This window comes from Gymnoscopelus braueri, assembly GCF_963280865.1.
Source record: "Gymnoscopelus braueri genome assembly, chromosome: 17".
NCBI lineage: Eukaryota > Metazoa > Chordata > Actinopteri > Myctophiformes > Myctophidae > Gymnoscopelus > Gymnoscopelus braueri.
Genome location: NC_137617.1, coordinates 9406166 through 9694523, shown reverse-complemented (window position 1 = coordinate 9694523; position 288358 = coordinate 9406166). Strand labels below are relative to the sequence as shown.

Here is a 288358-nt window from a genome sequence, read left to right as displayed (position 1 = left end):
GGCAGTGTTTTCTACTCTCTTTTAAACGCTCTGAAACTTCTATTTTGAGGCACGGAATTTACTTTTAAGATATCGTTTGGATAGAATTTAGTTGTTTAACTTCATATATGTGGTCAATTAATCATGACAGAGCCTATTTAAAAATACAAATTCAGATACATGCAGTGACACGCATGTATCCGAATAAGGCAACCTATTTTGGGCATGGCCGTCTCAAAAGTCCCGTTGCGTCACATTAGTATGGAGGTGGTAAAAATGCACTGACTGAAGGGGAACACTGCTGATTGGCTGAAGGGGTTGTCAGTCAACGGTATTACTCCCGCCCAACTCCAGCCCACAGCCACGATCGATCATGCCAGACTCACTCCTGAAATAAATTACAAATGAGATTTCCGGAGGGAGGCTTTACCAGGCTATGTCATTCTGGCTTCTCTCTTCTCTCTTGGCTGTGCTGCTGTTGCTGCCTCTCTTTGCAATCCCACCGTCTCCCTGGCATCCACCTGTAGGCTCTGTTTCTAGATTCCCCTTGGGGGTCTTAATTCATTCTCTGTAATTCTATTTGGCATGTAACATTAATTAAAATGTTCATGCACAGGGAATTAATAGATACAGAGCCTTGACGCCAGACTATGCTTCATATATCTATGCTCAATTATGCTCAATAAAATTTTTTTCTAAATTCAATCTAGAGTTGTCTGACTGAACTACAAGTTCACAACGCGTTGTGCTGCTATGCATTCATTGGGAAGTTCTGAATCTGCTATTGTCGTCCCAATTGCCATTCTGCGCTGAACACCTCGGAGTCGGGACACACGTCAAGTTTGAGACCGTTCACTTTCTGAGTTACGCCAGCCCAAATGACACACACACACACACACACACACACACACACACACACACACACACACACACACACACACACACACACACACACACACATTCTGCTTCTGATGTGAGAGGCCGGATGTTAGTTTGTCCGGTAAAAATCGAAATATCCTATAGACAAAAGACAGACATGAGCAGCATGTATTAAACCCATTCATGAGCCACATGTCACATTGATTTAGAGCCAGGGGTCTCAGGGAGCTCAGGAAAAAGTCAAAAACCCAATGAACTCTACAGGTTTGATAGAAGAACCAACTGAAAATGCATTACTGTAATCAACAAATTGGACACCATCTCGTGTAATATTGCTTTAAGTCCATTGCTTCTCATTCAATGTAAAATAAAAGCATGTTATGGGTCAATCTATTGCATTTCAACCAATCTGTCCCCCTTTCTCCTTCTGTTATGTTTTTTCATCAGTCATAGACGCCATCTTGTCCAGAGTAACTTCACTCAACCGACTCTGTGATGAGGTCAAGGGCAAGACAGACAGACAGACAGACAGACAGACAGACAGATAGATAGATGTCTATTAATTATTAACTCAAATCATATGTCACATACATACATCTGTAACAAACATCTGGCACACCATAATCAACAGGACAACACAAGAAAGCTTACAGATTGTTTCCGTTGTGGTCCTTTAGTACAGTGGCTCTCAACCTTTTCAGGCTGTGACCCCCCCAAATAATCATATTTGAACTGGGGACCCCCCACCCTAGCTGACAAGCACTTGGAATGTAGGAGTTGAAGCATTACATTGTTTGATTCGTTCCATAGATAAATATTGTGAAAATAGCAGATCTGCATGCTCACAACGCCTCACAACGTGAGCCGTTGTGAGATAGATGGGTGGATTGATTGATTGACTGACTGACTGATTGATCGATCAATCCCGCAGATTTACTTCAGTGATGATGATTAATGGATCTGTTCCCTTTCTCTCTTTTCTTCATGTTTTTCATTCAGTCAAGGATCTCAAAGACGTCATCGTGTCCAGAGTAATTTCACTCAACCGACACTGTGATGAGGTCAAGGGCAACAAGGAACAGTTCCAGCGTCTGGCCCAGCGTGTGAAAGGGCTGGAGGAACTGGTGCTGACAATCAAAGAAAAAGGAGCTGGTCAGAACTCTGCTGATGTCGAGGAGGCCCTTAGTGAGCTCAATACCACACTGGAGTGTGCTGAAGAATTAGTCAAAAATTACACCTCTGAGAATTTCCATGTGCATTTGTTTAAGGACTACGACAGTGAAGGGATTGAGTTAAGGACTTTGAACGACCGTCTCTACGGCACATTCAAAGTGTTATCCCAGAATCTGCAGGTTGAACACAAGCTGTTTGAAGAAGGTTCTCGAAAGGCAGAGGATGAAGCAGACAGGGAGAAGGATCATGCAGAGCTGAAGAGAAGTAAGAGGGGGGTCTACTACTTTAACACTCCATGTGAAGACATGATAGATAGATAGACAGACAGACAGATGTCATTATTGATTATGAAATAAAATCATATGTCAGATACATACATCTGTAGCAAACATGTGTGGCTGTGCTGCTGTTGCTGCCTCTCTGGCGTCTCCTCTGCTGTCTGTTGCCTTGCCTCACTGTCTGCTGCTGACCATCAAGTTTGCAATCCCACCGTCTCCCTGGCATCCACCTGTAGGCTCTGTTTCTAGATTCCCCTTGGGGGTCTTAATTCATTCTCTGTAATTCTATTTGGCATGTAACATTAATTAAAATGTTCATGCACAGGGAATTAATAGATACAGAGCCCTGACGCCAGACTATGCTTCATATATCTATGCTCAATTATGCTCAATAAAAATGTATTCTAAATTCAATCTAAGAGTTGTCTGACTGAACTACAAGTTCACAACGCGTTGTGCTGCTATGCATTCATTGGGAAGTTCTGAATCTGCTATTGTCGTCCCAATTGCCATTCTGCGCTGAACACCTCGGAGTCGGGACACACGTCAAGTTTGAGACCGTTCACTTTCTGAGTTACGCCAGCCCAAATGACACACACACACACACACACACACACACACACACACACATTCTGCTTCTGATGTGAGAGGCCGGATGTTAGTTTGTCCGGTAAAAATCGAAATATCCTATAGACAAAAGACAGACATGAGCAGCATGTATTAAACCCATTCATGAGCCACATGTCACATTGATTTAGAGCCAGGGGTCTCAGGGAGCTCAGGAAAAAGTCAAAAACCCAATGAACTCTACAGGTTTGATAGAAGAACCAACTGAAAATGCATTAATGTAATCAACAAATTGGACACCATCTCGTGTAATATTGCTTTAAGTCCATTGCTTCTCATTCAATGTAAAATAAAAGCATGTTATGGGTCAATCTATTGCATTTCAACCAATCTGTCCCCCTTTCTCCTTCTGTTATGTTTTTTCATCAGTCATAGACGCCATCTTGTCCAGAGTAACTTCACTCAACCGACTCTGTGATGAGGTCAAGGGCAAGACAGACAGACAGACAGACAGACAGACAGATAGATAGATGTCTATTAATTATTAACTCAAATCATATGTCACATACATACATCTGTAACAAACATCTGGCACACCATAATCAACAGGACAACACAAGAAAGCTTACAGATTGTTTCCATTGTGGTCATTTAGTACAGTGGCTCTCAACCTTTTCAGGCTGTGACCCCCCCAAATAATCATATTTGAACTGGGGACCCCCCACCCTAGCTGACAAGCACTTGGAATGTAGGAGTTGAAGCATTACATTGTTTGATTCGTTCCATAGATAAATATTGTGAAAATAGCAGATTTGCATGCTCACAACGCCTCACAATGTGAGCCGTTGTGAGATAGATGGGTGGATTGATTGATTGACTGACTGACTGATTGATCGATCAATCCCGCAGATTTACTTCAGTGATGATGATTAATGGATCTGTTCCCTTTCTCTCTTTTCTTCATGTTTTTCATTCAGTCAAGGATCTCAAAGACGTCATCGTGTCCAGAGTAATTTCACTCAACCGACACTGTGATGAGGTCAAGGGCAACAAGGAACAGTTCCAGCGTCTGGCCCAGCGTGTGAAAGGGCTGGAGGAACTGGTGCTGACAATCAAAGAAAAAGGAGCTGGTCAGAACTCTGCTGATGTCGAGGAGGCCCTTAGTGAACTCAATACCACACTGGAGTGTGCTGAAGAATTAGTCAAAAATTACACCTCTGAGAATTTCCATGTGCATTTGTTTAAGGACTACGACAGTGAAGGGATTGAGTTAAGGACTTTGAACGACCGTCTCTACGGCACATTCAAAGTGTTATCCCAGAATCTGCAGGTTGAACACAAGCTGTTTGAAGAAGGTTCTCGAAAGGCAGAGGATGAAGCAGACAGGGAGAAGGATCATGCAGAGCTGAAGAGAAGTAAGAGGGGGGTCTACTACTTTAACACTCCATGTGAAGACATGATAGATAGATAGACAGACAGACAGATGTCATTATTGATTATGAAATAAAATCATATGTCAGATACATACATCTGTAGCAAACATGTGTGGCTGTGCTGCTGTTGCTGCCTCTCTGGCGTCTCCTCTGCTGTCTGTTGCCTTGCCTCACTGTCTGCTGCTGACCATCAAGTTTGCAATCCCACCGTCTCCCTGGCATCCACCTGTAGGCTCTGTTTCTAGATTCCCCTTGGGGGTCTTAATTCATTCTCTGTAATTCTATTTGGCATGTAACATTAATTAAAATGTTCATGCACAGGGAATTAATAGATACAGAGCCCTGACGCCAGACTATGCTTCATATATCTATGCTCAATTATGCTCAATAAAAATGTATTCTAAATTCAATCTAAGAGTTGTCTGACTGAACTACAAGTTCACAACGCGTTGTGCTGCTATGCATTCATTGGGAAGTTCTGAATCTGCTATTGTCGTCCCAATTGCCATTCTGCGCTGAACACCTCGGAGTCGGGACACACGTCAAGTTTGAGACCGTTCACTTTCTGAGTTACGCCAGCCCAAATGACACACACACACACACACACACACACACACACACACACACACACACACACACACACACACACACACACACACACACACACACACATTCTGCTTCTGATGTGAGAGGCCGGATGTTAGTTTGTCCGGTAAAAATCGAAATATCCTATAGACAAAAGACAGACATGAGCAGCATGTATTAAACCCATTCATGAGCCACATGTCACATTGATTTAGAGCCAGGGGTCTCAGGGAGCTCAGGAAAAAGTCAAAAACCCAATGAACTCTACAGGTTTGATAGAAGAACCAACTGAAAATGCATTAATGTAATCAACAAATTGGACACCATCTCGTGTAATATTGCTTTAAGTCCATTGCTTCTCATTCAATGTAAAATAAAAGCATGTTATGGGTCAATCTATTGCATTTCAACCAATCTGTCCCCCTTTCTCCTTCTGTTATGTTTTTTCATCAGTCATAGACGCCATCTTGTCCAGAGTAACTTCACTCAACCGACTCTGTGATGAGGTCAAGGGCAAGACAGACAGACAGACAGACAGACAGACAGATAGATAGATGTCTATTAATTATTAACTCAAATCATATGTCACATACATACATCTGTAACAAACATCTGGCACACCATAATCAACAGGACAACACAAGAAAGCTTACAGATTGTTTCCATTGTGGTCATTTAGTACAGTGGCTCTCAACCTTTTCAGGCTGTGACCCCCCCAAATAATCATATTTGAACTGGGGACCCCCCACCCTAGCTGACAAGCACTTGGAATGTAGGAGTTGAAGCATTACATTGTTTGATTCGTTCCATAGATAAATATTGTGAAAATAGCAGATTTGCATGCTCACAACGCCTCACAATGTGAGCCGTTGTGAGATAGATGGGTGGATTGATTGATTGACTGACTGACTGATTGATCGATCAATCCCGCAGATTTACTTCAGTGATGATGATTAATGGATCTGTTCCCTTTCTCTCTTTTCTTCATGTTTTTCATTCAGTCAAGGATCTCAAAGACGTCATCGTGTCCAGAGTAATTTCACTCAACCGACACTGTGATGAGGTCAAGGGCAACAAGGAACAGTTCCAGCGTCTGGCCCAGCGTGTGAAAGGGCTGGAGGAACTGGTGCTGACAATCAAAGAAAAAGGAGCTGGTCAGAACTCTGCTGATGTCGAGGAGGCCCTTAGTGAACTCAATACCACACTGGAGTGTGCTGAAGAATTAGTCAAAAATTACACCTCTGAGAATTTCCATGTGCATTTGTTTAAGGACTACGACAGTGAAGGGATTGAGTTAAGGACTTTGAACGACCGTCTCTACGGCACATTCAAAGTGTTATCCCAGAATCTGCAGGTTGAACACAAGCTGTTTGAAGAAGGTTCTCGAAAGGCAGAGGATGAAGCAGACAGGGAGAAGGATCATGCAGAGCTGAAGAGAAGTAAGAGGGGGGTCTACTACTTTAACACTCCATGTGAAGACATGATAGATAGATAGACAGACAGACAGATGTCATTATTGATTATGAAATAAAATCATATGTCAGATACATACATCTGTAGCAAACATGTGTGGCTGTGCTGCTGTTGCTGCCTCTCTGGCGTCTCCTCTGCTGTCTGTTGCCTTGCCTCACTGTCTGCTGCTGACCATCAAGTTTGCAATCCCACCGTCTCCCTGGCATCCACCTGTAGGCTCTGTTTCTAGATTCCCCTTGGGGGTCTTAATTCATTCTCTGTAATTCTATTTGGCATGTAACATTAATTAAAATGTTCATGCACAGGGAATTAATAGATACAGAGCCCTGACGCCAGACTATGCTTCATATATCTATGCTCAATTATGCTCAATAAAAATGTATTCTAAATTCAATCTAAGAGTTGTCTGACTGAACTACAAGTTCACAACGCGTTGTGCTGCTATGCATTCATTGGGAAGTTCTGAATCTGCTATTGTCGTCCCAATTGCCATTCTGCGCTGAACACCTCGGAGTCGGGACACACGTCAAGTTTGAGACCGTTCACTTTCTGAGTTACGCCAGCCCAAATGACACACACACACACACACACACACACACACACACACACACACACACACACACACACACACACACACACACACACACATTCTGCTTCTGATGTGAGAGGCCGGATGTTAGTTTGTCCGGTAAAAATCGAAATATCCTATAGACAAAAGACAGACATGAGCAGCATGTATTAAACCCATTCATGAGCCACATGTCACATTGATTTAGAGCCAGGGGTCTCAGGGAGCTCAGGAAAAAGTCAAAAACCCAATGAACTCTACAGGTTTGATAGAAGAACCAACTGAAAATGCATTAATGTAATCAACAAATTGGACACCATCTCGTGTAATATTGCTTTAAGTCCATTGCTTCTCATTCAATGTAAAATAAAAGCATGTTATGGGTCAATCTATTGCATTTCAACCAATCTGTCCCCCTTTCTCCTTCTGTTATGTTTTTTCATCAGTCATAGACGCCATCTTGTCCAGAGTAACTTCACTCAACCGACTCTGTGATGAGGTCAAGGGCAAGACAGACAGACAGACAGACAGACAGACAGATAGATAGATGTCTATTAATTATTAACTCAAATCATATGTCACATACATACATCTGTAACAAACATCTGGCACACCATAATCAACAGGACAACACAAGAAAGCTTACAGATTGTTTCCATTGTGGTCATTTAGTACAGTGGCTCTCAACCTTTTCAGGCTGTGACCCCCCCAAATAATCATATTTGAACTGGGGACCCCCCACCCTAGCTGACAAGCACTTGGAATGTAGGAGTTGAAGCATTACATTGTTTGATTCGTTCCATAGATAAATATTGTGAAAATAGCAGATTTGCATGCTCACAACGCCTCACAATGTGAGCCGTTGTGAGATAGATGGGTGGATTGATTGATTGACTGACTGACTGATTGATCGATCAATCCCGCAGATTTACTTCAGTGATGATGATTAATGGATCTGTTCCCTTTCTCTCTTTTCTTCATGTTTTTCATTCAGTCAAGGATCTCAAAGACGTCATCGTGTCCAGAGTAATTTCACTCAACCGACACTGTGATGAGGTCAAGGGCAACAAGGAACAGTTCCAGCGTCTGGCCCAGCGTGTGAAAGGGCTGGAGGAACTGGTGCTGACAATCAAAGAAAAAGGAGCTGGTCAGAACTCTGCTGATGTCGAGGAGGCCCTTAGTGAACTCAATACCACACTGGAGTGTGCTGAAGAATTAGTCAAAAATTACACCTCTGAGAATTTCCATGTGCATTTGTTTAAGGACTACGACAGTGAAGGGATTGAGTTAAGGACTTTGAACGACCGTCTCTACGGCACATTCAAGGTGTTATCCCAGAATCTGCAGGTTGAACACAAGCTGTTTGAAGAAGGTTCTCGAAAGGCAGAGGATGAAGCAGACAGGGAGAAGGATCATGCAGAGCTGAAGAGAAGTAAGAGGGGGGTCTACTACTTTAACACTCCATGTGAAGACATGATAGATAGATAGACAGACAGACAGATGTCATTATTGATTATGAAATAAAATCATATGTCACATACATACATCTGTAGCAAACATCTGACACACCATAATCAACAGGACAACGCAAAAAAAGCTTACAGATTGTTTCCATTGTGGTCCTTTAGTACAGTGGTTCTCAAAGTTTTCAGGCCGTGACCCCCCAAATAATCATATTTGAACTGGGGACCCCCCACCCTGATAAGTACTTGGAATGTAGGAGTTGAGGAATTACATTTTTGTTTGACTCGATTCCACAGATAAATATTGTGAAAATAGCAGATCTGCAAGCTCACAACGTCTCACAACGTGAGCCATTGTGAGGTAGATGGGTGGGTTGATTGATTGACTGACTGATTGATCGATCAATCCCGCGGATTTACTTCAGTGATGATGATTAATGGATCTGTCCCCTTTCTCTCTTCTCTTCATGTTTTTTCATTCAGTCATGGATCTCATTGACACCATCGTGTCCACAGCAACTTCCCTCTACACTCTCTGTGATGAGGTCAAGGCCAACATGAAACAGTTCCAGCGTCTGGCCCAGCGTGTGAAAGGACTGGAGGAACTGGTGCTGACAATCAAAGAAAAAGGACCTGGTCAGAACTCTGCTGGTGTGGAGGAGGCCCTCAGTGATCTCAATATCACACTGGAGTCTGCTGAAGAGTTTGTCACAAAATACACCTCTGATAGTTTCCACAAGCATTTGTTTAAGGACTACAATGATAAGCAAGAGTTTCGGAGTTTGAACGACCGTCTCCACGACACATTCTCAAGGGTGTCCATGCCCCTGCAGGTGGATCCCAATCTAACAACTAAACTACAGCTGCTGTTTAGCTTAGCTTCTCGGTCGAGAAGCTATGCTATGTGGACAGTGGATGACTCTGACAGGAAAGAGGATCATGCAGAGCTGCAGAAAAGTAAGGGGGGGGGTTGCAGTAGTAGCTAAATCTATCTAAAAGATATATAATTACAACAAGATTAAGCTAACAAGGCAGTTTTCTGTATTATATGTTTTATTTAGTTTGTAACTATAATCGCAATATTACACTCTAGGGCAGTGGTCTGCAATAGGCAGCCCACGGTCCAGAACCGGCAGCAATAATATCTGTCCTGGCAGTTTATTTTGAGAATAACATTTTATTTTTTAATATTATTATTATTTATTTATTTATTTTTCGTTTTTTTTTTTTTTTTTTTTACAAATTGACAGTCCCACATACATGCTGTTTTATAGATATAATATCCCAATATAGAATCTATTCCCTACCTGAAGAAGGCTTAGTTATTTTCCATGATATGGATAATAAGGAATACTATAAGGAAGGAGGGTCATAAGGAGCTGAACGGTGTCTACTAGTTTATAAAGCTATATGAAGACATAGTAACAAACAAAATATTTCTTTCAGCAGATATCTTAGTTATAATGAAATTGAGCTAACAATATAGTTTTGTGTTTACATGTGTGGTATTTATTCATTCAGTTTGGGAAATCATAATCTTAAGCTTAAGATTGCATTTAAGCTTTTTTCCCCCCACAAATTTTGTCCCACAATTTGAATATACAGTATTATGAATATGTTTTCTTTAGTTGGTAACTATAGTATAATCACAATATTACATAAGAGGCTTTACCATCATTATTTACACTTCAGTGATGCTTAGTAGTCAGGGGATATTAGCAGAAAGATTTCCAATCTTGGAATAAATTCCTTACCAAAAAAAATCTTCACCAATGTGTTTGTAAAGGTGTCTAGTAACACATCTCACAAAGACTGAAATTCAGTTTCCCTAGGAGAATTTTTGACAGCAGCTGAAAGTTGGGGTACCCACCATTTCCCTGCATTTCCATGCAGGGCAAAAAACAAACAAATTTTAATTCTGTTTTAAGTAGCATGTGAGGGGTCAAACTAGGGTGTTTTTATGATTCTGAATCCATTGCAAGCATTTGTTTTGCACCAAAACCACTCCTTGGGCTAAAAACGGCCATAGCCATCCTTGTCCAGGTATGCTTTTTGTGTAAAAAGCCCATTGAGATTGGGCTGTTTTTAGCCCAAGGAGTGGTTTTGGTGCAAAACAAATGCTTGCAATGGATTCAGAATCATAAAAACACCCTAGTTTGACCCCTCACATGCTACTTAAAACAGAATTAAAATTAGATTTTTTTTGCCCTGCATGGAAATGCAGGGAAATGGTGGGTACCCCAACTTTCAGCAGCTGTCAAAAATTCTCCTAGGGAAACTGAATTTCAGTCTTTGTGAGATGTGTTACTAGACACCTTTACAAACACATTGGTGAAGATTTTTTTTGGTAAGGAATTTATTCCAAGATTGGAAATCTTTCTGCTAATATCCCCTGACTATAGGGAACTCAGTACAAGCATCTCATTCCTGACCACATCACTGTTGTACCAACAATGAGTATAAAGCAGATCCTCTCTTGTAATATTGCTTAATTAAACAACTTTAAAGTCAGTTGCCAGTTCTCATTCAATGTAATCTGAAAAGCATGTCAATCTATTGGATTTCAACCAACTGTATCTGTCCTTCTTTTTCCCTTCTCTCTTGTTTTTCAATCAGTCATGGAACTCATAGATGACATCTTCCGCAGAGCAAAGTCCTTCTGCTCTCTCTGTGAGAATGCAAAGGGCAACAAGAAAGAGTGCCAGCCTCTGAAAGAGCAAGTGAAACAGCTACAGAACCTGGTGGAGGAAATCAAGCAAAACGGAGCTGGTCAGAACTCTGCCGATGTGGAGAAGGCCCTCTGTGAGGTCAAGAAAACATTGGCCGATGCTGAACAGTGTGTCGAAAGATATGCTGATGGAAGCTACATGCATATGAGGCCGGGCAGCAAGGAAAAGATTACAAAGTGGGAAGAGCCTCTCAGAAAAGCTGTCAATGAGCTGTCCCAGGCTCATAACTGTAACCCTGGGACTCCCACTGAGGGGAAAAAAGGGAGCGTGGATCCCACTGAACAAGGGAACCAACCATGTGACTGATTTTATTATTAGAACTAGATAGAAAGAGTCCTCTTGCACACCTACTGGACTTAAGAGGAAAAAATCAACATGAAAAGACTTAAAATGGAAAAGTTCAGTGCACTGCTGTTGTTGAATAAACAACAACATTCGAACCAACTGACCTTCATCAGGTATCTGTATCAAATACAAAGACATACCCATATATATATATATTATATATATATATACACACATACACACACATATACATAGAGAGATATATATACATACACACACACACATATATAGAGAGAGAGAGAGAGAGAGAGAGAGAGAGAGAGAGAGAGAGAGAGAGAGAGAGAGAGAGAGAGAGAGAGAGAGAGAGAGGAAAAATCATGAACCCCACCTATCAGTTTTCATGGATTTGCTTTTGAAGAACTGGCCGCTTGCGTCTCTTGCAAAATCTGACAACACTGATCACAAGAACAATGCATAAATCACATGATGAACAAATAGGGACTCATAAATCAAGATAAATACAAAGTAGAAAACAAGTCAGATTAGGAATACATAAAGTGAACAAAAACAAACAAACATACACGACATGAACACATCATAATATTATATTTACAGATAATTCATCATTCACTCTTTTGGAGCTAAGGTGTTCAAAGCATTGAACCAGAACCCTTCTCTTGAACATTTGGTCAAGGTCAAAGCCTTTAGGTGGCAGTGAAACCGACTCCATACCACAAAAATGCAGAGAAGAAATGTCATGTTTAACATAATTGAAATGTCATTCCTACGGATAGAGCTTATGGTCGCTTATAGGAAAGACCACAAGGGCACTGTAGAATATACACCACAGGAATGGTGAACTACACTGTGCCAAAATGTGCCATTTTTTTATTGTTTCATTGTTTTTGTATTGTATGTATGTTTTTAGATATGTTTGTTGGTTTAATGTCTATTTTTAAAAGTTAAATATACGGTCTGTACGGAAGGCAAAAGAATAAAGAGACTTTTTTTCAAATGCTTCTATGTCTTATTTCCATGCTCCTTCCTTGGTTAAAAGTACCTGTGCATTGTTAAAGAGGACCTTCAATTTAGAAAAAGGTGACGTTGTCAAGTAGGCAGTTTAATTTAATGACACTGTGTTTTGCTAGTATATCGCCTTCGAAAGCCTCCCCCCGCTAAATATACACTGTAGTGTCTAAGTGTAATGCACAAACTGTGCGGCAGAAACCAGCGAACTCCATTTTGACGCTTATGCATTTTTCCCCATGAATCAGGGCCATTGAACACCCTTTACGTCTGTATGTTGGTAAAAAGAAAATTGAACCAATGAAAAGCATTAAAAAGTCTTCCGACAAAACCAGATAACTCCATTGGATCCTTAAACTTTCTGCTAAACCAGCTAACTCCACTAGCCATGGTTCACATGACGCTTGTATACAAGCGTCATGGTATATTGTTCAATAAAAATCATTTTAATCCGATCGCCAGCCATTTTCTCCAAATTGTCTCCGATACTTTCAACCATGCGACACTAATGGTTGGGAGGTGTATTGCACTCTGATACATTACAAAAAAAAAAGAAAAAAAGAAAATGGCCGGCGATGGGATTAAAATGCTTTTTATTGAACAATACGGGAGATGAGGGTACTTATCGTGGTCCGGATCGCCTTGTAACATCCGTGGCTCGGGGGTAAGCACTTTATATTTGAACGTTTATGTACATGTGAGAGTTGGCAATGTAAAAAAATCGAACACGCTATAAACCGGGGGGACTCGGCACCATGACTGTCATGGTATGACAGTCATGTTTCAGGGCTACTAACTCCACCAGAGTTAGCTGGGTTTGCTGACTCCAGGCTCCACCCCCCTTTGATCTCCAACCTCATTGTGAGCTTGGAGGTCCATTCAGCTGTTTTTATCAATGATGAACAAAACCTCCTAACTCCACTTTTTTTTCATTTCCTGAAAGATGTTTTGGAGTTAGCTGGTTTCTGCGAGACAGCAGAGATATGTAGATATAATTGGCCACACTCACATATGATGTTAATGTTCTAAAGCAGTGACTCAAACTTTGTAATTTTAGGCCAAGACCCCCATTTGATGATTATATAACAGACTATTCTGTCTGCCTAGTAGTTTATTAATATGCCAAACCTTTCTCCCATTTCCCTTGGCACTCTCTATAACACTGATGTAAATGTTTGCTTTGTCTATCTGTGGTCAGGCCAGACTTTTGATTGAGCAAACTAATGATTACTTCAACAACTGGTCTCTAATCTTAAATTTCTTCAGTTATCTCAGCCCAGGGCAAGGAAACTACTTTCCCCTTCCTACGCTGTCCCCTTGTGGTGAAGGAATCCATGACCTCATTAACTTTAGTTAAAAACAGATTGCAACCAGTTTCAATGTCATTGCAAAGGGAGATGCATAGCCTACTCAAAGGACCGCTGCTAATGATGATAATGTATTTAAATCAGGTAAGAAAAAAAGCAGGTAGCATCCTCTGGATGCCTTTTTGTTTAGGCAGTGGGTGCTCAGCTATAAATACAACTTGGTTAAAATACCACCGAAGTGCAAAAAGCGATATTTAAAAAGTTTAACTTTTTAAATCTGCTCTGAGGAAGGCTCAGGCCAAAACACGGAACGCGTTCTTAATAAATAGAATATTGTATATTGTATGTATATATCTGAGCCAGTCTTGCGTCCTTTATTTTGGAGTGCCACATTTTCCACTTCGGCGGTATTTGAACCAATGTCTTTAAATCCTCTGTCCTCAAATACCAAGTTACTACGTTTCTCCAAAATAAAAATAAAAATCAATGTTCACTTTCCTACATTACTGAATGCATGATCAGGGACCACACACAATAGAGACACACGGCCGGAAGCGGATGGCCTACAAATCCACGCCCACTTTTGAGACAGCACCGCTACTCGAGGTCCGTTAGAACGATGAACTAGAGGTTACGAATGTAACCCCGGTTTTAGTAGGTTCGGAGTTTACTACTCACTATGGGATATCAGCGCCCCCAGGCGATGGACAGAGCAACACACACGCTCCCGATGCCAATTACTGATTGGCTTAGGGTATGTCACGAGTCCGGAAGACCCGGGAGTACAAAAGCTCCCCGTGACATAGGCTCTTCCTCTTAACATTCTCCTCTCTGCATGCCAAATGCGCACAGAAAGGGGTGTCTGGTGAGTAGTAAACTCCTAACCTACTAAAACCGGGGTTACATTCGTAACCTCTAGTTTTACCACGGTTCTCCGTTTACTACTCACTATGGGATTCATAAACCCCCCTTGAGGTAATGAGCCACACAACCCTGACAGGCCCGCACGCCCCTCAGCCCCTAGGTCCCGCCCACCCGGACGTGACCTACGGCCCCATGGATGCCCCCAACCCACCGGGCTGGGGTGCGGGATAGATAATCAAGCTAGGCCCTGACAGACTCCAGAGTCCGCTTATTTACTAACAGGCAGACACAAGCCTGCCTCATAACTCAATATGAGGAAACAGGGCCCCATCTCCTGGGAGCCAGCCCAGCTGGTCCCATGGAAACCCCAGAGGAAGTCGAGAGATAGGGAGAAAAGCCCCAAGCCTACTCCCTTCCCTCCACTGGCCTGGAGGCAGCCGCTACGCCTAGGACCGCGCGCGCCAAGGATGACGCCGCCACGTTCAGGCTGTAGAAAACCGCAAAAGTCGATTGGGACGACCAATTTGCGGCTGCACAGACCTCCTGGATCGAAGCTCCCCTGTAGAGAGCCCAGGATGTAGCCATGCCTCTAGTAGAGTGAGCCCTCAGACCCTCCGGGACCGGGGCACCACTACTCACATAAGCCAACCTAATGGCATCTCGGATCCATCTAGGAATCGTTGCCTTATTGACCGCCTTCCTCTGAACCCCAAGGCCAAAAGAGACAAAGAGCTACGTCGATGAGCGATTGGCCGCTGTCTTCTGACAATAGAGCTTCAAGGCTCTCACTGGACAGAAACAATGCAACCGCCTATCCTCCGCCGAAACGAAGGGAGGCGGATGGAAGGCTACCAACTCACCCGGATCCGGGGCCACCACCCCGGTCCTGGTAACGAATGTCAGGTTAGGTTTAAGCAAAACCCTCCTGTCATTGTTAAAACACTTCATGCACTCCGGACTCATCGAGAGTGCATGCATGTCACTGACCCGTTTATCCGTAGACAGGGCCACCAAGAGGACCGTTTTGAGACTAATGATCCTCAGATCCGCAGACTCAAAAGGCTCGAACGATGGACGGCATAGTGCCTCCAGCACAACCATCACATCCCAGGCTGGGAACAGTGGCCTGTTAACCGGCCTGGCTCTCCTGGCACCGCACATAAACCGGCGCACCAAGGGGTGCTGGCCCACCGTCTTGCCATCGAAACCTTCGTGGTAAGCCGAAATGGCCGCCAAAAACACCTTCACTGTTGAGAAGGATAAATCCCGATCTAGCCTTCTTTGCAGAAAATGAGAATGCTACACACCGAGGCCTGGAAAGTCACCACCACTGGTGACTGTTCCAACCACCATCTGACATCGTAAGCATTCCTCGTAGACACGGCCCTTGCGCCCTGGACGGTAGCACCACGTCAGGGGGAAGGCCACACGAGCTCAGATTCACCCTCTCACGGGCCAGACCCATAGGTCTAGGTCCTGAGGGCGTCCCCCTCCCTGCCGCAGCAAGTCCCTGCCGACAAGGAGGGCCCAAGGCACGTCGGGAAGGAGAGGAGTGAGTCGCATCACAGCGTCATCTCGCACGCTAACCGTCCAACCCCAGGGAGGCCAATCCTTCCTGCTTGTTGACATAGCACATGGTCGTGGTGTTGTATGTTCTGATCGAGACATAACAACCCCGAAACCGAGCCCCGAACTGTTTGAGAGCGAGGAAAAAAACCCCGTGAGGCTGGCGTCCGTGGTGATGACCTTCCGCGATATCACAGCGCCTATACTGACCCCCTGGGACAGAAAAGGCCACCTGCGACCACGATCCGAGTGTCTCCACGCACCCTGGAGACACCACCACTTGCTGATAGCCTGAGGTGAGCCACCTCTATACAGGTCTCATGTAGAACCTGCCCAAGCGGATTAAGTGAATGACCGAAGCCATGAGACTCACCGCTCGCATGCATAGCTTGTAAGTGACTTGACGCCCCATGCGAAAAGACCTCACACAAGCTAAGACGCTGTCTAACCTGCCCTTGGACAGCCGCGTTCTGAGCGTGTTCGAGTCCAGCGAGATCCCCCAGAAGGTGGTCCGCCGAGATGGAACCAGAACGCTCTTCTGGACGTTGATTGTGAACATAGCGACGTCAGGTGGGAGAGGGCCACGGCCGTGTGCCGTGCCACCTCCTCCTCTGAGCCCGCGGCAATTAACCAGTCGTCGAAGTTAAGTCGACAGACTGATCCCCTGTCGCCGCAGTGGAGCTATGGCCGCATTGGTACACTGCACGAGCACTCGCAGGCTTAATGACATACCAAAGGGAAGAACCGTGTACTCGTACACTCCCCTTTGTAGCCGAAGTGCAGGAATTTCCTGTGTGGAGGCCAGATTGGAACGTGGAGGCAAGCAACCTAGAGGTCGATGCCCGTCCACCAGTGCCCCTGACGTACCGTTCGCAACAGCTTCACGGTCGTCAACATTGAAATGGAAATCCATTAGGTACTTGTTGAGGCCCTTCAGATTCAGAAAGGGCCGTACGCCCCCCCCCCCTTTTTTTCTCACCAGAAAAAGCTTTGAACAGAAACCCAGTCGGTTCTGATTCGTAGATATTTCTCTGATAGCGCTCTTGCTCAAGAGAGAGAGAGAACCTCCTCTCTCAGAGTCATGGCTGCTTTTACCTTCCGCATGAGAGAGACACACTTGTCTGACATAGGAAGTAACACAAGGCATGTGGAAAACACACCAGTGCAACCACAATGTGTTGTTGTTCAGGGGAGCTGGTCAGTACAACCACAGTGTGTTACTGCCGTACTGAGCTTAACCAGTAAAACACAGTGCAACGCTGATGTACTGGGATAAAAAACAGATTCGGATTGCAACCCTCCCAAAAGCTGCTCACCGAGCGAGCGAGTCGGGAAGGGGCGCTGCTGTTATCAGTCCCGTGGACAACGTGCACATTTCCATGGGGACCGATGACGTCGCCACGCGGACTCGTACTGTGGCGTCCGTTAGAGACCGTTAGTGTCTACCATGCTGTGAAACAGGCCTGTCAGGCACAATGGGCTCATAGAGGAGGCCATCGACGCCCAGGGACCCCCTGGGACTCCTAGCGTCGTGACCTCCTGACCGGGGCTGGATAATGTGCTTGTGTATTTTAGGACATTTTTAATGGAACAAAATAAAGCACAGAGACAGTGTAAAACAACATAAACAGTTTAACATACTCTTATGAAAACCCTTTATGTGTGTCTCAAAGCACCCAATGAACCTGAGCCTCCATCGTGGTAGTGTAGACAAAGGGCTAACTAGCTTAGCTTGTAAGCTTAGTCTGGCCTAGTCTAGCTGTAGGAGCCATTTCATTTGATTTCATATTTTCTGACTAAATGGCGCCCCCACTGGTCGCCTTGGAAAATGGCACCATGGTTCCCTATTAATCAGGCCACAGCTGTGTGTAGCAGGACGCCAGAGGAGAAACAGATTTTCAACCGCTCGCTCGTCACACACACACACAGCGCAGATTATGAATGAAAGACTTTGAACCGAATTATTTTGAGTTTATTTGAACCCTTATGCTGCGCCTGTTTGTTTTGAAAGCCTTATAGTTTAAGTCTGGAGCCTGTTCTTGTTTTCGTTGTTTGCCCCCGTCCCCTTATCATTTGAAACTTTTACACGACTCATTCCATACATCAGCCTGTTCGAAATCAACCTGTTCAATCAACCAAGATGCAACAATCAACAAACATCAAACAGTGAGTAACAAGACGCCCAAGTCCAAGTGTGTGAGCGCGTTGAAAAGACGTATTCTGGCGTCGATAGGCATATTGGCCCTACACTCAAGTTGAAAATCTCTCTGATACGGACACAATGAATGGAATTGGATGGATCAAAAGGATCTAATGGATGTGTCACGCTATTGAAGTTAATGGAATGTGCGACGTCACATGGATAAATGAACGCGAAAATCGCGCATTTAATGAGGATTTGGATGAATATATGTCGCCATTAAATAAACCCTGTGCATTGATATAAGTTTGGATTTGGACAATAAATGCTGCTTAACGATGTCTGCACATGATAAGGAGGAGTTAGGCCAACCTGAAGCTGTTAGTGAAGTGATAGTGACTGAAGTTACCACCGTTCACACTTCTGATAAAAGTGGTCAATTGCCTGTGGTTGAGGGAAAAAGACAAGTGAAGCCCACTCAAAGGGCACTTGAAGCTAATTATGCAAAGCAATGTAATGCAAGAAAAGCTAAACTTGGACAACTCACAAGCAAAAGAAATGTGTTACAAGCACTTATGGTTGATTACAGAAATTGTTAAACAAGAATACAATGAATTTAATTCTAAAACAAATGACTTCAAATTACTTCACAAATCAGTACAGCAGCTATTATCAGAAGAGGAAGCTTCAGAAGACCAGGATCAGTGGTACAGGCCTAAGTTCAAAACCATATGTGAATTTCATGACAAAGTTATAGAATGGATAAATAATGCCCCTGCAGCCATGGCACAAAAGCCAGCAGAAGTGGCACCAGAAATGACACAAGTGACACAAGCACTTAGTGTCAAATCATTTGGCAATGTTTCAGTTGGCATGATAAGTAGAAAGCAAATGAAAACCACTACAAGCACCGCAGCATTAAGACAGGCAGAGGCCGAAAGGGCAGCCCTACTTGCACGTGCTGCTGCTCTTAAGCAAAGGCAAGCATTTGAATTGGAGGAGGCACAGCTTAAAGCAAAAAGGGAAGCATTTGAATTGGAAGTGGAAATTGCAGCTGCTGATGCCAAGTTAAAAGTATTGGATGTCACTAAACATCTAGACACTAAGTCTGATATTAACCCCTTGCTCCACATCAATGAATATTTTGCCTCAATGCAATCCTTACCAGTGGACAGCCAGAAGGTTGATAATTATGGATTGGATGATGAAGAGGAGGATGATGAATATGAAGAGGATGAGGATGAAAGGGATGATGAGGATTATGATGATGATGACGGTGATGAAGATGATGAAGTTGAAGGAGCTGCTTCACGTCCACCACTGAGACAAAGGTCTCAGCATGCCCCTAGTGGCCAATTATGGCAGCCACAGAAACAAATGGCTCAGCAGCCTACAAGGTCACGAATGCCTGTTGCTCACCAACAACCCCAACAGCCTAACCCAAACCTGAGCTTGCAAGATGGTGCTCAGGTTAATGTTCAAACAGGCGGAGCCATGTTAGACATTTTGAGAAAACAAAATGAAATCACAGAAATGTTAATTCAAGAACAGAGGTTCTCACTCTTGCCTTCTAGAGAGATTCCTGTTTTTAAAGGTGATTGATTGATTGATTGAATATTTTATTAGGCAAAAAATGTAAAACAGCACAGTTACATTTAAAATACTTTGTCTAACAGGTCCGTTCATAAAAGTCCTTGCGGACTTGTTTCCAATGAGGGCCTTGGTATTTAATTCATAGGCATATATAGTGGCACCACAGTTCAAATATCATTACAAAATAAACAGCCAAAAACAATATATAACACTATGTACAACAAAAAAAATAAAAAAGAGGGGAAAAAAATATGTACAAGAACAGGGGGGGGGGGGTCTGCTGTCTAACGGGAAAATGGTACTACCTCCACCTTTGGCCTCCTGAAAGGTGATTTTTTTAAGGCTCTTTTAAATGAGCCCAGCGAACTGCATTTTTTGAGGGATGGAGTTAGACTATTCCAATCCTGGGTGGCAGTGCTGTAGAAGGAGAATTTGCCCATGTTTGATTTATGGGTGGGTGGTACCAAATTGTTGTTAACGCTCCCTCTGGTATTGTGACTGTGGGTGTCGCTAACCTTTTGGAGGTATTTACTCAGATATGCGGGAATTGGGGGCATATCGGGCAAATTTGCATTTACAATTTTGAAGGCCAGTCCCATTTTTAGTTGTTTAACCCTGTCTTCCACCCCGAGCCAGCCTAGGCTGGCAAAATGGGTGGGAGAAAGGTGGGTCATGGGCCCCAATCCGAGGAGTAGCCGAATCAGTTTGTTTTGGGAGGTTTGAAGCTTAGTCTTCAGTGACACTGAGGTGTTGGAGTACCAGGAGGTGCAAGCATAGTCAAAAAGTGGTTGAATCAGGGCCCCAGAGAGGGTCCTGAGGGCCTGAGGGTTGACAAAAGAGGAAACTCTGCCCATAAATTTGGTTCTCTGGTTTACTCTTTTGACCACCTTTGTAGCCATGCTATCACCTGTCAGGTATTTGTCAAGTACACAACCCAAATAGGTAATCTCTTCTTTGCTAGAGATAATTGTGTCATCGACTTTGACCTTGAAATCATTTACATCCATCTGTCTGAGGGAATGTTTGGTCCCAAAGAGAATGGATTCAGTTTTCCCAAGGTGTAGTGACAGTTTGTTATCGGTAAGCCAAGTACGAATTTTTGAGAGTTCGGAGCTGAGCGCCTCCTCAACTTGCAACTTGTCCTCTCCCGAGATCAGGAGTGCCGAGTCATCAGCGAACAGGAACAATTTGCAGTTACAGGCAGCACTCATGTCGTTAATGTATAGAAGAAACAGTAACGGCCCTAGAATGCTGCCCTGAGGAACCCCACAGCTCACCGGGAGGGATGAGGACATGGTTCCGTTGATGTCAACCACTTGTTCTCTTCCCTCCAGGTAAGATCTCATCCAGTTTAGTGATGTGCAGTCAAAACCAATCGCCCTCAGCTTATCAAGTAAAATTGAGTGGTTTACAGTGTCGAACGCTTTTTGGAGGTCCAACATGACCATGCCGCAGTATTTGCCCGCGTCTACCTCACGTTTGATGTAGTCGGTCAGATATTGATTGATTGATGTAGTTTATTTAGAAAGACATGAGAATAGTACATGACAGTACATAACAGTACATGGAAGTACAAATTCACAATACAAGGTCTACTAAACTGGAAACCCTCATTAAGCATTACGCTTGTTTAAGATGAGAACCCCATAGTGCAGCGGCTAAAAGCAATATTTTGGGAGAATCGTTCACTTGGTGATACAAGCGTGAAACTTGGTACAGATCATCTTTAGAGGTCATTTATCGATTTTTTTAATCGAGCCACTTGAAAATCAAAGATGGCGGCCATTTTTCAAGATGGCCGACATCTTAGTGGGCAGTTAAGTGATATGATGGTTTATTTGGTGATACAAGCATGAAAATTGGCATGAGCAGTCTCTGTGGGTCACTTGACAATAGGCCACCCACAGCTACTTGAAATTTCAAGATGGCGGCCATTTTTCAAGATGGCCAACACTTTAGTGGAGCAATTAAGTTATATAATGGTTTATTTGGTGATACAAGCATGAACATTGGCATGATCAGTCTCTGTGGGTCACTTGACAATAGGCCACCCACAGCTACTTGAAATTTCAAGATGGCGGCCATTTTTCAAGATGGTCAACACTTTAGTGGAGCAATTAAGTTATATAATGGTTTATTTGGTGATACAAGCATTACATTTGGCATGAGCAGTCTCTAAGGGTTGCTTGACAAGAAAACACTCCCAGCCACTTTACATTTCTATTTTCAAGATGGCCACCCCCTGGATCCTCAAAAGATACATTTTCTCATAGAAATGTATGTTTTTTTTTCATTAAGGACGATTATTATTATTATGCTAAAGAACAACTTTTAACACATCACAATATAGTTGTGTTGATTTGTTGATCATAGATAGATTAGATAAGAGTGAATATCTGCACTACCAGGGCACACTGGTGATATATCACTGGGGTTCAATGTCAGCTAATTGAAAGTTGGTATCCCAAATGCTGTCTAATTTACCCCAAAACAGTTAGATAGCCGCACCTGAATTGACAGGTTGTGCCAGCACGGGAGAGCCGAGCCAAGGTTAATGGGGTTTTAGTTAACCGGATGGTGTACAGATCGCTCAGGATTTAAATGGCATTGGATGAACGATCGAACTAAGTGTAGGGTTAAGGCACGAACTTAGTTGTATCCCATACATCAAAGTGCTTGGTAAAAGGTGGTAAAAGGATAAACCCTCGGCCTCTGCCTATGCTGCAGACATGGCAGAAGCCATCATAACAGTTGTGAAAACACTAACTGGGACAGATGTTTAATTTGTCAGCAGGTCACCAAGGAAAAACTCATTCAGCCGAGTTTATTCAACAGAGAGCACGATCGTACTGGTTATGATACCATTGCAAGAAATGTTCCATTATTTCATAAGATCAATGCTCTGCCTATCTTACTTAGTCCAACCCGACTAGATGAAGGTGATGGCATAGAAAGCACATCGACAAGAAACAGAGCAAAATATAATTCAAGCTGTAAACTTAGGTTCAACAACACAGAGCTGGAAAGGACCCAAAAGAGAGCATCTACATCTGCTGAAGACACTGAAGATACCAAAGATATCCATGTCAAGAGGCCAAGAAGATCTAATGTATGACCGGTCCAGCGATGTCACAACTGTGAACGAGGCCAGGCTTGATCTCTTTGCCAGAAAGCAAAGACAATATGACTTGATCCCACCAACTCAAGCAGCACTCAAAGAGCATGCCAAACATGCTTCTTATGAGGCTGGATACGTGTGGGGACAGGCATTGAAGCGACATCCACAAATGCCGAGCCCATCTGACTGGGGATGGGTGGAACAGGACGAGAAGTGGAAAGTCTTCTGGACTCCACTTCCACCTATTGCGGAGAGTTGTTGGGAGTTGACCAAATGTGGGTGCTCCAAGGCATGTACTGGAAGGTGTAACTGCTTCAGATATGGACTCAGTTTCACATGCCTATGTAGTTGCCCCTGCTAGAACCTATTTGCATGTTTATTTTGCCAGAGTTATTCCCTGTTGTCCTCTGTGTTTTCAAGTGGAGGCCTATGGCTCGGCTTCCCCTCGTCACATCGACGCATCATGTTTTACTTTTTATCTAGTCTATTACTGTGTAATTTTCAGTTGTTACTTTGTAACATTGCTTCCACTGCCTTCCACTGCCATATCTAACAGTGAAGCACATTTTCAGTTTAGTTCCTTAGTATCGTTTGTCATGGTTCCGTGGCTATTGCCATTCAGTATTAGCCATTACTCATAATTTTGGAGCACTGTCCGTTCAGCACCACAACTGTGCTTATCAGCACCACAACTGTGCTAATTTATTCATCTTATTTTTTGTTTCCCCACCCCTTAGTATTTATTTGACACATGTAATGGCTGTTAGTTTAAAAAAAACAATATATATATATATACATATATATATATATATATATCCTCCCTTGTGACTGTTACCTTGTCGTGGTAAGGGAGCTTGTTTAGGCCTACCTCAGTGAACCCTGAGAGCTATGCCGGTGGGAGGCAACTCCTGACAGGTCTTACCAAACTGGACAGGTCGTGGGCGAGGAGTCAGACAAAACACAGTCAAACAACCTCTCTTGACAGAGCTTTTTGAGGAACCCAATACATTTCTATGAGAAAAGGTATCATTTAAAGATTGACATCTTGAAATTTCAAGTGGCTGTGGGCGGTTTCTTGTCAAATGACCTTTTGAGACGGCTCATGGCAATTTTCATGCTTGTATCACCAACTAAATGATTTCTTAAGCTTAACTAGTCCACTAAGGTGGTGGCCATCTTGAAAAATGGCCGCCATCTTGAAATTTCAAGTAGCTGTGGGTGGCCTATTGTCAAGTGACCCACAGAGACTGCTCATGCCAATTTTCATGCTTGTATCACCAAATAAACCATCATATCACTTAACTGCCCACTAAGGTATCGGCCATCTTGAAAAATGGCCGCCATCTTGGATTTTTGAGTGGCTCGATTAAAAAAGTCAAAGAGTTGACCTAAAGGAATGTTCATGCCAATTTTCACGCTTGTATCACAAAGTGAACGATTGTTCCTACTATCCGCTCTACTATGCACACAAATCATGATGAAATATAAGAGGCAGGCAGATATACACACTACTATACAGAATGTCATACAATCAGCTTTCAGGTTACTGGTATGACGAGAGAAAAAAAATATATATATACAAAAGAGGAAAATGAAGGAGGGAGGGAGGGGTAGGGAGGGGTAGGTTAAGACTTAGACAGGGGCCATTTTCGAATTGCAGCCTCCTGAAGGTGTATCTTTAGGACAGTTTTGAAAGTGAGTAGGGTTTTACACTCCTTTACTCCTTTTGGTAGGGCATTCCACATTTTTGATGAATAGCATGAGAACGAGTTCATACCCTTAGTTGAGCCAAATCTGGGTTGAACATGATCAGAGATGTATAGTAGATACAGTAGGCATGTGTCAGTGGAATGGGAGGTTCTGAAGCCCGATTGGAATTCAAACAACAGTTTATGCTCGCTGAGGTAGCTGTTGATTTGTTCTTGAATTAATCGCTCTACAACCTTTGAGATGGAACAAAGGATGGAAACAGGCCTATAGTTGCCAGGTTCTAATTTGCTTCCTTTTTTATGCAGAGGGATTACTCTTGCCAACTTGAAATCCTGTGGGACGTGACACTGGCTGATGGATAGGTTTGTGATTTGGGCTACTATGGGGGCAATAGCAGTAGCTGCGTCTCTGAGGAATCTGGTGGGGATATTGTCAAGGCCGGTGGCCTTGTTTGGCTGGAGGGCGAGTAGTTTTTTCTGCACATCATCAGCATTTACTGGTTTGAATGAAAAGGAGTCTTTTTTAGCCCCTAGTTTAACATAGTGAGCATGGATGTGGTCAGAGCCGTACAAACCTGAATGCTGAGGAAGTTTGCTTACCAACTGGGTTGCAATGGTGGTAAAAAAGCTGTTAAAACAGTTTGCTACCGCTTGCTTGTCGGTAATGAGCACGCCACTTGAAATAATGCAGATGTTTGTAGTGAAGTATATCGTCCAGCCATAATCATACCTAAAATGAGCCAGAACTCCACTTATTTAATTAGTACACAGAATTAGTTAAAAATATAGAAGTCTGCCCAATGTTCCCCAAAATGCAGGACAGGTGAAGAGTGGGGGATACCTGGCCATTTACAGTGTAAAGACAGCCTCTGTGACAGAGACAACACCTCACTTTGGATAACAAAAGAAGCATGTGTTTTCACCTGGACTAGAAAGCTTTTGTCTCATTGTATTCACTTCGTTTGAAGCCCGGCACCATGTGGACCTATTTAACATGTCTGTGAGAGCTATTGTCTCCCCAGCCCCGTTTTAAGAACAGAGCTACTAGTTCAGGTAGAACCTGGGTTGAAATGGGAAAATATATACTGAAGTTAAAATGAACAAAAGTATTTAACTATGGCCTGTGTAGGTTTAATATAGGTAAAAAGCCAGGAGAAGTAAAACGTATTCACATGAATGGATGCTGTGTCATTAAAGCTTTTAAAGTTAACTATTGTTTACAGATGAATAAGAATGTAATTCCTGGTATCATTCTAAAGTGTATGTTGTACAAAGTATTGATCTAATAACAAAACTTCATTGTGAAACATGGTTCTGTACTGAAAGTAGATATTGCTAAATTGACTCCCTTGTACTGTGTGATCTAGAATATTATGCGCAGTAGCTGTCCGCCCGGCCACGACGGTTCAGCTCCCGATTGGCTGAGAAGAGACAGAGGAGGAGCTCTTGTTAAACAGCGTCTCTTTCGAATCTACTGTATATAAACATGTTGTTTAGAGAGTAGCAGGGTGCTGCGTTTCTGGACCCTTGCAGTCACCATTCTTGATTCTCCTTGTCGACAAATAAAGAAAGGAGAGAAAACCTTATCACCTTGGATTTGATGTCTCCTTTGTCCTAACATTCTCACTAAAGGCTTACGTTGCTCCACGGCTTTAATCCACGGTGTTGCCACACAAATTATACATCAATTGGCGTATGTCGGCAGACGGTTTTAACTATCCGCTGGAGAGGACTATTTGTGGGTCTGTGGAGTTTGAATTCTTCTCAAAACGGTGAGTTGCTTAGCCACAATCTTACGATGGTTTTTTCTAAGGGGATATTCGTTAAAGAACCTTGTATTTTGTGTGCACGCTCGTGGATACGCTGCCTTTGGGGGGGTGTATGGATTTAGGGGGATCCGTGGTGGTAAAGGAGTACTTTTGGAGTACAATAGACAAGTTGGGTGGGTCTTCTTGTTTTTTGTTTGTTTGTTTTGTGTTTACATTGGTAAGGCGGTCAATATATCTGGTAACAGGATACGCTCGTTATGCGCATGGATAGGACGCAGGGACTTTCATATTATATGACTTCAGCGTATCTTGATACTGCAGATTGAGACCGGGGGATCTCAAGTCGGACCTTGCTTGGCTGCTCTTCCCTTATCCAATGAGTTGTTATAATGGTATGGAGTGTTTAGTGGCAAATTGTGTGTACTCGAAATGCGTTCGGGAACTGCGACGCACTGACGTATGAAGTCGGACAATCAATGATATTAGTTTTGAGCTTGAGAGTATAAGCCAAACACTCAGTGCTTATGTGTGGCGTCTGGGATGCCATGTTTATTTTTTACGTAGACCCTGTTATAAGCTCTGAGCGCGGTGCACTGCGTTCAGAGACATAGGCGCGCGGTATACTCCGTGTGATACTTAGCCCGTAAAATGTCTATGATAGATGTGTAAGGAGTGCCACTGTATGTAGGTGCGGTTGGCTTAAGAGGCAGGATTTTTAGTTCAGCGGCAGATATATACTTTCTTTGAAGTCATTGTTTGAGTTGCGAAGAGTGGGAGTTATTCAACGTCCCATCATACTCGGACCTTTCCCTTGGAAAAAGTGTGATCGTGTCGCTGTATGGTTATATTTGAAAAGTATGTAGGTAATGTTTTTGGCGAATTGATGTTTTGTTTCTGTCTAGGAATACTTGCGAAATACGTTGCGTTTATGGTTGGGGCTTGTACAGTGACTCTGCAAACACTTTGTGTTTTTTCTACTAAAAACATGCTCTTATTGTTAGGTGTGACTAAGGTTACACAGTTCTCTGCATGAAAATTTGGCTGGCTATTTCTCATTCTTCTTCCATTATGCTCTCTTTGTCAAAACACAGCTCATGTCTGTGTTTCTTCTGACTCCTTTCTTTTTTCTTTTCTTGCTAGCTTTTGCTAGTTCTTGGTGCTTATTTGAAATGTCTTTGTGCATTTACAAGAGCACGGAATCTTTCGTTTATAGTTCTACATCTCCCATTATAATTACACTGTGTGTGCTGCTTATAACCGTTATTATCTTGTGGGTAATGGCGATTGGATTTGTAGTAGGCCTACATTTTTTCGCCTTTCTTAGACACACGGGTGAAGCATATTTTGTTGGGCTTCGGCGTGTGATAATTGTCCTTTGGTGATTACGTTTGGTGCTGAGATCAGATTTTAAAAAGCTATAGCTCCATTGTTTTGCGGTTTTTTCGGCCATCTTGCTTTGTAGTTTTAGGGACCTTTGTTTTGTAGGCTTGTTATGCGTCTGCTTTATTTCCCCTATTCTCTTTTCTTTTCACACATCTTGGTGTAGTTTCTTTATTTTGATTGGCTTTTCATGATTTATTTCACAGCTTGTAGGCTACAAATATTGTGAGCTCTTTCACAAGGCGTTTGCCACAGGAAACCTAATCTTCATATTGGGTGAATTGTGCCTCAAGCCATTTACATGCGTGTGATATTTTAGGATAGCTTGATTAATATAATTCTTTCTTCTAATCGACTTCCATTGTTTCTATATGCTGTTTTTACTGCATTCATAGTAGCACGGCTATGGTGTGTGGGGTTTAAATGGTATTTTCTTATTTCTTTTCACTTATAACATTGTTACAATAACTCTTCTATGCGGTTTATTCTGCTTTCGTGGTAGCAGTATATTTCGTCAATTTAAGGTTGGCTGCTATTATGCATGTGCAGAAGTGGTGTGGCCTTTATTTAATTTCGTAGTATTTCCATTGTTGAGACTTATGGTTCTGTGAAGTTGTTTCGGTTTGCCGGTTGGTAGCTGTACTCAAGTATGTGTTTGATGCTTTGTGTTGTGATGTAGGCTTGTGCTGGATGAGTTCGGAATGTGTCTGTTGTGGTGATTGAAGCACTTAGTTGTGATGAGAATTGTTGATGCAGTGATTTAGTTGCATGAGTTAGGCATATGCGCTGGTCGCGTAAACTCGAAGTCATTCTTTAATGTGAGTTTATTTGCAGTGTTGATGCAGATGGCTTTAATGTGAGTTTATTTGCAGTGTTGATGCAGATGGCTTTCCCATGATTAATTTTCAATGAGGTATATTTGTGGTGGTGACACAAAGTGGCTTATTGGCGTGTTGGTATCCATTTTCGACACATTTCAATTGTTTTATGTGTCGTCAGGGGAGGATGAAGCTGACATAAATAGTATGAAATTATTATCTAGGACTCGTGTTGAAATTACATAGATGTGACTATTTAGGCCTAAAAACAATGAAAATGATCCTTTTGGATTGTTTAATGTAGTTGTGGAAAAAGGACAAAAATAATTGTTAAATGTAATAATTACAATACATAGGAGTAGGTTAATTATTTCGATTTGTGCTAAAGTATTGTGTTGAGTACTATACTAATAATGATAATAAGGAATAGAAGTGTGAAAAAGATTTGAATTCGGTCCGTTTTGTGTTTTAGACACAACAGATTTAATTTAATAATTTAACTGGATGTTCGCTATAATTTTGTTCCTCCTTGTATTGACTTAAGGCTACTTTTCTGAGAAAAAAACTAACCTGGGACGCTAGGGACTCGACGGAGTCAATGTTATTTTTTAGATATGCCAAGGGTCGATTATTTAGGTAACATTTGTGGCAGCATTTGGACAAATTATTTAATAGGTCAAACAGGTGTGGTACAATCTGTGTGTTTTAATTCATGGAAGTATTACATTTTGGTTGACTAGGTCGTAAGTGATGCTTATTTTTGGCTGAGTTCAAAAGGGTGGTAATTAAGGTTGGGTGTTAAGTTAAAAGTTTTTTAGTGTATTGGCCGTTTGGCTGAGCGATACTATATATTACTTTGACAGACTGAGAATACCTTAATTTTATTTGTACTAGTACAGAGGTGTATTGGTTTGAATTCTTTACTGAGGTGCTGTTCTATGCTATTTGACTGATGTTTTTGGATAAAGGCAGTCGCAGTCTCCTGGCTGCTAGAAGCAGATATTCTACTATAAGATTTTTGTGAAGCCTAGAGTGGCTATTTTTAAGACTGACGAATTCGCTCATACTGAATGTAAAAGTATAGGTCACCGTTTTTGAGTGCACGTTTTAAGATGTTTTTTTTCCTATAAACGTCGGAACGACCGTGTACATAATTGAAGATTTAGTGATTAGTATCTTTTCAAAGAAGTAAGTTGGAATCTGTTAATTTTTTTAACTGTTTGTAAAAAATAATCCCCACTTGAATTATTTTGTGTATGTAGTACCCCTGAGGAATAATAATAATAATGTTCATTGTTTATATTATTAATTATTCTAAGTCATTTACTTTTTCTTATTTTGAACATGTTATGTCAAAGTATAATTAATGTGACTGCCAGATAGTGGGTATTTCGATGGTGAAAAGACAATATTATGCACTGCTCCTTTAAGAAGAGAGGAAACGGGGGGAGGGCGGTGTTGTTGTTGCGGAAGAGAAGCCGGGAGAAACGAAAGTGTGGAGAGAGCTTCAAGTTGAGCTGCATGCTATGTGGCGAGATATATGACTCAAGAGAAACTGTTCGATTGTTTTATAAGCGTTAACATAAGTGATAAGTACGTCGGGGGACGGAGAGAGAACGTGGACGTCGGTGGAGAAAGAGTGAACCAGCCACCAGTTTCCATGTTTGGCTACGTTTAGCCTAGCTGTTGTCTGTAGATGAACACTTAAATGAACACTGTTTAGTAGTGCCAACTGACTTGCAACAGAGTCCGCGTTTCTTTTGTTTTAACTAATGTCAACGTGAGTTTAAGAGTCGCGTTCATACCGCTCGTTTTACCGCGATTTCGCGAATATAGCTGGTTCACTCTGTGCAGGAGAACGCACGCACCCACGCACGCTACACGTGCACACGCATGTGCATGCAGGTTGAGGAGAAGGACGTTGGACCTTTGCTGTGTGTTTTCTGGTTGTGAATTACCTCTTTCACATCACTACAGACAGAGACTGTGAGTAAGCAACTGAACTATCTGGTGGATTAAGTGTGAAATCCAATGAGCTCCAACATGTGCACCAACGATGGTACCATAGACTAAAACCCCGGGGTATATTTTCTTATTCTTTTCTTTTTGATATTTTTGGGTTGAATGTTTGTTTAACTATGAGAGTTTGGTTGTGGTGAATAAAATACACACTCTATAGTTAAAGTGCTGAGTACAGGTGGTCTTTGACTGTGGATATTAATGATGGTTTAAATTTGTCACAGCTATTCAATGTGTTCTAGTTCCCTGAGTGTATTCAGGGTGGGGGCTCACAAGCTAACATTTTGGTCCTACTATAGTTCCTCCCAGGTTTTACATTAGTAAATGTGAATAAGCCAGGCGAATGGGAGGGCTACACGTGGGGTGCTCGTCCGGGATCGGTTTATTTGCATAATTTAAAACCGAAAAAAAAAAAAAAAAAAAAAAAAAGTTGTAAAAGAAAAGAAACTGGTCAGTTTGTAAGAATAACCATTGTACTCTGATATTGTTTTTGTTTCATGGTGTTTTGCCTGTTAAGTGAATACAAAATGGAGGCAAGTCAGATACTGTCCTGGTGTGATGAGAAATCACTTGATGTTAAACATGCATTGATACTCGGTGAGGTGGATGTTGGGGTATCTGATGAGGACATTTACAAGGTTTTGGATGATGTCAAAGTGTTGGGTCGTACTAAAATAAAGGGGCGTTGTTTAGACACAACAAGTAAAACACAGCTCATTTTAGTTGAGGCCGCACGTGATTTGACACAAATCAAGGTACCCGAGCAGGTAGCTCTTGATGAGTTAGGTCCCTGGCCCATCCATGTTGTAGAACCCCAGTCAGTGCCCGCCCCCACTGAGGAAGAAGAGTTTCAGTCAAAACTGATGGCATTTCTGACAAATGAAGGGAAGACCTTAGATGAGGTTAAGGGTCTGTTCACTCCCACTACCCCCATGCCCAATGCCCTTGATTTGAACACCCAGTTAGTGAATGCAATATCCTCTCTCGTTCAAAAGTGTCAAGTTTCCCCTGCAGAGATACAGAGCTACCGCAAGCTGCGGTTGTTCTCTGGCATGAAGCCTACTCCAAATGGAGAAGAAGAATATGAGGTCTGGGCTGAGCAGACCACTCATATGCTTGAGGAGTGGCAGTGTTCTGACACTGTGAAGAAACAGAGAGTAGCTGAGAGCCTCAAAGGACCTGCTGCAGATATCATTAGGTTCTTGAGAGTCAGTAATCCCAATGTGACTGCCAATGATTACTTCAAAGCCCTTGAAAATGCATTTGGGACAACTGAGAGTGCCTCTGATCTCGTGGTGAGATTACGCAATACCGTCCAATTTGAAGGGGAGAAGCTGTCAGAATATCTGCTAAGATTGGACAAACTGCTGCACTCTGTGTACCGTAAAGGTGGAATTGCGCTGTCTGATATGAACCGACTTCGTATGGAGCAAATAGTGAGGGGTGCTTTGTCTAACAACCTGGTAGCTCTCCGTATCAGAATGACACATAAGCTTAGAACACCCCCCAGCTTCGCTGAATTGCTCCATGAAGTGAGAGAAGAGGAAGACATGATCCTTGACAGACATGATGCTAAAAAGGGTGTCACTTCAGCCGCAGTGTTGCCTGTGGAATTAGCCCCTACTACTGCTGCTTCAGCCTGTGCTGCATCTGCCACAGCTCCCACTGCCATTAGTACTCCCACTGAGAAGAGCAATGAAGTAGAGCTGCTGAGGAAAGAAATACAAGGGCTGAAGAGTGAAATGGTCAACCTACGCTCTGCGACAGTAGCCATGTCAACAGCAGGTTCAAAACCTCCCCGGCAGAGTTCTAATGAGTTTGGAGGGGGGAGCCCACAGACACAGCCTCAGGAGCCAATAAGAATGCTGAATCGTGCCAACATTTTCTGCTACAGGTGTGGGGAAGATGGCCACTTCCGGCGTGAATGCCAGAACCCTGAGAATCTGAGAAGAGTGAATCAACGCCTCCTGCAACAGAAACGACCATCGGGAAACTTCCCTGGGGCCCAGTAGAGGAACGCACTGTCGTCCCGGGAAGGATACGTTCCACAAAGTGTGATATGCTGAGAGACACCAAGGCTGTTTTACCCAAAGGCTTAGTAGGCCCGAGTTCGGTTGTCTCTGTCCAAATTGAGGGCATCTATGCCAGAGCCTTGCTGGACAGCGGGTCTCAAGTTACTCTCCTATACCGCTCCTTCTATGACCAGTATCTGAAGCACCTGCCATTGATGCCCATAGAGGCTCTAGAAATATGGGGGCTTAGCACAGAGCAATACCCCTATGATGGCTATCTCTGCCTGAAGTTGGAGTTTGGAAGGGATGTAGTTGGAGTAACCGAGATCGTGGAAACGCTTGTGCTTGTGTGTCCAGACCCGGCAAGAAAGGGTGAAGTCTCTATTCTGGTGGGGACCAACACCTCTGTAGTAAGGAGACTAATGGAAGTCTGCAAGGAAAAAGAAGGAGACAATTTCCTGAGCACAATGCCAATTCATCCAATAATGAAAGGAGCCTATCAAGAGCTGCTCAAAGCTCCAGATGACCGGGCTGACATGAAGAGAGGCACTGTCTGGCTGGCAAAGGGAAACACATTGACATTACCCCCAGGGGGAGCCGCAAATGTTACCGGTATTCCAAAGTTTCCAGGAAACCTTGCCACTCAAGCAGTCCTGATAGATCGTCTTGAAGGGGGCGAGTTTCCTGAAGAGCTACTGGTGATGCCTGAAATCAAGAAGTCTGCTTCTGCCCACTGCCATCGAGTCACAGTCACTGTGAGGAATGTGTCCACTCGTGAAGTGACTCTCAAGCGTGGCATGCCCATTGCTCACCTGTATCCAGTTGACGTCCTGGCGTCAGCCCCTGAAAAAATGGGTAAAGCCCCAGATGAACTGACGCCCTCTGTTTTCAATTTTGGTGACTCTCCAGTGCCCAAAGAATGGAAGGAGAAGTTGATTCATAAGATGATGGAGAGAAAGGACGTTTTCTCATGCAGTGAATTTGATGTCGGATGTGCGAAAAGTGCAGAACACACCATCCGAGTCACTGATGACAGACCTTTTAGAGAGCGTTCAAGACGTCTACCTCCTGGAGATGTGGAAGATGTTAGGAAGCATCTAGATGACCTCAAAAAGGCAGGAATCATCTCAGAGTCCAGAAGCCCTTACGCTTCACCCATTGTGGTGGTGCGCAAGAAGAATGGGACCATTCGCATGTGTGTGGACTACAGAACGCTGAACAGACGAACAGTGCCTGATCAATACACAGTTCCACGTATCGAAGATGCACTCGCATGCTTGAGTGGGAGCAAATGGTTCAGTGTTCTCGATCTCAGAAGCGGCTACTATCAGATCCCCATGAGTGACGCTGATAAGGAGAAGACAGCTTTCATCTGCCCAGCTGGCTTTTATCAGTTTGAGAGGATGCCTCAAGGAATCTGTGGTGCGCCAGCCACTTTTCAGCGAGTCATGGAGAGAACTGTCGGAGACATGAATCTCCTGGAAGTGTTGGTCTACTTGGATGACCTCATTATTTTCGGCAGAACCCTCGAGGAACATCAGGAACGGCTTCTGAAGGTGCTGGATAGGCTCCAAGAGGAGGGGTTGAAGTTATCCCTGGATAAATGCCAGTTCTGTCGCACCTCTGTGAAATATGTTGGGCATATCATCTCTGCAGATGGAATTTCTACCGATCTCTCAAAAATAGAAGCGGTGAAGTCCTGGCCACGCCCTGAGACCATCTCAGCCCTACGATCATTCCTTGGCTTCTGTGGTTTCTATCGTCGATTCGTGAAGGACTACGCCAGGGTTAGTCACCCCCTTAATCAGCTGTTGCAGGGCTGTATTACTGCTGGGAGGCCTAGGAAGAATGCTAAAGAAAACGATAGCTCTCAAAAGTTCTACCACTCATCAGAACCATTCGGCTCCAGGTGGGACGAAGGTTGTGAGAATGCCTTTGAACGGTTAAAAATGACTCTCACAGAGGCCCCTGTCATGGCGTTTGCTGATCCAAACTTGCCCTATGTTCTCCATGTCGATGCCAGTAGAGAAGGTTTGGGTGGCGTGCTATATCAGAATCAAGGAGAGGGGTTACGACCTGTCGCATTTGTCAGCCGAAGTCTATCTCCTTCAGAGAAGAACTACCCAACCCATAAGCTGGAGTTCCTCGCGCTAAAGTGGGCAGTTGTTGACAAACTACATGACTACCTTTATGGAGTGAAGTTTGAAGTGCATACGGACAATAATCCGCTAACCTATGTGTTGACCACGGCCAAGTTAGATGCTGCAGGTCATCGGTGGCTGGCTGCGCTGTCCATATATGATTTCAGCTTGAAATACAGACCTGGCAAGCAGAATATTGATGCAGATGCCTTATCTCGTCGGCCTCATTCAAGTGTAACGGATGTTGAGTGGAAGACAGTTCCTGCTGAAAATGTCCAAGCCATGTGCCATACCACTCATGTTAACCTAAAACGTTCACGGCCACACAGGGCCATTGATCTGTTCGGCACTTCTCACAATGCTGTCCCAAAAGCCTACTCCCACTTAGCCTTTGTCAGCAGTCAGGAGTTACCAAAGTTGAGCTCAGCAGAGATTACCCGATTTCAGACAGAAGACCCATGTATTGGGGAAGTATGGGAAGCGGTCCATCAAAACGATATCAACAAAGCCATCAAAGAGAAGCATGCTGACATCCCTTTGTTGCTTAAGGAGTGGGAAAAGTTGAAATTTCAAGACACCATGCTCTATAGGTTTTCACATCCCCCTAACAAGCCAGTTCGTCGGCAACTGTTGCTCCCTCAGGAATTGAAGAAGACTGTGCTCAGGTCTTTGCACGATGACTCTGGCCACTTAGGGTTTGACAAGACCTATGGTCTGGTGCGAGAGAGATTCTATTGGCCTCGCATGAAGACTGAGATAGAGAGGTACTGTAAATCCTGTGCACGATGCATCAAGAGGAAGACACTGCCGAAACGGGCTGCTTGTTTGTCACATCTGACCAGTGAAGGTCCCATGGATCTCATCTGCATGGACTTCTTGTCCATCGAACCAGACACCCGTAATGTCTGCAACGTACTGGTCATCACAGATCATTACACCAGATATGCACAAGCCTTTCCCACGCCTGATCAAAAGGCTACTACGGTGGCGAAAGTACTGTGGGAGAAGTACTTTGTTCATTATGGCCTACCCAAGAGGGTGCATTCTGATCAGGGAAGAGATTTTGAGAGCCGTCTCATTCATGAGCTCTTGAACATGTTGGGAGTAAAGAAATCGAGGACCACTCCATACCACCCTCAAGGCGATCCTCAGCCCGAGCGCTTCAACAGAACGCTGCTGGACATGCTTGGGACACTCGACCCTGTGAAGAAGAGCAAATGGAGCCAACACATAAGTCACTTGGTCCATGCATACAACTGCACACAAAATGAGTCTACGGGATATTCTCCCTATTATCTCATGTTTGGACGTGAAGCCAGGATGCCCATAGACTTGTGCTTTGGAGTTTCAAGTGATGGATCCTCAATAAAATCTTATATACGATATGTGAAACAAATGAGGCGTGAACTTCAAGCTGCCTACAAGTTGGCTGAGAGCATGGCTAAAAAGAAGAATGATGGGAATAAACAACGATATGATCAGAAGGTTCGTTATGTTCCCCTTGCCCCCGGTGATAGGGTGCTGATAAGAAACCTGGGACTGCAGGGAAAGCACAAGATAGCTGATCGTTGGAACTCAACTGAGTATATCGTGGAGAGCCAGATGCCAGATATGCCGGTGTATAGACTCAAACCAGAGGGAGGTAATGCGCCTGTGAAAGTCCTTCATCGTAATCATCTCCTGCCTTTGGGACAGGAAGTACACTTGGAACCAGAGCAGTTGCCAGAGTTGCCGAAGCCTAGGAGGAGAAGAAGTCCAAGGCATAAGGCAAAGAAAACAGAGTCCTTTTGTCTTCCTGAGGGCATAAGTTCTGCCAAGGGAGATGACATTGAGTCTCATTCAGATGATGACAATGAGGAGACTGGTATGTGGTACGGCTACCCTACCCCAACGCAAATGGAAGATGTTGGCTCAGACGTAGAGGATCCTTCTGAACCATTCAGTTTGGACTTGGATGTTGAACTACCGGAAGTGGTTCTAGAAGTTGACACATCAGTGGAATGTATATCACAGACTGAAGAGACCCCGGATGACAATGTTGTTGACCTAGAAGATCCTGTGGAAGTTGACCAGAATCAAGAGACACAAGATACTCATGAAAATGAAACCCGGCCTCATAGACAGAGGAGAGCCCCTAACAGGTTGACATATGACTTACCTGGTGCCCCATCATCAGTTGTTGTTAAGACATACACAAATACTCTAGTGACAGGTCACAATAAGTTAGGTTTCCCACCTGCCCTTCTTATCCCTGATGTTAGGTACATAAGCACATTTCAGAAAACATAAAGGTCTGACAATTCAGGGTGATTTTGTTTTGTTTTGTTTTTTATGGACAAAAAGTTTGAAATGCCACAGGCTAATTTCTTTCACGTTTGTCGTGAGGACACGACTGTTTTTGGTGGGGGGAGAGTGTAGTACCCCTGAGGAATAATAATAATAATGTTCATTGTTTATATTATTAATTATTCTAAGTCATTTACTTTTTCTTATTTTGAACATGTTATGTCAAAGTATAATTAATGTGACTGCCAGATAGTGGGTATTTCGATGGTGAAAAGACAATATTATGCACTGCTCCTTTAAGAAGAGAGGAAACGGGGGGAGGGCGGTGTTGTTGTTGCGGAAGAGAAGCCGGGAGAAACGAAAGTGTGGAGAGAGCTTCAAGTTGAGCTGCATGCTATGTGGCGAGATATATGACTCAAGAGAAACTGTTCGATTGTTTTATAAGCGTTAACATAAGTGATAAGTACGTCGGGGGACGGAGAGAGAACGTGGACGTCGGTGGAGAAAGAGTGAACCAGCCACCAGTTTCCATGTTTGGCTACGTTTAGCCTAGCTGTTGTCTGTAGATGAACACTTAAATGAACACTGTTTAGTAGTGCCAACTGACTTGCAACAGAGTCCGCGTTTCTTTTGTTTTAACTAATGTCAACGTGAGTTTAAGAGTCGCGTTCATACCGCTCGTTTTACCGCGATTTCGCGAATATAGCTGGTTCACTCTGTGCAGGAGAACGCACGCACCCACGCACGCTACACGTGCACACGCATGTGCATGCAGGTTGAGGAGAAGGACGTTGGACCTTTGCTGTGTGTTTTCTGGTTGTGAATTACCTCTTTCACATCACTACAGACAGAGACTGTGAGTAAGCAACTGAACTATCTGGTGGATTAAGTGTGAAATCCAATGAGCTCCAACATGTGCACCAACGATGGTACCATAGACTAAAACCCCGGGGTATATTTTCTTATTCTTTTCTTTTTGATATTTTTGGGTTGAATGTTTGTTTAACTATGAGAGTTTGGTTGTGGTGAATAAAATACACACTCTATAGTTAAAGTGCTGAGTACAGGTGGTCTTTGACTGTGGATATTAATGATGGTTTAAATTTGTCACAGCTATTCAATGTGTTCTAGTTCCCTGAGTGTATTCAGGGTGGGGGCTCACAAGCTAACATTTTGGTCCTACTATAGTTCCTCCCAGGTTTTACATTAGTAAATGTGAATAAGCCAGGCGAATGGGAGGGCTACACGTACATAGCGTTAGTTATGACGTCTGAACAGGAAGTGTCCATCTCTTTCCCAAGTAGACAGTTTGGGAGTTGTAGTTTTCTACCACAAAGGTAGAACTCAGAACTACAGAACATTGTGTTCTCATTTTAGTTCGTCGATTGTCGCCCTCTGGTGGTTGAGAGATATATTTAGGTTAGTGTGTGGGGACATGTCTTCCAGTGGGAGTGGTGTGTATTCATGAAACCGCCCCTTCCAGTGATTGACACGTCCAAACATTTGACTGACTCCACCTAGTGGTCGAGACGAAGGTTGCATTTCCACTGTATGAATGAGAAGCTTGGAGGGTTTGTGCTCGTTAGTGTTTTAACATTTCTGACTTATAGAGTTAACTCTTCTTTTAACAGTCTTTATCTAACAAGTTATTCAGCCTATTGGTATTCTATGGTGTCTAAGTATGCTTGATTAATGTTGTTTGTCTGTACTGCTTGATTTAATGTTGTTTGTTTGTACTGCATGATTATTTTTTCTAATTTAATCCGTTCATGTCTATCAATAGCTTTCCGTGGGAGGGGAGCGCCACATTCGAGTTGTTTCCAGTCCTGGCTAATAGAGGACGGTTCATGTCTGGGATTAAAGTAATGTATTGACCAGACTTACAAATTTATACAAATTCAAACATTTGTCTTATATTTGATTTGGAATATTAAGAGACAGTTCAAGTAAGCTTTTGAAGTAATTTAATCTTTAATTATCGTTCATACATACACACACTTATAGTTCTATACTGTTATACTTAGGATATATGAGCAACACTATTGGGTTGACTCACGTGTGTGCTGAGTGATAAAGACACGTCACACTTGCATTATAATATTCTCATATCAATACTCCTTCAAAACTGTTCTTAAGGTACTGACAGAGGTCCGTTGTGGACTCAAGACATTTATGATTTGTGTGTGATTTTTAGATAAAGAATAACCATATTGTAAGTAAGATCTGATTCCAGAGGGGAACACCTATAGAGGTTGAAATAACGTAACAATAATTGTGATTTAATATCATTTGGATATTTGATCAATAATTATGGGGCAGCAGCAGAGTTCCTTGGAACAAAATGATTCTTTCATTGACGTGATCAATATGATTTTGGGACAATGGGAGGATAATTGGCCAAAATTTTCTGGGCCTTGGCCACAAGACAGCATATTCGACCCAGAAATTATTGACACATTAGGAATGCTTGCCAGAGCATATCAGAAAGATTGCTCAGACACAGGGGCAAAGGAGAATACAGTGTTTAAATTGTTTTTCAAAAAGGGTAAAAAATTAAATGAGGCTTATGTAAGATACCAAGCCAGAATGACAACCGCACAGGTGCACCCAGAACCAGCTGAGAAGAGCGTTTCATCTTCTGATCCCACTACGCCACCGGGTGAGAAACCTATCGACCAATTGTCAGCCCTGGACACAGGGCATTGCAGTGACAGTGGACTACGAGATGGGCTGGGAGCTGGAGCAGTGGTTGATTTGGCGAGACAAGACCCGAAGAGCAGAGGTACAGCAGGTGTCCAGGAAATAGGTGACGGACAAGCAAACCCTACGCCGTTACGACGACGTCAGAGAGGTCCATTCAGAGGGCTGTGCTACATCTGTCAGGAATATGGACATGCTTGGCGCCAGTGTAACCAAACACCACCGGCTGTCAACCCCATTGCTCCACGTTCAGCCCCCGCTCTTCAAGGTACCCCACAGTTTTCACCAGGTTTCAAGCCGTCTGTCTCTGGTCCTAGGCACAGTGGTGTTCCGGCTTCACTCCAGGGAGTCGACCGGGCGATGCAACAGGTACACACAGTCTATCAACGGCCGGTCCCCCATCCAGGTGGCTATCAGTCTGCACCACAGCAGACTCACACCCCTTACATGCAATGGACTGAGTCAGAGTTGGTGCCACGGGTGCCCCCGGTACCTGCACTGCAAGATACATATCGACTAGGACGGATGTCCAAACGTTTGTCTGAGGCCATGGGCAAGCGGGGTTACACGGGCTGCTATACGTGTGGTCATATGACTCATTTTGCACGAGATTGTCCACTACCTGGACAATTCACTCCAGTTATTGCTCCCTGCCGCATGGATGACAAGGCGGTACATGGCTAGAGACATTTGAAAAGAAACGTACAGAGACATTACTTTAGACTGTGATGGAGGCTGGACATATTGGAACAGGTGACGTAGGGCAATGATGGAATACATAAACCGTTGTTGACAAGAAAAGAAAACCCTGAGTCACCGTTGAACTTGACATGATCAGACTGCGGCTTGATGGAAAAAAAAAAAAAGTAGCAACTTTCATTTTCTACCTATTTTGAAACATAATACCGATCACTGTCCATATTCTAATTGGAGATTTAGCATAGAGTCTAATATGCTTTTAGGTGGTTGACTAAATTTGTACAAAATCTGAACCTAGTATAGGATGGATTGTTGGAAGGTGCTGGAGATGCTGTTGGTCTTTTTTTTTGACACTTGTATTTCTTTCCTGCTATAGGAAAGTGTCACAGGAATTTCGTGTGAAACTATTGTAAAAATTAGGACTAAATTGTTTAACCATTTCCACAGTAAGGTGTGGATTGGGATAGATCCAGTAAACTGGTTCGGTGAGCATACACAAATGATAAATGGTTGTCAGTAATGAGAAACCGTGGAGAAATGAAACATATAACACGTCCGTATGACATTCTTTTCAGGAGAACTTCAGTTCTTTATTGGTCTTTTGGGGTTTGATGAGACATAATGTCCATTATTATTGCCTTATGTCTCAAGAGGGGAGGTATAAAGGGAAACATTTAAAATTGGGGTTTTGGACATAGTATTTTTTGGAACAAATTGACCAGTTCATAGGCCAGATTAATATTTAATTTTGAGTTTTTAATGACCTACACTAATATCTTTGCATGAACTAAATTGAGTGAATGAGTAACACCTCTTGTGTGTGTGTATTGAGGTGGGTAGGTGCATGTGGTACTTTCTAGGAAAGAGTAGGGACGTTTTTCCCCCAAATGTTCTCGTGCTAATAGATGGAGAGCTTCTGAGGAGATGAACGGCTGTCAGAGGACTCAGGCTGCAGAACCAGGTGTCGATGAGAGGTCGAACGAATCATGTTGGTGGAGATGACAGCGGCTATGAGACAACCTCTACCCATCACTGTTTCTGCTGCCAAAGTAAGCTACACACCAGGAAGGGATTCTACCTCCCCCAGTCAGCTCTACAGGAGCCCAGGGTGTGACCTCACAGAAGCAGTGTAAACCTTCAAATCTACAGATCGAGACCACAAACAGAGGATAACGGGTGTCCAGGTCAAGGGGATTCCATGCACGTGTCAGAAAGCTGGTGTGTCTCTTGAAGAAAGACACATCACGCCCATACCCTATGCCCTTTGACGCAGATAACGAAGATCTTCATCAATTTCAACCCCTTTTCTTTTTCTTGCCCCAAGCTGTGAACAGTTTTTGCTTCAAGGACTGAACATTCCCTAAATACAGGAAGAAGAAGAATTGCGTTTGTTAGTTTAAGCGAAAAAAGAAGAGAAAAAACGGAAAATTGTCCTTCTGTAAGCGCGCAGTCCCTTATGTAAACCACATGTCATAATGTATTCATGATGTCTTTTTGCAGGTTGAACTGAGGTACAGATTCTGAATGATATTAATTGGTTTCTTTAATGAAGTGTTTTGGTTTTATTTTGTGGCTTTGTATAGGTACCATTCTACAATCAAGAGGGGTATAAACTAATCGTTTGTGCAGGTTGTTTTCCAGTCAGAGGTTTGGATTATGATTTTGTGCTGAAAGATATCTTCTTTCGCCCGAGCTCTGAATTACGGAAGACGTTATAAGTCTTCCGAGAGGGGTTTATGAAGTATATCGTCCAGCCATAATCATACCTAAAATGAGCCAGAACTCCACTTATTTAATTAGTACACAGAATTAGTTAAAAATATAGAAGTCTGCCCAATGTTCCCCAAAATGCAGGACAGGTGAAGAGTGGGGGATACCTGGCCATTTACAGTGTAAAGACAGCCTCTGTGACAGAGACAACACCTCACTTTGGATAACAAAAGAAGCATGTGTTTTCACCTGGACTAGAAAGCTTTTGTCTCATTGTATTCACTTCGTTTGAAGCCCGGCACCATGTGGACCTATTTAACATGTCTGTGAGAGCTATTGTCTCCCCAGCCCCGTTTTAAGAACAGAGCTACTAGTTCAGGTAGAACCTGGGTTGAAATGGGAAAATATATACTGAAGTTAAAATGAACAAAAGTATTTAACTATGGCCTGTGTAGGTTTAATATAGGTAAAAAGCCAGGAGAAGTAAAACGTATTCACATGAATGGATGCTGTGTCATTAAAGCTTTTAAAGTTAACTATTGTTTACAGATGAATAAGAATGTAATTCCTGGTATCATTCTAAAGTGTATGTTGTACAAAGTATTGATCTAATAACAAAACTTCATTGTGAAACATGGTTCTGTACTGAAAGTAGATATTGCTAAATTGACTCCCTTGTACTGTGTGATCTAGAATATTATGCGCAGTAGCTGTCCGCCCGGCCACGACGGTTCAGCTCCCGATTGGCTGAGAAGAGACAGAGGAGGAGCTCTTGTTAAACAGCGTCTCTTTCGAATCTACTGTATATAAACATGTTGTTTAGAGAGTAGCAGGGTGCTGCGTTTCTGGACCCTTGCAGTCACCATTCTTGATTCTCCTTGTCGACAAATAAAGAAAGGAGAGAAAACCTTATCACCTTGGATTTGATGTCTCCTTTGTCCTAACATTCTCACTAAAGGCTTACGTTGCTCCACGGCTTTAATCCACGGTGTTGCCACACAAATTATACATCAGTAGCTTTGGTTTGAATTTTGTTGTTGCAGCCCAATTTCTGTAGCGCTTCCCACAGCTTTTGTGGGTGGCTTTTGTTTGCCTCAATACTTTCATTTAAGAAATTCTTTTTGGCAGTTTTGACCAATTTGTTTACTACATTTCGTTGATTTCTGCATCTTTCAAGTAGTTGCACATCTTTGCATTTCCTGAACTCAGAGTACATTTTGTTTCTGAGTTTGATTGCATTTAGGATGTCTCCATTCATCCAGGGTTGTGTACGGGCTCTGACTCTCACCACCTTCTTGGGCGCTAGGCTATCAATAACAGACACAAAAGCAGTTTTGAAACCAGTCCAAGACTCCTCAGCCGAGGAGCCACCGAGTACATTTGACCAATCCACTTTCTCAAGAGCTGTTGTGAGAGCTTCTGATGAGTAAGTTTTCACAGCTCTGCAGCTGATCGTGCTATGACAATCAACTACAGATCTGTGAAGCTTACGCGTGCAGAAAATGATGTTATGGTCGCTTAGACTGCACTCAATGACTCCACTTAAAGGAATCCTCGACTGGTCTGATGTCAAAATGAGGTCAATGATGGTCTGAGAAGTGGGGCCTACCCTTGTGATATTTTTTATCATTTGGGTGAGGCTATGCATGTCACAGAATTTTTTGAAAGATTTAAATATGGCGGCGTCTTTCCGGAGTACATCCGTATTGTAGTCGCCAATCAAAATCAATTCCGAATTTCCAATGATTGCCATGTGCTCCTCTAATAAATCATAAAACTCATTTTGACCTGGGGGCCTGTAGATTGCGCCAATTATCAGGGGTTTAGCGTGAGGATAGGTGATTTTTATCCAGACCGATTCCGTGGAGTTGTTCTCCAATTTTGGGTACACATTGAAAATGATGTCAGATCTCACATAAATGCATACCCCTCCTCCACAAAGAGTTCTGTCTTTCCTAATGACATTGTAGCCTATAATCTCAATTTCAGAATCGTCTACTGTGTCATCCAGTTTTGTCTCTGAAAAAGAGAGAACCCCTACCTTGCCATTTCCAAACATGGATCTTAGTTCAGACATCTTTGTGGGGTTTTTGAGGCTATTCACATTTAGGTGGATGATGTGTAGTCCTTTTTTGGAGAAAATCGTGTCCATCTGTTCAGTCTGGAAAAAGTCAGGTTCCTTAAGCTGTTTTGTCCCTGTAGCTTCAAAGGTGGGTGGGGCAGGTGGAGGTGTGATCGGGGGAGTGGGGTGGGGGCTTTGTGTTTGCAGCAGGGCAGTGGGGGAGGGGGATAGGGGAGGGGATGGACTTTTGGGGGAAATGGGAAACTCAGGGAGAAAATAATCTCTGTTTCCACGCCGATCCCACAGAGGAAAACCTTGTAGTTGACCTCCAGTGCCCGTTGGAAAAACAGGGACCATGCGGTGGTGCCAGGAGATAGGAAAAACAGTGGAAAAATCACTGTATTCCTGTGCTTCCCTCTGAGAAAAACCTTGCGTTTGTCTCGAGTCCATGTTGCGCATGAGGAAATCCTCTCGTTGATGATGTTGGTGGGGAAACCCCTGTGACGTCATCGGCCAGATTTCCTCTTGCAGTGGTGTTCTGTATGAGAACGTGGGTCCTGGAGCAAACACAGACGTTAAACGGGACAAATAATCCATTCTTGTTTCTCCAGGGCTCTGCTGGGGTTCGTACTTATCAGGTGAGGTTGTCCGTTGCCAAACAAAGTTATTTGTCTGCATGTTGTGGACCGCTGGGCTCCGTCTAACGCTTCCTATACACATTCTACACTACTACATCTATTGCACTACTATATATGGCACTAATCAATGATACTGCTTCTCGTTCATGGACGAAGTCGGGCTTTGACAAAGTCGCCTGTTGCCTTTGTTCGCCTAGCCTTCGTTCACTAGCCGCTTCAGAGCTGGTTTAAACCACTTCAATTGATTGCTAATTGTCTGCCGGGGAGTGCTGGCCCTCCCAGCCACTTTAACAGGTCAATCAATTTGGCTATTCTACCTGAGACTACTTCAAGTGCTCTGTGAGACAGACACAGAGTATCAATGGGCTACTGCTTAAAGCACAAATACAAATATAAACTACAGACTAACACAAGCTAATAATACAGCACTAGTAGCAAAGCACTTAAAGTACAACTGCTAGCAACTTGCTAAATAAGAAAAATGCTATACTCACTACCCAGAAGTTCAGGAGCTCAGTTCACTCCAGATGTTGAAAGCACATTAAGTTATGTCTCTTTCATTAGTACATTTGAACATTGTGTAGAAAGTAAGACAAGTAACAGCAGAGATCGACTGCTCTTTCTAGAACAGTTTACAGATGGACAACCAAAGACACTTGTGAGAAGCTGCCTTCACATGGATTCCCAAAAAGGCTATGTGAAAGCAAAAAGGCTGCTACGCAAACATTTTGGAAATGAGGTTCTTATTGCTGCTACCTATCAGGAAAAAATTCTGAATTGGGATGCAATCCGATCAGAAGATGGCAAAGCCCTACATAAATACTCACTCTTCTTGAGAACATGCTGCAATGCTATGAGCAATAATGAAATTCTGCAAGACATGAACAATCCTACACACTTGAAATCTGTCTTATCAAAACTGCCTTTCAAGCACAGAGAGAGGTGGAGGACTGTATCATATGATTATTATGAGCGTACACACAGAAGAGCTAAGTTCCCACAACTTGTAAATTTCATTGAAAGGCAAGCAAACATTGCTGTCGATCCCCTCTTTGGAGAAATACAAGACACAAAACCGAAAGACAAGAGGACAATCCCTTCTCCCCGAAATAGTAATTTGAAATCAGTACCAGTTTCATCATACACTAAAAGCAACTATAAAAGCAGTTTTGCCACAGTAACAGAATCCTCAGAGCCAAAGTCACAGCCAAGCACAAGCAGCTCTACAGCCATGCAACAGAAAAAATGTTTCTTCTGCAAAGGAAACCACGGCACAGACCTGTGCAAGGAATTGGAAAGGAAAATGCACAAAGACAAAGTTGAGTTATTTAAAGTAAATGGTTTATGTTTCGGTTGTGTGACTCAGGGTCACATGAGTAAGGACTGTAAAAGACGTATGACTTGTAAAATATGTACAAAGAAGCATCCTACTGTTTTGCACATTGAATTTAAAGATGCAAGTCAAACGACTCCAAACACTGACAGCATGTCAGTAGGCAGTGCATTAGTCACCATGAAAAGGCCTATCCATACTGGGGCCGGTGACCAACAAAAACTGTCAATTGTTCCTGTGCAAGTTAAATTGTCAAATTCCAATGAAGTACTTCAAACGTACGCTTTCCTTGATCCAGGAAGCACTGGAACCTTCTGTACTGAAGCTTTAAGGAAGCAACTGAATGCCAAAGCGACACCAACTCGAATCCTACTTCGTACTCTAGGACAAGAAAAGGTCATAAGTATTAACAGAATCAATGGGCTGGAAGTGTCAAGTCTTGAAGAAGATAATTTTCTAAAACTGCCACCACTCAAACAGAAATTCCTGTAACCAAGGAGCAAATTCCCACTCAGGTTGATGTGCAAGAATGGAGCTACCTAAAAGAGGTTAAGTTGCCATATATTGATGCAGATATTGGACTCCTGATTGGTAATGATGCAGCTAAGTTTATGGAACCTTGGGCAGTAATTAATAGCAAGGGTAATGGGCCCTACGCTGTAAAGACAAGACTTGGATGGGTGGTTAATGGGCTTCTACACGAACCCACAATAAGCCATAAGCAGCCAACCCATATATTCGGCAATCGCATAGCAATAATCAATTTGAATGACCTCATGATCCAACAATTCAATTATGATTTCCCAGAAAATGGTTATGAGGAGAAGGCAGAAATGTCTATGGAAGACAAGAGATTCATGCAAATCATGTCTGACTCTACTGAAATGAAAGATGGTCACTACCAAATAAACCTTCCATTCAAGCAGACTGCTATAGCAATGCCTAACAACCGCCATCTGGCAGAGCAGCGTGTAATGTCACTTAAAAGGAAATTCAAGAAGGATCCGGAGTTTCACAAAGAGTACACTGACTTTCTTGAAAGTGTCATTCAAAAGGGACACGCTGAAGCTGTACCACGAGAGCAGTTAAATCCAGAGGAAGGAAGGACCTGGTACTTACCTCACCATGGAGTACGCCACCCAAAGAAACGCAAACTGCGTGTAGTCTTTGACTGTTCTGCATCATTCCAAGGAACTTCATTAAATGATGAGCTTATTCAAGGCCCAAACTTAACCAACACACTGCTGGGCGTCTTGATCCGGTTTAGACAAGAACCAGTAGCAATGATGGCAGACGTAGAAGGCATGTTCCATCAAGTGAAAGTCACACCAGCTGACAAAAACTTTCTTAGATTCTTGTGGTGGCCAAATGGTGACATCAGTCACAGCCTAGTAGAGTACAGAATGACAGTGCATTTATTTGGAGCGACATCTTCATCCAGTGTTGCTAGTTACGCCGTGAGAAGGACTGCTGAAGATAATAAGGATAAGTTCTCAGCAGTGGCAGTTAACACTGTTAAAGAAAACTTCTATGTTGATGATTGTCTTAAGTCTGTGCCAAGTGAGAAGGACTGCATAGCACTATCTAAAGAATTAAGAACCCTGTGTGCTCAAGGAGGTTTCCGCCTAACCAAATGGGTAAGCAACAGCCGCACAGTGCTGGCCTCTATTCCAGAGGAAGAGCGAGCCACAGAGGTAAAAGATATTGACTTAGATCAGAAGCACCTACCGGTAGAACGGGCCCTTGGAGTGCAGTGGAACGTGGAAGAGGATACATTCAGAATCCAAGTGAACATGAAAAATCAACCTTACACAAGAAGAGGAATCCTTTCCACTGTAAGTTCAGTGTACGACCCTCTGGGGTTCTTAGCTCCTTTCATATTCTCTGCAAAGCACACCTTGCAACAGTTATGTCAACAGAATTATGGATGGGACGACAGGATTCCAGAGCTTTCTGTCGATCATGGCATAAATGGCTCACTGGACTACAACAAATGGAAAACTTCAACATTCCAAGATGTATTAGATCTAAAGAATTTGGCAAGATCAAGTCAGCCCAACTTCATCACTTCTGTGATGCAAGTGAGACAGGATATGGTACTGTGACCTACCTTAAAATGACCAATACTGAAAACCAAATTCACACCTCTTTAATCATGGCAAAAGCAAGAGTCGCCCCCTTGAAACAGGTTACGATACCTAGAATGGAACTTACTGCCGCAGTACTAGCAGTGAAAGTAAACCGGATGCTGGAGACTGAGCTACACCTTCCACTCAGAAAAGCGGTATTTTGGACAGACAGTACATCAGTCTTGAAATACATTAGGAACAACACCAAGAGGTTTCAGACTTTCGTGGCTAATAGAGTCAGCACTATCAGAGAACACTCTTCTATTGAGCAGTGGAGATACTTGAACACCAAGATCAACCCTGCAGACCATGTGTCCCGAGGTCTTACAGCTGATGCATTTTTAAAGTGTGAAAACTGGAAGAAGGGACCGGACTTCCTGCAGGAAAAGGAAGAGACATGGCCTAACTTACCTGCTGATCTCACCCCCATAACAGCCGACGATCCTGAAGTCAAAAGAGAGAAGGTTACAGTCAATACCATCCAGATGACAGATCAAGATCCCACTAGCACACTCATTCACCACTACTCAAGTTTCTACAGATTGAAAAGAGCTGTGGCATGGATGCTGTATTTGAGAACTCACCTTTTACAGTTGAGTAGAAAAAGGAAAGATCTGATGCGAATTCAAGAATCAGACACAGACAAACAAGGACAGTCAATTGAAGTATAGATGACAAAATTCAAAAACACTGTAAAGGTACACAACCTCTCTCTGGATGAACTGGACATAGCAGAGATGGCCGTTGTACAATTCTGTCAAAAACAAGGATTTCAAGAGGAAGTTGAAACATTACAGAAAGGAAGTTTGAACGTGCAGAAACACAGTTCAATCTACAAACTTGATCCCAAACTTGAAAACAAGGTATTAAGAGTGGGTGGGAGATTAAGCAGAGCAGCCATGCCGGAAGATGCAAAGCACCCTGCCATTCTCCCAAAAGACCATCATGTGTCAAAGCTCGTTCTTAGAAAGATCCATCAGGAAGTAGGACACAGTGGGAGAAACCACATGCTCTCCTTACTGAGACAAAAGTATTGGATTCCATGTGCCAACTCATTGGCAAGAAAGATTCTTTCTGAATGTGTGACATGTCGACGTCTCAATGTATCTGTTGGAGAACAGAAGATGGCAGACCTGCCAAGAGATAGAATAACACCTGACCTACCACCTTTCACTCAAGTAGGAGTAGACTATTTCGGACCTATTGAGGTGAAAAGAGGCCGTACCACAGTCAAAAGATATGGAGTCATTTTCACCTGCTTAATTAGTAGAGCAGTACACCTATAAGTGGCCCATTCTTTAGATACAGACTCGTGCATTAATGCGCTCAGGCGTTTTATTGCTCGAAGAGGCCAAGTGATGGAAATACGGTCAGACAATGGGACTAACTTCATATCCACTGAAAGGGAACTGAAAGAATCTTTGAAAGAATGGAATTTGGACAAAATAGAAAGAACTCTACAGCAGAAAGGAGTCAAATGGATATTTAATCCACCCGCTGGTGCCCATCATGGTGGAGTATGGGAACGATTAATCCGTTTGCTCAAAAAGATCTTGCTATCAGTCACCAAACAACAAACTCTGGATGATGAAAGTCTCCATACAGTTATGTGTGAAGTGGAAGCCATGCTCAACAGCCGCCCACTCACTACAGTTTCAAGTGACCCCAACGACCTGGAAGCATTAACACCGAATCACCTGTTATTGCTTAAGAAACAGTCGATCCTTCCACCAGGAGTGTTCCAGGCCGCTGATGTATATGCAAAGCGCCGTTGGAGACAAGTACAGTACCTGTCAGATCTATTTTGGACTAGATGGATAAAAGAATACCTACCTCTTATGAATGTACGTCAAAAATGGAACCGCATCCGCAGGAACTTTGAAAAGGAAGACATCGTGATCATAGCTGACACGAATGCACCAAGAGGATCCTGGATGCTGGCTAGAGTCCTGGAAACGATGCCAGACTCAAGAGGACTTGTGAGAAGTGTGCGTCTTCAGACAAAAACCAGCGTACTTGAAAGGCCCATCAGCAAGATTTGCCTGCTGGTGCCAAACTCAAATTAAGCACTGAAGATTCAGACAGGCCTATATACACCATGCCTGTTTCCCACCTCACAAGTATTTATTTGATTTTGTTTTGAACATTTTTGTATGGCTCCAGTTTTTGATTTTGTATTGTTATTACTAGAGCATGCCCATAACAATAGGGGCCGGTTATGTAGGAGCCATTTCATTTGATTTCATATTTTCTGACTAAATGGCGCCCCCACTGGTCGCCTTGGAAAATGGCACCATGGTTCCCTATTAATCAGGCCACAGCTGTGTGTAGCAGGACGCCAGAGGAGAAACAGATTTTCAACCGCTCGCTCGTCACACACACACACAGCGCAGATTATGAATGAAAGACTTTGAACCGAATTATTTTGAGTTTATTAGAACCCTTATGCTGCGCCTGTTTGTTTTGAAAGCCTTATAGTTTAAGTCTGGAGCCTGTTCTTGTTTTCGTTGTTTGCCCCCGTCCCCTTATCATTTGAAACTTTTACACGACTCATTCCATACATCAGCCTGTTCGAAATCAACCTGTTCAATCAACCAAGATGCAACAATCAACAAACATCAAACAGTGAGTAACAAGACGCCCAAGTCCAAGTGTGTGAGCGCGTTGAAAAGACGTATTCTGGCGTCGATAGGCATATTGGCCCTACACTAGCCTAGCTACAGGTCGCTTTTAGCCTTTAGCTGCTACCTGTAGTTGTTTGGCTAACCAAGAACGAAGGAGAGCTATGGCCACCGCGGTGTTGTTTTAGGGGACTGGCTAAGCGCTGCACCAAAACAACACTGCTCTTTAACTGTGTCGATGTTAGTGAGGCTAATAAGCCGCTAAGTGAAACAACAGCAGCCTGACTCTATGGGCTCATAGAGGAGGCCATCGACGCCCAGGGACCCCCTGGGACCCCTAGCGTCGTGACCTCCTGACCCGGGGCTGGATAATGTGCTTGTGTATTTTAGGACATTTTTAATGGAACAAAATAAAGCACAGAGACAGTGTAAAACAACATAAACAGTTTAACATACTCTTTTGAAAAACCCTTTATATGTGTCTCAAAGCACCCAATGAACCTGAGCCTCCATCGTGGTAGTGTAGACAAAGGGCTAACTAGCTTAGCTTGTAAGCTTAGCCTGGTCTAGTCTAGCCTAGCTACAGGTCGCTTTTAGCCTTTAGCTGCTACCTGTAGTTGTTTGGCTAACCAAGAACGAAGGAGAGCTATGGCCACCGCGGTGTTGTTTTAGGGGACTGGCTAAGCACTGCACCAAAACAACACTGCTCTTTAACTGTGTCGATGTTAGTGAGGCTAGTCAGCCGCTAAGTGAAACAACAGCAGCCTGACTGGAGGCTATGCTAACCTGGCAGGTACCATAGCTAGTAATAGTCACGGCTAACTCACCAGGAGTGAAGAGACGTTGACATCCGTTTCCATGGAAACAGGCGACTTCGACACCTAATCCACCAGGCCCGTGCAAGCGTGGGGGTCACGTGACTGAGTACGGAAGCATTCCACGCTGCTCCCTTGGTGTTTACAAAGTCCGTCGCCATCTTGTCTAGGCCCCTTGGCCTGGCTGGAGGAGGCGACGGAGCCGCCTTCCCCGAAGGAAGCGCTCTGTCGCCCTCCAGAGGCTGGCGTGACACGGTACTCAACAGATTGTAAACACAGCGGGTCTTTGGGTCGGTCAGGTGCGACCCTTGACCCGCGTGGCCATCTTGTGAACCCTCCGTCCCACAGTGACGCTCTGGCGCCCTCTAGTGGACAGAAGGTAAAAACCGGCGTGGCCGGGCTACCTAGTTTAGCTTTTAGCTTAGCCTAGCCTAGCTTATTCTAGCTACAGGTAGCTATTAGCTTTTAGCTGTTCAGCTAGTAAAGGTTTTATTACCTGCATTTGATTCAAGCATGACTAGAATTTATCCCAGCAGCGTTTGGAAAGTCACCAAGGGACAGTCCAAGCGCTTTGGGCTTATAAGGGGTGGTTATCAACACGGGGACCACCTAGTGATCCCTATGCGTCGATGCACCCCGACAGTTGTTGAAAACAGGCAGAGAAGTATCCCATTAGTGTCTATCATGCTGTAAGGCAGGCCTGACAGGCACAATGGGCTTATAGAGGAGGGCATCGACGCCCGGGGACCCCCTGGGACCCCTAGCGTCGTGACCTCCTGACCGGGGCTGGATAGTGTGCTTGTGTATTTTGGGAAATTTTAATGGAACAGAATAAAGCACAGAAACAGTGGAAACAGCATAAACAGTTCAACATACTCTTATGAAAACCCTTTATGTGTCTCAAAGCACCCGATGAAAACTTTTCGCGGTTTCTCTTCATCCAGGAGCTCCCACTCTGGATGTCGCTGTGTAGCCTCGTCCTTCGTGGTATAGACGCCGGCTCTGAAGAGGCTAACGAGCTGGTGTTGTTGTCCTAGCGAGCAAGCTAAGCTAGAACAGCGCTGCTAACAACCTGTTGCTTAGTGAGGCTAGCCATTCGTTGAAACCAGCCGCCACAGGTTCGAGGATCTCTTCCTCGGTGGCTGCGGGAGGTTCTCCCCGTCCGGGGTTCGTCGTGGACACCTCCTGGGTGTCCTGGTACAACGGGAGCTCCAGGAAATCCTCCCCGTCCTCCGCCATGTCGTCATCGTGAAGAGCCATCGACTCCTCGCTGGCAGGGGGAGGGAGGGAGGGAGAAACGGTGAACATCGCGCAGTTAGGGCACGCATCTGGCTCAACCGGGTGGGTCCTGGCGCAGAACGCGTGATCGACCCCCAAGCAGTGGATGAAGACGCGGTGGGGGTCGTCTGCGGCGATGAGGGCGTCGCATTCCGCGAACCCGCAGCTCCTCGGTGGTTCCATTCTGGTCTGGAAAACAGCGGGCTAAACTTTTAGCTAGTAGCGCTTAGCCTAGCTGCTAGTATTAGCCTAGCCACTGAATGAATGAATGAGCTAGTAGCTGCTAACCGGCGTTTTCAGAACAGACCAATAATTAAGGAAAAACTTGAGGAGATAGGAAAGGAAAAATTAATATATAAGTCTCGGGAGTGAACTTATAAATAGCAAGATTTTTCCCGTGGGGAATATTCCTTATTCCCGCTAAGGGTTTTGTTGTAAAAATCTTTCTAAGTACTTTTTGTGTGTGAATTAGTCTGCGCATACGCATGCAGAGAGTAGAAAAGAGGGCCTATGTCACGGGGAGCTTTTGTACTCCCGGGTCTTCCGGACTCGTGACATACCCTAAGCCAATCAGTAATTGGCATCGGGAGCGTGTGTGTTGCTCTGTCCATCGCCTGGGGGCGCTGATATCCCATAGTGAGTAGTAAACGGAGAACCGTGGTAAAACTGCAGCTGCCAATGCAATCCCTATGAGAGAATATGAGAATTAGCCTACTTTTAAAATATTCCTACATTAACTGGAGACGATATTGATTTAAATAAAAACATGTTTCCAAATGTATGGAGTGTTTTTGTCAACATATCTTCTTGTTTTCTTAATAGTTGATTTGTTTCACATTTAATTTGCCACTTGAACGAGTTACCCATAATGCTAACACAGCAGAGGGTAAACGGCAGACAGGCATTTCAGTGACATCACTGTCTTTACGAGCGCCGAGCGCCGAACAGTGGCGTACCCACTGTAGAGGCAGGACAGGCGTCGCCTGCCCAACTAAGATCGCCTCCCCTAGAAACCCCAAACAAACCGAAAATGTCATTGCGTGCTTAATGTCCTCAAAGTCACGCATCCAACAAGCTTTGAACTGGGCAGATTGGACCTTCTGTTCCAGAGATAATGACCAAAACATATTGAAAACGGCCACTTTCGCCGGTTTTCTGGGTATTGAAAACCTCAAGGGATGCGTCCGTGACGTATATACCATGCGACCACTTAAACTCTAGATCTCCGATGCTAGCGGTTTTGACATACTGATGGAGTATATTATAGTATATTGTGGGTAGTATATCGAGATGACAGATATGGGACATTAAAAAGGACAAATTAAACAAATGGAACAGTTTATTAGAACACAAAAAAAATCGCTACAGCCTCAGTAGTTAACCAGTGAAATGACGGTATTTTACAATGCCTCTCATAGAGATTGCATTGAGAGCTGCAGTTCATCGTTCTAACGGACCTCGAGTAGCGGCGCTGTGTCAAAAGTTGGCGTGGATTTGTAGGCCTTCCGCTTCCGGCGGCCAGGTTTCTATGAAGTCAATGAAAGTAGCCACCCCGGGGTGGCGGCACTTTCAATGTTAAATTCCAATATGGCCGCCGTGTGAATATGGTCTATACTGTAGTGAACCTGCACTGAGTGACGTTGACAATGACGCGTGTCAATCACAGGTTGATGGCACGCACCTGATTGTGACTGATAGACGCCGATCAATCACGGCTGGACATGATTGTGTTGAGGGTGACGGGACACTATAAAAGGGTGAACTTAGAAGAGACAGGGTGTGTCTGGAGAGCGGAGCTCGTTCAAGTTTAAGGGCGAAGCCAGCTGAGCTTCTGTCTTGCACTCACTGCGGGGGGTGGTTGCTGCTCGCATGCCGGTTAGGGCTAGCGGCACTGCGGCAGTGAAGATAGCTAGGAGGGCTAGGGACAGGTTGGTGCGCTAGGCAGGGCGAGATATTAGTATAGCGGGGACTAAATAGGAGTGCTTCATCCCGCTCTCCAGTTGTGCGAGTGGTCTCCTAAAGTCAACGGAGGCGGCTCGCGGCGTTGGACGGGTAGACGCGACTCACATAAAACTGACTGTCAATCAAACCTGCCGACCCAGCGCCAAAGACCAGACCTCGGGGAAAGTTAAGTAGTAGTTTTAGAGTTTCCAGTAAATGTTATGTGAATGATTATGTCTAGGTGTCATGAATTCATGCTCCGTTTTAAATAGGACTATCGTTTCATTATCTGGGTCATTTGATGAATTGTATTATGTGATTGGCCTATGGTTACCTATCAGTCTTTTTATTAGTGTCTTCTGTTTTAGTATAGTTAAATAAATAAAGTATCCTCCTGTTAATGTCACATTGGAAGTTCTGCCTCTGTTATTAATGCGTACAGTAGAAATATTCTGTGGGCGGGCTCTTTACATTTCTCATACCTGAGACTAGCTCCATTAAGAACCTCTCACTCCGCTATACAGCTCCGAGATGAGGTTCTATGTGGTTGTCATCCAGAATCGGTGGAACGTCCGCCAAGGCTCCGCTGTTTACCCTTTTGTCAACATCGTATCCCAAAACTAATGGTAGATTCCAAACCGCACGGATGTTTAAGGTTTGCATAGCAACAGGTAATGCTAATGAATGTGCAGTGTCCACAAGAACTAATCAATCTAACTGATAGGCTATAGAATCAGGCTATGTCCTAAACAACTCACACTCACAAAAGCAGCTGTTTCTTTCTGCTGTTGTTTAATTCGTTTATTAAAAGTGTTTGCGATTGCTGGTGCTATTTTTGCCTTTTGGGTCATCTGAATACTTTTGAGTTGAGCCCTTGTTTCTTGTTAAAACTGACATAGCCAAGCCTTTGCCTACAGGGGGAGCCCTGCCTGCACATTACAAAGGACTCAGCAGATGTCAGGGCCAGATACTGTCCATGAGATGCTGGGCCTGAGACTGCCTCACGCCCAGAGTTAACAGTCACATAATGACATGAGCTAGGGCACTTTATAGCCTGACACATAATAATACATCAGTCCTTAATGTAGTCACCTGCCATGTGCCATCAACAACTATTTAGAGCAGGGGTGGGCACCCACGTCTTTAAGATTGACTGGTCAATCCCGAGTCAATAACTCTGGGGGAGCCCGAGATCGAACTGGGAATCTCACGGTTCCCATCTCTACCGGCCACTCTCTACCCCTGAGCAGTGGCTCTACTTGGCTCTATTTGCTAATAGTATGTTGGATTCATGCATATTTTGCAGGTCTTCATCAGGTCTCAGACCTGATGAAGACCCTGAGCGGTCGTAACGTTGTTTAACTTATAAACAACAACAGCTCTCCTGGTAGCTTAAGTGTGCGGACTTCCCTTCCTTTTCTCTAAAACCACACTTCATACCCACATCTCAGAAACGCTAAGGAAATGTGTTTGTTTCCTTCTGCAAAAGTATTTACTGACTGCTGACGTCTGACGACTTCACTTTGAGTTGACCACACCAGTTCCGTTTTCTTCATAAAACGGACAGAAACTGTTTCTGTTCACAAAGAGATACATGAGAGTAATTGCATAGGTATAAAAACGGGGCACTTTCTCCATTGAAGGCAATCAGCCAGTGCACTGCAGTCTTAAGTAGTGTTTGGAAACAGCCTGCTCTGCAGTCACAAAGCAACAGCATTAGAAGCTCTCTATGCCCCCGAACCTGCCCCTGATCTGTCTGACCCATTGCCCCTGATCTGTCTGAATGGGTTCCCTAACATTTTGACAGTATGCTCCTTGCTTTAAATATGTTGTAGTGTTGGGCCTGAGCTTCTTTTTCAAGAAAGAAGCTTGTGTGGGTGTTATGACCCTATAGGGTCATATTAGGCCTATGTATTTTTCTGTTGCCCTGTGTATATCTTTTCCCTCATTGGTGTGTGTGAATGAGTGACTGATTGATTACCAGCTGGCGTGAATGAGTGGTGTCTGAATGTGAGTGGTTGGCTACCAGGTGGACCCTACTGATGATTGGCTCCTGTGACCAGGCTCACACATAAAGCTGCCTGTCTCAGTCTCCCTGATGTCTTCCTCCATGCCAGTCTCCCAACCGCACCAGTCTAATGTTTTTAAGTGTTTTAGCCTGGCCAGTATTTTAGAAGTTTCAATGTTAACATGGTTAGTCTTGGTAAGGTAGGGGTGGGTGTCCTTTCTTTTGTGTTCTTTGTTTGATCAGATGTTTCTTTAGTTATGTGAGGTAAGATATTTGTGCTTTGTTTTGGTTTGGTAAAGGTAAGAATAGGGTTTTGTTTTGAGTAGGATTTTATGTTCAGGTGCCCACCCTGAGGTAACTTATCCATGTTTTTGTAACTTGTAAAATAAAACTGTACTTTGGAGTTTTAAACTGGTGTTGGCTGTCTATATTTGGGAACTGGGTAGGAGGGAGTCCATTTTTGTGTTACACCTGGTGACCCCTAGGCCGGGTCGTAACATAAATGGGGGCTCGTCTCAAAGTTCATTTACAGTTTGTAAATTATTAATTCGTTTTGTTTGGGTTACACTGTTTTCTTCTTTTTGTGTGTGTTCTGAGTGATTGTTAATACTTTGGGTTGGCAGGTTTATATCGTGCATGTGTTTTTTTTCAGTTGAGTTTGTGCAGACTCCCACCTTTAGAAATAGGCTTATTGCAAACTGTTGTTGCTGTTCTCTAATGTCTATATCTCCGGCAGGCGGAAGGAAAGACTCCAACGTATGGAGAAGGGTATCCTGGCTGGTGGTACTTAACTAACCTGCAGTGGTGAGTGCGTCTGTGGGTTTAGGTGAGGATGTAGAGGTGTCGGCTGATGCGTCCTCCCTAACCCACAGCGACCATGGGAAGGGACAGGACGCTCTCACGCCCCATGGTTGAGCACGGTAGTCATTGTCTGTAGCGCTCAGTTTATGCTGGGGGGGACTCAACAGAGTCTAGGCTGGCCTTCCATCTCTGAGAGGTGGAGCTCCAAACAAGGAGCTGATGTGTAAGCATTAGGGCTAAAGCCGACAGGGTGTACCTGCCCCTCGGCCTAACACCGCCATGCACTCTAACCATTCTAGATTAAGCATATTGCTTTAGTGCCACCTTGACAGTAAATGCAGTTCATTAATATTTGTATCTTAGTGCTTCATCTGTATTAACTTGTGGTTCCACTCTAAATTGGTGGGTTCCTCAAAGTCTGCGCAAGCTTGTTTTCAGTCCTGTAAAACCTGCCAACCATACTTTTGTGAGCCCTCCTAGTTTTAAGACGTTGTACTTTTGTAGTTATTCTGTGATTCTGTGTGTCATGCTGTAGTTCATCATTGATGTGGATATTCTGTGATTCTGTGTGTCATGCTGTAGTTCATCATTGATGTGGATATTCTGTGATTCTGTGTGTCATGCTGTAGTTCATCATTTCGTGAGTGAGGTCTCAGTGCAGACGTTAGGAAGAAGGGGATACGTGAGTGAGGTCTCAGTGCAGATGTTAGGAAGAAGGGGATACGTGAGTGAGGTCTCAGTGCAGACGTTAGGAAGAAGGGGATACGTGAGTGAGGTCTCAGTGCAGACGTTAGGAAGAAGGGGATACGTGAGTGAGGTCTCAGTGGAGACAATAGGAGAGAAGGCGTCTCAGTGGAGACATATGGGTGGGGTCTCAGTGGAGACATTAGGAGGGAAGGTAGTCTCAGTGGAGATAAGGGAAGAGGTCTAAGTGGAGACACTAGGAGAGAGGGTTTAGTGGGGACATAGGAGGAAGGAGTTGAACTAAGCATGTTTTGTTTTTCTTTGAGTTGCGTGGCGTGAAATCAAAATTTCTTAGAGGAGAAATGTTTGATCTTAAGGGGGGAGGTGTTATGACCCTATAGGGTCATATTAGGCCTATGTATTTTTCTGTTGCCCTGTGTATATCTTTTCCCTCATTGGTGTGTGTGAATGAGTGACTGATTGATTACCAGCTGGCGTGAATGAGTGGTGTCTGAATGTGAGTGGTTGGCTACCAGGTGGACCCTACTGATGATTGGCTCCTGTGACCAGGCTCACACATAAAGCTGCCTGTCTCAGTCTCCCTGATGTCTTCCTCCATGCCAGTCTCCCAACCGCACCAGTCTAATGTTTTTAAGTGTTTTAGCCTGGCCAGTATTTTAGAAGTTTCAATGTTAACATGGTTAGTCTTGGTAAGGTAGGGGTGGGTGTCCTTTCTTTTGTGTTCTTTGTTTGATCAGATGTTTCTTTAGTTATGTGAGGTAAGATATTTGTGCTTTGTTTTGGTTTGGTAAAGGTAAGAATAGGGTTTTGTTTTGAGTAGGATTTTATGTTCAGGTGCCCACCCTGAGGTAACTTATCCATGTTTTTGTAACTTGTAAAATAAAACTGTACTTTGGAGTTTTAAACTGGTGTTGGCTGTCTATATTTGGGAACTGGGTAGGAGGGAGTCCATTTTTGTGTTACACCTGGTGACCCCTAGGCCGGGTCGTAACATAAATGGGGGCTCGTCTCAAAGTTCATTTACAGTTTGTAAATTATTAATTCGTTTTGTTTGGGTTACACTGTTTTCTTCTTTTTGTGTGTGTTCTGAGTGATTGTTAATACTTTGGGTTGGCAGGTTTATATCGTGCATGTGTTTTTTTTCAGTTGAGTTTGTGCAGACTCCCACCTTTAGAAATAGGCTTATTGCAAACTGTTGTTGCTGTTCTCTAATGTCTATATCTCCGGCAGGCGGAAGGAAAGACTGTGTGTCACAACGTATGGAGAAGGGTATCCTGGCTGGTGGTACTTAACTAACCTGCAGTGGTGAGTGCGTCTGTGGGTTTAGGTGAGGATGTAGAGGTGTCGGCTGATGCGTCCTCCCTAACCCACAGCGACCATGGGAAGGGACAGGACGCTCTCACGCCCCATGGTTGAGCACGGTAGTCATTGTCTGTAGCGCTCAGTTTATGCTGGGGGGGACTCAACAGAGTCTAGGCTGGCCTTCCATCTCTGAGAGGTGGAGCTCCAAACAAGGAGCTGATGTGTAAGCATTAGGGCTAAAGCCGACAGGGTGTACCTGCCCCTCGGCCTAACACCGCCATGCACTCTAACCATTCTAGATTAAGCATATTGCTTTAGTGCCACCTTGACAGTAAATGCAGTTCATTAATATTTGTATCTTAGTGCTTCATCTGTATTAACTTGTGGTTCCACTCTAAATTGGTGGGTTCCTCAAAGTCTGCGCAAGCTTGTTTTCAGTCCTGTAAAACCTGCCAACCATACTTTTGTGAGCCCTCCTAGTTTTAAGACGTTGTACTTTTGTAGTTATTCTGTGATTCTGTGTGTCATGCTGTAGTTCATCATTGATGTGGATATTCTGTGATTCTGTGTGTCATGCTGTAGTTCATCATTGATGTGGATATTCTGTGATTCTGTGTGTCATGCTGTAGTTCATCATTTCGTGAGTGAGGTCTCAGTGCAGACGTTAGGAAGAAGGGGATACGTGAGTGAGGTCTCAGTGCAGATGTTAGGAAGAAGGGGATACGTGAGTGAGGTCTCAGTGCAGACGTTAGGAAGAAGGGGATACGTGAGTGAGGTCTCAGTGCAGACGTTAGGAAGAAGGGGATACGTGAGTGAGGTCTCAGTGGAGACAATAGGAGAGAAGGCGTCTCAGTGGAGACATATGGGTGGGGTCTCAGTGGAGACATTAGGAGGGAAGGTAGTCTCAGTGGAGATAAGGGAAGAGGTCTAAGTGGAGACACTAGGAGAGAGGGTTTAGTGGGGACATAGGAGGAAGGAGTTGAACTAAGCATGTTTTGTTTTTCTTTGAGTTGCGTGGCGTGAAATCAAAATTTCTTAGAGGAGAAATGTTTGATCTTAAGGGGGGAGGTGTTATGACCCTATAGGGTCATATTAGGCCTATGTATTTTTCTGTTGCCCTGTGTATATCTTTTCCCTCATTGGTGTGTGTGAATGAGTGACTGATTGATTACCAGCTGGCGTGAATGAGTGGTGTCTGAATGTGAGTGGTTGGCTACCAGGTGGACCCTACTGATGATTGGCTCCTGTGACCAGGCTCACACATAAAGCTGCCTGTCTCAGTCTCCCTGATGTCTTCCTCCATGCCAGTCTCCCAACCGCACCAGTCTAATGTTTTTAAGTGTTTTAGCCTGGCCAGTATTTTAGAAGTTTCAATGTTAACATGGTTAGTCTTGGTAAGGTAGGGGTGGGTGTCCTTTCTTTTGTGTTCTTTGTTTGATCAGATGTTTCTTTAGTTATGTGAGGTAAGATATTTGTGCTTTGTTTTGGTTTGGTAAAGGTAAGAATAGGGTTTTGTTTTGAGTAGGATTTTATGTTCAGGTGCCCACCCTGAGGTAACTTATCCATGTTTTTGTAACTTGTAAAATAAAACTGTACTTTGGAGTTTTAAACTGGTGTTGGCTGTCTATATTTGGGAACTGGGTAGGAGGGAGTCCATTTTTGTGTTACACCTGGTGACCCCTAGGCCGGGTCGTAACAGTGGGCTACAGATGTATATTCCCTTTGGATAATAATGAGTATAGAAGCTAGTTGATTAATGGCCCTATTAAAGTTTGAACTAGAGACAGATCACATGAGATCACGATATGGTTCATCTGTGCATGATATTGAGAACTGCAAACATGCAAAATGGAGCACCACTGGACACTAAGCATTTTGCACCCATCACAACACATGGCACCCTGAGCGCACCACATTTGGACAAAACGTGCTTCCAGTAAAGGGAAGTGAGCCATTTGCAATAAGGAACATATCTACGCATAGCACTTATCTACCCACAGCACGCTCACACAACTACCTAAATATTTAAACACTGGCACATGACACTTTGCATATTAGGACTGCACACAAACATATATGCATACATAAATGTATATGTGTGTACAGTATATAGATACTTATCCACACGTACTGTGCAGTGCGCACCGACACCTACACATAATATTTAGAACTAGATACCATGTACACTGCACATGTACATACTTAGCTATTTGTCTTTGCCTTCTACTTACTATTGTTGCTATACTTATTTATTTGTCTGGTGATGTTCTTGTGGTCAAGGAAGAATTACAGAGGTTTTTCATGTGGTTGAAGGTCAAACCCCAGCATGTACAGCTAAATCCTGGACTTTCTGTCAGAATGACTGCAGGAGGTGAGGATTGGATCTAAAACCTCTACCCCCCTGACCAACGGCACAGGAGCCCCCCAGAGATGAGTTCTGGGCCCCTTTCTCTACTCCCTGTACACGGAATACAAGAGGCAGTGTTTTAATTGCTCCCTTTTTTTGCATATTTTGATCTGTTTATATATACTGTACAATCTATCCATACAAAATGCTAAAGGGCAAAATACAGTTACATTTGTTTTTAAGTTAAAGTATAAACCTGCCAACATCTCATGTTTAGGGCTCATCATTTGACTAAACTTTACCTTTATCACAAGATACCCCTATGGACCTTTGGCTTCAAAATATCAATTTTGCTTTTGCCTATATGTAATATAAGGCCAAAAAGCATTGAAGGGCCCACAAATTATCAGTCTGCCAGGGCTATTACTATGTCAAATAGAACATGCAGTGTTAGACCTGAGAGGGGTTTGGGTTGTTTCATTGCATGTTAAAACACTGACCACAAAAGGGTGGTAAATACTGCTCTGTTGTCATAGAAAAGAACCACAACATGAAGACTTTCCACTCAGCTAGCCAATCACAATGTGTTTATCATTTTAGTGGAAGTCTGCCTGCATATGACATTTGACATCAGTGTCAAAGAGCTTTGTCACTGTCAACTTCATTCCACCATCAGACATGGCAAAGCTGCCTCTGCTTTTAGCTGCTTTAATAGGTAAACGGTAATCTTTATTATGATTTGATATTAATTATTATAATTCCCCTTAGGTTGCTTTGATAATTAAAGAATTAAGATTAACTGTAGTATACCTTTGAGTGGGTTGTGACTTTACTGTGGTGTTGAGGTGAGTGGGTTATGTAAATTATTGTTTTCATGTTCCAGGTGTCATTTTCATCAGTCAGGATGGGGTCTCTGGATTAGAAGTGGAGTTGACAGTCAGACCAGGAGACAACATCACTCTCTCCTGTGATCGCAGAAAATCACCTGGAGTTTCCATAGTGTGGTTCAGAAACTGCTCTCATAAAAACCAACCTACTCTTGAAATTAATGTACTAGATTCCACTTTCAATTTAAAGTATAACAAATCTACTGAATCCACTGATCTGCTGATAAAAGAAATATCTGATTCTAACCTGGGTCTCTACTACTGTGGAGCCAAAGATTGGTCAGTGGAGAAAGGTTGTATTACATCATCCTACAAATATGGCAACTTCACCACAAGGATTTTATTCAGTAAGTATTGTGATCAGTTTCCTGTTAATGTATTCATTTATATGTATGTACAATTGCATGGACACTCAGATGGCACAAGTGCATCCAGCTTGCTGAGCATCTGCTACACAGTGCTGCTGTTTTTAACACTGCTGTTGGTTTTCATCTGTTGTATTTGTTTTTATGCTGTTGGTGGGCATGTGCAATTGCTTATGTGCAGTGCACTACAGAGTTATGAGGAATAGTTTTATTAGCGTATACCGTATGTTGAATTCTTGTTTTTTTATTCTGCCATGACCAGGACCTGAGTAACTAATTTCATTCCTCATGTACTATGCACTATGTATGGAATGACATTAAACTCCCTGAACCTTGAAACACTCAGGAGAGGGAAGCCGGGCAGGAAGGGTGATCTTTGTCGCTGCGCTACAGCCTCCCTGTGGGGGCTTCTCACTGGCACGTGAGCCATTAGGGTTAGGTACAACAGCTGTGACAACAGAAATGTGTGGGCAGGATATGATTGGGAGAAAAAGTGGTATAATTGGCTAATCTAACACAATGAATTGTGACTTTTTCCATAATTACAAATAGATTTTTAAGTCTAGTTTTCCCAGAGTATGAATTCTGTAGCCTGTAGCATAGAATACTGGTAGATTAGATAAGGATTTGTACATACAATACATTGAAAACATTTCTATCAAAAAGAGACATTTCAAATTATATTCCCATAGTGCTTATATAAAACATTTGCATGAGCTAGAATTGACTCTTGTACACATGTACTAATATAGAATGTGCCATTTATACATCCAATATGAACAGATCATTCTTGGGACAGTGAGGACAGTAAGGACCCTGACGGCAGTGTGAGCTGTGACTGTGACTGTGGCTGTGGTATGAGCTGGCTCCTGCTGGTTCTCTCCAGAGTGATGCTTCTTTTCCTGCTGCCAAGTGCCTACTATATTGGAACCATCTGTGGTAGGTCAACATTACATTAATTCATTGTAACAGTAGGATGTAAGGTTTAATTTTTATTTTGTTTTGGCTTACCATTGAGAAATAAGAGTAGAATTATGATACACATGCACAATCTGCACACACACGCATGCATACACACGCACATGCACACGCGTTGCACGTATGCAAAAGTTGATAACTTCATTACTGGAACGAAGAAACGAAAGCACACCCCTGTTTTGGTCCAACTGCGGTTACCAGCCAGTGACGTATACAATTATTTTTTAAATTTATTGATTTAGTCTTAAAGCCCTGAATGGCCTAGCTCCATCTCCAGTCTGCTAACTGCCTGCCCCCAGATGACTTAGGTCATCCACCAAGTGCGCCAGCATGAGGCAAAAAGTCTGGGGACATTAGCTGGGGGGGCGGTGGCGACGGTGACGTCATGACGTTCACTGTCAGTTTTGGTGTAGCTCCGAAGAGTATACAAATGTATGTAACCAAATGGACTCCTCGGAATGTAATTAGCCTAACTACCGTAACTATATAAGCACTATAGCTCTGGATAAAGAACAGATTGTAAATGTTAAAGTGATTTTCAGACTTTCTATTTAAGGGAAATTGAAACTTACTCTATAGTGAAAGTTAGAAGAACAACTTGAAACATTGAATTTCAATAAACATCACTTAGTAATAAGGACTGACTGACCAGGGATCAGATTACTGCAGCCAATATATGTTCCCCGTCAGTTAAAGTGAGAGCCGAGAGCGCACGCACAAACTATACTTCTTTGAAATCAAAGTGCACCATGGCATGTGTGATCATGGATCCGATTCCTTATTAATCGAGGTGAAAACATGTCATTTTCAATGTCTCTTATTGTAGGCTGCTACAGCTGACATCTCGCCGACTGTGGTAGAACAGCATTTTAAGTTTGTCAGGATAGACTGACTGTCAGTCTATCATAGCAGCACTTGATTCCTGCAGCCCGAGCCCCCCTTCTTTCACACCCACAGCCAGTTTACAAAGAACAACTATTTGTTGTGTATTAGTTGTCTGACACATAGTTGATGAGTTGTGAGAGCAACAGCACGTAGCCAGTAACAGAACGGTTATTGCGGCGAGAGGCAAGCATGCAGCCAATACACAACAGCGCAGCGCAACACAATGGGAAACGGTGGGGTGCTAGACCAGTCGGGAAAAATAAATAAATAAATAGACCAGTCAATCGCAACAGTGTCCCCCCAATAGTGGGGGACACTATTGCGGGACATTCAGGCCATTCGGACCCCCCTCCAGCGCCTATGTCATCCACTCAACAGTTCCTTTCAGTTCCCACACACACCTCAAAACCAAAGGTGACCGGGCCTTCTCTGTTGCTGCCCCTCAACTTTGGAATAATCTCCCATACCACATTAAGCATTAAGCAAAAACCACCATTGACAATTTTGTTGAATTTTTCTCTTGCTTTTAGCACAGTCCGAGGTCGACCGATGGTCCATGTTTTTGCAAAGTACACTGATTATTGTTAATCTATTTTAATACATCCTTCTAATGTTTTAATCGGTTATTTTTCATATATCATTTATATATATTTTATATTGTTTATTATTTTATTTTAAATAATGTTGTCATATTTTGCGTTCTAATCTTGCTTTTGTGGACTATGGACTGTGTTCTATATGTTGTTGGTTTTGTCTCTCGATTGGGAAGCACTTTGGGTCAACTTCTATTGTTTTTAAATGTGCTATATAAATAAAGACTTGAGTTGATTAAATTAGTATTGTAATCAGAAGAAAAACTCACCTGGTTGCAAGATTTATATTTCAGTCAGTTTTAACTGCGCAACCATTTCTTTTTAACCAGGGTCCAACCGTATCAGGAGAGAACTTCAGAGGAGAGCCAACTGAACCAGGAACAAATTAATTGAATGTCAGTGAACAGACATTATTTGAGCATGGTTCAATTGTATGCCTACTTGGTGCTGTTAATTGATAGTGATGATAACTAGCAATTACAGAATACAATATTTTAGGAGTTGGGATAGGCTATTTTCTATTCTCCTAATTTTCTAATTGCTTGCAACAGCATTGCACATATTATACTGTACTATTGATGAGTAGATTTTGAACCTATAATGAGCCTCTCCTGACCTCTAGTGGAATGATTAAGCCGCATACCCAAAACGTCCAATTTGAATATTTTTTTATTTTGAACATAAATATTCTCTTCTGGGGGTCCCTGGCACAAAACCTTTTCAGATCAATCAATCAATTTGTAGGTCCTTGACTTGAAAAGGTTTGAGAACCACTGCCGTGACAACTTCTGACAAGGGACTTAAATTGGGTAAGAACATATCAGTTAAAAATGTCACATACCAAAAAAGCCTTCACCACAGACAGATTTATACTGTTTGTTCTAGAATGTACACTTTCTTGTGAATATACATGAATATAATTGTCCAATAAACTGATTTGGTAAGAAACAGCAGCATGAAGCAGAAATTGTAATAGCAAATGATTGCACAAATAAAGCTGGTTGATAACAATTTAACAATCTTATACCGTGTGTGCATGATACGTGTTTTCACAATTAATGTCAATGATATACAGTAGGCCTACAGTATATCTGAATGTCCCACACTGTCATGAGCCTGTACATTGTTCCTTCAGGAACAGCATTTTCTTAGTATTACCATCCTTATTACCATCCTTATTTATTATTATTATTATTATTATTATTATTATTATTATTAATGACAACACTTTTACAGCTTATTATAAAACAGAAACTGACTCAGCAGCACCTAAATAGACAGAAACAATGAGGTAGACTTCAGATCCCTTCGCATATTGACATTTGTCAATTTTGTGGTATATTTACTAGTTTTGGTGTAATTATTACAAAATTCAAGCAAATTATGTAAATGAAGAAAAGCTTTATAATGAAAAGAGACATATTTGTTTTACTTAAATTTAGACTGCGACTAGGCTGGTACATCTTTCTAAGTTGACTGGGCAGGCCATTTCCTGGTTTCTACCTAATTGAAACACTTCTATTGCAAAGTATGCTTATATGAAATGTAGCAGTGGCATCTGGCAAAGACTGGCATGATTGCACCATGGTAAAAGATGAATTTCTGGCCATCACAAACGTGGTCTTAGACTCTTACAGCGCATTAAGTTAACCAAAGCAACATTATTCCAGGTTTTGGCAAAAGTAGATCATTATGCATTGCTAATTACTCAATATTCATGACTAAACAGTGACCTTTACAGCTTAGTTGGCATAACTGTTTATTTCACATTACTCTGTCTTTTTCCCGTTTTTCCTCCTCTTCTCTTCTTCTCTTTCTTCCCTGTGCACCAGAGGCTTTTGGTCTCTTAAGTTGGACATAATCACAAAATCACATTAACGACGAGTCGACGACACTCTCCACTTGTTTTCCACAACAAATTATGCTGTATAAATAATATATATATAACGTGTCTACTACCTGCAGTGGACAGGGCATTTTTTTGCCCACCCTCCGCCCCTGACAGCAGCAGCTGGCCAGCTGCTTTGCTGAGTTCACATCAGGACCACACTCACTGCCTCAGCTTCAGGACACAACCACGCCCAACTGGTCGAAACACCGAAGAAATAAAGTTCACAGTCTTTGGTGTTTCGACCCCCATTTTTAACTCTATGGTTTCGACCGTTTTGGTGGGACGCGGTTAACTTGGACACGGGACGAGCAGTGCACGCTTCAGGACGCAACCACGCCCACCTGGTCGAAACACCAAACAAAGAGGGAGTCCCCACTGGGCTAAACAAAAAAAAAACTGTGCAGAGGGGTGTGTTGTGATGCCCGCCCCAAACTTAGATTTGTCAAAACTTTGAAGGGAGTTTGAGGGAGCTTTTTCAATTAATTCTATCAAAATATGTATATATGAGTAAGAAAAAATTAAATAAGATGCATGCTTGGTGGGTGTGTGTTACGGCCGCGGCCCGCGGACCTTTGACAGACAGACAGACAGACAGACAGACAGACAGAATACGTCGCAATGCGCGGCTTTCGCAAAGCAGCAGATATGAGCTAGTAGATCGGCTGAATGTTATGCATTGTATAGTGTGATGTCTGCGTGCGTGCGTGCGCTCTCTCTTTCCCTCTCTCTCCCCCCCTCTCGCTCTCTCTCTCTCTCTCTCTCTCTCTCTCTCTCTCTCCCCCCTCTCTCTCTCTCTCTCTCTCCCCCCCTCTCTCTCTCTCTCTCTCTCTCTCTCCCCCTCTCTCTCCCCCCCTCTCTCTCTCTCTCTCTGTGCTTAAGCGTCCAAAAACAATCGTCTTTTCAATAGGCCATTAAACGTTCAAATCGAATCAAACAAATTCCTTATTTCCGGAGGTTATTGAAGTTATATCAATCGATAAAATGTGATGCAACATATGGTTATTGGATTAAAATAATGGAAGCAATCAAATTGAAAGTTAACTTCGGGAATGCAGCCCTAATTCACGGGGACAAATGAAGGCATGCGTAAAGGGATTCAAGGGGCGACGATGGCTTCTTTCCGTCGTGCCTTACGTCGCGGTAAACGCGACGAGTCTCGACGAGCGCCCGTTCTCCGACGCACGGGTGAAACGCCGACAAAAACAGGCACCCGTCGCGACGAGTCAGGCACCCGTCGAAGCGACCCGTCGCGGTCGAAGCGAGCCGTTGATGGGCACCCGTCGCGACGAGTCAGGCACCCGTCGAAGCGACCCGTCGCTGTCGAAGCGACCCGTCGCGGTCGCAAGTGGAGTTCGCTGTCTCTCTACATTCTTGTGTCTCAAAGAATGTGATTATTGGCAGAATCACAGAAAGTTTAGAATATTTGGCTGTCCCGTTTTCATTTTTCACAATTGTTGTAATGACCTGCACTACAATACTTCACCATGTGCTGCGCTATGATGAAATAAACACATAAAATGTAACGATGTGTACGTTCCGTAATGTAATTCCAATGGTGAAAGCTGTGTTGTCTTAAATAATATAGAATGTAAAAATGTCAACTTCCTGTTGATTTAAAGTTCCAGATCTGTGGATCCAGTCCGGGTTTTCTTCCTAATTAAAATGGCGAAATCAACAGGAAGTTGACATTTTTATATATTAAAAAAAGAAAAGTAATAGTACCGGGTTTGGTGATGTTCTATTGTCAGAATCAACTTTGTTTGCGTTCATTTACAGGCTAAAAGCTCCTCCTGAGCCTCTTCACTGTACAATTTAATAGATAAATGAGTAGCATATTATCAATGATCAATTTCTAGCCAATGGAATTTCTTGCCCACATTTGGAGTTACATCATGGCAAGGTAACTACACAACCCAAACCTCTACAGCCCTTTAACCCCAAACTGCTCCCCGGGGCTCTGCAGTGCTCCTGTTAGGATAATGCAGTGCAGAGGACATATTTCATGTATGTGCCCAGAGGGACGCCGCCCCTCCCGTTTTTATGTGAGAATTTTGGGAACTCAGATTAGTTCATGAACATTTATTTTTCCTACACGGGTAACAAATATGGTATGAAAAATCAAATTCTGGAAGTTTGAGTCTGGAAAAAGTATGCAATTTTGAAATGGAAAATGTGGAGGAACCCTGACTTGTGTAACCAGGGTTTCAATCTTATTTTTGTTTTACATTTCAACTGATCCTGATCTTTGTTTTGTTAAGTTCAATGAATCAATAATATATAGTTCTATTCCAGCTGAAGTGTTGATACAGGGTTCAGTACTGTCACTTTAAGGCTGCACTGCAGTCGAGGGTTTATGACGCCATCATAGCTGCGCCTGGCTCTCGGTTCACGCACACGCAGCAGCAGTAGTGATTCAGAGCAGGTATTGTTTATTTACTCTTGTTTATTTAACATTTTTATTTCCTGTGACACAGCTTTACGCAACTATAAATGTAGGTTCGTGAATATGCATACGTGTCTTGTGTTCAAATATAAAGTGTTTCGTTTGTATAACGCTTAGATGCGTTCGGAAATATATCACTGAGCGCACTGGCCAGTACAAACTAATAGGCGTGTGTGTGTGTGTGTGTGTGTGTGTGTGTGTGTGTGTGTGTGTGTGTGTGTGTGTGTGTGTGTGTGTGTGTGTGTGTGTGTGTGTGTGTGTGTGTGTGTGTGTGTGTGTGTGTGTGTGTGTGTGTGTGTGTGTGTGTGTGTGTGTGTGTGTGTGTGTGTGTGTGTGTGTGTGTGGGGCAGAGTGGAATACAAGAAGACTCACTCCAAAACCAACTCTGTGCTCTGGCCACGTTCATGTGTTTAGACAGAACTAAAGATGTTTGCGTCTCCACTGCCACTCAAACGCGCACTTGCCCGGTAGGGCAGGCTGAAAGCTAACTCCACCTGCCCGCAAGTTTTATTTACCTGCCCCGGGCAGGCGTTAGTGTCAACCCCTGTGTGGTAATGTAGTTATTAATGTTTTGGGAGTGGGGTAACAACAGTAATGGTACTGTAACATTAGCCATGGTTCACATGACGCTTGTATACAAGCGTCATGGTGCCGAGTCCCCCTGGTCTAAAGTTGTGTTCGATTTTTTCACATTGCCATCTCTCACATAAACATAAACGTTCAGATTTCAAATATAAAGTGCTTACCACCGAGCCACGGATGTTACAAGGCGATGCGGACCGCGATGAGTACCCGTATCTCCCGTATTGTTCAATAAAAAGCATTTTAATCCCATCGCCGGCCATTTTCTCCAAATTGTCTCCGATACTTTCAACCATGCGACACTAATGGTTGGGAGGTGTATTGCACTCTGATACATTACAAAACAAAAAAAAAGAAAAAAAGAAAATGGCCGGCGATGGGATTAAAATGCTTTTTATTGAACAATACGGGAGATACGGGTACTCATCGCGGTCCGCATCGCCTTGTAACATCCGTGGCTCGGTGGTAAGCACTTTATATTTGAAATCTGAACGTTTATGTTTATGTGAGAGATGGCAATGTGAAAAAATCGAACACAACTTTAGACCAGGGGGACTCGGCACCATGACTGTCATGGTATGACAGTCATGTTTCAGGGCTACTGTAACATCTGCCCTGGAAATCCACGAAACATACCACATAAGGAGTATGCTCACAGACATAGAGAGCTGTGTCCTAAGCTACGGGTAGGCCAAATCGCTAAAATGAATAAACATGCGATTAATATAATTACGATTAATATGACGGTGACTTAATTGCGATTAATGAAGTTACATTTGACAGTCCATATATATATATATATATATACAGACACACACACACTCACTCTTGACTCTTTGTGACAAAGACAGAATGAAAAGTAACATCCCTGCAATATTGTCTTTGATTGGATCATAGATTATACGTTATAGTTTTTGATAGTTAGAGCAGTCCAATAGTGACCGGAGTAATGCCATTGTAGACATTTCTAGATGTACCAGCTGTTTCTGTAATTTAGAAAATGTTTGCCTTTAAACATGCAAACATTGTTTGACTGTTCAACAAAATGTATTTTGTTCTTACGTGTGTGTGTGTGTGTGTGTGCGTGTGCGACTGTGCGTGTAAAGCAGGTGTCTACTACAAGTGATGGTCACAGTATATTGCCTCATCACCACATGCATCCCTACGACTCAGCAGCCATGAGTCAGGACCTGCGCTGGAGGACTGCTGCCTTCATGCCTCCTATCTTCACCCTTGAGGAAAACAACAACCCCACTGATACTGAGGCCAGCAGTGAGTCACACACACACACACACACACACACACACACACACACACACACACACACACACACACACACACACACACACACACACGCTTTATCAGGCTCCATGAAGTTTAATCCAGCCTTTGTCAGGAGCAGAATGCATCCAAGGGAGGTTCTTACTCAAGTCAAGGGTGCCATCAAACGTGTGATATCATTTTGTTTGCGTGTGTGTGTTCCCAGCACAGGGCCGAAAACCAACCATTGAATGCCTACATCATTAACCACATGAACCCTAGCATCCCTATTCTGGCCATGTCATAATAGGCAAAAGTCTGGCAAAATAGGCGAAAAAAAGCTTATTATTCACATTTCTTGTTTGTTAAAGCTCTTACCTGTTCAAACAATGTGAACATACTTTAAGATGTTTAAGAACATGTAGCCAAATAACAGTTGTCTTTGGATCCTTTTTTCTTACATGTTCAACTTTGTATTTAAAATGTATTTAGTTATAGAGCTTCACAAGAATGTTGTTAACTCATCTTAAAGAATAATCTGAAAATGACAGTTGTTGTAAGGGCATAAAACCCTTTTTGTTATTCTCATTCTCATTTGATATTATTCAAATAAAAGGGACTTATTGAGAAACATGTGTTTTTCTTTAGTAAATCAAGACAATAGCCTAAATTAATAATCATATAGCCCTCAAAGCTGAAAAAGGGACGTTTAAAAATATATATCGTATCGAAAATCGAATCGAATCGTGACCTTAAAATCGAAAGTCGAATCGAATCGTGGATTAGGCGTATCGTGACACCCCTAGGCCTAATGCATAACAGATCCTTAAAATTAAAAAGTTTGAGAAACACTACAAGAAACTATGTATTGGAAACACTGATTTTTGATTTGTCGGTACAGTTACATAGTACATGTAAACACTAATTCATACGTATCACTTAACAAAATATAAAAAGACTATCAAAATCATTACAAAACAATTCAATAAGTAGGAAAATCAATCGTTTCCAAATGATACGATTGACATCTCGGCTTAACGATAGATGGACGGGGAGCAAATCACCTTCCCCCCAATAACTACTCCAAACGTGTCCATACTGTTCGAGCGTCACAAACTGCATGTACATTTCTGTGTAGAGTGCTGCCGCGGTGATTAGGCGACTGATTTTGCTTAACAAAATACTGGGCAAGTGGGCAGGCAGGGCAATTCACACCCTCAACACCTTCACTATAAAGTTCTGCCTCCTAGCATTTGAGAGAGATTTAACTGAAGAAGGTTTGAACTACGACTCAATTTTAGACATAAGTGCAAGCCCCGTCGTCTCATGCTGTAGACTACACGTTTGAACATTATTTTATTTGTTAACTTTGCTGTTTTGAACATGACTACTTTGCAAGACGTCATGTTCGCCTTATCTGTCCTTAATGCTGCTACTGTGCTTCTTTGAGAATATAAATCGCAGGCTACATCATGTATGCTATATTAAAATTGCCTAGAGGCTGGGCGGGCGGACGGTGGGCGGGCGGACAGTGGATGTCACAAATGTACCATTCGGACCTGTGAGGCGCACCGTTACTCCGATCCGCACAAAACTGTACAATAACACTGGTCAGGGTTCTGTCATCAGAATAGCCATACCAGGCACCAATGCTCCGCCCCCTCTGTGTTCCTATTGGCTGGGGTTTAAACAGCCTTAACTCCAGTTCCCAGCATGCTAAAGGCCTCAAACTTGGTAGGTGCTCTTAGATGGCCAATAGGGAAGGGCTCTAATTGCTTAAGACCTGCCCCCTCTGTGTTCTTATTGGCTGGGCTTTAAACGGCCCAGCTCCCAGCATGCTAAACGCCCCAAACTTGGTAGATGCTCTTGCATAGACGGCCATTAGGGACAGGCTGTAATTGCTTAAGCCCCGCCCCTCTGTGTTCCTATTGGCTGGGCTCTAGCATGCTAAAGGCCCCAAACTTGGTAGGTGCTCTAAAACAGCCAAAAGCGACTGGCTGTAATTGCTTAAGCCCCGCCTCTCTGTGTTCCTAATGGCTGGGCTTTAAACAGCCATAACTCCAGTTCCCAGCATGCTAAAAGCCCCAAACTTTTTAGGCGCTCTAAAACAGCCAATAGGGACGTGCTGTAATTGCTTAAGCCCCGCCCCCTCTGTGTTCCTTTTTGGATAGGCTTTAGACAGCCATAACTCCAGTTCCCAGCACGCTAAAGGCTCCAAACTTAGTGGGTGGTCCCACAGACTTCCAATTCTATGAATAAGGACCACTTCCGGTTTGTCATTCCTACTTCCGTTTTTTCGGATTGCCTTGAAACTTCACACACTCTCTGAGGGGTGTGGAGTTCAATGGTGTGACCCGGAAGTACAGGTATGACAGTGGACCTAGGTGCTGCAAGTGTTAAAGCAGTGTTTAACACTTCAATTGGCAATATTTCAGTGACCATTGTTATCAGCACAACATAGGACTAGGTTTGACGTAATAGCTCTTTCTCAATAGACATATCAGCTGGTTTTATCGCCCCTGGAATTAAGCCTACCCAAAATAAAATCTTGGCTATGCCACTGCTGCTGACGTTAGCTCCTCTCTCCTTCTTCTAGATCTCCAATTCCAGTCTATGTGTAAAGAGGAGGCTTCCCCTGATCAGCAGGAGAAGAGCCCCAGTCTGGTCCAGGTGAAACTAGAACCTCCACAGATTAAAGAGGAACAGCAGGAGAAGAGCCCCAGTCTGGTCCAGGTGAAACTAGAACCTCCACAGATTAAAGAGGAACAGCAGGAGAAGAGCCCCAGTCTGGTTCAGGTGAAACTAGAACCTCCACAGATTAAAGAGGAACAGCAGGAGAGGAGCCCCAGTGTGGTCCAGGTGAAACTAGAACCTCCACAGATTAAAGAGGAACCGGAGGAGTTACTTCTAAGACCAATGGAGGCTTCTGGGTCAATGTTGACATTTATAGCAGTGAAAAGTGAAGATAATGATAAAAACAGAGACACAAATTCTCAAGCAAGCACTTCAACTGAGCACGTGGAAATACAAGTTGATATAGAGGACTCTGGTGCATCACAGCCAACTAGTGATGACCAACTCCTCTCTTCACACTGTTCTGAGTCTGATACTGATAACAGTGATGACTGGGAGACCAGGGATGATGGGACCGTTGTAAACACACTGGAATCAAACAAGACACAACATGTAGAAGGACAAAGATTGTCTTTGAGCAACAGGCCCTCCCAGAAATCAAAATCATTAAAACAAAAGCCATCCATGAGGAGTCAAACAAGAAAGAAAAGCTTTTGTTGTACAGAGTGTGGCAAAGTCTGTGGTCACAAGGGTAATCTGCAAAAACACATGAGGATTCATACAGGTGAAAAGCCCTTTGTTTGCACAGCTTGTAGCAAAAGCTTTAAACGAGCTGACACTCTGAAAACACACATGAGGACGATTCATACAGGTGAAAGGCCCTTTGCTTGCACAGTTTGTAGTCAAAGCTTTAACCGAGCTGAAACTCTGTTAACACACATGAGGATTCATACAGGCGAAAATCCGTTTGCATGTACCGTTTGTAACAAAAGCTTCAACCATTCTCAAAGTCTGAAAAAACACATGAGGACAATTCATACAGGTGAAAAGCCCTTTGCTTGCACAGTTTGTAGTCAAAGCTTTAACCGAGTTGATTCTCTGAAAGAACATTTGAGGATTCATACAGGTGAAAAGCCCTTTGCTTGCACAGTTTGTAGCAAAATATTTTACACTAGTGGAAATATGAAAAGACACATGAGGAAGATTCATATGGGCGAAAAGGCCTTTGCTTGCACAGTTTGTAGTCAAAGCTTTAACCGAGCTGAAACGCTGAAAGCACACATGCAGATTCATACAGATGAAAAGCCCTTCGCTTGCACAGTTTGTAATAAAAGCTTTAACACTAGTGGACATTTGAAAACACACATGAGGAAGATCCATATGGGTGAAAAGGCTTGCCCCCCTCTTTCTGTACAGCAAAGTATAAACCAGGGTAAAGTGGGTAATCAGACTAGGCAATCTTGTCGATTATTAAAAAATCCATTAGGATCTATGGGTCACGTGAGTCCTTAGTTAATTAAGATGCTGTGTCGTAGGGGTGTAAGGATACAGTAACTGTATCGATGCATCAATTTTAATTTCATCGATTCAACTGTATCGATATGCAAACAGCAACATAACGTATCGTTTGACTTTGTATCGTATCTTATCGTTTTGCAATGCAAATAATTGATTGTATCGATATTAAAGGATCTACACCATGAATTTAAAAAAATTATAATATTTAATATCATATTGTTTATGTCCCTCAAACGTTTTTCAAAAGGTTTGAGCCTAAATCAAGCCTCAGATATACTCATTCCAACTAACTTCTCTCTGGCTTATAAAGCACTTTCACCTACAATACCACATTGTCCTGTTTGGCGCGGGGCGCTATTGAGACAGTTTGTATGCATGTTATCGCCTGGTTCTGTGTGGAAAAAGTTTTTTAAAAATAAGAAAAAGAAAATACAAAAAATACATTTTTTATTTATTTTTTTAACTGAAAAATGGGAGGGATTGTACCCTGACCTGACGTCACGTCAGGGTGCAAATCAGTTCGGCCTGTTTTGAGACCAATTTACAGAAAACCCCAGATTTGCTGTGAAAGCCTGAGTGTTCAAACTGGGGTATTTTTGGGGATAGAAGAGAGGTAGGGGAGACCAAAAACACACAAAAAAGAAGAAAAAGTTAAAATTCATGGTGTAGACCCTTTAAGTATCTGTGTTCATGTCAAAGTGTGAGTTTGTTCATATGTGTTCAAATATTACAATGTCCATGTATTTGCCAGATAATCACTGTGTTTACTTATATATATCCATAATAATAAATGTTCCCGTAAAAACCTGCACTATCCACATGTTTCACACAGATTATATATTTTTTGCTAAATAGTTACTGTATCGATTTCAAATCATTCAATCGTATCGCCATAAATGAACCAATATCGTCGATGTTTCGTATCATCAACCATGTATCGTGATGCGTATCGTATGGCTGTTAAAATGTATTGTTACGCCCCTACTGTGTCGTTATAATTGCTATTTGGGCCTTTTTAGGTTATTTAGGTTATAAATGTGTTATCTTTTTGCTGTGGAATCAGCTAGAACAAAGTTAATGCAGAAAGCACTGTATTTTACTTTTCAATGTTCTTTATTTGAGTTATCTATTGTTTTCTAAAACTGTGTTGGTTTAATTACTTAATGTTGTAATTTAATAAATCGGTGCTATTGACGTCTGTGTGTGGGTTTTGAAATATTGAACCAAGTATTAACTAGAAAAAGTGCTCCTCGGAACACAGGTCTCCGCCAGGTCAGGTACGTCATCGTGGCCTCCTGGTGGCGTTATAACAGGCCAATGTGAAAAGGGTGCCATTTCTTCTTAGGCCTTTGATGGCAATCGGACACTGCATTGATGATTTGAGGTATTTTGTTCCAAAATGTTGTGTTGTGTTTTGCTTAATTAGACCTGCTGGTGGCGCTATAATAGGGCAATGTGAATAGGGTGGCATTTCTTCCTCAATGTAGTGCGAATGTGCGTGCAAAGTTTCACCGCAATCGGACGCTGCATTCATGATTTGCTGCATTTTGTTGAAAAAGGGCCACTCCTGCAAGCTTTAGATGTCAATCTTAGGTAATCAGGATGGAATAGGAAAAATCTAACGGATCCGTCTTGATCACATGACTATAGAGATCATGTGTACCGATTTGTGTGAAATTTGGATACAATCTGAAGGAGTAATATCCAAAAATTTGTTTTACATAAGTCGGCCTCCTGGTGGCGCTTTAAAAGGCAGATGTGAAAAATGCAGGGCAACGGTTTTTTCTTGGCTTCTAGGGAGTGCACATACAAAGTTTTACTCAGATCGGTGCAGTTATAGGTAAAAACATGAATCGACCTGTTATAATGCCACCGTGAAGCTGATTTGAGTGGCATTTCTTCCTCGGCCTAGTGAGAATGTGCGTGCAACATTTCACGGAAATGTCATGCTGTGTTCGTGATTTGAGGCATTTTGTTCAAAACGGAGCACTCCTGCAAACTTTGGTGGGCGATTTGCGTGATGTTTGGACAAAATCTGTAGGAGTACTGTCAAAAAATGTGTTTTGCAAAAAGAAGCCTCCTGGTGGTTCTATAACAGGCCCATGTGAATTTGTGTGTATTGGCATTCTGAATTGGCATCCAGGGAGTGTGTGTACAGTTTCGCTGCGATCAAGGGAACGGCGCCTAAGATTAGCTGTCCACAGACAGAAGGACATACGGTGCAACAGGGCGCAAAACATACTCTCTCGCCAGGCCGAAAGACAATTGCCAATGATTCTAATGAAGGCTTTGTTACATATATAGTGTAGCTGCTGTAGCACAATGGTTCTCAAACTTTAATTTCAAGGACCCCCATAACTATGAGAGTGTACATTTGTTTCCATTTGTACCATTTGTACACAAAGTTACAGAGGAACCATAAGGGTCCCTGGACCACACTTTGAGACCCACTGGTGTTTCCAGTGAGCCAACATGCACAATATCAGCACCCTGACTCTGTTTGACCAGAATGGAACAGAGCCTTAATTAGCATCATTGGTAACACATGTGAAGGAAGTAAGGAAGAGGCCCAATTTCTTTCCAATATGGCGGCTGTGCAAAGAGCCTAGGGTCCATTTATAAAGTTATGTGGCCGTTCTCATTAAATGTTTACGTATTTCAGAATTTACAGTATCATATATGAGACATTTCCACATGTTCATTTATTTTTTGTTTCATCACTTCCAATTCCACTTGTTCATCATGTATCCTGTATGAGATGAAATTGAAGATGAATTTTCTGTTTCTGTTTACTAAAGAGCTGGAGAGACCAAGAGAGCCCAGTTACTGAACAAAAAAGAAAAAAATATCACTTACTTCCTTTAGTACCCAATGACTGCATTAGCCTACAGTAATTGTCCATTAGCTTAAGATGTGTGACGCTAAGATGCTCTTCCCACAACCACAATTAGCTTTCAGTGGAAAGACTGAAGCTGATGCACTTATGTAAGACAACACAGCACATATGCACACACATGCGTAAATAATTGAAATATTTCTCTACCATTACTTCAGTGTAATGCAAAGACCTGATCCAGACACATTCTTTGTACTGTGTTTGTGAACACTGTACCTGGTAATAAAAAATGATCTTGATTCTGGATTCATTTTTAGTATGAGATAAACCACCGCCATAGCAGTGTCCACATCATCTCCAGCACAAGAGGCACGAAGGAAGTGGGACACTATTCTCAGATGTGGCCGCAGTATTATTCGAATTTATCAGAATTGCATCTACATAAACTTAATGACATTTGCATTACAGCAACATCACAGTTTTAACCTTAAAGGTTCTATGTTCTGATAATCAATTACAGCTGTAGTATCTGTTCGGTAACACAGTCTACCCGTCCCTCCAACTCTTTAATAAACAGAAAGCACATTTTGAGTCACCAAGTTCATCCAACCAGAAGAGAGAAGAACCCATTTATCGGATTCAATTGCACAGTGTTGCAATTCCAATTTGGTCTGTTCATTTTTTGTTTTGTTTAATTACTTCCAATTTAGTTTTTACTAAAGAGCTGGAGAGACTGGGAGATCCCTGTTACTGACACTCCTTAGCAGTGGTTCTCAACCTGGACCCCCCAAAATCCAACATACAGTATAAGTGTAGGCTATAGGGTATCTGCACATTTCTAAAGATACTTTTTTTTTTTTATGCCAAATTGACATATTACCTAAGAAATAGGTAAACATTTTGAAAATAGCCAATCTACAAGCTCACATTTTGAAAATAGCCAATCTACAAGCTCACAATGCCGCATTGCGAGCTTGTAGATCGGCTATTTTCACAATTTTTATCTGTGGAACCGAGTCAAACAAAATGTAATGCCTCAATTCCTACAATTCTACAAGTGCTTATCAGGGGGGGGGGGGTCCCCAGTTCAAATATGATTATTCTGGGGTGTAGCTGCCTAAAAATGTTGAGAACCAGTGCTCTATAACAATGATTACTATTGGAATATAGAGCTATTCAACACTCATTTTAACAACAACAAATCACTTACACACCCTTTAAGTTCCAATAACTGCATTAGCCTGCAGTAATTTTCCATTAGCTTATAATGGATCAAACTTGATGTTAAGATGGGTGATGCTTTCCACAACCACAATGAGCTTTCAGTGGAAAGACTGGAGCCGATGCACTAATGTAAGACTTCACTCACACACACACACACACACACACACACACACACACACACACACACACACACACACACACACACACACACACACACACACACACACACACACCCACCCCAAAGCATTTCTGTGAGACGTAGAGACCAGACCTTTGGGAAGTAGAGCTGCAAAGATGTTCTGAAATAAATATAACAATTTGCTGCGTCTTAAAGTGCATTGGACCTACAGTATAACAGCATCAGGCAATCAAAAGGTAAGCACTTTTTTGTGTAGAATTTGTAGATGGGAAATATATTATTTGTAGTAAATCAATCCAAATTTAGATCTGCTTTACTCCAACGTTTATAAACATTATGCACATTATTAAACTAGAATTGTCTATTGTAGGCCTTCTTCTATCAAGAGGTGAGTTAGTCACCTATAGAAAATAAAAACATGTATTTTATTTTTCGTATTTTTGGTAGAAGGGACTTTAGTTTGCATTTGGATCACTCAGTGGTCCTTTAAGTATAGATGAATTGCTTTAACCGTAGCTACTTTATTATTATCTGATCTACTGATTAATGGAACATAGCTGTGACTTAGTATGTATTGCTTGTAATGTTGGTGGTCTGAAAAGAAGTATGGTCTACTACAGTTTCAGTTGGTCTGTGTGAAAGGCTATACTTTATGTTGAAAAAGGGCCAGGTGACATAAGACGTGTGTTTTCAAGGCAAGGCAAGGCTTTTTCTTCTTCTGTTGGAAATACATCATTTTTGTCACAACGCCTTTTCACCCAAGTATAAATTAGGCTTCAGAGTGTCAACAAAAAGTCATGTAATGAAATTAACTGAAATGCAATGATCTTTCTAAGCAACAGTCTCTAATGTAAAGTAGGCTGAATAACATACAGCAGTCAATGTAAAGTATGCAGAAATAAACACTTAACTAGCGCAGATCTCTGCCAGGACGGGTTGGCTAACCAGGGCCCACTAACTTTGGAGGTCAATCGTAGCCAATCGGAATGGACTATGAACTGACTGATACATCTTGATTACATGACTCCAGAGATATATGTTTACTAATTTGTGTGAGTTTTGGACAAATGTCCTATTCGGCCGCATAGATAGCGGCCTAAATGTCTCAACAAATTAATGGATAGTGAATTTAATATTTTCCAATTTCAGAAATGACATTAAGTCCCACAACCAGGACGTGTTTGAGGGAGGTCAACGTTTTTTTCTGACCGGTCCTACGCTTTGGAAGATTAGCCGTGGACAGACAGATGGACAGATAAGCACACGCACAGGCAAACCTACAAAAAAAAACATTATTATTCAGAAGAGGACAGCACCGAGGAGAAGTATTTAAACGCGTCAGAACTGCGAAGCGTTGCATCTTTAACAACTGTGTCGGGACAAGAAGAAACTCAATACAAGTGTTGAGTTTGGAACGATTTCCGATCTACGGCGCGATGAATAAACGGAAACTGCGGCTCATCCTCCTCTTAGTTACTGCCGGCATCTTCATGTACATACTCATCCTGAATCTGAATCCAAAGACCCCACATGTGGTCCAAACCATGTGCCCCTGCCGTACCTCTACCCAGAGCATCACCCCTCTGAATAACACCAAGCACCTGCTGGTTTCTGCCTACATGGACCTCAGGGTGAAAGGTTGGGATCTGCGCATCATTGGTATATTCAGGAGAGATTCCATCATGACCATGCACTGTGTTTTCTGCTGTAGCGGCAACCTTTCCATCCCCAGCACTCCCGCTAGCTTTGTAAACCACGTGGATGGTTTCGGTTTTCCTTTTGAGACTATGGACGTCATGTGTTGGATCCCCACAGGCTGCAAAGCGACCCATGTCACCCTGTCGACTCATTCGGACAGCATGGAAGCACAGCGGCAGATCTTTCTCCCGATAGGTAACTAGTGGTGGACAAAATACTCAACCCCAGTACTTGAGTCAAGTGAAAGTTACTCTGTAAAAATTTGTACTCGAGTACTTGCTTTTAAACAAATACTTAAGTGTTCAAAAGCACATGCTTTTAAAAATGCTTAAGTATTCAAAAGTCCAAATTACAAAGCACATTTTATTTTTTAATATCAATGCATTGCTGTATTGAAATTTAGACATTTTCCAGATTGGGGAAATAGCAGATCTACAATTTACGATCTGGGGTGGCAGTGGCTCAGGAGGTAGAGTGCCCGCTTGGGAAAAGGAAGGTTCCCAGTTCAATCCCGGGCTACCCCTGAGTTAGTGTCGAAGTGTCCTTGAGCAAGAAACTGAACCCCTAACTGCTCCTGATGAGCAGGTTGGTGCCGTGCATGGTTTCCTCGCTGTCGATGTGTGAATGTAATGCACATTGTAAATTGCTTTGGATAAAGGCGCTATATAATTGCACCATTTACAAGCTTGTAGATATGCTATTTTCACTATATTTGAAATAGGGCTTCAGTGGTTAAAGGGATATTTCACTTTCAAAAAAATGTTGGGTAATTTTATCGTCTACTCAGGCTTTTGTGAGCCCCCCAGACCATTTTTAAGTTGCTTGATTCAGTATTTAGATATTTGATATTAATTTATCAGACACGCCCCCTTCCTATACAAACTCATTATAACAAACACATTTTTAACATGTTATATTCATCAAAAACACCCGTCCTTGGTTCTGGTGACTCACCCTGCCCTCCTAATATGTGAGGAGGCCGTGTTTTTTTTCGCTAACTTTTTTTATTTATTTTATTGTATTTTTGTGTTGTATTTTTTTTTCTTCATTTTCCCCAAAAAATATTTAAAACGGTTTTTAAAAGTTATAGAAAAAACACGGCCCCCTCGCATATTAGGAGGGCATGGTGAGTCACCAGAACCAAGGACGGGTGTTTTTGATGAATCTAACATGTTAAAAATGGAGTTTGAAGTTATAATGGGTTTGTATAGGAAGTCTGATAAAATGAATATCAAATATCTAAATACCGAATCAAGCAACTTCAAAATGGTCTGGAGGGCTCACAAAAGCCTGAGTAGACGATAAAATGACCCAAAGTTTTTTTTAAAGTGAAATATCCCTTTAGTTCATAATGTACCTTTTCCCATCCTAGAAATGTGGAGTCAAAAGTACAATATTTGTCTTTGAAATGTAGCTAGTGGAGGGAAAGTATCCAAAAACACAAATACTCAAGTAAATACTCAACTCATAATTTACGTACTTAAGTACGGTAAATGTACTTTGTTACTGTCCACCACTGTAGGTAACCAGCAGAGCGGCGGGACAGAGGTGATAAAGCCCCAGTTTGACTTCACAGTGTGCATCCCCACCGTGTACGGAGACTACAACAACGTGCTTCAGTTCACACAGGCCCTAGAGATGTACCGACTGCTGGGCGTGGACAGGGTGGTGGTCTACAACACCAGCTGTGGTCCAGATCTCGACCGCTTACTGCACAGTTACAGCCAGGAGGGTTTCGTAGAGATAGTTCCCTGGCCCGTGGACAAGCACCTCAAACCATCAAAGGGATGGAAGTATCTCGAGCATGGAGCGGGGGACCTGCACTACTACGGCCAGCTGACCACACTCAACGACTGCGTCTACAGATACATGGACCGCTCGCGCTATGTCCTGTTGCATGACATAGATGAGATTATAGTACCCTACTGTCAAAACAGCCTAATCTCTCTGATGAGCCAGCTCCAACAGCAAAACCCAAAGGCGGGGGTGTTCCTCTTTCAGATGCACTTATTTCCAACTGACCATGTGGATCCCGGCGCAAAGTTCCACCTGCCCCAGTGGGAAGGCGTGCCGGGAATAAATATTCTGGAGCACATCTATAGAAAATATGAAACAGAGAAAAATCAATTGGAAGGGGTGCCCGTATTAAATATTCTGGAACAGATCTATAGACAATATGTGGTACCAAGGGAAGTGGGATACAAGATGATAGTTCAGCCAAGGATGGTGCAGCAGACATCAGTGCACAAAGTGCTGAAGAAATTCGGGAATACAGTCAAAGTCCCTCCAGATATGGGATTGGTTATGCACGTCCGGGGTTGCTTGATCACGCACACCATACCACCCAGTTACAAACAGAACTGCGTGTCCAAAGAGAACATGCGCGTTGACACCAGGCTGTGGGAGTTTCATGAAAAGCTGATCCCCAGTGTGGACAAGGCCCTGGCGAGAATAGGGATGCTGAGAGAACAAAAGCATTGAGATGATCGAGCCGCACACACTGACATGTAGGGCTGCGATTATCAGTTAGTTTCTTTTTTGCCTATAATGACATGCCAAAATAGGGATAGATTATATATTTTTTTTTTGTTAAATTATCGAGTGTATAATCGACTAAATCAATTGGTTTGATTAGCTGTTGCACCCCTTCTGACATGTACAGCAAATGATTAGCTTGTCTAAACTTAAACATAGGTGTAAGCAAGGCTTGAACGTATTACTGTCACATTCCTTCCACACCCTGTCTGTCAATGTGTTTGACGGTCATTGTCACATGACGTATGAGAGCATTTGTGGTTAATTCTGGTGAAGAAAATCATGTATCTGCACCAAACAGTGATTTGTAGCATTTGTGCTGCCCATTACGGATGGAAGTGAAAATGCTTTTGGCTTTGTGTTGTTTAGAGGCCCCTGCCGCCCCTCAATGTGTCATTACAATTTGGGACGTTTTTTTGCTAGCTTTTGTTCAATTATTTTATTGTACGACATACGGTTCAAGAGTTATAGGCCAAAACGTGAAGCAACCTGTTATAGCACCATGATGAAGCCGTTTTGAAAAATGTACAGCTAGAGGTTCTTCCTTGGTCTACTTGGAGTGTGCGTGTCAAGTGTCTGAGATTAGCTGTTCACAGACGGACAAACGGTTGCAGTCTCTGCAAATGTCATGTAGTTTCTTAGTTATCGCGGTCAGAGCGGGTTCAAAAAATTGAATGGACCTCCTGACCCTCATAACAATCAACTTGGCTTTTTCTTCGTAGTTGTGTTGGCTCTGTTTGTAGTTGCGTAGTCTACTGGTAGCTAGCCAATCATGGCACTGTGTGGTTTGTGCAATCTGTCTCTATATTGTTAAAACAGTTTGTGTAGGCCACGATTGCGTTATATCGCAGCAAAGGCTGTGTATACTGCAGTCTGCATGTTGCATGTTTAAGGGGCAGATACATGTAAGCGGAGCAAATCACCTTTGCTGCCAACTATTGGGTGGGCATTGTGTTTAATGTCTAATCCCCCTAGAAGCACAAACAATCTCCAATACCGCTCACCATGTTTTATAATATTGCGCAGCATCAATTACTATCAGCCGTTTTATGAAAAAAATTCCTTTGTATAATTGCCAACCCATGTTGTCCTCTTCTTCCAAGATAAGGTCCAGATGTTCCTCCTTGCAGACAAGGTCACAGTTTTGCCACTCATGTTCCCTCAGCTCCTCAGCTTGGCGTTAGGGTTGCGTTGAGGGTTGAGGGAACATAGGGCTGAGAGAACATAGACACGCTCCTGACTCAATTCAGCTCACACAGTCTTGACAGAAGTAGTTTTGACCCTTTTCACATTGCAGAGTGTCATATGCAACGATAGAACAGCCAATACCGAGCAATGTGCAAGCGCCATAAAATGCAAAACAATTATGCAGCCCTATAGGAAACAATGGACGGGACTCGGTCCCAGAGCGTCAAGTGGCGCTTGGAGACAGACACAAGGACAGATGAGGAGAGGAAGAGAGACAGATCGGAATGGAAGAAGGAGAGGAGAGCCTCCCTGGTGTCTGCTCTGACCATGGGCTGCCTGAAGGCCAACACAGCCACCATGGACTCCAACATCCAGGAGAAGCTGGATGGAAGCAGACCTCGCTGTGGGTTAAACGCTGCCTTTGTCTGGTAAGTGAACAGATTTCTAATCTATTACACATTGTGTTGATTGATTGACTTTGATGAAAAATCAATTGACTGATTAATTTTAACGAGCCAGTCAACCTTTCAATAAATCACATCAAATAACATTTTAAACGCCTTCTGTTTGGTTTAATGTGTTAGGGAGGTCAGTGGGTTGGAACCTCCCAAAGACCTGGGGGAGTTTGACATCAAGAGGCTGTTTGAGAGCGTGGCCAGCGGTGATGTCACAAAGCTGGCGGGGCTGGAGGCGTACCTGCGTCGGATGGCCAAGGGACTCTCTGACTCATCATGTAAGAACTCACACAAAAGCAAGCATCTTAACATACGGAAAAATGATTTCTGTATTCACTGGTTCTCAAACGTTTTAATTTCAAGGACTCCCATAACTCACGACACATGGAACCAAATCGACCCATAAGGGTCCATTTGGTTCCATTTGTACACTCTCAGGGTTACAGACCTTTAAGGGTCCATTTTCACCCTCTCAAGGAACCATGAGGGTCCCTGCATGAGTCCCACTTTGAGAACATAGCTTTGCAAAAACATGCTTTGTTTTTGGGGCGAGGTGTGAGATTTGAACACAACATAGTTATTTTCTCCTTCACATGTGACATGACTGTTAACTCAGCCAATATATGATCATCTTTAGATCAACGTGATGGGAAAACAGTCCTGATGAAAGCTCTGATGAACATGAGAGAGGAGAAGAGTGCCATGGTGGATTATATCCTAGATGTTTCAGAGAAGATCGGTGACATACAAGACTTAGTGAACGCTGCCTACACAGACCCCTACTACAAAGGTATCAAAGCACCATTCATAGTTTAAGGTGACCTGATTTCTTGGAGAAAATCTGTATTTCTTGGAGAAAATCTGTATAAAATCTGTATTTCTTGGAGAGAGTCTTATTTTCGTCACATTTGCTGCCCACTAAAGTGTCATCACATAAGTATAATTATTTTGTTTGTCACAGTGTTTTGAGAGTGTTTGTATTTTATTTTTCCTTTCTCTATTTGTATTCTGGTTTCATCCCAAAACAATAATAACTTTGGTCAATAGGTGGCAGTGCAGGACCATGGGTCAATCCTGTTTCACCATCTGGGACTCTAGACCAGAGGTGCACTGTGCACAAATTGTTTTCTCTCATACACACTTTATGAGGATACTCTGTGAAAGAGAGACTACGGTTTCACTGCCTCCGTTCTTTCTAACATTGTAACCTGACTTTCAGGTATCATATAATGTACATGGCTGCTGCCATCAAGTGCCATTACATAGCCTGGTAGCCTACCTATAACACGTATCAAGACTTCATTGATATCCTATCTGATCTTTTTGATTATTTTGTTTATTATTTTGCAAGGGAAAATAAATAAATAATTGAAATCAAGTCCTGGACATGTTTTCATAAATCCTAAATTATCTGCCGCTTACGAGACCCCAAATTATAACGGTTAATGTTTATTATTATCCATTATTTTTTAAATAGTCCCGTCCCAGGAATGTGTGCGCCCCAAATACGTGCAGACTTGGGACCGTGGCTGTGAATACAGATCCATTAGCGTGGCAAAAATGTTATGTAATGTTAATAAACTAAATTGGGTGGGGGTGGGGGGTGCTTCATCAGTCCCTACATGTGCCAAGGGTCACAATTCAGCCTCTGTTTACGTTGTTATGCAGAAGCTTGTAAACTAATACAATATTTTTATTTAATCAATATTCTGTCTCAAATTACTGATTTTGTTCAGACGCATGCTTGTAGCCTAATCATCCCGGTCCTGTGAAGAAGGACCTCCACTTAACAACCCATTCAGTGCCACAGCCAAAATTCATTGTAAAAAAAAAAGTGCTTAGGAGCCGAGATACAGCCTTTTTCAGTAAGAAGTTAAACAAGAAGTGAATGGAGCAGAACATTTTCAAATCATCATATCTTGGGTTCTGAACATTCTTTTCAATATATATTAATTTTTTGACGTTTTAGACGTCCTGTGGCAAAGGGCTTATTACATTGGACGTTTTAGACGTCCAGTGGCACTGAATGAGTTGGGTTTGTTTTCCAATGTACATCGTCCCTTACATCATATAAAGTTTCGTTATGCAACATCATCTGTTTAGGTCAAACAGCCCTCCATATTGCCATTGAGAGGAGGAGCATTGGTTATGTCAGGAAACTGGTGGAGAGTGGCACTGACATTCATGCCAAAGCCTGTGGGAAATTCTTCCAGCAGCCTGATGAGCCCAGCTTCTACTTTGGTGGGTCTCAATATGTCTGTATTACTGTCTGAGTGAGCTCATCTAACCCCCTGCATCCTTCCCTATAAACCCCAAACAGGGTCTGTATTGATTTGTTAAAGGGATAGTTCACCCAAAAAAAATCTTATTTTCTATTGATTACTCACCCCATGGAGACTTGAATTCATGGATATTTCTTTAGTTTTTGTCGCATTCCTAAGACAATAATTTGATGACGAGCATGGGTTCTAGTAGGAGACACAAAGGAGACTCTTTGTGTCTCCTACCGGAACCCCTGCGGTGAACTATCCCTTTAAGTTACAGCCTCCGCTTATAGCAGCATATGAGCAACAGTGTTTAGTGGGTAACTTATAAAACTACCAACTGAGCTCAGTAGTTTTTATATGACAACAACGTTGTGTATTATGGACCGTCCATTAACATTTTCAGTGTTTTCTTATCCTATTCAATTCTTCCTTGATTGAATTCAATTATATTCTGTCCTATTGGTCCTTCTAAAGGAGAACTGCCTCTGTCTCTGGCGGCCTGCACCAATCAGCCTGAGATGGTGGACTTCCTGTTGGACAATGAACACCAAACGGCAGACGTGACCCAGACGGATTCCCATGGCAACACAGTGCTCCACGCCCTGGTAGCAGTGGCTGACAACACCCCTGAAAACACAGAGTTCATCACTAGAATGTACGACCATATTCTCACAGTCACAGCCAAGCTGAAGCCTGAAGTGAAGCTTGAGGAAGCTCAGAACAACCAGGGAAGGACATCACTTAAAATGGTTGCCAAGACCGGCAAAATTGGGGTAGGAGACTTGAGTTACTCAAAGGGTTTCTTCAAGGAATTAGAGGGCATTGAAGTTTTTTCAGCATGATGCCAAGGAGTCTAGCCTTCTAGAACAGTGTTTGTCTGCATCTTTGTTCTGTATTTAGCTCTTTATCGCTGTACCCACAAAAGTAGATCACAGCGCAGCTTACGTTGCCATGTGCATACACAGCAAACCACACAGTTCAGCAGATGTTGCTACGGCAATCACAGCTCAGCAATATTATTACAAAAAGATCACCTATGTGTAGACATTGATCAAAATATATCACTGTGTAGACTAATGGAAAATGCAATTCTCCCACTACAGTAAACTTGAAGACATTTTCCAATTGACATTTTAAGATGTAGGCTATTACAGTATATTCAAGCCAGTTAGAAAGTGAACTTATAATTAAATTAGGTAACTATATGGATGAGTGGGTTATCTGTATCTGGCTACATACAGTACATACTGTATAGCATACAGCATTTGCCAAATATACTGTATGTAAATATCCATAATGGAGACGTCACTTTTTTCAAGTCAATCAGCCTAATTACTGTATAGGGCTTCCCTGAGACTACAGCCTTGTCACTCTGCTGTTCAGTTTAAAGAGAGTCTTGCTCAATTTTCACAAATCTGTATATAATATCATAAATATGAATTGTTGATATAGTTACAAAGATGTCACCACAGTTGTCTGTTTTTCCTCCACCAGCTGTTTGCACACATCCTACGGCGTGAGTTGTCAGATGAGGGCACGAGGCACCTGTCTCGTAAGTTCACAGAGTGGGTGTACGGACCCATCCACACCTCCCTGTATGACCTGGAGTCCCTGGACACCTACGATGACAAAATGTCCGCCCTGGAGATAATAGTTTATGGCAGCGACATCCCCGTGAGTATTGCTGAAACCAGCAGGTGTAGTGCCACAGCAAGTTCTTGATTCTTTTGTCAGACCCTTCGTGTCTGCTGTTTACATAAAAATCAGGTAAAGGATCAAGTAATGTCCTCGTGCTCTAAATGTAGCACATTTTCTGCAGAGAAAAATTAAAAGCAAAAACAGAAAAAGTCCACCAGTCTACCAGTTTCTTACATACTACCATACCCTATCCACTGTGACCTGAAATATTAACCCATTAAGACCAGGGAAAGCATCTGTGTCATTTTAAGATTTCTTTGGCTATTAAAAAATAGCAGATAGTAGATCTGCTAAAAAAAATTAAGTCTTGAACATTTGTGCGAATATTTGAATATATATATATTATTTTTTTTAAGGGAAAATTTTTAACTCAAATCTTTGCTTCTGGGGGGGTCCCTGGAACAAAATATTTTGAGATGGGGGTCCGTGGCCAAATACATATCATTTTGGGTGGTCCTTGACATGAAAAAGTTTGAGCACCACTGATATTATAGCAACATAAGTTTTTCAGAAAACTGTTAGGATTTAAAAGACTTTTGTAGAATCCCCAGAAGCAAAGATTTGAGTTACAAATGTTTGCTTTAAAAATGTATATTCAAAGATTTGCACACATTTTCACGATTTTTCAAAAATAGCAGATCTACAAGCTCATAGCGCGGCACTCAGTGCTGCCCTATGAGCTTGTATATTTGCTATTTTTGAATAGCCAAAGAAATCTAGAAATGACACAGATTCTTTCCCGGTATAAATTGGTTAATAATTTCACTACTAAGGAAAGTGAAAAAAATATATAAATTCTAGCTGTTAAATAAACCACAGACAGATATGCATGCATGTGTAAGTTCCTTCAGTTCGTTGAGGTTCTGTTATTGTGGTTTATCAGAACCGTCCTCAGATGTTAGAGGTGGAACCGCTCAGTGGCCTGCTGGAGGACAAGTGGAACCGTTTCGCTGGGCGGGTCTTCCTGTTCCACATCCTGGTTTACCTCATCTACCTAGCTGTGTTCACGATTGTGGCCTTCAACAAGATGGATGACAAAGTGGGTACACAGAGTTGAATACAGTATACTACATAAATACATAGGACATTATTTATGCATAACGTATCTTGTATTAAATAAAGTTAGCTGACCAATCAGTGAAAGCTTGTCACTAATGAAGGGCTCCTAATGCAAGTGTAGCTGGATTTGTTTGATCAAATGATTACTGATTTATCCATGTTTAGCTTTTCACTTTCTCTCCAGTCAATCCTACTGTTCTCTGATCTACAAATGATCCAAGAGTTGTATTAGAATTAAATTAAATTATTGTGGTTGTATCTCAAAGTATTGCTCTAGTCTAGCTTGATCCAGATTTCTGTTGACACTGATTTCACGTTATCTGGTCCCCAGCCTCCGTTCCCTATTGAGCACTCATCAGATGGATACCTGTACATTTCAGGTCAACTTCTGATAACACTGGCTTCCTTCTACTTTGTCATCAGAGGGGTACAGTATGGACATTTGCATTTAGACTTCCCTGATTTGGGCTATTTGCTGCTGATCTACAAACAAAGTGTCGCAGCCGTTGCCTCTCATGTTTGCTTGCTTCTGTGCTTTTATACATTTTGAAGAAGTTGGAGACGATCTTTAACTTCAATCTGGCTATAACATACATACAGTATACGATTCGAAATCAGAGGATTTCCTGACTTTTGTCCTACCCGGTAAAAATGGAAAAAAATAGTGGCCAATCCATGCAGTCTATTTTATGTCATCTGACCACATGGTACAAATTGAAAAAATAGCTATTAATGGAGAAAAAACATACATTCTACCGACACCACAGTGACTAAAAAAAGATTACTTGTCTTGTTCAAGGACTTCTGAAGCAATCACGTGACTGCAAGGGGAATTTAACCTGCAACATTCAAAGTGATGTGCTTACTGTACAGTATATGTACTGAAATGAACACACCTAGTCTAGCGCTTGTACATCGTGTGATCTCCGTTGCATGCCATATCCTCTATCTACCCTCTATTTCCTGGATTCTTGTACTGTGCCGATGAGGCTAGATATAATACAAATATTGAAGTCTTTTTAAAGGTCTGATATTTCTCTTGTGGTCCCCAGATACTTGACTTGGTGAGGAAGCGACCCAAGCTGCGCACGTTGCTGATTGATGGCTACTATGACGTGCTGTTGTACGTTCTCTTCCTTTCTAATCAGTTATTTTCCTTTTCTATTCTGTTCTATTTTACTCCCTTTCATCCTATTCTATTCTTTATTTGATTCTATTCCACTGGTTCTCAAAGTAGCGTCCAGGGACCCCCAGGGGTCCTTGAGGGGGTTCCAGGTCATCCCCAGCTAAAAGATTGATAGTTAGGAACCAAATAGGACCCTTCTGTAACTCTGAGAGTGTACAAATGGAACCAAATGGACCCTTACGGGTCCATTTGGTTCCATTTGTACACTCTCAGAGTTATGGGGGCCAGTGGCCTTAAAGGGATAGTTCACCCCCAAAATTACTTTTTTCCTATCGATTAGTCACCCCATGGAGACTTTAATTCATGGATATTTTTTGGTTTTTGTCGCATTCCTAAGCCAATAATTTGATGACCGTCAGCGGTTCCGGTAGGAAACACAAAGAGTCACCTTTGTGTCTCCTTATTGGCTTAGGAATGCGCCGAAAACAAAAAAAACCCCATGAATTCAAGTCTCCATGGGGTGACTAACAATAGAAAAAATGTATTTTTTTGGGGCAAACTATATCCCTTTAATGCATCCCTTTTTTTTAATATTAAAATGTTTATTGTGTGTAGCTGTGTGCAGGGTGTGTTCTTCCTGGTGTGTGCTGCCCTGTATCTGGCTGGCGAGGTGGAGTACCTGGGTTTGCTGGTTCTCAGCCTGCTGCTCGGCTGGGTCAACCTGCTGTACTTCTTCAGGGGGCACAAGCACATGGGGGTGTACAGTGTCCTGATCCAGAAGGTATAGAGGAACATTACGGCCCCCCCCCCTTTTATACTTAAAAAACGTATAAGCACCAAAAGTAAAAGTAGTCATTATGCAGAATGTCCCATTTCAAGTTTTCAAATGTATAAATATCTTTTGAAAATAGCAAACCTACAAGTACAAGTAAATGTACTTAGTTACTTTCCACCACTGGAGTTAACCTCTTTTTATTTTTTTATTTTTCTCTTGACGCACGTCAGTGACACTTGTGTCAGTGTCACTTTCAGTCTGTCACGGCTTTGTCAAAACACACTCTACATAACATACTCTACAGAACATGTTCATAGAACAGACTAACAGTATTGTTATAGAACAGAGTATAAACATAGATATACTGTAGATAACTGAAACTACAAGGCGCTGGAAGAACATTGTGATAAGAGGGTTCTCCTAGTCTACTACTACAGCACTTTTAGCTTTTAGCTATTTGTGTGTGTGTGTGTGTGTGTGTGTGTGTGTGTGTGTGTGTGTGTGTGTGTGTGTGTGTGTGTGTGTGTGTGTGTGTGTGTGTGTGTGTGTGTGTGTGTGTGTGTTCACCAGTCTGTCTCTTCCCTCTCAGGTTCTGGTAGAAGAAATCTTGCCCTTTCTCTTTGTCTACATGGTCTTCCTCTTCGGCTTCTCAGCAGGTGCCTCTGCTCTCCTTTCACTAATAAAACCAACCTAACACACCACATCAGGTGCTCTCCTTTCACTAATAAAGTTAACCTAACACACCAAATCAGGTGCTCTCTATTCACTAATAAAGTTAACCTAACACACCAAATCAGGTGCTCTCCTTTCACTTATCAAATTAACCGAACACACCAAATCAGGTGCTCTTCTTTCACAAATAAAATTAACCTAACACACCAAATCAGGAGCTCTTCTTTCACAAATAAAATTAACCTAACACACCAAATCAGGTGCTCTCTTTTCACTAATCCAAATTAATCTAACACAAAGTGCAACCCCCATGACTTTCACTTCATGCTTGATCAGCTATTAAACAGTTAGTTCAGAGATTTATATTTGGGTTTAATACCACACATCCCAAGATACTGGTCAAATACATACTGTAAACCCCTTCTTTAATCAACATTGCTACAACACGTTACCAAGCTTCCAGTGGGCATTTCTCAGTAACTGATTCTGATTTAAACTATTTGTTCAGTACCCTGGGAAGTACAATATCGAACTCTACACAATATCATTCTCAACTAACCCTTTAAATATACTCTTCTGTCATGAAAGGGAGTGTTAATGAGGAATCTGTGGTGGGTGATCAAAACATAGATACACAATTATGCAAAGACATCAATTTCAGATTTCAAAGTATGACAGATTTGAAGGTACTTGAATACAGTGGAGCCAACGTACACGTCTTAATGCGACATACAGGCTGACTCAACTGAGGTCATGTCTGACCTTGACTTAAGTAGGTCTACCCACAAACACACGCCCTCAGACCCAAACAGCAGCAGCTAGGGAAGATATTGATCTACCACAATGGGTGCTTATCAACAATCCAACTCATGTTAACACCCTTCTGTTATTTGACAACACCACATGGCAGCAGGAAACGTCAGGTGTTTACGTATCATATTACAAGTGAGACTCACAAAGCATTCCTCAGTTGTTGTAGTGGGGGGAAAGATATCCATAAAGCAGAATACATAATATAATATCATATATATAATAGAGTGCTCTTAAATGAATAAAATAACATATTTCAAATCACCTTGACAGGAGTTAATAATGTACTGTATAATATATTGTGATATGATATTTTAACAGACCAAGATATACGGTAGTTTCAAATATATTTTTTGGCCAATTTATTGCATATATTCTGACACATACCGTCTTCTCTTTCTTCACTATACTATGTGCTCCACAGCGATTGTGGCCCTGCTCATGGACCCAGTGTCAACCAGTGTAAGTGTAACCAGTCCAAATATGAGCAGGTCGAGGACCTTCTTCACAAAGGTGGACGCCTCAGAGGCCAAAGGTTGCCAGCGGGCCTCCTTCCAGAGCATCCCCTTCACCATGCTGGAGCTCTTCAAGTTCGCCATCGGCATAGGAGAAGTGGAGTTTGCAGAGAGGTATGTGAATTTCACCCACTGTTTATCCGTTTTATTTTGTCAATCATTTGGCTGTTCAACACTCACCATTTTCATCACGTGAATCCTAGCATCTTTAATCTGGGCATGCTATAATAGGCAGACATTCGGCCAAAATGTGCAAATATTCTGCCAAATCTGTAAACAATTGGCAAAAATAGGCAAACATTTGGGAAAATTAGGCAAACATTCTGCGAAAATGGCCAAATATTTGGCAAAAATGGCTACAAGCTCACAACAATGTGCATTAACTAAGTAAAGTACTATAGGATTGAACTGGTAAAAAATAGCCACACCATGCCACACACCTTTTGCCTGTGTTTTCTTTATAGTATGAGGGTTTTCTTTTTTTATATTGTTTTTTTTTGTGTGAAATGACATTTCCTTCAGCCATGGATGAATGACAATAAACTTGAACTTGAACTTAAAATGATGTAAGAAAGTTTGAAGTCGAAGTTGACACATAATTATTTTTTTTTCGTCCGTCCGTCCGTCCGTCCGTCCGTCTGTCCGTCTGTCCGTCGGTCCGTCCGTCCAGCCATCTGTCTGTCCATCCCAACCTCTTGAACGCTATATCTCAGCAATACCTTTAGGACATTTAAATTTGCACAAACGTCCACTTGGACTCAAGGATGAACTTGACTGATTAGAAGCAGTATTTCCATTTCTCCTATAGAGCACATGAATGTAACATTGTAACTGTGACGTATTTGTGTACATTGTGCTGTCCTTGTAGCCATGGTAAAAGTTCCTATGACAACGTGATATTCTACATCCTCCTCATCGTCTACATCATCCTCACCTTCATCCTGTTGCTCAACATGCTCATTGCTCTGATGAGCAAGACGGTGGAGAAAACCACAGAGGAGAGCACCAGCATCTGGAGATTACAGGTGCTGTGTGTGTGTGTGTGTGTGTGTGTGTGTGTGTGTGTGTGTGTGTGTGTGTGTGTGTGTGTGTGTGTGTGTGTGTGTGTGTGTGTGTGTGTGTGTGTGTGTGTGTGTGTGTGTGTGTGTGTGTGTGTGTGTGAGTGTGTGTGTGTGTGTGTGTGGAGTAAACTTTAGAACGACCAGAAGGACTCTGCACTCCTGCTCATATGGGGTCAAAAAGGTCTGTGATGTTGAAACGGGCTAGATCATGCCGGGCCTTAAAAGTAATAAAAAAAACAATTCTATAAATAGCTTCTGCTCTTTTGGTTTTAGCTAGTTGTGAGCTTACGGTTCCGTAAAAGAGCTAGGGAAAAAAGGATGGGACCAAGTACAGAGCCCGGGGGTCCCAGTCAATGAAGCATATATGGTCTAAGTGGTTAACAGGCTTTACTGTGTTTCACTGAGTGAAAGCATTTAAATGCACATAGGAAAAAGACACAGCACTAAGCAGTAAGCACTTTGAATTATTCAGTGGGGGACAGGATGCCATCAAGCCCCCATTATCTTAACCACGTGAACCCTAGCTTCCCTAATCTATATTTAGACATGACAGGGGCCTATAGAGCCCACAGGGACTCTGGTCAATATGTATAAAGGGTTTAAGTGGTTAAAGGGAAACTTTGGCTGTTGTATGGAGATCAATATAGTATGGCAAAGAATACAGTATGTCTTCTGTGTATTTCTCCCTGAAATGATGACGTTGGGAAAAGATCAAACATGCAGAATGCACACCACCTAGAAGAGTGTTGCATGTAGCCTACAGTATGTATGTGCCCCAAGTTTCTGTGTCTATTAAAATTCTTGTGCACACTGCCAGTAGACCAAGAAAGTAAATTCCCGAATATTTTTTGGTAGCTATAATACTGTAGTTTGAAGAAAATAAATTCTGAACCGACATATTGGTTGAAGAAATGCAAGGATTTTATAGACAAACCTTATTTCACCATGCTGCAGGTTAGAATTACAGTGTGATCAGAACTGGACTCGGGTAAGCTGGCTGCCACTGTGATACCATTCTGGAATGACGCATGTCACCCCTATGGTTTTGTCTTTGATCGTCCCAGAGAGCCATCGCCACCCTGGACCTGGAGCGTGGTCTACCAGCCTGTCTGAAGAGCCGCCTTCGCTGTGGAGTCGACGTCAAGCTGGGAAGCAAGGAAGGAAACGAAGACAATCGACGTTGTTTCAGGTTAGATTACAAGCAACTAAGGTACACAACACTACTACACAATAAACAAACAATACCATTAATAATAGACATTATTAATACTATGACTATGACGTGTATGTATTTATGTTAATTAAAAGAAACGAATATTTTTTAAGTATTATATCTTCAGCAGAAGCTAGTAAGCTAATACTATTATTTCTAAATTAATATTTCATGTCAAGTTAATCATTTTGTTTGTAAGTGTGATGCGATGCGAGAGTGCGGACTAGCCGACACCAACTCGGGACTCCTGGATCGAGGATGGATTTGTTTGTAAGTAGGGATAATGTACGACACTGTATTATGAACCCCTGTACATTATCCCTTCCAACGACATGGAGTCAGCAATATTGTCATTGCCATGGTATAACCCATTAAGACCTGAGGCGATTCTTTAAAAAAAATCAAAATCCTAACAGTAAAAAAAAAAAAATCAAGATTTTTCAAAAATAGCAGATCTACAAGCTCATAGCGCGGCACTCGGTACCGCGCTATGAGCTTGTATATCTGCTATTTTTGAATAGCCAAAGAAATCTAGTGACACAGATGCGTTCCAGGTCTTAATGGTGTAAATTATCCCTTCCTACAAGTTTATGTCAGTCTCATGAATTTAATCTGTACTTAAATGTTGATTTTCTAACTTGCTGTGTAGTTGTTTTTGCTGCACTGTTGTTTTGTCTAGTTGTTTGAGTGTTGAATGTTTGATGGACCACAATGGAGACAAGTCTCTGGCTTTTTGTGTCACCCATTTGGTATGTTTTTAACTCGTTCACTGCCTGCATCTTAAAAATAAAGTATATACAATCAATCAATCAAAACTCCCCCACCGCTCCTAATAGTAAAATAAACTAAAAAGGGGACTCAATTGATTAATTAATAATTTCATTTCTGGTGTTCATCTCTGCTGCAGAGTGGAGGAGGTGGATTGGAAAGTGTGGAACAGTAATGTGGGGATTTCCAGAGAGGAACCAGTCGCTTGGAATGCCAGCCAAGGTGAACAAGACACCCCATTATGTTAACATGATTGTAATGAATAATGAAATACAAGATCCTTTTTTTTTTTTTTTGGATAGCTGTATATATACATATATATTATTATACATTATGAATTTCCACACAGTAGGCATAATGTGTGGTCGCTGCTGCTATTTGTACGTTGATGCAGCCCGCTGCCCCGTCTAAAGACATGTAATCAGACTGTATCCATGTCACTCTCCACAGTGTTATCTAAACCAGTGGTTCCCAAACTGATGATAAGCTTCATGTGAAACATTGTTTTCTCACTCAACAGTAAACAAGCCAACATACAGTATAAGTGTATACCGGGTATCTGCACATTTATAAAGTTCCCTTCCCATAAAACATGAGTCACTGGGACAAACCCTTGACATACACTGTACAACATATTGCAATGTAATGATTGGTCAAAAACTAACAACAATCTTCTCTGAATGTCTGACTGAAAATGTACCAAAACCTGTCACTATTGTCAGCCAGATACTATACAGCATACCTTGATAATGACTACTAAAATGAAATCAATCAATCAGATATACGACTGCCGTTACTGTATTCATATTAGTTATAATGTAGGCTGTTGCACTCATCGCCTGCCATTTTCCCAACAGATAAAAGAAGACATGGCTTCTTCAAGGATCGCAGCTATACACTGCGAAAAGCCAAACCCAAACAGCTGAGGAAACAGCAGCGCATAGAGATAGTGTGATGGAAAACACACACACACACACACACACACACACACACACACACACACACACACACACACACACACACACACACACACAGACAACTGCAGAGCCACTCCGAAAAAATGCTTTCATTTGTTTACGCTTCTGCTCCGTAAAAGTAAATATGACATAACATCTGGTGTTGTGCAAGGGAGCTGTCTTTGCTGTTCTCATATAAGCTTACACTTGGTGATGTCATTAGAGAACACCATTTTAACTTCCATACTACTAGACGCTGCTTCTACTTTGGTGGGTACTTTGGGAGTAACATTGAGCTACTGTATGGGAATCACACAGGTGAATTCTTTTTTTTTTTTTTTTTTTTTTAATGTATCCCACGATTTTTGTAACCCATTTTTCACCCAGTGCCAATTGCCTAAGCTGTAATCCTGGGCGCTGCTCTCCCTCTGCCAGCCTGGGGAGAGCCCCAAACTGCTTCCTTCAATGCATGAGGAGTGATCAGGCCACTTCTTATCACCTGACAGGCTGGAGTTTCCCCGGTAGAGCGTATAGTGCGTGGAAGGAACACGCTATTTCCAACCAGTTCTTTTCCCCTCTATCAGGCGCCCCGGCTGACCAGGGGGAGACAGTATAGATTACTGCATGTTTTTTGTGAGGGTACCTACCCTAGGGTACACGGGGAGAACATGCAAACTCCACACAGAAAGGCCCTTTCTCCAACCCCACCTACTGTAGGGTATGGGGACTGATGACACGGAGGAGAGAAAACGCCCCCAGCGCCCACAGCGTCCCCAGCGAGAATCAAACCCAGGACCTTCTAGCTGTGAGGCGACAACGCTACCGACTTGGCCGTGCCGCTATCATTCATGATTCATGATTAGATGTAAGGGCTTGCTGATGTAATGATGCATTATGTTTTTGTTTGACAGGAAGTAATTAAGATTGGAATTTTAGGGACTTTTTGGGGGGTGCATCTATTTTTTATGACATCTTCATTATGACCAAGGATATGCACTAAAAGTGTGAACTTCATAGAGGGACTCAGTAGCTGAGTAGGTAGAGACAGTCTAGATTATGTTCCACTATCTCTGGTTTTAGGAAAGTAAATACACTGCATGCAGCATTTTTCGGGAAGCTGTTACAATATGTCGTTTGTCAGCTGGAGGTTGTTTGAGGAAGCGGTCTGTTATAACTGAAACTATCATGAGGCCCCGAATGATGCCATCTTCATCCTATTATATATATATTTTTTGTATCCTATTCAATTCCACCTTGATTGCATTCAGTTCTATTCCGACCTTTCCAATTGGTCCTTCTAAAGGAGAACTGCCTTTGTCTCTGGCGGCCTGCACCAATCAGCCTGAGATGGTGAACTTCCTGTTGGACAATGTACATCAAACAGCAGACGTGACCCAGGCGTATTCCCATGGCAACACAGTGCTCCGCTTCCTGGTAGCAGTGGCTGGCAACACCCTGCTGTTTGCACAGGGCAGTTCACACTGCCCTGTGCAAACAGCAAACCACAAAAAAAAGAAGAAAGAACTATCATATCATGCATATTATGTATATATAAATTGTTGTGCAAATCAAATAAATCAAATCACGCAGCTCAGTGGATGCTGCTAATATGCTCAGAAATATTGTCACGCAGCTGTCGCTGCTCCAATCGCAGATGTGTAGACATTGATCAATATCAGGCGACCCAAGAGTCAAATGTAGTATGCGTTTACCTTGCATAGTCGCTCTGGATAAGAGTGTCTGCTAAATGCTTAAATTGAAATTGTAAGTTAGACAGAGGCCATCAAACCATTTGTTCAGTTTTTCAATTTCCTCCACCAGCTGCTTGCACACATTCTACAGCGTGAGTTTGCAGATGAGGATATATGAAGCACCTGTCTCGTAAGTTTCTTACTGCTTTTACTAAAACCAGTAGTAGTGCTGTGACTAGAACTGGCATTTTCATGCTGTTTACATTAAGTTGAAATGTGTCTGTTCCAGTGGCGCAGCCGCAGAGGAAAATTTGAACTGAGGGGGACAGATTTTGAGTCGACTCGCATTTACTCCATTAATTCATGTGCATTTGTTAACATTCGACCAAGATGGCTTGGCCTCAACAGAAATACTTTCCTCTAAAACGGGGCGGATTTCAAATTAAGAGCAACTTGTATTTTGTGATATGATTAGTCAACAAACAGGTTTTATTACATTTTTTGACATATTGATATGTGATTCTGGTCATCGTCGGAATTTAGAAAAAAAAACTTCGCTTCTCTATATGCTTCACTATAGAGAAAACAAACTAGTAAGACTTTATATTAAGGTCGGGTCTATAATGCGTTATAAGCACATTTAGAATGCACTTATAATGTATTGTTATAATCATGCATAACTTATAACAAGGTTTATGAAGTATTATAACTTATAATGTAATGTATAAGTGCTGGTCATAATGCATTCTAAACTCAGTGGAACAGAACATTATAACTACCAACACTTTACTTAAAGGTCGGGTCTATAATGCATTATAATCACATGTATAATACATTATAATGCTTCTTAACACTTGTTATAAATGTTTATAATTATGCATAACAAACTTAAAACAAAGACACTTTATAACTAAGTAAGTTTAGGTAGTTATAATGTGCTGTTCCACTGAGCTTATAATGCATGACCAGCACTTCTAATACGTTATAAACATTATTATAAATTGTCGTACATGATTATAAACATTACAACGATTGTTATAATGCTTTGTAATGTATAATGCACTATAACTGCGATTATAATGCATCATAGACCCGACCTCTAAGTAAAGTGTTACCCTTCTAAAAATTATGTATTTTTGGTAGAAGGGACTTTAGTGTCTCCACCAGGCCGAAAGGCATGGCCAAGACTATGTTCTGCACCTTGTCCGTCCGTCCGTCCGTCCGTCCGTCCGTCCGTCCGTCCGTCCGTCCGTCCATCCGTGTGTGTGTGTGCGTGTGTGGTTCCGTCTGTGGACAGCTAATCTCCGGCACTGTTGGCATGATGGCAGCGAAACTGTGCACACACACTCCCTGGATGCCAGAGCAGAACCTCTGCCCAAAGTTTTTCACATGGGCCTGTTATAGCATCACCAGGAGGCTGATTTTTGCACACTTGCCACTTGACATTTTTCAAATCAGCCTCATGGTGGCGCTATAACAGGCCGATTCGCATTTTTACCTATAACTGCACTGATCTGCGTAAAACTTTGTAAGCGCAATCCCTAGAGGCCAAGGAAAAACCTTTGCCCAGCATTTTTCACATCTGTCTTTTATAGCGCCACCAGGAAGCCGACTTATGTAAAACACATTTTTTATTATATATATCTATATATCGATATCGATATTAATCCTTCATATTTTATCAAAATTTTACGCACATCCGTACACATGATCTCTATGGTCATGTAATCAAGATGTATCTGTTTGATTTGTCATATTCCATCCTGATTGGCTAAGATTGACATCTAAAGGGAGTGCAGGAGTGGCCCGTTCTGAACAAAATGCCGCAAATCATGAACGCATTATCCGATTGCGGTGAAACTTTGCAGGCACATTCGCACTATGTTGAGGAACAAATGCTACCCTTTCAACATTACCCTATTATAGCGCCACCAGGAAGCCGATTTTTGCTAAACTATTAATCTTTATATTACTCCTACAAATTGTGTCCAAACATCACGCAAATCGGTACACATTATCTCTATAGTCAAGTGATCAAGACGGATCCAGATTTTTCATATTCCATCCTGGCGACATAAGACTAAAGCCTGGTAAACCGTCCTGTGAATTCTGCGACAGAGATGGTTTACCAGGCTATCAAAAGACATGTGTTTTCAACTGAACAAGGCTTTTTCTTCTTCTGTTGGAAATACATTTTTGTCACAACACCTTTTCACCCAAGTTATAAATTGGCTTAAGAGTGTCAACTAAAAGTCATGTAATGAAATTAACTGAAATGCAATGATGTTCTTCTCTAATGTAAAGATGGCTGAATAACATTACAGCAGTCAATGTGAATGCAGGAATAAACATTTAACTAGTCAAGTGTGCTCCTTAGACCGCAGATCTTTGCTAGGACGGGTTGGCTACCCAGGGCCCGCAAACTTTGGAAGTCAATCGTAGTCCGTGGAATGGATTATGAAAAATCTGTCTGATACATCTTGATCACAGGACTCCAGAGATATTTTTTACCAATTTGTGTGAGTTTTGGACAAACGTGTCCTATTGGGCCGCATAGCGGTCTAAATGTTTATAAAAGTTCTCAACAGATTCCTGGACAGTGAATTTTATATTTTCCAATTTCAGAAATCCCACAACGTGTTTGAGGGAGGTCAACGTTATTTCTGACCGGTCCTACGGTTTGGAAGATTAGCCGTGGACAGACCGATAGACAGAGAAGCACAATCACACGCACAGGCAAACCTAAAAATAAAAAAATCGGAAGAGGACGGCACTGAGGAGAACTATTTAAACGCATCAGAACTGCAAAGAACTGTGCCGGGACAAGAAGAAACGTCACGTCATACAACATCTTGAGTCTTGATTTCCTGTCTACGGGCGCGATGAATAAACAAAAACTGCTGTTCATCCTCCTCTTTACTGCCGGCATCTTCATGTACATCCTGTACACAGTCAGAAATGTAAAAAATCTAAAGTCTGTTCAAAACGATGCTAAAGGAACGACTGTACAACCGTCCCTGTTGTACAGCCCCTGCCGTACCTCTACCCAGAGCATCACCCCTCTGAATAACACCAAGCACCTGCTGGTTTCTGCCTACATGGACCGCAGGGTGAAAGGTTGGGATCTGCGCATCATTGGTATATTCAGGAGAGATTCCATCATGACCATGCACTGTGTTTTCTGCTGTAGCGGCAACCTTTCCATCGCCAGCACTCCGGCTAGCTTTGTAAACCACGCAGAGATGGATTTTGGTTTTCCTTTTGAGACTATGGACGTCATGTGTTGGATCCCCACAGGCTGCAAAGCGACCCATGTCACCCTGTCGACTCATTCAGATAGCATGGAAGCACAGCGGCAGATCTTTCTCCCGATAGGTAACTAGTGGTGGAAAAGTACTCAACCCCAATACTTGAGTCAAAGCATAGATACTCCCGGTCAAATATTACTCAACTATAAGTTAACGTTGCTCTGTCAAATTTGTACTTGTGTGTATTATACCTAAGTTGTGTGTAATATACCTAAGTAATCAAAAGCACATGCTTTTAAAAATGCTTCAGTATTCAAAAGTAAAAATTACAAAGTAATAATTGTTTTTTTTATCAGTGCTGTATTGAAATGTTGATATCTTCCAAAAAATTCAAATATTTAAAAAAAGATCTACAATCTACGATCTGTGGTGGCAGTGGCTCAGGAGGTAGAGCGGCCGCTTGGGAAACGGAAGGTTCCCATGCAGTTCGATCCCAGGCTCTCCTAAGTGTCCTTGAGCAAGACACTGAACCCCCAGTTGCTCCTGGTGAGCAGGTTGGTGCCTTGAATGGTTTCCTCCGCTGTCGGTGTGTGAATGTAATTCACATTGTAAAGCCCTTTGGATAAAGGCACTTTATAAATGCACCATTTACAAGCTCACAACGTGTTGAATTGTGATGCGTTGAGCTTGTAGATATGCTATTTTCACTATATTTGAAATAGGGCTTAAGTGGTGCATTCATAATGTACATTTCCCCATCTTAGAAATATAGTTTCAAAAGTCAAAAGTACAATTTTTGTCTTTGAAATTTAGTGGAGTGAAAGTCACAAGCGTCGATCAAAAACACAAATAGGCTACTCAAGTAAATACTCAGATAATTTATGTATGATAAATGTACTTTGTTACTGTCCACCACTGTAGGTAACCAGGAGAGCGGCGGGACAGAGCCGATAAAGCCCCAGTTTGACTTCACAGTGTGCATCCCCACCGTGTACGGAGACTACAACAACGTGCTTCAGTTCACACAGGCCCTAGAGATGTACCGACTGCTGGGCGTGGACAGAGTGGTGGTCTACAACACCAGCTGTGGTCCAGATCTTGACCGCTTACTGCACAGTTACAGCCAGGAGGGTTTCGTAGAGATAGTTCCCTGGCCCGTGGACAAGCACCTCAAACCATCAAAGGGATGGAAGTATCTCGAGCATGGAGCGGGGGACCTGCACTACTACGGCCAGCTGACCACACTCAACGACTGTGTCTACAGATACATGGACCGCTCGCGCTATGTCCTGTTGCATGACATAGATGAGATTATAGTACCGTACCATCAAAACAGCCTAATCTCTCTGATGAGCCAGCTCCAACAGCAAAACCCAAAGGCGGGGGTGTTCCTCTTTCGGATGCACTTATTTCCAACTGACCATGTGGATCCCGGCGCAAAGTTCCACCTGCCCCAGTGGGAAGGGGTGCCGGGAATAAATATTCTGGAGCACATCTATAGAAAATATGGAATGGAGAAATACCAATGGGAAGTGGGATACAAGATGATAGTTCAGCCAAGGATGGTGCAGCAGACATCAGTGCACAAAGTGCTGAAGAACTTCGGGAATACATTCCAGGTCCCTTCAGATATGGGATTGGTTATGCACGTCCGGGGTTGCTTGATCACACACACCATACCACCCAGTTACAACCAGATCTGCGTGTCCAAAGAGAACATGCGCGTTGACACCAGGCTGTGGGAGTTTCATGAAAAGCTGATCCCCAGTGTGGACAAGGCCCTGGCGAGAATAGGGATGCTGAGAGAACAAAAGCATTGAGACGATGGAGCATGGATGCAACCGCACACACTGACACAGACAGACTGCAATTATCAGTTAGTTTCTTAGCGATTATTCTATTGATTATGTTTTCGATTGATTGGATAATTGAGAAGCGTGTTTAGTTTTTCTTTTTTTATAATACTTTGTCGTAATCGTCGCACAACAGTGTTGTGCAAAAATTTTGTAAATAGCAGAGCTTGTAGATCGGCAATTGTTAGCTATTCCTGAAATATTTTGCAACTTTTAAGCCTCTAATGACATGCCAAAATTGGGATAGATTATTAATCAATTATTATCGAGTATAATCGATGAAATCGATTAGGTCAATTAGCTGTTGCACCCCTTCTGACATGTACAGCAAAGGATTAGCTTGTCTGCACTTAAAAGTAGGTGTAAGCAAGTCTTGAACTTATTACTGTCACATTCCTTCCACACCCTGTCTGTCAATGTGTCAGTGTGTTTGACTGTCATTGTCACAACAAGACGTATGAGAGCATTTGTGGTTAATTTGGTGGGGAAAATCATGTTTCTGCACCAAACAGTGATTTGTAGCATTTGTGGTGTGGAAGAGAAATAGCTTTTGGCTCTGTGTTGTTTAGATGCCCCTCAATGTGTCATTAACATTTGGGACACATCAGATCAGTTCATACGTTTTGGCATTTTTTGCTAGTTTTTATTTCATTTTTTATTGTTTGACATATGGTTCAAGAGTCGATTTGAAAAGCCGATTTGAAAAATGTTGGGCAGAGGACGGTTCTTCCTTGGTCTACTGGAAGTGTGCGTGCAAAATGTCACGTGCCTGAGATTAGCTGATAGACACTAGGCAGGCTCTGTTGAATTCTTTAAACAACACTTAAAGACACGTCTCTTTACATAATTTCTCACAATTTGTAAGGCATTTTATTTAATTACATTATATTTTTCTTGGTTGCTTCTGTTAATGCAAAGCACTTTGTTTTTCAATGTTGCATGGCCTTGAATTGTAGGCTACCCCCCCCCCCCCCCTCGCACACGCACACACATATTTATCTGAACTCAATCAGCCACACATCGCAGCCAGAGCCCCTAGGTCGGCTGGCCAGTCGCTCCTGGTTGTGCCCAGAACTAAATACAAGACCAGAGGTGACCGAGCCTTTGCGGTTGCCAGCCCCAGAATTTGGAACACCCTGCCCCTTCACATTCACTCTGCTCAGTCCTTGGAAGTTTTTTAATCTTTACTAAAGAATTTCCCCCCCTCCCTAGCCTTTCATGCTGCTTGACCGTGTATACCCTCACCCTTACTGTATACTCTTGATATGCTGTGTATGCTGTTTTATATTCCCGTTGTCATGTTTTATTTGTTTGCTTCTTTCAATTTATTTTCGTTTTAATTATTTCTCCTGTTCTTGTTTGTTTGCTTTTCAATTTATTCTTGTGCAGCACTTCGGTTTGACCTTGGTCATTGTAAATGTGCTATATATATATATATATACGTAAATAAATGCCTGCAAGGAACACCTGCCTCTCTGCAATCCCCATCTCTGCAGATCTCTGTGCAAACATACACTGAAGTGAACAGAGGCAATGTTGAGTTTTCTACGTCAACTGTATAGTATGAGCATGTAGGCTATGTATGGCGTTATAGGGTCATATTACCAGCTGTTACTTATAAGATGGTGAATAAATGCAAAACTTGCACGTTTTAATGAGCAGTGGTGGAAGAAGTACAATTGTTTTTTACCCAAATAAAAGTATCAATACCACAATATAGAAATACTCCGTTACAAGTAAAAGTATTGTATTCAAAATTTAATTGAGTAAAAGTATGAAAGCATTGGCACCAAGATATTATTAAAAGCTTTTGAAAATAGCAGATCTACAAGCTCACAACATGTCACATTGCGACGCGTTGTGAGCTTGTAGATTGTCTATTTACAAATAGCCAAAGTATAGGGCTAAAGTGATTAATGTATGTTTTGTAATAATAATCCAAACCTACAAAGTAACTAAAGTTTTCAAATAATTGTAGTGGAGTAAAAAGTACAATATTCGCCTCTGAGATGTAGTGGAGTTAAAGGAAAAGTACTGCAAATTGTTAATACTCCAGTAAAGTAAAAACACCTCAAAAGTGTACTTATGTGCAATACTTGATTACATGTACTTAGTTACTTTACACCACTGTTCACTACTAATTCACATCTTTTCTGCATTGCAAATTTGGGGCTTTATTGGCTAAGACTACAAACGTGGTGTAAGTTAAATAATCCTATACTAGGCCTCACCTGCATTGCCACCTGTTTGTTTTTAATAATATGGCACCATCTTGTGGTTAAATACAAATACATCAACCCAGTCAAACATATATCCAGCAAATTGGATCAAAACTAAATAAGTTCAACTTAGCTGAAGTCTAGCACTTCATTCAGTCCATTTGGCAATAGCGTGTTTAGTTACCGTTTAACTTAGACCAATGGAACTAACATAGTATAATTTGTAGGGCTGTGAATCGTCTGCTATCTCACGATTCGATTCCGATTCTTTCCATTTTTTTAAAATTCAAAACGATTAAAAAAAAATCGATTCTCATTCAAAGATTATTCCCAATCAGTTTAATCAAAATTATTTCAGTCATATTGTTTTCATCTGGACTTTAACAACCAAGAGTAGCTTAGTTATTTCCATCAGCTCAAACAAAAAAGGATATAATACCAGAGAGGGTTCTGTAAAGATTCTTGGCTTTGATGGAATCTTAGAAAAGCCCTTGAATATGACTGAAGACATGATAATGTTTACTGTGATAAACTTACATTTCATATCACAAACACCATAGAGTAAAAAAAAACTGTAACTTTAACCAGCAAAAAAAAAGGGAAAGAAAAAGAAAAAAGAAAAAAATCTAAATCGATTCTTACATAAATCGTTTTTTTTCCAACACCCCTAATAATTTAGGTTCCTATTTATCTGTATCACAATGAAAACTAATTTAAGATTTCAAAGAAAAATACATACATAAATATACATATTTATATTAGTATTTTCATTGAAATCTGAGTGTTTTGCCAATCATTTGGGCGCCTACTTTCAATCCTCAGAGTCCACCAGTGGTCCCCAGCCCACAGGTTGGCCCACATCACTGCAGAACATGGATATAAGGCAATCAAATTAATCTATTAATGACCAACATTTAGATGCAAGGTGTCAAATAGGATGATGGAGGCACTCATTCTCTTATAGGTTCTCCTACCCTAATTACTGCAGAACCCATTTAGACCTGAGGCCGATTTCAAAAACGCCTTCTAAATCCTAAACAAAAAAAAACAAAACAAAAATTGCTATATACTGTACATACTAACGGCTTGAAAGGTATAGTTACGTAATGGCGTTCCAGGTCTAAATGGGCTAAAACACAACCCAGGAGGGGTCACTGGACTGCATGTAGCCAGGGATATTAAAATCAAGGTGCGGTAGGTGTTTTCTTTTGTTTAAAAAAAAAAAGTGTTAAATAGCTCCATATAATTGCTATAGTGTTTATTCAGTAGTGCTCCCTTTCTCTCCAGCTCATTAGTAAACAGAAAATGCATTACCAATTTGATCCAATCAGTTTACAGAACAGGATAGTACAATTGGAAGTCATGACAGAAAGAAATGAGCAGGCTGAAATCGGCAACCCACCTGAAAATCTATTTTCTGTTTATTAAAGAGATGGAGAGGCAGGGAGACATGTAACCTTTTCACAAAAAAACTTTTAGTTTTACCTAAATAATATCACTTGCACTACCATTAAAAAAACATTTATGACATTGATAGATAAGTCTTTATTGATCCCCATGGGGAATTTAGATGTCATAGCAGCAAGTAGGGCACGAAACAAGAATACAACAAAGATACAAATAAAAACTAGTGTCTGACAAAATGCCAGACACCAAGTGTTAACCAACAAAACCTGGTCGTAGCCCCGGCCTGAGTGGATGAGAGTGTACAGTGTCAGCCAGCCTACAAAGTAGGTATACGGATCATATATTGTGTACAGTCAATCAACAGTGAATACAATGAGCAATACACACTATTGACAGTGACAGTGAGGCAACTGTCATGATACTTAAGGAGTAGTTCACCCCAAAAAATACTTATTTTCTATCAATTGCACACCCCATGAAGCCTTGAATTCATGGATTTACAAAGTAGATTCTTTATGTCTCCTACCGGAAATACACCCGTCATCAAATTATTGGCCTAAGAATGCGACAAAAACAAAAAAAGAATCCATGAATTCAAGGCTTCATGGGGTGTGTAATTGATAGAAAATACGATTTTTTTGGGTGAGGGAAGGCAGTGCTCATTAATCCAAGAAAATGTTTTCCTCTAACGAGAGCACACACATACCTACTGAAGATGATGGTTGCACAGGGAGGTTCAACATCCCACATTCTACTAGAATCTATTAGCCAGTAGTTAGTTAGTTATTTTTTTATTTCAGTCATGATTTTTTTTTTTTTTTTCAACAAAACAGTTGAACATACAGTACAGCCAGTACTTAATCATTAATCATCATACTCATCATACTCATCACCATATGCTCCTTCAATGTCATTATAACCACCTTCAATTATTACATCATATGCTCTATCATCTGCATAACCACATCCATCATCGTTTGAATCATTTGAACAATATTCATCGTCATCGTATGCTTCATCGTCATCATCTTCATCGACCATGACATAATCATTCCTCAGTCTGAGAGAGACACACCTGGGACCGTAGCGACCAGGCATCTGCCCCGCAGTTTTCCACGTGGCCATCTCTGCACAGTAGCGCTGGATGTCCTGGGTATGCCTAGTGCTACATGAAGAGAGACCGATAGCCATGAGAGAAATGTCTGGTGTGGACAAGAACCCATCTTTTCACAGGCAGAGATGGAGAACAGCAGTGTCTTACCTGCCGCTGGCCACCATCCCTCCTAGAACGTAGAGCTTTCCATCCATCACAGCCACACTAGGCTCGCGGAGTGGCTTTTGCATGGGGGCACACATGGTCCACTGGTCGGTCTTGGGGTTGTAGCACTCCATCGTGTTCATCATTGATCTACTACAACTGTCGCTGTCGGTCCAGGTTACATGCCAACCACCTATAGATACACAAGAATTAACAGGATAGTGACTGTTACTGGGCTCTATTATGTATGTGCCCAAACTACAGTGAAGTTGAAGTGAGTCTATTATGGAACTAAGATCAGTAGTGGATAATAACTAAATACATTTACTCAAGTCCTGTACTTCATTTACTTAAGTGTTTTTATTTTATTTTATTAAAGAAGGTTTTACTTATACTTCCCTACATCTCAGAGGCAAATATTTAACTTTTTACTCCACTACAATTGTTTGAGTTTACTAGTTACTTTGCAGGTTTACTCTGCAGATTCAAATAAATACAAAACATACATTAACTGATAAATGCTGCTGTATTATAGGTCAAGCTATTCAGCAGCACAAAGTAAAAAAAAAGAACTTCACAGCCCTACCTTTACCAGTGATTAACAAATTAATGCATTACTAATTACAATCCTTTAGTACAACTGTGAAATAGACCGTTATGCTTAATGAGTATTTTTCTGTTTGGTACAGCAAGCATATTGTTATGCCAATACTCTTGTACCTTTTACCTGAAGTAAAAGTTTACTTTTACAGAGTATTTCTTCATTCTGGTATTGCTACTTTTACTCAGGTAAAAAACTGAGTACTTCATCCACCACTGATAATTGGGTATGATGATATGACAGGTATGATACCTAAAACATAGATCTTTCCATTCAGAACACAAGCAGATGATTGATCACGCAGAATCTGCATAGGAGCGACTTCTGTCCATACAGTTGTTTCAGGGTTGTACTTGGCCACCTGGACCAGGTTTGACTTCCGATGATCTGGATCACTGCCACCTAGGGCCCAGGAGGACAGACACGAACAGACATTTTCAGTTAACCATTATGCTTTACATACATTACATACAAAACACAACCTCATGAAACCCAGCAGATTGAACCTGCTGGTGAATAAACCTGTTCCATACCAATAAAATAGAGCCATCCATCTAGAGCGACCACAATAGGGGCTTTGTTATTGTGACTCGGTGCCAAGCGCTGCCATGTCTCCATGAGCTGCCAGGTGTTGGTGTTGGTGTTGGTGTTGGTGTCGTAGCGCTCCATTGGGTCTGTACTCATTCCCTTCGCTCGGCCACCTACTGCAAACACATATCCATCCAGCATCGCCAGGTCTATGTGGAGTTGTGCAGGGACAAAAATAAAATGAAACCGATTATAACTGATGACCTTAATCATATGCGCTATGCAGCCCCTCCTTGGTTAAATTTGAACTTTTTCTTGTTTTTTGTGTGTTTTTGGTCTCCCCTACCTCTCTTCTATCCCCAAAAATACCCCAGTTTGAACACTCAGGCTTTCACAGCATATCTGGGGTTTTCTGTAAATTGGTCTCAAAACAGGCCAAACTGATTTGCACCTGAAAGTGACGTCACTAGCGGTACAATCCCTCCCGTATTTTCAGTTCCAACTAAAACAATCTTTATTTAAAAAAAATATATATATTCTTATTTTATTTATTTTACTTTTTCTACACAGAACCAGGAGATAACATGCATACAAACTGGCTCAATAGCGCCCGTGCTAAACAGGACAATGTGGTATTGCAGGTGAAAGTGCTTTATAAGCCAGAGAGAAGTTAGTTGGAATGAGTATATCTGAGAATTGATTTAGGCTCAAACCTTTTGAAAAACGTTTGAGGGACATAAACAATATATTAAATATTAAATATTTTTTTTAAATTCATGGTGTAGATCCTTTAACCAAGGCAACGACACTTAGCATATCTATAATTATATATTTTTAAATTATTATTACTATTATTATTATTATTATTATTTGGTGGCTACATTTTTGCCTGTGATATAGCCAATTAGGGACGCCAGAGATAATGCAATAGTTTGATAGTCTTACTTAAGCTCATGTGTGGCAAATTCATGCGAGCCAACTGCAGCCATGAGTTATGGTGAACATCATAGCGCCAAATCTCCTGATAGCGTGAACCACTATATCCTCCGGCCACATACAGAGTAGAGCCTGGTGGGAGAAGGGCAGAATAAAAACGAGCAATGCCTTGACTGTTAAAAGAAATAACAATTTTAATATGCATACACAACTTGAGTTGAAATGTCTTCATATAGTTTCTATATTCTTCATCTTCTATGTTATTGTGATGGTTCACTTATCAAGCCAAGAAATTCACAGAATTTCACCAAAATAGTTACAGTGTGTTGTGACTTAAGCTGTGGGCTATACAGTAGTATACCAGCATCACCATTGGCTGCAGTAGGTAACATTTTTGTAGTAACATTTAGAACACCCTGCCTGTGAGCTATCGGTAGATAAAATTGTCAAATATCACCGTTTCCGATCTCAGTATCCCTCAAACAATCACATTGTTCTATATGAAGGGAAGTGTCAATCATATGTGCACACTATCTGTGGTGGTTTGGGATTCTGTCCGACTCCAACACTACAATTTATTATGTTTACCATGGCTATAAAGCCAGCTTCCACCAAATTTCAGGAGCCCATAAAAACTAAGCCAAGCGTGGACATCCAGAGTACTGAACGGCACTATTGATAAATGTAGCAATGCTCCCAAGTTGCCTTAGATAGCTTTAAAAAGTGGTTCTAGTTCTAATGGCTTTATAAATGAAACATAACAAGCTCCCTAGGACTTCGCTCTCCTTGTGTCCCTTCTTGTCACATGCTATAGTTATACTATGCAGATACTGTATGCTGTCTATACTTGCTCTTATTTGTTTTTGCTACGGTATGTTGTCTTCCCAAAATATAATTTGTTTTAATGTTATTTATATAGCATGTTGTTTAGACAGCTGTTAGCCTAGTTTCTTTGAAGGACTAGGCTACATCGTTATCTTTGCACTCTACATATTTACATATTTAAAGCCCCTATTTACTCTCCAAAAAGAGTAGGATCCATTACAGGCAATAAGTTGATTCACTCTGAAGATGTTCCTCACCTGACGCAACCACAAAATGCCGGTCTAATTCAAAGGGCAGACGTCCTAGAGTCTTCCATTGCTTGGTCAGGGGATCGAAGCTCTTCAATTTGCCAGCATAGTCATCCCCATAATCTTTTTTCTTTTTTCTCACCGTCACTATCACTTCAACAAGTGGGGAAGAAGGAGCAGGTGAGACAGAGCAAATGTATTTATTTGGAAAGGGCATGCTTTTATTTAAATGCGATGCATTGTGAGCTTGCAGATCTGCTATTTTCACTATTAGTCGTACAAAAAGTATAAAAGGCTTAAGTGGTTAATACAGAGAAATAGAACATCAAGGCAGCACCAGGCATGTACATGAGCCCTGGTAGTTACAGTGGTCACTACATTACTGAAATGTTATGACAGCCCAAATTAACAGTCACTGAATGAATCCAGTAGAAGATCGGTATGCTATTGGTATTGGTAGTCTATAAAAGTGCAAAACTTTACAAATGTAACGTAAAAAAGCTTGAATTGTATTGTAAAAATAATGAAATCATGACGCAATAACGATTCTGAAGCCTGAAAATTAAACCAATTTGTTTACACATCGGAGGAATTTGTCTCGGTAACTAGAAAAACCTTGATGTATTTTTGCACCATCATCAGTGTCAACAACATGCATGCATGTGTAAGGCAGGGTACCTGTGGTCCTGCGTGGGCGTGCTGTGTTACAGTAGGGCCGCTCCTTGGCCTCAGAGATGAACCTCTGGCAGCCCTGGTATTCTTTCACCACATCCAGAGACTTAATCACAGTGTCGAGGTAGGAGGGACTGATGAGAGGCAGACGGATTTGCTCTAGTACCTTAAAGAAAACATAGCACACTAATAATTTAAAAATCCAACTGGATATTAGGTGAACAACCAAATGATAATAATGATAAATATCATCATGCATATTACCAGCAAGTACCATATTTGTATGCCAAGCATATATTGGAGACATACAGTATCAATAGGTAGAGACCTCCGATCGTCTTGCAAGGTGAGACTAAGAAATGACTGACCTTTTCAAAGCTCTGCCTGCGGGTAGGACACTTGTCTAACCACAACATGGCAGCCTCAAACACCATGTCCTCCTTGGGCACATTGAGGTCACTGGCAAGAATCTCTGTCAGTCTTTCCACAGAGAGAGAGAGAAACTCTTGCTATTGATAGAAAACAAAATACAGTAAATTAGCTGATAGATGTAGACCCTGTTCCCATACGTCATACTGAAGTAACCTTTTCTCCTCTCCTCTGACTGTAGCTTATTAATATTGATCAAATCACTGAGCAATGACTGATTGAATGTTTCTACCCGGGTATGGGTCAATTACTGTTGGCAGTTTGAGTAATAAAACAGAGTTATAGGAGAAAACGCAGATAACAAACAACTTAGGAAATGTATGATCCCTCAATGACTGACCTGCTGGTAGATGACACTGAAGTGTTCCAGAATGTAATCCATGCTGTGTTTCTTCAACGTTTCACACGAGTGGTCCTCAGAAAAGCAGTAAATCCCTACACAGTTATTCACATCCATGTGAATCTTCATGTATCTACAGCAGGCCTTTTTAACAGTTGTGACGTCCCACAAGTTTGATGCTGCTAGCAGGGCCTGGACCAAATGAACAAAATATCTTTATTTATCAGCGATGCAGAAGAAACATACATTATAATGAATAAGGTTTATGGTGATAATACATTACCTGCACATTTCCAGTGGAGATGGACACCTCTGAAGTATAGGCATAGTTTACCAACAAACCAATCATCTGAGGTTCTACTCCACTGATGGTCACCCTTTCCTGTGTGGACTCCCTCATGCCAGATGTAAACATTGCCTGTGCAGGTTGAAAACAAGAATGGTTCCCTTGAAGTTCCCTTGAAGTGTACAGGCCTTTCTTATGTACATTGTTAATTGATAAAGCATTGTGATCGGTTCATGTGAAAGCCAAGGCTGAATTTAAATATCATTCCCTCCACAACAGCAGGTCAATAAATGTGTGTATTTACCTCAAAGTAAGAGCTAAATGAGGCCAGTACATATCGATGGCAGGGAAACTCCTGTCCCTCACAGCATAGAATCACATCACAAAGGGCACTGTTGAGCCGCAGCCTGTTTAGGCCTTCTAACACCTTCTGGGGATGGTCGGGGTCCTCAAACATCTCAGTCTCCTGTGAGGATAGAGGTATGGTGCTGTCCTCCTGAAGTGCAACGACAACATCCAGAGGGAGATTTACAATCAGACAAATAAACTATTCATCTGTAAATAATGTTGAAATGTTAATGTGGCTTTAAAACTGTCCTTGAGTATCATGTGAAATGTCATATTTCCCCTAGTATATTAGTCTCTCAATGACAGTAGAATGAGTCAACACATAAGTTTCCATGAAAAAGAGATCCGAGCACTCAAAGAATATAACGGAGGAGAGGGCATAAAATCAAGGTACTTTAATCATATTATATCAAGGATTTAAAAGCCAACAGGTTACGATAAGGGCAAGTACATACTGTACATAGGTTTCCTAGTTGGCATGTTGACCTGACTGGGTAATTTAGAGTGATGCCCCATTGGCTACACAAAGGGGCCGGGTGACCACTTATGCGTCACTGCAGGCGAAGATGCTTCATAAACACCTTGGAAAGCAGACAGACTTTCAGTATGTATTCTGCCCTCCTGTGCTTGATACGTCAACGGTCAACAACACCCGCCCTGGACAAAACAATGCAGTCTACCAACAGCTGGTTGAATATCTCTCTCTCGCGCACGCACACACACACACACACACACACACACACACACACACACACAAACACACAGAGGAAGTGTCCACACTCTCATGGTCAGTGTCCAGTCTCATCCTCTTGGCAGCCTGTGGTGATTGACTCTGGCAGGCAGCAGGCAAGATGTTGTCAGCCATGGCTGAGGTGAGGTGAGGTGGAGTGGGTCACGTCTGCAGAGAGAACACACAACATTACTGTTACATCTGGTTAGAACAGTGGTTCTCAACCTGTGGGTCGGACCCACTGGGGGCCCCCCGAAGAATTTTGGGGGCGTCCCCAGATGAAGTGACAATTTAAGGACTTTTAAGACTTTTAAATGAAATTAAAAAAGACCATTACTGCATCAAAAGTAGTCAACAAACATTACAATAAAAACTGGTCAAACATTGGCCAAATTGTCAAATAATATAAGAAAGAGGCAAAAATTGTGAAAATAGACGATCTACAAGCTCACAACGAGGCATTGTGAGCTAAGCTTGTAGATCGGCTATTTTCACAATGTTTATCCCGTGCAACAGAGTCAAACGAAATAGAATGCTCCAACATTGCAAGTGCTTATCAGGGTGGGGGGTTCCCAGTTCAAATATGATTGTTTTTGGGGGGGGGGGGGGGGGGGGGGGTCACGGCCTGAAAAGGTTGAGAACCACTGGGTTAGACAGTAAAATCCTCAGTGTTCATTTAACTCTGAGATGGTACAAATGGAATCTTGATGAAATGAACATGATTCACCTTTGTTCATCATTTTATGTCACCTGTTGATAACAGTGATTTAATTCAATCCAGGCTGAGCATAGTGAAACAAGGTTGTATTGTACCAACGGAGCCTCTATAGCACGTACAGTAGTTTCTACCTTTATGCTTCTCCATATTTGTATAGTTAGTAGTAATAGTCAAATGCACCAACCTCGTCGAGACAAATACGTCATGTGCAAACACACACATAAAAGCTGAATTCTGATTCTGAACTATTTACCCAGTATTTGATAGTACTGTAGTAATATTATCTAACCAGCATCAGTAACCTTTCCTGGTTATCAAATAATGAATGAAAGGGGAAATGTATTCAAGCAGACGTTGGGTCTTGGATCTAATATCAAACTTTAAGTCTACATTTGTTTTTGTCCCACCGTTCCTTCAATCCACATTACCTACTCCCTCCAAGCAAAACGCAAGTATAACTCATTTGTTCTTCCTTTACTGCTGGAACATTTATGTGGCTTCTCTTACACCTATCCTTGATACAAGACTGTCATATATTATATGACAGTCTTGGATGATCTTCAAAATAGTGTTTGCACTTTCTTCCTTTTTGGTCCATACATCTACATAAACATTCGGATTTCAAATATAAAGTGGTTACCTCATGGCCACGGATGTTACAATTATGTACGGTTCCTCAGAAGTACGGGTATATTCCGTATTGTTCAATAAAAAGCATTTTAATCCGATCAATGGCCATTTTCTCATAGAGTTATAATGTATCAGAGTGCAATACACCTCCCAACCGATAGGGTCGCGTAGTTGAAAGCATTATGGACAAAATGGCCACCAATCTATTAAAATACTTTTTTTTTAACAATACGGAATATACGGGTACTTCTGAGGGGCCGTACATAATTGTAACATCCGTCGCCATGAGGGAAAGCACTTTATGTTTGAAATCTGAACGTTTATGTAGATGTACGGACCAAAAAGGGAGAAAATGCAAACACTATTTCGACAATCATCCAAGACACAGTCCGTCTTGTGATCCAATCTTACACCATTCTTATATCAGCAAAGTAATCCAACGTCCAACTATAAACAAGCGCTCACAACACACATATAAATGACAGAAATATAACGTTAACGTGTATATAATCAGGGTGTAAATGTAATGAACAACAAAAGTAAACACACCTCGTCAAATAAACATACCTCGTTGTGTCTGCGTTAACATCTAAAGGGAATGAGTCCACCTAGTGTCCACAACAGACAGCCGCACACAAACAGCAATGGAATTAGTCCATCAATAATTGTTAATTAAACAATGAAATATTAACTAAGTAAACAATGAAATGTTCACTTTTAGTTTTAAACACAGAACTTCCGCACGCTCCTGCGCTACGAAGAGGTGTAACCACTAACTGTGTCCTCCTCCTCCTCAATACCAGTGTTGCCAGAGTTTGTGAGAGAAATAAGCAACTGGTCTATGACAACAAGCCCAAAAGAAGCGAGCCCATCGCCCTTTAAACAAATTATGTTTAACATAATATGTTTAAAGGGTGAAGGACTCGCTTTTTTCAAATAGCCAACGTATATTATACGTTGGCTATTTGAAAATAGCCGATCTACAAGCTCACAATGTGACACGTTGAGAGCTTGTAGATCTGTTATTTTTGACAAGAAAATTTGAAACAATTTGGAATATCTTTGAAACATTTCAACAACACAAATCTTGTACGGGGATCCCTGGCATAAAACATTTTCAGATGGGGATCCGCAGTCCGCAGACAAATACATATTAATTTGGGGGTTCTTGACATGAACATGTTTGAGAACCACTTATACCGTTTTAAACAACATTAGGAAACAAGCCCAAAATAAGCAACTACACTTTAGAAACAAGGTCTCCCCCCCGGCCCCCCCCCCCCCCCCAAAAAAAACGCAACCTGTAACTAACAATATTTACAAGCAACTTTACAGAAAAATAAGCCCAAGGTCGCTTATATTAAGCCGACATGGCAACGCTGCTCCTGACACACAGCCGGAAGAGGGGCGCCTACAAATTCACGCCCACTTTTGACACAGCGCCGCTACTCGAGGTCCTTTAGAATGATGAACTGCAGCTCTCAATGCAATCTCTAGGCATTGTAAAATACCATAATTTCACTGGTTAACTACTGAGGCTGCAGCGTTTTTTTTTGTTTCTTTCCAGAACCTGGCAACTTGGTGTTGCCAGGTTGAGAAACAAGCAACCAGTGTTAAATCGTTCGCCATTAACGGTAGCCTCTCAGGAACTTTCAGCGCATGTTTGACTATCATGAGACTCTACAATGACTAGTAGTAGAGAAAAAAATAACTTTGCATCGGTTATAATAGACGAATTTCCCTAAGCCACGCGCTCCCATTATGACAACGGAGAGGGTTTAAAAAATGACGACAGGGGAATCTCTGGAAAAAAAGAACGCCACTTTTTACGTCGGTAGGTGAGTAACTAGACATCAAAGATAACACTTAAAATGTCCGGAATTCTCCTTTAACATTATGGGTAACCCATAAAAGTGGCAAATTAAATGTGAAACACATCAACTATTAAGAAAACAAGAAGAAAGACACTCCATACATTTGGAAACATATTTTTAATTAAAACAATATCGTCTCCAGTTAATGTAGTATAATTTCAAAAGTAGGCTAACTCTCATATCCTCTCATAGGGAATGCATTGGCAGCTGCAGTACATCGTTCTAACGGACCTCAACTGGAGGTACTGTCTCAAAAGTGGGCGTGAAATGTGTAGTTCCCGTGTTGGTCAATTCACCCGTTTCCAAGGCTGTGTGTTTTCCACTTCCTGTCGATTTGATCCAATGAAATCTAATGAAACTGGTCAGATGACCAATGATATCCAATGAAATCGACAGGAAGTGGAAAACACACAGCCTAGGAAACAGGTGAATACTATAAGCAGTTTTGGGCACAAACTAAATAAATACTCTTCCCACCACGGTGCTAAAAATTAAAAATAAATCCAAGAAATGAATCATATACGAAATGAATAGAACAAAACAAAACACAAGTGGTCACAACAAATAATTATTAAGCGTATTTACATGGGGGGGGGGGGGGGGGGTACCTAGTTAGTGGTTACACTGCCTCCATTTGAAGAGGAGAATTGGACGCATTCCCTTTAGATTTGGATGCAGATCAACGAGGTATGTTTACTCTGTTTACAACAGTTTGTTGTACAGTACCAGTGGCCCTGTACTTCCACGTTTGGGGCCTTTAGCATGCTGGGAACTGGAGTTATGGCTGTTTATAGCCCAGCCAATAGGAACACAGAGGAGGTAGGGCTTAAGCAATTATAGCCTGTCCCTATTGGCCGTACAACACTACCTCCCAAGTTTGGGCCCTTCAGCATGCTGGGAACTGGAGTTATGGCTGTTTAAACCCGAGCCAATAGGAGCAATGGTGCGCCCAGGGGCCCGTGGATGCCACGTGACTCCCTCTTTCCTTGGTGTTTCGCCTTGATTGCGCTTAAACCCTCACATTTAACTTCACTAAAACTATGCCTAACCCTAACCTCATAAACACTATGCCTAACCCTAACCTTAAAGTTGTACAGTGCAGGTTTAAAAAAAAAACGATTTTTAGCAGCCTCTGCTGGTCATTACCGTCACTGCAGGCCGTTCATTTATTCCTCTGTTACCCAGAATTCCATTCGTTTTCACCGGAAGACGGAAGCGTTTCAAAAAGCGTTCTTTTAATTGTTTTATACTATCTGTGGATCGTTTCTCTTAGCCACTGATCAGTGTTGGTGCCAAGTTTGGTGCGGATCGGAACAACGGTGCGCCTCCCAGGTCTCCATGTTACGTTTGTGACGTCTGTACACCGACCCACCCGTCTAAGCAATTTTAATATAGGATAGGATAGTATTTTCATTGAAATTTCATTGAATACTTTCATTTGGGGGCCTACTTGCAATCCTCAGTCCACCGGTGGTCCCCAGCCCAAAGGTTGGCCTACATCATCACTGCAGCACATGGATATAAGGCATACATGGGCAACTGGCGGCCCGGGGGCCACATGCCGCCCCCGACTTCACTTAATGCGACCCACAGGTTAATATCGGAATACTGATATATTATTGATTTCAGTTGTTACAATTCCAAACATGCAAACATGACCTGCTTTAATTACTTCAGTCTATATTAGTAGCTTAATGACTAGTATAAGAATTCTATTGTCTTTTTTTTATGTCCAATGTATTTGTATTTAAGTTCATAAAGTTAACATAAGTATAACTAACTGGATTTGAAATTAAATAAAAAAACAAAATAAAAATCAGGATTCCAATTAAAGAATAGCAAAAATAGCCGATCTACAAGCTCAAGACGCGTTTTGAGCTTGTAGATCGGCTATTTTTGCTACCTTTGTGTGACATAAAATGGCGAAGATTTACGAAAGGTTAAAATACATAGGTGTCTGCCCAACAGTATGCATATTGGCCCTCGGAGTGTGTGTGGAAATACAGTGGCCCTCTCCATCATCAAAGTTGCCCACCCCCGATATAAGAAAATCTAATTGTTCTATTCATGAACAACATTTAGATGCAAGGTGTGTGATGGAGACAGTCTTTCTCTTAAAGGCCTAAAATAATATTAAAGGTTTAAGGGTTTTCTTTTGTTAAAGAAAGTGTTAAAACACTCCATATACAGTAATAGTGTTCAGTAGTGCTCCCTTTCTCTCCAGCTCATTAGTAAAGTGAAGTCATGACAGAAAGAAATGAGCAGCCAAACCTGAAGCTGAGACTCTCTCCTGATTGGCTGAAATTGGCAACCACCCTGAAAAAAGTATTTTCTGTTTATTAAAGAGAGATCGAGAGGCAGGGACTGGAGACATGCATCTTTTTCACAAAAACACTTTTTGTTTTACCTAAATAATACCACTTACACTTTTTTAAGGAAATCCATAAAAAAAACATTCATGACATTAATAGATAAGTCTTTATTGATCCCCATTGGGAATTTACAGTAGGTGTAATAGCATGAAACAACAAAGATACAAAATATAACTAGTGTCTAGTGTCAAGTGTGAAGCAACAAAACCTGGTCGTGTCAGTACAAAGTAGGTATACGGATCATATATTGTGTACAGTCAATCAGCAGTGAATACAATGAGCAATACACACTATTGACAGTGGAAATTAAATTGCAGTTAAACAGGCACCTGTCATGATACATTAGTGTACATCTAGTAGTCCATGAGGGAAGGCAGGGCTCATTCATTTCTCTCTATCGATAGCACACATACTGGAGATGATGGATGCACAACATCCCATATTCTACTAGAATCTATTAGGCCAGTAGATAGATGATTAATCTTCATAATCTTCATTTAAATAATCATCATATTCTTCAAAGTTTGCATATAAATCATACACCACTTCCGCCAATTCTTCGTTTTGATCATAAACATATTCATCATCATCTTCGTTTGAATCAGAACCATATTCATCATCTTCAACGTGTACAGCAGAACCATCTTCATCGTTCATGGGCACATAATCATTCCTCAGTCTGAGAGAGACACACTTGGGACCGTAGCGACCAGGCATCTGCCCCACAGTTTCCCACGTGGCCGTCTCTTCACAGTAGCACTGGATGTCCTGGGTATAACTATAGCTACATGAAGAGAGACCGATAACCATGAGAGAAATGTCTGGTGCGGACAAGAACCCATCTTTTCACAGGCAGACATGGAGAACAGCAGTGTCTTACCTGCCGCTGGCCACCATCCCTCCTAGAATGTAGAGCTTTCCATTCATCACAGCCACACTGCCATACGATACGATACGGATTCGATCTTGCATGGGGGCACACATGGTCCACTGATTGGTCTTGGGGTTGTAACACTCCATTGTGTTCATCATTGATCTATTAGTCCCACTGTTGGTCCAGGTTAAATCCGAATCACCTATGGATAAACAAGAATTAACAGGATAGTGACTGTTACTGGGCTCTGTTATGTATGTGGCCAAACTACAGTGAAGTTTAAGAGAGTCTATTATGGAACTAAGATCAGTAGTGGAAAGTAACTAAATACATTTACTCAAGTCCTGTACTTTAAGTGTTTTCATAAAAAAAAACTTTTTTTTTACTTATACTCCACTACATCTCAGAGGCAAATATTTTACTTTTTACTCCACTACAATTGTTTGAGTTTACTATTTACTTTGTAGATTTACTTTGCAGATTCAGATTAATACAAAACACAGTTAACTGTTAAATGATGCTGTATTATAAGTTAAGCTATTCAGCAGCACATAATGTAAAAAAATGAACAAAACAGACTATCTTTACCAGCTACAACATTGAAGTGATGAACACATTAACACATCGACCGCCAGAGGTTAATCTCATAATGTACTCACCAGTGCCAAGGTGTTTTTGTTGTTTTTTTGTTTTTTTCATGTCGCCATAGATCTTGTTAAAATCCTTAAGATTGAGCTCTACACGGTCTTGGGAGCGGATTACGTTAAACAGTGAAACGCGAGGAGAAAAAACTACAGGAAGAGAATTGAGTTTCAGTTTCGTCTGTAGAATGGGAGCGGGCGTGATCGTCAAAACCGGATCCCAAATAATTCTATTTCCGGTCATCAAACCGGAAACGGAAGTGGATCAAAAAAATTCCGAAAGTGCACCCGGACCGCGCATGCGCGAAAATGCTCGGCGCTTAACAGTTGGATTTAACGGACCGTAGGACTACGTTCTTGGCGGTTAATGTGTTAATGCATTATTAATTACAATCCAATAGTACAACTGTGACATTTTTCTGTTTGGTACAGCAAGCATATTGTACTGAGTACTTCTTCCAACACTGATAAGTGGGGTTAAGAACAGGCATGATACCTAAAACATAGATCTTTCCATTCAGAACACAAGCAGCTGATTGATCACGCGGAATCTGCATACAGTTGTTTCAGGGTTGTACTTGGCCACCTGGACCAGGTTCGACTTCCTATGATCTGGATCACCGCCACCTAGGCCCCAGGAGCACACACACAAACAGACATTTTCAGTTAACCATTAAGCTTTACATACATTACATACAAAACACAACCTCATGAAATCCCACAGACTGAACCTGCAGGTGAATAAACCTGTTCCATACCAATACAATAGAGCCATCCATCTAGAGCGACCACAATAGGGGCTTTGTTATCGTAACTCGGTGCCAAGAGCTGCCAGGTCTCCATGAGCTGCCAGGTGTTGGTGTTGGGGTTGTAGCGCTCCATTGGGTCTGTACTCTTTCCCATCTGTCGGCCACCTACTGCAAACACATATCCATCCAGCATCGCCAGGTCTATGTGGAGTTGTGCAGGGACAAAAATAAAATAAAACCGATTATAACTGATGACCTTGACCATGTGCGCTATGCAGCCCCTCCTTGGTTGACCAAGTCAACGGCACTTAGCATATATATAATTATATATATTTTTATCATTATAATTATTATTTGGTGGCTAAATTTTTGCCTGTGAAATAGCCAAATAGGGACACCAGGGATAATGTGGTTAAATTTAATGTAATAATTTGATAGTCTTACTTAAGCTCGCGTGTTTCGAATTCATGGGAGCCAACTTCAGCCATGAGTTATGGTGAACATCATAGCGCCACATCTCCCTCATGCCTAAACCACCAAATCTTCCGACCACATACAGAGTAGAGCCTGGTGGGAGAAGGGCAGAAAAAAAAACGAGCTATGCCTTGACTGTTAAAAGAAATAACAATTTTAATATGCATACACAACTAGAAATGTCTTCATATAGTTTGGTTTGGTTCACGAATTTCACCAAAATAGTTAGTGTGTTGTGACATAAGCTGTGGGCTATACGGCAGTATACCAACATCACCATTGGCTGCAGCAGATAAAAAATAATTGTAACATTTAGACAACACCCTGCCTGTGAGCTATCAGTAATTAAAATGGTCAAATATCACCGTTCCCGATCCCAGAATCCCTCGAACAATCACATTGTTCTATATGAAGGGAAGTGTCAATCATATGTGCCCACTATCTGTGGTGGTTTGGGATTCTGTGCAACACTACGTCTTACTATGTTTACTATGAAGCCAGCTTCCACCAACAGGATACCATAAAAACGAAGCCAAGCGTGGTAGCATGTGTACATACAGAGTACTGAATGACCGTACTATTGATACATGTAGCAATGCTTTCAAGTTGCTTTAGATAGCTTTAAAAAGTGGATCTAGTTCTAATGGCTTTATAAATGAAACATAACAAGCTCCTTAGGACTTCGCTCTCCTTGTGTCCCTTCTTGTCACCTTTTTGATACATCATACATGTATCATACATGCTATAGTTATACTATGCAGATACTGTGTTGATTGACATTTTTATTAGTAGGCAAAAATAATGTAAAACATCACAATTACATTAATAATACTTTTGTCTAAAAGGTCCATCCAAAAAAGTCCTTGCGGACTTGTTTCCGTTGGGGGCCTTGGTATTCATTTCATAGACATATATAGTAGCAACCAAACAGTTCAAATATCAACATAAAAATAAAGAGAAGAATAACACTATATGTACAAAAAAAGGGGGGGGGGGTCGACTGTCTACCGGGAAACTGGTACTATGTGATATAGTACTGGTACTATGTATGCCGTCTATACTTGCTCTTATTTATTTTGGCTTCAGAATAATTATTTGTTTATGTTATTTAGATAGCATGTTGTTTAAACAGCTGTTAGCCTAGTTTCTTTGAAGGACTAGGCTGCATCTCTTTGCACTCTACATATGTAACTATTTATCCTGTATTTACTCTGCAAAACAAAGTAGGATCCATTACAGGCAATAAGTTGATTGACTCTGATGGTGCTTCTCACCTGACGCAACCACAACATGCTGGTCTACTTCAAAGGGCAGACGTCCCAGAGTCTTCCATTGATTGGTCAGGGGATCAAAGCTCTCCACTTTGTGAATACGCCCATTCTGAGTAGTTCTTCCCACCGTCACTATCACTTCAACAAGTGGGGTAGAAGGAGCAGGTGAGACAAGAGCAAATGTATGTATTGGAAAGGGACCATCTCAAAGGCATGCTTTTAACCACAAAGATAAAAGAAACAATTCGTAATTTGCTAAATAATATCTACAAGCTCACAACATGTCACCATGCGATGCATTGTGAGCTTGCAGAGCTGCCATTTTCACTATTACTTTTATACTTCGTACAACAAAGTATAAAAGTACACACACTGTAGGATATTTGCTTCGATTATGCTGTCAGGGACCTTTTTTGGCACTCGCCGACAAAGTCTGAACAGTGTTGCCAGATTTTGCCAGAGAAATAAGCAACCAGGTCTATGAAAACAAGCCCAACAAAAGCAACCCGCAACAACCAATATTTACAAGCAACTCTACAGAAAAACAAGCCCAAACAAGCCCAAAGTCGCTTATAATTAACATGGCAACACTGTTTCTGAGTTTTTTAAGCTGGTTGACTTGTTGTTTGTTACAGAGAGAGAGGGAGAGATAGAGACATACAGAGAAATTGAGAATTATTGTTATTAATGTCAATCAATAATGTCCTGTCTCGGTTTCGCGCATATATCACGGGAGCCTTGCATGTTTTCGTGAGACGTCGGTTAAAATTCATTGGAATAAAAACAAATAAATGTATCGGGTCTGGATAGCATCCTAGTTAACTACTGTATCTATCTTACAGTGTGTGATCCCTGGTCGGCGATCAATCATAGTGTGAAAACCACAACGATATATGACAGCCGATTTCAAGAAATAGACTCCTGTAATGTGAAATGCTTAATGATCAGATGACTACTGACCACTGTAAAAGTCCTACAGTGTGTACCTGCCCTTAAGTGGTTAATACAGAGAAATAGAACATCAAGGCAGCACCAGGCATGTACATGAGCCCTGGTAGTACTAGTTACAGTAGAGTCTGTACATTACTGAAAATGTTATGATAGCCCAAATTAACAGTCACTGTTGGAGCCAAAATGCCTTTATATTTATTTTGTTTGTTATATGTAAATGAATGATGTGGCCTTGGTGATAATGACACTGATATCATCTTAACTCACAGTGGGTGGCCCTAATATCTACCTCATGTTGCAGAGGTGTGGCATTATTAATCACCATGACAACCACCACAGGAGAGGTGTGGCATTGTCAGTAGCCATGGCAACCACCACAGGGGTTGGTTACCCATTTTTACCTGGTTGGTGGGTGATTGTGTCCAGGTGGCAATGGCGAAAAGCCACACAGTTTTTGACCGTGTTTCATGTTGCCATATAGGTCGGCATTCAGTGCTTTTTGTTTGAGTGTATTGTGTATATGATTTATGGTCTGGACTCCAGACTCCTGGACCTGTCTGCAGCGTTCGACACGGTGAACCATCAGATCCTCTTCTCCACCCTCGAGGGGATGGGTGTCTCAGGCTCTGCACTCTCCCTGTTTGCATCCTACCTGACGGGTCGCTCCTACCAGGTGATGCTGAGAGGGTCTGTGTCAGAACCACACAGGCTCACAACTGGGGTTCCCCAAGGCTCGGTTCTGGGTCCTCTTCTTTTCTCTCTCTACACTACATCTCTTGGTGCTGTCATCCACTCTCATGGCTTTTCCTACCACTGCTATGCCGATGACACCCAGCTGATCCTCTCATTCCCCCCCTCTGATACCCAAGTGGAGGCACGCATTGCTGCTTGTCTGGCTGACATCTCGGAGTGGATGTCGACAAACCACCTGAAGCTCAACCTGGACAAAACCGAGCTGATGTTCCTCCCGGGGAAGGGCTGTCCGCACCGAGACATGGCTATCACCATTGATAATGCTGTGGTGACCTCAACTCGGACTGCGAAGAATCTGGGTGTGACCCTGGACGATCAACTGACGTTCTCGGCAAACATCGCATCAGTGACAAGGTCCTGCAGATTCCTCCTCTACAACATCAGGAGGATTCGCCCCTTCCTCACGGAGAAGGCAGCCCAGGTACTCATTCAGGCTCTTGTCATCTCCCGCCTGGACTACTGCAACTCCCTCCTTGCTGGTGCTCCGGCATCTGCCATCAGACCTCTGGAGCTTGTTCAGAAAGCTGCGGCTCGTCTGGTGTTCAACCGCCCCAAGTTCTCCCACACAACCATCCTTCTCCGTTCTCTACACTGGCTCCCCGTAGCGGCTCGCATCCAGTTCAAAACCCTGGTGCTAGCCTATAGGGCAGTGAAAGGAACAGCTCCTTCTTACCTCCGGGCTATGGTCGATGCCTACACCCCTGCCCGACCACTTCGGTCTGCCACCTCGGGGCGACTGATTGCCTCGTCACTCAAGGGTCCTTCTGGCCGATCCACACGGTCACGACTCTTTTCTGTTCTGGCCCCACAGTGGTGGAATGAACTTCCCACTGATGTTAGGACAGCAGAGTCACTGCCCATATTTCGCCGCAGGCTGAAAACTCACCTCTTCAGGAAACACTACCCTTCCTCTCTGCCTGACCTACTTGTTGTTAACTAGTTGTACGAACGCTTGTTTTCTATTGTTGTATTGTTTATTGGATCTTGTTTAGTCGATACTTATTTGTTTTAGCTCATGCTCATTTGATTTAGCTATTTTGTCTCATCTGTTTAAGGAAATAGGTAGCTGATATATTGCACTTTTACCTTAGCGCTAGGTATACTCTTGGTTGCTTGTTTTTGCAGAAAATGCACTAAAGACTTCTGGTGATAGTAGTTTTCGTTCCCTACCTATGTTGAATACACTTATTGTAAGTCGCTTTGGATAAAAGCGTCTGCTAAATGACTGTAATGTAATGTAATGGTCAATAAATGGATTGACATATCAGAAAGTATACAACAGCTCTGGACATTGAATTGCATGCACGCGTCTAACTAAACTCAACCCAGTTGCCCCTCGCAGTAGGCTTAAAGGTAACTTCTTTTGAAGTGGACAATTGAAACCTTTGTTATTTATTGGAAGACGAGGATCATCGCGCTCAAGATTCAACAGCTGATCAGTGAGACAGCGTTTGATTTCTGAGATCACTGAAAGACACTATTTATTGACAATTGTTTGGTTCACCGTTTCGCTTGGAATTGCGCGGAACGAAGACAATTAGGACCAGGACACGCCGGTGCTTGAGCACGGCGTTCAGAGAATCGCGCGGCCGGGCGGCCTCGCAGCGTGTGGACCAGGAGCAGGAGGACCCACGGTGTTGCTCGCGGCGTTTGGACAAGGAGCAGCCCTGCACGTTTGGAGTTGATCGTTCGTGTGGACGACATCACAACAAGGAGCGGCCCTGCACGTTTGGAGTTGATCGTTCGTGTGGACGACAGCACGACAAGGAGCTGCCCTGCACGCAAGGAGTTGATCGAGCAGCGCACGGACGAGCGGCCTGCACCGAAAGGAGTTGATCGCGGCGACCCGCACCGTTCGTTTGGACGGACAAGGAGCTGCCCTGCACGCAAGGAGTTGATTGAATAGCGCTCGGACAATGAGCGCTGTTTGAAGTCTTTTCAAAGTCTTTTTGAAGTAAAGAACAAAGACAAACGGACCCGGCAGTGCACGGACAACGAAAGGGTATGTAGCGCGCTACCAGGGTACCTTATATGGCCATATAAAAACAATTGTGTGCACACAGTCATTTGAGAAACATATGAAAAAGGGACAAATCCAATGCATTGATGGTTTATGATTGCAACCCGTACGTGGGTGTGTGTGTCTCTATTAAGGTTTTGGTTTTAACTGTGATTAACTGTGGGTTTGTTGTTGAGTGATTTAACCGAAGGTACTGTTTTTATGTTTGAACCGTTGGTATTATGGCTGATCTGAATCAAGCAGAGAACGGTATGGTTGAACAGCCCGCCACGGCTGAAACGCATTCTAATGAAACTGCATTGGTTGAACAGACTGAGGAGCAGTCACAGCCCGCAGTGGCTGAGAAACAGTCCGAGGTGGACACGGGTCAAATCACGCACAATGTTGAAGCACAGGTTGTCACAAAACGCAAAAGCATATTAACACCAAAAGCCCTAATGGATAAAATTGACACATTGCAAAAAGAGAGAAAATCGAAATTAAACAAGGCATCCAACTTGAAACAATCCATTTTGGAGTTAATGCAAAGTGGATGCAAACAGGAGGTGCAATGTGCATTTATGAAATATATTCGCATATGCAAGGAAGCAGCAAAGGCTCAGGATGCACTGTTGCCATTAATACCTCATGAGGAAAAGGAAAAACATGACATATGGTTCAAGGCCAAATTGATTAATGTCAATGAATTTATTGATCAAGTTCAAGTTTATTATGTCCCAAACTGGGCAATTTATGTTACAGCAGATTTATGTTACATGCATTCACTTCAGCAGATGAAGTGAATGCATGGACAAAAAATACCAAACCTGTGGAAAGTGTTGCTGAGGAGGAGGAGGAGGATGTGGAAAATCGCATTAATCAAAATGACAGCATTTCTAAAGTGGAAAGTAAAACATCTGCTCGTAAAAGTCACACAAGGTCTGGGACCAGCAGGTCCAGCAGATCTTCTGCCTCATCAGCTCGCATACAGGCAGAGGCAGAGAGAGCTGCACTTGTGATTCGTGCTGCAGCGTTAAAGGAGAAGCACGCTCTGGAGGAGCAGGAACAAATGCTGAAAAAGAAAAAGGAAACTATGGAGCTTGAGACAGAACTGACAGCTACCAATGCAAAAATAGCAGTATTACAGTCCCCCAGTCACCAAGCTCTTTCACTCACACAGTCAGATGGAATGGAGTCATACTTTAGGAAAGGAACAAGGTTAAAGGAACCCTCAGTCACTCTTAATCCTCATGCCAAAGAATTTAAATCATCCTCACAGCAGCAACCACCACAACCACAGCAACAACAACCACTACCACAGCAACTGCCTATGAAACCACCACAACCGCAGCAACCATCTACTCGACAGTCAAATGTGCAACAACCATCACTATGGCAACCACCCTATATGCAACAGCAACAAACACCCATTCCATCACCCTGGCAAGTACAACCACCAGCACCCATTCAACAACCCCCATGGCAGCAAAGACAACAATCTATGCTGTTACAGCCACCACCCAGTCAAACACAACCAACATCTTTACAACGACGACAACACGTATCCTGGAATGCAGCAAAGGACCACAGTCATAATACAACTCACGTGGACCCTCCTGTGCAGCAAACAAGACAAACTGACACCACTCCTCAAAGCATTGATGAAACATCAGCGGTACGCAACCTACTGCAGAGGCAGAATGAAATAACGCCAATACTTGTACAGCTACAGACCTCTCACTTACTGCCACCAAGAGAGATTTCATGTTTTCATGGGGATCCTCTGCAGTACAGAACCTTTGTGAGAGCCTTTGTACATTGTGTGGAGAAGAATGCAAGCAACAGAGGAGATTGTTTGTACTTCCTGGAAAAGTACACCAGTGGTCAGCCACAAGCCCTGGTGCGTAGTTGCCAACACATGGCTCCAGACAGAGGCTATGAAATGGCAAAGTATCTTCTAGAACAACACTTTGGAGATGAGTACAAGATAACTGCAGCATATATGGAGAAGGTGCTCAGTTGGCCGCAACTGAAGTCTGAGGATGTCAAATCTCTTCAAGCCTATGCACTTTTCCTTCGAGAGTGTTGCAATGCTATGGAGAACGTACAGAACATGGGAGAACTGAATATGTCTGCAAACATGAAGACATTGATTTTGAAGCTTCCATACAAGCTAAGAGAAAGATGGAGAGGCTCTGCGTTGGAGATTATGGACTGACACAACCGCAGGCCACAGTTTATTGACATCGTCACATTCATTGAGCGAAGTCAAAATCCTCTCCGATCCAGTCTTTGGAGACATTCAAGATGCACCACTGACTACAGGAAATAGAACTATGAACAGAATGAAATCACATACCACACCCAGATTCAAAGGAGACAGTTTTGCAACCACTGTTACCATGGAAACCCCTACACTGGAAGACTAAACTACACAGCAAAGTAATACATCCACTCACAAAACCAACATTTGTGTATGCTGCTCACAACCTCACACACTGGACCAATGTCCTCAGTTGGAGGAAGAGACACACAAGGACAAGATTTATTTTATTAGGACAAAAGGAATCTGTTTTGGCTGCCTGCGCATTGGGCATATGAGCAGGACTTTAACCAGGAGGACAGAGCAAGCTACTCGGACTCAAACCAGCCAAGGAACGCATCTGTGAGTAATGCACGAGTGTCTTTGCATACATGTGGTCAAACAGGGGCCGGTAACAGTGAGGGGAATCTGTCCATCTTGCCGGTACAGGTGAAGTCCAGCAAGGGAGACAAAATAATTCAAAAGTATGCATTTTTAGATCCAGGAAGCACTGACACATTTTGCTCAGAAAACCTGATGAGAAGGCTGAACCTGAAAGGAAGGAAAGCCCAAATCAGCTCGCTAACCATGGGCCCAAATACATCTGTGTCCAGCTATATGCTGACAGACTTGGAGATTTCAAGCCTCTCTGGGAAACGGTTTTATGACCTGCCCAAGGTCTACATCCAGAAGAGGATGCCCGTAACCACAAACAACATCATCAAAGAAGAGGAGCTGGCTAAGTGGCCATACCTATTGCAGTTCCTCGTATTCAGGCTCATGTAGAGTTGTTGATAGGTACCAACGCCTCTAAATTGCTTGAGCCATGGGAAGTTGTCAACAGTCATGGCAATGGGCCATATGCCATTAAGACCCTATTGGGGTGGGTCATTAATGGTTCCCTTTCAGGCCACAGTGAGCAGCGGAGTGAGAGTGGCTACCCTGCTGCTGTCAATAGGACCTCCATAACAAAGTAGGAGGAGTTGCCAATTAAATGGAAAAGAAAGTTTGAGAGGAATGATACATTCCACAGAAAATACAAACAGGAAATACAGCGCATTAAATCTGCATTGGGAAACCAGAATTTTACACCAGACGATCTGTGGAGAGCTGAAACTGCCATCTATCGCTTCACACAACGGCAAAGGTTCTCTGATGAACCTGCTTTGCTGTTACCAGGTGAAGTGAAGAAGGACAGTCCCATCTCCAGATTGAGGAGTAATGACTGGATCACTGGTGTAAATGCAGCAACCCAAAAGATCCTGTCCAACTGTGTCTTCAGCAGGCACCATAGAGGGTCTTTCTCAAAAAGAGATGAAGAAAAATCAAATACATCTTGGACCTTTTGTGGAAGCACTGGCTGATGAGAGCACTTGCCTTTTGCTACAGGAGCGGCAGAGGTGAAGTAAGGAGAGACAAAGTCTTGTCCCTGGGGACATCATACTTTGCAAAGAAAGGACTAGTGCATTCTGCACTGAAGACTAAAAAACAATGTTGCTTGTTTCACAAAGCTGCCATTTGAAACCTCTAACTTAGAGGAATTTTTACTCTTGCATTGTATTTATATGAATTTATGGCTCCATTATGTTTTATTTTGAATTGTTCCTGGCCTCCTGCCATCCTCAATTAGGGGCCGGTGTGTTGGAGCCAAAATGCCTTTATATTTATTTTGTTTGTTATATGTAAATGAATGATGTGGCTTTGGTGATAATGACACTCATATCATCTTAACTCACAGTGGGTGGCCCTAATATCTATTATCTACCTCATGTTGCAGAGGTGTGGCATTATTAATCACCATGACAACCACCACAGGAGAGGTGTGGCATTGTCAGTAGCCATGGCAACCACCACAGGGGTTGGTTACCCATTTTTACCTGGTTGGTGGGTGATTGTGTCCAGGTGGCAATGGGGAAAAGCCACACAGTTTTTGACCGTGTTTCATGTTGCCACATAGGTCGGCATTCAGTGCTTTTTGTTTGAGTGTATTGTGTATATGATTTATGGTCAATAAATGGATTGACATATCAGAAAGTATACAACAGCTCTGGACATTGAATTTCATGCACGCGTCTAACTAAACTCAACCCAGTTGCCCCTCGCAGTAGGCTTTAAGGTAGCCCCTTTCGGGACCCTGTTTATCTTTTTTGAATTTGGGATGGCGGTATCCAGGGTCCCTTGACGCTCAAACCACTCTCTCTCGTACTCGCGGCTACCACTGTCTGGTCTCGGGCTAATAGCTCGTCGCTTAGAAGTTGCAGAGATTTCTCAAAGGTACCCAGAAAAGCAATAATAGCGCGCCCGAAAGCTGCATTAATCCGCACAAGCTGCGCGTCCTACGTTACTGCCTCTGATTGGCGAGCTCCTACATGCTTGCATGACAATCACAACGCGGGGAAGCGGGACATGGGAAGTGGAGCAGAGTGTGAGAGAAGAGCTTAAGTTTTACTAAATTATTAAAAATGTTAAACGGCATCGCCGATCCGTGCAGATTAATGCAGCTTTCGGGCGCGCTACTATTGCTTTTCTGGGTACCTCTGGGTACAGAGAAATCTCTGCAACTTCTAAGCGACGAGCTATTAGCCTGAGACCAGACAGTGGTAGCCGCGAGTACGAGAGAGAGTGGTTTGAGCGTCAATGGACCCTGGATACCGCCTTCCCAAATACAAAAAAGGTAAACAGGGTCCAGAAAGGGGCTAGCTTAAAGGTAAAGGCTCTAGTCTACAGTCACTGAGGAGAAAATTTGTATGCATAATAATAATAATAAATAATAAACAATAAATAATGAAATCATGATGCAATAACGATTCTGAAGGCTGAAAAGTAAACCAATGTGTTTACACATCGGAGGAATTTGTCTTGGTAAGAACTAGAAAAACCTTGATATATTTCTTTGCACCATCATCAGTGTCAACAACATGCATACTGTACATGTGTTCAGCAGGGTACCTGTGGTCCTGCGTGGGCGTGCTGTGTTACAGTAGGGCCGCTCCTTGGCCTCAGAGATGAACCTCTGGCAGCCCTGGTATTCTTTCACCACATCCAGAGACTCAATCACAGTGTCGAGGTAGGAGGGACTGATGAGAGGAAGACGGATTTGCTCTAGTACCTTAAAGAAAACATAGAACACTAATTATTTACTAGTCCAACTGGATATTAGGTGAACAACACTATATGATAACAATAAGGATAAGGATAATTCATTTTAACAGGTTGTTCATGAAAGTCCTTGCGGTCTTGTTTCCAATGAGAACCTGTGAGCAATTAGGGGTTAAGATTCTTGCTCAGGGAGAAATTTCATTTCATCGACACATATGCTGGCCTGGCCTGGAATCGAACCTGGGGCAACCAGGGCCTCTGGCTCCCTAACCACTCAGCTATGGCCGCCCCATTGTCATCATCATGCATATTACCAACAAGTACCATATTTGTATGCCATTGCCAGCAAGCATGTATTGGAGACGTATCAATAGGTAGAGACCTCCGATCGTCTGGCAAGGTGAGACTAAGAAATGACTGACCTTTTCAAAGCTCTGCCTGCGGGTAGGACACTTGTCTAACCACAACATGGCAGCCTCAAACACCATGTCCTCCTTGGGCACACTGAGGTGGTCACTGGCAAGAATCTCTGTCAGTCTTGCCACAGAGAGGGAGAGAAACTCTTGCTATTGGTAGAAAAAAACAATACAGTAGATCAGCCGATAGATTTCTTATGTACATTGTTCCCATACATCAAACTGAAGTAACCCTTTCTCCTCTGAGGGAGATTTAAAATCAGACGAATAAACAACTATTTGAGAGTAATGTTGCTGATCTGGAAATGTGGCTTTAAAACTGTCCTTGTGTACCTTGTGAAATGTCATATTTTCCGATGTATATTAGTCCCTCAGTGAGAGTTGAATGAGTCAACACATAGTTTTCGTATTGCTATTTTGGTTTTCTAGTTTGTTGACCTGACTGGGTAATCTAGAGTGAGTTTTCATCCATCCCCTTCTTAATCTTCCCCTTCCCTTTCCAATCAGCACCAATCTGCCCCAAACCCGTCAATATGTGTTGTTTTTATTGTTTTAACCTGATTTATTTTGCCCCCCTCTTCTCCTCTCTCTCAACAGGTATTGCCTTTTGCCAGGCCGCAGTTGTAAGTAAGAATTTGTACTAAACTCTTTTTGCCTCTTTTTACACAAAACAAACTCTAGCTATTGATACAAAAAAACAATACAGTAGATAAGCTGATGTGCTCACAGGTGATAGATGGTATGTTTCGTTAAATGTGACTGTAGCTTAATGACTGACCTGCTGGTAGATGACACTGAAGTGTTCCAGAATGTAATCCATGCTGTGTTTCTTCAACATTTCACACGAGTGGTCCTCAGAAAAGCAGTAAATCCCTACGCAGTTATTCACATCTATGTGACGCTCCATGAAGTCACAGCAGGACTTTTTAACAGCCGTGACGTCCCACAAGTTTGATGCTGCTAATAGGGCCTAGACCAAATGAACAAAATATCTTTATTTATCACCGATGTTATGTAGAAGAAACATGCATTATAATGAATAAGGTTTATGATGATAATACATTACCTGCACATTTGCAGTGGAGATGGACACCTCTGAAGTATAGGCATAGTTCACCAACAAACCAATCATCTGAGGTTCCACTCCACGGATGGACACCCTTTCTTGTGTAGACTCCCTCATGCCAGATGTAAACATTGCCTGTGCAGGTTGACAAAAATAAAGGTTTGCTTGAAGTGTTCAGGCCTTTCTTATTTACATTGTTAATTGATTAACTAATTGGATATAGCATTGTGATCGGTTCACGTGAGAGCCAAGGCTGAATTGAAATATCATTCCCTCAACAACAGCAGGTCAGTAAATGCGTGTATTTACCTCAAAATAAGAGCTAAAGGAGGCCAGCACGTAACGATGGCAGGGAAACTCCTGTCCCTCACAGCACAGAATCAGATCACACAAGGTACTGTTGAGCCGCAGCCTGTTTAGGCCCTTTAACACCTTGTTGGGATGGTCGGCGTCCACAAACATCTCAGTCTCCTGTGAGGATAGAGGTACACTGGTGCTGTTCTCCTGAAGTGCAATGACAACATCCAGACTGGAGATTTATAATCGGACAAATAAACAACTATTCATCTGTAAATAATGTTCAACTGTTAATGTGGCTTTAAAACCATGTGAATGTCATATTTTCTCATGCATGTTAGTTCCTCAGTGAGAGTTGAATGAGTCAACTTGCTATTTTGGTTTTCCAGTTAGCCTGTTGACCTGGCTGGGTAATCTAGTGCGAGTTTTCTCATCTATTCCCCTCTCCAGCTTCCCCTTACCCTCCCAATCAGCACCAATCAGCCCTAAGCTCTGTCAATATCTGTCGTTTTGTTGTTTTAACCTGATTTAGCCCTCTTTCCCTCAAGAGGTATTGCCTTTTGCCAGGTCACGGTTGTAAGTAATAATCCTAAAAAAAAAATCCTGGTAAAGCCCCCCCCCCTTTCTAATCTGTATCTTCCTAAAATGTAGCCAAAGCAATGCAGTCCACCAACAGCTGTTTGAATATCTCTCTCACACACACACATGCACGCGCACACACACACACACATGCACGCGCACACACACACAGCAAGTGTCCACACCCACCCTCTTGGCAGCCTGTGGCGATTGCCTTTGGCAGGCAGCAGGCAGGGTGTTCTCAGCCATGGCTGAGGTGAGGTGTGGTGGAGTGGGTCACGTCTGCAGAGAGAACACACAACATTACTGTTACATCCAACAGAGTCTATCTGCAGACTGCAGACTAGGGGGTGTATCTCATTGTGAGACTAGGGGGTGTATCTCATTGTGGGCGTTTCAGAAAGGGGGCGTATCACATTGCCCCACTAAGGTTATGGTTAGGGTTAGGTTTAGGTTAGGTCCTATATTCCCCGCTCTCCTAGGAGTACGGTCCCGAGGAATACGAAACGCCCCCCTATAATGCGAAACGCCCCAATAGGATACGCCCCAATAGGATACGCCCCTAGTCTGCAGACAGACCCCTCTCGTTACATCTGGTTAGACCAGTGGTTCTCAACCTGTGGGTCGGACCCCCAGGGGGGGTCACCCCCAAAAATCATTTTGGGGGTGTCCCCAGATGACAGCAAAGTGACAATTTAAGGACTTTTAAATGAAATTAAAAAAGACCATTACTGCATCAAAAGTAGTAAACAAACATTACTCTGGTCAAACATTAGCCAAATTGTCAAATAATATAAGAAAGAGGCAATAATTGTGAAAATAGACGATCTACAAGCTCACACTTGGGCTCAGTGGTACTGAGCCCAAGCCCAAGTAGCGCTGGTCTCCAGCAGCTTCTCAACATTTGTGTATGGTATTGAAAATGATGTCATGTATAATGCCAGTAAGAGTGTTGTTTTAATCTGTAGAACTAAAGAGCACAAGGGTCAAATATTTCCTGATTTTAAACTTTATTTTAATGTTCTCAATGTCTGTAGTAAGGTCAAGTATTTCGGCCATTTTATTACAGAACACATGACAGACGATGATGATATTCACAGACAGTGCCGCAGGATGTATGCGCAGGCGAACATCCTCGCACCTAAGTTCAGCATGTGCTCTGAAGCAGTTAAGATCACTCCTGGGTTAGACAGTAAAATTTTACTCTGAGGGTACAAATGGAATCTCCATATTTGTATAGTTGTAAACAATTTGAAAATGCTTCTATTCTATAATTGATTTCAGTCTAATGCACCAACCTCGTCGAGACCAATACCTCATATGTGCTAACACGCACATATAAGCAGAATTCTGATTCTGAAATATTTACTCAGTGTTTATTAGTACTGTAGTAATATTATCTAACCAGCATCAGTAACCTTCCTGGAGATCAAATAATGAATGAAAGGGGAATGTATATATTATATGACAGTCTAGGATGATCTCCAAAAATAGTGTTTGCGCTTTCTTCCTTTTTGGCCTGTACATCTACATTAACGTTCAAATTTCAAATATAAAGTGCTTACCTCATGGCCACGGATGTTACAATTATGTACGGTTCCTCAGAAGTACCCGTATATTCCGTATTGTTCAATAAAAAGCATTTTAATCCGATCGATGGCCATTTTCTCATAGAGTTATAATGTATCAGAGTGCAATACACCTACCGACCGATAGGGTCGCGTAGTTGATAACACACGGAGAACATGGCCACCGATCGGATTAAAATGATTTTTATTGAACAATACGGAGCATACGGGTACTTCTGAGGGGCCGTACATAATTATAACATCCGTGGCCATGGGGTAAGCACTTTATATTTGAAATCTGAACGTTTATGAAGATGTACGGACCAAAAATGGAGAAAGTGCAAACACTTATTTTGAAAATCATCCAAGACACAGTCATGACAGATGACCGTCTTGTGATCCTCATCCAAGGCTATCTTACACCATTCTTATATCAGCAATCCAACGTTCAACTATAAACAACAAGCTCTAACAACACGCATATAAATGACATAAACATAACGTCATCGTGTATATTATCGTACAACTAACGCAAATGTAATGAACAAAAGTAAACACACCTCGTCAAATAAACATACCTCGCTGTGTCCGCATACAAATCTAAAGTGAATGAGTCCACCTAGTGGCCACAACAGACAGCCGCACATAAACAGCAATGAAATTAGTCCGTCAATAAATGGTAATTAAATAAACAATGAAATATGAACTAAATAAACAATGAAATGTTCACTTTTATACGTTTTAAACACACAGAACTTCCGTCCTGCACAAAGAGGTGTAACCACTAACTGTGTCCTCCTCCTCCTTCTGACTACCAGTGTTGCCAGAGTTTGTGAGAGAAATAAGCAACCAGGTCTATGACAACAAGCCCAAAAGAAGAGAGCCCTTCGCCCTTTAAACATATATGTTGGCTATTTCAAAATAGCCGATCTACAAGCTCACAATGCAATGCGTTGTGAGCTTGCTATTTAAAAAAAAAATCTTGAAGAAAGTTAAAAAAAAAAAATGGAATACTTTTTAACCATTTTAACAACACAAATATTGTACAGGGGTCCCTGGCATAACATATTTTCAGATGGGGGTCCGCGGAAAATATACATATTAATTTGGGGGCTCTTGACATGAAAATGTTGGAGAACTACTGGTTTAAACAACATTAGGAAACAAGCCCCAAAAAACCCGCAACTAACAATATTTACAAGCAACTTTACAGAAAAATAAGCCCAAAGTCGCTTATAATAAAACGACATGGCAACACTGCCCCTGACAGCATAATACTAGCCCTGGTGCTTGTTTCTATCCAAAGCCTGGCAACACTGCACACAGGAGTAGTACTTCCTTCCTTTGAAGAGTCGCGGGAGGAAAGTTAGTTTCTTCTCAGTTTAAAAACGTCTATAAGTGAATATTTCATTGTTTATTTAGTTCCATTGCTGTTTGTGTGCGGCTGTCTGTTGTGTCCACTAGGTTGTTGGACTTATTCAACGAGGTATGTTTGTTTACAGTATGTATACAACAGTTTGTTGTACAGTATACATGTTTACGTTATGTTTTTATCATTTGTATGCGTATTATATACGATTATTTTCTTAGTGATTATTCTATTGATTACTTAGTTTCTAACTAATTGAATAATGAAGAATCACAGTATAGTAGTTATATATATGTATATGTATATGTATATATATATATATATATATATATATATATATATATATATATATATATATATATATATATATATACCTTACAGTTGCAAAAATAGTGAAAATACCAGATGCAATAGCAGATCTACAAGCTCACAACGCATCACATCACGATGCATTGTGAGCTTGTAGAACAGCTATTTTCACAACTTTTTTTTACAAAAGGTTTTATAAGCGTTTTTGAAACTTTCCCCTGTAATGCATGACATACCCACATTTGGGATTTATTGTTAATCGACTATTTTATTAAATTATAAATTATCGACAATTATTTATTATTGATTCAATCTGTTAGTTTGATTAACTGTTGCACTTGCACTCCTAATATCGACATTCCTTACACAGCACTGTAACATTAATGCTGATCTGCATTGCTGGGGTACTTTATCATGGCTCTCTGCTGCTCCTCTGTGGTCACCTTGTGCATTACAATTACAATGTAGGCATTTAGCAGACTATTATTCAGAGCAACTTCTAAGAGCATAAAGTAAATGGCATGATCCCTAGTCGACAAACCATATGATACAATTGTCACATAAGTAGAAACTAGGATACTAGGTAAACATCAAACCTAAAGGTCTTTCTAAACAACATACTATAAAATACCATTCTTAGCATTTGTGGTCAAGCAAAAACAAATCTGACTAACGATAACGTGAGCAAGTAATATATCTGCATAGTATAACTAGCATTTATTCCTCAACTTGTGTGTCTCTAGGATGTGTTGTGTTTTGACATGTTGTTTAATGCCACAATACACATAAATGTGAGTTTACATAGGAGACATTATGATGCTTGTAGTCATTTGCACTCACTGAGAACGCGTTCCATGTTAATTTGTCAAAGTAACTGGGAGAGTACTGTACTGGGGAAGCTCCCAGTTACAAATTTCTGTTAACTGAGTAGTAGCCAGGACATTACCGAAAAATAATTGATATGCTCAACAAATCTCCCCTGACTAAACAAAGGTTACTGACAACATAATAAGCTAACAAGTCAAGAAGCTGTTTCTTTGCATTTTAAACATGGTGGAAGTTACTTCACACCTTTATCACATTTGACCACAAAACAACGTAATTTCCCCAATGCCCAGCCTGGATTGAATTAAATCACTAATCAATAAGGCCCAAGAGTTCAAAAGGTTGAATTTTGGGTAGTTCAAAACCGTGGAACAGGATTGGGATCACTTTGATATACGATCTGTGATCATAGAATTATCTCAGCAAACATTGTCAATAGGAAATATAAGTTTGATTATTCAAATCATATATTTTATACACCAAAATCAAAATCTGATCCACTCAGATTAAACGTTTTGAACTCTTGGGCCCAGGCGAGTGAATCATGTTTATTCCATGAAGATTCCATTTGTACCCTCTCAGAGTTAAAATAACACTGAGGATATTACCGTATACCCAGATGTAACAGTAATGATGTGTGTGTTCTCTCTGCAGACGTGACCCACTCCACCACACCTCACCTCAACCATGGCAGACAACATCCTGCCTGCTGCCTGCCAGAGTCAATCACCACAGGCTGCCAAGAGAATGAAACTGGACATTTCTTCTGACACGTTATTTAACCAAGCAGAACAAGTAAAGAACAAATTCTTATTTACAACTGTGGCCTAACAAAAGGCAAGACATCTTGAGGAAGACTGGAAAGTGAGCTAAAATAAATCTACTATCAGGTTAAAACAATAAAAACAACACATATTGACAGGGTTTGGGGAAGATTGGTGCTGATTGGGAGGGTCAGGGGAAGATTGAGAGGTTTATGGATGAGAAAACTCACTCTAGATTACCCAGCCAGGTCAACATGCTAACTGAAAAACCAAGATAGAAATGGGAAACCTTTGTTGACTCATTAAACTGTCATTGAGGGACTAATATACGTACAAGGGAAAATATGACATTTCACATTGTACACAAGGACAGTTTAAAAGCCACATTAACAGTTCAACATTGATGAATACCGGTAGTTGTTTATTTGTCTGATTTATAAACAATGTCGTTGCACTTCAGGAGGACAGCACCAGACCTCTATCCTCACAGGAGACTGAGATGTTTGTGGACCCCAAACATCCCGAGAAGGTGTTGGAAGGCCTAAACAGGCTGCGGCACAACAGTGTCTTGTGTGATGTGATTCTATGCTGTGATGATGAACAGGAGTTCCCCTGCCATCGTTATGTACTGGCGTCCTTTAGCTCATACTTTGAGGTAAATACACATTTATTTATAGACCTGCTGCTGTTATGGGAATGATATTTCAATTCTGCGTTGGTTTTATCATTAACTTAACTTCATGCTATATCTAATTCATTGTTGACACAATGTAAATAAGAAAGGCCTAAACCCTGAACACTTCAAGTGAACCATTCACGTTTTCAACCTGCACAGGCAATGTTTACATCTGGCATGAGGGAGTCTACACAGGAAAGGGTGACCATCAGTGGAGTGGAACCTCAGATGATTGGTTTGTTGGTGAACTATGCCTATACTTCAGAGGTGTCCATCTCCACTGCAAATGTGCAGGTAATGTATTATCATCATAAACCTTATTCATTGTATTCCAGTTTTTCTTCTACACAACATTGGTGATATATAAAAATATTTTTGGTCTAGGCCCTGCTAGCAGCATCAAACTTGTGGGACGTCAGGGCTGTTCAAAAGGCCTGCTGTGACTTCATGGAGCGTCACATGGATGTGAATAACTGTGTAGGCATTTACTGCTTTGCTGTGGACCACTCGTGTGAAATGTTGACAAAAAACAGCATGGATTACATTCTGGAACATTTCAGTGTCATCTACCAGCAGGTCAGTCATTGAGGGATCATTCATTTCACAAGTTTGTATGTTTGCTTTTTCTTCAATATCTTTGTTTTATTACTATTTCTCAGCCTGTCACTAGTAACTGACCCAGACAGACCTGCATAGAAACATTCACGAGTCATTGCTCAATTATTGGATATAATTTATATTAATAAGCTACAGTCACATGTCCATTTCACTAAACACATCACCTATCACCTGTGAGCACTTCAGAGGAGAAAATGTTGCTTCAGTATGATGTATGGAAACAGGGTCTGCATCCATCAGCTAATTTACTGTATTTTGTTTTCTACCAATAGCAAGAGTTTCTCTCCCTCCCTGTGGAAAGACTGACAGAGATTCTTGCCAGTGACCTCGATGTGCCCAAGGAGGACATGGTGTTTGAGGCTGCCATGTTGTGGTTAGACAAGTGTCCTACCCGCAGGCAGAGCTTTGAAAAGGTCAGTCATTTCTTAAGGCCAGCCGCCCAGCCCAGACCAATGCAACGCGACGAAAGCGTTGCAGAGACCTTTGCAGCGGTCTGAATTACCCCATTGCAGGCCTCATTGCGTCGCAAGTGATTCTGCATGTTCAATCGCAAGCAAAACTTCATAGAAACTATCAAACATTTAACAACTTTCAGTCTCTGCCTATCGATACGTCTCCAGACTAGATGTTTTATGTTTCTCACTGTATATATTTAGCTGCTTGTACTTGTATAAGTCAGTAACAAAACGAACCTTATTGATTCCAGTACATAATTGCCAAAGTACTACTTGCTGATAATATGCATGATTATTGTTATATAGTGTTCACACATTACTCAGGTGAATTAGTAAATAATTTGTGTTCTATGTGTTTTTAAAGGTACTAGAGCAAATCCGTCTGCCTCTCATCAGTCCCTCCTACCTCCACACTGTGATTGAGTCTCTGGATGTGGTGAAAGAATACCAGGGCTGCCAGAGGTTCATCTCTGAGGCCAAGGAGCGGCCCTACTGTAACACAGCATGCCCACGCAGGACCACAGGTACCATGCCTCACACATGCATGTGTAGCGGGTACGTTTGTGTGCGTTCTGTGGTGTATGACAGAATTCACCCGAGTCTTTGAAACTGTTTGCAGCAGCCGTTTACTCTTTCTGGTGACAGTAGGAAAGGGACACAGTTAGGACCTGCGCAGCTTCACACTCATCAGAAAGACTAAACACCATAAAGAAAATAGCGTGCGTGCTGTGATACCCACATCACCGTACAAGTAACGTTACATGGCATGACATTTACACACAATGGGCCTCATTCACTAAGCTCGGGTCCGCACATATTTTGTACTTATGAGCATATACGCAACTGTCCACGTTCAGAGTCTAATTAATCAATCTTTTTTGTTTAAGTTTGGCAGACCTGCACTCAAACGCACGTCTGCTCAGGAGCAAACTTAAATGCCTCAACACTTTCGTATACATGTTATTAGAATTCCTTTATTCTTCATGCAAAATCAATTACAATAGTGCCAAACCTCAAATAAAATGTTTGTGTCCATTTGTCAACATATATAAAAGACAAGAAAAAAGATGTCTATCTATAAAGAAAACATCACATGGATGCACCTGGGACGTATCAACAGTGTTATATTCTGGGGTCATAGGGTGTTTCGGGTCTTGCAACAACATACACCCTCGCCCAGGTGACCCAGCCAGGGTTGATCAAGCCCCGACTTACGTCTCAGTCCGCTTCTCCGGAACTACTCTGCCGGGACTTGAGGAGGCTCTGGCACGTGGAGGGACTAGGCTCTGTGGGTTGTCTCCTGGCCGGGCTCCTCCTTCGTCTCACCAGGTCCAGGACCTGAGCGCTGCACCAGATCCGCTGCACCACCCCGATCCAAACATTTCCTTCTGGCGTGATGGTTCCTTGGGCCGTGGTGGTACTGCAGGCTCCACTTGCGTCTTGCTTGAATGGCCTCACCGTGGGCTTGTTGGGCTTCTTCCTCACGGAAGACACAGGCTGGGGCGCTAAGCCATACTGCTCCCGGGATGCCATCTACATTCTGGCTGTCACCCGTCTCTCCGGTGGTCACCAAACTATTTCTGGTTGTCACGTAGTCTAATTCCTATGAGCCACTATAAATAGAATCACTAACTATAAAGAAAACAACACATGGATGCACCTGGGACGTCTATTGCTTGCATGTAGGCTATATTATAGACATAAAATGCATTTAGAGCTGAATTATTAAGTTCCTCAACGTGTTTGCCAGTGTCGGCCCTAGTTTCGTGTAATGATGAAAATAGACTATCATGCCTTAATGTCGCAGGAGGCAACAGATGCGCCTCCAATGTCCTGGTATTGATTTATAATATATTGATCCCATGAACGCCACAAAATAGCCTAATAAGTTTTACCATCTGATGAGAATAATGGAGGAAATCTAGCTGTGTCCTCCAGAGTCAGACCAGATCCATTCCCTATTTCAACGTAGGACAGTGATATGTTCAGTAAGAAACGCTTCTATAGTGTCCTTTCCACGTTGTATTAACGTAGTATTTGGTCGTGGGGTTAAACTTTGTAAACTTCTTTCTTATTCTCATTACACATATGAGAGCATTAGTTTATTAACATTCAGCTGATCCATCGTACAATCGAGGGACTCGCTTCCAGACAACAGATGCACAATTTGTCAAGGCAGTGCGATGCGTGAGATCTGTTCTTTTTGACGACGAAGTTGAACTTCTTTAGCACGGTGAAGTTGGTTTCACGTTGGGCAAAGTCGGTTTGAAGTTGGATATTTCCTGCTGCCTTTTATTTTATTAAATGGGGCGTGGAACAATGCAAATGATCTACTCGTGAACACGCTTCTCAAATACGAACTACGAAACGCTGAGAATAATCATGCCATACACCTGCGATACACACAAATGAATTGCACGTCAGATTGTGCTTAGAGAGTATACACACCACTTTACACACAACATTTACACACAATTTACAAACGGCTTAGTGAATGAGGCCCATTGAATATAACTTTTGTCACGCTAAATAACACAGATTAACAGGTGCTTAAAATTCTCAAAAGAGTGTTTTCAAACAGTAGACTGAGATGAAGGAAGGGGGTTTGCTACCCAAGTCTACAGGGGTACAAGGGGGGGGGGGGGGGGGCGGTCTCAAGGTTGAGAATACCGTAATACAGGTATTGCAAGTGGAATCACATTATCTCTGTTACGTATGCATGTTGACACTGATGATGGTGCAAATAATACATACATACAGGTTTTTCTAGTTCATGCCGAGACAAATTCCAGGCAATCAAAATATCACTTTGGTTTGCCACCTGCTATTCAGGCTTCATAATGGTTATCGCATCATAATTTCTGTATTTTGATTTTACACTTCGAGCTTTAATTTACATTTTTGCATTTTGATGTCAAAATGCATTTGTTATCTCCTGGATTCATTCAGTGACTGCTATCATAACATTTCACTAATAGAGACTCTTCTACCAGGGCTCATGTATCATGTATGAGCCTGATGCTGCGTTTAGGTTCTATATATATATATATATATATATATATATATATATATATATATATATATATATATATATATATATATATACACACACATAATTGTAAAGTGCAAAGCACTATATACTTTGTTGTTATATACTTTGTTGAATGACTATTAGGGGGGAAAAAGCAGATCTACAAGCTTGCAATGCATCGCATCGTGACCCGTTGAGAGCTTTTAGATGTGCTACTTTTTCTATGTTTGAAATGTTTTAAAATCTTGGTGCTTAAAAGGTGACAAGCTCAAACTCAACATCTATTCAAAGGCCAGCATGCCTGTGTGAGATGGTCCATTTTCATTCAATAAATCTGCTCTGTCTTACCTGCTCCTTCTCCCCCACTTGTTGAAGTGATAGCGATGGTGGGAGCAAAGACTCGGGATGGGCGTGCTCACACAGTGGAGAGCTTTGATCCCCTGACCAATCAATGGAAGACTCTGGGAAATCTGCCCTTGAAAGTGCAGCAGCCTGCTGTGGTTGTGTCAGGTGAGGAACACCATCAGAGTGACTCTTCCAAAAACTGGATATTTTTCTAATATTTAGCACATTCGGCATAAACAAACAGGAGGAGGCGGAACAAGGCGGAAGGAGCCTGCTGGCTGGTCAGTCAGGGACCAATCCGAAGGCTGACAAAAGGCCAATTCTTGAAGGGTATACAGTAATTTAAGCATTTAGCAGACACTCTTATCCAGAGCTCATTTCAAGTGAGAACTGAGTAAAAGTCATGGCCCCTTGTCAACTAAAAACAGGGTTATGAGTCACATAATTGTAAAGTGCAAAGAGAACAATGTAGTTTTTCAAAGAAACTAGGATACCAGGTAAACATCAAACCTAACTGCTGTCTAAACATCATGCTATCTAAATAATATTTGTTTTTAAATGGCAATCAGAAACAAACATGACCAAGTAATGCCAACCTACAATATATTTGCAATAACTATTATAACTAGAGCATCTATCAAAAAGTTGACACAAAGGGATACAAGGAGAGAGAAGTGCTAGGGAGCGTGTTATTTTTCAAACGCTTGGCTCCCGTTTTTATTGGCTCCAGAAATTTGGTGGAAGCTGGCTTTATAGCCATAGTAAACAAAGACATAGTAAGTAAGACGTAGTGTTGCTCAGAATCACAAACCACTATAGGGCATAGCAGTGGCGGAATTTTGTGGTGCCACAGATGGAAAACCAATACATTTTCCCCATAGAGATGTCCGAAAATACTTTTTGTAACCCATTTTTTTCACCCGGTGCCAATTTCCTAAGTGATCCTGGGCGCTACACCAGCCCTACACCAGCACTACACCAGTCCCCCACAGTAGGGAGGCCAGGGCCGAGCTCATGCTTCCTTCAGGCATGAGAGCCAACTGACCTTCTTGTCACCTGACAGGAGGGAGTTTCCCTGGTTGGACGTAGCGCGTGGAAGGAACACGTTATTCCAACCAGTTCCCTTCCCCTCCATCAGGCGCCCCGGCTGTCATGGGGGAGGCAGTATAGTGACCAGGATTACTACATGTTTTTGTGAGGGTATTAACTACCCTAGGAGACACGGGGAGAACATGCAAACTCCACACAGAGTAGGCCCTTTCGCCAAAATACTTGATTTTAAGCCTGGAACCAAGACATCCAGGCTCTTGGTGAATCATGACCATAAAACATTTGATTCAGTGTGTCAAAAAATAATGATGATCAAATGTTTTATGGTTATGATTCACCAGGAGCCTGGATGACTTGGTTCCAGGCCTAATAAATAATGTATATAAATATATATTTATATAAAGTCTCTGTGGGAAAAATGTACATTTTGACAGGCAGTAGACTAGACACTTCCCTTCATATAGAGCAACGTTATTGGCCGCGGGATACTGGTGGGAACGGTGATATTTGACCATTTTAATTACTTACATCTCACAGGAAAGGTGTTGTCTTAATTTTACTACAAGAATGTTACCCACGGCAGCCAGTGGTGATGTTCGTACACTACTGTATAGCCCACAGCTTATGTCACTCACAACACTCACATCACAATAACACAGACGAAGAAAATAGAAGCTATATGAAGACATTTCAAGTTGTGTATGCATATTAAAATCTTTATTTTAATTATAACTCGTAATTCTGCTCTTCTCCCACCAGGCTCTACTCTGTATTTGGGCGGAGGATATAATTATCATAAATCTTTCATCAATAAGGAGATGTGGCGCTTTGACGTTCACCTTAACTCATGGCGGGAGACGGCTCCCATGAACGAGGCACACACTAATTTAAGTAAGATTGTCACCTATGGCATTCAATTTAACCGTAGCATCCCTATTTTGGCTATATAATATATCATAGCCATAGGTCATCAGTTCTAATGATCATGATTTCATTTTTACCCTGCACAATCCCACACAGGCCTGGCGGTGCTGGATGGATATGTGTTTGCAGTAGGTGGCCAAGAGAAGAAGAAGGGTACAATCTCAATGGAGAGCTACGAGCCCAACTCCAACACCTGGCAGGTCATGAGAGTTCATGGGTCAGCAAAAGACAAAGTCCCAAAGATTGTGGTCACACTAGATGGACTGCTCTATTTTATTGGTATGGAACAGGTTTATGCACATGACCTGTATGTCAAGCATAACGGTTAACTGAAAATGTTCAAAGAATTCTGTATTATTACGTGTGTGTGTGTGTGTGTGTGTGTGTGTGTGTGTGTGTGTGTGTGTGTGTGTGTGTGTGTGTGTGTGTGTGTGTGTGTGTGTGTGTGTGTGTGTGTGTGTGTGTGTGTGTGTGTGTGTGTGTGTGTGTGTGTGTGTGTGTGTGTGTGTGTGTGTGTGTGTGTGTGTACTCCTGGAACCAGGTGACGCTCCTATCAAGCCAGAACGGACCCAGATCTACATGTGCCACCCTGTAAGATCTGTATGGAAAAAAGTCGCTCCTATGCAGATGCCGCGTAATGAATCGGCTGCTTGTGTTCTGAATGGAAAGATCTATGTTACAGGTATACCTGCTTTTAAAGGTTCTTAGTGAGTGGTGGAAGACTTGAGCAAAACCAGAATGTGAAAATACTGTTACAACTGTAAAAGTCCTGCATTCCATATTTCATTTAAGAAAAAAGTACAAAAGTATTGGCATAACAATATGCTTGCAGTACCAAACATAAAATATATTAAAGTTGACAGACGTTTCGGCTATGCATCTTCTCATCTTGAGGCATATGGAACAATATTTAAAAAATGTTTTTTATTTCTTGAGCGTGACCCGCCATGTTTTGAATTATTGTATTAATAATAGAAATCTGCAAAGTAACTGGTAAACTCAAATAATTGTAGTGGAGAAAAAGGAAAAAATATGGTGGAGCAGAAGTAAAACGTTTGGTTTTTTCAAAGTGGAAACAATCAAGTAAATGTATTTAGTTACTTTCCACTGCCGATCTTAGTTCCATAATAGACTCACTTCAACTTCACTGTAGTTTGGCCACATACTGTGCATAATAGAGCCCACTAAAAGTCACTATTCTGTTAATTTGTGTTAATAGGAGGTTACTGTATAAAGAGTGAGGTAATTGAAAACGCGATGGAGTGTTACAACCCCAAGACGTACAAGTGGACCATGTGTGCCCCCATGCAAGAGCCACGCTACGGGCATAGCGCAGTTGTGGTGGATGGAAAGATCTACGTTCTTGGAGGGCTGGCTGACATGTACAACAGGTAAAGACACTGCTGCTCTCCATGAATGTCTGTGAAAAGGTGGCTTAACAGCAGACATTTGTCTCATGGCTATTGGTCTCTCTTCATGTAGGTGTACCCAGAACATCGAGCGCTACTGTGAAGAGACGGACACGTGGGAAACCGTGGGGAAGATGCCTGCTCGTTTCTACGGTCTCAAATGTGTTTCTCTCAGACTGAGGAATGATCATGTACCCATGGTTGATGAAGATGATGAAAGCAATGAAGACGATTCTGATGGAAACAATGAAGATGATGAAGATGATGAAACCGATGAAAGCGATGAAGATGATGAAAGCGATGAAGATAATGATGTAGATGACAGGGGTCATGATAGATACCAAGACTCTGAAGAAGAATATGTAGAAGAAGAAGAAGAATCTGAAGATGATTATTAAGATTAATAATCTTTCTACTGGCTCTGCTGGGGCAATAGCTTCTACTATAGGCCAAACCTCCCTGTTCAACCATCTTCAGGAGGTATTTTTGCCCTCGATAGAGGAAATGTTCTTGGATTAATGAGCCCTGCCTTCCCTGGCACATGTGCTAATGGACTACTGGACGCATACTAAAGTATCATGACAGTTGCCTGCTTAGGTTAACTGTTATTAATGTGTCCAGTCAATAGATGGCATATTGGTCATTGTGTTCACTGTTGAGATTACGTTTTTTGGTTCTTTGATATCATTTTAATGATATATTATGTTCATATTCTGGTGATTGTTCCGATCAGTTTTAAGTGCTGATGGCTAGATCAGACACTTGAGTCTACTTCTTTATGTATATATTTATTTATTTGATTACTCCACCCCTCCCCCCTTTATTTTTTTATCTAAGTTTAAATGTTCATCCCATTGTTTCATGCCTACTGCAGTGCTGCTATTAAGCCTGAATTCCCCATGGGGATCAATAAAGACTGATCTATCGATGTCATGAATGCATTTTTATGGATTTTCTTCCCCTTATTGATATCCCTGCCTGCATGCATCACAGTGCCCCCCCCCCCCCCCCTCATTTCTCCAACCTGTGTTGTGTTTTAGTCTCCCACAGTAATTGGGGTAGGACGACATAAGAGAATGAATGTCTCCATCATTCTGTTTGACTCTGAAGACGCACCATGCATCCAAGTGTTGGTCATGAACAGTGTTGGGCAAAGTAATAGATTACTTATTACTCCTTCTAAAAAGTTTAAATATATTTATTACTTGGTGTCAAGAGTAATACATTAATTTTTTTAAAATTGCAGTCAGAAACAAAAAAATAACATTCTTTGTAACGAGTAACGCAACGTTACTTGCATCAGTAATATGTAATACTATTACTGCTTTGGCTGCTGTAATAAGTTACACTACTCTTTACTGGGTAAAGTAATGTTACAGTTACAGTAATATATTACTAAGTAACACGTCACTGCATAGAATAATTTGGTTGCCCCAGTAGTCTAGGCTACTTTGGACGAAACTCCTGAATCTATAAGCTCATCTACAAGCTTGTAGATGTGCTATTTTAACAGCAATCCAGTATTATGACTGAAATTAGTCAGTCTGCATAATGATTTTGCACAAAAATGAATTTGACCCACTTCTGTAAACCTGTGAAGTGACAAATTAAGTTAAAGCAAAATACTGCAATGTAGAAATAGTCTGTTACAAGTAATAATTTATTTGAGTAAAAGTACATGAGTATTGGCATCAAAATGTACTAAAGTACCAAAAGTAGAAAGTACTCATTATACATTATGTCCCATTTCACAAGTTTTCAAATGTGTAAAATCTATAAAACTATTTTGAAAATAGATCTACAAGCTCCCAATGCGTCGCATCGTGAGCTTGTAGATCGGCTATTTTGAAATGGCCGAAATGTAGATAGGGCTGAAGTGGTTAATGTATGTTTTGTAATGATAATCAAAATCTACAAAGTAACTAGTAAGTGAAGTTTTCAAATAATTGTAGTGGAGTAATAGTACAATATTTGCCTCTGAGATGTAGTGGAGTAGAAGTAAAAGTACTGACAATTGGAAAAACTCCAGTAAAGTAAAAAATAATTGTACTTAAGTAGGCTACAGTACAGTACTGTAGGTAGTTACTTTACACCGCTGAATATGGGCAGTGTGAAATACACTGAATACAGTATGCAAGGTGCATAATGAATAGCTTACATAAGGTGCATGATATATGGTGCATGGTCAAAATAAAATAAACAATACATATAAAATGTATCTGAGTAAGGAGGTTTGGAGGTGTATTGCACCCTGATACAATCAGAAAATGGCCAACAATTGGATTACAATACTTTTTATTGAACAATACGGAAGATACAGGTACTTATGAGAGCCCGTATATAATTGTAACATCCGTGATCCTGGGGTAAGCACTTTATATTTTAAATCCAAACGTTTATGTAGATGTACGGACCAAGAGGGGAAACGCAAACACCAGGTTGAAGTTAATCCATGACGGTCCGTCTTGGATCCATGGCTAGTTTGTGTCCGGAACTGCTTATGTGGTTGTCAAGAGGACACAGTAAGTGGTTACACAAAACACACACACGTCACATAGCACTTCCTCCCTTCGAAGAGGAGTCGCGGGAGGAAAGTTAGTTTCTTCTTAGTTTAAAAACGTCTAAAAGTGAATATTTCATTGTTTATTTGGTTAATATTTGTAGACGGACTAATTCCATTGCTGTTTGTGTGCGGCTGTCGTGGACACTTGGTTGGACTCATTCCCTGCAGATCAACGAGGTATGTTTACAACAGTTTGTTGCACAGTAGTGGTGTATAAAGTACTCACATTGCTTACTTAAAGGGGAAATCCACCCATTTTCAATATTTAACTATGTCATTAATATAGCATAAAGGAGTTGTGTGGAAATAAGAAAAAATTAAAAAAAAAATTAACATTGCAAAAAAATTTAACATTGCAAAAAAATTAACATTGCAAATTACACTGTGATGAGTCATCACAGTGTAATTTGCAATGTTAATTTTTTTGCAATGTTAATTTTTTTTGCAATGTTAATTTTTTTTTTAATTTTTTCTTATTTCCACACAACTCCTTTATGCTATATTAATGACATAGTTAAATATTGAAAATGGGTGGATTTCCCCTTTAAGTAAAATTATCAATACTGCAATGTAGAAATACTCTGTTACAAGTAAAAGTTGGGAATAAAAAATTGACTTGAGTAAAAGTACAAAAGTATTGGTATCAAAATGCACTTAAAGTACCAAAAGTAAAAGTACTCATTATGCAGAATGTCCCATTCACAAGTTTTCAAATGTATACAAATCTTTTGAAAATAGCAGATCTACAACCTCACAATGCGTCGCAATGCTATGCATTGTGAGCTTGTAGATCGGCTATTTTCAATTAATAGAGTGGCTAATGCTGTTGTAATAATAATGCAAATCTGGAAATACTCCAGTAAAGTAAAAACACCTCAGAATTGTTCTTATGTACAGTACGTGTTACTTTACACTGTACAGTATATACAAGAACAAGTGACTTGTTTTTTGGAAGGAGTGATAGAAGTAGTGTTGCCAGGTTTAGGGAGAGAAACAAGCAACCCGGTTAATGAAAACAAGCCCAAAATAAGCAAGCCCTTAGCCCTTTAAACATGATACATTGGCTATTTGAACATAGCAATCTACAAGCTCACAGCGTGTCGCATCGCAAGCTTGTAGATCGGCTATTTAGAAAAAAAAATCTTTAAGAAAGTTTGAAAAATGTGGAATACTTATATAATATTTACAAGCAACTTTACAGAAAAAGAAGCCCAAAGTCGCTTATAATAAGCAGACATGGCAACACTGCCTAGAATGGCTATGATATTCTCTCTAATTATTCTAGGGATATGTGATGTGGAAAAAATACATATAAAAATTTAAGTTTGATATACACTAGATCTGCAACTATCGATTATTTTTGTCATGCAAAAATAGTGAAGATAGCTGATGCAATAGCAGTTCTACAAGCTCACAACGCATTGTGATGCGTTGCTATCTTTCTTTCAAAAGGTTTTAGAAATGTTTTGAAACTTTTTGCCTATAATGAATGACATGCCCAAATTTGGGATTTATTGTTAAAGGTAGGGTAAGTGATATTTTTGGGTAAAAACAAAAAGTTTTTGTTAAAAGGTTAAAGCACTATATTCTGATAGTAATCATTGCTATAGAGTGTTTGTTCAGTAACAGGAGTCTCCCCGTCTCTCCAGCTCTTTAATAAACAGAAAATGCATTTTCTGGTAGGTGTCAAAATCTCAGCCAATCAGGAGAAAGTACCCATTTTTAAGCTTCATTTTTATAGTGTTCCAGTTCCAATTTTGCCTGCTCATTTCTTAGTGTCATCACTTCCAATTTCACTTGTTTAATCTATATCCTGATTGAGTTCTCTATCCTGATTGGATAAAATTGGAAATGAAACTGAAACGAAAATGCATTTTCTATTTTATAAAGAGCTGGAGAGACATGGAGACTATATGGACAGGACACTCTATAGTAACGAGCACTATCAGAACATAGACCCATTTTGCAATTATTTGAATAATTGCAAATCACTTACCCTACCTTTAACCAATGATTTTATTAAATGTAATTATCGATAATTATTTATTATTGATTAAATTGGTTAGTTTGATTAACTGTTGCCCTTGCACCCCTAATATTGACATTCCTTAGACAGCACTGTAATATTAATCCTGGTATGTTACTTCATCATGGCTCTCACTGGAGTGGAGTCTGTCCAGCAACAGGCCTGTCTGCTTCACACTGATTATTATTATAACCATTATTATGGTCAAGCAGTGCTGAGAAGCTCTCTGCTGCTTCTCTGTGGTCACCTTGTGCATTACAATTACAATGTAGGCATTTAGCAGACCATTATCCAGAGCAACTTCCAAGAGCTTAAAGTAAATGGCATGATTCCTGGTCGACAAGATATATGTTAAATTGTCACATAAATAGAAACTAGGATACCAGGTAACCATCAAACCCAGGATCTTTCTAAACAATATACATACTATATAATAACAGTATTTTTGTGGTCAAGCAAAAACTAAGTACAAGTAACAAGTAATAAATAATAAATAATAATATATCTGCATAGTATAACTAGCATTTATTCCACAGCTTAGAGTGTCTCTAGGACGTGTTGTGGTTGACATGTTGTTTAATGCCACAATACACATAAATATGAGTTTACATATGATTACATATGATCATTATGATGCTTATAGCCATTTGCACTCACTGAGAAACCTTACCATGTTAATTTGTCAAAGTAACCTGAGAAAGAATCTTAATACTCAAACTGTTCCAGTGGCTGTACTGGGGAATCTCCCATTTACAAATGCCTGTTAAACTGAACAGTGCATTGTCGCCAGCCCAGGACATTGCTGCAAACTTCTTGATATGCTTAGACTCCCCTGATTAAACAAAGGTTACTGACAACATAATAAGCTAACGGGTCAAGAAACTGTTAATTTGCATTTTAAACATGGTGAGAGTAACCTTCATCATTACACAATACAAACAATACCACCTCATTTCACCAATGCTCAGCCTGGATTGAATTAAATCACTAATTTAAAAAACGATTTAAAAAAGAAAAGAAAATTATGAAGGAAGGAGAATCATGTTTATTCCATGAAGATTCTCCATTTGTAGGATTTTACCGTGTACCTAGATGTAACAGTAATGATGTGTGTTCTCTCTGCAGACGTGACCCACTCCACCACACCTCACCTCAGCCATGGCTGAGAACATCCTGCCTGCTGCCTGCCAGAGTCAATCACCACAGGCTGACAAGAGAATGAAACTGGACACTTCTTTTGACACATTACTTAACCAAGCAGAACAAGTAAAGAACACATTCTTATTTACAACTGTGGCCTAACAAAAGCCAAGACGTCTTGAGGAAGAGGGGAAAGTGGGCTAAAATAAATCAGGTTAAAACAATAAAAACAACACATATTGACAGGGTTTGGGGAAGATTGGTGCTGATTGGGAGGGTAAGGGGAAGATTGAGAGGTTTATGGATGAGAAAACTCACTCTAGATTACCCAGCCAGGTCAACATGCTAACTGAAAAACCAAGATAGAAATAGGAAACCTTTGTTGACTCATTAAACTGTCATTGAGGGACTAATATACGTACAAGGGAAAATATGACATTTCACATGGTACACAAGGACAGTTTAAAAGCCACATTAACAGTTCAACATGGTTGAATAGTTGTTTATTTGTCTGATTCATAAACAATGTCGTTGCACTTCAGGAGGACAGCACCAGGCCTCTATCCTCACAGGAGACTGAGATGTTTGAGGACCCCGACCATCCCGAGAAGGTGTTAGAAGGCCTAAACAGGCTGCGGCTCAACAGTACCTTGTGTGATGTGATTCTATGCTCTGAGGAACAGGAGTTCCCCTGTCATCGTTATGTACTGGCCTCCTTTAGCTCATACTTTGAGGTAAATACACACATTTATAGGGAATGACATTTAAATTCTCTTCTGCCTTGGTTTTGCTATATGATTGTTGACACAATGTAAATAAGAAAGGCCTAAACCCTGAACACTTAAAGTGAACCATTCACGTTTCAACCTGCACAGGCAATGTTCACATCTGGCATGAGGGAGTCTACACAGGAAAGGGTGTCCATCAGTGGAGTAGAACCTCAGATGATTGGTTTGTTGGTGAACTATGCCTATACTTCAGAGGTGTACATCTCCACTGCAAATGTGCAGGTAATGTATCATCATCATGAACCTTATTCATTGTATTCCAGTTTTTCTTCTACATAACATAGGTAATATATAAAGATATTTTTGGTCTAGGCCCTGCTTACTGCATCAAACTTGTGGGACGTCACGGCTGTTCAAAAGGCCTGCTGTGACTTCATGGAGCGTCACATCGATGCGAATAACTGTGTAGGGATTTACTGCTTTGCTGAGGACCACTCGTGTGAAATGTTGAAGACAAACAGCATGGATTACATTCTGGAACATTTCAGTGTCATCTACCAGCAGGTCAGTCATTGAGGGATCTTTTTCTTCTCTAACTTTGTTTTATTACTATTACTCTGCCTCACTAGTAACTGACTAGACAGACCTGGGTAGAAACATTCATGAGTTATTGCTCAATGATTGAATAGCATTTATATTAATAAGCTACAGTCACATGTCCATTTCACTAAACAAATCTTACTTACTTACTTCAGAGGAGAAACGGTTACTTCAGTATGATGTATGGGAACAGGGCATACATACATCAGCTAATCTACTGTATTATGTTTTCTACCAATAGCAAGAGTTTCTCTCCCTCCCTGTGGAAAGACTGACAGAGATTCTTGCCAGTGACCTCAATGTGCCCAAGGAGGACATGGTGTTTGAGGCTGCCATGTTGTGGTTAGACAAGTGTCCTACCCGCAGGCAGAGCTTTGAAAAGGTCAGTCATTTCTTAAGGCTAACCGTCCAGCCCAGCCCAATGCAGCACGACAAAAGCGTTTCAGAGACCTTTGCAGCGGTCTGAATTACCCCATTGCAGGCCTCATTGCGTCGCAAGTGATTCTGCATGTCCAATCGCAAGCAAAACTTTGTAGAAACTATCAAACATTTAACCAATCTCAGTCTCTGCCTATCGATACGTCTCCAGACTAGATGTTGTATGTTTCTCACTCTATATATTTTGCTGCTTGTACTTGATTTTTTATTCCAATACATGCTTGCCAAAGTACTACTTGCTGATAATATGCATGATTATTATTATATAGTGTTCACACATTATTCAGGTGGATTAGTAAATAATTAGTTTTCTATGTGTTTTAAGGTACTAGAACAAATCCGTCTGCCTCTCATCAGTCCCTCCTACCTCCACACTGTGATTGAGTCTCTGGATGTGGTGAAAGAATACCAGGGCTGCCAGAGGTTCATCTCTGAGGCCAAGGAGCGGCCCTACTGTAACACAGCATGCCCACGCAGGACCTCAGGTACCCTGCTGAACACATGCATGTGTAGCGGTGTGACTTTTGTCTGCGTTCTGTGGTGTATGACAGAAGTCTTTGAAACTGTTGGCAGCAGCTGTTTATTCTCTTTCTGGTCACAGTAGGAAAGGGACACAGTTAGGACCTGCGCATATGATATCCACATCACGGTACAAGTAACGTTACATGGTTGCATGACATTTACACCCAATGGACCTCATTCACTAAGCTCGGGTCCGCACATATTTTGTACTTATGTATATTATACTGTATAATATACATACATAACTTTCCACATTCAGAGTCTGATTCATCAATCTTTTTTTTTGTCCCAGAATTTTCTCGGACATGCACTCAAACGCACGTCTGCTCAGGAGCAGACTTAATGCCTCAACACTTTCGTATATATGTTATTATTATATATTTTTCATGCACAATCAATTACAATAGTGCCAAACCTCAAATAAAATGTTTGTGTCCAACATTTGTCAACACATATAAAAGGCAAGCATCACATGAACGCCACACAATAGCCTAATAAGTTTTACCATCTGATGAGGATAAATAATGGTTGAAATGTAACTGTGTCCAGAGTCAGACCAGATCCATTCCCCATTTCAACATAGGACAGTGATATGTTCAGTAAGAAACGCTTCTATAGTATCCTTTCCACGTTGTATTAACCTAGTATTTGGTCGTGGGGTTAAACTTTGTAAACTTCTTATTCTCATTACACATATGAGACCATTAGTTTATTAACATTCAGCTGATCCATCATGCAATCGAGGGACTCGCTTCCAGACAGAACAGATGTACAAGTTGTCAAGGCAGTGAGATGCCGACGAGATCTGTTCTTTTTGACGAGACGAAGTTGAACTTCTTCAGCGCGGTGAAGTTGGTTTCACGTTGGGCGAAGTCAGTTTGAAGTTGGATATTTCCTGTTGCCTTTTATGTTATTAAATGGGGCGTGGAACAAGGCAAATTATCTACTCATGATTACGCTTCTCAAATACGAACTGAGAAACGCTGAGAATAATCATGCCATACACCTGCGATACACACAAGTCAAGGCTTTACACTCCATTTCATGAATCGCACGTCAGATTGTGCTTAGAGAATATACATACACGCCACTTTACACACAACATTTACTCACAATTTACCAACGGCTTAGTGAATGAGGCCCATTGAATATAACTGTTGTCACGCTAAATAACACGGTTGCCTAAAATTCTCAAAATACCTTTCAAAAAGTAGACTGGGAAAAAGGAAGGGGGTTTGCTATTAGGGATGGGCAATATTATCGATTTCGCAATATTTTATTTCCCGATACTGTATCGATACTCCAGGCCGCCATATCGCGATTTTTTTAAAAGATGTTTTTTTTGCTTTTTCAGATACAGGCTTTATGAAAATACATTCAAAGAACCTATCACTGATCTGCAGCTACTCAATATGTAGAGTATATATATACAATATCTAGTTGTGATATATGTATATATCGCAATATATCGCAACATGTATCGTATCGCAATATATTGCATATGTATCGTATCGCAATATATCGTGATATAATCGTATTGTGACCCAAGTATTGTGATACGTATCTTATCGTGAGATTCTTGCCAATACCCATCCCTATTTGCTACCCAAGTCTAAAGAGGTACAAGTGGGGGCCGTCTCAAGGTTCAGAATACCATAATACAGGTATTGCAAGTGGAATCACATTATCTCTGTTACATACTGTATGCATGTTGACACTGATGATGGTGCAAGGTTTTTCTAGTTCATGCCGAGACAAATTCCAGGCAATTGGTTTGCTATTTAGGCTTCATAATGGTTATCGCATCATGATTTCAGTATTTTGATTTTACAATTGGATTCATTCAGTGACTGCTATCATAACATTTCACTAGTGAGTGGTTAGTGAGCCCGCCTAGGGAGCCAGAGGCCCTGGTTGCCCCAGGTACGATTCCAGGCCACGCCAGCATATGTGTCGATGAAATGAAATTTGTCCCTGAGCAAGACTCTTAACCCCTAATTGCTCACAGGCCCTCATTGGAAACAAGCCCGCAAGGACTTTCATGAACGTCCTGTTAAAAAGAATTATCCTTATTAGACACTAATCTGTAACTACTAGGGCTCATGTACGTGCCTGGTGATGCGTTTAGGTTCTATTTCTATGTAGTGTGTGTGTGTGTGTGTATATATATATATATATATATATATATATATATATATATATATATATATATATATATATATATATATATATATATATATATATATATATATATGTGTATATGTATATATATATATATATATATATATATATATATATATATATATATATGTGTATATGTATATATATATATATATATATCCATTTTAGCACTATATACTTTTTTGAATGACTAATAGGGGGAAAAAAGCAGATCTACAAGCTTGCAATGCATCGCATCGTGACCCGTTGAGAGCTTGTAGATCTGCAACTTTTTCTATGTTTGAAATGTTTTAAAATCTTGGTGCTTAATTGAGTGCCATTGACTTGTTTTACGCAATGGTGCAATGTGCCAATGACGTGTATCATCATTTGAAGATTTGCTGCTCCATTCACTCCCTGTTTAACTTATTACTGAAATTAATGTCAACAAGGTCGCGATGACCTCGTTGACATTTTGTGAAACCACACAGTGCAACCCTCAGTGATTAGCACCCATCAGGGGATCGATTATACTGGAGATAAATATTCTGTGACTACTTGAAAAAGGTAAGAAAATTGAAAAATTGCTGGCACTGGGATAACACAGCCAGAAATAAGTCTGGCACTGAATGAGTTAAAAGGTGACAAGCTCAAACTCAACATCTATTCAAAGGCCAGCATGCCTGTGTGAGATGGTCCCTTTTCATTCAATTAATCTGCTCTGTCTCACCTGCTCCTTCTCCCCCACTTGTTGAAGTGATAGCGATGGTGGGAGCAAAGATGGTGGGAGCAAAGACTCGGGATGGGTGTGCTCACACAGTGGAGAGCTTTGATCCCCTGACCAATCAATGGAAGACTCTGGGAAATCTGCCCTTGAAAGTGCAGCCGGCTGCTGTGGTTGTGTCAGGTGAGGAACACCATCAGAGTGACTCTTCCAATTTCCAAAGCGAATGGGTATTTTTCTAATATTTAGCAAATTCGGCATAAACAACCAGGAGGAGGCGGAACAAGGCTGACAAAAGGCCAATTCTGGAAGGGTATACAGTAATTTAAGCATTTAGCAGACGCTCTTATCCAGAGCTCATTTCAAGTGAGAACTGAGTAAAAGTCATGGCCCCTTGTCAACTAAAAACAGGCTAAAGAGTCACATAACTGTAAAGTGCAAAGAGAACAATGTAGTCCTTCAACTAAACTAGGATACCAGGTAAACATCAAACCTAACGGCTGTCTAAACATCATGCTATCTAAATAATATTTTTTCTAAATGGCAATCAGAAACAAACATGAGCAAGTATTGCCAACCTACAATATATTTGCGTGGTATAACTAGAGCATCTATCAAAAAGTTGACAAGAAGGGATACAAGGAGAGAGAAGTGCTAGGGAGCGTTTTATTTGTCATTTATAGAGCCATTACAACTAGAACAACCTTTTCAAGCTATTTAAGGCAGTAATTAGCAACCGTGATCATAGGTTAGTTAGGCTGGCTTTATAGCCATGGTAAACAAAGACATAGTAAGACGTAGTGTTGCACAGAATCCCAAACCATGGTGGCCATTTTGTGGTGCCACATATAGAAAACCCATACATTTGTCCCATAGAGACGTCCAAAAATACTTATATAAATGATTTTAAGCCTGGAACCAAGGTGAATCATGACCATAAAACATTTGATTCTGTGTCAAAATATATTTGAAAATCGCAAAATACACAAAAAAGGGTATGTATTAAATATAGTATATAATATCATTAAATATTCGAATATTTTTTGACACAGAATCAAATGTTTTATGGTCATGATTCACCAGAAGCCTGGATGGCTTGGTTCCAGGCTTACAATCAGTTATATAAATATTTCAGAAGTCTCTATGGGAAAAATTAATCGGTATTATATCTGTATATCTATACCACAAAATGGCCACCACTGCTACGCCCTATAGATGGTGATGAGCGTGTGCATGTAGTATGATTGACAGGCAGTAGACTAGACACTTCCCTTCATATAGAGCAACGTTATTGGCCGAGGGATACTGGGAACGGTGATATTTGACCATTTTAATTACTTATATCTGACAGGCAGGGTGTTGTCTTAATTTGACTATTTTGGTGACATTTTGTGAATTTCTTGGCTTGATAAGTGAACCATCACAATAAAACAGACGAAGAAAATAGAAGCTATATGAAGACATTTCAAGTTGTGTATGCATATTAAAATCGTTATTTTAATTATAACTCGTAATTCTGCTCTTCTCCCACCAGGCTCTACTCTGTATTTGGGATATTATGATTTCGAGATGTGGCGCTTTGACGTTCACCTTAACTCATGGCTGGAGACGGCTCCCATGAATGAGAAACATGCTAACTTAAGTAAGATTGTCACCTATGGCATTCAATTTAACCATGGCATCCCTATTTTGGCTCTATAATATATCATAGCCATATGACATCAGTTCTAATGATCACGATTACATTTTTACCCTGCACAACCCCACACAGGCCTGGTGGTGCTGGATGGATATGTGTTTGCAGTAGGTGGCCGAGAGGAGGAAAAGGGTACGATCTCAATGGAGCGCTACGTGCCCAACTCCAACACCTGGCAGGTCATAGCAGTTCATCGGACAGTGACACACAAAGCCCCTATTCTGGTCACACTAGATGGATGGCTCTATTTTATTGGTATGTTACAGGTTTATGCACAAGGTTGTGCTTTTTATGTAATGTATGTCAAGCATAACGGTTCTCTGAAAATGTCCAAAGAATTTTGTATTTGTGTGTGTGTGTGGTGTGTGTGTGTGTGTCTGTCCGTCCGTCTGGAACCTAGGTGACACTCCAATCAAGCCAAAACGGACCCAGATCTACAGGTACCACCCTGTAAGATCTGTATGGAAAAAGGTCGCTCCTATGCAGATGCCACGTGATCAATCAGCTGCTTGTGTTCTGAATGGAAAGATCTATGTTATAGGTATACCTGTTTTTAATGGTTCTTAGTCAGTGGTGGAAGAAGTACTCCACTTTTTGCTTGAGTAAAATTTGCAAAACCAGAATGTAGAAATACGGTTACAACTGCAAGTCCTGCATTCCATATTTTATTTAAGATAAAGTACAAAAGTTTTGGCATAAAAATATGCTTGCAGCACAAAACATAAAAAATATTAAAGATGACAGACGTTTCGGCTATGCATCTTGTCATCTTGAAGCATATGGAACAATATAAAAAAATGTATTTTATTTCTTGAGTATGACCCGCCATGTTTTGAATTATTGTATTAATAATAGAAATCTGCAAAGTTACTGGTAAACTCAAAGAAATGTACCGGTAGTGGAGAAAAAGGAAAAAATATAGTGGAGCAGAAGTAAAACGTTTAGTTTTTTGTTTAGTGTTTTCAAAATTGAAACAATCAAGTAACTGTATTTAGTTACTTTCCACCGCTGATCTTAGTTCCATACTAGACTCACTTCAACTTCACTGTAGTTTGGCCACATACTGTGCATAATAGAGCCCACTACAAGTCACTATTCTATTCATTTGTGTTAATAGGGGGTTACCGTATTAAGAACGAGGGCATCAGGTCCTGTAAGGAAATTGAAAACGCGGTGGAGTGTTACAACCCCAAGACCTACGAGTGGACCATGCGTGCCCCCATGCAAGAGCGACGCTACAAGCATAGCCCAGTTGTGGTGGATGGAAAGATCTACGTTCTAGGAGGGCTGGGTGACATGAACAACAGGTAAAGACACTGCTGCTCTCCATGAATGCCTGTGAAAAGGTGGCTTAACAGCAGACATTTGTCTCATGGCTATTGGTCTCTCTTCATGTAGGTGTACCCAGAACATCGAGCGCTACTGTGAAGAGACGGACACGTGGGAAACCGTGGGGAAGATGCCTGCTCGTTTCTACGGTCTCAAGTGTGTCTCTCTCAGACTGAGGAATGATCATGTACCCATGGTTGATGAAGATGATGAAAGCAATGAAGATGATTCTGATGGAATCATTGAAGATGATTCTGATGGAAACAATGAAGATGATGAAAACGATGAAGATGATGAAAGCGATGAAGATAATGATGAAGATGACAGGGGTTATGATAGATACCGAGGCTATGAAGAAGAATATGTAGAAGAAGAAGAAGAATATGAAGATGATTATTAAGATTAATAATCTTTCTACTGGCTCTGCTGGGGCAATAGCTTCTACTATAGGCCAAACCTCCCTGTTCAACCATCTTCAGGAGGTATTTTTGCCCTCGATAGAGGAAATGTTCTTGGATTAATGAGCCCTGCCTTCCCTGGCACATGTGCTAATGGACTACTGGACGTATACTAAAGTATCATGACAGTTGCCTGCTTAGGTTAACTGTTATTAATGTGTCCAGTCAATAGATGGCATAGTGGTCATTGTGTTCACTGTTGAGATTACGTTTTTTGGTTCTTTGATATAATTTTAATGATATATTATGTTCATATTCTGGTGATTGTTCCGATCAGTTTATAAGTGCTGATGGCTAGATCAGACACTTGAGTCTACTTCTTTATGTATATATTTATTTATTTGATTACTCCACCCCCTTTATTTTTATCTAAGTTTAAATGTTCATCCCATTGTTTCATGCCTACTGCAGTGCTGCTATTAAGCCTGAATTCCCCATGGGGATCAATAAAGACTGATCTATCGATGTCATGAATGCATTTTTATGGATTTTATTCCCCTTATTGATATCCCTGCCTGCATGCATCACAGTGCCCCCCACCCCCTCATTTCTCCAACCTGTGTTGTGTTTTAGACTCCTACAGTAATTGGGGTTTGACGACATATAAGAGAATGAATGTCTCCATCATTCTGTTTGACTCTGAAGACGCACCAAGTGTTGGTCATGAACAGTGTTGGGCAAAGTAATAGATTACTTATTACTTCTAAAAAGTTATGATATATTTATTACTTGGTGTCAAGAGTAATACATTACTTTTTTTTTTATTGCAGTCAGAAACAAAAACAAACTAGAAAAAGTGCTCCTCGGAGCACAAGTCTCCGCCAGGTCAGGTAGGTTATTATGGCTTCCTGGTGGCGCTATAATAGGCCAATGTGAAAAGGGTTCCATTTCTTCTTAGGCTTTTCACAGCAATCGGACACTGCATTCATGATTTTGTTCCAAAAGTGTGGTTTGCTAAATTAGACATGCTGGTGGCGCTATAACAGGCCAATGTGAAAAGCGGGGCATTTCTTCCTCGGCCTAGTGGGAATGTGCGTACAAAATCGCACACTGCGTTCATGATTTGAGGAATTTTGTTAAAAACGGACTTATCCTGGGGACACGGTGGCACAGTCGGTAGTGCTGTCGCCTCACAGCTAGAAGGTCCTGGGTTCGATTCCCGCAGGGGGACGCTGTGGGCGCTGGAGGCGTGTTCTCTCCTCCGCGTCATCAGTGCCCATACCCTAGGTGGGGTTGGCGAAAGGGCCTTTCTGTGTGGAGTTTGCATGTTCTCCCCGTGTCTCCTAGGGTAGGTACCCTCACAAAAACATGCAGTAATCCTGGTCACTATACTGCCTCCCCCTGGCCAGCCGGGGCGCCTGATGGAGGGGAAGGGAACTGGTTGGAATAACGTGTTCCTTCCACGCGCTACGTCCTACCAGGGAAACTCTCACATGTCAGGTGATAAGAAGGTCAGTTGGCTCTCATGCATTGAAGGAGGCATGAGCTCGGCCCTGGCCTCCCTAGGTTGGCAGAGGGAAGGTAGTGCCCAGGATTACATAGACAATTGGCACTGGGTGTAAAAAATAGGGTTACAAAATCGCGGGATAAAAATTAAAAAAAAAAAAAACGGACTTATCCTGCAAACTTTGTAAGCCAATTTTAGGCAAGTAGGATGGAATATGAAATATCGGACACATCCATCTTGATCACATGACTATAGAGATACTGTGTACCGATTTGCGTGTTATTTGGTCAGAATCTGAAGGAGTAAGAGGAAAACATTAAGTTTTACAAAAGTCAGCCTCCTGATGGCGCTGTAAAAGGCAGATGTGAAAAATGCAGGGCAAAGTTTTTCCCTGGCCTCTAGGGAGTGTGCGTGCAAAGTTTCACGCAGATCGGTGCAGTTATAGGTAAAAACGTGAATCGGCCTGTTATAGCGCCACCATGAGGTTGATGTGAACGTTTTCAAGTGGCATTTCTTCCTGGGCCAAGTGGGAATCTACGTGGAAAATTTCACGGAAATCGCAAGCTGCGTTGATGATTTGAGGCATTTTGTTCAAAACGAACCAATCCTGAAAACTTTGGAAGGCAATCTTAGCCAATCAGAGTGGAATATGTGAAATCGGACAGATCCGTGTTGATCACATGACTATAGAGATACTGTGTACCGATTTGCGTGTTGTTTGGACCAAATCTGTAGGAGTAATATCCAAAAATGTGTTTTGCAAAAGTCGGCCTCATGGTGGCGCTATGACAGGCTGATCTGAAAAATGTGGGGCAGGGGTTCTGCTGTGGCATCAAGGGAGTGTGTGCGCACAGTTTCACAGCGACCGGGCCAATGGTGGCGGAGATTAGCTGCTCGCGGACGGACGGACGGACGGACGGACAGGGGTCAAAACATACTCTCTCGCCATGCCTTTCGGCCTGGCGGAGACAATCACATTCTTTGTAACTAGTAACGCGTTACTTGCATCAGTAATATGTAATAATATTACTGTTTTGGCTGCTGTAAAGTTATACTACTCGTTATTGGGTAAAGTAATGCAATTACAGTTACAGTAATATATTACTAAGTAACACGTTACTGCATAGAATTATTTGGTTGCTCCAGTACTGTAGGCTACTTTGGATGAAACTCCAATAATATGACTATGAAATTAGTCATTCTGCATAATGATTTTGCACAAAAATGAATTTGACCCACTATTGTAAACCTGTGAAGTGACATAATTGATTAGATTATGTTTGGAACTGTAAGTATATTTTGATGCCAATACTTTTGTACTTTTACAGAAGTAAAGTTTTGAATGCAGGACTTAGCTTTTAGGCTATATAACAGGTATATCTACAACGTAATATTACAATAGCAATATTACGATATCAGACTGATGTGCGTGCCTATATGATGCGGTCTATGATGATTGATTCCCTTCAAACAAACACATCCATGACATAATAAAGCAGCGGAATTATCCTTATGGGTGTAAGAAACGAAAGGATGAAGAAAAAAGAAAGAAATACAGTGGTAAGTGAAGCATTTTTTCAATGTCCTTTATACAAAAGGAAGCATGGACTGGCACACACATTCACAGTGAAAACAAGAACATCAGAGAAATACCATTTTCACTTCATATCGAAGAATTAAGTTACTTAAAGGACCACTTCGCCCATTTTCAACCTATATCTTCATATAATTGGTCCCCACGAATGCACATGATAATATGGTAGCATTTCTATCTACTCAGCCTGTGTCTCGGCTGAGGGCTTTGGACAGTTCAGAAACCTGCCTATACCAGTGACATCATCGGTAGCCGTGTTGGGTCATTTCAAACAAGATTTATTTTCTTTCTTATTTTATGTTTTATTAACGTGAGAACAATGGCTTTTATTATAGCATGCTAACTTTCCAGGAATAGAATCGATGATGTCACTGGCTTGTAAATTGGCTATGTTGTGTGTGTGTGTGTGTGTGTGTGTGTGTGTGTGTGTGTGTGTGATACAGAGAGAGAGAGATTGTGTGATTGTAAACTTTTTTTGCAAAGTGCATGAGCCTAATGCCTTTATCATAATTTTTTATTTTATTATTATAATTATTAATTAATTATTTTGGGGAAATGACTCATCACGTTCATGCAATTAATGTTCTTCGTTACTTTCTACCATTGAGAACCACACCATTGCGCCAAAAGTATAAAAGTAATGCAAAAAGCCAAAAGGTGAAAGAAAAAAGGGTTGGAAAATGCCATCTATTTACATTGGGCGCTTAAAGTTAAATAGTAAACAATTGTGAATCGAGTTTCTAAGTGAAAGTATGACGTAATGGGGAGATGCCAAAACTTCATCAGTTAAGTTTTAAAAGTAAAAAGTTCAGGCATGTGTGTCCACAGTAAGCTGATTTTTTTATATTGTGAATGGGGTTTCTAGGTGAAAGTATGAAGGAGTTGTGATCTTCCATTGACTTCCATTATAATTTTCTGAAGTGAAATATTTCTAAAACTACAAAACATTTAAAAGATTCATGTACAAGCATAAGTGTCCACAGTAAGCTGAACATTTCAAATTTTGAATGGGGTTTCTAAGTGTAAGTATACTGTATGTAGGAGTAGTTTTGGGGAGAATAAATAAACAGTGAGGACAACTATTGTGCCTGCTGCTGTTGCAGCAAGCACACAATAATAGCATCATCTTTAATAATAACCGTGACAGTCATATTTACACAGAAAAGCTCATTCTACTTAAGTTAAAATGTGTGTGTGTGTGTGTGTGTGTGTGTGTGTGTGTGTGTGTGTGTGTGTGTATATATATATATAGTATATATATATATATATATATATTATATATATATATATATATATATATATATATTATATATATAATATATACATATATATATATATAAACAAAACGAAACAAACAATAAATAATTATTGCAGATTTATATATATATATATATATATATATATATATATATATATATATATATATATATATATAAAAATAAATAAATCAGAGTACTTCTTCCACCACTGGCTGTTTTTATTTGCTCTCTCTGAGGGGGGGGGTCCGCTTGTCAAAAAATCCGACCAGCAAGCTCACAACGCGTCGCACAAGGAACGCGCTGTGAGCTTGTAGATCTGCTCGCTTTTTTCCCCCCGGCGTGCGAAAGCGGGGGCCCCCCCTACTACGGTGTCCCCTCCAGGACAAACCACCCCCCTCTTCGTCCCCCCCCCCCCCTCCCTCCTAACCATAGGTTCGGGTTGGAGAGGAGAGGGTCTGTCTGCTGTAGCCCAGTGTGCCCGCCTGTCGGTTCCAGCCATGGAGGGGGTGACGGTAGGGCAGGTATTTGACGCCGAATGCATCCTCAACAAACGGCCGAGAAAGGTAAGAAAACGGCCCTTTTTTTAAAGACCCGCCACCAACAAGCTCCCGTTTTTACACTGCTCTCGGTTTAATGTGGGTTTTTGTGTGCTGTGTTGTGTTGTTGTGTGTCTCCTCCCTGCAGGGCAAGTTTGAGTATCTGGTGAAGTGGAGAGGGTGGTCGTCCAAGTAAGTGGTGGTGGTGGTGGGCTTTTCTCGCTAGCATGTCTGCGCTAGCCGCCGCTGCCGACTCGGGGGGGCTATAGTAGCGAGCAAAGAAAAACAACAGATAAATAAAAGATAATGACGTGTAAAAAATACAACTGCTGATGCTTATACTGGGGAAAGCACCGCCGCGACTCACGTCGACACTCGTTGGGCTCGAGGAGACGTCAGTCCCCTCGAAAAATGTGCGTCGTCGTTGTCGAGAAGAGCGTAAACGCCGAGAGTCACGCAAACAATGACAACAACAAGGAGCTCCCCCTACCCTACCCGCCCCCCCGCCATCAATTCATAATAATAAGCCGAATGTCGGCGTCGCTTGCCGACAAGAGCTGATGCCACAAGCTGCACAGCTATGCGTGCTGTTGGCTTGCAGAGAGATGTGTTCTTGTCGGCTAGCGACGCCACAGTGAGGCGATAATGAAGCTTTTATTTGGGCTCTGCTCTCAGTCTGCAGCCACTGATGCTGCTTCAAAACCAGTGGTTCTCTAAAGTGGGGGTTCCAGCAGCCAGGGGGTCCCCAGATTGATAGTTGGCTACCAAATGGACCTTGTTGTGCGTCTGTATTTTAATTACATTTGTACACTGTTAGAGTTGAATTATCACTGAGGATTTTAGAATGTTGGTTGGGGTCCCAGATATGATGATGATAATAATAGTAAGCTATCAATGGGGGTCCGTGGCCTAATGCATCTAGACCTGGGGGTCCTAGAAATGGAAAAAGTTAGCTAAACACTGCTATGAGCAAAACACTGCCTCTGTTAAGCAAATAAGAAATAATTTGCATTTGAATTCTCTGCACAGTTTTAAAGGAGTAGTTCACCCCAAAAATTACTTATTTTCTGTCAATTACACACCCATGAAGCCTTGAATTCATGGAGATTTCTTTTGTTTTTGTCACATTCCTGAGCCAATAATTTGATGACCGGGTCATCAGAGTCGGAAAATAAGTCGTTTTTTGGGGTGAAACTTCTTTAATGCTTTGTAAAAACAAACAAAAACAAAAAACACCCTGTGACACAGTTTTCGTGTGCAACACATTCTATCATTGTTAAGAGTATTATTGTACTTAGTGCCTGGCCACTAAATATAAGCTGCCGAGTTGATTGCTAGCAGAGGCTTGCATCATAACAGTGCAAACTACCAGAGATGGACACAATTAGATCAAACCCAGTCATTATCTCCATGGATACTGTAGGATGATACAATGATACACAGGCTCCTAAATATAAGTCGTATGTTGCTTTCAAGCAAGTCTATGTCTAGTCTGGTATTAAGCTAAGTGTCTTTACCTCTTGATTTGGTTATTAGGCTATAGTCTAGTTTGCATAATATGTCTTATACATTAGTATTGCTTTGACTGCATGTTGTGTCCTAATGCAGTAATAGTTATGTAGTAAGCTGTGTTGTTACCACCTGATTTACATCACAATCTACCTAACAGCATAGCAGGACATAAAGTAATGTCGTTGTATTCTAGAGGCACATAATTTTGTGTGGAAATTGGAAACTATGAGCTATTGTTTCATACAAATGCAGGAAACCTTTGAATATATTAGAATTTCTGATATCGCAGTTTTGTAATTCTGTGTAATTATAGCCCGATATATTTCCCCATAGAGCACAAGTAATGTATGCCAATATTTAATTTAACCTTTAGTATTTCAGTAAGTTATTATGTGTCATAACTTTGTTAAGGATAAATACACAAGAAAGCCCTTGTTTCCATTGTGGTCCTTTACGTGTATGTGTAGTGAAATGTTGGTGTGATATTGTAATATTTAGTATTGTACAAAGCTGTGTTGCTATCACATTTTGGTTAGAACCTATTTAGTCACCCCACCATCCATATTCTGAGTCAAAAATAGCCTTATCTACAAGCTCACAACGCGTTGCATCTCAGCATGTTGTGAGCTTGTAGATAGGCTATTTCTGGTGCCCAAATTAGTTGTAGAGCGTTCCTAGAACAGTTGCAACTCGGGTCAGTTTGACTTTAAGTGAACAGGATCGTGTTCCATTCAGTAATATTATGTCTAAGGAGTCTGCTGACCGAAGCACAGTCGATGCATAGTTTGGCTTGATAAATATGCTAGAAATCATCAGCGTTTCTTTTTTATTCTATTCTTTACATATCAATGAATTCATGCGAACGTGTAGATCTGCTATTTTGAAAATTCTATTTTTTATAATCGATTCGTTTTATTAGCTGTTGGACCCCTAACTGAAACATTATTATACACCCTATAGTGCTTGAAATATGCTTGCATTCAGGCTTTGAAAAAAACTGTTCAACTTCAAGTTAATTTTCACATCACAAGTTTGCAGGCATAAAAGAGTGGGTGAAATAATTTTCCATATACAAGCTCCCATGAACTGCAGTTAAAACATAGATATTTATGAGAAAACGAAAATTGTTCGAGTAAGAGACAAAACTTGGCAGCAGATATCACATATGGATGAAATGTGTGGGGAACGGAGTATATTCACAGTCATATATAAGTGACCTTGTGTGTCATTAGTAGTTGCTGTAACCTAGCTTTCAAAGGATCCCTGGTCCCATGGGCTAACATTTAAGTAGGATGCATTACAGCAGATTGGAAGTATGCAGCTTTTGTGAAATTAATATAATTGTGTGGTGATTCCAGGCACAACAGCTGGGAGCCAGAAGAGAATATTTTAGACCCCAGGTTACTGGCAGCATTCCACAAAAGGTGTGTATCTGACTGTGTCAATGTTATATGGCTAGACTTCCCTTTGGGTCATTCGGTCGCTTGTCTAATGCGTACTTTCTTAATTGTTTGTTTTAATTGTTGTGGTGTTGTTTTGGGGCGTGTGTACTGTTATGTGTTACTGTTATACCTTTAACTAACTTTAGCTGCATGGCTGATTTGATAGCAAGTTAATCATAACTGAAATAATATACGGTACTGTATATATACTGCACACAGAGAGACACACACACACACACACACACACACACACACACACACACACACACACACACACACACACACACACACACACACACACACACACACACACACACACACACACACACACACACACACACACACACAAGATGAGCAGCAAACAATGACAATGTTGCCTTTGTAGTTCTCTGTAGGTTTGATTTCACTTTTTGTGTGTGTTCCAGAGAACAAGAGAGGGAGTTATTGTTCCAGAAGAAGGGAAAAAGACCAAGAGGACGTCCGCGGAAAATTCTGGTAATCCTGTCCCTCGTTCAGCTGATCCTTTGGCAGCCCAGGCTGTCTTAGAAAGGGGAACGTCCACGGTCACAGTTTGCTTCTTTTAATGCACTTGCTCTCAATGTCGGGTCTGGGGACCCCCCCCTCCCTCCCCCCCAGGTCTGTACCACTGGAGCACTTGGGGTCCCCGGACCGCTGGGGTCCCTGGACTCCATGTTGTGAACCATTGTTTTAACCCATTCAAACCGGGAACGCATCTGTGTAACCAATTTAACCATTATTTTATATACTTTGGCTATTTAAAAATAGCAGATCTACAAGCTCATAGCACGGCACTCGGTGCCGCGCTATGAGCTTTTTAACTCAACTCTTTGCGTCTGGGGGTCCCTGACTCCCTGGACCAACATATTTTGAGATGGGGGTCCGCGGCCAAATACATATAATTTGGGGGTCCCCTTTCAGAAAACTGTTTGGATTTAGAAGACAGTTTGTAGAATCTGCCTCGGGTCTTAATGGGTTAAAGCATAGCGGCAGTCAAACAAACAAACGGGTTCATTTTGTGTGACTGCTGCTCTGCGTTAAAAAGAAGCATCTAAACGTGTTCTGCGAGTGCAGATGTTCCCTCTTTTAATTCTGCACTTTAAGAATGTGCACCCGTTCTGAATCCAAGTCTTGTGAGTTGTTGAGCGTGCCAATCCTTTGTTCAGCCCCGGGTCTGTCAGCAACTTGGCCTCCACACATACAGTACGAACACTGTGAAAAGGACCTATTGCACTGTGTGTTGGACAGACCGCTCAGAAACACCTGTTTCTCTCAGTCTGGACTCGTCACGCCTCGCCAGACGATCAGAAACCTCCGCCGTCTGGTGACATCTGAAGTCAATGAATGGGCTAAATCTGGGTGGATGGGGAAAAGGAGCAGAAGACACGCTCGCACATCCCGTACTTACTGGGCTCTGTGCTGGATCAAAAGTTCACCATGTAAGCCAGTGGTTCTCCAAACTTCTTTGTGTCAAGGACCCCCTAATTAATATTTATTTGGCGGCTGTGGACCCCCATCTGAAAATGTTTTGTGCCAGGGACCCCCAGAAGAGATTTGTTTTGCTAAAAAATGCAAAGATTATTCAAAAATCTTCCAATCATTTTCAAGATTTTTCAAAGAAATTCTAAAATAGCAGATGTACAAGCTCACAGTGTGGCACGAAGTGACGCGCTGTGAGCTTGTACATCTGCTGTTTTTGAATACCCAACATATAAATGGATAAAGTGGTTAAAAATGATTGTGATGCTGTATTAACACATTTAGCTGGGGGTCCCCGGACCCCACTTTGAGAACCACAGACGTAAGCGAAATAAATATAATCTACACACCAAAAAACTTGACTCTCGTTAGCAGATAGTTATTAAAGTAACGTGTTGAGCCACCAGGCTGTTACGCAGACTTCTGATGAGTAGCAACAATTGACAGCTTAATTCTAAACATATGTACCGTGACTACATCTGTGTGGGAACAATTCAGGAAAATAAATAATAACTGCATTGCAGAACCAATGCAAAGGGCCTTCATATTGGGACAGTGATACGATTGTTTTTTTCCCCAAAGCAGTGGGCATAGGTTTGTTGGCGGCCGGTCTCGCCGCTAGCCCATATATTGAATTTAGATTTCACCGGACGTATCAGCAGGGTGGAGATCTCTGATCATTGTGAGACCAAGTCTGGACAAGTTTACCATAACACCTATTCGGACGCGATTAGTTTGTCAAAAGTAGGTTCAGTTCGGTATTACACCCGTTTCTCTCGGTCTGTACCGGTCTATCATAAGGCCTTATGATAATCCCTTCTGAATATGACATTTTGGAATTGGATAAAATCGGGCCTATTACCTTTTGTGTGTGTGTGTGTGTGTGTGTGTGTGTGTGTGTGTGTGTGTGTGTGTGTGTGTGTGTGTGTGTGTGTGTGTGTGTGTGTGTGTGTGTGTGTGTGTGTGTGTGTGTGTGTGTGTGTGTGTGTGTGTGTGTGTGTGTGTGTGTGTGTGTGTGTGTGTGTGTGGAGCCAATCTCGCAAAATGTACACACTGCCAATAGACTAACTTAGTACCTCACATGTTTTCTACTTAAAATATACTTACAATATTTAAATACATTTTTACGGGGCTCGCATTGGGCTGTAACGTTGCCCAAAGTTCTACGCCATAGATGACTGATGTCACAGGCTCGCCACAGTCCAAGATCCATATTGGAGCCACATCTTTCCCATGTGGATCCGTCACCATTCATGACTTATACATCTGGACACTAGAAGCCAGTCCAACTTCCGTAATATACTGTATTAGGGAGAATTTACTGTGATTCCAGGTCCATCTGAAAGGGTTCATGAAATGATGTTCTACGTTATTTCATGATTATTATCTCTCTAAAATGCTAATCTCTATTTCACGCCAACATTGTAACTTATTGATTTTCAGTGAGCATATTTGCAAAATAAATATCATATGAATATGTGAATAATTGAGTAATCAATGAACATACAGTATACGACACGAATGTCGGTGCAATATTGAAGATATTCACAAGTCAGTACAGTTTTAAAGGCCATACCGTAAATGACTGCACATGGTTAACTGTGCAGCCATCAAAAAGTGGGGTTTTTAAATCGAGGCTCATCCATGACTAGTTATGAACCTAAGGTGACAACAGGGTTTAACCACTTACTTACTTCATCGTATGATCACAAGCTTGTAGATATGCTAAAGTTATGAAAATGCGCCCAATATAGAGATGTTGAAAAATGTTGCTGTGTTTTTAATTTCTTTACACTCTGACTGTACTGTTATGCCTGCCTGTGTTTTATATATACACTGTAATCTATCTAACAAATGTTTTTCATTTTGTTTCTGTTTCTCCAAAAAAAAAAGGAACCCGCCCCAGCCGCCAAAGACAGCCGATCCTCGTCTTCGTCCTCGGGCCTCTCTTCCTCCGCGTCCTCCTCTTCCTCGGAGGATGAAGACCACGGGAAGAAGGCCAAGGCGGGCCCCCGCGTCCGCGACCTGCACCCGGGGCCCCAGAAGCGGCCCCAGATCCTGCTGGCCAAACCCGAAGCCGTCCCCAAGAAGCGCGGCAGGAAGCCCCTCCACCCGGACCTGAGGGCGCTCCGGCAGGCCAAGGGCCGGCCGCCGGCTCCGCCCACTCCCCCTCCTCCCCCTCCACCGCCACGCCACCACCACCAGGTAGCGCCGATTTATTTTCTCGGAGATTATTTTCTCGGTTGCTTTTTCCATTAACCCATTAAGACCGGGACCGCATCTGTGTAACCACTTTCCATTATTTTATACTTTGGCTATTCAAAAATAGCAGATCTACAAGCTCATAGCACGGCACCGAGTGCCGCGCTATGAGCTTATAGATCTGCTATTTTTGAAAAATCGTGGAAATTTGTGCAAATCTTTGAAAAAACAAAAAATATATATATATATTTTTTTTAAGCGAACATTTTTAACCCATTAAGACCTGAGGCCGATTCTAAAAACGCTTTCTGAAAAACTTCAAATATTTATTCAACAAATGTATGTTGCTATAATACTGTACATAGGAACAGGAACCCCAAAAGGGGTTCCTGTCCTGAAAGGTATACGGTAGTTACAAATAGGGGTTCCCGCCCAAAATGTGTTAACTGAAATCTTTGCTTCTGGGGGTCCCTGGAACAACATATTCCGAGATTGAGGTCCGCGGCCAAGCACATTTTGGGGGTCCTTGACATGAAAAAGTTTGAGAACCACTGAGTAGCAACATAGTTTTTTTTTTTTCAAAAAACTGTTAGGATTTAGAAGACATTTTGTAGAATCGGCCTCATGTCTTAATGGGTTAATTGAATAATCCAATACATTCTTTATAGTGAATTGATAAACCACTTGGCCCTATTTTATACTTTGTCCTACAAGAATAGTGAAAATATTTCAGAACTTTCTAACGGCATGCCCAAATTAGGGATAGATTATGAATTGATCTCTTTATTAAATGATCGATTATCAATAAAAAAAATATATACCATTGATTAAATGGATTGGTTGGATTAACTGTTGCACCCCTACCACCAGAGCCTCAGAGCCCACCGGGACGCCCCCAGAGAGGACCTCCGCTCCGGGGTTAAGAAGCCCCTTCAGCCCGCTAGCTTCACCTACACAGGCCTGAGCAGAGCGTCCAGAGACCAGCCAGGCTCCCAGGTAAGAAGGCCTGAACTATCCATTATTTTCCTACCCCTTTAATTGAAATAATTGAGAGGCAGGTTTATCGTATATGTTTTATTTTCTAATCAACAAAAGTCGTTTTTTAAATATATTTTTTATCATCAAATGTATGACCACTTGATCCGTTTTTTAAGAATCACAATGAATTGTGAAGCTCTGCTATACCTTTTTGACATTTCTTTTGAAGATTTGAGCCTATTATGGCAAGCCCAAAATAGGGATAGATTATTAATCAATTATTTTATTAGATGATTGATTATTTTAAAATGATCATTTAAATCGATTAGTTCCATTAACCCATTCAATCCGAGAACGCATCTCTAGTCATTTTTGATTTCTTTGGCTCATGGCGCGGCACCGAGTGCAGCGCTATGAGCTTGTAGATCTGCTATTTTTGAAACATTTTTGCAAATATTAAAAAAAAATAAAATTAAGTGGACATTTGTAAATCTTTGCTTCGGGGGTCCCTGGAACTAAATATTCTTTCAAATGTTCGCTTTAAAAATCCAAGATTTTCAAAAATGTTCACGATAAAAGAAAATAGCCAAAGAAATCTTAAAATGACACATTTGATGCTTTCCCGGTCTTGAAGGGTTAACCGTTGTACCCCTACTCCCCAGGGCTCTGGCGGCTCCTTCTCCCAGAGCGGCGCCTCCAAGCCGGGCTCAGCGCTCAACTGCATGTGGGGCAACCGCTCCATGACGGGTTCCTCCTCTTCGTCCTCCAACCCCGCCTCTTCCTCCTCCTCCTCCCACAACAAGCCCAGCCCCTCCTCTCACGCCAAGACGTCGCTCTCCGACCTCAAGCGCTCCCTGTCGGACGCGGGAGGAGGCGGAGGAGGAGGAGGAGGCGTCCGAGGAGGCGAGGCGGGGGTTAAAATGTCTCAGTCGGCTCGGCAAGCGGTGTCGGGCTCGTCGGCCACCCACGGGTCCAAAGTGGCCGGGGGCGGGGGCTTCGGGCCGGGCGTGTCCACGGGCGGTCCGTCCCAGCGCTCCTCGGCAGGTGAGGAGGAATTATTGGTGGAATTCTACCTTATCATATTATTAATACGTTCACCTTTTTGCCTTCTATGTTCTGACCAATCTGTATATCGTAGAGTCAAGATGACATGGCAGTGGCACAGGCCTGGTATCTGTTGTTTAGAGTACAGCTTGGTTCCGTGACATTATGCAAGTTCCCTTCATTCTTATCTGTGTGTATATAACTAGGCTCTCTCCCTGCCACTGTACCACCACTCTGAATGTTTAATGCATTGGTTTTCAAAGTGGGGCCAGGGCTCCTTGGGGGGGTTCCAGCAAAATGTGTTAATATAGCATCATAATAATTTTAACTACTTTAACCTTTTATACTTTGCCAGCTATTCAAAAATAGCAAACATTTGTATGAATAGTTTTTTTTTTTAACTTCTAAATTTTTATCCCACGATTTTGTAACCCTATTTTTTACACCCAGTGCCAATTGTCTATGTAATCCTGGGCACTACCTTCCCTCTGCCAACCTAGGGAGGCCAGGGCCGAGCTCATGCCTCCTTCAATGCATGAGAGCCAACTGACCTTCTTGTCACCTGACAGGGGGGAGTTTCCCTGGTTGGACGTTGCGCGTGGAAGGAACACGTTATTCCAACCAGTTCCCTTCCCCTCCATCAGGCGCCCCGGCTGGCCAGGGGGAGGCGGTATAGTGACCAGGATTACTGCATGTTTTTGTGAGGGTACCTACCCTAGGAGACAAGGGGAGAACATGCAAACTCCACACAGAAAGGCCCTTTCGCCAACCCCACCATCGAACGCAGGACCTTCTAGCTGTGAGGCGACAGCAAACATTTGTAACTCAAATCTTTGCTTCTGGGGGTCCCTGGAACGAAATACTTTGATTTGGGGGTCCGCGGCCAAACGCATATCATTTTGTGGGGGTCCTTGACATGAAAAAGTTTGAGAACCACTGGTTTACTGTGCTTCTCCCATGAGCTCCTGTATTTAACTTCTATCTCATAACATGAACTGTCTCAGATTTCCGTTTGCGTCAGCAATAGGCTCTATGCACAGCAGCCATATTGGAAAGAAATTGGTTCTCTTCTTTACTTCCTTCACAGGTTTTACCAATGATACTAATTAAGGCTCTGTTCCATTTAGTGTAGCACATTGGACCCCCATAACTCTGAGAATGTACGAATGGACCCGTAACATCCGTAAGAGGCCATTTGGAACCATGAGGGTCCCTGGACCACACTTTTAGTAGCCTGGCATTGGCCAGACTGATAACGTGGATTCACTCTCACACGTTCCTCCCCGGTATCAGTCTGGACTTCGGCCCATAGGGAGCGAGTATGAGAAATCAGAAAATGAACGGAAATCATTTTCTGATTTCTCATACTCGCTCACTATGGGCCGATACCGGGGAAGAACGTGAGAGTGAATCCACGTTATCAGTCTGGCCAATGCCAGGCCACACTTTTAGACCCACTGGTGTAGCAGAGTGTTTCCAGTGAGCCAGTGATGCACAATATCAGCACCCTGACTCTGTTTGAACAGAATGGAGCAGAGATCAGAGCCTTCATTAGTATCATTGGTAGCACCTGTGAAGGATGTATGGCAGAGGCCCAATTTTTTCCCAATTTGGCTGCTGTGCGGTTAGATTCTATTACTAACTGATAGAGACTTCCACAACACAGGTCAGAGGAGGCAGGAGGGTCCGGGGGGTCCCAGCCACGGCCACCACGGTCAGCAGAGCCCCGCCTCGGCGGCGGCACCGGCCGCGGGCCGGGAGCGCGTCAGCCAGGCGCTCAGCCTCCGAGCGCTCAATCTGCAGAGCGTCGGCAAGCCGGCCGCCGCGTCCGGCAACGGTCTCCAAGGGAACGGCGCGGGAGGGGGCGGTGCCATGGCGGCGGTAAGCCCCATCACAATTATTACGTTAATCGCCTTATCGCAGTTATATTTGCAAAAGTGTCTGAATCGTTTCTGCTCATCTGTATATAAATTCGTCTGTGGAAACATGTTCATACTGTACATTTACAAACATTTTAAAAAATAGCGGATCTACAAGCTCAGAGCCCGTCGCGATGCCATGCGTTGTGAGCTTGTAAAGCTGCTATTTCCACTGTTTTAAAAAAAGTATAAAAGTGTTAAATATAAGGCTTGTTTTGGCCATAGCACATCATTTGTTTGGATTATTGGTACTGGTCATTTTCTTGTACGTTTGTTATTTGTCATATCTGCCCGTGTCTTACAAAGCCTAAAAGCCACACAGAAATGTTTATTTAGACTAGTGTGTTCCAGTGTTCATTGCCAAAAATGTAATCGTTAATTGCAACTATTTGTATGACAATTAATTGTAAAGTAAAAGTTCATGATCACATGGATCATTAAGTTATAAGTTTAAAGAGTATTAGAATGGGTCAAACTGTGTTCTGTTGTTTGAATTGTAAATTGATGTTAAAAGAAGCATCTTCTATAAAAAAACTAATGGCCTCGGATATTTTGTAAAATCTGCAATTTCTTCAGCCGGTCGTCTGTATGTAGAACTGCAAAAACATAGGTTTAGAATACTAGCCAAACATCATAATGTGTGTGCTAAATTATTTAGGAAACACAGCACAAGTGTGGAGGAATCCTTTCACACTGCTTCACAAATCACACATTGGGACGGCCTTACAAAATATATAGATATGCAAGCTCATAGCGCCATGAGCTTGTAGAACTGCTATTTTTGAAAAATCATGAAAATTCGTGCAAATCTTTGAATATATATATTTTTAAAGCGAACATTTGTAACTCAAATATTTGCTTCTGGAGGTCCCTGAAACAAAATATTTTACCAATGTTCACGATTTTTCTAAAATAGCAGATCTACAAGCTTGTAGTGCGCTATGAGCTTGTAGATCTGCTAGTTTTGAAGAATCAAATAATGGTTATAGCTAAAATCTAAAATGACACGTATGCGTTCCCAGATTGAATGGGTTAAGCTTGTAAGCTTGTAGATCGGCTATTTTCAGCGAAAGAAATTGCATGTAGTGCGAGGACAACAGAAAAGACACTAGTGTAGAGCCCTGAGGGACTCCGCTAATCCCTGTGATGGTGACAACCCTAGGCGAGGTCCAGCAGCTTGCGGAGCGCCGGCAGTCAACCGGGGAAAGCGGGAAGCGGGAGCGCCAAGGACACGCGAGCATCGGCGGCGGGCCAGCGCGCTGGACTGACGGTGCCGGAGGACGAGAGAGGGAAGGGAGGGATGACGGTAGGACTGCGACTATCTTATTATTTTCTGAGTGATTATTCTAGCCATTATTTTTTTGGGTTCATCAGTATAGTCGATTAAGCGCTTGAGCCTTCATTCAACCCATTCAATCCAGGGTCATTTTAGATTTATTTGGTTATTCAAAAATAGCATATATACAAGCTCATAGCATGCAAGCTTGTAGATGTGCTATTTTTGAAAAATCATGAACATTTTTGCAAATATTACATTTTCTTTTTTTTTCAAGCAGATATTTGTAACTCAAATCTTTGCTTCTGGGTGTCCCTGGGACTAAAACATATATATTCAAAGATTTGCAAAAGTTTTCACGATTTTTTTAAAATAGCAGATCTACAAGCAGCCAAAGAAATCTGAAAATGACACAAATGATGCTTTCCCGGTCTTAACGGGTTAATACTTGAAACAGCAGATGTACAAAAATAGTCTTATGTTCCCTTTTTATTTTTTATACTTTTCGCCTATAATATACATGCCCAAAATAGGGATTGATTACTAATTGTCTCCGCCAGGCCGAAAGGCATGGCGAGAGAGTATGTTTTCGCCCCTGTCCGTCCGTCCGTCCGTCCGTCCGTCCGTGTGTCCGTCCGTCCGTGTGTCCTGTCTGTGTGTTAGCAGCTAATCTCTGGCACCGTTGGCCCGGTCGCTCCGAAACTGTGCACACACACTCCCTGGATGCCAATGAACCTCTGCCCCAATTTTTTCACATGGGCCTGTTATAGCGCCACCAGGAGGCCGATTTGTGCAAAACCCATTTTTTCCTATTACTCCTATAGCTTTTAACTAAACGTCATGCAAATCGGTACACAGTATCTCTATAGTCATGTGATCAACCCGGATCTGTTCAATTTCCCATATTCCATCCTCATTGGCTAAGGTTGGCTTCCAAAGTTTGCAGGATTGGTGAGTTTTGAACAAACTGCCTCAAATCATGAACGCAGCTTGCCATTTCCATAAAATTGCACACGCACATTCCCACTAGGCAGAGGAAGAAATGCCACTTAAAACTTTTCAAATCAGCCTCATGGTGGCGCTATAACAGGCCGATTTGCATTTTTAACTATAACTGCACCGATCTGCGTGAAACTTTGCACGCACACTCCCTAGAAGCCAAGAAAAAACATCTGCACTGCATTTTTCACATCTGCTTTTTACAGCGCCACCAGGAGGCCGACTTATGTGAAATACATTTTTGGATATTAATCCTTCAGATTTTATCCAAACATCACGCAAATCGGTACACAGTATCTCTATAGTCATGTGATCAAGACGCATCTGTCCGATATTTCATATTCCATCCTGATTGGCAAAGGTTGGCTTCCAAAGTTTGCAGGATTGGTCCGTTTTGAACAAAATGTCTCAAATCATGAACGCGGCGTGCGATTTCCCTGAAAGTTTGCACGCACATTCCCACTAGGCCGCGGAACAAATGCCACCCTTTTCACATTGCCCTGTTATAGCGCCACCAGCAGGTCTACTTTAGCAAAACACATGTTTGGAACAAAATGCCTCAAATCATGAATGCATGCACATTCCCACTAGGCCGAGGAAGAAATGCCACCCTTTTCACATTGGCCTATTATAGCGCCACCAGGAGGCCACAATAACCTACCTGACCTGGCGGAGACCGAGGAGCACTTTTTCTAGTTAATTATTGTATTCACTTTTTTTTTACCAATTCGTTTCATTAGCTTGTAGATTTAAAAAAAGAAATGTTTTGAAGAGCTACAGTAATCGATTAGTTCCTTTTAGCATGTAGAGCTGCTATTTACACAATCTCTTTGCAAGTTTCTGACCTTTACTTTGAATGTTTTGTGCCTATAATGACATGCCCCCCAAAACCTGTTGCTGTTGCCTTTTTAGATGATGGAGAGAGAGAGTCGGGAGAGGAAACACGCCTCTCACGAGCGGCCGGCGTCCCAGAAGCGGAGCGTCAACGAGATGAGCGCCGGCGACACGGACGAGACGAGCAGCAGCGGCAGCAGCGAGTCGGAGCGCGGCGTCTCGGCCTCGCCCCTCTACGCCGCCGGCAGCAACAGCAACAGCAACAACAACGGCGGCGTCAACAGCAGCAGCCGATCGGGCCTGAGCGTGGCCATGTCCATGGAGACGACCGCCATGGACCTGGACGACGCGGAGACGGACTGGCGGCCGGCGAGGGGCCTCCTGGAACACGTGTTTGTCACCGACGTCACGGCCAACTTCGTGACGGTGACGGTGAAGGAGTCGCCCACCAGCGACGGTTTCTTCAGCTCCGCGCGGAACCACTGAGACACGCGCACACACACACTCATCTGTTGGCTTCACACCTGGACCTCGGCCACTGGAGTGTCTCTCACATACACACATACACACACACACACACACACACCAGTAACTCGACGGTTCATACAGAGTGAGGTGCTTGTACAGGTAACTGCCAAAGATACAGGAAAGGCTTTGTTAGTAACACGTGAATGACGAATACAAGTTGCTGTGTCCCAATTCCACACGGTCTACTAACTGTAACAGTGTTTAGAGTAATGTATATTGTGTGTTTACACTCCAAAAACAACAAAATAGTCACGGTAATCTTAGTGGCCTTTGATCTCTTGAGAAGGCCCACTTACGTTATTGTCACTATTCTTTATTTAGTTTTCCTACTCAAAAGTGTGGCACACTGTAGCTCGTACGTTAGCCTAGACCAGTTGTTCCCAAATCTTTTAGCTCGATACCCAAAAGAGGAATTCTATTTCTCCCTGTGACCCAAACTAATGAAAAATGACGTTCTACAAGCTCACAACGTGTCGTAAGCTTGTAGATCTGCTATTTTCAATACTTTTTATTATTATTTTTTGTTTGTTTTTTATTTAAGGAATTTATTTGATTTAAGGAATATATATATATATTTTTATTTTTTTTAAATATTTTGAAATAATGATTAAGAACTAAATATAGGAAATGAAAAACAAAGGGCTATTTACTCATAGCCCATACTTATGACCCATTTTAGGTCCAAGTGGGTCCCGATCCACTGTTTGGGAAACACTGGCCTAGAAGCTTCGTTAACCTTTAAAATGTTTGTCTCCTTCGGGAGACGTAAGGAAGTTTGTCTCCTTCGGGAGACAACCCACCGACTTGGGAGAGTTGGTGAAGGGATGACGTCATCTGTTTTTATATGGAAACATACCGAGATCGAGCCCACACTGTTTTATTCAGGAACGGTCCTCTTCTAGTTTGTATAGCAAACCTTTTAAATCTGAGCTACAAAGTGCCAAACAACGGTACACAACGAGCAATAGAATCAGTTTTTCTAACAATTTTAGAGATGAAGAAATACACAAAGAATATTTAAAGTATTCACACACGCACATGCATATGGTATTGGCTGAATATAAGACAGTGTTTTTATGGCGTTGGCAGTCGAGCACATCATGCAGCAGTAGAATTACTTAAAAATATGTATATTTAACTTGGATTTCTTTAATGGAAATCAATGCGGCTGTGATGGCAATGAAACCTTGCCCAAATTTGAAGTCATAGACTATTGTAGAGAGACTCCTCATATGGGAATTCCCCGAGAAGGAATACATGAGTGAGATGCAACTATTGGCAGTCAAAGGCCAATAGTTGTTGAACATTTGCATCAGCGTTGAATAAGATTATACTCTAATAAGCTAACTTCCTTACGTCGCATATCTAAACCAGTATTCAGAGTAAAGCTCGAATCATTTGCTATCGCTCTTGTAGTGTTCCTGTCACTAGAGATTACCCCGTTTGTTTTTTTCTACTCGGGCAATCGACCGATTCGCACGTCCCTGACAACCTTGGACGGCCACTGGCAACCCCTAACTGAACATGCAGTTCTCCCTAACATACGCCATAGGTACGTCAGAGGACTGACGTCACGGGCTGGTCACATGAAGTCATCGACCGTCGTCTCAAAGGAGAACAACAAAAAGAACAAAAAACGGTTAATGAAAGTCACAGAGAATTGGATTTTTTTTTCTTTCTATAAAGCTTTCACATTACTAATTGGTGGTAGGTGACACACTACCATTTGTTAGTAACTGCCAAAACAGTATACTGTAAAGATACGTATAGTAGTTATGTACTGTATAGTATTGGTACATATAGTATGGGACTGGGACACAGCAAAGGTGTATTGAAAAGCAGGGTTGGGGGTTCAAACTGCGACTTTGTACCCGTTCAGCACAATAACCCATCTTTGTTATTTAGGAAAGCGCCCTCTCAGTCAGCCATCACACGTTGGGTTGAGGTACGGTGTCTGGAAAAAAGAATTCACTCATCTACCGCAGTGGTTCTCAAACTGTGGGTTGGAACCCCCAAGGGGGTCCCCAAATGATTTTGGGGGGGTCTCCAGATGGTTTGCTTAATGTGCAACATTGTATTCTCTCTCAAAAGTAAACAAACCGACATACAGTATAAGTGTATACAGGGTATCTGCACATTTCTAAAGTGACAATTAAGGACTTTTAAGACCTTTTTAATACCTCCTCAAAAGACCAATTAGTGTGTCAAAAGTAATCAACAAACTATACTATAAAAAATGCTCAAACATTGTCCAAATGGTCAAATATTACCTAAGAAAGAGGCAACATTTCTACATGCTATTTTCAGATTATCTGTGGAAGCGAGTCAAACTCAATGTAACGCCTCAACTCCTACGATTCCAATTGCTTGTCAGGGTGTGGTCCCCCTAGTTGAAATATGATTATTTTGGGGGGTCGCCGCCTGAAATGTTTGAGAACCACTCATTTACCATGTGGGTGGAGACATCCTCCTGGAAGAGCACTGCCATTAACCACTGACGTTCGGCATGTCATGATAGGTCATAAAATAAAATAGTTCAAAAATGAAAATAGGGAAAAATAGCCGCAGTTCCACAAGCTCACAACCGGTGTCAGAGCTTGTAGATCGGCTTTTTTTTTTCTATTCACCGTGTACGACAAAGTATGTAGGGCTTAACTGGTTTTAAAGGAACAGGCAAAAGTAACACTAAAATGTTTTGATTACATGCAATAGCGGCAGAGCAAACACACACAAATGAACATTTTTATGTCCCATTCTGAACACAGCGCTTTTTTCTCTCTTTTTTTTTTTTTTGGTCAACAAAAACACCCACAATCCCCAGAATTCACTGGTTCTCCAGAGGTTCGGGGGTTCTCAAGACCCTTGCCCCTAGTGGCAGAGTGGTGAATGGCTATAGTTCTTGGAAGCCGTGCGATGTACATCCCCGCACATACTGTGGTGCTTTCCCATTTGGTGCTTCAGCGATACAGAGATTACCAACAGACTCGTCACGACTCGCCGATCATTACTCCTCCTGTAAAAGACGGTTGAAAGACAGCGGAGTATTTTTTTTTAAGAGAAGAGAATGTCTCTCTTCCATGTGACAGTGGTGTCTCACCATGGATTCATATTCGCCTCTGGTTGTGTGTGGAAATATAAATAATGCCTGGAACTAAGCTTCAAGGAGGACTCTGCTTTCAACAGGACTTTTCACATGAAGGAAATTGGTGCTCAGAACTTTCATCAGGGTGCCTCAACTAATTCAACATAGTTTGCTTCCTTTTGGCAGTTATAGCTGTGTCACTACTAGACAAGTGGTGTCTTAAAAGCCTAATCTATACTCTGTAATACAACGGTGTCACTTAAAGCTGAAATCCGGAACTTATTTTAATGACTTATTTTAACCACTGCGCCTCCTGAGCGCATCTCCCTACTCTTGTCTTCAGTTGAGAAATTCAGACCCTGGTGTCGGCCAGGGTAGATATTGCGCTCATGGGGTTCAGGCAGTACTACTTGTTGTCAACCAGTAGATCATAAAAGTTGTGGATTGCAGCTTTACAGAGGAACTGTGTAGTAGCAAGTGTACACAGGGGTTTTCACTCCTACCCAACACTACAGGATGTACGCCAGCAGGGGTCACTAATGAACACACATTCTAGCACATAGGAGACCAGCTGGAGTTGCGTTCAAAACCTACACTCCCATACTGAAAACTCCTATACATTTCAATGGACAAAATATATACTGTATGATATATATTAGAAAATATATTTTGACGTCTCAAAATATATTTTCTCCATATATTGTTTTTGGCGTTTTCCTTGTCTGTTCTAAAACGTATGTGTTTTTCCGTGTATGAGGGGGTCGGCCTTCTTGTGTGCATGGAAGGCTCTCCGCAGTGCCTCGCGTACCTTTGCAACGTCAAGCGCAGGACCGTCAAAACCGTAACCACGCGAACCTTGGCGTCTCTATTCTGGGGGGGCGACCATCCAGCAAACATAGCATGTATACAAGCTTGCAAACGTGATGCTTTGTGAGCTTGTAGATCTGCTATTTTCGGTGAAAAGATTTGGTTTAGAGGAAATACTAGCAGACCTAGTGTCGAGCCCTCAAGTACGGTATATAGGTTTTAAGTGGTTTAGTCTGATTTATGCCTAGTTGTGTGCCAATGTCGGCATTCAAAAATGGTCGATCTACAACACCGGCACGGAACTATATATAAATTAAGCGTTGCTTGCCGCCATTCCACTTAAACTCTGATCATTACACTAAGTCAGAAGTCCAGTGTTTTGTTTGGTTGTACGGTTATAATAAAATGTGGCTTTATTTAGCTGGGACAGCATGTTAAAAAAAGAAAAATGAAAAAAAAAAGTGAAGTATGTCTGTTATTAGCCAAACTGACTCTTGTATGTACACATACTCCCATGTTGGCTTTTTTATATTTTTTTCTTTCTGTTCTCTTTGGACCAAAGGTGTCGCAAATGTGAATAATCTAGTCTTTAAATAGTCTGCATTTTTATATTTTCTTAATTTAATTTAATTTGTTTGTATAATCCTTCCTCGACAGTATTCTTGCACTACACCCAGCATTTGACTAAGCTACGTTTGGAAAAAGAAAACAAAAAACAAAAACATTTCAACATCATGGACATGTTTACTCTCTTTTTTGTTTTGTACCATTTTAATACAATCATTGCCCGTCTACAGTTATAATGATGATTATAACAATGTCTTTTTGGAGTTGCGATATGTTTTAATTTATATTTGTAAATATGTTTTATTCTCCTCTTGTGATAAGGATATCTATCTGGTGCTCCTATACGGGCGACTAGCGTCAGATACTTGTAGCCTGTGTGCCTCTGCCGTTTTGAAGGTATTTGGAATAAAGGTTCTATAAATGGTACCAAAACACTGTTTTGTGTGTGTGTGTGTGTGTGTGTGTGTGTGTGCGCGTGTGTGCACGTGCATGTGTGTACTTTTTACTATGTATGTTTTACTATACTTGTGCTGGCCAAATGTCCCCACAAGTGTAATAGAATTTGAGAATTTTGCGTTGTGAGTACAAATTTCCCAAGGACACTTTTGTAGAGGTTTGAGTTGTGTAGTTACCTTGCCATGATGTAACTCACAAAAGGTGGGCGAGATATCAACAATAGTTGTTCCCGTTGATTACAAATTGATAACCCAAAATATGCTCCTCATTGACTTACATTGTACGGTGAAACGTCTCTCAAAGTCACTCTTAGCCCGAACACAAACAAAGCTGATTAAGTGGTCATATGGGTGGGCCCTCATCCAGGAAAGGGTGAGAATCACCGTCCTAAACGGTCCTAAATGTCCCTAAACGATCCTAGGCACACTGGAGAGCCTAGGATCATAGGTAAACCAAGATCATCTGTCTAAGCAGTAGAATATCGAAAAATCCATGGTCTGTACATTGTAGGCTAATTATACACACTATAGGATGCCAGGTCTACAAATGACCTGGCATCTGTCTACATAACATGCTATCTTTGTTACAACTATAGTTAAAGTTATGAATTATCTTGTAATTTAGTATGTAATTTCCCAATACAGAGGCAAATGCAACTTTCAACCCATGGCGTCCCTATTTTGGGCATGTCGTATAGGTGACATTTTAAATGTTTTGCTTTTGAAAAAAAGTGTTGTTTTGTTTTTAAATAGGGCTTATAGTGGTTAAAGGATCTACACCATGAATTTAAAAAAAATATTTGATATTTAATATCATATGGTGTATGTCCCTCAAACCTTTTTCAAAAGGTTTGAGCCTAAATCATCACTCAGATATACTCATCCCAAGTCAATTGTCTCTGGCTTATACAGCACTTTCAGCTGCAATACCAAAACGTCCTCTTGGGCAGGGGGGGGCTACTGAGCAATTCTGTTAATAAAAAATTCTGTAAATAAAAAAAAATATTTAAAAAAAAAAAAAAAAAGGAAAAATTATGCATAAAAAGAAGCATCTAAGAAAAATACAAAATCGAAAAAAAAACACTTTGAACATTTTTGAACAATTCCACCAAGTGTTTGAGGTGCCTGTTTCACCCACTTCCGGGGGGCGGAGCCAAAATCCGAGCCCGAAGTATTTGTTCGTAGACCCCCACTTAGGGGGGGTAGAAAAAGTTTCGGAGCGATTCGGGCACTTTTCATTTAACATTGGGTTTGCCATCAAAAATGTTTGTGACATCATAAACATTGCCATTCTGAGATCGCCTGTTCAGACACGCCCATTCTGGAAATCCATGAAATGAGAAGGAATGACTGAATTAAAAAAAAAATCATTTTTTTTGGGTACAAGAGACACTGGGGACCCCAAAAAATACAAAAAAAACAAGAAAAAAGTGATTTTCATGGTGTAGACCCTTTAAGCCCTACATGTAAAATAAAAAATAAACGTACGCAGAGTGATAACACTGATTTTAGAAAACGCAACATTGTAATGTGTGTCCTAGTGATGACAACATGCCACATTACCTTCCACTGTGTTCACTGTCCACAGGTTTGTCTCCATACAGCCTGGCACTCTGGTTGCACCGTAATGATGTAATAACTGTCCTTCATTACAGTGGTTCACAAACTTTAGAATTTCAAAGGACCCCCAGTTTTGTACTCATTTGGCCACGGACCCCTGTAACTTGAGTGTACAAAAGGAACCTTCTGGACTCTGAGAGTGTTCCATTGCACACTCTCAGAATTACAGACCTGTACGGGTCCATTGGGTTCCTAATCCTAACTATCAATAATTTAGCTGGGGGCCTCCTGGAAACCCCCCCAAGGACGCCTGGGGGTTCCCCACTTTGAGAAGCACTGCTTTATGATATTTTTTTCCACCACTGCTTCACACACACACACACACACACACACACACACACACACCCACACCCACACCCACACCCACCCACACACACATACACACACACACACACACACACACACACACACACACACACACACACACACACACACACACACACACACACACACACACACACACACACACACACACACACACACACACACACACACCCACACCCCTAAAACATTGTCATCACACGTCCTACACCGAGGAAGGACATATTGCTGCCTAGTTAGTTTGTAAGTTCAGCAGTTGTGAAGCTGAAGTTCAGAAGTTCACCAGCAGATGTCACTGTTAAACAGGTAATTCACAATGTTATCCTAGCCAATAATCAAGATCTTCATGGATTTCTTGCATCTCTAGACCAGATCAGAATGTTTGTAAACAAACGTGTGTGCAGCTGTATTTTCCTGGTGGAATGTCTATGGATATCTTACACAAATAGAGAGTTCAGAACATTAGCTATATCTAGTTTGTTAACCTGTTGATATTTAGAACAAAATTATATATTTCTAATACTCCATAACACTATTGTGAGTGTCCTGTTCTTCAAGGGATTATGCAAAGTATAAAGTATGGTCTACTGTCTGACTGGATGTAGTGTCTAATGTATAGTCTACTGTCTGAATGGATGTTGTGTCTAATGTATAGTCTACTGTCTGAATGGATGTTGTGTCTAATGTATAGTCTACTGTCTGAATGGATGTTGTCTAATGTATACTGTAGTCTACTGTCTGAATGGATGTTGTGTCTAACGTATAGTCTACTGTCTGACTGGATGTTGTGTCTAATGTATTGTCTACTGTTTGATTGGATGTTGTGTCTAATGTAGTCTACCTACCACTATGTGAATGACTGATGCATGGTCCTGATGTCCATATACTTAGTATTTAGCGGTGTGTTCATGTGATGCTAGTGTGTGTGATTGCTCCATGAGCCAAAGCAAATTCCTACATGGTAATAAATCCAAACCTCATGCTCCAGTATTAGGTTCATTTAAGTTATTTTCTTTACTCTTCTCCCTCCTGGCTCCCAAACTGCGGAACAAACTCCATTGCAGGTAGAACTGCAGATTCACTCCCAATTTCCCGCCGTAATCTGAAGACTCACCTTGTGAGCTATTTTTCAAAAAATCTTGAAAGAATTTGGAATCTTTTTTTAAATAGAATCTTGTATAGGGGTCCCTGGCACAAAATATTTTCTGATGGCGGTCCGTGGTCATTGATTGATTGATTGAATACTTTATTAGTCAACAATGTAACAGCACGAGGTACAGTAAAACTCTTGTGCTAAAAGGATAACACAAAAAACTACTGGGGACTTGTTTCCATTGTGGCCCCATGTATTCAATTCATCAATAGAGCATAGAATATTAACACATTAATACATGTCATCAACCAAATGCATTAAAAGTTTGAGAACCACTGTACCAGAGTACAATATAGTACAGTCGATTAGATTACGGCAGGTGGGTGTGTGTGTGTGTGTGTGTGTGTGTGTGTGTGTGTGTGTGTGTGTGTGTGTGTGTGTGTGTGTGTGTGTGTGTGTGTGTGTGTGTGTGTGTGTGTGTGTGTGTGTGTGTGTGTGTGTGTGTGTGTGCACTCTGTTACAAGTAAAAGTCCAGAATTCAAATGTTACTTGAGTAAAAGTACAAAAGTATTGGCATCAAAATGTACTTAAAGGTTCTATGACATTCATTTTCACTTTTTTATTTTTTTATGTTTTTTGGGGGGTTTTATGACCTCAATTACAACCAAAAAATCTGAACTTTGAACATTCAGTGGATTTTCTGTGGTCTGGGGTTTTCTGAATAATTAGGCTGAAAAGTAATCTGAGCTTGGCCCTTCGGCAGTGAAGTCACAGCCCATTAATCCCGCCCACTCTCCTCCTAGCCCCTCCCCTCCCCTATCCTTTCCTTTGGGGGGGGGGCGGAGCAGAGGCGATGATTGACAGTCAAAATCCCTCAACAGCGACACCCGCAGGCAAAGATTTATTTTTTCATTGCACCTTTAAAGTACCAAAAGTAAAAGTACTAAAATATTTGAAAATAGCAGATCTACAAGCTCACAATGTGTCGCAATGCGACGTGTTGTGAGCTTGTAGATCAACTATTTTCAAATATAGTAGATAATATGTATAATAGTAGATAATATGTATAAAATAGGGCTAAAGTGGTTAATATATGTTTTATAATATCATAATTTATATCTGAAAAGTAACTAGTAACTAAACTTTTCAAAGTACAAAATTTGCCTCTGAGATGTAGTGGAGTAGAAGTATTGGAAATTGGAAATACTCAAGTAAAGTACAATTACCTCAAAATTGTACTTAAGCACAGTACTTAGGTAAATGTACTTAGTTACTTTCCACCACTGCAGACTGCTTAGGGAGATGGATGACAGTCTGGCTATATATGCGCCAAGAGGGAGACTCCTCTAGCCTACACACAAACACAGAGCTGTCATTAGCCACTTAAGGCCCTACATACTGTACTTAGTCATTATGATGAACAGCAAAAAAATAATATTTTCACTATTTCTGAAAACATGTATTTTTTATTTCATCTATAATGGAATGCCACCTTGTCAGCCAGACTGTAAGATGTCTGTCTGAGTGTGTGAATGTGTGGGACAGACAGACAGGCAGACAGACAGACAGTCTGTCCCTCCTGTGTGTGTTTGTCCGTGTACGAGAGGGTTTTTCGACCTCTCACTATGTCTCAAGGTCTCATAGTGTTAAGTTTGCGTCTGCGTCTGTGCGACTGCGTATTTACGTGTGCGTGTGTGTGTGTGTGTGTGTGTGTCGGTGGATTACACTAGCCCACACTGTTCAGGAGTGTTTATGCATTCCATAGCGCTCAGAGGTGCTCTCTGTCACCATGTGTTTGCTCTGACTTATTTTGGGAAAATTCCACCTGGGGTGGACAGACCCAGTCATAAATCACTGCACCTACAGTGCACTGGAATGATAGCCTCTGTCACTCACACACACACACACACACACACACACACACACACACACACACACACACACACACACACACACACACACACACACACATGCACACACATTACTATACTTTTGAGGACATAAAAATTGCTGTAAAATGGCAGAACAATAGTCGAAAAATAGCCGATCTACAACGCGCTGTGAGCTTGTAGAACTATTTTTCAGTGCGTCACGTCATTGCATAAATACGTTTAAAATTGGTCAAAAACTTTAACCCTGACCCCTGAACCTGACCTCTAAATGTCTAACCCTAGCCTAACTATGAAACAACCATTATTCTTGACCAGGAAAATGGTCCTCACAATGTCTTCTTGTTTTGACTATACTTGTGGGGACATTTGGTCCTCCAAAGTATAGTAATAGAAGCGCGCACACACACACACACACACACACACACACACACACACACACACACACACACACACACACACACACACACACACACACACAATACAACATGCGTAAAAGGGACAGAAGCTCTGACAGGGTGGTGCGTCTACACAGTATGTGTGAGTGACATACTCTACAACAACGCACAGTGAGGAGTCTGCACTCTGCATGCTTGTGTGGGTGTGTGGGTGTGTGTGTCTGTGTGTACGTGTGTGTTGATTGCTTGTCACACTGCTGATGTAGGTACAATACTGCAATCAGGGGTGTGTGTGTGTGTGTGTGTGTGTGTGTGTGTGTGTGTGTGTGAGTGTTGCACTCATTATTTAGATTAGATAGATAGGAATCAGTTGTAATTTAGATAGCATGTTATGTAGATCTAATTGATTGATTGAATATTTTATTAGGCAAAAAATGTAAAACAGCACAGTTACATTTAAAATACTTTGTCTAACAGGTCCGTTCATAAAAGTCCTTGCGGACTTGTTTCAATTCATAGGCTAAGTTCATTTGTTGACCTGGCATACTATAGTTTGTATAGTTTCAATGTATAGATTATATATTTTTTGATATCATACTTAGACTGATAATAGGTTCTTGGTTTACCTATGATCCTACATTACTATTTCTATGCATTTCATGTATTACCCTGTGTTTACCGTGCTTACTGTAAATCACTCTGGATTAAGGGCGTCTGCTAAATGCTTTAATTGTACATTGTAAATTGAATGTAGAAAGAGTGGAAAGCCAGGGCAGTGGCAAGTTTATAATAGTTTAGAAATGTTATTTATTTATTTTGAATGTTTTCAAAGTGGGTTTGCTAGTTAAATTTACTTTCTCATTGTAATATGGGGTATTTGTCAGTGCCAAGATTCTAAAAGCTCAGAATTATTTTTGAAAATAGCAGATCTACAAGCTCACAACGCAATGTGACAAGTTGTGAGCTGGTACATTGGTACATCTTCACAAATCTGTGACAGATTTTGACAACAGCTTAAAGCTGTCAGTCATTTAGCTTAAAGCTAAATGACTGTGAAATATTGACTAAGACTAAAACTAAAGAAATGTCCCCTATGATTTTAGTTTGTTTCAGGTTTCAGTTAGTAGTCGTTTTAATAATTTTTTGTAAAGTTTTAGGAAACCATAATTCATTGGGCAGTGCATTAGCTCATGCAGGACGCAGGACTCTCATATGCCCCAAGCTGTAATCAGCCTAATCTGAGTTCCCAGAAATTCTCGCATTAAAACGGGTGGGGTGAGAACATCAGCCGCCAGTCTGATTTCTAATCATCTAATGTTAGAACAGAATTTCAATATGGGGACAATTTATATGTCCATGGTTGGCTCCTGCATCACTCTACCTGATTTAGCTTAGCACGATGCTTGGCTAATTCAGGATATAACCGCATTCCATTTGTTGCACTAACTGGTTAAATCTATGATACAAGTGTTCCTGACTGAATGATTTTTACATTGAAAGGCAGCAGAGGGTCTCTCTTTCATTTGACAGTGATGGCTGGATGGATTCACATACTGTGCTAGTCAGGGGTGGGCAACCTTTTGGGGCGTCTTTTCAAAGGCGGTAGAGTAGTGGTTCTCAAACATTTTCACGTCAAAGACCCCTACATTTATATTCGGCCCACAACACAATGAGTTGTGGGCTTGTAGATCGGCTATTTTCAAAATAGCCTACGTATAAAATACAGTTAAAATGGTAAAACCTGTCCCTCATTTTGCTGGGGACCCCCTGGAACCCACTCAAGGAGGACCCCACTTTGAGGATCAGTGCATGTAGAGGTGGACCATTGCTGAAAATGAAACATATTAATCCACTGCTTAGCCGCTAATCAGGAAAATGGAGAATAAGACATTCATCTAATATTTAATAATGGAGTCAAAATTAATTCGGACTAATTCAATCTGGTTAAATTCTGATTAAATCTGTGGGGAAAAGTTTCATGCACATTAAGAAATTAGTGGATGTTTTTGTCTGGATTTCCTTTTTAAAATACTTAAACCCTATATAGCCTATAGTTGACCAGAATCCCTCAAGGCTCTATACCTAAATCTCTAACTTCTTCCCCTGAAAATAGACAATAGACAATAGACAATCTACAAGTTCACAATGCAGTTGTGAGCTTGTAGGTCTGTGAATGTTTGCCCCCAGAATAGGGGGAGCAATTCAGACAGTAGACGAGGATATTGCAACCGGGCCCCCAAATAATTGGCAAAACACACTAAGATTGTATTGATAATATGACATTAATATACTTTTTTTAATCAAAACCTTAAAAGGTGTGTTTTCATTGTCATACCAGTAAATAGGAACTTACCACGTTAGTTCCATTGTTCCAAGCCGGAACACAATCGATAGATTGATCATTCAAATAAACAGTGGTGGAAAAAGTACTCAAATGTTTTACTTAAGTAAAAGTATAAATACTGCAATGTAGTAAAGTACTCTGTTACAAGTAAAAGTCCGGAATTAAAATTGTATTTGAGTAAAAGTACAAAAGTATTGGTATTCAAAATGTACTTAAAGTACCAAAAGTAAAGGTACTAAAATGTTTGAAAATAGCAGATCTACAAGCTCACAACGTGTCGTGATGCGACACGTTGTGAGCTTGTAGATCGGCTATTTTCAAATAGCCTAGATATAAAATAGGGCTTAAGTGGTTAATGTATGTTTTATAATGTAATATATTTACATCTGCAAAGTAACTAGTAACTAAAGTTTTCAAATAATTGTAGTGGAGTAAAAGTACAATATTTGCCTGTGATATGTATAGTGTAGTAGAAGTAAAAGTATAGACAATTGGAAATACTCCGGTAAAGTAAAAGTACCTCAAAATTGACACTTCCGGAACAGGTTGGGAGAACCACTGCAGTAGACTGTATGCATTAGACAGTAGACACCAGACTGTACTCAACACTTAACATTTAGGGGGTAGACTGAAGAAGAGGCGACAGAGTGATGGAGATGAGAAGGAAGGGAGAGGGAGGGAGACAGAGAGAGAGGGATGATGGGGGGTGTAGAAGAGAGAGACAGATGGAGGGAGACAGTGAGAGAGGGATGGTAGAGGGGGGGGTGGTAGATGAATGGAGAGAGAGACAGACTGACAGGAGAGTGAAAGATGACAGGGGCAAACAGAGACACGGAGCGGAGGATGTTAACTGGGGAGCCTGTGGCTTGTTCTCGTGTGTGTGTGTGTGTGTGTGTGTGTGTGTGTGTGTGTGTGTGTGTGTGTGTGTGTGTGTGTGTGTGTGTGTGTGTGTGTGTGTGTGTGTGTGTGTGTGTGTGTGTGTGTGTGTGTGTGTGTGTGTGTGTGTGTGTGTGTGTGTGTGTGTCTCTCTCTCTCTCTCTCTCTCTCTGGGTCCAGACAGGGGGCCAAGACCCAGCATTTCTATGTCTACAGTCTCCTCTCACACTGGAGGAAGAACTTAGGTCCTGCACAGAAGGAGAGAGAGGGTGAGTGTGTCCAAACTAGTGTGAGGGAACTATAGTTGGGAAGTGCATTAGCTCATACAGGACTCATATGGGCCGCAGCTGTAATCAATTGCCTAATCTGAGTTCCCAGAAATTCTCGCATTAACCAATTCAATCCGGGAACGCATCTGTCATTTTTTTATTTCTTTGGGCTATTCAAAAATAGTTGCGTGTGTGTGTCCAAACACACACACACACACGCGACCGAGCGTGCGTGTGTCCTTACAAAGACAAAGCTATGGAGAAAGCTGCTACGATTGGTTAAGGTTAGCGTCACGTTAAGGTCAGGTTAAAGTTCACATCGGTCACAGGCAACATTAGGATCAGTTTGAGGCTGCATGGGGTCAGATGAATTCATATAATGAAATCCTCCATAGAAGTCAGCGATTCCCAACCTGTGGGCTGGGGCCCAGCGGTGGACCATGAGGATATTCCAAGTGGGCCCCCAAATAATTGGCAAAACAGTAAGATTTGAAAGATATTATTACATTAATATATAAAAGAATGTTAAAACCTTGAATAATGCATTGACATTGCGATACAGATACATCAGAACTTGTTCCTTTGAGTCAAGCCAGAACACAATCGATCGACTGATTGACCGTTAAAATAAACATGCTCTGAGAATGCCCGTGGCCCACCCACCCATCCAACCCGATCGCACACGGTGAAATAGCACGGATTGACAGTCCCTACATAGACGACTAGAAAAACAGAAAAGCCGCGCATAGCCGCCTCGTTTATCCCCTCCATTGACCTTGTGACGTTTTGGACCGTGTCGGAGGCGCGCAGTCTCAAACAAACTGGAGCCACGTGAGGCACCACCGAGCGAGCTAAATAAGCGAGCGAGTTGCCATGCCGAACGTTGCGACGTTCGCTTGAGCCTACTCAGCAGCGCCGTCCGAGTTATGTACCGATAGGCACAGAATCGTAAATCATGCTGTGGGGACCAGTGGTGTAAAGTACATTTACTCAAGCACTGTACTGTAACCATTTTCAGTACTTTTACTTCTACTCCACTACATCTCAGAGGCAAATATTGTACTTTTACTCCACTACAATTATTTGAAAACTTTAGTTACTAGTTACTTTGCAGATAATATTATTACATTATAAAACACACATTTATCACTTCAGCCCTATTGTATACCTAGGCTATTTGAAAATAGCCTTGGTATATCTACAAGCTCACAACACGTCGCATCGCGACGCGTTGTGAGCTTGTAGATTGGCTATTTTCAAACATTTTAGTGCTTTTACTTTTGGTACTTTAAGTACATTTTGATACCAATACTTTTGTTCTTTTACTCAAGCAAATTTTTAATTCCAGACTTTTACTTGAAACAGAGTACTTCTACATTGCAGTATCGATACCTTTACGTAAGTAAAACATTTGAGTACTTTTTCCACCACTGGTGGGGACTGCTCCGCTTCCGGGTTGCAACCCGTGTTATTTCACCGCGGGATTCGCGGCTCCTATGCACAGCTTTTTGGGGGTTTTCAAGTCGTCTATTTACGGAATTGTCAATCCGTGCCATTTCACCGTGTTCTGTGAGATCAGGCTGACCCATATGGCCACTTAACACTGGCTGCCGCCGTGTTAAGTGGCCAGATGGGTGAACGCTTTCGAGATTGTCAAGTGGGGCTTGAGTTTGATCCAGAAAAGGAGCCGCTGATATACTGTGAGTGAGTCTCAGAGCCACTAGAAGCCACTCAGTTGTGCTTCACATGTTTACAGAGGACTTGAGCCTGCAGAGGCTTTTTTAATCCACCATCCAAGCTTCTGTCTTTTACTGTGTTGCCAGATCTTGCAAGAGCCAGGTCTATGAAAACAAGCCCAGAATGAGCGACTAGGCCGCATGATCACTCACACAGGTGTGATCAGACTCGTTGTGAGCTTGACTTGTAGATCTGCTATTTTCAAAAGATCTTGGGAAACATTTTTAGATATTGGGAATATATTTTAAACATTTTAACTACAAAAATCTTGTATGGGGGTCCCTGGCACATATTATTTTCATATGGGGGTCTGTGGCCAAATGCATATTCATTTGGGGGTCCTTGACATGAAAATATGTGAGAACCACTGGTTTAAACAACATTATCAAGCAAGCCCAAATAAGCAACTACACTAGCAACTTAACAAAGCCCAAAAAAAGAAACGAAACCCAACTACCAGTTGCAAGCGACTTTACAGAAAAAAACATTATCGCTTAAGCCTTATAATAAGCAGACATGGCAACACTGCTTGAGCCAGATGTTTAATAATCCACCATCTTCTGTACTACACTACACCTCATTTATACTTAGTTGCGCATCGTGTCACGCACGCACCTAAAATAGGCAATCCACAAGCTGCAACATGCTGTCAGCTTGTAGATCAGCTCCCTTGCTGGCCAATAAAGAGAATTGCAGGTTGAAGTCAGTTGCACGTTAGCCTCTCGAGACAGCGGAAGACAGAGGAAGCACTGAAAATGACAAGAAACTATAGAATATAAAAATAAAATACTCAATGCATTTTTCCCATTGACATTTCCAAAAATATTTATATCAATTAATTTAAGCCTAGAATCAAGCCATCCAGGGTCCTGGTGAATCATAACCATAAAACGTTTGATTCTGTGATTTTTTTGTTGTTGAAAACAGCAAAACAAAGGGTATTTATTAAATATAGTATATCATATAATTAAATATAAAATAAAAGAAATCACAGGAAAAAAAGTTTTATGGTCATGATTCACCAGGACCCTGGATGGCTTGATTCTAGGCTTAAATTAATTGATATAAATATTTTTGGAAATGTCAATGGGAAAAATGCATTGAGTTTTTCCTTCTGGCACCAGGAAAAACCAGGAAGTGGGCGGGAACTGCGATGCTCTATAGTAGATGTCCGGATTGCCTTTGCAGTCGCGTACATTTGTCCTACTGTAAATCAAAATGGTCTAAACGTATATAGCTCGCTGATTAGCATAAATGGAAATTCAACGATATTTCAAACGCATAGTATGGAACTTTGCCCTGTGTTTTTTTTTACCCATCATTTACCAGCAGTCATCAGCCGCTGGAGTAGTGTGGTGGTGTTTCGCTGCAGAAACACATTGCCCTCTTGCTGTATTTTGGCGTTTTCAATATTTGTTTTGGTAGCCCAAAAACCCTGTCTACCAAAATAAACAGTGAAAACAGCAAAACACAGCGAGAGGGCAGTGTGCTTCTGCAGGTAAACACCACCACACTACTCCAGTGGCTGATAACGCTGGTATAAAGTGAAATACAGATGTAAAAAATCTGTATTTCAAATGTAAATACAGGGCAAAGTTCCATACTATGCTTTTAAAACATATTTTCGTGCACGGGAATGAGGAACGGATGACAGCTTCCTTTCGCTATAGCTTTCATGAGGCGTACTCACAGACTTTATGGAGCATTCAAAGATTGTGGAACAGTTTGTCTGGCTTGAAAGACTAGTTCCACATTGGCTTCATTTTTCAAACCTGGACCTTATACCGCTTGGCTGCAACCCCACCAAAATGCAATAACAGCCAGAATGAAGCCAGCCTAAGAGAAATGACCTCCACTTTAAATGTCCTGTGAAAAATGGCACTGGCTCTAGAAATGGAGAAAAATATTGAGCTGACCTTTACCGATATATTATTTTCGCGTGTGGTTGATTTGAAACGTTGACCTGTTTGCAGACACACACACACACATGCAGTAAATATGCGATACGTACACATAATTTTGGTGGCATTTTCGTTGGTAGAGCAGAACGCTTCATGAATAGTGCATGAAGTGGCATTTATGGCTAGAATTATTGGCTGATATGAATTCTAAACTGTTCGCCGTAACCTGTGGACTTCAAAGCACTCTTGGAGTGTACATATGGAACCAAATGGACCCGTAAGGGGTGTATAACTCTGAGAGTGTACAGATGGAACCAAATGCACCCTTACATTTGGAGTCTGGGTCTGATTCTTTGGATGTTATAAAGTGTATACCTACCTTGCCATACCGAGTGAGAGACCACTGCAATGTGAAAGACAGTTGAGTGTCATCAATAGGAGAGCTTGTGAGCAGCAGTGGTGGAAAATGTACTCAAGTACTGTACTTAAGTACAATTTTGAGGTATTTGTACTTTACTTGAGTATTTCCAATTTCCAATACTTTTACCTTTACTCCATTACATCTCAGGGGCAAATATTGTACTTTTACTCCACTACAATTATTTGAAAACTTCAGTTACTAGTTACTTTGTAAATTTTGATTGTTATTACAAAACATACATTAACCACTTCAGCCCTATATACATTTTGGCCATTTGAAAATAGGCGATCTACAAGCTTATGCGTCGCATCGCAACGCATTGTGAGCTTGTAGATCTGCTATTTTCAAAAGATTCATTTGATAACTTGAAATGGGACATTCTGCATAACGACTACTTTTACTTTTGGTACTTTAAGTACATTTTGATGCCAATACTTCTGTACTCTTACTCAAGTACATTTTGAATTCCGGACTTTCACTTCTAACAGAGTATGTTTATATTGCAGCATTGCCACTTTTTACTCAAGTAAAACATTTGAGTACTTTTCCCACCACCGGTGAGCAGAGATGAGCAGAGACAAGAGATTTGGTGTGTAGAGGGAGAAAAGGAGGGGGCCAAGTACAGGCCCCTGGGGGACCCCAGTCAGGAGGGTGGGGGGATGTGTGTGTGTGTGTGTGTGTGTGTGTGAAAGTAAACCTTTCCAAGAAACCTGGTAGGTCCGGCCAGTCAGGTAGGAGGAGAACCACTTGGGAGTGAACAGAGTCACCTCTCTGTCTTCAGACCACTCTGGTCATAATAAACCGTCCAAGGCTGCCTTTGACGACCTTTCTGGCTTTTTGCTGTGTTTATTTCACACCAGAGCAAAGTATTTCATATTTACCGTGGGACAAGGAATGCAGAGAGACTCTCTGCTGCTTTATTCTACTGACATTTCATGACATTTGGACTCTAAAGGGGAGAGAGAGACAGAGAGTGAGAGAGAGAGAGAGATTGGGGGTGGGCGGGAGAAGAAGGAAATGATGGAGAGATGAGAGGAGAGGTGGACGGAGTGAAACAATGTCAGGCATTTAGAGAGCAGTTTGGAGACAGGTTGACTGTGTCGTGTGTGTGTGTGTGTGTGTGTGTGTGTGTGTGTGTGTGTGTGTGTGTGTGTGTGTGTGTGTGTGTGTGTGTGTGTGTGTGTGTGTGTGTGTGTGTGTGTGTGTGTGTGTGTGTGTGTGTGTGTGTGTGTGTGTGTGTGTGTGTGTGTGTGTGTGTGTGTGTGAGTGATTGAGTGAAGCAGTTGGATGTCACGCTGAGACATTCCAGGTTTATCACCCCAGTGCGAGGAGACTGACTACATCCACCTACACACACACACACACACACACATATATATACCACACACGCACTTTGGAATGTCAGAATCTGTCAGAAGTATGCTAGGAGATCTCCGGAGCCACGCTGTGTGTGTGTGTGTGTGTGTAAGTAAAGGCTCACACTCAGTGCCTCCATATGAACACAAACACATGCACAACAAACACACACAAAGCATTCCACAGTTGTGACACAAACACTAATCCATAGACACACACACGCACAAACACAAGCCACTGGCTACCTGCAGTAACATCCTACATGTCTATGTTTGCCCCTGTCATCCCTTGCTTCTGTCAGTCTGTCTCCCTCCATGTATTGCTCCTCTACCCCCACATCCTCCCCCTCCCCCCCTCTCTCTCTCTCTCTCTCTCTCTCTCTCTCTCTCTCTCTCTCTCTCTCTCTCTATCTGTCTCCCTCTCTCTCACTTCCTCATCTCCATCACTCTGTCACTTCGCTTTCAGTCTAAACGTTAAGTGTTTTCATGTCAAGGACCACCAAATTGATACAGAATCTTCCGCAGGCCCCCCATAAGAGAAGATCCGTCTACAAAGAGTTGTATACAGATGCATGCTTTGCTTGCATATTATGTGCAATGCAGTCGGCAAGCATCCGGTTTTTAAAATGAAGGCAATAAGGAAGTGCCGAATTCCCTGCAGCTCTCATTACCTGCCTAGCAGGTGTTGCTATTTACCCCCCTGCTGTTTGCAGAACAATTACCATTCATTTCATTCATGAGGTTTTTGGTATGACCCAGGCGGGGAATCGAAACCTCGACCTCCCATGGCGAACACTCTAAATGTCACTATGTCCATATTACCACAAACGTACATCTTGCAAAAGAGACTGTGATATTCTTCCTAATGTATTTCTATTTTGACCAATGCACTGTGTGTATATATTCATTATTTATATATCATAATAATATCACGTTCGCAAAAGCAGACAAGAAAACACGTGTCTATAACATGTGTCACAAGTAGATGAACAGGGGTGGAACGAGAGGATGCAATCGGCGCCGATTGAAAACTGCAGGAAAAAAAGGCGGAGGAAATACACAGAAAAGAACCGAATTAGAGGTTCAATGCGGAACGCTAGAGGGTGGCAATTGCCATCCTCCCTGCGACCCCAAACGACGCCCCCCCCGGGGGGGGGGAGAGGGGCGAACAGCGGGCAGTCGTCGGCATATTGGAGATGAACAGATTTTGGAAGGCAGCATGTCTCGCTGGATGCCTGGAGGTGGCAGATGTTAAATGGGTTTCCATCCAGACGGAAATGAAGGCCGTCTCCATCTGTGCTCTGTAGAGGTTTGCGGGGAGATGAGGCCGACTGCTGTGAGGAAGATTTGGAGGATAATTAGGGCTTAAAACGCATCCCTGTACATGTAGATGTAACAGCCGTGCACTGCACACACGTATTTGTAAGCATTTGTAAGTACGTATAAGTGTGCAAACACATGCCGACAGTGTATTAATATGAATGTGTATGTGCGTCAGACAGGGGAGTTGGGGGGGGGCGGCCTTAAAGAGGTGTTATGTGACTGTTTAATGCAAGACATTATTATCTAACTATCTCTCTGTGTCTGTCTGTCACTGTCTCTCTCTCTGTCTCTCTCTCTGTCTCTCTCTCTCACACACACGCACACGCACGCCCACACGCACACACGCACACACACACACACACACAGGTATTCAGAGACAGCTGGTGGAAATATGCTATCACAAACACTGTGTGTGTGTGTGTGTGTGTGTGTGTGTGTGTGTGTGTGTGTGTGTGTGTGTGTGTGTGTGTGTGTGTGTGTGTGTGTGTGTGTGTGTGTGTGTGTGTGTGTGTGTGATTGAGTGAAGCAGTCTGAATGCAACTCCCAATAGTTTACAGCCACAGAACTGAGAACTCTCTCCTCTCCTTTCCTCTCCTCGTTACAGAGTCCAGGCTTTAACTGCATCTTCCTGCCTGGAGGAAGGTTGTTAAGGATGCTGTCTGCACATACACACACACACACACACACACACGCACACGCACACGCACACGCTGTTCTGAGCTTCAGGTGTGACACACAGGATGCTCTGTGGAGAATAGATGCCATATGCTTCATCTTACTGATAACGTGTTTCCCATTGATCACAGTTTGCTCAACTGGGTTATTTTGCAGTTACTGTCACAGTATTTGAAGGTTTATGTCTCATTACAGCTAGAATAACTCTGCATGTGCGCACGCACACATGTCTGTCTGACACTAAAATCTTTTTTAAAACAAAAATACAACATTTCTCTTGTGAGCATCAGGAAAATGGTCCTCACAATCTATTTGTCAGATTCTAATACACTGTACTTGTGGGGATATGTTGCCCTCACAATTATCGTAATACGCGCACACACACGCACACACACACACACACACACACACACACACACACACACACACACACACACACACACACACACACACACACACACACACACACACACACACATTAATACTCTCACGGACATCAAAGCCAGGCCTGACCTCGGCCTGCATACCTGCCCACCCCGCCGAGATAACGGCCTGTTTGAAACCCAAAACCAACCTCTACTCCTCTCCATCCATCCATCCATCCATCCATCCATCCATCCGTCCGTCCGTCCATCCATCCATATCTGTCTGTCTGTATGTCCGTCCTTCCGTCAGTCCGTCCCCTGATGTATATCCCTGTCAGTGGTGGAAAAAGTACTCAAATGTTTTACTTAAGTAAAAGTTCAGTATCGATACTGCAATGTAGAAGTAAAGTAAAAGTCCGGAATTAAAAATTTACTTGAGTAAAAGTACAAAAGTATTAAGATCAAAATGTACTTCAAGTACCAAAAGTGAAAGTACAAAAATGTTAGAAAATAGCAGATCTACAAGTTCACAACGCATTGCGATGTGAGTTGTAGATCGGCTATTTTCAAATAGCCTAGCTGCAAAGTAACTAGAAACTAAAGTTTTCAAATAATTGTAGTGGAGTAAAAGTACAATATTGGCCTCTGAGATGTAGTGCAGTAGAAGTAAAAGTATAGACAATTGGAAATACTCCAGTAAAGTAAAAGTACCTCACAAGTGTGTGTGTGTGTGTGTGTGTGTGTGTGTGTGTGTGTGTGTGTGTGTGTGTGTGTGTGTGTGTGTGTGTGTGTGTGTGTGTGTGTGTGTGTGTGTGTGTGTGTGTGTGTGTGTGTGTGTGTGTGTGTGTGTGTGTGTGTGTGTGTGTGTGTGTGTGTGCGCACACTGATTTGTGCGCCGGTGTTGTGTGCCGAAAACAAGCAAGATTTACAAGCTCACAACGTGTCTCTTATTTACAGCTTGAAGACATTTGACCTGGCAGTTAGGTTAGGTTGCTGTTCATGGCCCTCCCTGACAGCCTGCAGGGAAGATAGCCTAGTGAAAGGTGGTGTCACTTATCAGCAACTGGTGGTGTATTTCTTTTTAGAACAACCCTCTCTCAGCAGCAAAGGGAGACACGCTTGGCCCGGAACGGTCATTAAAAAAGGTCATTTGGGGGGCTTCAAGGCTGCGATCAGACATGGGAGGGTTGACATCAAGTGAATTCTCCTGCCATTCTTTTTAAACCATTTGACACACTTGATAAAGACATCTGAAGACGCTTTGAACCTGCCCCGACCAATTAAAGATTCTGTTTATTTTTGTTAAACCTTGATGTTATTCATCTGGCTGGCTGGCTGGCTGGCTGAGTTCAACTTTATCTGCTTTTTAAATGTTCCATTTAAGAGTGAAGATTTCAGTGGAGACATGTTTTCATTCTCTATGTGACTGACTCAGCTCTTGTCCTAACACTATCAAGTCCGTAGTGTAGTGTATAGTGTATTGTTGTCTATAGTAATAGACAACATACATACACTGTAGTTTTTATGACATATATAGCACCAAAGGGGCAAGCTGTCTTGAAGTGTTGGGGTGTGTGTGTGTGTGTGTGTGTGTGTGTGTGTGTGTGTGTGTGTGTGTGTGTGTGTGTGTGTGTGTGTGTGTGTGTGTGTGTGTGTGTGTGTGTGTGCGCGCAAGTATGAATTTATGTACAGTATATATGAGTGTATGTGTGTCCTAATAAAAGTAGAACATGACATTGCTAACACCAATAGCAGACGCAGTGCCCACAAACATAGTCTGTAGGGTTTTTGATGGTTGGTTGATTGATGAAGCCTGGCCTGGTTTAAACTAATTAAGACACTGAGCTGGGTGTGACAACTATGTATACCTCATCGGCCACTGCGGTTCATTGGAGTGATGCGTTATCGCAGCCGCCATATTTTGAGTGGAAAGCTGTGGCTCCTAATGCATGTATATGCCTCATAGGAAGTAAGAAAGAGGCTCAATTTATTTCCAATATGGCTGCTAAGAGAAAAGAAGCATGGTTGACCCCACTTGGCTGTCATTTTATTTGTAGTTTTATTATTAGGCTCTATGCACATTAGCCATATTGGAAAGAAATTGGGCCTCTTCCTTACTTCCTTCACAGGTGTTACCAATGATACTAATTAAGGCTCTGTTCCATTCTGGTCAATCAGGGTGCTGATATTGTGCATGTTGGTTCACTGGAAACACTCTGCTACACCAGTGGGTCTCAAATTGGGGTCCAGGGACCCTCATGGTTCCTTGAGGGGGTTCCAAATGGACCCTTATGGGTGTGTAACTCTGAGAGTGTACACATGGAACCAATTTGGTTCCATTTGTACACTGTCAGAGTTATTGGGGAGCCTTAATTAATATAATTGGTAAGACCTGTGAAGGAAGTAAGACAGAGGCCCAATATCTTTCCATCTAGCTGAGAACCTATCACTCCAATGCAGGTCAAACAAACGACACATAGCTAAACCGGAAAACCAGACAACATGGGAAATTGACGCGTCATGACGCCTTGCCTTGCGTTGACCACAATACAACGCTTCCGACATGAACAGTACAGTATGTGTGACCATACCCTACTGTAAGTCAGTAGGGTACACACACACACACACACACACACACACACACACACACTCACACTCACACTCACACACACACACTCGGGAAGAGCCTCTGTCGTGACTAGACTGCCATCAATTCACTTTGCAGTTTGCAGATCCTTCCCTGAGCAGATACAGTGTGTGTGTCCGTGAAAGTGGGCCTTTATCTGTATAATGAATACTTTTACTATAGCTACTTACGTTTATTTTAATCCAAATGCTTTTGTACTTTGTCATAACCACATGAACCCTATTCTGATGCGAACATTTGTCAAACAAATAGCAGATTTACAAGCTCATAATGTGAGCTTGTAGAACAGTAATTTTTGGCAAAGACATTTAGTTTTATGGGGGGGAAAAAGTCAACTTAGTTGACTCCGGTCAACTAAGTATAATATAAAGTGGTTAAGTCAAAGATTTGACTACTTCTTGCACCACTGCTAATAAATGCATAAACACATAACAACACCTCTCCAAATGTGAGCTCTTCACTCGTGTCCACAGTTTGAAATCACTTTCTTCACTTCACTTCACATAAGACAACAACGCACCAAGGTTTGAGCTTGGAGAGCAGAGCTCACCAGGTGTCAAAACCAGTGGTGGAAAAAGTGCTCAAATGTTTTACTTAAAGTTGTACAATGCAAAATCACAACTAACGATTTTTAGCAACCTCTGCTGGTCACTACCGTCACTGCATAGAATTTCCGTAATCCTCGATTACCCAGAATTCCATTCGTTTTCACCGGAAGCCGGAAGCGTTTCAAAAAGCGATCTTTTAATTGTTTTATACTATCTACGGATCGTTTCTCTTAGCCAGTGGAGCATTAGTTACCATGAGCTGTGCTTTCTTTTTCTGTTCTTTTTCGATCTTCTAATCCTACATTCTCTTAAAATCAGCGTGAGGTTCCTTTTTGTTATTAGCGCGATAGTTCCTGGCCAAACAGGAAACCGTTGCGGTAGTTCCTGGCCAAACAGGAAACCAGTGCATTTCCACCTCCGTTTTCCGGCCAGATGACGTCATTTCCCCGGGAAAGTCCCCCCAGTCCACGTTCAATATAAAATATATAAATAAAAAGCTTCCGGGGGTGAAATTCATGGAGTGGGTGTTGTGAAACTTTTGCCACTCACAAAAGATATACAATTTAACTTTAGTTTTGTTGAAAACGTTACCTAGTATGCCTTTAAGTAAAAGTATCAATACTGCAATGTAGAAGTACTCTGTTACAAATAAAAGTTCGGAGTTAAACATTTACTTGAGTAAAAGTACAAAAGTATTGGTATCAAAATGTACTTAATGTACCAAAAGTAAAAGTACTACAATGTTTGAAAATAGCAGATCTACAAGCTCACAACGCGTCGCGATGTGACACGTTGTGAGCTTGTAGATCGTCTATTTTTAAATAGCCTATGTATAAAATAGGGCTGAAGTGGTTAATGTATGTTTTATAACGTAATAATTTGTATCTGCAAAGTAACTATAGTAACTAAAGTTTTCAAATAATTGTAGTAGAGTAAAAGTACAACATTTGCCTCTGATGTAGTGGAGTAGAAATAAAAGTATAGACAATTGGAAACACTCCGGTAAAGTAAAAGTACCGCAAAAGAGTAAATACTTAGTTACTTTACACCACTGGTCAAAACAAAGAGCTGCAACATTAATCTCCTGTCATTTGACTCCTCGTGCCACTAATACATTGGTTTTCAAACTTGTTTGGCTCAGGGCACCTGTTAGTTGGCTGTTGGCCCTGTAAATTACTTTTTCATCCCCGGCACCCTATGAATTAGCACCTTACGTGTATGTCATATTACAGTACATAACAATGTAAACCTTTCCACCTAAGATACAGTATGTCACGAGGAAAACTTGAGAGAATATCCCTTTCCAGGGCTAGGACAGATTGAAAATAACTGTATACTTGACGTTTAACAACTTGAATCCCAGCATCCCTATTCTGGGAGGAACATTCGCCAAAAAATAGGAGATCTACAAGACGCGTTGTGAGCTTGTAGATCTACTATTTTATGGTGAAGAGATTTAGATCGAAAAAGAAAACACCAAGCATCTCTGGTCCGTTTTACTAAGCATAGAGGGTTCGGGTTAAAGTGATTAAACGGAAATGAACTGAACGTTCCAAATATTATCAAAGTATTCTGTAGCATCTGGTCTTCCGTCACGGCATCCACTTTGAGAAACCCAGCACTAATATATAGCACTATTTAAGCCCTATAGCCTATACTTCATTGTATGAAGTATTATAAGGGCTTTATTTATTTATTCATTTTACAATGGATAAATATAATGACATGCCCAAAATAAGGATGCCAGATTTAGTGTTAGAAAGTGGTTAATGCCCCTATAGGCTCTGAGCATAACTGTAGTCCCAGGTTTCGAGAAGGTGGCAAATCAAACGATTTGAACCGGTTCAAACCTGCTGCCGAACCAATCAAACGAAGCTATGGGGGAAATGAACAGGAAACAGGTTGGTATGATGCATAGACATATAAAGGTAGACGCCTCCTCCGACTCTGGGGCGTCTGTATAGCTGCCGCCATATTAGAGGCGGCACTCTTCCTGACTACTGGCAGACTTGGCAGAATCTAGTTGTATAAAAATACAACAGGATTTTTTAATACAACTACATTCTGACAAGTCCTGGAAAAGACGTGCTGTAATTGGTCAGGAGTCAGGAAGCGTTCCCCCTCTAATATGGCGGCCACGATACAAGTCGCACCAATGAACTGCAGCGGCCAATGAGGTATCTAGGTTTCTATATCTATGGGTATGACGCCTCCTGTAAACGCCAGGACTACAGTTATGCACAGAGCCTGTTATGGTTCATGAGGAATGCATGGAAGTTGAGCAGTGATCCAAGAAGTTCTCGCTTTTTTTCCCCCACCTAAGTAAAAGTATTAGTACCACAATGTAGAAATACTCTGTTGCAATTAAAAGTCTGGTATCGAAGGGTATTACTTTATTAAAAGTACAAAAGTAGTGGCATCAAAATTATACTTAAAGTACCAAGAAATAAAGTACTCATCATGCAGAATGTCCCATTTCACAAGTTTTCAAAATGTATAGAAATCGTTTGAAAATAGCAGATCTACAAGCACACATCGCGACGCGTTGTGAGCTTGTAGATCAAAGTAGCCAAAGTATTATATAGGGCTGAAGTGTTTAATGTATGTTTTGCAATAATAATCAAAATCTACAAATTAGTTTTCAAAAATAAGTTATCAAATAATTGTAGTGGAGTTAAAGTACAATATTTGCCTCTGAGTAATGGAGTAGAAGTAAAATTGTTGACAATACTCCAGTAAAGCTAAAAAAAATACCTCACAATTGTGCTCAAGTACAGTACTTGAGTACATGTACTTAGTTACTTTTCACCACTGGAGTTGAGAATCACTGGGTTATAGCCTGACTAATAGCCTGAGTCCTAATAGGTAGACTGGATAGTTAATCATCCGCCACATGTCCACAATGACCCTACAGTAGTATTAGATTCTGGATGTCTTTCCCCTTCTCTGTCCTCGCTCAATATCCTGTACCTACAAAACCAGATCAATCACCTAAATGATCAAAGAAAACACACAGTAGAAAGTGAGGTGGAGGAGTTACTGTATCAGTCTGAATAAAAATCATGTCTGCATCTGCCAAGTCTGATTTGGGTTAATACTATTTTAACCTGTCTCGAACCTAATAGATAATATTTAACATGTAAATTATACTTCTAAGTTTTCATTGCACACTTTAACGGACCAAACTCCTGCCTGTGTCTAGACATTTTTAGTGTCTTTTATTTTAAGCCAGTAGTTCTCAAAGTGTGATCCAGGGACCTTGAGGGGTTTCCAAATGCAGTGGTGTAAAGTAACTAAGTACACTTGTCCTGTACTTAAGTACAAATTTGAGGAATTACTTACAATTGTTAGTACTTTTACTTCTACTCCACCTCTACTCCATCTCAGAGGCAAATATTGTACTTTTACTCCACTATAATTATTTGAAAACTTTAGTTACTAGTTACTTTGTAGATTTTTATTATTATTACAAAAAATAAATTAACTACTTCAGCCCTATATACATTTCGGCCATTTGAAAATAGCCGATCTACAAGCTCACACCGACGCATTGTGAACTTGTAGATCTGCTATTTTCCAAAGATTTTAATAACATTTTTACATTAGAACATTTGTGAAACGGGACATTCTGCATAATGAGTACTTTTACTTTTGTACTTTAAGTACATTTTGATACCAATACTTTTGTACTTTTACTCAAGTAAATTTTTAATACGGGACTTCTACTTGTAACTGAGTATATGTACATTGCAGCATTGATACTTTTACATAAGTAAAACATGTGAGTACTTCTTCCACCACTGTCCAAATGGACCCTTACAGGTCTGTAACTCTGAGAATGTACAAATGGAACCAAATGGACCCTTACATGTCTGTAACTCTGAGAGTGTACAAATGGAACCAAATGGACCCTTACAGGTCTGTAACTCTGAGAATGTACAAATTGAACCAAATGGACCCTTACAGGTCTGTAACTCTGAGAATGTACAAATGGAACCAAATGGACCCGCCATTGTACACTCTCGGAGTTATGGGGGTCCTTGAAAATAAAACGTTTGAGAACCACTGTGTTACACCAAATGGAACAGAGCCTTAATTAGAATCATTGGTAACACCTGAAGGAAGTAAGAAAGAGGCCCAATTTCTTTCGGTTCCATGTGTACACTCTCAGGGTTATGGCCGTCTCTGAAATAAAAACAAGTTTGAGAACAGCTGTTTTAAACTGAACAGTACAGTACTATAGAGCAATAAACAGGCCAAGACGTAATTTCAATTCACATGGTTTTATAGACCAATAGGTCTCTTTTGGATTCTATTACAGCATCACAAGATGGGGTTCGAGGCTTAAGCCCAATTTAGATTTCATTGTATGGTGTTACGCACCAAAAATAGCACAAGAAGACACCATAATACGACGGAGCATAAATTAAGCATCACTACTTTCTCCATGTTTTGCCACCAAGGTCAATTATAGCCACGTTTTATTCATTCGTATTTCATTTTGAATGGAAAAATAGCTCAGAAAGCCTTCAGTATCTGTATTTTAATAAGCCAAGTGCTTTTTCATTATAAATATAAAAAAGATAGGACACAATCAAGATGCATTTTACAAATACAGTAGACTTGATTATTATTATTATTAATAGTAATACTGACCTTTTTTATACAAAGTTGTGTCACAAAATAAAAAAAACATGGCACGACATGTACATCAAATATACATTCTTACACTTACACAGTGCATGTAAAGAAATCAATCACGACGCTATTGATTTATCGTCAATAATTAATTGTCAATAATTAATAATCGCTTTAATACAAAATTAAAAAAGAAGATATATTCAGTCTTTCTCTTGGACCCTTAGGGGTCTGTACAATTTGAACCAAATGGACCCTTAAGGGCCTGTAACCCAGAGAGTGTAGAAATGGAACCAAATGGACTCTTGCAGGTCCATTTGGTTCCATTTCTACACTCTCTGGGTTAGAATTATTGTTCTCTTTCTTGGACCTTTAGAGGTCTGTACAAAATGGAACCAAATGGACCCTTAAGGGCCTGTAACCCTCAGTGTATAGAAGTGCGGGGTCTATTTGGTTCCATTTCTACACTCTCAGGGTTAAATTTATTTTTCTCTTAGACCCTTATCGGGGTCTGTACAAAATGGAACAAAATGGACCCTTAAAGGGATAGTTCACCCAAAATTTTACTTTTTTCTATCGATTAGTCACCCCATGGAGACTTGAATTTTTGTTTTTGTCGCATTCCTAAGCCAATAATTTGATGACCAGCGGACCGGTAGAAAGCGGTCCCGGTAGGAGACACAAAGGAGACTCTTTAAGTCTCCTACCGGAACCACTGCTGGTCATCAAAATATTGGCTTAGGAATGAGACAAAAACAAAGAAATATCCATGAATTGAAGTCTCCATGGGGTGACTCATCGATAGAAAAAAAGTCATTGTGGGGGTGAACTGTCTCTTTAAGGGCCTGTAACCCTGAATGTATAGATGAAAGGAACACTCAGTGTTTTTTTTTGTCAGTTAGGGCAGGAGCACTTGCACTCTGAAATCACAGGGTACTGCACGGGTATCCAGGCGCACCTCAGAGCCCCCTTCCTCTGCAGGCAGCGCCACCGGAGGATGGTCAGATGCTGCGACTTGGCGGGCTTGCACAGCATGCCCTCGGGCACCGAGCAGGACCGCTTGCTGTGGCAGCTGCCCGCCCGCACGTAGCGCGGCCAGAAGCGCGTCCCCAGGTCGCTCCACGCGTGGACCACCGGGCAGTGTGCGTAGGACCACAGCCACAGCTGCAGCCGCCGGCGGAGCTTCTTGCTGGGCTTGTTGTGCTGCTTCTTGCCGTGCTGCACCTGCCATCACATACCATTGTCATGACATCATACCTATTATTATTTCATTATTTTTATTTATAAAAAAGTTTGAAATTTGCACTCACTGTGTTTTCAAAATGTGTTCTATCATTTTTTTTTTTTAATATTTTTTGCACTCACTGTATTGAACATAGCATTTTCAAAATGTATTTTATTGTTTTTTTTATATTATTTTGCACTCTCTGTATTGAACATGGCATTTTCAAAATGTATTCTATTGTTTTTTTATATATTTTTTTGCACTCACTGTATTGAACATAGCATTTTCAAAATGTGTCCTATAATTGTTTTCTTCTTATTTTTTTGCACTTACTGTATTGAACATAGCATTTTAAAAATGTGCTCTATTATTGGATTTCATGCCATCCTAAGGCTGTGATGTTTTTCAAGGTTCGCAATGGTTATTGTATATGTTTTGTTTTTATTTTGTTTTGCTGGGAGTGAACCAAAATATAGGGGTTACACATATATATGTACAGCATATAGGATTTGTTTTGTCTACTCTGTATACACGTAAGTAACAATTGTGAGTTTTGTGTCATACAGTATATTATGTTGGGGACCCCCCCCCCCCAATATACTCATATTTGAACTGGGGACCCCCCAAATAATCACATTTGAACTGGGGACCCCACTGATAAGCACTTGGAATGTAAGAGTTGAGGCAGTAGGCCTACATTTACGGTTCCACAGATAAATATTGTGAAAATGGCAGATCTACAAGCTCACAACGTCAGCTTGTAGATCTGCTATTTTCAAACATTTTGCCTCTTTCTTATAAAGCTTGTAGATCTGCTAGATCGATCTAAAAATACATATATGTATACATTTTTTTTTTAGATCTGCTATATTCACAAATGTTGCCTCTTTCTTATTTTATTTGACCAGTTTTTATAGTAGGCCTATAGTTTATTTTTATGCAATGGTCTTTTTTATTTTCTTTCTTTTTATTTTTGTTTGTCTTAAAAGTCATTAAATTGTCACTTCAATGTCATCTGGGACTGCCCCCCCCCCCAATAAAAAACTAATGATGTGGGGACCCCCCTGGGGTCTCGACCCACAGGTTGAGAACCACTGGGCTAACACATCTCAAGGGCTTTATATCCTAAAATAAAGAAATTTGAAACACACACACACCTCGAAGTCCATGGCCTTGATCTCCTTGGGCATCAGCCCAGACGGCTGCAGCTGCAGCTGCTTGCTCGGTCTCGGGTTCAACTCCGAGTCCGAGGAGGAACCGGTGCTGATCGCGTCCGAGGCGTCGATCGCCCCGATCTGGGCCGATTTGTCCCCCCCGTATTTGTTGTCCTGTTGGTGGTGATCCGGCGGGGAGATCGACATGAAACTCGGGTCGAAGTGGCTGCCCAGGGCGGCCCGGAGCTCCGTCTCGTTCAGGTCCTTCTCCCGGGGGTCCAGCACGGGGTCCGGGTCCTCCCTGAGCTCCACGATGGGCAGCGTATCGCTGGGGATGGGCCGCAGGAGGTAGTAGTGCTGGCACATGACGCCCTCCTCGATCCTGAAGCCCACCGACAGCACCAGCATGGACAGAGCCATCAGATAGGACCAGTTATCCATCATGTCCGATCAGTGCTGCATCGATCGGGTCCGAAACAAAACTCGATCTGCAATCCCCGCAGAAAGAATCAACGCAAGAATAAAAAAAAATCAAAAAAATCAAAATCTAAAATAAAAATAATAAAAAATAATGACAAATAATAAAAAATAAACTAATAAAAACTAGAAAGAATCAACGCGGGACAGACGCTCCCCAGGACGGCTCTCCTACCAGGAAATACAAATTATCCGTAAGTGATGGCTCAAAATAAATACATATTTTAAGAAAATACGTATAAGCAAACGATCCCCTTTACAAAAAATCAACTCCAATCAGCTCCACAGTCCAGCCATGACCTACAGAGGAAAACCACACCGATTAGTCCCGTTTGAAAAAGTTTCATCCAAAAAGTTTTCAAAGTCCAAAACGCGGTGCCACCACCGTCGTCATGATGATGTGACGGTCAGATCTTCTCTCACGGTGACACAGCGGTGGTGATCGCGGGTCAGCAGGTACCGGGGAGAGGTCAGGAGGACGGGGGTCCGTCCACATGGTGAGTGGTCCTCCTGGGGTGGAACCGGCACAGCACGGCGCGGTCCTCTCTCCTGGTCCTCTGGTTGTCTCCCCTCCTCACCTCCACCTGAGCCCCGAATGGACTGTCCTGAGTGAGACCGGACAGTGATGTAATAATAATACTCCTACTCCTGGTGTGTGTGTGTGTGTGTGTGTGTGTGTGTGTGTGTGTGTGTGTGTGTGTGTGTGTGTGTGTGTGTGTGTGTGTGTGTGTGTGTGTGTGTGTGTGTGTGTGTGTGTGTGTGTGTGTGTGTGTGTGTGTGTGTGCGTGCGTGCGTGCGTGCGCGCGCGCGCGCGCGCGCGCGCTGTCTCTCTCTCTCTCTCTCTCTCTCTCTCTCTCTCTCTCTCTCTCTCTCTCTCTCTCTCTCTCTCTCTCTCTCTCTCTCCCTCAAACCACGGTCAACACACAGGCATAGTCAACAGCACACTGCACACTCTATACACCCCCCCCCCTCTCTCTCTCTCTCTCTCTCTCTCTCTCTCTCTCTCTCTCTCTCTCTCTCTCTCTCTCTCTCTCTCTCTCTCTCTCTCTCTCTCTCTCATATAGTGTTTTTTATCCAAAAACAGGCACTAAGAACATTCAAATGCTGCTATTGCTATAACAAGTTATTAAGGTGTATATATATATATATATATATATATATATATATATATATATATATATATATATATATATATATATATATATATATATATATACATATATTGATATATATATATATATACATATATTGATATTTATATATTGATATATATTGATATATATATTGATATATTGATATATATATACAGTATATAGATATAGATATAGATATAGATATAGATATACACACACACACACACACACACACACACACACACACACACACACACACACACACACACACACACACACACACACACACACACACACACACACACACACACACACCACTGGGCTATAGGCCTACATCCCAGTCAGTTGGTGTCTCCGTGACTAAAACATACAAAAATATCCTACATTATAAATTAATTGAACTATTTTAATAAAACAATGTATCTAAAATAGCACAGCTTGTAGTTATGCTATTACTTTTAAATGTCAACCCCCCAAAAAAACTGGAAAAAATTGAGGGAAAAAAAATTGTGAGTTTTTTTTGTTTAGTTTTTGAGTAGTTTTTGGTAGGAAAAAAAACCTGGATGTTTACTCGTAACCCATAAAAATGGGTCCTCGTCCCCCAAATGGGTCCGCGACCCTATGTTTTGACAACACTGGGACGTGGTGCTCCTCTCTGGTTGGAGGAGGTGCCACACTGGTCGGTCGGGACGGGAGCCGAGCAGAGCGCCATCCGATGCCAGATTTATACTTAACTCGTACCACGGTGTGTCCTGTGCCCGGAAAATAGCCGATCTACAAGCTCACAATGCGTCGCGGAGCGACGCATTGTGAGCTTGTAGATCTGCTATTTTCAGGGCACAGGCACACTGGACGGCAATGAAGTATAAATCAAGGTGAGCCCGTCTCTCTGGCCTGCGAGTGAGACAGACAGACAGACAGCGCTGCCTGCCAGCCAGGCCTGGCCAGCAACGTTTTTTTTTTTTTTTTTACGAGGGCGCCTGGTGCCACAGGCTCGTGTTTACTTAAGAACTCTCAACGTGTGTTTAGACTTATCCAAGACACGGCGAGAAAAGGAGCAGCACAGGGGGAAAGTGCCTCTTTTCATTACCGATATTAAGAGTGTCCCGCCACCCTCAGAGGGGCCCCCAGACCAGACCAGACTCCAGCTGACCTGGATTTTTTTAAACGAGGAATCCGGTGGATTTATGTCAACCGGTTCTCAAAGTAAGGTTCGGGCACGACCCTCCCCCCCCATGGGGTGCTTGAGGAGGGGGTTCCAGGGGGGGGTCATCGTGCAAAAATAAGGCAGTATAATCACTGAATACAAGAACGCTCGCCCCCGGGTCAAATCCGGCGACCTCGGAGCGGTCGCCACCAGGTATTCCTAAACGTAACCTCAGTAAAACTATGCCTAAACCTAACCTTATTCCTAAACGTAACCTCAGTAAAACTATGCCTAAACCTAACCTTATTCCTAATCTTAACCTCAGTAAAACTATGCCTAAACCTAACCTTATTCCTAATTTTAACCTCAGTAAAACTATGCCTAAACCTAACCTTATTCCTAAACGTAACCTCAGTAAAACTATGCCTAAACCTAACCTTATTCCTAATCTTAACCTCAGTAAAACTATGCCTAAACCTAACCTTATTCCTAATTTTAACCTCAGTAAAACTATGCCTAAACCTAACCTTATTCCTAAACGTAACCTCAGTAAAACTATGCCTAAACCTAACCTTATTCCTAATCTTAACCTCAGTAAAACTATGCCTAAACCTAACCTTATTCCTAATTTTAACCTCAGTAAAACTATGCCTAAACCTAACCTTATTCCTAAACGTAACCTCAGTAAAACTATGCCTAAACCTAACCTTATTCCTAATTTTAACCTCAGTAAAACTATGCCTAAACCTAACCTTATTCCTAATTTTAACCTCAGTAAAACTATGCCTAAACCTAACCTTATTCATAATTTGAACCTCAGTAAAACTATGCCTAAACCTAACCTTATTCCTAAACGTAACCTCAGTAAAACTATGCCTAAACCTAACCTTATTTCTAATCTTAACCTCAGTAAAACTATGCCTAAACCTAACCTTATTCCTAAACGTAATCTCAGTAAAACTATGCCTAAACCTAACCTTATTCCTAATTTTAACCTCAGTAAAACTATGCCTAAACCTAACCTTATTCCTAATTTTAACCTCAGTAAAACTATGCCTAAACCTAACCTTATTCATAATTTGAACCTCAGTAAAACTATGCCTAAACCTAACCTTATTCCTAAACGTAACCTCAGTAAAACTATGCCTAAACCTAACCTTATTTCTAATCTTAACCTCAGTAAAACTATGCCTAAACCTAACCTTATTTCTAATCTTAACCTCAGTAAAACTATGCCTAAACCTAACCTTATTCCTAAACGTAATCTCAGTAAAACTATGCCTAAACCTAACGTTATTTCTAATCTTAACCTCAGTAAAACTATGCCTAAACCTAACCTTATTCCTAAACGTAACCTCAGTAAAACTATGCCTAAACCTAACCTTATTCCTAATCACTATTTTATTTTTCAGCTATGAATTTTGGCAGATCTTGACAAAATGTTGTCAAATCTACTCTTACGGGGTTCCCTGGCACAAAATCTTTTCAAAATGGGGATCCGTGGCCAAATACACTACATTTGGGGGACCTTGACCTTAAAATCGTTGAGATTTACAGTACTGTATGTGATGGCAGCAAAATGACGCCAGGGACCCCCATAAGAGAAGATTTATCAAGATCTGTCCAAATGTTTAATCGAATAGGTCAAAAATAGATGAAAAATAAAATAGGGCATAAATGTTTTAACTGTTCCTCTTGCCTCCTGGAACCCCCTCACAGGGCCCTGGTGGTCCCCGGACGGCCCGGACCCCCACTTTGAGAACCAGCGCGGTAGAGAGATCAAAATAGCATAATTGTGTAGCCTACGTTCTCTAATTGTATTTATTTACAAATGCAATACTGGCAAAGATTAACCATCATTATCACTCATTCAGCTGAGGAACCCCTGGAACCCCCTCAAGGACCCCTGGGGGTCCCCGAACCCCCGTGTTGAGAACTGCTGAATTTCAGGCTACATCCAGTAGTCTCGGATGCAATAGGCTCTATGCACAGCAGCAGTGGCGGAACAACTGAAAGCCGGGCCGGGAGGCACAGCACAGTGATCAGGCCCCCCCTGCGCACCCCGCGTGTGCGTGGGTGCACATCCCGCGCGCGTGCGCAATGCGCACGCGCACATTTTTTTGCTGGTTTTCGGCGGATTCGGTCACTTTTTGGGGGCCTTTTTGTCACTTTATTTCGGTTCTAGGGTTAGGGTAGGGTTAGGTTAGGGTTATGTTGTTTAATTCTTATTTTTGCCTGATTTTACCGATTTATTATCTGACGGCACGTCTCCCTGGCCTCCCCGGACGCTCCGCCACTGCACAGCAGCCACATTGGAAAGAAATTGGGCCTCTTCCTTACTTCACAGGTGATGCTAATGAAGGCTCTGTTACATTCTGGTCAAACAGAGTCAGGGTGCTGATGTTGTGCATGTTGGCTCTGCTACACCAGTGTGTCTCAAAGTGTGGTCCAGGTACCCTCATGGTTCCTTGAGGGGGTTCCAAATGGACCCTTACGGGTGGGCGTGTAACTCTGAGAGTGTACAAATGGAACCAAATGGACCCATAAGGGTCCATTTGGTTCCATTTGTACACTCTCGGAGCCATGGGGGTCCTTGAAAATAAAACGTTTGAGAACCACTCTGCCACACTAAATGGAACAGAGCCGTGATTAGAATCATTGGTAACACCTGAAGGAAGAGGCCCAATGCATTTCCAATATGGCTAGCTGTGCATGGAGCTAAACAGAGGGACACCACGGCAAATGCCAGGTTCTATGATCCTAGTTTACTGAGGCACTACACTGTCTATATGCATTTGCTGTTTGTGTTTACCTTACACAAGTCTCTCTGAATAAAGAGCGTCAGCTAAATGCTAAATGCTTAAATTGTAAATTGTAAAACATCTTATCAAATGTAGGTTCCACGGTCTAATGCACATCAAACTGGACTCCCAATTTGGGAGTCCTTGAAATTGAAAAATCTGAGAAAGACTGATGTATAGGCTACTTTTAAATAACAGTCACAATTAAATTAGTCATCGGAGCAGCCAGTCGGCCAGTGACTGCACAGCTTCTGGGAGCCCCCGCCGTGCGCCCAGAAGGCAAACCCTGTCGGAATGTTTGCACATGTTGTAAAGGTTGAATTATGGGACAGATCAATAAAAAAAAAAGCCACAACTCTTGTCTGGTATACGAGCGATGCAGAGAGAGAGAGAGCCAGAGAGAGACCTGGGGGCATAAAGAGCCAACTGTGCTCCTCTCTGCCTCGTGGCCGACCAGAACCACACAGAGACAGGGACACAGGCCACGCCGTCCGCACACGCTTTTCATTTGAAAACCCTACAGCGTTTTAATGAGCCATGAATTCTTGTCAAATACACTGCATGTCATTGCTGTCGGGCAGAAACCTCTTATCTCCATGTTTTATGGAGATTAATGCCCCATAATTCGTAAAATGCCCTCGTATTTCTTCTCGCTTGGCCTTCAGTGACAGCGGAGCCTGGCACCCTACGTTTTCCCCTTACTGGTGCTAATGCTTTGTTTGCAAACTCAAAAGGTGTGGCATCATGAGCTTGTAGATCTGATATTTTTGCTATTTTTGAATATGAATGCTACAGTTTTGAACATATGAGGTTTCCACCCGACAGCAACGATGTGTACCACCAGTGCTATTAATTAGCCTTTAAACAGGCTGCCACAGAGATGGTAATACAGTAACTAATCTCCTTCACATTGCATTATTCTGTGTTCATATTTTCTTATCTATTACATTTCTGTATCTTACTCTGTGATGTGTGCGAAGTGGACAGCCAATTAAAACAAGCAACCATGTGTGACACACACACGCGCGCACGCACGCACACGACAGTCTGTGTGTGTGTGTGCACGTGCATGCGTGTACTTTTTGCAAGGATGCCTTCAAGGGTAGGAGATTATTTAGGGTTACCGCAAGATTTTAAATTATGTTTAGGATTAGTTATAGCCCCATACCATACATAGCATGACTTTAATCTTGATTATTGCCTTTTTATGTCTTAAGTAAATCAAACCTGTACAGAAAGAAATACTGAACCCCTCACGCGCACGCACGCACACATACACACATGCACGCACGCACACTCGCACAGTACTACGTACAGCTATAGCGTGATTGACTTTAAGGGGAAAAAAATAAACTCAAAAACTAATTTTCACATCCATCTCTCAAGAACAAGAAACAGTCTGTAATGTACGAAAAAAAACATGACATCATAAACATCATGTTATGGATTTACTGCATCATAATTCTTCATAAACTAATGAATGCACAAGCCCCATGGGGTTGTGAACATACTGCGCTGAGCTGCTAACACACACACTCTCTTCACCAGTAGACCCACGCTTTGGGAAAACATGTTCCCACAGTGACTGGCATAGGGTCAACGTCCCTCGAGATGCAGATGTGACTTATATTCATCGGAATAACTTCAATAAGGAACCGTCCCTTATTTGCAAACTAAAAGACGTGTCCCTTATTGCATTGGTTCTCAAAGTGGGGTCCGGGGACCCTCAGAGGTCCTTGAGAGGGGAGGTTCCAGGGGTCTCCAGCTAAATGTTATATACAAGCTATACAAGCTCATAGTGCGGCACTGAGTGCCTCACTATGAGCTTGTAGATCTGCTATTTTTGAAAAATCTTGAAAATGTGTACAAACCTTTGAATATTTATATCTCTGCTGTCCGGCAGGAACCAGCTAACTCCAAAATGTTAATTTTTCAGGAGGTTTTGTTCATCATTGATAAGAACAGCTAAATGGACCTCCAAGCTCACAATGAGGTTAGAGGTCAAAAGGGGGAGGAGCCTGGAGTCAGCAAAACCAGCTAACTCCCCCCCCCTTTGGTGGAGTTCGCTGGTTTAGCAGAAAGTTTGAGGATCCAATGGAGTTAGCTGGTTTTGTCAGAAGCACTTTTTAATACTTTTCATTGGTTCAATATTTTCCAGGGGATCCCCAACAAAAGTAGTCACGTTAATTTCAACCACTTTATCCATTTATATGTTGGCTATTCAACATATAAATGGATAGATATAAAGGCCATTAAATGGGGGTCCGTAGCCTAATGCATGTCAAACTGGGCGTCCTTGAAATTAAAATGGTTGAGAATCGCTGCTAGAGCCATAAAAATCTTCTCTTATGGGGGTCCCTGGCATATCTTTTCAAATGGGGGTTTGCGGCTAATAAGTGTCAATTTGGGGGTCCTTGACATGAAAAAGTTTGAGAACCCACTGCACTAGGGAGCAGACATGCAGCTACTTGGTCAGATTATGTTACATTTATACCAAGCTCAAGGAAGTGATGTCATTGGGCATCCAGGTGTCAATCAACTCTAGTCAACCTAGCAGGTTTTGAGAGGAGGTGGGACAAAAAAAAAGCAGGAAGGAGAACAGGTGAAAACAAAGATGTTTATACATTCAATAATCTGGTAAATGCTGTCACCAAATTAAGAGCCAGGGATAAATATCAGTGTGGATATATCAGCATGTTTGTGTGTTTGCAGTATTTCTACCATAACCAGCTGACATTAATAACTACAAGATGGGCTGTGGCTGGTCAACTAACACACTAGCCTAGAGGAGAAGAGAGTGTGTGAGACATTTCAACACGTTTCTGAGTGAGTATGGACGCTTTCTGAGAACTGTAATGACATGGACATTTAGTTAAAGGATAGAACCTTTATAGCCCTAGAAGGCTGTGATACATTTCACTGACACAGGAGGGCATAGGAGTGATCTATGGCTTTGTGGAATACATGGAATGTATGTAATATCACAGCCATTCTAGGGCTAGGACCTTTAATAGTGTTGTGGTGTTTTGGATAGTGTGCTTCAGGACCTGCTACCAAAGCTGTTGCAGTAGAGGTGCTCTGGACTTGTCACTGCATTATACCAGAGGGTCCAGGTGGACACAGACAGACAGGTGGGGTATTGGGTTATCCAGCAAACAGACAGGTGGGGCACTGGGTTCTTCAGCAGTCAGCACACAGACAGGTGGGGTACTGGGTTCTTCAGCACACACACAGACAGGTGGGGCACTGGGTTCTTCAGCTCACAGACGGGTGGGGTAGTAGGTTCTCCAGAGAGACAATACTTTCATTGAGGATTTAAAATCAACTCCTACAAGCCTTCAGGACAAAAAATAAATGTGGTTTGTGAAGCTAACTGTTTAAAATGTTCCTTCATGTTAGAATCATTTAGAAATGAAAGCAGAGTGATCCACTGCTTCTTTCTCTTTTTCATCTGTGATTGAAATGTCACTGATAGGCCTGTCACAATTTTGATATAATCGCCATCATAATCGTTTCCATGTTGCAAAATGTTCCTATATTTTTAACGTTTTCCAAAGTAGTGGAAATAGCTGATCTATACAACGCATCGCAGTGCGACATGTTGTGAGCTTGTAGATATTACTGTTAGTGGCTATTTCCACTACTTTTTAAAAAACATAATAATTTTGAAGATAATATTTTTTTCTCGCTAGCCAATCACAGCGCGTCTGCGAAGTTTGAAGTTAATTTCATCATGTGTCTCGCTAGCCAATCACAGCACGTCCTGCAGAGCTTAGCCTATGGGCGTGTTTTCCACAGCATGGCGTCACAGCGAAAGACAAATTTTCACGACGGAAAGAAAAACTTTCACCACGGATGGGTCCTAAACCCTCTTATAGGAACGGTTGCACCGCTCAAAAACTACATATATCCTAAACAGCCTGCACTGGGGCCGTAACGCTACACCACTGATAAATATCATCACAATCAACCAATAGTTAGGAGTAAGGATAAAATCCTAGATTAGTGACATTAAAATGTAGGCATTTAGCAGGCTCTTATCCAGAGAGACTTACAATAAGCAAGGTAAACACATACAGTACATACAGTAGAATGCAGAGAGACTGTGTAGTGCCTCAGTAAACTATGACGTAAACCAAGAACCTAGCATCAGTCTAAACCATGGGTCTTCAACAGGGGGTCCTCAGAGTTACTACAGGGGCGGCACCAAATCTTTGTGTGATAGGAACTTCTTTTTTACATTAACCCTTTTAGACCCGAGGACGTCCTGTTGCTACATAGCAACATCTAAAATGACACAGATGCTTTTCTTGGATTTAATGGGTTGAACCCTATGACATCCCTATTCTGGTGGAAACATTCGCGGTAAAATAGCCGATCTACTCACAACGCATCGCAGAGATTCGGTGTAGAGGGAAAAATTAACAGGACAGGTCTGAAAACTATTTAAGTATTGAGGGTTTAAGTCAGTCTGTTAATGTGTATTTTCAGACATTTAACCACTTAAACTTTAAGTGGTTAAATGTCTGAAAATACACATTAACATGAATCCAACACAACACTGATGACAGTGCTGTCAAACAAGTCTATGAAGCTATCTATGAAATCTATGAGAAAGTTTGGTCTGTGACACAATTTTATCTGTACATTGAAACTATACCAGGTAAACACTGAACCTAGCATCTGTCTAAATATCATGCCATCTAAATTAAAATGTTAACGTTTTGGTCAAGAAAAACAAGCCTAAGTAACAAACACATGAGAACAAATGACCAGGGTATGTCTGCATGGTCGTCATATCTAGGTCGGTTGCTAGCATCAATGGAGCAGAATGTGAAGGGTCTCACACACTCTCTTCACCTCCAGGCTAGTGTGTTAGTCCAGTGGTTCTCAACCTTTTCAGGCCGTGCCCCCCAAAATAATCATATTTGAACTGGGGACCGCCCAAAATAAATCATATTTGAACAGGGGCATTTGGAATTGTAGGAGTTGAGGCATTACATTTAGTTTGACTCGGTTCCACAGATAAATATTGTGAAGCTAGTAGATCTACAAGCTCACAACGCCTCGCAACACGAGTTTGACTCGGTTCCACAGATATAAATATTGTTGAACATAGCCGATCTACAAGCTCACAACATCTCTCGTTGTGAGCTTGTAGATCGGCTATTTTCAAAAATGTTGCTTCTTTCTTATATTATTTGACAATTTGGCCAATGTTTGACCAGTTTTTATAGTAGCCTATAGTTTGTTGATTAATTTTGATGGAGTAATGGTCTTTTCTTTTCTTTCTTTCTTTTTTTTGGGGGTATTAAATAAAAAGGTCTTAACTCTTTGACTGCGGACGACGTGATAACGCGTCAAGTGCTACTTTGTCCAGTTGGCCGTCGACGCGTTCGACGCGCTGGACGCGCGTTCATTGTTTAATCTCTGATTGCGCTATGCTGCTTAATATTCAATGTTATTTTCGAGTTCCACTTACTTCACCCACATCTGCATCCGGTTTCATGACCTGGATTCCGTTTCCGGTTTTAGATTTTTTCCCCCGGTCATTTTCGTCCAAAATAGGTAAACAAACGGTTTTTCACACGGTATAACAGACAAACGGACAGGTTCTCTTCTATAATCTATGGTCTGGGTGACGATCAGTCATCGCCGTCGTGTATCACATCGTAATTTTGGCCGATCAGACAATGTGGGACCACGTCACATCCGTTTTCATGTTTTTCCCTGTCTAATCTCCCAAGAAGGGTGACAGTGACCCAACGACCTGATCAAGCTGTCATGTGCTGCTCTCTAGTGGCGGATTTGTGCTGTGCCTTTAAATTATGTGTCTTTAAATTATTTTCATGAAAAAAAATCAAAATATAAAAATAAAAAAACACGAAAATTGCTGGCAATGGGGGGGGAGTACTTTATGAAAATACTCTGGCAGTCAAAGAGTTAAAAGTTCTTAAATTGACACTTCACTGTCATCTGGGGACCTCCCCCAAAAAACTAGAAAAAGTCACGCTAAGCTTGGCCAATCAAAAAAGAGGGACAGGGAGGAAAAGCGTTGAACCGGGAGGAAAAACGTTGAAGCGGGAGGAAAAACGTTGAACCGGGAGGAAAAACGTTGAACCGGGAGGAAAAACGTTGAACCGGGAGGAAAAACGTTGACCGGGAGGAAAAGAGGGACAGACCGACAAAGCCTCATGTAGGCCGACCCCCTGGGTCTGGCAATCATGTCGGTCCCGACCCACAGGTTGAGAACCACTGTGTTAGTTGACCAGCCACACTTTGTAGTTACTAATGTCAGCTGGTTATGGTGGAAATACTGAGTGAAGGTGAATGGGGAGAGTGAAGTGCTAAGGGCTGAGGCTGAGACTGAAGAGGTGAGTCTTCAGATTACGGCAGAAGATTGGGAGTTCTGCAGTTCTAACTGTAATGGGGAGTTCGTTCCACAGTTTGGGAGCCAGAAGGGAGAAGAGTCTGGGACATGTGGAGCGTTGTCCCGGATGTTTTAGCGAAGGTTCTGACAGCTTCCCTGTGTTAGCTGATCTGAGTGAGCAGGAGGGGTTATAGGGTTGAATCAGGCATTGAAGGTATGGGGGGGCTATGACTTTGGTTGCTTTGTTGGCCAGCATCAGTGTTTTGTACTGTATTGGAGGGAGTGGAGAAGGGGGGAAAACGTTTGCTGGTACATCAAGACCAGGGGCCTGTTCCTCAAAAGGTGAATTAAAGAAGCCTGGCCTTAAGCCAAATCCAGGCTTGACAAAGTCGGGTCCGAAAAGCCTCATTTATTCCGTTCCTCAGACGCCAAGCCAGGCTGAAAAGGAGCAACTTTGTCGAGCTAGGCCATGTCAAGCCAGGCTGTGTCCAGCCAGGATAATGAAGCCAGGCTGAATGGGCGGCGATTCGCCGGCGACGTATTTCTATAAAAGACCATGAACTCGAGCGCAGATTCCTTGAACTTGACCAATCACAGAGTCCAAAACCAGAGCAGCGTTCTTCTCTGTGGCTGAATAGCAGCACTGCAGCAGCTCATGAAATCATACAAGGAAGTAAAATGTATTTAAGCAAGAAAGGAAACGCGACCACAATAAATAGATCCAGTGTTTGTGTTTGTGTGTGTGTGTGTGTGTGTGTGTGTGTGTGTGTGTGTGTGTGTGTGTGTGTGTGTGTGTGTGTGTGTGTGTGTGTGTGTGTGTGTGTGTGTGTGTGTGTGTGTGTGTGTGTGTGTGTGTGTGTGTGTGTGTGTTTGAGACGGACGGGCAACGGGACGAACGGGACGGGACCGAACGGGACGGGGGGGGGGGGGTGTACTGCGACGGGGGCCACAACGGGACGGGGGACGGGACGGGGGACGGGACGGGGGGGGAGGTTGACCGCGACAGGGGGCCGTGACGGGATGAGCGGGGGGGACGGGACGAGACACGCAATAAATAACCCCACATTTGCAAGACCACTTTGGTAGAGGTTTGGGTTGTGTAGTTACCTTGGCATCATGATGTAACTCCAAAGGTGGACAAGAAATAAAAAATAATTTCTCCATTGACTAGAAATTGATAATTTAAAATATGCTCCTCATTGACTTACAAAGAGGCTCCTTTAAACCCATAACTAATAATTTATATATATATATATATATATATATATATATATATATATATATATATAAATGATTAGTTACGGGTATATGTGTGTGTATGTATGTGTCATACATTTTTTATAATATTAAAAAAATATGTAATATATTATCAAACATCTAACAACAAGATGAACTATAGTGTTAACTATAACAGAGTGACAATTACATATCACATGAGTCATTGTGAAACAATTATGATTATGATTCATGGTCACACACTATTTCAGTAATTAATTTGATTATATCTTATTGTATTTATTTCATTTTATTTGAATGCAGGGTCATTAAAATGAGTCCATATACAAACACATGTTTTGAATTAACTGTGGAAAAACTTGAAGAACAAGGCACTAGATTAAGTAAGCTTGGCTGTTAGCCTGCTCCTGACCAGGCTAACTTCACAGCTAAATTGCCATGGTAACTAAGCTAGGCTTGCTTCAATTCTCTTTTGAGGAATCGGATAAGGCTAAACTTAGCCAGGGTGAACTGGCTAAACTAATCTTCAAGATAATTCACCTTTTAAGGAACCGACTCAGCTCTAATCCTGGCTAAATTAAGCCAGGATAGGTGGAAAAGCCAGGCTTTAGCTCTAATTCACCTTTTGAGGAACAGGCCCCAGGCATGCCTTATTTGCTGGGGCTTAAGTGCACATGCCGGGAGGCCAGTAAGGAGCGAGTTACAGTAGTCAAGTTTTGATATGACTGAGATCTGGATAAGGAGCTGGGCTGACTTCTGGGTGAGGAAGGGTCTGGTCTTTTTTCTGTGAACATTGGAATATTTAAATTACATTTATGTTTAGCTTTTAGGCTTTGCAAACAAAAATTGCATAATGGCAAATAACTTAAATATACAAAGAAATGAATGATACCAATAATTAAAATAAATAATATACTATGGCCAAAATAGGCCATATTTAATAATTATAGGAAAACATTTTGCACATGGAAATGATTATAACGGCGATTATATCATAATTGTGACAGGCCTATCGGTGACATTTCAATCACAGATGAAAAAGAGAAAGAAGCAGTGGATCACGCTTATTCTGTCCTCGCTTGCAGAGGTGCCAAACTAGACAGATAGTTAACATTGAGTAGGAATGAAGTAACACTTGAGTCCATGTTAGGTTTTTGGTTCTTTACTCCTCTTCGAGTTGTAAAAAGACATATGTTCTCAAAGCTTCACAGAGAGTGTGAGAGACAAAGGGTGAACTGCACTCCAGCTCAGCCTGGCTACAACTAAATTAGCTACAGGTGTGAGGGGCTTTTTATACTGGACAGACCTTCCACTAGAGGGCACTAATTTACAATGAATTTAACACAAACTGTATGAAATACCAGCACACTCCTCGCCTGGTATAATAATTGTATACCACACATACACTGCATCTTAATAACTCAAAAGGTGAGTACTTTTTTCTTCTCGGGTTTCTTTAGGAAGAAGAAGGACGTGTTCTGTTTCACTTGGTTGTCTTTTGGGAGCACAACATCTCCCATTTGGACATTGCGCTTCTCTTCAGTCCACTTTCTGCGAGGTTGGATGGTGGCCAGGTATTCTTGCCTCCAGCGCTTCCAGAAGGCTATGCCTCGAATCATTAATCTCCAAGATGAAAAACGCTCAAAGCGTTGTGTGCTGAGATGCTCTCCAAAAGCCTTTGTTGAAAAGGCCATGACTTGTGGACGGATCTTTGCATCCGATTCAGGCTCCACAAGGTCAAAATTGCTCACTGTCTCAAGAGCAGAATCTCTTGTATCTGCTTTTTTAAGGAACGCAGGGCCATGAAACCAAGTGGTTTGTCCTAAAAGACCTGCTGGAACAGACGTAGTGACATGGTCTGCTGGGTTGTCATCTGTTGTTACATGATACGACTGGTCAGGATGAGTGGACTTTCGGATCCTGTTGAAAACTGTAGCGCCGAGACTGACTGTAGCCTCTTCTTGGCCTAGACTGTGATCACAGTGTTGACGAAAATGGCTTGACTGTTGTGTAGAGCCAGACAAGTTCTCCTTGACATGGATAGTGTTAGTCTTATAGACTGTCGGATTGGTTGGCTTGTGAGCTCCTTTCAGACACACATCTCCTATTACAACCCACCCCAGGTCGAGGTGTTGTGCGTAAGGAGCATCATGTGGTCCATTATGCTGTTCCCGCACTTTGTGGAGTCTCAAAATATCTCTCCCTAAGAGCAGGAGGATCTGTGCTTCGGGATCCAGTGGTGGGATCCTGTCAGCCACAGTTTTCAGATGGGAGTAGTGTCGTGCCACTTCTGGGAAAGGGATTTCTGACCTATCTTCAGGAATTAGGTCACATTCCAACAGAGTGGGAAGAGGTACTTTGGTGCACCCGTCGAGAGACTCGATCACGTAGTTGTGTGCTCTTCTCCCAGAGGTCTCCACCACACCCGAGCATGTCTTTAGGGTGTAGGTCTCAGAGCTTCCTGTTATGTCAAAAACATCAAAGAAGTTGGATCGTGCTAAAGAACGATTGCTTTGGTCATCCATGACCACGTACATTCTGACTGCTTTTTCAGGATGTTCTGCAGGATACACTTTAGCAAGACATATTTTTAAGCAAGATCTTGGGCTGCTTTTTCTTCCACAGATCTCCGTACACTTCGATGTCACTGTAGTAGATGCATCTTCCTCTTGCTCCCCGCCATGCTGTTCCATCATGGCAGAGGACTCTGTATTTACAGAAGCAGGGCTGGGATGTAGAGCAGTTATGTGCCTGTCACTCTTACACTCCTCACATTTCGGTGTCACTTGACAGTCCTTAGCCATGTGTTTAGCCCATTAATACCTGGAACGCATCTGTGTCACTTTAGATTTCTTTGGCTATTCAAAAATAGCAGATATACAAGCTCATAGCGCGGCACCGAGTGCCGCGCTACGAGCTTGTAGATCTGCTATTTTTTTTTTAAATTTCAAAAAACTGTTAGGATTTAGATTTTTTTTAAGAATGGCTTCAGGTCTTAATGGGTTAGTCGAAGCGCAACATTTGAAGCAGTACCTAGTCTCCTTTAGGTAAGCTATACGTTCATTGAGTGGCTTGCTTATGAAAGTACGGCACTTACTGAGGGGGTGTGGTTTTTTGTGAAGAAGGCAATATTTATCTGGGTCCTGTTGTTTGTTCTCCCATGAGCTGACATTGTTAGCAGCAGATCCACTTTCCACCTCTGTCTTTCTCACAGCCACCTGGGTTCTGTTCTTCACAGGCATTTCCATCTTTGAGACATTTGTAGGACCATATGATGAGAAAGCGAAGCTTGGATCGTTTCTTGTCCTGGCTTGGTTGCGAATGAATTGTGAGAAAAACGCAAAAGGTGGAAAGGAAACATTGTGCATTTCTTTGTATTGTGACCCGATATTCATCCACCTTTCTTGCAATCCATATGGCAGCTTTTCCACGATTGGATGGATACCCCGAGCTGTGTCTAGATATCTAAGCCCTTGTAAGTAACCATCGTCTTTAGCAAGCTCGAGCTCCATAAGTAGGTCTCCAAGTTCTCTAAGTTTCACACTATCCTTGTTTGAGATTCTTGGAAAAGCTTCAATTTGTCTGAATAGTGCATCTTCTATCACCTCAGGGGCTCCATAGGTTTCCTCAAGCCGTTCCCACACCATATTGAGGCCTGCTGATGGGTTATGAATGTGTACAGAACTCATCCTTTTTGCCTGTTCAGATGATTGAGGCCCTAGCCATTTGACCAGAAGATCTAGTTCTTCCTTTGGTGACAAGGTCAGGTCTTTGGTGAGGCTGGTGAAAGAAGATTTCCATCCCCTGTAGGTCTGTGGGCAGTCATCGAATTGCTGTAGACCCGAGGCTACCATTTCTCTTCTGATTAGATATTTGACCATATCTGGCATGGCAGACGTCTCATTTGAAGAGGCAGTCTGAACATTTGTGTTTGATGGCTCACACTGCTTCACGATTGGCTTTTTATGTTCAACAGATATGTTTGAGTGTGCTGCATACTGCTGTCTGGATCGCAGTGTTTGGAAGCGCAGCTCCTCATCTGGGTATAAGTCAGCAGGATTTGCCATCTCACCTTTAACATGGTGCTTAGCTGATTTTGTGTTCAACTGTTCTTGTAATGTATGTTGTGGTGGGATCAGACCGGCGCTGCTTTGGTGGTGTCGCAGGTCTGAGCACATGAATGATGGGCTCTAGATGCTCTGTTTCCAGTGCGTTTTCATTGCCAATTGTGTGTGAGTGTTTCTGAACATACTCACTGGTCCGCTGTGCAGGATTGGACGTGGGTAGCAGCTGTCCGATAGGATCTGGATCGGTCTAGTTCTAAATCTTCAGCAGCCTCTAAGACTTCTGCTTCTGCTGAGGCAGCAGCTGCCGCCTTCTCTCGCTTCAAAACATGTAATTGTGCCTCTAAATCTGCTTCTCTACATGCTGATTCTGCAGCGATTCGTGCCTTCTCTTTCATCACATGTGCTTCTTTTTCAGCATAAGCCACTGCTACTCGTGCAGCCTCTGCTTTTGCACGCGCTCGGACAGCCGCATCACTGGCTGCTGACCGACTAGAAGGCTGTGATGATTTGGTATGTGAGGTTTTGGAGCTTGCTGCTTTGGAGCTATCACACCTTGACCTTGTTTTAAGTGACTGACCGTCTTCTGCATGCTCATGGCGCTGCATCTCTTGCGTTTTGCCAACTGATTTAGAAGACATGTCGTATGCACTTGTAAAACACTTTCAATATGTAAAGCTTGATGAGTTGTATTAATGTCTTTTTACTATTCTGTCCTCGCTTGCAGAGGTGCCAAACTAGACAGATAGTTAACATTGAGTAGGAATGAAGTAACACTTGAGTCCATGTTAGGTTTTTGGTTCTTTGAGTTGTAAAAAGACATATGTTCTCAAAGCTTCACAGAGAGTGTGAGAGACAAAGGGTGAACTGCACTCCAGCTCAGCCTGGCTACAACTAAATTAGCTACAGGTGTGAGGGGCTTTTTGTCTGTGTGCTGAAGAACCCAGTACCCAACCTATCTGTGTGCTGAAGAACCCAGTACCCAACCTATCTGTGTGCTGAAGAACCCAGTACCCAACCTATCTGTGTGCTGAAGAACCCAGTACCCAACCTATCTGTGTGCTGAAGAACCCAGTACCCCACCTATCTGTGTGCTGAAGAACCCAGTGCCCCACCTGTCTGTGTGCTGAAGAACCCAGTACCCAACCTATCTGTGTGCTGAATAACCCAGTGCCCCACCTGTCTGTCGGTGTGCTGAAGAACCCAGTGCCCCACCTGTCTGTCGGTGTGCTGAAGAACCCAGTGCCCCACCTGTCTGTGTGCTGAAGAACCCAGTGCCCCACCTGTCTGTCTGTGTGCTGGATAACCCAATACCCCACCTGTCTGTTTGTGTCCACCTGGACCCTCTGGTATAATGCAGTGACAAGTCCCGAGCACCTCTACTGCAACAGCTTTGGTAGCAGGTCCTGAAGCACACTATCCAAAACACCACAACACTATTAAAGGTCCTAGCCCTAGAATGGCTGTGATATTACATACATTCCATGTATTCCATATACAAATCCATAGATCTCTCCTATGCCCTCCTGTGTCAGTGAAATGTATCACAGCCTTCTAGGGCTATAAAGGTTCTATCCTTTAACTAAATGTCCATGTCATTACAGTTCTCAGAAAGCGTCATACTCACTCAGAAACGTGTTGAAATATCTCACACACTCCCTTCTCCTCCAGGCTAGTGTGTTAGGTGACCAGCCACAGCCCATCTTGTAGTTATTAATGTCAGCTGGTTATGGTAGAAATACTCCAAACACACAAACATGCTGATATATCCACACTGATATTTATCCCTGGCTCTTAATTTGGTGACAACATTTACCAGATTATTGAATTCATAAACATCTTTGTTTTCACCTGTTCTCCTTCCTGCTTTTTTTGGTTTTGTCCCACCTCCTCTCAAAACCTGTTAGGTTGACTAGAGTTGATTGACACCTGAATGCCCATTGACATCACTTCCTTGAGCTTGGTATAAATGTAACATAATCGGACCAAGTAGCTGCATGTCTGCTCCCTAGTGCAGTGGGTTCTCAAACTCCCATTTAAAAAGATATGCCAGGGACCCCCATAAGAGAAGATTTTTATGGCTCTAGCAGTGATTCTCAACCATTTTAATTTCAAGGACCCCCAGTTTGACATGCATTAGGCTACGGACCCCCATTTAATGGCATTTCTATCTGGGACCCCAATTTATATTGTAAAATCAATGTTAATTCAACTCTGAGAGTGTACAAATGGAACCAAATTGACCCGTTAGGGTCCATTTGTACACTCTCACAGTTACATACCCATAAGGGTACATTTGGTTCCTGATCCATCATTTAGCCGGGGGCCCTTGAACCCCCTCAAGGACCCCACTTTGAGAACCAATGCCGCGCGCCTCTACGTACGTCTCTATACTCCACACACACACACACACACACACACACACACACACACACACACACACACACACACACACACACACACACAGACACACACACAGGCGTTCTAGACGGTGACAGTCACACATCTCTACAGAGACCGGCAGAGAGGATCAGATAAAGACTTTGACCTTTCTGTCGATCTCTTGTTCTCTCTCACTCACTCACATAATCTCTTCCCCTCACTTCTCTCTGTGTCACAAACAAAAAAACCTAATCTCCCCTCTCTATCTCTCCCCTTCACTTCCCTATATCAGAGCCAAAGAAAGAAACAGACTCAACGTCACGGGGGACTTGGTCTTCAGACCGTGAAGAAGGGCCCCTCGGGGGTCCTTGCGTGTACAGGCTCCCACGTCTTGACAGAAACCCCGCGGCCGTGGATCTCAGCGAGGAGCTAGAAACACAACACAGCGGTAACCTCGCTTTGGGGGTTTTGTTGACTGCCATATTTTAGCTTGGAAGTGAGGCTCTCAAAACCACATGAGCTGTAAATATGTAGATACCATTTTTCTTTGTTGTTCCTCTTGCTCCCCCCCTTCTCTTTTTTTCTTTCTCTTCCTGGAAACAACAAAAAGCGACGGATTTCAACCACTGTTTTACACCTGTAAACCTGTAGATAATGAAAGTGATTCTGAAGAGCTGTTTTAACCCATTGAGACCTGAAGCCGATTCTACATGTCTCCTAAATCTCAACAGTATTCTGAAAAACGTATCTTTCTATATCAGTGGTGCTCAATCTTTTTCATGTCAAGGACCCCCAAAATGATATATATTTGGCCGCGGACCCCCATCAAAATATTTTGTTCCAGGGACCCCCCAGAAGCAAAGATTTGAGTTAAAAATGTTCGCTTTAAAAATATATATATTCAAAGATTTGCACACATTTTCACGAATTTTCAAAAATAGCAGATCTACAAGCTCGTAGCGCGGCACTCGGTGCCGCGCTATGAGCTTGTATATCTGCTATTTTTGAATAGCCCAAAGTGTAAAATAATGCTTTTTAGCTCAAATCTAAAAATGACACAGTTCCAGGTCTTAATGGGTTAAGACAGCGACAAATAGATAGAAATAGAAAAAATAACAGATCTACAAGCGCACAACGTCTGAGCTTGTAGAACTGCTATTTACCTTGTATATCTGTTATTGCTAAAGCTTTTGAAAATGTTCTCAAGATGTGTTCGTAAATCAATGTATAACTGTATACAAACAAGAACTGGATGGACGGAGATGGTGAACAGAAATCATTCCTTGCCATGACAGAAAATAACGTTTTTAGATAGTGAATTGAAGTGAATTGCCCGGGCCGGTTTTATAAAAGTATTGGTAAAAGTGTAATTTGTTTGTGTGTGTGTGGCAAGACTTGTCCTTGTCCGTGGCATATTTTAGATTACATTTTAAGAACATAACATTATAATGTTCTTGTCATGTTTACTGATTAGTAAATCAGTGTGACACTATGGCACATTAGCACCATTCAGGCATAAAGGATCCCCCCAGTTTTTAAAACCACTGGATCTTTAAAGACTGCATTCTGGTCTTATCATCTAATATTGTGGCAGATCTATTTAATTTGGATATAATAATATTATATTATATAATAATATTATTATATAATATTTAATTTGGTCACCGACTTGTAATTTTTTTATTCAAGCAGACTGTGTCTGTATGCTGTCAGTCTTGGTTCTCAAACAATTTATTTTCAAGGACCCCCATTTGTACACTCTCATAGTTACAGACCTGTAATGGTCCATTTGGACCACCTTCAAGCTACCCTGAATGTCCCTCAACCCACTTTGAGGACCACAGCACTAGTGGTATACATTTTGGGCTAGCTGTTTCTGGTAATATTTGTAAGTAGGCTTCGCCTATGTCCATGGCAAAAATAGAATGTTGGCACAAATGTCCACCACCAGCCGGCATGGCGCTGAACCCTGTTTCAGGGTCCTTGACACGAAAACAGGACAGAGGTCAACGGGGTCACCCGTAATGACAGACCAGTCCACTCTGTAAAAACAGCAGCTCATTGTAACGCTGGGATCAATGATGACGTTCTGATGCCATTAGAAAGCATTACGGCACGCTCACAGACTGACCTGCACATGCACTTATCTTCAAAAGGCCTGCACGCCCATTACTGAGTCCTATGCGGTCCTTCAGAGAGAGAGAGGTCAGATAGAGGTCCACATGTTCTGAAGCACATTTTCCTTAGATTTTCCAGAACACAAGTGAGATACTACCGAGAATTGGATCGCTGCTTATCCAAGACTTTAGATGTCTGCGGTGTGTGTGTGTGTGTGTGTGTGTGTGTGTGTGTGTGTGTGTGTGTGTGTGTGTGTGTGTGTGTGTGTGTGTGTGTGTGTGTGTGTGTGTGTGTGTGTGTGTGTGTGTGTGTGTGTGTGTGTGTGTGTGTGTGTGTGTGTGTGTGCGCGCGTGCGTACGTGTGATTATTTGAATGGTTTACTATCCGTGTGGGGCCAAATAAATCCCCACAAGGTTACCTGTCAAAATGTACCTTATTACGGAATAAATTTGACAGGTGCCCCTGAGGTATTATGGTCATTGTCATGGCAATGAAAGATTCTCAGATCTAAGGTTACACTTTATAAAAGATTCAGGCTAGAGTCAGGGCAGGGGTTATCAGTGTGCTACTCAGGCAAATGTGTCCGTGGCAAGACTTGACCGTGTCCGTGGCAATTATTTTAAATAAAAAAGCACTGACTGCCCTGATAAGGCCCAATAATATAAATCCTAGACATGGAATAGACTTGGACCATGCTGCAGTGATACATGTACACAGCCAGTATACAGTGAATAGACTTGGATCATGCTGCATTGATGCATGCACACAGCCAGTAAACAGTGGCTGACTCGCAGTCTCCTGGTTTTCTTCAGCATAGGTAGGACACTGATTTAATTGCAGTATCTACGTACAGTATGTCTATATAAAAATATAGATTTTTGTTTGTTTTTGATTGATCTCTCTTCCCCTTCTTCTTCTTCCCTTTCTCTTATGGAAATACCACAAAATATGGAGCTTTTCACCCACTGTTTTACACCTGTAAACATGTGATGTGACAATAAAGATGATTCTGATTCTGAATGCAGAAATACTATCATCACACTATGGCACCTAGTAGGGCATTAACAGAATAATCGAATATTCGACTATCAAACCACTATTCGACCACTGTACATCAAAGTCGATTATTCTATTCTTTTTTTTTTTATATATTTTTTTCAGGTGCTTTTCTACAGCAGACACGCAGCTGTGAGCTGGTGTGACGTCAACTCGCATTCCTTGAGTCGAGTCGTCAATGCCATTAAAAAATAAAAACAAAATTAAATCTAATCGATTAATCGAATATTCGAATACTTACAGGTCGAATAATTCGAATGCTAAAAATCACTATCCGTGAATGCCCTAGCACCTAGCAGCCAATACATATAGGGCCCTATTTTCGCCGGTGCCTCATTATCCCTAAACTTTTTTTGGCCATTTTTTATTTTTAAAAACAAATCTACAAGCTCACAACGTGTGCGTGTAGATCGGCTAGTTGAACTATTTGAAAATGTTTTTACAAATGGTAAAAAAGTTTAGGGATAATGGGTAAGGCACCGGCGAAAATAGGGCCCTTAGAGCTATAGGTGCGTATGTGTATGCGTGTGTCCATGTATTTTGGCTTTCTCTCTGATGTCGGCTCAGTAAGTGAGTTTAAATCTTAATAGTCAATCAGAGGGCCTCCCAGGCTGTGTGTCTCGTGTGTGACCCGGACAGATAACAGATAACAGATCTCACAACACAACCGCCATGCAGCTCTTAATGTCTGCTGTTTGTTTTCCATGTTCCTTTCCTTTGATGATGGGACGACCACGCCATTACTAAGACGCTCCATTTGGGGGCGAGGACTTCAGTGTGGCAAAACCAGGGTCAGCTCAAAGGACCCGCACGCACGCACTATTCTACACGTCGTTGCCGTCGGGCAGAAACCTTGTATCTCCAAGATTCAAATGTGTTTTTTCCCCGTAAATTAATGCCTTACTTCATGAGACAAGAGTGTCGCACAAAAAGTAGTGAAAATAGCAGATCTACAAGCTTGTAGATCGGCTTTTTTCACTATTTTAAAGCGTTTTTTAAACAATAAAGAAAGCAACTGTTTTGGACATATAGGTGTCCACGCGACAGCAACATAATTGTAACCGTAAAGCCTATGTGCATGCGTGCATAGTGGAGAAGAGATCCAGTAGAACTCGTCAAGTCATTTTATGCTTGGTTGCGCACAGGTGTCACGCTTCCGAAAATAGTCGATGTACGAGCTCACAACGCGTCACAGACGCGTTGTGAGCTTGTAGATCGGCTATTTTCGGTAGCCGATCGACAAATCGGCTACCGAGGCCCGCCAAAAACTGTAGATTTAGTAAACAAAAATAACCGCCATCAGATTTAAAATGGCTAAGCTTTAATAATACCCTCATGAGGACTGATAATGATGCATCTTTTAAACATATTGCTGTAAGGTTCGTGTTAATAGGTCCATACAAAGCATCAAACACACTCTAAGTAAGGAACAACTGTGTACTTGAATCTGTGGTAAACACTTCCGATGACAAAAATATGACTAAAACTAAATGGAATTTCGTTCAAAAGACTTTTGAACGAAACTGCGCCAGCAGTCACACGACCCGCATAAGACAAGTAGATGTTTTAGTGCACAAACTCCACAAGGAGAGACGCAGTTTATTTCAGTTGGTAAAACACAGACATTCATGTTGACCGTGGAGATCGCGACGAAGCCGGACATGAAAAAACACAAGGAACCATTTCTTACGCAGTCCATAAAAAGAAACACAATCCTTTTAACTGCAAATAAATTAAAAAAGAATCCTCAGTGACATTTGAGGAGATGTTACTTTACCTTCGGTAATGTCAGTTTCACCTTTCGACCGTGACGGTATAATGCAAAAATATACAGATAACATTTTCTTTTGTGTGTGTTTTTTAAATATTTTTTTACATGTTTCTTTTTTGTGTTTTTGGCTGTCTATATGTAACATGTGTGCATGAGGTGTTGGAATACTTGAGGCTAAAGGGGGACGCCTGTCGTCCACCCAACAAATAAAACAAGTCAATATAAGTGGAAACCGGGAGACAGGCACTGTAAAAAAAATAAAAAAAATAGCATAACAGATTAATCAACATTGCATACAACAGATCACGCTCTATCCTACACCTGAGCACACTTTAAGACGTTCGGAGGGTTCATCTGCACAAAAGACAATCGAGCATACAGTTAACCACTTAAAACACTTTAAGAAAAGAGCCCGGAGGCCCTCAGGGCTCAATACTAGTGTATTTTTCTGTTTCGTGTATCATAATACCGCCAAATGCTTTACTAAGAAGATGAATGTAAAGATGAGCATGGGAGAAAATAATAATAAACAATTATGGTGAACAGGAGATAACAGTAACAACTTTCAACCCTATTTTAGGATAGGGCATTCTAAGCAACCTTTTTTGTTGTTGTTACATTTGTCCAAATATTCAGAAATAGCAAAAATAGCCAATGTACATGCTCACAGCGAATCGCAACACGATGCGTTGTGAGCTTGTGGATCTGCTATTTTCATGCTAAAGTTTTCCCTAAAATACGTTTTAAGTGGTTAGGGGGTGGTTAACGGGTGGTTGTCTCTGTAAGACTATAATTTAGTGTGGTGGTTCTCAAACCTTTTCATGTCAAGGACCCCCAAATTGATATTTAAAAAAATATCTGAAAATATTTAGTGCCACAGACCCCCAGAAGAAAAGATTTGCAAAAAAAAAAAGACTAAAGTATTCAAATTCGTGACACGCTGCGAGCTCATCTGCTATTTTTTGAATAGCCAAGGTATACAATATGGATAAAATGTTTGTGATGCTATATTAACTGATTTAGTGCATTTGGCTATAAAGTTATAGTAGCTAATATCTCTGGACGTGACTCAAATAAGTTGGACTATAGGAACAGTACTTGTGAATTTGTGTGTGCCAATCCCCCCCCCCACCTTTACATAAGAACACTTACAGTACAGTCTTATCCGTAACACTTATGAGTCCTGTCTTATTAAAGAAGGAGAATACATTGGCCATTTCATTTTGTCATTAATGATAAAAAGCTGCCAACAGTTAATGGGCCATGATAGCTTTTAATTCCATAATTGCTGACTGTGCAAAAAAGAAAATCGTCAAAACTGCTCCATGAAAAAGCCACGTACTAATTGTGCAGAAAATTGCAAAGAGTCTGTGCATGTTCAAATCGCTCTTCAGACTAGTGGATGGGCTTTGTTTCCTGTATCTATCATTACATCTCTAATGGAGAATCGAATACCTATTTTGCGATTTTGTTTCTCCGAGGATGGCTTGGGGAAGAGGTGCTTTGGTTCACTCCATGTCCCGTTTAGGTTCACCCGACATCCTGTGTGTATGTGCAGTTTTACAACAAATACATCCCTTTTTTTGGATCAATTGAAAACAAGACAGACAGCGCGGCCTTGAGGCTCGTGAGGCACATTTCTTTCTGGAACAGGGCCCACCTGAAAAATCTCGAAGGCCTTCGCCTTGGGCCGCATGCATTCTCAAGAGTTTATTTGAATGATCAAATAGATTGTGTTCCGGGCTTGGATCACAATGAAAACCGTTTTCTTTCTTTTTACATTTCAAATATTAATGTGATCGTTAAAATCTTAGTATTTTGCCAATTATTTGGGGACCCACTTACAATATCCTCAGGGCCCCTGAACTCAAGGCCTTCTTCCCGTGTCACGGAAGGAAAAACAACATCGCTATCCATTTATGCTCCAAGTGCAGTTTGTGGTGAAAACAGACAACCCCAGAAACAAAAATCAGTTGCCAAAAGTTTGAAAACAAATTTGAGTAACATTAGGGACGAGAAGAGGAAACCAACAGAGAAGAACGCTACAGGAACCTTAAAAAAAAAACCACAAAACAGAACACGCCACAAAAGCACTGTCAAAGTTCCACGACACTGTCAGTCCAAGAGGCAAAGTGCAGTGCATGTCGTTTTATTCTGAAGGCCTTTCACACCGGGGACAAATAAACAATACGAAATGTTTGCGTCAAAACTATTCATATACTTCAGTGGTTCTCAAAGTAGAGAACCACTGGTTACGCGAGGGGGCTCCAAATGTCCGAAAACTCTGAGAGTGCGCAAAAAAAATAAGGAATGTGTACATTCTCTGAGTCATGGGGGTCCTTGAAATGAACAACTTTAAACCCCAGCCATCCGGGAAAAGTTTTGCAGAAAATAACAGATCTACAAGCTCACAACGCATAGGTCGGCTATTTTCAGCTACTTAATGTAGGGCGAAAACAGAAAAGTCCTGAGGGACTCCACTCAACAACGTATTGAGGTTTAAAGTGGTTAAAAAAGTCTGCAAACCAATGATATGGTTGATGCCTTTATTCGCAATTGAAATCAGCATCATTTACTTTTTCACAGTGGCGGAAAGTAACTAAGTACATTTACTTAAGTACTGTACTTAAGTAAAATGTTGAGGTATTTTTACTTTACTGAAGCATTTCCATTTTTCTGTACTTTTACTTTTTTCTACTCAACTACATCTCAGAGGCAAATATTGTACTGTGGCATACTCCATTACAATTATTTGAAAACTTTAGTTACTTTGCAGGTATACATTATTACATTATAAAACAAACGTTAACCAGCCTTAAGCCTTATTTTATACCTAGACTATTTGAAAATAGCAGATCTACAAGCTCACATCACGACACGTTGTGAGCTTGTAGATCTGCTATTTTCAAACATTTTAGTACTTTTACTTGTTCATTTTGATATCAATACTTTTGTACTTTTACTGAAGTAAATTTTGTATTCCGGACTTTTACTTGTAAGTACTTCTACATTGCAGTATTGATACTTTTACTTAAGTAAAACATTTGAGTACTTTTTCCACCACTGCTTTTTCACCACATAATGTTCATGTTCTGTGTGGATATTCTCATGACACAAACAACGGAAAATGTAGTCCACGAAAAAAAATGGCCCCCAGTGTGTAAGGACCTAAAATTCTGACCTCCCCCATGACCTCTGACCCATGACCTTTGTGACATCATCATGCTGTAGATAGTAAGAGGCACAGACGGACACGAAAAGCTTCAGTCCAAAAAACGACAACAAAAAAGGTACAAACTCGAGTTCATGCCGACAAAATAACGTCAACTTCGGTACGAGACAAAAATATTAATAATAATAATAATCATCCATGGACATTCAATGTAAAATAGCACATCTTTAAAACGGAAAATTAAAAAAATATTTCCATAATATACAGCTGAGAGGAAAAGATGCCGATTGCAGCTTTTTTGAAAACAAATGCCCCGTCTTTCTTTCTGTTTCTTTCATGTTTCCATGTCAATGTCTTTTCTGTTTTTGTCAATGTTTCTAGTGGTCTTCTTGTAATTTTTTTATAGAGTAATAAAGTCAAGTGTTCATGCTTCTTTAGGAGAGGGAGAGGGGGCACTCAAGCAGCTCCAAAGTAAAACCAATTGAAGAAAGTTAACCACTTAATCCTTACTTTGTTGACCGGGGAACCCTAGGGCTCTATCCTTGGCTCCCTCCTTTTTTTCCCACCTACACAAAACCTGTTCGCCGAAAATAGCTGATCTACAAGCTCACAATACTTTCAGATCAATAGCTATTTTAGCGCGATTTGTCTCGCCTATTATGACATGCCCAGAATTGGGAGGCTAAGGTTCAAACTACATGAACACCTATAGCCTATACTGGGCGGGCGAACATTCAGAAAAAATTACCGAACTACATGCTCGGATATTTTTGATATTTGGTGTACATTTTGGTGGGGAAAAAAGGAGCAGGCCTAGTTATAGAGCCCTGGGGGACCCCGGTCGACTAAGGTTTAAAGTGGTGAAAGCAGGGACGTCAACAGGGAGAAAGAGACGATTAAAACGTATACATTCACGTCAAACGCAGGTCATTATTTATCACGATCCATGCACTGACGAGGAGAAGACAGATCCTCGGTAGAAAATGCCACTGTTTGAGTTTTTGTTTACATTTTATTTTTGCTGCTTTCTCTATTTACCGTTCATAACATCAAAACCCTCTCCTGCCGATTCGTTTTCGTGTTGAAATAAAGTTCAAGTTCTGTGTGCAAACGTATTGGGAGAAGCAGTGCTTGTCTTGTGTGTGTCTTGTGTGTTTTCCCCCTTCATTGCATCGGTAATTTATTTTCATCGTTTAACAGTCGTTGCCATGGCGATGACAGGAGGCAGTTGAACCAGCAACTTCAGTCTTGTCTACATCACTTGTTTCTCAAACATCGGGTCCGGGGACCGACAGCGGTCCAAACGGACCCTTACGGGTCTCAGAGACGGGTCCATTTGCTTCCATTTGTACACTCTCAGAGTTAAACAAGCACTGAGGGTTTTATAGTTTAGTTTAGTTCAGTGATTCACAACCTTCTTAATTTCAAGGACCCCCCAGTTTGATGATTCATTAGGGCCACGGACCCCACAACGGGTCCATTTGGTTCCATTTGTACACTCCCAGAGTTACCACTCGATTAGCTGGGGACCCCCTGGAAACCCCTCAAGGACCCCTGGGGGTCCCCAGACCCCACTTTGAGAACCACAGCATTAGACCCCATAAAATAAACACCAACGTACACTGCAATATCCTCAGTGTTCATTTAACTCAGAGAGGGTACAAATGGAACGGGTTCATTTCGGTTCCATTTGTACGCTCTACGAGTTCCAGATGGACCCCTGGCGGTCCCCGGACCGGATTTTGAGAACCAGTGGTCTACATTCTACAGAGCAGGAGTGAGACATGTGGCGTGGGGGAGGGGCATGCCTGAACGGGACGGGAACGGGCGGCTAGCGTTGTCCGATCGTTGTCCTGATCCGATCGCTGCGTTACGAAGGAAACAAAAAAAAACGCCATGCGATCCTAGAGCGTACTACTGAGGATCTCCGAGACCTGTGCGTCCGTCTGGTCGTCCGAGTCCACGTCCTGCAGAGGGGCTCGTTGTGGCTCCTCCCCTTCCCCTCCGGAGTCGTCGCCCACCTCCGCCACGACCACCGACACGCCCGCCGCCCGGACCCTCTCCACCATCTCTCCCGCCTCCTCTCTCCGGCCCCACCCCCTGCTGCCGCCGCAGCCGCCGCCGCCGTCCCCGTCCCCGCCGTTCTCCGGCTCCCCCGCGCACGGCTCCACGAAGATCCGGCGCACGTGGGGGCGGGGCTCCCGGTGGCGGCCGCCCCCGCCCCGCCCCGGGCTCTCCAGCACGCAGGACGCCTGGCTGACGTAGGTGGTGGGCGAGGAGTAGGTGGAGCTTGTCGTTATTATTCCCTGAGGGGAGAGGGGGGGCGGGTCCGAGTCGGCGTCCCTCTGCCGCGTGTACACGCCCTCGGACAGGGAGGAGCCCGCCGCGTTGCTCTCGCCGCTGTGGCTCCGGAGCCAGCGCTGGGGCCCGCTGAAGTACTGGCCCCCGCCGCCGCCCCCGTGGTGGCTCCTGGAGAGGAGCTTGCGCTTGGCGGGCGGGTTGGGTGGGTTGGCGCGGTACGGCGGCCCCCCTCCCCTCTGGGGGTCTCTGGGCGGGGCCGGCTCCTTGGAGAGCGAGAGGCCCTCCAGGTTGCGGGTGGCGTCGGACAGGACGGGCGAGAGAGGCAGCGAGAGCGGGAGGGAGAGAGGGAGCGTCTTCAGGAGAGAGGAGGAGGGGGAGAGAGGAGGCGGGGGCAGGGGCGGGTCCTTGCCGCCGGAGAAGGAGGGAGAGCGGGGGAGCGGGGAGGGGGAGGGGGAGAGGGGCGCCCCCCGGAGGAAGTACGGGGAGTGGGGCTCCTTGGCCGTGGGGGAGGGGGTGAGGGGGAGGTCGCTGGACGAGCAGACGCTGTACCTGAGGGAGAGGAAAGACACCGTCGTCAGTCAAACCCACTGAGACCCCTTTATACTGAGTTTGAACGGAGTCCCCCCAGGGGTCTATACTAGGCCCTATCCTGTTTTTTTGGGCGGTGAAACCGCCCCTATAAGTGAGGTTTGGATATTTGTACAACAAATCCTGCGCTGTGATTGGCCAAAAATGTACCCCGCCTAACCCTGCACCGTGATTGGCCAATCACAGTCTATTCAGGACTGTGATTGGCCAGTGTCACATGACACATGTGCATAGCCCTATATAAGAAACCATAACTTAAAAAAAACAATAAATTTGTTTTTTTTAAGTTATGGTTTCTTCCATCATAAAGAGTGTTTCAATAAATGTATTTATTTTTTGTACATGATTGGTTGACTCCATTCAGTATTGTGATTAGCTAGCAAGACACCGCCCACTTGACACAGGGTGTGATTTTTACTCTACAGAAAGGTTTTTGTTGAAACACAGATGATAGCACCAACAGCTGCTCTATTGGCTCAGTGGTAAAAATGTCAGCACTTTGAATCTCAGGCAGGACAAGACAGTTACAGTTACTGTACGGAGCGCAGCTTTAAGTGGTTCATATTGAATTATGTTGCTTATACTATTCATATTATCTTATGTGAATGCACCTTAAAGGACCACTTCACCCATTTTCAACCTATCTCCATATAATTGGTCCTCACTAATACTCTTCATCAGACGGCACCACATAGACAGAAATGTTCTGTCTGCTCGGTCTGTGTCTCAGAGTAGGGCTATACGGTCAGAAACTTCTCTAGTGTGTGTGTGTGTGTGTGTGTGTGTGTGTGTGTGTGTGTGTGTGTGTGTGTGTGTGTGTGTGTGTGTGTGTGTGTGTGTGTGTGTGTGTGTGTGTGTGGATGAGCTATACCTGAACTGCTCGTGTATCTGGAGGACGTCCGGGGCGCTGCCGCCCAGCGAGTGCAAGGCCTGCTGGGAAAGGCCCTGCGGCGGCGAGTAGAGGAGGTCAAGGTCGCGGGGGCTCAGAGCGTCACAGGAGTCATAGTCGCTGTCCGTTGGCAGGAACACCTCCGACGAGCCGTCCTCATCCGACCCCAGCAGAGAGTCTGACCGCACGCACGCACGCACGCACACACACACACACACACACACACACACACACACACACACACACACACACACACACACACACACACACACACACACACACACACACACACACACACACACACACACACACACACACACACACACCATTATTAATAGGAAAGCTCAAAATAACTGAATTTGGAAAAGTAAATGTATCACCATTCCACGATTATTTATTAACCACATTAACCTTGGCATGTTTTTTGTGTTCAATTACTATTATTATTATAACCCCCCCCCCCAAAAAAATATAATAATAATAATAGTGAAAACAGCATCTACAAGCTCACGCCACAATGTGACAGCTATTTTCACTATTTTGTATAGTTAATTCGTAACATAAATGTCTACTCTATTAAAAGAAAAATTTAAAGGTATACGTCTGTGTGTGCGTGTGTGTGTGTGACTGTGTGTGTGTGTGAGTGAGTGTGTCTGTGTGTGTGGTTCCTACTCACCTCCCATGATGATCTTCCTTCGCCGCAGCTCGGGCGGCGAGGGCGAGGGCGTGGGCAGGTACTCCATGTTGGAGGAGGTGGAGTCGGTCTTGTGGGATCCCGTCGTCGCGGGGGGGTCCGGCTCCGAGGCGGTGACGTCCAGCAGGCAGGTGATGGGGACCCCGCCGCGGGGCTGCTTGTAGCGGGCACACTGCAGGGCGTCTGTGATCCAGCGCAGGTCACGCCACATCTCGTCCAACTGCTACGGAGACCACGGGATCACAAGAACACTTTAACCACTTGTACCCTCATCATGCATTGTTATTATATAAATATGTTATGGAAAAAATAGGACCTTTTTTCTTTCTTTTCTTACATTAACCACTTGAACTCTAGCATCCCTATTCTGAGGGGAACATTAGCCGAAAATAGCCGATCTACAAGCTCGTAGATCGGCTATTTTCCGTGATACGTGGTGTAGAAGGAAAAAAGAACGGACCAAGTACACGTTTTCTAAGTACTGAGGGTTTAAGTGGTTAAATGTCTTAAAATACACATTATTGTTATCTATGAAATCTATGAAAAGGTTGAATCTGCAACACAATTCTTTACAATTAGTGGGGTTCCCTGCTTCATCTCTCTGTCAACTAGGGGGTCCTTGGCTTGAAAAACATTGAAGACCCCTGGTCTAGAGAGGTTAGTTTTAATTTGTTTAGTTTAGTTAAGTTATTGAAAATACCCGATGCGATGCGTGGTGAGCTTGTAGATCAGCTTTTTCCCCCGCTTTAAAAAAAAAAACATTTAGACCTGAGGACGATTCTAAAAACGCCTTCTAAAACCTAACCTAAGTTTTCTGAAAACGTTCAAATTCTTACAAAAAAAAAAAGAAAAAAGATGTTGCTATACTGTATGTATAGCAACAACTAATGAGACACAGAGGTGGCTCCCGGATTGAAAGGTATAACAACGTATAGGTTACAACAGGTCTAAATGGGTGTAAGAAACATTATTGAAACCAATGAAACATTATGTGACTTAACTACATAGGATCCATTGGAGCACAGGTTTGGTTTTCCATTTACTGAAAAGTAACTGTTCTGGACATACAGTACAAGGTTTCCACCCGACAGCAACGATATCTATAACACTTCCAGTAATTATGGTTAGGAAACAAAAATGATACTGGGAGATATTAGAATATAATCTGCATATAGATCTTTTATTCTCTACGTGCGACACTGCAGCATTTTTAAACAGCCTGTTCTCTCTCTTTCTCTCTCTATGTCTCCATCTCTATATCTCACACGCACACCTGCGTGCGCACCTCATACATACACATGTGCACGCGCACACACACACACTAAGAATCATTGTGAGTGTAGATTGTGAGCCTGGGAGCCTGACAGGGGCTGTGACACCTATGAATAATTCATGAAGGTTTCAATCACCGAGGAGTGATGCCTCCAGGTTTGGACATTGTTCCTTTTTAAACGGCCGCACGCACACACGCGCGTGCGCGCACACACACACACACACACACACACACACACACACACACACACACACACACACACACACACACACACACACACACACACACACACACACACACACACACACACACACACACACACACACACACACACACACACACACACACACACACACACACACACACACACACACACACACACACACACACACACACTCTGTGGGGAGAATGAGGTTTCAGATAACAGGTTTGGGGGGAAATGAGGGGGAGACCACAGCAGAGCAGGGTGAATACTGGGAGCAGTACTGGGGATAACATTATAGAAACAAATCAGAGAGAGAGAGAGAGAGAAAAGAAAAATATTAGTCACAGAGAAGAAAGAAAGACATTTAAGAAAGAAAGAACCTCTCAGGTTCCTGGCAATGCGCATGGCCAGTCAGGCGGTTCTATACAGGCGACACAAGGACAGACTCACTCACTCTCTCACTCACTCAAGAGAAGCAGAAATGACTGGGTGTGTAAACACAATCAATGTGAAAGAAGAGAGAATACCACAGCACCCGATATGATATGTTGGGCGCTGCAGCGTCAAGCATCGCAAAGAAAAGTTGAGTACAGCGGTGGACAGTAATGAAGTATGAAGTACATTTAACGAAGAATGAAGTACATTTACTTGCGTACTGCACTTAGGTAAAAAAAAAAGAATCACGTGTAGTTGAGTAATATTGGTTAAGTACTTTGTCAACTACTGGCTGAGTATGAGCGAATGGATTCACCTCCTCACACTCCACCTTAGCCCGTAGCACTTGATGCAAACGTTAAAATGGCATTTAGATGGCATGTTATTTAGACAGATGGCAGGTGCATTTGTTGACCTGGCATCCTATAGTTTGTATAGTTTATACATTTTATGATATTATACCGTTTACACTGATGCTAGGTTCTTAGTTTACCTATGATCCTAGATTACTGAGGCACCACATTGTCTCTCTGTATTTGATGTATGTGTTTACCTTGCTTATTGTAAGTCGCTCTGGATAAAGAGCGTCTGTTTAAATGCCTAAATTGTAAATTGTACGGAGGCATTCTCCACCGAAAACGCCCAGACAGCATCAGCTGTCCTCCGGCTGAGGCGCGTACTACTCCTGTCTCGTCTCAGAGAGCCTGCCGAGTAAGACAGCAGCTGTGAAAGAGATGAAGGCAACGATATAGCGGCTTATCTGGAGAAGCGCTACCCAGAAGACAGTCAAGTGTTTGTTTTCGGGAACACTGCCAGCCTTCTTGACCCGTACTCCCACTGCCTGAGTGCCTTTTGGCGGCGGGGAACGGAACAAGGAATCCACGCTAAAGTGCTTGTTGGCATGGCAGCTGTAGCAGTCAAGTCAGGTTATTGCACTAGTCGTTTTGCATTTTTCATTAGGATTTACTTTTATTTCGTTTGGGACTTATTGTTTTAAATTCCAGTTGAGTTTTGATTTGTTTTTATAACTCTACAGAGTTGCTCCACGCGTCGGCACATAGAGATTGTATGATCTGAGACGTCATCTCGTAAAGATGTTTTTGATTGATTGAATACTTTATTTAGAAGTTTGCAGAGAGAAAAGAACATGGAAGTACAGTTCAAAACACAAGGTCAACTAAAAAGGATGAAAAACCCAAAGAAGCCTTTCGGCTTGATTCAATAGGGGTCCTCACGTACTCAATTCATAAGACAACGTAGGTCACGTTCTTCTTGAACTCCTGTCCAAAGTGCTGGCCCTGAATCTCTCTGCCCGGGTTTTATGTTGATGGACCACATTTTCACGAAGATATGATAATATAAAGTTGACATACAGTACAACTGTGTGGGAGCGTAATGCGCCGTGATATTGGGATATTGCATTTACATCTTTGTTTGTGTCACGTATTACCAAACGGGAAGAAAATGTGAGAATCTGCTTGCTGCTGTGCAGACGGGTTTAGGGAGGTAATGTAAAGTGTAAAGAAGGAGCGGCCAGGTTCTTTGTCATGGCATGTGCAATAGACACACAGACAATGGAATGCATCGACATCAATGAGACCAAGAAAGTGACCTATCCTTCCTTTACATAGGACAGTGGTTCTCAAAGTGTGGTCCAGGGACCCTCAGGGTTACCTGAGGGGGTTCCAAAAGGACCCTTACAGGGCTGTAACTCTGAGAGTGTACACATTACGGGTCCATTTGGTTCCATTTGTACAGTCTAGGAGTTATAGGGGGTCCTTGACATTAAAAAGTTTGAGAACCACTCGGAGTAGGGGGAGGATGGGCTAATTCAGTCAACTCGAAAGACAGAGAGAGAGAGAGAGAGACAGAGAGACAGACAGTCAGTCAGTCAGTCAGTCAGTCAGACAGTCAGACAGTCAGACAGACAGACAGACAGACAGACAGAGATATTGAGGTATCATTGTGAGCTTGTGAACGGGACACACAAGCCTTCAACTTGTTACAAATGGGAGAATCAGAGAGTGGTGTTGGAGGTCATGACATTTTCCACCTTTATTTCCTGTTTATTGGCGATATGATGCCCTGCAATGGTGCATACTGTGCATTTACTCTGGACTACACACCGCAAAGTGATGAAATACTGTATGATCATATATTTATAACATGTATAACAAGTAGTAGTACTGTAGTTGTGTGTAGAAATGGAACGGACACATAAGGGTCCATTTGGTTTCATTTGTACAGAGTTACAAATGGATAAATGAATGTAGCTGAAATTAGTTCATCATTTTACTGTGTGTGTGCTCTCTTTTGAAGGACACTGCACTATGGTAAGCTATTCAGTATTCACAAAGCCTGCCAGACTCATTACCGCCCAAAGAAGGAATTGGCATTGTATTAGGTGCCTTTATCCAAAGTGCTTTATAATGTGCATTATTCACCCATTCGCACACACACACACACGCACGCACGCACGCACACGCACTGACAGCAGAGGAAACCATGCAAGGCACCAACCTGCTCATCGAGAGCAGTTAGGGGTTCAGTGTCTTGCTCAAGGACACCTCGACACTTAACCCAGGGGGAGCCAGGGATCAAACCAGGAACCTTCCACCCCTGAGCCACTGCCATTATACCAGCTCTGAAGCATTGATAATACTATTGACTTGTCAGGGCTTGCTCTTTAACATAGCTAAATCAAACACGATCATTATTCATTTATTAGCTTCACCTGTGTCATGACCCTGCCATGACACATCAGTGAAAAGCGTTCATTCTACAATTACACCAGTAAACATCCTTTCGAAGTGTAATATTTACTGGGAAAAAAATTAAGAATTTAAACAAAATGTATGAGCCCTGGCTTAAATCCATATATTCAAATGCACCAAATGCACTTTCACCTAGTTTCACACAAGGCAAAGTCAGTTCTTGCATGAGTTCTGGTTCAAAATTGCAATATTGCTCTATGGGTTGCAATGTACTGTATAAGGAAACGTTACTTTGTTTAATCTTATTACACATAGCACTACTAGACTAAAGCTTTCATTCCATCATGTGTGTTTGCTCTTCTGGGCAGGTGCAGGGACGTCAGCAGCATTGTGCAGAAAGCCATAGAGAATCCTAGCATTGGAAGCATTCCCCAGTATGTGTGCCAGCTTGTCCTGACTGAACTTAGCAAGATCGGCCAGGCTGTCAGCGTTGCTGATAAGCGCCCTGTAGTTTTTGGCGTTGACCCCGGGCATCTTTAACAGGAAGTCGTACGGCCCGGGGTTGTAGAGGTCGGCCGACTCGGCCACCGTGTCCGACGACTCGCCCGCGACGGCCTGCGCCGCGGCGGCGTCCGGCTCCGGACGGCCTCGCTTCAGTTCACGGAAGATCTCGGCCGTGGCGTGGGGCGAAGCGCACCACAGGATGCGGAGGCGAGGGAAGTGCAGGGTGAGGAGGGTGAGTCGGGAGGTGACGTCGTTGGCCGACATCTCCTGGCGAAAGTCGGAGCGTGCCACCAGGGAGAACGGCTTCGTCGGGTCAAACTCAATCAGCAGCACGGGCCTCTTGTAGTAGCGCGTCATGGACAGGCACTGGCTGTAGAGACGGCCGCTCTGCAGCGAGCGGATCAGATCGCTGACGCTCTTGCGCTCCACGCAAGTGTCGTCGGTCAGGATGTAGTCCCCCACCTCGAGGGTGACGGGTTCGAGGTCCAGCCCACGCCGGTGGAGCAGCGAGGGGAGCTCGCTGCGGAACTCCCGCATGTCCACGACGACGCGCGACGGCTCCCTGGGCCGCTCCTGTCCGCCTGCTTTGCGAGTGTCGGCGGTCGCGTTGGCCGGCTCCAGACTTCTAGCCAGGTCCAGGTTAGTGTCTTCTCTGCCCTCTCTCTCCTCTGGACCCACCATGATGGCCTTCTCCCTGATCAGGTGTTCAAAGGCTTTCTTCTCCTTGGAAAGAGCCGTCAGATACCTCTGCTCCTCCGTCGAGCCCCCGTAGATCAGGAAATACACCCTCAGCGGCGACCCCGGCCGACTGGCCTTGTAGATCTCCAGCTGGCGGACGAAGCTGAGCTCGGCGTCATAGAGCACCACGAAGCGGGGCTCCACCTCGCGCAGCACCCGCGCCAGGCTGTAGGGGTCGCTGCAACCCTTCAGCGGGTGGATGACCATCATGGGCTCCTTCTGTACGCCGTAGTAGGCGTCAGACGACAGGTCCAACTTCAGCTGCTCCTCCTCTTCTTCCTCGTCCATAAGTCCATCTTCATCCGTCATCCTCTCAGTTTCGTCCCTCATAATGTCTTCGTCTTTCGGTCTGCTTTTACTGTCAGAGGTCTTCTGTGATGCTTTCCTCTCTTTGGTTGTCTTCTCAGGTCGTTGTCGTTTCTTGGTCCAGCCCTGTTTGTCGAGTTCTAAGGCGGCGGCGAAAGCGGCAGAAGCGGCGTCGTCTCGCTTGCCGACAGTGCACGAGTACAGCCGGTTGAGCAGCGCGTCAGAGCCGTGTTTAATGTACCACTGCAGCTGGGCGCAGGCCCTGTCGTCACTGGCGCAGATCAACACACGACCCGGTTCACGTTCAGAGCTTTTGTTCTCCTTCTCGATCTCCTGCAGGACCTCGGTCAGAGCCTCCCACTTGGGACTCTTCTCCAGCACCAGCTCTCGCTTCATCTCTGTGGCGAAGGTCTGCTTCTTCCCCATCTCTGCCGCCGCTTTGAGCCTCTTCCTCCTCTCCGAGACGAGGTACACTCTGCTCCTGGCGTTCACAAACATGGAGTTGCACGAGTCCAGGAACAGCCAACCGGAGTTGGTGCCAAAGTTCTTCTGGCTGGTGTGCAGGGACTCGAGCAGGTTGAGGTAGGTGACACAGTCGTACTGGGTGAGGTAGAGCAGCAGAAGCCTCAGCACCTTCAGGTCCTGGACCAGGGCCTTGGTCTGGGCCCCCAGCTGGTGCCACAGAGGATCCAGGTAGTGACGGATGGTATTCTCGAAGGCGTTGCCCAGCAAGTTCTCCAGGGAAAGGTCTTCGGCCTCCAGCGTGGGGTTGTAGCGCTTCAGCTCCTTCAGGCAGGCACCCATGATGTCCAGGACGGAGCTCTGGATGGCCCTCATGGCCGGGGTCAGAGCCACACGCAGCTCCACCACCTCGGGCTTGTGTCTGTCCAGAGCCGCTTTCACCGACGCCTGGAACCTGGGCCAGAGGTAGAGCTTCCGGACAAAAAGGTGCCTCATGACGCGCTCCACATGGCAGAAGCCGGAGGAGAAGGCCGTGGCCTTGTCCGTGAAGGCCTTGATGAAGCCCGTCTTGTTCTTCTGTCTGAACAGGCGCAGGATGAAGGCCTCCTGGCACGACTCGACGATCCTGTGGGCCCGGTACACCAGGATGCCGGATACGAGGTGTGCGGGGACGCGGTCCGTGAGGAGGTCCACCACCAGGATTCTGCTGGTGACGAACAGCACCCCTCCCCGGCCGTACACGTCACCGCGCTCTGCGCTCTGGATGTCACCGGTCACCGTCCTGGGCAGGTGGGTGACGCCCTCACCTCTCAGCTGCTCTGTGAAATACTCCTGCTCCGGGGTTGTCGTGTTGAGCAGTAAGACCAGGCTGTCTTCCACCGAGCAGACCCGCATGAACTGCAGCACAATGCGGTCTATCCCCATGCCCTCCGCCGTCACCAGCAGCCCATCGTCGCTGAACAAGTTCGAGAACATCTCCATCTCGAACTCCAGCAGAGGAGGCCCCGCCGCCATGATTATTGGTTGCGACGCACAAAGTGACAGATTATTGGTCACGACGCACAAAATGGCAGTAACCAAAACAAAGTATCTCGGCTATATGGGCATGTGACGGCATGTTGGCATGTTGGGCATGTCCATATTTGGGCTGATAGCTGGTCTCGTATTCAGCCTGCCCGTCGTTGCCGGGGTTATTGCATTGACAACACGTTGCGTCGCTAAGGTCCAGTCCATATATAGGCATATCTGCGCACACAGACACTCACACACACCGTCTGTCACAACTTTTACTTTATATAGTAGATTTGCCCTATTTAGGAACCCTCACACTCTGGGAATGTAAGGCTTTCTGTCTAATTGGGTACATATACTGTACTATTGAAGAGCTGTATTAGCTACATAGCTTTGTGTTAGAAATAGGTGCATGTAGCTTGAATTCATTTCAATTTGACCATTCTATCTTCATATGTGTGACCTATGTTTACATTTTCAGCCTTCAAAATGCTTTGTGTATGTGTATGTGTGAAAAGACTTGGTGCTTTCCAAATCACTCAACTGTGACACAGATACAGGCACATACACACATGTACGCACAGAGACAAACATGTAGAGAAATGCACATATCATACACACACACACACACACACACACACACACACACACACACACACACACACACACACACACACACACACACACACACACACACACACACACACACACACACACACACACACACACACACACACACACACACACACACACACACACTTACTTGACACAGGTCTATGCACATACACACACGCGCGCATTCACACATTCCTCTGCTGTGTGTGAATGTATGTGTGAACAGGTGTAATGCACATTCTTAAGCACTTTGGATAAAGGCACTATATATATAAATGTGGGAAAGTGCTGAAAAGCAGAATGGCCGCAACACTCCAGATTAAACAAAAGTGTCAAGGTGCCACGGCTCAACAATACCATGAAACGTTGCTCTGTCCGTGGGGAGGAAAAGGCTATATAAATGCACTATTTAGCATTTTACCACACACACACACACACACACACACACACACACACACACACACACACACACACACACACACACACACACACACACACACACACACACACACACACACACACACACACACACACACACACACTTAGTAGTGACACCAGGGATGATTCGTCTGGAAAGAATGTCAGACCTCTGGAGAGGAGAGGAGAGAAGAGGAGGAGAGGAGAGGAGAAATGAGGGAAAAGACACTAAACTGAGACACATCATATCCATTTAATGTGAAACTTAGTACAGTCTAAAGGGAATGATAAGCTACTAGCTAAAACCTGTTATCTCCATATTTTAACATTTTGTGTTCTTCCTAAATTAACGCCCTACTTGATCACATTACCGCGTCATACAAAAGCATCAAAAGTAGCAGATCCACAAGCTCGAAACGCGGCGCGTGGATCTGCTACTTTTGATATTTTCAAATTAATCCTGAAAAGTAACAGTTTTGGACATGATATATTAGAGCTGTACATTTGAGGTGTAATCCTATCATATAATAAGGAAACCTCTGCAAGTCATCAAAACCTGACCGTTCTGCCCGGTCCTCCTCAGTGGCTTGGGCAATTGAGCTGAACTTGCACACGGCCATTGACCATTAGCATATGCACACAACTGCGAAGCCCGTTTTTCACTTTCCCAAAATGTAAGCTGTTTTATTTATTAGCGTTTTTGTGCACCGGAGATTCTGGGTCCGGGCTAAAACCCAATATCCAGGCAGTCAGGCTATACACATTCCATTGGCAGTACAATAGAGCTTTGACTTCATCTCAAGGATGGATTACAAAGCGTCTGAACGCGGTGTTACCGCGCCTCGCGTAAAGTAAATACTTAACAGGAATCAGCGGCCTACCAATGCCTCCCTACTTGGCACTCGGCATCAAGAGTTGGATCGGGGGTAAGTCCCTGTGACATACTAGCGTCATGTCCAGGGGGTGTACTTGTACATGAAGCCGCCTCATGCAACAGAAACAGGAGATAGTCTCCTGCCCTATGTGCCACGTGGCTCGGCAACGCTTACTTTAGATTACAAACGCCACACGACACACAACAATTGCAGATCTACAAGCTCACGACGTGCTGCATCGCGAAATGATAATGATAATTATTTGATGGGTGTCAAACGTTGCAATGAGTCAAACCTATCTGGTTATATGTGTTTATATGTATGAATCAAGTCATATTTTCATAAAAAATGCATATGGACGGACAGAAAGACGGACAGACAGACAGACAGACAGACAGACAGACAGACAGACACTGTGCTATGTGTGAATGTTTCCTCCATCAACACATGGCATGTGTAAATAAACTGTAAAATTACACAGCATCACGTCATCTGTACACACACACACGCTATAGTGTGTGTGTGTGTGTGTGTGTGTGTGTGTGTGTGTGTGTGTGTGTGTGTGTGTGTGTGTGTGTGTGTGTGTGTATATTTAGCAATTTACTGTGCATGCGTGCATGTGACAGTAAGAGCTGAGACAAGAAAAAAAACATCATTCAGATTAATATTTGTCTTTTTGCACGTACACACACACACACACACACACACACACACACACACACACACACACACACACACACACACACACACACACACACACACACACACACACACACACACACACACACACACACACACACACACACACACACACACACACGTATTATTTGTTCCTCTCTCTCTTGCTGAGTAGTTTGTGGTCGGAGGGACAACTTTTTCCAAGTTTAAAATCACAGTGAAACAGACAGACACTCTCGTGCACGCACACACAACACCACACACACACACACACACACACACACACACACACACACACACACACACACACACACACACACACACACACACACACACACACACACACACACACACACACACACACACACACACACACACACACACACACACACACCTCTCCTTCTCTTCACTCTCTTAAGTGGAGAGCAGCTTGTGGCTTTGTGGTCAGCCTCCATTCACAAGATGGCTCGTGAAACCACCACACACACACAAATACGAACACACGCTCACAAACACGTATGTGAAAATCCACAATCCAACAGACTATACAGTTTGCACATTTTTATTTAGGTAACATTTTGAGCCAGTCTGGTGGCTCAAAACATTGCCTAAATAAATCTGCGGATTTTCTTTCAAGACTTGCGACCAAAAGAGTACACTGCAAAATCCTCAGCGTTGGTTTAACTCGACCTTCTCAACAACACACTTTTTGCTACCATTCCTAAAGACTTTGTCCAAAACTCACAGAAATGTGTACACATTATCTCTGGGGTCATGTGATCAACATATATGAGTCTGAATTTTCAGATCCCATTCCAATTGGCTAAGACTACCTTCCACAGTTTGCAGGCCCTGGGTAGGCAACCCGGCCTGGCGGAGACCTGTGCTCCAAACAGCACACTTTTCTAGTTTTAATGATCAATCAGTTGATTGTGTTCCAGCTTGGATCAAATGGAACTAACGTAGTATACTTTTTAATATTATGTTGTATTCAAAATCTAAAAGGTACCGTTTAGATCATGACAAAAATGCACACACACACTCTATTACACACGCTATTAGTGAGTACACACCAACTGAAAGTCCAATAGGCTATATGCACAGCAGCCATATTGGAAGGAAATTGGGCCTTCACGGGTGTTACCAATGATACTAATGAAGCCTCTGTTCCATTTAGTGTAAGTATTCGTATCAAAATGTACTTAAAGTACAACAAGTAGAAAGTACTCATTGTGCAGAATGTCCCATTTCACAAGTTTTCAAATGTATAAAAATCTTCTGAAAATAGCAGATCTACTGTGACCTTGTAGATCGGCTATTTTCAAATGGCCGAAATGTATATAGGCTAGGGCAGAAGTGAGCAATGTAGGCTATGTTTCGTAATAATCAAAATCTACAAAGTAACTAAAGTTCAAATAATTGTAGTGGAGTAAAAGTACAATATCTGCCTCTGAGATGTAGTGGAGTAGAAGTAAAAGTACTGAAAACTGGAAATACTCCAATAAAGTAAAAAATACCTCAAAATTGTACTTAAGTACAGTACTTGAGTAAATGTACTTGGTAACTTTACACCACTGTCAAGGACCAGAGCGATCCATTTTATAATACTTTTAGAGACAGAGGTTTTAGAACCTGGCTGCAGTCCTGACATAAAGGAAGAGACCTCCACGTACCTGGATGTAGTCCAGTATGAGCTGGTTTCTCTGCTTGGCGGTGGACACCTCGCTGTCGCTGATGGCCTCTCGCAAAGCCTGCTGGGTAATGAGGGCGTCCAGGTCCAGCACGGACGACAGACGGCAGTACAGGTTGATGAACTTTTCCCTGTAGGCACAGAAGTGCACTGGAGACACGCGCACACACACACACACACACACACACAGACGTTAACATTAACTTCCTGTCACGTGACACCAAGAAACAATGGTTCCATATTCATTTAATGTCCAACTTTAGCTTAATCGTGAAGCAAAAGTTTCCAAATAGTCAACTCTGATACCTCAATTTGAACCAAGTTTGACCTCAGCAGTTCATGGCTCGACCAATGGGGTCGAGTTAGTTTGTGACGTCGTAGACACATAAAGGACATTAAAGTGCATGCGTTATGAGCTCAGTGCCAGGGAGGGAGGGAGGGTGTCCCTAGGGCCACTGAGGCCCCCATGAATTTCATAGGGAACGATGGAAGATTCATGAAAGACTGAAGAATCTTTCAGAATCCTTCCTTTGTTGCTAGTTCAATAGAAAATGCAATGATTCGTGACCGTGACTGAGACCCATTTTTAAGGGTTGCGAGCTACCCCTTTATTTTTGTTTCCTACATTTTGTTTTTAATTATTATCATTTCAAAAGATTTTCAAAGTTAAAAACAACTTCAAACGTTTATAAAAAGAAAAAGAAAAACGTTTAAGAAGGAGTGAAAATAGCAGATCTACAAGCTCACAACACGTCACATGGCTATTGTCACTAGTTTGGGTCCCAGGGAGACATCAAATTTCTTTTTTGGGGTCTTGAGCTAAAACGTTTGGGAACCACTGCCCTAGAATTACAGTTCACAGCATGACAGTTAGAACATTTAGAAAGACATCTAACCTAACAAAGGGTCAAAGACAAGCTCTTACGGCAATGTGTCACAGTAGTGTGGCCACAGAGCAAATGGAATGTCACAGGCTGTCACCCGTACAGTCATGAAATGATAAATCGCTATTTGACAGCCCAATATCGCCACCACAGTGCGTGCATGTGTGTGTGTGTGTGTGTGTGTGTGTGTGCGTGTGTGTGTGTGTGTGTGTGTGTGTGTGTGTGCGTGCGTGCGTGGTTCCTCTTACCCAGTTCGAACATGTGCAGGGGCAGGTGCAGGAACCCAGACAGCGGGGTGTAGGGGTTGGCCTGTCCGGGCGCCGTGCACACGTCGTCGGCCGTGGGGAGCAGCAGCAGGAAGGAGACGCCGTGGCCCAGCTCCAGCACCTCCTGGCTGTACACGCGGAACTGCCGCGCCTGAAGCACAACAGCACCAAACACAACTGATATTTATCTGCTTTCTGTTTGGTTACGGTGCATTTTATATCCCATTCAATCCGGGAACGCATCGGTGTCATTTTTTAAATTTCTTTGGCTATTCAAAAATAGCAGATCTACAAGCTCATAGCGCGGCACGGTGCCGCGCTATGAGCTTGTAGATCTGCTGTTTTTGAAAAATCTTGAACATTTGTGCAAATCTTTGAATATTTTTTTAAGCGAACATTTGTTAAATATTTAGTTCCAGGGACCTCCCCAGAAAAGATTTGAGTTAAGGCGTCTCCAGACCAAACAGACTACTTCAGACTACTTCAGACTGCAACAGACTGGTATTCGGTTGGCAAAAGTTGGCATTTAAGTCTGTCAACCGACTGGCCATTCATGAGCTAATTTGACTTTTAGCCTGCCAGCGTTGCCAGGTCTGCTTATTATAAGCGACTTTGGGCTTGTTTCCCTGCAAAGACACTTGGACATAGGGATGTTCCCAGCGTTTTTTCTTCACTGACGTGCAGTGGTGTAAAGTAACTACTACATTTACTCAAGTACTGTACTTAAGTACAATTTTGAGGTACTTTTACTTTACTGGAGTATTTCCAATTGTCTATACTTGTACTCCACAACAATTATTTTAAATGTTTAGTTACTAGTTACTTTGCAGATATAAATCATTATGAAACATACATTAACCACTTTAGCCCTATTTTATACCTATAAGCTATTTGAAAATAGCAGATCTACAAGCTCACAACGTGTTGCGATGCACGCGTTCTGAGCTTGTAGATCTGCTATTTTCAAACATTTTTGTACTTTTACTTTTGGTACTTTAAGTACATTTTTATACCAATACTTTAGTACTTTTACTCAAGTAAATGTTGAATTACTTGTAACAGACTCAGAGTACATCTATTGCATTCAAGCCTGGAATTTCGTCATTTTAGGGGCAAGGCCACTTGGCCTTTGGTGTTGTAATTTTTTGGAGGGCACAAAGGCCAAATGCCAGGGCAGGAAGGCCATCCAAGTCCATCCAAGTCCAAAAATGATTTTTAAGTCCACGGAAATAATGCATTTAACTTGAAGGTTAAGGATGATTGTATTTTAATATATTATAAGAATAGTATAACTATCTGTGAAATATAACCCATTTATTTCACAAAATAATGTGTTGGCAAATGACCAATATTTAGTTATATAGGTCTCAATATGTCACATTCAGCCCTGGACTTCACTGTCTGAAGTAGGGGTCACATTAATCACATTAGATTCACAGAATGTATTTTACCCACAAGTTATTTTCATTCAAATGAAATGTGAATGAACTTGCACTAATAATGACTTTAGTTGATTTTTCACGCTTTAAAATATAATTAATATAATATAAATATAATTATTAATAATTACAGCTTGTAGATTGGCTATTTTCACGATTTTAAATTGTTTTTAAATAATAAAAAAGGAACATACAAGATTTCCACCCGACAGCCATAATATATAGCCAATATATGGTTCTGTATCAGTATATGAGTCAGTTTTTGCAGATTTCATTCTAATTGGCTACTATGCCTGAATATGAATTTCATGAGCCTGGGTAGGTCACCCTGGCTTGGCGGAGATATGCCCTGTAGCGCACACTCCGCACAGCAGCAGCAGGTGAAAGCAATTCACTTAAACGAGGGTTGTGTTGCACACCAAAAAACGGACTAAAACTGTCACATTCTAGCTGCTGAAATAAACTTCCCATTTAGATCATTGTTGACAAATGAACAGGGGACTGGTGTCTAAAAAAAAAACTTATTGACAGGAAAATCGCGCATTGATACTTTTACTCAAGTAAAACATTTGAGTACTTTTTCCACCACTGCTGACGTGTACACAACATTTTTGAAAACTAATTTACACACCTGCTCCCAATAAATTACATCACCACAGCGCAAAAGTAGGTCAAATCAATCAATCTCTCTCTCTCTGGGAGCAACAACGAGAAACAGTGAATGTAGGTTTTCATAGACATGGTCGCTTGTTTCTCTCACATAATGTGGCAACACCGACAGCCCTCTGTTGTCACTTCGTCTCTGCTACATAGCTACTCCAGTCGGGCCCCAGTCGGCTAAAAAGCTGAACATGTTCGGTCGGCTCTGGGTCGGCCGAAAAGGTCCCGACGGACCCCCCGACGGACCCCTAACCGACTGGACGACGCTTCCCGACGCCAAGTCGGCCCAAAACCGGGCCGACTAGGATTGGTCTGGAGTTACCTTTACAAATGTTCGCTTTAAAAATATATATATTCAAAGATTTGTACAAACTTTCACGATTTTTGAATAGCCAAAGAAATCTAAAATGACAGAGATGTGTTCCCGGATTGAATGGGTTAATTATCATTGTGTGTGTGTGTGTGTGTGTGTGTGTGTGTGTGTGTGTGTGTGTGTGTGTGTGTGTGTGTACCTGGTACAGGGGTCTGTTGACCAGTTTGAGCAGAGCTTTGACGGCCGTCTGCAGCTCATAGTACAGCTGGGGGGTGTGGCCTTCTGCCTTCAGCCCCACCTCCGCTCCCTCTGGCTCCTCCTCCACCTCAGGCTGCTCCTTCTCCGTCTCCTCCGTGATGGACAGACTCTGCAGCCACTCCCACTCCTCCCTGCAAGGAGAGAGGGAGGGAAAGAGGGAAGGAGGAAAGGAAGGAAGGAATCAAATCAAACTTACAAAGCACATTTAAAAACTGTTGATAGACTCAGTGGTGGCAAGAGTACTCAAATGTTTTACTTAAGTAAAAGTATCAATACTGCAATGTAGAAGTCCGGAATTCAAAATGTACTTGAGTAAAAATGTATTACAAACGTTTGAAAATAGCCGATCTACAAGCTCACAACGCGTCGCGATGACGAACACAAACTAAGTTGATTCAGACAACATAGAGCAGCACCAAACCCAGTACTGTTTTTTTATTATTATAAAAATGTTAATTTCCTGTTGATTTTGCTGTTGTTATTAGGAAGAAAACCTGGACTGGATCCAGATCTTCAAATAGTAAAATCAACAGGAAGTTGACATTTTTATTAAAAAAAAAAACAGTACTGGGTTTGGTGATGCTCTATATTGTCTGAATCAACTTTGTTTGTGTTCGCATACGTGCCAAAAGAGTGACTTTGAGAGCTGTTTCACCGTACAATGTAAGTCAATGAGGAGCATATTTAGAATGATCAATTTCTAAACAATGGTTTAATTCTTTTTGATTTCTTGTCCACCTTTGGAGTTACATCATGGCAAGGTACTGTAACTACACAACCCAAACCTCTACCAAAGCGGTCTTGCCCTTTAACACGAAACTTGCTGAGCGCATTCATGCTCCCTCTAGGATGAACCCTAGTGATTTAGCTGATCCATGGCCTTTGTGTTGTTGCATTTTAATGTGCTGTGATTTGTGTTATGTTTTTATATGGCTGCTGCCTTGGCCAAGGTCTGTCTTGTAAAAGAGATTTCTGATCTCAATGGGACTTTCCTGCTAAAACAAAGGTAAAATAAAATAAAATAAAAATAAAATGTGTGTTTGAGTGTGCCCATACTGTACTGTATACTGTATACTATATATATGTGCCTGTGCGCGAACACGTGTGTGTGTGTGTGTGTGTGTGTGTGTGTGTGTGTGTGTGTGTGTGTGTGTGTGAGTGTTGTATGTGCATGTGTGCACCAGTTTATTGACCCGGTGCTGAGGCTTGCTGTGTACGTACTGTATGTTTGTCTGTACATGTTGTGTGCATCTGTGTGTGTCTGTGTGTGTGTGTGTGTACACATGCATGTTCGTGTGCGTATGTGTATATGCACGCGTGTGTGTGTGTATGTCCACAATGCAGCCTCTGTGCGTTTTCCCCTGCCATGTGCCGTCACCTCTCCTCTCGTCTGCCTCGGAAACCAAAACAAACAAATAAATTAACAAACAGCTCATTTAGACAACAAGCTGCACTCCGGCGGCCCGCTAATGAGCCCGGCCTGAGCATGTGCACACGCACGCTACCTCCCCTCCCCCCCCCCCCACCACCACAAGTTAATAAAGGCTAAATCAGGTTTAGAAAGGTTAAATAACAAGGAAGGCCTCGATCGATTCCTATCTCCCTGTTAATCAAGGATGCACCTCAGGGTGGAGGAAACCGAAGGTATATTTAATTGTGTCTAACGCCAGGGGACTACGTAAATTCAGTCCAATTTCAGCCCGATTTTTGTCACCGCCGACAGGTTTCCAGCCTGAATTTGGACGTGGGGATAAAAGATCTAAATGTGTTAGAATCCTAGATTACGTCTCTGTTTCCAGATTAATTTGCTGCATATTTAACATAATTATACAGTATAGGGACAAGTCTCTAAGTATTAGAGTAAAGTCCTATCTGTAAATTTGTATATATGTATATATATGTGTTTTAATTGTCATACTATTCTATTTTTTCTCTTGCTTTAATATATTGTATAATATCTGTATAAGTCAGTGACAAATAAAATTTCTTGAATCTTGAAAAGTATATACTATTTAGCTATTTAATCTCTAACGCTATTTATTAGGACCACTTTTGTCAACATTGAATATTTTTAATTGAATTTTAGAAGTAATTTAATTGCAATTTTCCAAGTATGTGTGTGTTATATGGCCTCTTCATGCAGTACTACACACCTGTCCACCCACAACCTCTCTATAGAGAGCTTGTGGGTGGACATGTGTGTAGTGCTGCATGACTATGAAGACAACATAAATTAATTATGTCCAGTGTGTGTGTGTGTGTGTGTGTGTGTGTGTGTGTGTGTGTGTGTGTGTGTGTGTGTCTGCGCGCGTGTGTGGGCAAGTACAGTTTACTACTTCATCTATTATTGTATTGTTATTGTGTGTGTGTGTGTGTGTGTGTGTGTGTGTGTGTGTGTGTGTGTGTGTGTGTGTGTGTGTGTGTGTGTGTGTGTGTGCGCGCGCGCGTGCCTGCGCGTGCGTGTGAGAGTATAGTTTATTGCTGTATCTATTGTTCGATGGTTTCTTGCTGTATTTATTGTTAATTGTTGTGCGCATTGTTTACTCTCTCCCCCCATTTTCACTGAATCCTTTATCAGTGAAATTATTATGATTAGATGTTATTGATCGAGCTGAATAAACACAGACTTTAAGCTGTCCTTATCCAACGCTGTCAACGGTCATTTTCTTGCCGTCGGGCAGAAACCTTGTATCTCCATATTTCCCTGGTACATCTCCTGTAATCTTTTGAGCATTTCCATTGAGGGCACATGTGCACGTATGTGTGTGTTCCACCACTTTTTATCAAAAATAACCAGGCATTTACACTACCCAACAAAATCACACGCTATATCCGACAAAAACAATCACAATCAGGCTTGGTGGTCGTTGAATGAACGAATGAACGAATGAACGAATGAACGAATGAACGAATGAACGAACAAACGAACAAACGGACGAACAAAAGAACGAATGAACGAATGAACGAACGCATCCATCCGTCTGTCCGTTCTTTTTCGTAATACAGTTGTTAAAGTAGGCAGACACAAGATGTCTGGGGATTATTTCAAGTCTACTTGTGTGTGTGTGTGCGTGTGCGTGCGTGCGTGCGTGCGCGTGTGTGTGTGTGTGTGCGTGTGTGCGCGCATGCATGTGCACATCATTAAAATAGCTCTCCCGCAGTGAAAAAGATCCCCAACACACCCCTGGACAATGGCGAGAGACAGAGACAGAGAGAGAGAGATGAGGGGAGAAGAAAAGACAATATCTTCTCAATTTTCACTTTGTCTCTGTCTGCACATTACACTTTCCAAACTCTCTCTCTCTCTCTCTCTCTCTCTGTATGCCTCTGTGTTTTGAGATATTGCAGGCAGTCATTAATCATCCATACAGTCACTCTGCATAACACTTGCAGTATATTACAAAGTTTTTCCTCACAGCATAATGTGGTGTATAGAACAGAATTGTTTACTAACAGCTAAGCCCCGAGTTGTACTTCATCATATGACGGTGTCGCGCGCCGAAAATTCACAAGCTCAAGCGACGTGTTGTGAGCTTGTGAATCTGCTATTTTCGGACACGCCGGCGAACGACAAAGCATAAATGAGGGATTATTCTATGGATGGACTGAAGGCTGTGCAGCTCCTGATTCATGAGAAATACTTAAGACGTATGCTGCTGCATAATTCTGGCTGAAATAAAGTTCAGCGAGTCCGTTTGAACTAAATTATGTAATTTTTTATAAAACAGAAAGAAAAAAAAACATTGCCTTCCAGATGTTCTTTTTGACACTTTGATTTTCTGGCCCGCAGAAAGAAATCCCAGCATATACGACATCAAAGCGAACACTTTGATGCGATTGGTCAGGAATTCCTATTCCATATTGAACTGGCGGGGTCTTAACGTTCAGTGCTCAATGCCGAACCACTTCAAGTATAATACAATTTCATCCATAGAGAATTACGGTTATTATGGTTGCGGCAAGCCTGAAAGAAATTCGACTTCTTTACAAGAAGCTGTCAGCCTTACTGTCCTCAAACTGAACTTTTAAAGCGAGTGTAAATGATATGTGTTTGTTTAAAACGTAAAGCTATATTCTGAGTTAATACTCCCGAGTAATCATTGCTAGAGAGTTTGTTCAGGAACAGGGGTCCTCAAAGTGGGGTCTGGGGACTCCCAGGGGTCCTGTGGGGGTTCCAGGGGGTCCCCACAATCATTTTAACCACTTTATCCATTAAAATAGCAGATCTACAAGCTTGCTGCGCGGCACGAAATCTACTATTTTTGAAATCCTTTGAAAAATGATTGATTCTCCTTCTGGGGGTCCCTGGCACAAAACCTTTTCAGATGGGGGTCCACGGCCAAATACATATCAATTTGGGGGTCCTTGACTTGAAAAAGTTTGAGAACCACTGATATAAATCATGCACACGTCTCCTGCAGTATGTGAAACATTCAATGGAATCTCCACACACACACACACACACACACACACACACACACACCCACACACCCCCACACCCCCACACACACACACACAGCTGGGGAATCATCCATATTTCTACCTGACTTTCTGAATTCAAAACCGGTACATTCAACCAAATCCGATTGGATAGCACTCAAGACAGTATACAGTCTCTGTGTGGGCGCACGCACGTACGCACAAACACGCGCACACGCACACCCATGCACCCATAAACACACACAGGGGTAAAAATGCACTAAATGTTTTGATAAACAAACAAAGACAATATCATACGGAACACACATAACATAATAATTAAAAAATAGCAAAAGCAGTCGATATACAAGCTCAAAGCGTGTAGCTTCGCGGCACGTTTCGAGCTTGTATATCGGCTACTTTTGATGCTTTTGTGTGACGCTGTAGTATGATCAAGTAGGACGTAAATTTACGAAAAAAACACATAACGTTAGAATATGGAGATAAGAGGTTTCTGCCTGACAGCAACGTTACACTTTAGCTAAACTGTATTAGCTTTAGCTTCTCTCTCAGACAGCGATGTGTGTGGTGGTGGTTCCTTTGGCAGCCTGGATGTTCTCTGTAGAAAGGCCATGTTTTTTCTTGTCAGCCGCTTTCCTCAATCTAATTGTTAACCCATTCAATCCGGGAAACGCATACAGTGTCATTTTAAAGATTTCTTTGGCTATTCAAAAATAGCAGATCTGCAAGCTCATAGCGCGGCACCGAGTGCCGTGCTATGAGCTTGTAGATCTGCTATTTTTGAGAAGAAAATCGTGAAAATGCGTGCAAATCTGTGCGAATGTAGATCTTTTCACTCGAATCTTTGCTCCTGGAGTCCGTGGACAAATTTGGGGGGTCCTTGACATGAAAAGGTTTGAGAACCACTGATTATGTAGCAACATGAGTTTAAAAAAAGAAGGATTTAGAAGACATTTGTAGAATCCCCAGAAGCAAAGATTTGAGTTAAAAATGTTCGCTTTAAAAAACATACATACCGGTATTCAAAGATTTGCACAACTTTTCATGATTAAAAATAATAATAACAGATCTACAAGCTCTGAGCGTGGCACTCAGTGCCGCGCTATGAGCTTGTATATTTGACATTTTTTTAATAGCACAAAGTATAAAATAATGGTTATAGCAAAAGAAAATCTAAAATGACACAGTATGCGTTCCCGGATTGAATGGGTTAAACACTTTGTTTGTGTGTGTGTGTGTGTGTGTGTGTGTGTGTGTGTGTGTGTGTGTGTGTGTGTGTGTGCGCGCATCTACCTCTGACTGCAGATAGCCTTGGGGCGGTCTGTTTGTCTCTACAGGGTGAACACCACATCACCAGAAAAGGTCAATTCAATGCTTCATTTATAGGCGGTTGTACGAGGGTGTTGCCCCGCCGTATGATGAAGTATAAATAGCACATTAACCACTTAAAACCCACATGGTTGAGCGGAGTTCCTCAGGGCTCTAGGCTAGTGTATTTTCAGTTTTCTGTTATTTTGGGGAAAGCTTTCGCAGAAATTAGCCGTTCGACAAAGCTCACAACGCGTCGCGTCGTGTCCTCCATAAAAGGCTGTCTGAATAGCAGCTGGACAATCAGGGTGGCATAGCTGAATGGTGAGAGAGCCTGGTTGGGGGAACCGCAGTCCCCAGTTTTTCAGTGGTGTAAATGTACTCAAGTACTGTACTTAAGTACAATTTTGAGGTATTTTTTACTATACTGGAGTATTTCAAATTTTCAGTACTTTTACTTCTACTCCACTACATCTCGGAGGCAAATATTATACTTTTACTCCACTACAATTATTTGAAGACTTTAGTTACTAGTTACTTTGTAGATTTTGATTATTATTACAAAACCACTTCAGCCCTATATACATTTCGGCCATTTGAAAATAGCCGATCTACAAGCTCACAATGCGTCGCGTTGCGACGCATTGTGAGCTTGTAGATCGGTTATTTTCAAAAGATTTGTATGCATTTTATACATTTGAAAACTTTGTGAAACGGGTCATTCTGCATAATGAGTACTTTCTACTTTTGGTACTTTAAGTACATTTTGATACCAATACCTTTTACCAGTACTTTCACTCAAGTACATTTTGAATTCCAGATTTTTACTTGTAACAGTATTGATACTTTTACTTGAGTGTACTTTTCCCACCACCCAGTTGTCCCAGGTACGATTCCAGGCCTGGCCAGCGATGTGTCGAATATGACTGGTTGACCTTGAGCAAGACACCTAACCCCCTAACTGCTCGGCGCCCCTTGTGGCTAGCGATCAGCTGTGTTGAGCTGAAACCAAATTTCCCCCGCGGGAGGTCAATATTATTTTTATTATCATCAATTAGATAATAATTGGTATTGGTAAGTCAAATATACAGCATATATCGCTTAGTGTTTAATATTTGTATATGCTGCATGTGACAGCTGATAAAAGTGTGTCTTTGTGGTGCATAAGGCTTGCAATGAATGATGATTAGCTCTCGTCCCCGTGATTATTTAATCAGCTCTAAATAACAGGGTAATTGCAAATCTCTTGCCAACGAGCGTGTTTATTCGCAGAGAGGAATTTTCTGATGGTGTCTAAACAATGACGTCTACCCATGCATTCGAGCATTACGCACATAATATTATGTTGTCTTTCTATTGAATGTTATCTGGTATTAAGACCCACACACACACATGCGCACGCGCACGCACAAAGTGTGTGCGTGTGTGCACTGTAGCAATATACCATGCGGCAGTGGTATTCAACTAGAATAGGCAGGGGGCCACAATTGTAAAAGGACTTGAAGTCGGGGGCCACAAGACCGTGACAACAAAAATCAACAGCGGACATATTATGTTCATTATGATAACTTATCAGGGCCTGCTTCATACTGCATTTATGCATTTTGATGTTTGATAGGATTTCTGTGCCGGCCCATTATAACGCACAGGCTTAGATTTGAATATTAAATTCTGAGTTCTAAGTTCCGTCGGGGAACTCAGTGCAGTTGTTAGCGGGCGACCAATGGGCCGCCTCAGCTCCACGTTCACATCCACTCATCCAATCACACACACTCATTTCATTCTCAGACCGCTCTATTTAACCCATTCAAACCGGAAACGCAATTTTTTGATTTATTTGGGCTATTCAAAAATAGCAGATATGAGCTTGTATATCTGCTATTTTTGAATAGCCAAAGAAATCTTAAAATGCGTTCCCGGTCTTAAAGGGATAAACTGGAAGTTTTGCACTACTCATCCCTGCTTGCTTTTGCTGCTGCTCATGCTGATACTGCTGCTCTCACCACTGCTGTCTTGCTAAAAAAAAATGCTGCTGCTCATCCTCCACCACCCCAGCTGCCACCTGTCGTTTTAGATCTGCTGTTTGTGTACGGGGGATTCTGAGTCCCTATGGTTGGGAGACGCGTTTTATCAGAGTACCTAAAAGCAGTTCCAATTCATTGCCAAACCATAATACAAATATTTCTCATTTTATATTCAATAAAAAATATCCTTCATGAGTTGTCCTTTATCCATTCATGAGTTGTCCTGACAGAAATGTCATAGTGTTCTGTGCAAGGGTCGCTGGCATGGAAGCGTCTTTGTGAGAAGAGTGTTGTAGGCAGGCTGGCAAGGTGAAGTGTTTCCATGTTCGTATGAATGAAAGTATGTTTTGAGCACCCGGGTGATAAGAGCACACGCTCTTACGATGTGTTTGAAGTGGATGAAGATGGAAAAGATAACACATACAGTAGATACAAATGGATGGTTTGCAGTGGATGAACTGCACTCAAAACTAGAGCAGAGAAGTAGTAGAAGTAGACAACATTTCTGGCTGTTTTGTTTCTTTGTGCAATGAAAAGGTCTTTATACTTTTACTTTTGATACTTAATACATTTTAACACCAGATACTTTTCTGAAGTACGGTATGAAGTGAGCTACTTTTAACCAAGTGATTTTCTTATGGTAGACATACTCACCAAAGATTACATTTACCCGCTCTTGGGTTGTTGTGACTGCAAATGCAGTACTGGTAGGTGTTAATTTGGGACCCTGAGTCACAAACATTCCTCCATTCTAAATAGTAGCCTATATTTCATTCTTATCTGTTAATGGTTGATTAAGCATTAACGAGCTTCGGTTAACGGTTATGAAAAAAAATGTCATCCTGTACAACCAACCATCTAATAAACTTTTTTTTAAAAAATACATTGGAACGTTGAAAATGTTCCAGGGGCCACAAGAAAGCTCTGCTGGGGCCGGACTTGGCCCGCAGGCCGCCAGTTGAATATCACTGCCATACGGTCTATGCACAGTACGCAGACAAAACACATTTATTACGAGTACCACCTCCATTGCCCCTCTCCCTGAAAGGCTGAATAGCCAACCAGCTTTACCCCACCTCTCTGCCCCCGCCATCCATAACCCTGGTGCTATCAACGGGCAACAACTGACTGAGCTGGCTCGGACAGCAAATGCTCACACGTTATGAGCTTGTAGATCTACTATTTAAAAAAATATATATTGAAAACATTTTAACAGCACAAATCTTGTATGAGGGTCCCCGGCAAAACCTATTTTCAAATGGGGTTCTGACTCTGAGGCCGATTGACATGAAAAACGTTTTAAAACTGTCCTTACCTGGACACGTTGGCGTTGTCCCGCACGCGGGCGTGACAGAGGACGTTGGGCGTCCTCTGGGACACCAGGACTTTGATCTGGTCCACGGAGCTGCTGAGCTTCAGGTAGCCCAGGTACAGGCCTGGACTCAGCCTGTGGACGCTACGCCGCTGGTACGCCAGAATGTCCTAACAGACACACAGCACACAGGATTTTAGGGTTACAGTTACACATCTATTTTCATGCCTCCAATGGTGACAGTCGTGGGCCGAAGGCATTATGTTTCTGGGGTGTCCATACGCCTGAACGCCATGCAAGGGATAATTGACGGGTCGCCGGTCATTATTGAGAAATAAATCCCGACAGGGTGATTAGGCACCGACACGTAGCGGAGGTGCCTAATCATCCTGAAGGGATTATTTTCTCAATAATGACCGGTGACCTGTCAATTATCCAGCTTATTACACGGCTACTTATTACATTAATTAATAAATTGACCCAAAAGTAACAACAAAACAAAGTATTTCCTTGCTTACGGCAATGAAAGTATTCCATAAGTGTTGCGCTGGGCGGACACGGTCGCCTCGGAAAACAAGGAAGTGTAGTGGATCAATATAGAATACATTTTCGGTTACTGCATCGTCTAGTTCTCGCTTCAAATGTTTTCAAAAACATTCTTGAGAGCAACGTTTAGTTGTAAATGACATTGTGTGTTTGTTTACATGGCTGTCATGTTGGATACAGCATAAAAATCAAGTAGCGCAGAAGGTGCTCTGAGCCTTTGATTAGACAGAGGTCTGTTATAGAACACATCGGTTATTATTCAGAAATAACACACTGCTGAATTTAGTGGTTGAGCAATCAGAATCAATCATTCAACCAAGCCGTGTAATAAGTCTCCGTAACACCTTGAGGCCATTTCATTTGGGACAAACGTCCACTGAACTGATTAGAAGTACTGTAGGTGGTCACGGGTCAAGGTCACCGTGAACTCACAAAACATGTTCATTAAATTAAATTAAGTCTTCATTCACTAGGTGCACTTATATGAGTCCGGAACAGACACGGACAGCTCGGTGATGCGGCTGTACAGAGCAGGCGCGTCGAGAATGCTGCAACCGTACCAGGAGACAATACCAGCCAGTGTCCAGGCTCCATCTTTCTCACAGACCAAGGGGCTACCAGAGTCAAAATAGCAGGGAGAGGCTGCAGAGGCTCCAGAAGCTCCAGCACAGATAACCTGGTCACCGATCCAATTGCCCCAGTATTTCTTGCACTGCTCATTGGTGATGAGGGGTACAGCCGCCTGCTGGAGCAGGTCAGAGGGGGTCTCATTAGAGGGGCAGGTCGCGTTGGTCACGCCCCATCCAGAGGTCACACACATCATTCCACCAGGGAAGTTGTCACTAGTCTCAGCCACACACACGGGGGATCCGCCACAGTAGTGGAAGCCTGTGGAAGTCTGCAGCGACACTTGCCAAGGCCAGGAATGGGGTACAGCCTCCTCACCGTTCACAATACGGGAGTGTCCAGTTATTACTGGAGTGATGGCAGGCGACCCACAGCCATACGCAGTGCCGACAAAGGCTAAGCAGTAGAGAAACCACAGGTGCCGGGCCATGGTTTCAACGCCCGACTTTTTAATTTTTTATGATTGAACAATCCGAGTGCTTTATTTGAACCATATGTACTTGTTACAAGTGAATTGTGGTTTTGCAACCATGTTTTATCAGGGATACAGTAGATCAGTGGTTCTAAAACTGGGGTCCTTGAGGACTAACGGGACTGTAACTCGGAGAGTGTACAAATGGAACCAAATGGACCCTTAAGAGATCACTTTGGTTCCATTTGAACACTCTTTGGATTTTACAATATAGATCAAGCTAAACTACTCGAGCTGATCAAATACACTGAAGCCATTCCAAACTAAACAACTCAAATATATAAACATTATGTATAAGCCTATTATTACAGGTTCTGCAGCATTCTGAGAAATGTGTACTGTTGTTGTTTGATGATCAACACTATAACATCAACTGTTCCAATAAAGCAAGTTTTAGTTAACTTTGAGAATTACAATTAAATGATTCTTTGTTTGTTATGTTGCAGATTCAGTGTGCGTTCAGCATTGGCCAGGTCTTGGTCTCCGCGAATCATGACAGGCCATTTGACCACTTGCACTGTTTGAGCACCTCACTGAAGCCCTCACACAGTTTGTAGTCACTTTGTGTCTGAGCACACTCAATGAACTGCTTGAGCTCATAGGAACACGCCCCCTGCTGGTACGCGGGCTGGGGCTGGTACTGTGGCTGCTGCTGGTACTGTGGCTGGGCCTCCTGGTAGGTGACGTCGGGCCTGGCAGCCTCAGAATTTCCCCCTCCTCCTCCTCCGCCGCCTCCAGTCAATGCATGGCCGATGACGTGCCCCACGGTAGAGCCCATTGCCACTCCACCAGCTGTAGCCGCCATCTGGGCAAACATGCCTGGCGCTTTGGGAGCTGCAGCCGGGGCAGCCATGGCTGACGGAGGGGCATGGGCTGGAGCAGGGGCATAAGAGGGAGGTGCTGCCCTGGCCATGGGTGGAGGTGGTGGCCGGCTCATGGCTGCCGGAGGCGGCATCCTGGAACCGCGACTTCTGCTTCCTCTGGGCATCTTTAAGATTATTTATTAATACAACGTTATACAGAAATGATAAGTATTTACTGTCTTCTCTCAACTCGACTTCTGTCTGGTTGATGGTTTTGAAGGTTCTAGTCTTGGAGATAGTGGGAGATTCCGGGTAACGCTAGATTGCATCCGACCTCATGGTGTGCCTGCAACACTTTATATGACTAGAGGTTCTGGCCGCTACGACGTCACACCTACGTCACACCGCAGATCCAACTGATATGCCCATACATGGGGATCTCTGTATCTGTCTGTCCTTTGTCCCTTTCATATCCCTATGGAGATCCCTGATGTCATCAGTATATGCCCATATATGGGCATGCCCCCTTTTGTGCCCATATATGGAGAGCGTTTCTCTATTTGAAATTGGGCTGAAGTGGTCTCCTTTTTTCTTCTATTAACTCATTTTGGATTAAAAAAAAAAAATCTCTGCTTTCCTGAAGAATGGGTACCAGCGAGATGACTGCCCTCCAGTCGAAAATGGTCACATATGCCTCTGTTTAGGAGTAGTGAACAGCCCTGTTGGAGAGGTCGGTGGTTAAGTCTTTGTTCACAATGCAATCTGCCTGGGTCGGTCGGTCGATCGAGAGAGAGAGAGGTTCATCCATTATAATCCATCGTCTGGCCGTGTGTATAAACAAACACGATCCATGTACCAGCCCCCAAAGGGTTAAGTTTTGTGGAACTGATCTGTTTTAGTATGTATCATACTTTTGAGATATTCTAAAGGAATAAGCTTGGCTTATGGTATGAGAGCAATTACCAGAGCTAGAACAAACATTAAAAGGAGATGTACTGTATATCAGTTAAAGCAACACAAATATGGAATAGTAAAGGCACACCGGCGAATATGCGAATATACGCAAAATTCGGACTCGTTCCGAATAAATAAAAGACGCTTTTTTCGCTCCGCGAAACTGGTGTGGAAGCTTGCATTGACTTTATAAGGTTTAAAAAAAAAACGTATTATTCGCATGAAAAAAATCGCCCCGGTGTGTAAGGACCTTTAGACTTGGATAATAGTAGTACTAGATAATGACTTAAAAATGTGCAGCTCAATCTATGAATTCAAGTTTTTTTTAAAGATAATATAGTACATAAATATAAAACCTTAAAAAGATAGATACAATACTACTACTATCATATCTCTGCCGTCCGGCAGAAAACTAAAAAATGTTCATTTTTCAGGAAATGAAAAAAAGTGGAGTTAGGAGGTTTTGTTCATCATTGATAAGAACAGCTGAATGGACCTCCAAGCTCACAATGAGGTTGGAGGTCAAAAGGGGGTGGAGCCTGGAGTCAGCAAAACCAGCTAACTCCGGTGGACTTCGCTGGTTTAGCAGAAAGTTTGAGGATCCAATGGAGTTAGCTGGTTTAGTCAGAAGCGCTTTTTAATGCTTTTCATTGGTTCAATATTTGTTTTACCAACACACAGACGTAAAGGGTGTTCAATGGCCCTGATTTATGGAAAAAAATGCAAAAGCGTAAAAATGGAGTTAGCTGGTTTCTGCCGGACAGCAACGAGATTATGAAAATTCCAAAACTTTTGTCTTTGTTTTTGTCTGAATTCTATGTATAATTTAACTCATTCAGTGCCAAGTAAATAAATAAATAAAATATATTTTAAAAAAAATCTGCACGACGAACAGTGGTCCCCTTTGTGTTTACCAACCGTCCGACAAGCGATCATAATGTATATAAATGTTCTGTGGCCAGTTGGGGAGGTGGGAAAGACGTGCATTTTTGACAAAAGATGGTGTTTTCAACGTGCCTGCGGCAAGGAAAGTCCCCTCACGGGTGAAAATGTTTTCCTCTGGGGATCGGACACAGATCCTGTTTGTGTCCACACACGGTGGATCGATGGATCATTATGGATCAAAATTGTCAGTGACCAGTTGAAAAGGTTATAAAACAGGAAAATCTCTGGCAGTGGGTGAGTTTATTAATGTATATACAGTACTCTGGCAGTGAAAGAGTTAAGGTAATACAATCAAGTGTAAAGTTCGTCCAAAACCTAAAAATAGAGCCTAATTGCTTCTGCAACCAGCAGGGGTGAAACAGCGAGACTAAAGGCCATTCATATGAACTGTCACACTTCTTATATAGCCTCAATTTACAAGCCGGATGCTAGCCCCTTATGTTCTGACCTGTATGGTGATGATGACGATGTCCAGGGCGTAGGGTTCCTCGGGCGTGGACAGAGACTTCCTCTGGCTCTGCAGCTTGGTCACCTGCATCCACTTGCCCCCGAAGAAGGAGTAGGGTCCGTCCATGTCCCGGATGGTGACCAGCAGCACGTTGCCGTGGCGGTCCTTGATGGGCTCGTAGTGCACGCGGCCCAGGTTGTGCGTTCCCAGGAGGTTCTGAGAAACACGCAGGGAGGAGAGAACCGGGGGTTCCGTTAGTTCAGGGGTTCTCAAATTGGGGCTTTGTTAATGTGTCAAAATATGCTTAATCCATTAAAGGAGTAGTTCACCCCCCAAAAATCGTATTTTCTATCAATTACGCACCCCATGAAGCATTGAATTCATGGAGATTTTTTAGTTTTTGTCGCATTCCTAAACCAATAATTTGATGATGATAATAAAGACCCTAATGTATCCGGTAGGAGACACAAAGTATTGGCTTAGGATTGCAACAACAAAAAAACAATCTCCATGAATTCAATGCTTCATGGGGTGCGTAATTGTCTTCTAAATCCTAACAGTTTTCTAAAAAAGTATGTTGCTGTATCAGTGGTTCTCAAACTTTTTCATGTCAAGGTTTTCACGATTAAAAAAAAATAGCAGCTCGACACTTGGTGCCGCACTATGAGCTTGTAGATCTGCTATTTTGGAATAGCAAAAGTATAAAATAACGGTTTAAGTGGTTACATAGATGTGTTCCAGGTTTTAATGGGTTAATGGGTTATAATGGGTTAAATACTATTTAAGTCCATCGAATCTAACAAAAATGTTGAACTAATAGGCGTTATACCTTTCCAGCTTGTGACGGACATTTCCGCAGAAACATTATTTCTTTGCCACGGACATACAAAATGATATTACCGGAAAAACCTAGACCTATCCCTAAATGAACACTATAGTGGACTCCTAATGTGCCGTAGTGTTTATGCCTATACATATTAAAATGACCCATCAGCCATAAGAAAATCACTTGAGTCGACGTGTTAAAGTATAGCTCACGCTAGGCGTTTAATTCTGATGAAGTGGAAGTCCTCTGCTCCCCCATCCCATCTTCACTGGATTAGAGATGTACTCCACTTTATTAAATTAGAGAGGATTAGAACCACTTTGAGAGGCTCGGTATCACAGTTTGGAAAAACCTGGGGCCCCTTCCTTGCACTGGTAAACAACTTGCAGTTCCATGCTGTTCCAGACTGAGTATAGGCATGAATTTGAGTATATTGAGACATGATCTCTGACGCAGTTGGGTTATTCTAGTATGTCTTTTATTGGGGAGATATGCGTGGGTGTATTGTTATGTTCATCATTATATGTTTTGCTTTGTGGGGTGATCAAGCCATGTTTTGTTTCGGTGTGATGTGTATTATGTGGTATAATGTTTGTTTATTTATTATTCTCTTTCTATCTGCACATTTGTCCGTGTGTTGTCTTTGTTTGTTTGTTGTTTTGAAAACTTGATTCAGGGTATATCCTCCTTGCTGGAGTAAGATTGTACAATTTATTTATTTTTATATATTTTTACTTTTGATATTGACTCTGCATATTCTTGTCTATTTCTCTGAATCTTGAAATAAACAAAACAGTGAAAAAAAAAAAAAAGTATAGCTCACATTAAATGTACTTAACCCATTAAAACCGGGAACGCATCTGTGTAACCACTTTAACCATCATTTTATACTTTGGCTATTTTTGAAAAATCTTGAACATTTGTGCAAATCTTTGAATATATATATTTTTAAAGCGAACATTTTTAACTCAAATCTTTGCTTCTGGGGGGGTCCCTGGAACAACCTATTTTGAGATTTACATATGTACAAAGATTTGAGTTACAAATGTTCACTTTAACAAAGTATGTATTCAAAGATTTGCCCATATTTTCCTGATTTCTTTTTTTTTTGCACATCTACAAGCTCATAGCGCGGGGACTCACTATTTTTGAATAGCCCAAAGTATAAGATAATGGTTAAAGTGGATAAAATCTAAAATGACAGATGCTTTCCCGGTCTTAATGGGTTAAGTATCAAAAAAATTGTGTTAAAATGTAGAGTATCAAAAGGTTAAAGTACAAGTATCAAAAGTAAAACCTCTCTCTCTCTCTCTCTCTCTCTCTCTCTCTCTCTCTCTCTCTCTCTCTCTCTCTCTTCAAGTAGTTCAGCATTTTATTTTCTGGGCAAATTGATAAAAGCTGGGGTTTGAGTGCTGTTCATCCATCAACATCAAAGGGAGAATTCTCCATCCATTTGTGGCTCTATTTTAGTTTGGAGTGGACTTTTTGTCCATCACACACCAAAGAAAGAATTCTCCACCTCAAAACACTCCACATGTGCAGAGGAGCTCTGAGGGGTACATTGGGAGAAGAGGAGCTCTGAGGGGTACATTGGGAGAAGGATGCTGGAGATGGAGCTGCTAGGCAAGAGGAGAAGAGGAAGGGCCAAAGAGGAGGATCCCATTCAATCCGGGAACGCATCTGTGTCATTTTAGATTTTAAACATCGTTTTATCATTATTATTAATTTTGTTATTACTTTTTTATTATTGTTATTATGTTATTATATGTATTATTATTATTATTACATTATTTGAGATTTTCACCATTATTTTATCATTATTATTAATTTTCTTATGTATTATTATTATTATTCTGCTACATTTGTGCAAATCTTTGAATTTTAAAAAGTTAACATTTGTAACTCAAATCTTTGCTTCTGGGGATCCCTGGAACAAAATATTTTACAAATGTTCGCTTAAAAAATATATATATATTCAAAGATTTGCACACATTTTGAAAGAAGAAATGGGTTATGGATGCGGTGAGAGAGGACATGATGCAGGTGACTGGAGTGACCGAGGAAGACGCAGAGAACAGAACCAGATGGAAACAGATCTGCTGTGGCCGACCCCTGATGGGAATTACCCAAAATAGGAAGAAGTAGTAAAGTCTTATTTTTCATTCAAACACTCAATAGCATCCCGGGGCAACTGTTCCTCAGGTTGTCTGCATGATCCAATATCATGATGATGAGAGACTGAGTCAAAAATGTTGATGTCCTCAAAAGTATAGCAATACGTGTGCGTGCGTGCGTGCGTGCGTGCGTGTGCGTGTGTGTGTGTGTGTGTGTGTGTGTGTGTGTGCTGACCTGTAGTTGTCCAGCAGCGGTCAGCATCTTGTGTCTGGCCTGCAGTGTAGAAGAGGAGGACATGGAGACGGACATGCTCTGTCTCAGCCACCGAACGTCATCCCACATGCACGACAACTACACGCACGCACGCACACACACACACACACACACACACACACACACACACACACACACACACACACACACACACACACACACACACACACACACACAGAGACAGAGACAGAAAGGAAGAAGAGGTTAATGAGTATCGAGTTATTTTAAAGTTTCAAAGGCAGACAGAGAGAGAGAGACTGACAGATAGAGACAGAGGAAATGAATAAAAGGTCAAACAATAACACTACAGCTGAACAAAATGATGGCTCGTTGCTTTACGCGGGCATGAACAGGAAGTGAGGTCACATTTAAATACATTAAACCCCTGGCGTCCCTGATTTAAGCACGTCTTCACGGGTGGAAAGGTCCAGCGTGACGCACTGATCGACTATTTTCACTATTTGTCGTACGATTAAGTTGTCATAGAAGAAATCAAACTGGCACATCCGCTGGAAGGCAGGTGCAGGACCAACCAACAGTGGATTAATATAAAAAAGAATAGAAGTCTGCACACTGTAACTTTGCAAAAAGCTCCCAGTCAAGGCTGTATTTGTAGATAACGTTTCGACACAAAGTCTTTTTTTCCTTTTCCCTCGTTTTTTTGTTAGGAATCGAACCCTACGTACGTACATACGTACGTACATACAATAAATTGTTAGTAGAAATAAACCCCCATTGTCTTTCTATATCGCCACTGTAGGGTGGAAACCTTGTAAGCCCAAAACCATTCTTTTTCAAGAAATAGGGGGGAAAATGAGCTGTGTTGCAATAGATCCAATGTAGTTGGAGCTCAATATTTATAAAACCAACAGACAGACTTAACCACTTTCACTTAAAATGTTTTTTAAAAAATGGCTAAAAATAGCAGAGCCACAGAACTTATTGGCTATTTTTGCTACTTTTGTGTGACACTGTAGTATGACAAAGTAGGGCATTAGTTGAAGTTGAAACATAAAAGATACAATGTTTCTGCCCGACAGCAACAAAATATAAATTGTAGTTCACTAATGGAAGCACCCAGACCCTACAATAACAGCGTGCTCATTTCAGCATGTTGCAACATGATGACTTCTAGGCCTAGGGTGTCTGATGTACCAGCACTAACCTCCTTCATCACTGTGTTTCAAGACAACTTTAACCCATTCAATCCGGGAACGCGTCTCGGTCATTTTTAGATTTCTTTGGCTATTCAAAAATAGCATATCTACAAGCTCATAGCACGGCTATGAGCTTGAGTTATTTTTTATTTATTTTGCAAATCTTTATATATATATTTTTAAGCGAACATTTGTTACTCAAATCTTTGCTTCTGGGGGGTCCCTGGAACTAAATATTTTGAGATGGGGGTCCGCGGCCAAATACATATCTAAAAATGTTTTCTAAATCCTAACAGTATATGTTGCTATATCAGTGGTGCTCCAACTTTTCCATGTCAAGGACCCCCCAAATGTTTTTGGCCACGGACCCCCATCTCAAAATATGTTGTTCCAGCGACCCCCAGCACAGATCGGAGTTTTTTTGTTGTTGCTTTAAAACATATTCAAAGATTTGCACACATTTTCCATGATTTTTCAAAAAATAGCAGATCTACAAGCTCATAGTGCGATACTCGGTGCTGCTCTATGAGCTTGTATATCTGCTATTTTTTAAATCTTTGAATTTAAGAAATCTTAAAATGACACAGATGCGTTCCAGGTCTTAATGGATTAAAAACAATTAAAATAAAACTATCTCCGCAGAACTAAGAAAAGCATTGCTTCGCACCGCGTTTCGAGCTTGCAGACCCGCTACTTTTGAGTGACGCTGTAGTAGTATATGATCAACTAGGGCGTTCATTTACGAAAAAAACACGAAAAAGTTTAAATATGGAGATAAGAGGTTTCTGCCCGACAACAACGATATCAAATACGTAGGTCCTTGAAATGGTAAAAAGGTTTTGGAGTCACTGGCCTGGTGTGTTAGGAAGCAGTGGAGCTCTTTACCTTGGTGAACCACAGGAAGTCCTGCATCAGAGAGCTGCTGTACGAGTCATCCACCTCCACGATGGGGATCTGGTCCTCAGCCGTCAGCAGGAGACTGTCTTTATGATAGAACACCGCGGCCAGGTAGATACCCCTGGACCAGGAGAGAAGACACGTCAACATTTATCCTTATGATAGAACACTGCAGCCAGGTACTGTAGGTTCCCAAACTGGGGGTCCCCAAATTATTTTGGAGGGGTCCGCAGATGATTAGCTTAAAGGGATGGTTCACCCAAAAAATATTTTTTTTTCTATCGATTAGTCACCCCATGGAGACTTGAATTCATGGATTTTTTCTTTTTGTCGCATTCTTAAGCCAATAATTTGATGATCAGTGTACCGGTAGGCAGCGGTTCCGGTAGGAGACACAAAGGAGACTCTTTGTGTCTCCTACAGGAACCGCTGCCGGTCATCAAATTATTGTTCAAGTCTCCATGGGGTGACTAATCGATATTTGGGGGGTGAACTATCCCTTTAATGTTCAACATTGTTTTCTCACTCAACAGTAAACAAACGAACATACAGTATAAGTGTATACAGGGTATCTGCACATTTCAAAAGTTACAATTTAATTTAACTTTTAAGACCTCGTCCTCTTTAATACCAAATTGGGCAAATTGTCAAATATTACATAGAAAAGTAAGTAAGTAGTGCCTACAACTCCAAGTGCTTGTCAGAGTTGGGGGGGGGGGGGTCCCCAGTTCATATATGATTATTTTGGGGGGAACGCGGCCTGAACATTTTGGGAACCCGTGCGGTAGATACCCCTGTACCAGGACAGAAGAATGGAGCCTGGGCTAACAGCCGATAGAAAGACATCAATAGAACCACAGCAGAAAGACAGAGGAGGATGTATAGAGTCAGACCCATGGCAGATTCTTTGTGTTTTTGAAGTAATGGCGATACAGCTGGATACAAGACACATGGATTATACTCTGAGAGCTGTGTTGGGGTTTGTAAATCGATATTTTATATACATTTGCTGTTGTTAATCTTGACTCTTATTGTTTTTTCTTTATTTATTTTTACAATTATTATTAATCTACTTTCTTCTCTCGTTTTGGGGTTCTTCTATAAAGGAATGTGACAATAACAAATATTCTCCATGTTTTCAAGGTGAGTAGCTGATAGAAGAAAAGCCATTTTGGCGGCGAGGTACTCAAGGTTTTTTTTTTTTTTTTTACAATGTTCATTGTTCACCAATGAAAGATAACTGATTGAAATGTCTTCTCCCTCGCTGTAATCATTAAAACACAGAAGATTATTAAAGAACAAATATCTCTCTCTCTAAAAAAAACAGAAAAGCATAGAAACCAATAAAAACAAAGCCAGCCAATCAGATGGCTTTTCTCTCCTCACGGACAGACTAGCCTCGTTCCACTCCCAGCCTTTTCTCATCTCCGAGGAGAAAAGCCTGGTGACGACCCATAATGCAGAGCGCGTCTATAGGGGCGTGTCTATCTGTTGTATGCACTTCCCCCAATTACATACAGCTGTGTAAAGCTGCGGTTTTCAACCCTTTTCATATCAAGGTCCATTATTTATTCGGCATGTGAGCCACGGATCCACCATTTGATGCGATTTAGACTCTAAAATATTTTGTTATCGTTGGATAAGATTTTGTCCACAATTCCATGCTGTATTGATGTTGGTACCATTAGGAGGGATAGCAGGTAAACGTTGATCAAAAATAACAATTCTTAAATTAAGTAATGCAGATGTTTAACAATCATTTAACTCTTTTAAACGCGTAAAATGAAACCAAATGGACCCGGTTTCATTATACCCTCTCAATAGTTAAAAATCTATAAGGGTTCATTTGGTCTCCAACTCTCCATCATTTAGCTGGGGACCACCCTCAAGGACTCAAGGACCACTGGTGGTCCCCGGACCACTGGTTGAGAACCACTGGGTGTAAAGCATCAACGTAACTTCTTTGGGTGGTACTTCCGTTTAGGCGCTCACAGTAGACAGACAGACAGACAGACAGACAGACAGACAGACAGACAGACAGACAGACAGACAGACAGACAGACAGACAGACAGAAGGAATGTAATGTAACCATGTACCAACCTTTTGAGTGTTTTCACAAACTTGTTGGAGGAGTTGAAGAGGTGTTTGAGACTTCTGGACACAGACTGCTTCCTGCTGGGGTTCTGCAGCTTGGACGAGTCTGTGGAGGACACACGTGTTTAAAGACACATTAAACATCAGAATCCGAATACATTTTATTGTCACATCACAGGTTTACAATGGACCCTTCGCTAAGCCCCACCCACTCCACTCTGTGACTGGTGGTGCGAAGTTAGTCACACCCAGGCCTGGCAGCGCCTGGCAAGCTTTGCTTCTCACCCATTGACTTGCATGTTAAATGATGGCTTTTCCCCTTAAAAATAATCGATAATTTCAGGAGCAAGAGCTTCAAAATCTCTTCTAAATCTAGTCAACAAGGCCTGCAGTAGGCTATGCACTGGACAAATGTGCATGACATTATTTCAATAAACTAAAAACATGGGAAATGTTAGAGGGAGTAATAGCCATGGATACACGACGGTCGACTGTCACGACCGTCATGGATGAACTTCAACCTGGTGTTTGCACTTTCTCCATTTATGGCCCGTACATATCTACATAAACGTTCATATTTCAAATATAAAGTGCTTATCCTATGGCCACGGATGTTACATTTATGTACGGGCTCTCAGAAGTGCCCGTATCATCCGTATTGTTCAATAAAAAGCATTTTAATCTGATCGGTGGCCATTTTCTCCATGCGCTTTCAACTGAGTGACCCTATCGGTTTGTAGGTGTATTGCACTCTGATACATTATGAGAAAATGATGGCCACTGATCGGATTAAAATGCTTTTTATTGAACAATACAGAATATACAGGTACTTTTGAGAGTCCCGTGCATAATTTTAACATCTGTGGCCAATGGGGTAAGCACTTTATATTTGAAATCTGAACGTTTATATAGATCAGGGCTTCTCAACCTTTTCAGGCCACGACCCCCAAAATAATTATATTATTTCCCGCGACCCGCGGCCCCCGTGTGCGAACCGCAATTTTTTTTTGCGGTTCTGGGCGGATTGGGTATGTTTTTTCCCGGTTTTTGGTTACTTTATTTCGGTTTTAGGGTTAGGGTTAGGTTATTTAATTATAATAGGTTACTTGATAATTATTAGGGTTAGGGTTAGGGTTCCTAATGTTAATAATGAAATATTTTTATCTTGAATTTAGTAAATTAACTGATAAAACATGAATTAATAATAACATAAAAATATATTTTGTTAAAAAATATATATATATATGCCTCTTTTTTTTTTCTTTTCACATTCACCAAAAAATCTGGCAACCCCCCCAAATTATTTGGCGACCCCCCTGGGGGTCGCGACCCCCAGGTTGAGAACCACTGATATAGATGTACCGACCGTAAATGGAGAAAGTGCAAACACCAGGTTAAAGTTGATCCATGACTGTAACAGGAGTTTTCATGTACCGCAGGGTAAGACTGCAGTAGCAGTTAATAAATAGACGAACAAATGAATTAATATACTTTACTTTAACTTGTGGAATCCGAAACAGGCAGCGCTGTGATTCTGAATTTTGTTACGATTACGGTGATTAGTAGCCTATCATTGACACCACCTGGGCGAGTGAGTCGTGTCGTGTAACTTTCCTGACGTTAAGCTGTGTATGTGTTCAACAACACAGCCATGAAGCCTTGCAGTCTCCAACGGGTTTGGGTAAGTGGTTCATAGTCACCGTTGCGTTATCGTAGTATTCCTATTCTTGCTATTATGTTGCAAATGATTGTGTGTGTGCGGGCGAAATAACATTGACAGCTATGGCAGGTGACGAAAGCTGAGAGAGGGAGATAGAGCAAGGATAAAAACAGGAAAGAAACAGGTCAAAATAAATAAGTAACACTTTCAATCCGGGAACGCATCTGTGTCATTTTAGATTTTAGCTATAAACATTATTTTATACTTTGGCTATTTTTGAAAGATCTTGAACATTTGTTCTAATCTTTGAATATATATCTTTTAAAGCGAACATTTGTAACTCAATTATTTGCCTCTGGGGGTCCCTGGAACTAAACATTTTGAGATGGGGGTCCGTGGCCAAATAAATATCTAGAAATGTTTTGAAATCCTAACAGTATGTTGCTATATCAGTGGTGCTCCAACTTTTCCATGTCAAGGACCACCCAAAATGATATGTATTTGGCCGTGGACCCCATCTCAAAATATGCACTCGGTGCCACGCTATGAGCTTGTATATCTGCTATTTTTGAAGAGCCAAAGAAATCTAAAATTAAACGTTCACGGATTGAATGGATTAAAAAACAGATAGCAGCAGGTGCAGTACATGAGGTACAGAACTACAACTATAATAGTAGCCCTATAGACTTTTGTGGATGTATGTAACGTGTTGAATTGAACATGTTGGACACATTAGTACATATAAATGTTTGACGCACTGAATCTGTTGGCATTTAAAAGCATTTTCAGTTACATTTTCTTCAGCATTCAAGCGTGTTTGACAACTGAACTTGTGTCAGAAAGTGTCTGTGGGCGAGCGGGTCTGTTACTGCAGAACTATGTTCTATCAGACGTTCAGAGAAAAGGCCTGGAGATACGCGCTACAACAGAACACAGGGAAAGATTTTTTCTCTCTCAAAGGAGCTGCTTCTAAAGAGCTCCCCCTCAAGGCAGGAGGGAGAGCTGCAATCGTTTGAAGTCACACACGGTGTTCACAGTACAATTCTTCCTTTCTAACCCTTAACCCATTCAATGCGGGAACGCATCTACAAAGGACTTATAAATCC

The 288358-nt window shown here is 42.1% G+C and overlaps 15 protein-coding genes and 1 long non-coding RNA gene across 19 annotated transcripts in view; 9 read left to right on the top strand and 7 right to left on the bottom strand.

Annotated features, from left to right (window-relative positions):
- Positions 1 to 31248: 31248 nt before the first annotated feature.
- LOC308104933 (paraneoplastic antigen Ma1 homolog) lies at positions 31249 to 32733 on the top strand (the record flags this gene model as incomplete). Its single annotated transcript, XM_080455572.1, has 1 exon — positions 31249 to 32733. One exon carries the CDS (start codon positions 31249 to 31251, stop codon positions 32731 to 32733), a length of 1485 nt encoding a protein of 494 aa, XP_080311698.1.
- A 30155-nt stretch (positions 32734 to 62888) lies between these two features.
- On the top strand, positions 62889 to 66366 carry LOC308104714. The gene is made up of 4 exons (XR_013934843.1): positions 62889 to 62964; positions 63133 to 63483; positions 64285 to 64440; positions 66287 to 66366. It is a non-coding gene; the product is annotated as an uncharacterized lncRNA (long non-coding RNA).
- Positions 66367 to 72044: 5678 nt separating this feature from the next.
- On the top strand, positions 72045 to 76901 carry LOC308104712 (uncharacterized protein). Its single transcript, XM_080455211.1, has 2 exons — positions 72045 to 72145; positions 74730 to 76901. Exons 1-2 carry the CDS (start codon positions 72052 to 72054, stop codon positions 76217 to 76219), a joined length of 1584 nt encoding a protein of 527 aa, XP_080311337.1. The 5' UTR covers positions 72045 to 72051; the 3' UTR covers positions 76220 to 76901.
- A 4959-nt stretch (positions 76902 to 81860) lies between these two features.
- Positions 81861 to 84603, top strand: LOC308104932 (uncharacterized protein; the record flags this gene model as incomplete). The annotated part of the gene is made up of 2 exons (XM_080455571.1): positions 81861 to 82317; positions 83645 to 84603. 2 exons carry the CDS (start codon positions 81861 to 81863, stop codon positions 84601 to 84603), a joined length of 1416 nt encoding a protein of 471 aa, XP_080311697.1.
- Positions 84604 to 86043: 1440 nt separating this feature from the next.
- LOC308104931 (transient receptor potential cation channel subfamily V member 1-like) lies at positions 86044 to 99219 on the top strand (the record flags this gene model as incomplete). Its single annotated transcript, XM_080455570.1, has 15 exons — positions 86044 to 86273; positions 86430 to 86578; positions 86938 to 87090; positions 88404 to 88541; positions 89042 to 89340; positions 90062 to 90241; positions 91149 to 91304; positions 91656 to 91751; positions 92377 to 92447; positions 93066 to 93231; positions 95266 to 95336; positions 96091 to 96247; positions 97348 to 97472; positions 98404 to 98486; positions 99122 to 99219. The coding sequence occupies 15 exons, from the start codon at positions 86044 to 86046 to the stop codon at positions 99217 to 99219; spliced, it is 2172 nt and encodes a 723-aa protein (XP_080311696.1).
- A 4836-nt stretch (positions 99220 to 104055) lies between these two features.
- Positions 104056 to 106403, top strand: LOC308105327 (glycosyltransferase family 92 protein F13G3.3-like). Its single transcript, XM_080455987.1, has 2 exons — positions 104056 to 104286; positions 105081 to 106403. The coding sequence occupies exons 1-2, from the start codon at positions 104073 to 104075 to the stop codon at positions 105977 to 105979; spliced, it is 1113 nt and encodes a 370-aa protein (XP_080312113.1). The 5' UTR covers positions 104056 to 104072; the 3' UTR covers positions 105980 to 106403.
- A 3424-nt stretch (positions 106404 to 109827) lies between these two features.
- LOC308104720 (kelch-like protein 24) lies at positions 109828 to 118914 on the bottom strand. 2 transcript variants are annotated; one of them, XM_080455223.1, is made up of 13 exons: positions 118755 to 118914; positions 116861 to 117007; positions 116066 to 116257; positions 115759 to 115893; positions 115476 to 115667; positions 115075 to 115215; positions 114713 to 114872; positions 114044 to 114187; positions 112971 to 113093; positions 112031 to 112234; positions 111750 to 111899; positions 110900 to 111089; positions 109828 to 110803 (listed from the first exon to the last, which is right to left on the bottom strand). In XM_080455223.1, the coding sequence occupies exons 2-13, from the start codon at positions 116972 to 116974 to the stop codon at positions 110503 to 110505; spliced, it is 2046 nt and encodes a 681-aa protein (XP_080311349.1). In that variant the 5' UTR covers positions 116975 to 117007; positions 118755 to 118914; the 3' UTR covers positions 109828 to 110502. The 2 variants fall into 2 exon arrangements, with proteins under 2 accessions (XP_080311349.1, XP_080311350.1); XM_080455224.1 differs by lacking the exon at positions 118755 to 118914 and having other exon boundaries at positions 116565 to 116996.
- Positions 118915 to 122655: 3741 nt separating this feature from the next.
- LOC308104930 (kelch-like protein 24) lies at positions 122656 to 137490 on the bottom strand (the record flags this gene model as incomplete). The annotated part of the gene is made up of 11 exons (XM_080455569.1): positions 122656 to 123217; positions 123314 to 123509; positions 124445 to 124575; positions 124707 to 124898; positions 125142 to 125264; positions 126446 to 126580; positions 135397 to 135556; positions 135969 to 136112; positions 136741 to 136932; positions 137029 to 137163; positions 137338 to 137490. The coding sequence occupies 9 exons, from the start codon at positions 137488 to 137490 to the stop codon at positions 124466 to 124468; spliced, it is 1344 nt and encodes a 447-aa protein (XP_080311695.1). The 3' UTR covers positions 122656 to 123217; positions 123314 to 123509; positions 124445 to 124465.
- A 3335-nt stretch (positions 137491 to 140825) lies between these two features.
- Positions 140826 to 152175, top strand: LOC308104215 (kelch-like protein 21). The gene is made up of 13 exons (XM_080454573.1): positions 140826 to 140958; positions 142630 to 142770; positions 143200 to 143394; positions 143575 to 143709; positions 143800 to 143991; positions 144306 to 144446; positions 144853 to 145012; positions 147895 to 148029; positions 149674 to 149805; positions 149935 to 150117; positions 150380 to 150520; positions 151058 to 151229; positions 151321 to 152175. Exons 2-13 carry the CDS (start codon positions 142663 to 142665, stop codon positions 151643 to 151645), a joined length of 2019 nt encoding a protein of 672 aa, XP_080310699.1. The 5' UTR covers positions 140826 to 140958; positions 142630 to 142662; the 3' UTR covers positions 151646 to 152175.
- Positions 152176 to 156994: 4819 nt separating this feature from the next.
- LOC308104929 (kelch-like protein 24) lies at positions 156995 to 165573 on the top strand (the record flags this gene model as incomplete). The annotated part of the gene is made up of 12 exons (XM_080455568.1): positions 156995 to 157102; positions 157519 to 157710; positions 157852 to 157986; positions 158077 to 158268; positions 158546 to 158686; positions 159068 to 159227; positions 162182 to 162331; positions 163683 to 163790; positions 163920 to 164099; positions 164245 to 164385; positions 164962 to 165151; positions 165243 to 165573. The coding sequence occupies 12 exons, from the start codon at positions 156995 to 156997 to the stop codon at positions 165571 to 165573; spliced, it is 2028 nt and encodes a 675-aa protein (XP_080311694.1).
- A 4796-nt stretch (positions 165574 to 170369) lies between these two features.
- On the top strand, positions 170370 to 189564 carry LOC308104702 (chromobox protein homolog 2-like). Its single transcript, XM_080455202.1, has 10 exons — positions 170370 to 170494; positions 170616 to 170659; positions 173338 to 173403; positions 173847 to 173916; positions 176812 to 177123; positions 177991 to 178116; positions 178761 to 179142; positions 180809 to 181023; positions 182224 to 182367; positions 184249 to 189564. Exons 1-10 carry the CDS (start codon positions 170429 to 170431, stop codon positions 184654 to 184656), a joined length of 1833 nt encoding a protein of 610 aa, XP_080311328.1. The 5' UTR covers positions 170370 to 170428; the 3' UTR covers positions 184657 to 189564.
- Positions 189565 to 214406: 24842 nt separating this feature from the next.
- nog3 (noggin 3) lies at positions 214407 to 217485 on the bottom strand. Its single transcript, XM_080455115.1, has 2 exons — positions 216412 to 217485; positions 214407 to 215253 (listed from the first exon to the last, which is right to left on the bottom strand). Exons 1-2 carry the CDS (start codon positions 216850 to 216852, stop codon positions 214924 to 214926), a joined length of 771 nt encoding a protein of 256 aa, XP_080311241.1. The 5' UTR covers positions 216853 to 217485; the 3' UTR covers positions 214407 to 214923.
- A 26405-nt stretch (positions 217486 to 243890) lies between these two features.
- ankfn1a (ankyrin repeat and fibronectin type III domain containing 1a) overlaps positions 243891 to 288358 on the bottom strand; it is a 235871-nt gene continuing 191403 nt past the window's right edge. For all 3 annotated transcript variants that reach the window (XM_080454570.1, XM_080454571.1, XM_080454572.1), the window contains exons 15-25: positions 285599 to 285698; positions 283486 to 283618; positions 281405 to 281521; positions 278230 to 278445; positions 273438 to 273604; positions 264292 to 264481; positions 261663 to 261831; positions 260514 to 260680; positions 248590 to 248830; positions 247896 to 248091; positions 243891 to 246985 (exon numbers count right to left, since the gene is read on the bottom strand). In XM_080454570.1, the coding sequence (XP_080310696.1) occupies positions 246040 to 246985; positions 247896 to 248091; positions 248590 to 248830; positions 260514 to 260680; positions 261663 to 261831; positions 264292 to 264481; positions 273438 to 273604; positions 278230 to 278445; positions 281405 to 281521; positions 283486 to 283618; positions 285599 to 285698 (2642 nt within the window). In that variant the 3' untranslated portion in view covers positions 243891 to 246039. The remainder of the gene's footprint in view (positions 246986 to 247895; positions 248092 to 248589; positions 248831 to 260513; positions 260681 to 261662; positions 261832 to 264291; positions 264482 to 273437; positions 273605 to 278229; positions 278446 to 281404; positions 281522 to 283485; positions 283619 to 285598; positions 285699 to 288358) is intronic.
- On the bottom strand, positions 253577 to 256258 carry LOC308104552 (DNA repair endonuclease XPF-like; the record flags this gene model as incomplete). Its single annotated transcript, XM_080454995.1, has 1 exon — positions 253577 to 256258. One exon carries the CDS (start codon positions 256256 to 256258, stop codon positions 253577 to 253579), a length of 2682 nt encoding a protein of 893 aa, XP_080311121.1.
- Positions 274450 to 275037, bottom strand: LOC308104336 (chymotrypsinogen 2-like; the record flags this gene model as incomplete). Its single annotated transcript, XM_080454752.1, has 1 exon — positions 274450 to 275037. One exon carries the CDS (start codon positions 275035 to 275037, stop codon positions 274450 to 274452), a length of 588 nt encoding a protein of 195 aa, XP_080310878.1.
- Positions 275489 to 276126, bottom strand: LOC308104218 (coiled-coil-helix-coiled-coil-helix domain-containing protein 2-like). The gene has a single exon (XM_080454577.1). The coding sequence runs from the start codon at positions 276065 to 276067 to the stop codon at positions 275570 to 275572; it is 498 nt and encodes a 165-aa protein (XP_080310703.1). The 5' UTR covers positions 276068 to 276126; the 3' UTR covers positions 275489 to 275569.

Excerpts from the sequence above, each read along its gene's own strand:
- LOC308104712 (XM_080455211.1), top strand. The coding sequence starts at position 72,052 with ATGAGTCAGGACCTGCGCTGGAGGACTGCTGCCTTCATGCCTCCTATC. Across the intron at positions 72,146-74,729 it reads CACTGATACTGAGGCCAGCA|ATCTCCAATTCCAGTCTATG; the intron begins GTGAGTCACACA and ends TCCTTCTTCTAG.
- LOC308105327 (XM_080455987.1), top strand. The coding sequence starts at position 104,073 with ATGACCATGCACTGTGTTTTCTGCTGTAGCGGCAACCTTTCCATCGCC. Across the intron at positions 104,287-105,080 it reads GCAGATCTTTCTCCCGATAG|GTAACCAGGAGAGCGGCGGG; the intron begins GTAACTAGTGGT and ends CCACCACTGTAG.
- LOC308104720 (XM_080455223.1), bottom strand. The coding sequence starts at position 116,974 with ATGGCTGACAACATCTTGCCTGCTGCCTGCCAGAGTCAATCACCACAG. Across the intron at positions 113,094-114,043 it reads GCATTTTGTGGTTGCGTCAG|GCTCTACTCTGTATGTGGCC; the intron begins GTGAGGAACATC and ends TTCTCCCACCAG. Across the intron at positions 112,235-112,970 it reads TTTGCCACACATGAGCTTAA|ACCTGGCGATGCTGGATGGA; the intron begins GTAAGACTATCA and ends AACTCCACATAG.
- LOC308104215 (XM_080454573.1), top strand. The coding sequence starts at position 142,663 with ATGGCAGACAACATCCTGCCTGCTGCCTGCCAGAGTCAATCACCACAG. Across the intron at positions 142,771-143,199 it reads TATTTAACCAAGCAGAACAA|GAGGACAGCACCAGACCTCT; the intron begins GTAAAGAACAAA and ends GTTGCACTTCAG. Across the intron at positions 149,806-149,934 it reads CGAGGCACACACTAATTTAA|GCCTGGCGGTGCTGGATGGA; the intron begins GTAAGATTGTCA and ends AATCCCACACAG.
- LOC308104702 (XM_080455202.1), top strand. The coding sequence starts at position 170,429 with ATGGAGGGGGTGACGGTAGGGCAGGTATTTGACGCCGAATGCATCCTC. Across the intron at positions 170,660-173,337 it reads TGGAGAGGGTGGTCGTCCAA|GCACAACAGCTGGGAGCCAG; the intron begins GTAAGTGGTGGT and ends TGGTGATTCCAG. Across the intron at positions 182,368-184,248 it reads GAGGGAAGGGAGGGATGACG|ATGATGGAGAGAGAGAGTCG; the intron begins GTAGGACTGCGA and ends TTGCCTTTTTAG.
- nog3 (XM_080455115.1), bottom strand. The coding sequence starts at position 216,852 with ATGATGGATAACTGGTCCTATCTGATGGCTCTGTCCATGCTGGTGCTG. Across the intron at positions 215,254-216,411 it reads TCAAGGCCATGGACTTCGAG|GTGCAGCACGGCAAGAAGCA; the intron begins GTGTGTGTGTGT and ends ATGTGATGGCAG.
- LOC308104218 (XM_080454577.1), bottom strand. The coding sequence starts at position 276,067 with ATGCCCAGAGGAAGCAGAAGTCGCGGTTCCAGGATGCCGCCTCCGGCA.